Source organism: Sitophilus oryzae, unplaced genomic scaffold, assembly GCF_002938485.1.
Source record: "Sitophilus oryzae breed Bouriz unplaced genomic scaffold, Soryzae_2.0 scaffold_1499_pilon_pilon, whole genome shotgun sequence".
Lineage (NCBI taxonomy): Eukaryota > Metazoa > Arthropoda > Insecta > Coleoptera > Curculionidae > Sitophilus > Sitophilus oryzae.
Genome location: NW_022146168.1, coordinates 26190 through 314547, shown reverse-complemented (window position 1 = coordinate 314547; position 288358 = coordinate 26190). Strand labels below are relative to the sequence as shown.

The following is a 288358-nucleotide window of genomic DNA, read 5'->3' as shown; positions in this document are numbered from 1 at the left end:
GAATATTACAATTTTATCCAGCCATCGCCACAAAAATACACATATTTTTTTTTATTCTAAACTGTGAATTAAAAAAAAAGATAAAACCATTTTTACTTAATAAAGGGTATGGCCTCCTCTACTGTTCATTACAGCCCTACATCGTCTCTCCATGCTCCTGATCAGGTTGTCGATCTCTTCTTGAGGTAGAGCCTGCCACGCTGCATTCACGGCCCGAACCAGATCCCTACGAGTTTCACGAGGCATACCCATTCTCAAAATTCTTCTTTGGACCGCGTCCCATACGTGCTCGATGGGGTTAAGGTCAGGAGATTGTGCCGGCCAGGGAAAGATGTTTAATTGATGAGCATTGATAAACTCACTTACTACTCTGGCTGTATGAGGCCTGCATTGTCATGCATGAGAATGAAGTTTCTCCCAAAACCATTGGCATATGGTAACACGACAGGTTCAAGAATTAAATCACGATGTGTGATTCCTGTTAGAAACCTTTCAAGAAAAACGAGATCGGTTTTTCGGCCTAACTGGACTCCTCCCCAGACCATAACTGTTCCACCTTGATAAGGGTGCACTTCCTGAACATGATCCAACCGAATAACATTTCCCGGTTCTCTCCATACCCTAAGCCTTCTCGAATCCGGATGAATTCCAAAGCGTGACTCATCCGTGACGAGAACATTGGCCCATTGTTCATTCGACCACTGAACATGATCTTGAGCCCACAAATATCGTACCTCTCGATTTCCTCTCGTTAAGGGTTGAGCTCTCCAGGGTCGTCTGCTTCTTAAGTTGACCTATCTCAATCTATTGCGAACAGTGTCAGGACTAACGGTTACATTATGTGTTTCCTGGAGAATTAAGCTAAGCTCTGGTGCTGTAAGAGTCGGTCGGCGTCGAGCATTTAATTGTAAAAAATGATCTTGCTGAGGGGTAGTAATGCGATGTCGCCCTGTGTGCCTTTCAGCAACATTACCACTTTCACGGTAGCGTGCACTTAATCGCGATATTACACTTTGCGTTGTATTTAATGCTCTAGCTACGTCGATTTGGCGCATTCCAGCTTCGAGCATACCCATGGCCCTTAGCATTTCGTCTCTGTTAAGATGTCTACGCTCCATAATGTCGTTTAATACTAAACAGAGTTATTTGAATGAATTCTGGCCAGTTATCATAAAAACATAGCCAATACAGGTTAAATTCGAACAATTGATGCTAGGTGCTTTTTATACATTTGACAAAAAATGCCCAAACACTTCTGCAAATATCCCAAATTTAGAAATAACTAGTTTCAATCGAAGTAGAAAAAATCGGCCTACAAATATGTGGTTGTTTATTCAAAACATTTATTTTTAACTTTAATAAAATGATATCCCTAGATTTTTCCGGTGTGTGTATTTTGACAACGTAATCGGTGATGACTACGAGGAATAGAAGAATATAAAAAGAGTATGCTGAAGAAAGCGTAGTTGGTCGCATTATGAGTTCAGAGTCAGTCAAAGAGTTGCATTACGAGTTGATAGTTCATAGTGAGTTGATAGTCAAATGGTTAGTCAGAAGACAGTGAAGACCTTGAAGATGTTCCTGTAAGTACTCCTTTCAGCATGCCCTTAGCAAGCCTTGGCATTTCCTGGAATCGTTCTCCTTATATGTTTATCCACACTGTGCATTTTTATTTAATAAATGTATATTTTCTAATGGTTGTTTTAATTGGAAGAGAGAACCTGGTCTAGCGATCCTAGTGAACAACCCCCAAGCTAGTTCGCGACAGTATATTTTGTCTTTTCGCGTATTGAACATAATTTTCTAAAAAACATTTAATTTTAAAATCAAGATATCCAAATCAATTAAAACTTTGCTGGTAATTTTTCTACGGTCTAATATCACGATCCCATCCCAAGTTCGCTCTTCTTCTAGGTCTCTTAATTCCCCGTGGGTACCATCCCGTAATTCTTGTGGTCCATCTGTTGTCCGTTCTTCTTGCTAGGTGTCCTGCTTATTGCCATTTGAGGGATTTGACCCTGTTAATGATATTTATTACCTGGTTTTTTTGTCGTATCCACTCTATTCTTTTACGGTCTCTCTTGGTTATTCCCAGCATATTTCGTACCGTTGAGCGTTGTGCGACCTGCAAGCTTCTGATTCGTCTGTATGATCGAAAAAAAACTACGTCAAGTTAGCTTCGAAATAAGGATCGTTTACATTCCTAATATACTTTTACGTATAAAATGACGGCGTTCTTCATTTCCAACTAGCGTATTGTGTTTCTTCACCGGCATTGAGCCTTATTAATAATCAATTTACTGGATACGGCCTGTAATAATCGGCAATAAATTAAATGCCGTTTACCTTTCCATATACTTTGGGCGCTTCTTTATGAATATTAAAAGCGACGTAATTATTTTTAATCGCCTGCCAGTGGTAATTATCGATTTAAAAAGAAATCCTGAATTTTTTTCCTGGTCTTGTTATCGATCGATTTATCAGGAGCGATCGCCGCGTATAAGGATGATGATCCATTCAACCTTACAAACCCATAAATACGTGTTTTAGGTTGTTCAAAATTCGCAAAACGGTAAAATCTATTTATTTCAGCCTAGTGTTTCGTATTTTTATTAATATAATACTTAAATACAATTAAGCTTCTTTCAGAACCTCGCAATTAGTGGAATAAATTACTTGTGCCAATTAGCGGTAGATAATTTCAATTAGTAGAAAAATTTATCAAACTTTTAAGTTTTCCACTAATTATAGTTCAAAATTTGCGAGAAATGTCATTTTGACCATTGATTATCTTCCGTCAAGAGAAATTGTGGTTAGAAATCAAAAGACTGTTTTATAAGCTAAATATTAAGGTACATTCAGGCTGAGAGCGTCGAGCATCGCGTCGCGTCCGCGTGTCGAAATGGAATCAATTCACTTACTGTTTGACCAGCGGATCTGAAGCTACGGAAGGAATGCGAGAAAAAGAAATCGATATTGCCACGTTTATCTATAAAATTGCAAAATTGCCAGACATGAACTATAAATTTAATATATTTTTATTATATATAATGTGTTTAGCATATATTCTGACCTATCAACTAAGGAATTTTAACGTAGTTCATATTGTTCGATATGTTTTATTTAATAACTTATTTCTTTCATTCTGTATAACCTGCTTATTATGAAAGTTGAAGATTTTTCATGGATATCATTGGCAAACCGGCATAGCCGCGCATGGCCGCCTATTCATCGAACTATGATTGGCGAGAGTACGTCACAGGATTTGTTACCACGCGGTTGCCATGGCTTTTACGCCTTTCCTATTCGCTTGCTTTATCCCCAACTTCACGGTCTCTTCTGAAAAGAGTAGGAATATTGAATACTATTGAAATATCCAGTGGCGGTGTCATTCTTTTGATCATTATTACTTTATTTCATTATTTATACCGGTTATCCTAAACTTTATTCCTATATTTGATAGTTAAGTTGTGTTTTATTGTTTTGTTATCTTGTTATAATGTTTTTCGTTCGTAGTTTATAATTATTAATATCAAGTTTGATCGTATATTTGTGTTTTAAAATGAATAAATTTGTTAAGGGTAAGACGCTACATAGCCAGACAAGAGAAATAATAGCTAATTTATATAGGTAAGTAGAATAATAATAATATAATTATTAGAATATTAAAATTAAATATTGGCTAAAATGTAAAGCACACATTTTACCTAAATATTTTAGCTAAACCAAAATAAATATAAATAAACGTGGATGAAATCTCATTTGGTTTATTTCCTTGTGTTCATAATAGGGTTTGCGACGAAGAAGCTACAGAGAGTTCGCTTAAGTTGCCACTTAAACGTAAACTTGAGCGGATATCTCTTTATACCGGAGTTAGCGTATCGGCTATAAAAAAATTCACACAGAAGATAAAAAAAAGGCTGGAAACTAACCCCGATAAAATGATATCCAGCCCTGGAAAGAAACGACCACGTGAGACTGCTGATGAAAAGCTCGACGACTTTTTCCAAGTGGTCAGGAATTTGATAAATAGATTTTATCTCGAATTCAAACTCGTCCCACAATTAGAAAGTTTTTGCAAAAATTGCAGGAAGAATCCAATTTTCCTTTGACAAGGAAACGCTTAGGGGGTTATTAAAATCAAATGATTTTTTTTGGCGTAAATGTCAAAATAATAGATAAATATTAGTGGACCATTTATATTGCAGAGAGAGATATAAATATATACGCGAAATTCGAAGATATAGCCAAGTATTATCTATTTGGATGAAACATATGGGTAGACAATGACCTAATGCAGGAGAGAATGTCGAGCCTATTATTCGCAAATCGTGGTACATTGTCTTCCGTGATTCGGCATACATTTTTCTAAGGCTGCGTCGTACCATAGAAGACAATGCCAATACGCAGCCCGTTCAGGCAGACAGCGTCGCGTTTGGCGTTGCGCTAGCGTCCGCTGAGCGTAGGGGTTCGAGTTCAATGGGGCGGACGCGACGCAAACGCGACGTGACGCTCGACGCTCTCAGCCTGAATGTACTTTTAGGCTTTCGCTATGGATACAACTGGCTAACGCAAGCTGTTGCTAGGACATTATATTAATTTTAATTGTGTTTTTTAAACATTGTGAATGATCTGTATATGAGATAAAAAGTATAAAGTGTAATTGAAGCCAATAATGTATTCCTCTATAATTGCGAGGTTCTGAATGAAGCTTTATGATCGATAATTTTATATTAATTAAGTATCAATTTTTTTGGCTTTTATAGGAGGGATAATATACAATTTAAATAAATTCATCAAACTTCAAATATTGGATTTAACCAGTTTTATACAGCTTAATTGAGGTATTTATACCTCTATAAATATGTTTGAAATCAGGAAAGTAAAAAGTATCGTATGATCGACTTATATCTAATTTGACCGGCTTTGGAATTTATAAACAAATAATTTATTTTGATAACAATAACGTATATTTACAACTTATTGTAAATATTCGATTCAACAGCTAACAGAATTTTATTGTTAAAAATGTATTTTGAAGTGAAACTTCTTTACGTGCGATGGGAGTAAAAATTGAAGGCCGTGACACGTGACACACGAGATGCGAGAGGAAAAGTGGTAACGATCTAAAATTATACGATCTTCTAATTATAGGTCGATTGAAACCAAACTCGGCATACGACAGACAGACGGAAGTAGAAAGAAGTTTCTTTTTGATAAAATATTTTTATTTTGTACCGGGTGTCCCACTAAGAATAGCTCTCGGCTGTATCTCGGAAAGTATTTAGCCGTAGGGCCTAAATAATTAAAGCGGCTATGAGAAATTGCTGGAAATTATTTTCAAGTTTGTAGAACGGCCGCTAGAGGGCGCAACTGCAACAAAAAATATGAAAATGGAGTTTTTACACAATTTTGCCTAGATAAGGTGTACTATAAGTAATAGCTTCATAATCTTCAGTAAATTTTGAATATTTTTTGTTAGAGCCATTTTCCCCTATCTACCAAAATGAAGTGGTGGGGGAAGGTTAGATCTGTTTTTATTTAAATATGAATAACTCTGGACTGGATGATCGGAATCCAACAAGCGAGGGCTCGTTTAAAAGAGCGTTTCTTGCTCTATATTGCACCATATAAACAATAATAATAAGCTTATGAACTTAGACGCTAGGGATCGTTGTTAAATTGTTATTAGATCAACATTTTGATAGTTTCAAAATGCCTTTATTATTTGAAATAGTTGAAGTTGTTGGCATTTTGAAAAAGCAATCAAAAGATAAAAAACGCTGATAAGACTATCAAAATGTTGATGTAATAAAAATTTGACGTTTATACTATTACGCGAAAAGCAACTTTTTTCCAAAGCCTACCATGACTTCACTGAATCATCATTTACTTGTTCACTGTTACTAATGTCTTAATTATTAGATCTGGTATTATGGTATTCTGGTATTTCGTCGATTTTAAAATAAACTAACTGTTTCTATCTTATTTTTTTGTTAGAATGGGCATAATCAAGAGGGCTACTGATACCGTGTTGTAAAAATAAGGTAATTAAGGGCTTATTTTTTGTGGTATTTATTATAATTTTGCTAATATCTTCGGTTTGAAAGAAGATATCAGGATGCGGTTTTCGCTGACTTTTTAAATTTTTACTACTCTTTACTATGAGCTAAAATTACATATACTATTATATTTAATATTTTTGAAAAAAGGTGCAATGTTTGTTAAATTGTAAGACAACGCCCCCTCGCGTCTACGTTCAAAAGCTTATTATTATTGTTTATATGGTACAATATAAAGTAAGAAACGCTCTATTAAACGAGCCCTCGCTTGTTTGATTCCGATCATCCAGTCCAGAGTTATTCATATTTAAATAAAAATAGATCTAACCTTCCCCCACCACTTTATTTCAGCAGATAGGGGAAAATGGCTCTAACAAAAAATATTCAAAATTTACTGAAGATTATGAAGCTATTACTTATAGTACACCTTATCTAGGCAAAATTGTGTAAAAACTCCAAAAAAAAACATTTTCTTATTTTTTGTTGCAGTTGCGCCCCCTAGCGGTTGTTCTACAAACTTGAAAATAATTTCCAGCTATTTATCATAGACTCTTTAGTTATAAATATTTTTTTTCGCAGCCCCTACGGCTAATACTTTCCGAGATACAGCCGAGAGCTATTCTTAGTGGGACACCTGGTACAAAAATTACACGCATATTGCAACTATTTTTTCTATTTTTTTTTTTCAAATATATAATTCAAATAATTAGTAATATAAATTAGTACATTTATATCCAAAAGTCTTACCATTCATCTCGTGGAAGATTTCTCTGGCACATATTCTATAACAAATGAAAAAATGATGAAATAAAATTCACAACCAAAATACCTAAAATAAATTAATTTTTTAATATTCAAATCAATAATAATTATAATGTACCTTATTAATTAAATTAAAACAAATTCATAACAAAAACATCATAAGAAATAACACGTGTAAAAAAATGTCGTAAACTTAATCACAATCAAATTTTCCAATGCAAAACATTGTAAAAAAATCACTGTTTTGTTGGAAAGAGACATCCGAACATGGTTTAGCATAAAGAACCCATTAGGTTACTAAATAATTCTTTGGCGCCATCTCCAAGGATTACTCATCTCCTTCGTCCCACAGAAAAACAGCCAAAATTTATTTATGACAGTGTCACAAACTACTACAACTGAAATTAATATATCCATTATATTCAATGTATAAAAAAGAAATCTGAATACTTTCATTTTCGAATTTGTGTTTTCGATTAATAGTTATTTTTTATACAAGACGATTGCGATGAAAAAAAATTCACGAGCGTTCACGAGCGACGAAATCGCGAGTGAATTAATTTCGGGAGACGATAATGCAATTTTATCGTGGTGTATAAAACAATATTTTTTCCATAGCCAGTTACGTTTTAAAAAATATTCAGAAATTATTATTTCGAGGAATTTATTACGAGTAGAGAAAATATTGTGCTGAGTTGGCGTTGGTTTCTATGTAATTTGACAAATAAATAAAGCTGTCTCTTTAGTTGTCAGTTTTGAGTCAATATTTTTAATTCTTCTTCGTGTCGATTGCTGATTGAATTGGAGCCAGAAATGGCTCAAAACAAAATAAATAAATTACCAACAGATTCAGGCTGAGGCGACAAACGCCATATCCAAACTACTTCCATTTAAATCCTGAATAACTTATGAAAAGGAATACAAACATTTTCAAAAATGGAAACAATTAAAAAACGTGCGAGAAGAAATAAAGTTTTTAACCTATCCTCGCTGTTAAAGTATCATTTAGGTAATCTACCCTTGCGGTCAAAGTACTATTTTATCTACTATTTTTGATAGATATAAGGCAATTTTAACAGTTGCTATGAAAAAAATATATGATATATGAAAAATATATAAAAAATATGAGTTGCATATTTGAAATGAAACTTCTTACTAACAGCTATTAAATTGAAAGATTTGAAGCAAATGTTAATAAACATAAATAAATTTAAAAAAATATTTTTTTACAGGTAAAAAATTAATTATTAAGCCCTATAACATAGGATACAACATTTTAACGAACAGTGCTTTCCATAAAATCAATAAAATGAAAAATATACGAAATAATATGCATGTTCTGATTTCTTTCGAAAATCGACATCTATGAAACTATGAACCCTTCCTGGACACAAACGGTACATTGTGAGACAGGAAATTGTAGAGAGTAACAAGCCCTATAACATAGGATACAACATTTTACTGAACAGTGCTTTCCATAAAATCAATAAAATGAAAAATATACGAAATAATATACATGTTCTGATTTCTTTCGAAAATCGACATCTATGAAACTATGAACACTTCCTGGACACAAACGGTACATTGTGAGACAGGAAATTGTAGAGAGAAACAAGCCCTGTAACACAGGATACAACATTTTAATGAACAGTGCTTTCCATAAAATCAATAAAATGAAAAATATACGAAATAAAATAAATGTACCGATTTCTTTCGAAAATCGACATCTATGAAAATATGAACCCTTCCTGGACACAAACGGTACATTGTGAGACAGTAAATTGTAGAGAGAAACAAGCCTTATAACATAGGATACAACATTTTAATGAACAGTGCTTTCCACAAAATCAATAAAATGAAAAATATACGAAATAATATACATGTTCTGATTTCTTTCGAAAATCGACATCTATGAAACTATGAACACTTCCTGGACACAAACGGTACATTGTGAGACAGGAAATTGTAGAGAGAAACAAGCCCTATAACATAGGATACAACATTTTAATGAACAGTGCTTTCCATAAAATCAATAAAATAAAAAATATACGAAATAATATACATGTTCTGATTTCTTTCGAAAATCGACATCTATGAAACTATGAACCCTTCCTGGACACAAACGGTACATTGTGAGACAGGAAATTGTAGAGAGAAACAAGCCCTGTAACATAGGATACAACATTTTAATGAACAGTGCTTTCCATAAAATCAATAAAATGAAAAATATACGAAATAATATACATGTTCTGATTTCTTTCGAAAAAATTAATAATAAAAATTAGTCTTTTTGCTTCTCAGGGGCTGCTTTAGTGTCTGGTTGGTTTCACTCTGCCTGCACTATCCAAGTAGGCCATTTCTCCAAATAAAAGACTATTAAAACTCGTTAAAGGAAAGTAATGACAAACACAGGTGTTAAATGCGGTTTACCTGCTCTCATTATGTAAATTTGTTGTCTAACACTAACCAAATTAGCCGTTTCATTTAGTGGGACCTTCCGTTAGATGGTACTGAACGTATGAGAGATAAAATACTTTTGGACAAAAGTAAACAGCTATGTAAACCTTGCAGGAATTATGTGTTTGAGCCTAAACGTCTGTCTTTTTTTTATTCTTATCATGAATCTTGTAGCTTATTAGTTGATTAGGTATATAAATATGTTTAGAACTATCAAACAAAAATAAAGAAATTAATTTGACAAAATTTCCGATCTTCTGTGATAAAAAATAATATAAAATATACAGGGTGAGTCATTGAAAATAAATGCAAATATTTAGGCTCGATAAAAGAAGCATATTTTCCAAGTCCAAGTCCAAAATAACCGAAATATCTTTCTTTGAAAATCTAAAAAAATGGATTTTTCGCTTAAATTTTGAAAACTACTCTATCTTTTCTGAGTTTTCTCTTCCTTGTAAATTTAATGAACTATGTTGCATTATTATGAAGAAAAATTTCTAAAAAAAAATTCAAAAAATTTCTAAATTTCAATTTTTTTCGTGAAAAAAAAAACTCATAGACGTGTTTCTTGGGCACTTATTTAAGAGCAGAATATTAAAATTAATCTTAAATTTTATTCAAAAATACACAATCATGAAAAATTATTTTTGATTTGCTTCCTGTTGGTGGGATCCATAGATTTAGGAAGAACAGATATCACATTATGCATTTTAACCCGATCAAACATTCGGAGGTTGACTACGTACTGTAAAAATCAACTGAGATAGAGAAGGCGACGTTGCCACATATCAAATTTGCGCCTATCTACTTTGTTTGATTTGCAGAAAAGGTGACTTTAAAACCTTCACCGGATATCAATAAATCTCAATTTCTTAATTAAATTAATAGTTTATTTTTAAAGAAGCATGCGTAATAATATGTTATTAACCAGATATGCGTTACTATTAAAAGACATGTTTACTGTTTAATGTGCTGAAACGTCTAGAACTGCTGGCAACGTCGCTGCTAGTCTTCCAGAATGAAATGAGCCGTCCGTCCCACCACCCCTCGCGACGGCCTATGGTCCGTTATAGCGTACTACGTTTAGCTTACGGTGTGTTTGAAGTCGGAATCAAGTCCGAAGTGAACTTTTCAGTGTTTTTCAGTAGTTTTTGTTTTTGTTTAATGTACTTTTGAATCTGCGAATTTTCAATATGGTACGACAGTGCCAAATGTGTGGACAAATAAGCTCAAATTACCCGAATTTGTCTTTTCACAGGTAGGTATTGTTTCCGCCACGCCGTAATCGTACATAGGCGTCCCACAAGGGAGCCTCTCACAATTAAATTAATTTCTAATTATATTTGTTGAATTTTGATCTATTAAAACAAGAACGTAGTAGCCGGTAATTCGAATTATAATTAATTCGTCTCAATTACTACCTAACTGTTGTAGATCATAAAAAAATTGAATATAAACGTTACATTTGAAACTTTATTATAAGCCAGAAAGTGACATTTTTTTCTTAAAATTGCGTCCTATTTTGGTCATTATATACGATATTCTAAAGGAATTTTGCTCAATAAATAAACAAAGGTGTTTACCCGACCTTTTTTACATTTTATTGCTTTATTATATCTGCCCCTTCGGCATTGTTTAGACAATTTTTTACCACCGTACAAATACATCTTCCTAGAGTTACTAATTAGGTACTAATTTTGAACAGTTCTTTTTAAGATAAAAAAAGGTAAAACTAAAACCTAAACTATCATTTGAGATTAAACGGGAAGTTCTAAATAATGTTGCCTATTCTAAACAAGAAAAAATTATTTATAAGTTAAGTTTTATAACATTCCTAATTAAATTTGGGCGAAAAGAATATTTCTGTTTGCTGTAGGTAATTTTCTCAGGGAAAATACGTAAATAAAAATGACTTTTTAAGTCAAAAAAGTCAAAAGGATAAGTTATTCCAAAAAAGGACTGTCCTTTTCAAAAAAGGACAAGTGGCAACCCTAGGTATTTCTGGCATGGAAATTTAATGGCAAATCTACAACTTTGGTTCGAAAATATGTTCCGGCCACCTATGTTTACAAAAATGTCTAAAATGTGCCTAAATGCCTCCATATTCTGAAAAAAAAATTGAAAGAAAAGTTACCAACCACAAACCTAATATAGAACTGTTTCGGAAGCCTGAGTCACCCTGTAAATATTCAAAAGTAACTGAAAGTTTATATAGAAGTAACTGAAAGTTTAAATTGAAAATCGACGTTGGAGTGATTTTCGAAAACTACTAACGTTTCAACATAAGTATATGTGGGATATTAATTGTATTATTATATTAGACCTTATAACAAAACTCATCTGACGAAAAAGCGTTAATGTAGTATATTAATATGGAGTAAAAATTTTACTAATTACTTTACTTTTACTTTACTAATTAAATTCGTTCCAAAAAACGATACGCCACTGGCCATTAGAACAATCCCAAATGCGCCTAGTTGCCGGGGTCGGAAATTTTAGACTTCTCTGTCTCTTCTGTCCTTGTTTGACACATTGGAATGTTTGATACACTACCAACGAGTATTTATGAATGAGATGTTCGGTCTATCTTTATAATGTCTTTGGTGGGATCAATAGATCCTATTAAAGATCATTTCAGATTTTCATTCCAATTTTTATTAGGCTATATGTATAATCCCAACAGGAAGAATTTAACAATATTTTCCTTTAAAAATTGACACCAAATTAATTATATTCCTTATTATATTGCCTAAATTAGCAACATAACTCGTAATAGAACCTAAAAATAAACCATACATATCTAAATAAATATTTAAATGAGCCTATTTAAAAATCAGGTAAATCATCTAACATGGCCCATTTATTTTTTTCAACCATTATCTAACCTTCGATCTTAAACGATTGCAAAAAAAAACAAATTGGTCATGTGATATAGCGGAAAAAATTAGCTACAAAACACTTCACTAATTAAGCAAGTACTACCGAGAACAAAAAAAATCTCTTGAAGAAAATTAGCATAAGAGAATTATTCATAGACCATGCATGCTTTGGAGTAATAAAAAAATACATTAACTTAATATAAAATAAATTGTGTGTGCACTATGTGTGCATATAGGAAGTAAAACGTCTATTAAATTAAAGGATTTGAAGGACATGATTGAAAAAATATAGTTTGAAATGTTGAAAAAGTGATAAATTAAAATTTGTGTTAAAATGACCGTCTATCCGTTTGAGAACTACAAACGGGTACCTCTAACCACGTGCCGAGTTTGGTTCCAATCGACCCATAATTCAGAAAAATTCTGATGATTTCGTCTATTCAGAGGGATCGGTTCGAAACGTCGCGGGCGTCATCTTGTAGCCGGTTCCCAATTATGCTGAAATCGACTCACATTTTTCTTCAATATCAAATCCTTAGTCCCACCCTGACGAAGATTTAAACGAAACGTCGTGTCCAACTCTGCAGGGTGGAACCGTGTCACAGTCGCTCACATAACCTACCCACCAAACTTGATCGCGATCAGACGACATCAACTTTTGACGTTTCTTATGTCAAAACTAACTGTCACAGTGACACTTGTCGTACACCAGTCAAGTCCAAATAAATTAGACATAAATGCGTCATAAAAATATTAGTTGTAAGTTGTAAATAGTGTTAAATAATTTTTAATGTTGTTGATTTCTGTTAATAAAATTCGTTACTTGCTCTATAATATTTCCATCAACCGTCAATTGCGGTGTGGATTATAGGCTGGCGTCCTATTGCTATAAGTTTGGTCTTGGTAGCGTTGATTTTAAGACCGAAACGATTTCCCATGTCCTCTATCTTATTTATTATCTGCTGGAGATCCTCTAAAGTTAGTGCTAGGATTGCTGTATCATCAGCATATCTTATATTGTTTTAATTGGAACTGAGTTAATTTTAATTCCTCGACTTTCGCCTTCCAGGGCCATTTGAAACATCTTTTCGATATCCATATAGTATCCATAGGGACTTTAACCCAGCATAAACGTCACAATATTAAAAAAAATGTCCTTCTTATTTGTCACTCCAAAGTAGAAAGACAAAAATGGTTGTAACACGACAACCAGAAACGCAGGCCAGCCGAGTCGAGTGGGTGCAAAAAAAAGGTGCGACCACAGATTTTGACTCGGGACGTTGTTACTTTATAAATAAACAAACGGTGCGTTAATAGGCTTTATCGTTATTATTATTATTATTACGGTGACAACACGAACACCACGAGATGAAATGAGAAATGGTGTACTGCCATCCGAGCCTTAAACGATATCCTTTTGTTTACGGGCGTGTAATACACGCTACAAGGCTAATTTACTGTTTTGATTAAGGTTTGGCTAGAGAAGAGAGCTAGCTTAATATTATACGTACTAAATATTACCATTAAAACATCAATATTATTGAAAGGTACTCCAGGAACTCAATCAGTTTCAAATCTAGAATGCCACTTTACCTAAAGAAGAAAACATTCGATCAATGTGTACTACCAGTCATGACCTATGCGTGCGAAACCTGGTCATTTAAAACTGACATCATAAGGAAACTGCAGGTCGCACAACGCTCCATGGAACGAAATATGCGAAAAATAAAAAAGTGGATAAGACAAAAGACCCAGGTAATAGATGTCATCCATAGAATCAAATCCCTCAAATGGCAATGGGCAGGACATCTGAAAAGAAGGACGGACAACAGACCTAGAAGAAGAACCGAACCTGAGATGGGACCATGATATTAGGAAATTAGCAGAGATGGTTAAGATAGTTTGGACTGGCATAGCCAATAATAAATGGCAATGGGCCCAATTACAGGAAGATTATCTAAATAAGGGAGACTAAACCATACATTGTTGGGTTAGGTTAGCTGGAAATGATAATTATAGCAATATCACGTAATTTTTTTATTTCTAACCCAAATTAAACTTAGAGCACTGTGTTGCTTCTTAAAGCCGGCTTTAAACTATACGTCAATCACCCTCCCAACGTTGGTTTCAGCGTTTATTGCAATATTTGTCCCAACGTTGGAGGTTCACCAATAAAATCTATCAAGAAAACCTCAAATATATATCGAACTTCTTTTTGTGGTCCAGCTGATAAAAGTTTGTTGCTTTCCCTTAACACGTTCCGATACATATTTGAGTTTCTCCTGAGTGCATTGTTTATTGTTTGTCTATGAGATTTTGCAAATTTTGATATTGTCATTATTGCCATTTTTTACATTATTTTATGTTTTTTTTTGCAGGTCAGTGCTTTGCAGTCGCAGAACAACAATACTTTGACATACAAAACAGCTCATTATTGTACCTACAAGCGAAGAGGAGCTCTATAAGAAATTAGATAAGATCAACCAAAAGAAAACTACTAATAACTAAGAAGAAGCTCTAAAAATAGATTTTTAATTGTTGTACCATCAATTTTGATTATTTTAAATAAAAAATCTAAGAAAAAAAGTTTTTCTTTGATCTAAATGTAATTGTACTTTTCCCTTTACCGGGTGCGTCTCAAAAATGGCTCACTATAACTTTTTTATTTTTCAGATAAAACAACGAGATTTAGTATGTTAGTATATGACATAAATTAGGATTGATTGACACATTCAATTGTTTTCGGTCACTTCCGGTTTCACCGGAAATGATTAAATCTTTTGGTATTCATTTCGTATATTCGGTATTTTTTTAGTTTATTTCGCATATTTTTTAGACATTTTCGCATATGGTTTATTTGAAATTGTAACATGCAGTTCATAACGACAATTTGACTCGAAATACCAAGTATGTAGTATCAAATTATTCGTAAAAAATGCTTTTTCCAAATGTGCTAATGAGCCACTCCAGTTCCATTTGAAAAAATTGAGATTTGATTAAAAACACGATTTGGGCATCTTTTAATTGGCAAGACAAGACACTAAAAACATTAGACGATCAAATCTATTTTTCCAAGGCTCCTTGATTAAAAATTAGTATTTTTTAACTCAACCATGGCACTTTAGATTGAAATTTAAAATATAATTTGTTTATGAGCGAACATGTAAAAAGTTGACATATGATATGTCATTCGATTCGGAGTGTCATTTTCTATCGAATAAAGTAAAAAATACCGAGGGTGCCATTTAAAAATCAAAAGTTCTAGTCATTTCCGGTGAAACAGGAAGTGACCGAAAACAATTGAATACGTCAATTAATCCTAATTTATGTCATGTACTAACATATCAAATAATCGTTTTTTTATCTGAAAAAAATAAAAAAGTTATAGGGGTGGGCCACTTTTGAGACGCACCCGGTATATAGAAAATAACGCAATTAGGGGCTCTGATTTTGTCTCTCCCAAACAGCTATCTTCGACTAGTGCCTTATAAACATTAAAAAAAACTTGCAGACTTGCAACAAGAGAGTTCAAGGCTAGCTTTTGATCATTCCACAGAGTGCTTCAAGCTTTCGCCTAAATAGCAAAACTATGTTTTGCCTCGTATAATAATCACATTGAAACTTAAAAAAGTCACATAATTTAGCTAAAAATTACTTTAAAAAATCAGCAAAACCGTCCAATAGAACAAAAAATATTAAATTTTTGAAAATTTAAGAGCATTTTTCACAAAGATATCCTTCATATTTATCGAACAATAATGTGGAAAATATCGTTTCAAATAAACGTCTTTAATAAAGTTGAGCGCTGCGTGCAATATTTCAAGTCTTTTTCGTGTAACGCTCTGGTAATGGCGAGGACAAAGCCCAAATGAAAAACGATATGACGATGAGTTAAATTGTCCGGACAATATACCTTTGTTCGCCGACTTGTACCGCACGGTATAATAAATACGCGACATACTTAATCTTATGTCTCAGTTTTGTCTCGAATGCACAAGAAAATGTAAGATAACGTGTGCGCATAAATAGTGGCAACGTCAAAAGAATCGAGTTTGCCGAATAAACGTATATACATACAAATCAAAGGTTATAATAGCCAACGATATACAAGAACTGCAAAGCATTATAGATTCCGTAGTCCATTATAGTGAGATGTTTGGACTGCATCTCAATGTCTCCAAGACCAAACTATTGGTCTTTTCTAAGACTCCAATAAATGCACATCTGCGTGTCAAGGGACAAACAATCGAACAAGTGACCTCAATAAAGTATTTAGGAGCTAACATCAATAGTCTGTGCGACCCGAAAAGAGAAATATTTTCAAGAATTGAGCAAGCGAGAAAAATCTTCGTGAGTATGAAACCGTTTTTTACAAGATGAGACCTCAGTGCGGAATTCAGAACTCGAATGGCCAGATGCTACGTCTTCTCTGTGTTACTCTATGGATGTGAGAGCTGGACACTGGATGCACAGACCGAAAAGAGAATAAACGCCTTCGAAATGTATGTGTACAGACAGATGCTGCGAATCTCATGGGTACAAAGGATCACCAACTATGAAGTACTCCAGCGCATGCAGAAACAAAAAGAGATACTGAACACTATCAAGGAAAGAAAAATGCAATACTTGAGTCATGTGATGAGAGGTGGTAGATACGAAATACTGTGCCTCATAATAGAGGGCAAAGTGCAGGGGAAAAGATCAGTAGGAAGACACCAGAACTCATGGCTAAAAGATTTAAGGAGATGGTTTGAACGCTCGTCTACGGAAATGTTCCGGGCTGCAGTTTCCAGAGCCACAATTGTTTTTTGGATCGCCAACCTTCGGCAGGTGAGGGCGTGATAAGAAGAAGAATATACAAATCAGTTCATAACGTTCTTCGCCGTCTTCTGATTTCCAGTCTCCATTGGTCTCTGTCTGTCCAGAGGTTTTCATCTATTCTTCTTGTTCTGATGTCCCCGTCTATTCCTTCTCTCCAACTCCGTCTAGGTCACCCTCTCTTTCTTTTACATCGTGGTAATTACTTGTTAAAGCCCATGATGTTCTGAATTCTAAATTTTGTGTTTGTTTTGTTTTGATATTGCCTTATCCCATAAAATACTGTTGAGTTGTCTTGAAATTACTTGTCTTCCCCGGTTGTTTCTGTACTTAGTTTCTTCATCATGGCTATCATCGTTGGTAATGTGCATGCCAAGATATTTATAGCAAACACTCCTCTAACTGAATCAGAACCGTTCTGCATCCCAAGTGGAAACCAACTCAACCTGGAAGAATCCAACGTACTCTTACTAAGTAACATGGAATGTGAATCCCCCAACGGTCTAAGACTCTCGAAAAAATTTCTCAGAACTTACGACCAAAAAAAAACTGTCACGGGGTTTATAACAGAACAATGTCTGTACAACAAACAATTCAGTAGATTCTAGCTAAGAAACGAAGGCGAATGCAGATTCTGTGGAAAAAATCGGGAAACACCATCTTCAGGAATCTACACCATCTACGCACGATGAAAAATTCATCATTATTTTTAATTAATACAAAACAGACATAATAAAAATAAACAAACTCTAAAAAAGAGTCATTCACAAAATATTCTTGCGACACAAAAACAGATACTTATACGTGCGCAAGTGTGAAATATCTCTCTTTGAATGACCGGGAATTCCAAGCTTTCGAGAATAGCACAAAAAGAGGTAGACATATATTATAGCTCCTTGTTAAACGATAATTAGATAAATAACTTAAGTAAATAATAGAGACAGTTCAATTTCACAAATTATTAAATGTCTGATGTATAAAATTAAAGACAGAATTAATATCAAATGACATCACGTCTAAGCAAAGGCAGGTATCCAAAAATAAGTTTTTACCTAATCAAACTTTGGAGCTAGACTTAGTAATGATTGAAACTATTAAATTGTTAATAATAACACAATAATATTAATGAAAATTGATTGATAGTTTGTTTTATTTTTGTGATGTCACTGTCATTGAAAAGTCATATTATTATTATTTATTGACGTTTACTCTAGTAGAGATGGTTTTAAGTTCTGATATATCAACTATTGCTGCTTTAATTATTGATCATGGTAGAGATCAACTTTTGGACTTAAAACCATATCTGCTAGAGTAACTGCCCAGCAGATAATAATAATATGATTTTTTTAAAGACAATGACATTAAATGAATCATAAACACTATTTCACTATCGGTTGACTAAGACCAAAAGCAAAGTCTGCAAAAAAATCGAAAAAATGTTAGTGTCTCCTTCAAAAGCAAATATCTCCAAGAAAAATAAAGCTATTGAGATGAATAAAAAAACAAACTATGGAGAAAAGGTACATTTGGAGTGATTTTTAAATTACTTGCTTTGTTAACGTACTCTACAGGGTGCTTCAAACATTCACCAAAATATCAACAATAGGTCGCGGTGGTTATTCCCCTTCCAATACAATCTACATCTAGGTACATAATCATTTGTTCCCTATTTATTTGTATTTCAGATACATCTTAAGACATGGTTTGAGAGAAAAAAATCCGGTTTATTTTGATATTGCGTGCGTCCAGAAAAAAAGTCGAATTTATTATCAGCGTGTAAGAGATGTCGCAACTAGACATCGCGTCACCATCATAAAGAATAAATCTTAATTATACGCGCTACACTATTTTCAACACCGAACCGTTACACTTTTTGATAATTTATTTATAATAAATACATATTTATTACTAGACCCAGTACATCATAACAAGAGAAATGCCTCAGAGTAATATAAGAACAGATATTGTTTACAATCCTATGCAGGCTAGATGACGTGACATTTCTGATGGATTTACTGTTCCGAAATTCGGAAATTTCAATATTTCACATGTAGAAAACAGATAGAGATTTTTGTAGTGAATTCATGCCAAGGATAAGGTGCAAACTATGCGTACAAAATCAAATTGACTCTGGCTTGACTATAAGGAGTAGGCTAGAGACAAATTGAAGATAATATACTTATCAAGAAAGCATTTATTTTAGATAGGAACTATCAGAACCAAAGAAATATGCATTTTATCCTAGAAGCCTTAAGAGCGTTGAACTCAATAACCATCAATTCGAAGTTGGTTAAAGAATATCTAGAGCAGCTAAAAAAATTAGACAATAAAAATAAAGTCCTCCTACTCTGGGTGCTAAGGGATAGAAGGTAATGAAAAAGCAAATATTCTAGCTAGAAAAAGAGCAAACACTACGCTCAGTAAAAAGCCTCTTTTATTTTTCTTTTAGAGACTATCGCTTCTTTCATTATAATTGTGGCGTTGTTAAAATCCATTCTGTGCCCTGTGTTCCATGAATGCTGACAAATCTTAGATTTGTGAAAATCGCCCTATCTTAAATAATCTTTATGTTCATTAATTCGAACATTTTTGTTTTTTGTAGACGTATCTGTTTAAAAAAAAACTAGTGTTCTCGAATAGTTGCATTAAATATCTTAAATCTATCTTTATCTTAGCATTAAATATCTTAAATAGTTTTTTTCTTTATTCTTTTGCTTCCGACGATGGAAAGAGATAAACTTTTCGAAACGTTAAGCATTGTTTTTTCGTTAGCAAATTTGTTTATCAGTAAACCACGGGGGTGTCACTTGTATGGGAAAACAGGCAACAGTCAAATTTAAACGTGCCAGGACCAACGACAAAGAAAGCAACATCTGCCAGGCATTGGCTTTCTTTGTCACTCACATTGCTTAAATCATGATACCGCGGCCATTTTGTCAACAAAGAAGCTGGCCGGGCTGTCCTGGCAAGTGATTTAAAACAATTTTGCTTTTACAATATTAAATTACCATTTGGATGTATTTAATGCGATTATTCAATTAACTGGTAAGTCAGAAATTACACACAAATACTTTATTCGTAAATACAACTAAGATGTAAACGTAGTTTTGTATTTTTAGATTTCAACTTTTGCAAAGACCCGCCGATAGAACTTGCCTGGCAGCGTACCTGTTTAACTAAACGTATTATTTCCTGATAATAATATCAAAACACGTAAGTACCTCTATAATTTATGATGACAAATGATTTTGATTATGTTTTATGTTATTTAAATACTTTCTAACCTCAAATAATAGTAAGATCCTTGTTTATATCGCACAGCCCGTTCAAAACTGTATTGTCTTCAAAAAATGTTTACAAAACAAACAATTATTACAAAAACAATGTCCTTTTAATCTGATTTATACCTCAGAAGGATGCCAGTAAAATTTTATTAAATCAACATTATATTATTTGGCCATTAATATCCAAAAAGGAGCATATTGCCTTAACTTAAATTTTCTTTTACTTCTCTTGACAATGTTCTCTATATTCTCTATTTTGAGTTAGTAAACTTTTGAACGGGATGTGCGATATATAAAATACATAATATATCCAAGGGTATGATCTGATAAAAGTATTTTTTGATGCATTTTTTGGTTATTTATGCACGTTGGCTTGGTTTATGTTTTATTCAGCTTATATTTATTTGGTATAAGTTTTTTTTGCCTTTGGAATGGCATGCATTGAGGCTAGATAGTGTTTCATTAGATCATTAAAGGAATTTAAATTAGCCCATATTTTTTGTCATATTAGTGTGTTATCATGATACAGGTAGTTGTATCATAGTGCCTTATGCATGTTATTTACCTATTATATACTTATGTAATGTATTATCAGTAAATAGATGATAACATACTACTAAAATGTCTTTTTAATAGTATGTTTATCTTTCCAATTCACTAGTTATTTGCAAAATGTATTTTGAACTAATTTAAGTCATTAATTGATCATCTTTCTTTTTCAGGTTCCGGGATATTCTTTTTCATTGTTAAAAAAATATATATATTTCAATATTATTTAATATAAATCGCAGCTCTAAAAAATAAATGATATTGTTTACTAATGTGTAATTTATTTACTTTTCTCTGTAATTTTCTCTGAAAATAATAAGTCTTTAATAATATCATTGATTTGCTGTGTAAAGTTAATAGACATATTTTTTAATACATTGAATTATATTAAAGTAATAAAAAATATGTTTATTAACTTTAAACAGTAAGTCAGTGATACTTATAAAAATATTTTTTTTAAAATTTCCCCTCTTTTAAAGCCCGCCCCTCCAATTCCCCTCAATTTAGCTAGTACTGCCAGGCGACACCAGGTGGCGTCTGTTTCCATTTTTTAACATGAAGTTAGCATTTCTTTAATGTATCTATTCTCTGCAGTAAACCTAACTGCTAAAAAGTAGTTTCCGTTGGATTAACGCCAGCAGTGTTTACAAAAAATAACTATTTTATTTTGTAGATTTTCTTGCAGTGGCGAAATACCCATATAGGAGTTTTTGGAGAGATGAATTTTTTGAAGACATTTTTTATACATATACTCCAGGGTTGTCGCAACTAACGTCGCATCCCCACGCCTAACCGCCACCTGTTACGATCAAGAACATCTTCCTCTTCCAAGTTACAGTCCTCCATTGCCCTTCTGATGGCCTCATTCCAGGATCTTCTAGGCCGTCCTCGTTTCCTTTTTCCAGGAGGTGACCAGCTGTAGATACGGTAGGGCCATCTTTGGTGCTCCATGCGTAGCAAGTGTCCAAACCACTTAGGCCCCTCTGTTCGACTCTATCCACTATTGTCTGTGTGGCATCCATTTTGGCTCTGATTTCCACGTTCCTAACTCTGTCCAGTTTAGATACTCCCGCACTGCGTCTCAAATAGTCCATTTCGAGTGCATTCAAAGCTCGCTTTTGTTCAGCTTTTAAGGTCCAAATTTCACACCCATAAGTTACTACCGACTCCACTAGGGCTCTTCCAATATGTACTTTTGTGTTTGGTCTTATGTTTTTGTCCCACCAGATGCCATTCAGTGCTCCTATAATTTTCCGCCCTTGTTCTATTCAGCAGATACTTCTGTTTTGTCCAGTCCCTTTCTGGCTATACGTGCCCCCAAATATTTAAACCATTCAACCTGTCTGAGCTTTGCATTTTCAGTAATAAAAATGTCAAATTTATCATCTGAATTGGTCACTAGATATTCCGTTTTATCAATGTTCACAGTAAGGCCCCATTCCGTGTATGCCGAATTTAACCTGCTCATCATGAATTCAAGGTCGTAAGCATCTTGAGCTATGACCACCTGATCATCGGCAAAATTCAATGTAACCAAACAGTCATCTCCTACAGGGACGCCCATTCCCCCACACCTCTTCTTCCAGTCCCTAAGAACCACTTCCAAATACAGATTAAATAAAAGAGGCGACAGAGGACATCCCTGTCGAAGGCCTTTAGTTGTAAAAATTACCCCAGACAGTTTGTTACCGCTCTTAACACGAGCTGTGTTGTTGTACAGCACCTTAATTAAATTTATGAGACATTCATCCATATCAAGTTGTTTCAGTATGTACCATAGTTTAACTCTGAGAATGGAGTCGTAAGTTTTTTGAAGGTCTACAAAAGCTAGATGTGTTGAATAGTAAATAGATTATCTATACATGAACGCCCTGCAGTAAAGCCACTCTGCCACTCTGCAGTAGATTAGAGATAGTATAGACATTTTTTAAACATTTAATATTCGTTAGTAAAATTAAACTTCATAACTACAAAATCACAAACCCAGTAATATTTTTGGTTTTAATGCTCTGAGGCAGTCGCGGCTACACCAGAACAACGTTTCTGTACAGGCAGGCGCCAAACGCTGCTCACGATGGTCGTTCTCATGGTAATTAACGTGAAAAAATGGTCGCGATGGTTGGGCAATGACGACGCCACCGAAGGACCTGCACCGGTGTACTAATTATTTTCAATGGGGCATCTGCCTAAAAATGGCGCGAGCCAATGCGTCCACTTTTGGGTGGGCCAATTTCCCAAAGCCGTCTTATCTTTATTTGCGGTTGCGGTTTTTCATCACGGAAGCTATACGCATTTTTACGATAATTAACAAGTATATTTAAATTTAATTTTTGAAGTATATATAAATAGTGTTTCTTTGACACACTGAAAAAAAGGATCTCTCAGTCGAAATGAATATGACTTTGACCCAAAAGATTGGCGCTTTTCAATAGGGCCAAGAACGACGTTTCTTTGCCCAAAGCATTAACTATCTTTTCATAAGCTTTAAAATATTACTTTAGAGAATAGAAGAATCTATTTGTCCAAAGTATTTCACTCTTGACCCAAAATGAATATGCAAAGAAGTTCTTGCTACAAGAACAATAGTCTCTTTGATTCATGCAAAAATTCTTGATTGAAAAGGGACCATTTCTTGATTAAAGAGACACTTTGCTTAAACCAATAGCGAATACTATTGACTCAACTAAAATTTATTTTGATCTAAGAGAAGTCTATACATCATATACAGGCATATTACGAGGTATATTATTTTCTGATAAATTTAGGTTTTCCTGGTCTGTAGTAAGTAAAGTGATATTATTTTCCTCGATAGTAGTTATTTCTGCTTCTTCACTCCTTGGTATTTCTTTGGGGTGGTTCATCACTCTACAAATTACAAAGAATGTTACATCACGATTTCAAAGTAAAGCAAATACATTATTAAAATTATAAGCTTTTGTCTCTTTTGGAATTTTTAATACGACTTGAAATTCTAAAATTTTGTAATTATTTGCATAAAAAAATCGATACCTATATTCTTATTCTATCTATAGTCACACATGCATTATCTAAACAGGTGCATTAGGTAAATGTATCTTACCTTCAAATATAGCAAATAAATGCTCTAATTTCCATTTTTTTAGAAACTCCTTTAAAGAATCCATATATCCTAAAATTTCTCCATAAAAAATGACAAATGCATGTTAATAATGATCACTAATTTGTCATACGATATGCGTTTAAAAAGCAAATTATGTAAAATTCCAAGTGAAAAATTCGAAGCAACAAAACCCGTGCGTACTATGATGTACGACTGATCGGACTGCCGACTGATTGTATATACCGTCCTTCGTCATCGTCCTTGCGTGTTGTTATTATTTTTCATCAAAAAGTATTTAGCTATTGGAAAAATTACCATGTTTCTTAAATGAAGTACTTCCTAGCGTATTTTTCTTATTATTTTAAAACAAAGTAACTTGCACTTGGTTGAATGAAAATAGTTTTTCTTCAGGCAAAATATTTTCTTTTACGCTAAAATAAATTCTCTTGCCACTAAATATTTTTTTTCAAGAACGATGACGACTTTAGTTCAAGTCTATCTTTTTTATCAGTGCACCCTCTATATATCTATGAGATTTTTTGTTTCATAGATAGTCTGGATTAAATATAATGATGCATCAATTTTTCAACATATTCTATTTTAATATGATAGTATAATTTTTTATACCTATATAAAATTAATAAAATGAGAATATCGATGCTCGTCATTTCTAAGCTAACTAGATGCCGTTTTTTTTTCGAACGTACGCTATTTTCCATCTATTTGGTAAAATTCATTTCCGTTAATCCACGTTTTATAGATGCTTTTTAAATAGTGACCTTAAAGCTCGCCTACGACAGAATTCTCCTATGCCGCTAAAAGCCACTTTGCCATGACGAAAATCGAATTATACGGAAAATTTCTGATAAACGCCATTTTCTACGATACGGTCCAATTTTCCTCCACGTAATTGAGTTAGATAGAATAGATAGATGTCCGATAGTTTTTGACGCCTCTATGAAATTGACAATTTTGCTTTAACACGAAACTTGCTGAACGAAGCCTAATTTCAATAAAATTGCAAATAAAGTTCTGATAATGTTAAGACAAAGTACAGACATTATTTAAAATAAAACGTATTAAGGGTTTTATGCAAAGGAGTAGTTTTCCTTAAATTAAAGCCAATTAATGACATTAAACAAAATGTGACAACATAAATCGTTTTTTTTTACATTTAAATACCCTCGTTATCAACATTAGCGATAGTTATAAGTCTAACAAATTCCAGTTTAAATAAATGAACAATGCGTGTTTCTGTTTAACCAATTCGAATAAAATTATTTTTCGATTTTAACTGTACCGTAATGTAAAATATTATGTAAAACAGCTCGATGCTCGATAGAATTACTTCAGTAACATGATCAGATTTATTTTAAGGTTATTCTGTAATTATTAAATAAATAATTAATTATTTATTTGCGCTTTTTGTTAGTGTTTCAAATGATTTGCGTATCGTTTATGGAAATTTATCTCCAGGATGTTTTTGAAGTTGTTTTTAGTTTCTGAAACGCGTAAGTACACTAAAATGACAATGATACTATTTCGCAGATAAATAAGGTATTTCATTTATTTCTATATAGTTCTAACGCATTAGGCGTACGGGATTTCCAAATGTTATAATATCATACGAATGAAAAAAAAAACGCGTCAAAGTGACCTTTGAATCGACAATCGTTGATATGGAAAATAAATGATAAGAGAAAGAGAAAGAAATGTTAAGTTTGATGTTTTATTTATTTAGATATATTATCATATTCACTAAAAGTCCGTAAAAGTAGCAAATTAAGCGTTCGGCATTTAACGTTTTATGTAAAACCAGCTAGGTATTTTTACACAAATGAAGAAGGAAATTAAAGATATAGGACTATATCCGTATTGTTGCACATTTTTAGACAACTTTTTTATTTTTAAGATTTTGATGGTCAAAGAACAACAAAATATTCCTAATGTCTGGACTAAATTTTCTCGAAAATAAAGACATAATTTAAAATTCCGTTACAATACGGTAATAGATTGAAGTTTTGTGATTACAGTGATATACAGGGTGTTTCAAAACAAATGCAAAAAACTTCAGGGGGTGATTCCTTGTTCACAATAAAGGGTAGTTTGCTTCATAAACGTTGGGTCAAAAGTCAACCATTAGGGAGATATTGCGGTACAAAGATGGCGGAAAAATAATGTTTTTATTTTTTATCTTGAAAACGAAAAGAGACAGACTAATAAAATTTTATGGAAGCATTACTGTTATGAAAACACACTTTCTGGTAATTTTTTCACTTTTTTAAAATGAGTGGAAGGGGTTGAAATAAACTACCCCTATCATTCTTGTTAACGAAATTTAAAGAAAAATCTTATCAAACACATGCAAAAAAATTAATTTGGATAGTTTAGTTTGTTAAGAAACTTTTTTATCTCTTGTATTTTTTTGATAAAACACACAAACTCAGATCGGGTTAAGTCTTATCAGATTTCCTGCCGAACAGTACAGCGTAATAGACTTTTAAGGAATATAAATATTTTCCTATATTGTTTAAATAATGTAGTTTACAAAATCATTTGCGACCTATTTGAATAAATTTCATATCCATAACACACATTTAACGTAAAACCCCAGAATTAATATATTCGTTAAAAATCTTGTGACGCACGATTAGTGAAATTGTGTAACGAGTATATTTCAGTGTTGGAAATTATTTTATATTTATATTTATGACCTTAGTGAGGCGAACCCAAATCGGTGCTAAAAATCTGAAATACCTATCGTGGTTCAACGGATTTGCGTCAAAGAAATCATTGACATTAAAAGGCGAAATTGTGGAAATGTCGTATACATAAATAAATACAAAACTATATTTGCGTTCTTCTATGTGAAAGTATGTCAAATAAAAAAATATATAAACTTCTTTAATTGTTCGTACAGTCTCAACTTCGTCGTAAAGTCTCAGGGCTTTGACAAAAGCCAGTATCTGAGACGGTTTTACAGAGGATAGTTCTTCATCTCCGATATCAAGTCGTACCAAAGTTTATGGCACGAATGATTGTCAACTCGGCGCACTCAGTGAGGAGGTGTTCTGGTGTTTTTCCATTTTCCTCACAGAATCTGCATTCGCCTTTGTCTCTTAGCTTCAATATACTGAGGTATTCATTCAGGAGCCAGTGTCCTGTTAGAAAACCCAGGACAATCTGAAGATTGTTCTTACTTAAATCAATCAAGGATTGGAAGAGCGAAACGCTTGCCATAAAGAAAAGACCATAAAAAAAAAGATCATACCATAACTTGGTATACTGATGCTTCCAAAACCAATACGGGAACAGGGATCGGAGTGTTTGGGCCGAGAGCTAATTACTCCGAACCAATGGGCACTTACCCTAGTATCCTACAGGCAGAAATCTACGCTATCGAGAGATGCGTACAACTTATCTTAGATAGGAACTATCGGAAACAAGAAATAGCCATCTTATCTGATAGTCAAGCAGCGTTAAAGGCGATCAACTCAGTCTCAATCAATTCGAAATTGGTCAAAGAATACATAGAGAAGCTGAATAAATTAGGCAAAGAAAACAAAGTCCTCCTACACTGGGTGCCTGCTCACCAAGGGATAAAAGGCAATGAAAAAGCAAATAATCTAGGTAGAAAAGGAGCGAACACTCCACTAACTGGACCAGAACCGTTCTGCTTTCCAAGTGGTAACCAACTCAAGGAGGAACTCAAGAACTTGGAAGATTCCATCCGCAACCTGGAATGGAAATCTTGCAATGGTCTAGGACACTCGAAGAAGTTTCTGAGGGCTTATGATCAATAAAAATCACAGATCTTCCTAGGTCTGAGTAAGAACAATCTTCGGATTGTCACGGGGTTTTAACAGGACACTGTCTCCTCAATGAACACCTCAGTAGATTGAAACTAAGAAGAAACGGCGAATGCAGATTCTGTGGGGAAGATGGTGAAACACCAGTACACCTCATCACTGAGTGCGCCGAGACGACAACCATTCGTGCCATGAATTTTGGTACGACTGATATTGGAGATGGAGAACTACCCTCTATAAAACCGTCCCAGATACTGGCTTTTGTCAAAGCCCTGGGACTGTATGATGAGTTATGATTCAAGAAAGGGGGACACAATGGATCTGTAAGGTCGAAGTGATTAACCCCCCTCCCACTCATTCTAAAATTCTAAATTCTACTTAAATCAAGAAAAATCTCTGATTTTTCTCGGTCATAAATCCTGAGAAATATTTTCGAGTGTCTTAGACCGGGTTGGAGAATTCCCATTTCAGGTTACGGATGCAGTCTTCAAGGTTCTTGAGTTCCGCTTTAAATTAGGATAGATAGAGTAGCAGTACTGCGCGTGAAACAAAGAAATAAGAGAGTAGTAAGTCGTTGATATGTCTTTACGACATTTTTTCTAGTTATTTACTTATCCACGTAAGTAACGTATGGTAAAGTTTTGGGAAAAAATTCAGAACCTGACAACTCTTATAAAAATAGGTTAATGGCATGAAGCGAGATCCTGCCAAAATATTATTTCGTCGTCCACATGATGCGTGTTCAAAAACTGAAGAATAAGTTTAGGGAGACAATTCTCGATATAAAGCTCTGCATTTAAGGCTTCACTGAACGATGAAGCCAGCCTCAGAAATGGCACACCATACCAAAATTTTGTCCTTAAACATTTTCTTACTTTTTAATCTCACATCATCAGGGACATTCTCATAATTGTCCGTGTAGAACCCATCATTACCCTTCATCTCAGAGTTGGACAATGTGAAATATTTCTCATCGTCCATCACGATCAACTTGTTGACGAAATGCACTCTCCTCAGCGCGCGGCAACATCTCGGAATTCTCTCTAGCTGGGCCTCTGTATATTTTGGAACTTTCCTCTTTTTTCCGAAAAACAATATTGTTACTTGATAGGGTTCTAAATACCGTAGTCTTTCCAATATTAAATCTCCTGGCGAGTTTTCGCTGTGAGGTCCCAATTTTGTGTTTTGTTGCTTCAATTAGTCTTCCTTCTCTTATTTGGTTCAAAACTCGCGGCCGACCGGATTTAGGCACTTACTTACTTTACTTTTTCGTATCCGGATTATATTATAGTTTATTAACCCAGTAATGGGCTACGTCCAATGCTTCCCGTTTAGCCAGCCATAGGTCTTCGAGTGTACATCTGTGGGGGCACGCAGGACATTGAAGAAGATGTTCCATGTCCTGAAGGGCGCCGCAGTCGCATTTGTCGTCATTTCTGTCCAGCAAACCCCATTTGATCAAATTGGATTTTACCCAGTTCTGATTCGGTTGAGCATTCTCCAGGTTTTCCAGTCGCTAGAAACACCATTTGGTGGGTCCTCTCTAAGTGGGTAGTGGAAGGGAGGTTCATCCAGGGGGTGGCTTAGGAAACAGCGTCTGGATTTAAGTCTACCTGTGCCGCACTCTTGGCCAAAAATTGAGTGACGAGCATCAAAGGTTTGTTTTAACTTCTCAGTATGTTCATGAGCTTTTCTGCGTAAATCGGGGCTTGTAAAACCTGCGGCCTTGTAAAGATTTTCTAAGGGGGTGGGTTTCATACAACCTGTCACTATTCTGCATGTTTCATTCAGACTGATGTTCACCTTTTTTGCATGGACAGGGCAGGCATATTCTGCAGTTGAAAAACACAGAGCTTGAGCAGAAGTTCTGACCACAATAGGTTTGGCTCCCCATTTACTATTGGTCAGCTTCCTTATAAGGGAATTTCGTGTTTCTACTTTTTTGCGTGTTTTTTCGCAGTGATATTTATAAGTCAATGTTCTGTCCAGCACGACGCCAAGATAGGTAGGCTTATCTGTGTGTTCTAGTAGTGTCCCGTCCCATGTAACATTAAGTCTGCGGGCCGCCTGTCGCGAATTAAGGTGGAATGCACTCACTTTAGTTTTGGTGGGGTTGGGTTTTAAAGAATTATTTTTGTAATAGGTTGACATTGTTTTTAGGGCGCTTTCTAGTTTCTCCTCGATATCTTCGAACCCTTTGCCTTCAACTGTTATTGCTAGGTCATCTGCATATGCAAAGGTTCTAGTGTTATCTGGAATAGGTTGGTCATTTGTATATATGTTGAAAAGAATTGGTGCCAGCATGCTCTCTTGTGCTAACCCATTCTTCTGGTTTCGCCATCGACTCTTTTTGCCCTCAAGCGTCACGAAAAACTGCCTGTTTTGGATTTAGGCAAATTTACACATGGTATCCCTTCTTCACATACATTGATTGTGCGATAAATTGTCGATTTGCTAATGTTTTGATTCCGATAAATGACGACAATATCTCGTTTCGCCATTCAGCCAACAAGATTATAAACTCCTCGACGAAGATCAATTTTATAAGACATTTTAAGAAGCAAAACCCAAAATCTTTTGCTTTGTTTATTGAAGTGACATGACTGATGACATTTCATTACCATGACTACTTCATTAAATGCATTTTATTAGTTAACCAAACCAGATGAAAATTTTCCCAAAACTTTAGGACCATACGTTATATATGATCTAGGGACAAAACAGTTTTCTTTAAAATCAAAGTTTACTTACCTCGAAACCAAGAAATACAAAATGAAATAACTCTTTATGTTATGTATTAGACGTACTTCATTAATAAAACTCACGTTACTTCATTAAGGAAATTTATTTAAATATGGCTGGACATGTTTAAACTTAACGTCGTCCTAAAATTGCGTTTGGGATTTATTACCATGTTTTCGGAAATATTTTGTAAACATGCCACATCCGTATTAGTTCTTACCCTATATGGAGACAGTTTTCTGTCTACATCGTATGTAGTAAACTAAGTTTTACCGAAATTTAGTTTTCTGTATACTCAAGTCTATAAATATTAAATAGGTTTGATAAATAGCAAAAAGCTGACTGTCAGATTTATATTTTACATCCTAAATTAGTCTACTCTCGATGTTTAGTTCTACACTTTTATGCTACATTCAGAACCTCGCAATTAGTAGACTAAATTGGTGTTTTCAATTATACTTTATACTTTTTGCTTTACGATCATTCACCAATATCTAAAAAAATACAAATAAAATTAATAGAATATCCTAGCGACAGCTTCCACCACTCCACTACTTTCTCCATCGTTTTTCATATCGTTCATATTAAAAACGATGGAGAAAGTAATGGACAACCATATTAGAGTAAATCATCTAAAGGTTAAACCACTGCACGATAGTCAGCATGCATATAGAGCGGGCAGATCCACAGAAACTGCTCTGTACCAGTTAACTGAGCTAATACAGGCAAGCCTGGATAGCAAAGAAACAGCACTTTGTGCCGTCTTGGACATTGCTGGAGCGTTTGACAATATACCTCACAAGGCGGTCAAGCGATCTCTTGAAACAAGAGGGATGAACAGTAGGATAATTCGCTTTGGGAAATTCTCTCAACACGAACAGCAGAAGCTGAGATAGGTACCAAAACTGTAGTTGTTAAAACAACGCAAGGAACTCCACAAGGTGGAGTGACCTCCCCCCTACTGTGGAGCTTGCTAGTGGATGAACTACTGGAAGAATTAACTCTAGCGGGAATAGACTGCATAGGGTATGCAGATAACATAGTCATGATTGCACGGGGGAAACATGAAGGCACCTTGTGTGATATTATCCAAAGAGGACTCCGCATCACTGAGAGATGGTGCAGGACTGTCGGGCTGAGTATCAACTCAGATAAAACCGCGGTAGTGCCATTCACCAGAAATCGAAGTTTGAAAAACTTGAAAAGAATCCATCTAGATGGAAAGGAAATCTAGGATATTTATTTTTATTATATCTAGGAAATAACCCTGGATAGTAAACTTCTCTGGAACAGGCAAATTAAGAACATTACTAGCAAAGCCACAAAGGCTCTCATGATATGCAGAAGACTGGCGGGAAATAGGTGCGCTAAAATTTTGCGCTGGATGTATACCATGATAGTAAGACCCATGATTACATATGGAGCAGTTGCTTGGTATAACAAACTAAAGAAACGTAAAGCAAGGCAAAACCTGTGCAAAGTTCAGAGACTGGCATGTATCTGTATCATAGGTGCCATGAGAACATGTCCAACAGCAGCAATGGAGGTCAATTTAGACCTAACACCACTGCACATTGTCGTCGGTAGTTATGCCAATGCGACAATGATTAGAATGGTCATTGACGGAAACAGTACTGGGAGAATTTTTAGGTCAGGGGCTTGGAACACCCTCAAAAAGAAAATTCCACTTCTCCAACTCCCAGTGGATGACATACCAAGAATTTACAACTTTGAGAAACACCTCACTGTAGTATTGAGTAATAAAAAGGATTGGAAGGAAGAAACGCTTACTCAGCATATATAAAAGACCATACCATAACATGGTATACTGATGCTTCCAAAACCAAACCAAGGACAGGGATAGGAGTATTTATGCCGAAAACCAAATACTCCGAACCAATGGGCACCTACCCCAGTATCCTTCAGGCAGAAATTTACGCTATCGAAAGATGTGTACAATTTATCTTAGATAGGAACTATCGAAAACAGGAAATTGCCATCCTATCCGATAGTCAAGCAGCACTAAACGCGATCAACTCAGTAACCATCAATTCGAAGTTGGTCAAAGCCTAGAGAAGCTCAACAAATTAGGCAAAGAAAATAAAGTCCTCCTACTCTGGGTGCCTGCTCACCAAGGGATAGAAGGCAATGAAAAAGCAAATGATCTAGCTAGAAAAGGAGCGAACACTCCACTAACTGGACCAGAACCGTTCTGTTTTCCAAGTGAAAACCAACTGAAAGCGGAACTGAAGAATCTATAAGACTCCAACCGTAACTTGGAATAGGTGTCCTCCAACGGTCTAAGACACTCGAAAAAGTTCCCCAGAACTTACGACCGAGAGAAATCAAAGGTTTTCCTTGATTTAAGTAAAAACAATCTTCGGATTGTCACGGGGTTTCTAACAGGACACTGTCTCCTCAACGAACACCTCAGTAGGCTGAAGCTGAGAAACAACGGCGAATGCAGATTCTGTGGGGACAATGGGGAAACACCAGAACACCTTATCACTGAGTGCGCCGAGACGACGACCATTCGTGCCATGAACTTTGGTACGGCTGATGTCAAGGATGGAGAGCTGGCCTCTGTGGAGCCGTCTCAGATACTGGCTTTTGTTAAAGCCTTGAGACTGTATGATGAGTTATAACTCGTTATGACTCAGGAACGGGGACCACACAACAGATCTGTAAGGTCGCGGTGACTAACTCCCCTCCTAAACATTCTACATTCTACATTCTAGCAATAGCTTGCTTTAGTCAGTTGTATCCATAGAGAAAGCCTAATATTTAGCTTATAAAACAATCAACTTTTGATTTATAACCACAATTTCTCTTGACGGAAGATAATCAAAGGCCAAAATGACATTTCTCGCAAATTTTGAAGTATAATTAGTGGAAAAGTTAAAAGTTTGATAACTTTTGACGTTCTGAATGCTTACAGTAAAATTAGAGGAACAAACTTCTATATACGCTAATGTAAACCACTAATCTATTCCACTAATTTCGAAGTTCTGAAAGAAGATTTAGTCCAATTTTACAATAATACGAATCCAACTTACTGACTGCGTATTAAAAACATACTTCGGTTTTCCTAGCGTTCAGGTTTACTTAGCGTCATTTCGTATTTCCCAGAACGTCATTTTTAGCTATCGATGTCACAGCAAACCGGAGTAAATGTAAGCGGTAACATCTATTTTAAGGTGCGTTACATCAAATCCGATGTAAATGAGACTGGCCCGGTGCCATGTGGGTGGTACTGAAAAATGATACACTGACTCTTTCGAAAGCTCGTTTTGCATTATATTTTGCGTAGTACCTTTTCGGTTTTTCCCAGTCTTTATTTTGTACTGCAACTGGTACCATACGACCAAAAAAAGGAGATTCAGAGTGGTTTTTGATATACAGGAGTCCCTTGTTTTACGCGGCATACACAGTTTCGCTTATTTTTTAATTCCATATTACATAGGAAAGGTTTATATCAAAGCGGTACCAATTAAACTTTTAGTAACGTAATCGAGGGTGCGATTTTTAAATTCATTGTTGCCAACCATGGACATATTTAGCGCCGTGTTGACTAACTGAAATTTAAATTGGAGATTCAGGTGGTAGCTCTGCTGTAAAAAATGTCAAGTTGCCACTATTATTCTTTTATTTATTTCCTGAAATTCTCGTTCGTTTTGACAGTTTAGTTTTGTATTACGGGTTTTTGTGGTTCAAATGAATCGTGTTCTTTAAAATTTTTACTAGCAGATCCTGCAGTCGAATATCGTTCTTTTTAGAACCTTTTTTAGTGCGAAGTGTACAGGATAGCTTAATAGGCGCTGCAAAAAACTCATCGCAACCTTATTAGAGTGTTTTAAACGGGAAAGGGGTAGTATACTCTGTTTTTTTTTTCTCAGGTAAGATTTCGACAGACGATGACAGAAAAAAAGCAGATGACGTGCCATACCCTTTGAATAAGAAGACTAAGGAAGGAGCATAATGCTATCCATGTATTCATGCATGGTGGGCGGAAAAAGGACTCTAGGGTGGGGATCCTTGACAGATCTGTTTGACGATTCATTTGACACATTTGAAATTGATTTGTCGTCTTTTTTTTCGTCTTTACGGAGCTTATTTTATGTTATTTATTATTAATTCTACTACTGATAGTTGTATAAAGGTAGTAAATCTAGATGGAAATTGTGGCAGAACTTAAATTAACAGTGACACTATCGCGATTTATCGAAAAAGACTTTAAAATAGTTGATTGTGTACCGTGCGGAAGATCTAGATGCGGTAGTATTTTTGTAACAATTTTAAAAACTACCAACATTTCTTCACAACGTCAAATAAAACAACATAATTATTGAGTCTACCCCACGTCTACCCTACATCATAGTTTTACATTTTTTAAATAAAATTAGAACGTCACTGATAAACCGGAATTTAAGTCGGCCATATTTGAGGCCCATCGCGGTGGACCTAAGATTTTTGATATGCTCCTTCCTTAGTCTTCTTATTCAAAGATATGCTCCTTCCTTAGTCTTCTTATTCAAAGGCCATACCAATCTATTTATTTTACTAACAAAAAAGTTTCTAATAATTTTTAAGTTAACTATGGATGGGTTTAAATATAAATCCGTCATACGTCGTCTCTTGTTGTTTATAACCAGTTTTATTGGTTTATTTCAAAAATGACAGATCGTATTTCAATTTTATTGGTTTGACGGAACGATGAACGACAAACGGACGCCGATGCGTATGAACTCGCCTTTAGATTTTTGACGCTTTTGATTGATTTTTTTTTGATTTTTGACGCGAAGTCTTGCCAAATTATAGGTTATAATTTTGTGTTAACTTTTGTCAAATACCCTGCGTTTTGGAAGATGATGCATTTTGATTCGTGTTATTACGTCTGTTTTGTGTCCTTTGAAGTCAAGTAGAGGAAAAATCGAGTGAAAATTAACTGTAGACCCAGAGCACAGTTTATGGTTAATACTCGCTGCCCAGGCAGAAAGTCTTATACACCAATAAAGTTACCATCAATAAAGTTCGTATAACATCTCGTCGTAGATAAGTGCATCTCGTATATGGTAGAAAGACCATACTAAACACATACTAAAAACTGGAGTAGCTGTAAAATATCGACATCACACGATAGGTAAATAATGGATTTTAGTACTGCAGAAAAATAATGTCAACAGGTACTACTTTAAACAAATTAAGATTAAAGTTAATTAATCAACCTTTAAGGTATAAAATTTGGTAAGTGTTATTATTAATAAAATAGTTTGTTTTATTTATGTTGTTTTATTTGTTCCTGTGGAATATTAGAAATTTGTATTTATACATATTATAAGTTATATTGATAAATATAATCATAAATGCAGGGAGTTTTATGAAGCTTGAAAGTAAGAAATAGTTCGTTTTATATTTTTTTGGTATGTGGTGTCTTGTTCTTGTTTGTTTTGTATTAACACATACCTACCGTTTTTTGTTAAATAAAATAACTCGATTAGATTTTTTCAGTTTTATACAGTTTTTTTCACAATATGTTGAAGTAATCACTTGTCAGTCACATTTTAAATATATTAATTTCCTACTATGCGTTCCAGTTGTACCAACTTATTTCATTGTAAAATAAAATAAACTAATTTGAAATTAAAATGACAGACACATCTATCACTGTCAATGATCTTGTCGTTGGATAGACTATAATGACCCTTTATGTCCCTTAAGTGCTGTTAAGGAGGTGAGTTTTGTTGATTTAAATAATAACTGTTAATACATTTATAATTATTAATTTATGTTTCCTAAAATATTTTCATTAAAAGAAAATATATAAAAGTTGGCAACGCTGTGTCGGTCAAGCTTAATCAGGTGATTAAAAGTTTAATTGGTATGAACTACACAGGGTGTCCCAGAAATAAGTGCAAATATTTTAAGGGGTGGTAGATCTCGATAAAAGAAACATATTTTCTCTTTATCGTTTTTCAAATAAGTCCAAAATAACGGAGTTATTTTACTTTGAAAATTTCCAAAAGAATGATTTTTTGCTAAAATTTTGAGAACCACTGCATCTATTCTGGATTTTCTTTCTTGTAAATTTAATCTCATACCTATGTTTTCATATTATCAAGAAATTATGTTTTTAACTAAACACTAAAAAAAATTTCAAAAAATTTTTCAAAAAATTTAGAATTTTCAGAATTTCGCGAAAAAGCCTCATAGGCTGGGTTGACATGGGGTTGAACTATACTACCAGTTAAAATATTTGCACTTACTTCTGGGACACCCTGTGTATGTAACTCAATACCAGAACAAATCACCGAGTTGTAGAGTCGTAACATAGAATAGGAAACGGCAACATAGATTTTGCTAAAATTCTCTATATCCAAACAGGTGACATTTTTCTTTCAGCAAGGCCAAACTTAATTACTGGAAGAACGACTCGATTGCAATTATTTCTCTTTTTCTGGTCGTTTAACGATTATACGATGGTACCACCCGTACAAAATAACCGGCGAGCTTTAATCTTGTACTTCTCTTTGTAATTTTTTAATTATGTTGTTGGTAAATGCTGAACATAAGTGTCACTGCTGAAGATAATAAATGTTTAAATCTATACTGTTATTTTTTTCTTTCTTCTTTTTACATCGTTGCTTTAGTTGCGGTACATTGGCATGAAACAAGTTTTTCATTTAGTTTTGAATAGGTAAGGTAACTTAATTCCGTATTATACAGTGTGTTAATTAATTTAAAGCTTTGTATGAAAATATTAAGGAATTAGTACAACGATATCCATGTATTCATGCATTCGAGACGGAATCTTTGACAGTTTTGTTTGGCGTTTCATTTGACACACTTGAATATGATTTGATATTTTGCGGATTTGTTGTGTATTTGTGAGCTTATTTTATGTTATTTATTATTTACTCTATAAATGGGTGTGTTTAGAGTTAGGAAAACTAGAAGCAGCGTGCGATAGATCTCGGTCAAGTTAGTATGAAGTACATATTTTTATACCCTCCAATACAAGAATCATACTTCTTCAGCTTATGGTAAACTGCTGATGGACAAATGCCATCCAGTTCAAAAGGACCCAGTACAGGACAGTTTTCTCGTTATAATTCGGTTTTAATATATTCTTTCGATGATAATAATGTTATTTAATAATCTATTTATACCCTCCAATACAAGAATCATACTTCTTCAGCTTATGGTAAACTGCTGATGGAGAAATGCCATCCAGTTCAAAAGGGCCCAGTCCAGGACAGTTTTCTCGTTATAATTCGGTTTTAATATATTCTTTCGATGATAATAATGTTATTTAATAATCTATTTATACCCTCCAATACAAGAATCATACTTTTTCAGCTTATGGTAAACTGCTGATGGACAAATGCCATCCAGTTCAAAAGGACCCAGTCCAGGACAGTTTTCTCGTTATAATTCGGTTTTAATATATTCTTTTGATGATAATAATGATATTTAATAATGTATTTATACCCTCCAATACAACAATCATACTTCTTCAGCGTATGGTAAACTGCTGATGGGCAAATGCCATCAAGTTCAAAAGGACCCAGTCCAGGACAGTTTTCTCGTTATAATTCGGTTTTAATATATTCTTTCGATGATAATAATGTTATTTAATAATCTATTTATACCCTCCAATACAAGAATCATACTTCTTCAGCTTATGGTAAACTGCTAATGGGCAAATGCCATCCAGTTCAAAAGGACCCAGTCCAGGACAGTTTTCTCGTTATAATTCGGTTCTAATATACTCTTTTGATGATAATAATGTTATTTAATAACGTATTTATACCCTCCAATACAAGAATCATACTTCTTCAGCTTATGGTACACTTCTGATGGACAAATGCCATCCAGTTCAAAAAGACCCAGTCCAGGACAGTTTACTCGTTATAATTGGGTTATAATATATTCTTTTGATGATAATAATGATATTTAATAATGTATTTATACCCTCCAATACAAGAATCATACTTCTTCAGCTTATGGTAAACTTCTGATGGACAAATGCCATCCAGTTCAAAAAGACCCAGTCCAGGACAGTTTACTCGTTATAATTGGGTTATAATATATTCTTTTGATGATAATAATGATATTTAATAATGTATTTATACCCTCCAATACAAGAATCATACTTCTTCAGCTTATGGTAAACTGCTGATGGACAAATGCCATCCAGTTCAAAAAGACCCAGTCCAGGACAGTTTACTCGTTATAATTGGGTTATAATATATTCTTTTGATGATAATAATGATATTTAATAATGTATTTATACCCTCCAATACAAGAATCATACTTCTTCAGCTTATGGTAAACTGCTGATGGGCAAATGCCATCCAGTTCAAAAGGACCCAGTCCAGGACAGTTTTCTCGTTATAATTCGGTTTTAATATATTCTTTCGATGATAATAATGCTATTTAATAACGTATTTATACCCTCCAATACAAGAATCATACTTCTTCAGCTTATGGTAAACTGCTGATGGGCAAATGCCATCAAGTTCAAAAGGACCCAGTCCAGGACAGCTTTCTCGTTATAATTCGGATCTAATATACTCTTTTGATGATAATAATGTTATTTAATAACGTATTTATACCCTCCAATACAAGAATCATACTTCTTCAGCTTATGGTAAACTCCTGATGGACAAATGCCATCAAGTTCAAAAGGACCCAGTCCAGGACAGTTTTCTCGTTATAATTCGGTTCTAATATACTCTTTTGATGATAATAATGTTATTTAATAACGTATTTATACCCTCCAATACAAGAATCATACTTCTTCAGCTTATGGTAAACTGCTGATGGACAAATGCCATCAAGTTCAAAAGGACCCAGTCCAGGACAGTTTTCTCGTTATAATTCGGTTCTAATATACTCTTTTGATGATAATAATGTTATTTAATAACGTAGTTATACCCTCCAATACAAGAATCGTACTTCTTCAGCTTATGGTAATATCATGATGGACAAATGCCATCCAGTTCAAAAGGACCCAGTCCAAGACAGCTTTCTCGTTATAATTCGGTTCTAATATATTCTTTTGATCTTAATAAAGTTATCTAATAATGTATTTATACCCTCCAATACAAGAGTCATACTTCTTCAGCTTATGGTAAACTGCTAAAGGAAAAATGCCATCCAGTTCAAAAGGACCCACTCCAGGACAGTTTTCTCGTTATAATTTGGTTTTAATATATTCTTTTGATGATAATAATGTTATTTAATACTGTATTTATACGCTCCAATACAAGGATCATACTTCTTCAGCTTATGGTAAACTGCTGATGGACAAATGCCATCCAGTTCAAAAGGGCCCAGTCCAGGACAGTTTTCTCGTTATAATTCGGTTTTAATATATTCATTTGATGATAATAATGTTATTTAATAATGTATTTATACCCCCCAATACAAGAATCATACTTCTTCAGCTTATGGTAAACTGCTGATGGACAAATGCCATCCAGTTCAAAAGGACCTAGTCCAGGACAGTTTTCTCGTTATAATTCGGTTTTAATATATTCTTTTGATGATAATAATGTGATTTAATAATGTATTTATACCCTCCAATACAAGAATCATACTTCTTCAGCTTATGGTAAACTGCTGAAGGAAAAATGCCATCCAGTTCAAAAGGACCCAGTCCAGGACAGTTTTCTCTTTATAATTTGGTTTTAATACATTCTTTTGATGATAATAGTATTATTTAATACTGTATTTATACCCTCCAATACAAGAATCATACTTCTTCAGCTTATGGTAAACTGCTGATGGACAAATGCCATCCAGTTCAAAAGGACCCAGTCCAGGACAGTTTTCTCGTTATAATTTGGTTTTAATATATTCTTTTGATGATAATAATATTATTTAATACTGTATTTATACCCTCCAATACAAGAATCATACTTCTTCAGCTTATGGTAAACTGCTGATGGACAAATGCCATCCAGTTCAAAAGGACCCAGTCCAGGACAGTTTTCTCGTTATAATTTGGTTTTAATATATTCTTTTGATGATAATAATGTTATTTAATACTGTATTTATACCCTCCAATACAAGAATCATACTTCTTCAGCTTATGGTAAACTGCTGATGGACAAATGCCATCCAGTTCAAAAGGACCCAGTCCAGGACAGTTTTCTCGTTATAATTTGGTTTTAATATATTCTTTTGATGATAATAAAGTTATTTAATAATGTATTTATACCCTCAAATACAAAAATCATACTTCTTCAGCTTATGGTAAACTGCTGATGGACAAATGCCATCCAGTTCAAAAGGACCCAGTCCAGGACAGTTTTCTCGTTATAATTCGGTTTTAATATATTTTTTTGATGATAATAATGTTATTTAATAATGTATTTATACCCTCCAATACAAGAATTATACTTCTTCAGCTAATGGTAAACTGCTGATGGACATATGCCATCCAGTTCAAAAGGACCCAGTCCAGGACAGTTTTCTCGTTATAATTAGGTTTTAATATATTCTTTGGATGATAATAATGTTATTTAATAATGTATTTATACCCTCCAATACAAGAATCATACTTCTTCAGCTTATGGGAAACTACTGATGGACAAATGCCATCCAGTTCAAAAGGACCCAGTCCAGGACAGTTTTCTCGTTATAATTCGGTTTTAATATATTCATTTGATGATAATAATGTTATTTAATACTGTATTTATACCCTCCAATACAAGAATCATACTTCTTCAGCTTATGGTAAACTGCTGATGGACAAATGCCATCCAGTTCAAAAGGACCCAGTCCAGGACAGTTTTCTCGTTATAATTCGGTTTTAATATATTCTTTTGGTGATAATAATATTATTTAATACTGTATTTATACCCCCAATACAAGAATAATACTTCTTCAGCTTATGGTAAACTGCTGATGGACAAATGCCATCCAGTTCAAAAGGACCCAGTCCAGGACAGTTTTCTCGTTATAATTCGGTTTTAATATATTCTTTTGATGATAATAATGTTATTTAATAATGTATTTATACCCTCCAATACAAGAATCATACTTCTTCAGCTTATGGTAAACTGCTGATGGACAAATGCCATCCAGTTCAAAACGTTCAGGACCGTTTCCTCGTTATAATTTGGTTTTAATATATTCTTTTGATGATAATAATGTTATTTAGTAGAGTATTCATACCCTGCAATACAAGAATCATACTTCTTTAGCTTATGGTAAACTGCTGATGGACAAATGCCATCCAGTTCAAAAGGACCCAGTCCAGGACAGTTTTCTCGTTATAATTCGGTTAAAAATAAACTCTCCGACATCCAAAAGATCTCCTACGTCACCAGATAATTAATTAACCTCCATTATCTCACATTTTGATCGATAGTCTTTTATATATCGATCTGTACCGGTCCTTCTACAATGTTGTACATAGATCACTCCCGGATCTTTATGGCAGGGTTTTTTGAGAAAAAGCGCCGCACCGCCTTATCAGAGGAATTCGTTTTCGGGTTTCGAATTTACATTTTAGCCACAACGGGGCGCCATCTTCGTTTCCTTTTATTTTTAATTTAACACGTATGTCTCGCATTACTGATTGGATTAATTCTCAAGATTTTTTCAGCATTTTTTGAAGGCTATAACATTTGTTTATTTGACCAACTTTGAATTGATTACTGGGTTGATTACTTTTAAAGCTCCTTTACTTTTTTTCGGATAAGACGGCTATTTCTTGTTTCCGATAGTTCCTAGTAATGATGTGTCGGTATTTGACTTACGTGATTTTGGAGCGGTATTTTTTTGTAACGTCGTGTCGCGCTCCACAACGAATAGAACCTGTGACTGAAGAACGGCGATCATAATATTTACGAAAACTATAAATTATTATTTATAATTTAGAAATAAATTATTTATAATCGCTCCTGGAGTTAGTTAGAACCGCAGTAGCAGCGTTCCTAGCTAAGACAAGTAGTACGCATCTTTCGATAGCGTAGTTTTCTGCCTCAAGGATACTGGGGTAGGTAGTCCACTGGTTCCTGCTTTGGTTTTGGTAACATCAGTTTACCAGCGTTACAGTATGGCCTTTTAACTGCTCAGCAAAGGTTTCTATATTCCAATTCTTTTTAAGTCAGTAAATGTATCTGTTTGATGACATAAAGAAAAAAAACAGCCTCTAAAGAACACCCTGTATAAGATCTAGTCTGCGATAGACCTCAAGAAAGAAATTGACGAAATGAAGCGTCATTTCGACACCGTTTTCGGTCTAATTAAAAATTCCGTCGACACTTAATCAGTCTCCCTCTGGCGGAATGCGACGCAACTGCGGCGACGGGTCGGCATCGATAAACGTATTCAAATTGGAAATTAATTCCCGGGTCGCGCTGACAATTTTGTAATTGATCGGGCGCAGTTAGGGCCGAAGGAATCTTGTAAAAATGCCACTCTCGTGTCTATTCGCTCTGTGGCTCTGTGTGCGTGTGTACATGTGTGCATGTTGATCGTGTATCTGTCTCTCTTTCTTGATTTCTATTGCTCTCACTCTACCTAGCGGAATAATTAATTGTACCAAAATACAGTCGGCAAGGCCGACCGAATAGCATACACTAGCATTAAAAAAAAGTTTAACTGAAACATAATATAAGCTTGGTGTATTCTCCACCGGTGCTGCCACCATCGGAGAATATCGTAAACAACTAGTACAAGTATATACAAATACACGGGTTTAAGTAGCAGCGAGTATAAGAAAAATTTATTATATAATTATTCTAAAAGCGTTAGGAAGTATAATTCGTAAAAATTCTAAAAATATAAATAAAAAACTAAATATTTTAATATCCTCAGAAAGTCTGACTTGTATTATAATTATAATAATTCCAGCTAAAATAACTTTTTAAATGAGTTCAACTACGGTAGCGGGCATAGTTTTAATCACTGGTTTTGATAGTGGGGTCATAATTGGGGCTATTTCGGCCATAACGAAATTTTTTAAAGGTACATAATTATAATTTTAGAAAATGTTCATAAAACATTTAATCAGTAGTTGATAAAAAAAAAGAATACCATTAATATGGCAAATTATATTTTATCCTCTCACAGTATATGTCTTTTTAATTTTTTGATTATGTAACGAGCACTTTGTTTACTCACTTGTTTCGTCGAACTGCTTGAATCCATTTTTACTTTTGATCAAATCGATGTGAGAAACTATGAAGCTATAAAATGTTTCGGGAGAGTTGAATATCCGGGAAGCGTATTTCCAAAATATACCATGTAGAGAGAATAACGTCTCTAAGCCCCGCCCTCAAGCTTAGTTCAGCAGTGAAGATGTCTCTAACGCGGTATAGAATGGAATTGTGGGAAATGCGCCAAAATCGGGTATAGTTCGTAGTCGCATTACTGGTAACGTAACTTTTAATAGAATAAACAGTAATATTCATTTATGTAAACCTAGTATGTATCTATTCTTTATCATTACTTTAAAAACATGGCTACAAAAAATGAAAAAAAAAACATTTATTTATTAAACAATGTATATTATATTAATTTCTTTAAAATATCAGATACTTAAAAAAATAAACATTGCTATTTCCTGTTAGACTGCAATATTTAGCATGTCCTTTGGTATTTTGGAGTATTTTCGGTAATATATTTCCTCAAGCACCATTTTTTCTTTTTTAGTCTGGTCTCTTCTGATGGCCTTCCTGATTGCCTTCTTCTTTGCGAACCATAAGTTCTTCTGGATAAAGCTCTTGGTTGTACTTTAATATACTTATTTTTTTTACAGTTTATTGTAGTATTTGTGAGAAATGTTTTTAACTGCTGCTCTGTGTCAATATGATGTGACATTATTATACCGTTTTAATATTTCTAAACATCTGATTACTTTTCTGTTTTTGTATTAAACCTAGCCTTTTTCCATATTTGTTTTTAATAAAGCATGAGATTCAAAACTGTCTTCCTTAAACTCTAGAGGCCCGACAAATATAAATATAGCGTTACTTACAGCACTGTTTTTTGATGAATATCCAGCTGTAGACTCTTGTGAAGCTGAGTCACTATTCTCATCGCGAATTTTATTTAAGGTTTTATATTTTTTAACATAATCTCTAACGTACATTGCTCTGTCGTCCTGATGCTTGTTTAGAATTCGCAACAGTCACAAACTGGCTAATTCAATGCAAAAACGCAAGAAGTTAGTGATGGGCAAAACTGTTATTTTTAGATAACAGTTGAAACTGTTATAGTTATTTATAAAAAACAGCTTAAAATAACAGCTTAAAAATAACAGGTTTCTTTATTTTATTGCTAAATATCTGAAAGAATATGAGGCGGTCACCGCCAGGCGTATTAACGCAGTTGCAACAATGACGTGCTCGGTGGTAGTATTTCCAGGGTGTCATAACATTTCTAAATATCGATTGTTATCTAAAATACCTCTCTAAAAACGGGGGTTGTTTACAAATAAGCGCTGTTTACAAATTGCGATATAAAAAAGCCAAAATGCCGCCACTCGTCTATATCTATAAATTCCGATCTACCTACGCCCTACCCCTCGATCCGCGTAGATTCTGAATTGCGTAGCAGTGTACAGGGTGCATCTCACTCGACGGGCGAGAAGCTCTTCGTTATGATTTTACCATTTGCGGTCAAAAAATAGCAATATAAGAAAATGTGTAGTATATTCTTCATAAGTAAACCAACTACACACTAGAGTTCGAATTAATTTTACACTTAAACTAGCATGTACAGTTTGACAAATATAGGAAGAGACTTGGGGATAGCACCGGTCGCGCACACGATAGAGAGAGAACGCATTCGGCGGAAGAGAGATGCAGTTACGCTACGAAAAATCTGATTGAAGCAAATTTGTGGGATGTCCACTGCGCATCGGGGGGCGTCTCTTATTTTATATTTCTCACGTCTCTAGCTATACTTGTTAAGTTGTACCCGCGACTTCGTTCGCATCGAATTATTAATTTGTAATGGTGATGATAAAGCAAAGCAAGAATTTCCATTAACATACAAACTGGATAAAATTTTCTCACATTTGCCAAAAATATGCTTTAAACGTCGAGCAGTTTAAGCAGAATCGTGGTTAATCAATTACTCAACTTTTTGGAACACCCTGTATTATTTTTTAAAAAATTTCAAAATATGTAAAAAAACAAAATAAATTATGCGTGTCCAATCGTTTTCCCGAAAGACTAACCGTTTTTTAAATAATAAATATTGTAATATTTGAGGGGCGTTTTCACCCTCTTGGAATTTGAGATTCGAGAAACCCCTCCTTATCGCACCTCTACACCCCACAGTCAATCCGTTTACCAAAAATCAGCTTTAAACGTCAAGCAGTTTAAGCAGAATAGTGATTACTCAGTGGTCATATTTTATGAAACACCCTGTATATATTTTGTAAAAATCTCAAAATATGTAAAACAACAAAATAAAATATACGTGTTTAAGAGTTTTTTCGAAAAACTCACCAGTTTTTAAATAAAAAATATTCTAATATTTGAGGGTGGTTTCACCCCCTTAGAATTTGAGTTTCGAAAAATCCCTTCTTATCGCACCTCTACACCCTAAAGTCAATCCGTTTTCCAAAAATCAGCTTTTTACGTCAAGGGCTTTAAGCAGGATCGTGATTAATCAATGACCAGATTTTTCAAAACACCCTGTATACATTTTTAAAAAATCTTAAAATATTATTCTGAAAATTTTTCAGAATAAATAAATACTTAAATATTGAAACTTAATAACAAAGTATTGAAACATACAGCGCCATAATATCTCGACCTCCGCCCGTTATGCTCGTAACAGGTTGAAAAACAATATGTATCTAAAACAACTGATGCGTTATTCTCCAACCTGTTTCAAACCTCCGATTATCTCGAACGCCGTTCTGTTATGCTCGTAACAGGTAAAAAAACAACATAGCTAAAACAACTGATGCGTTATTCTCCAACCCGTTGCGAGCCTCCATCGACAATCGACCGATGCAGCAGCGCTCCTTTCCCACTCCTGTTATCTCGACAGCCAGGCGTTATGCCCGCAACTGTTTCAAAAAAGCTGCTTCTTTTATATCCTATTATTTTTAAGCTGTTGTCAGCCCAACACGACGCGCCGCGCCGTAGCGCATACCCCACTCCGTTGTCCGTTGTATCTCGCCGCCTGTATCGATGGTTGTCGAAATAATAGGTTTTCCATCCATACTAGTTGTTTTTTGGAATTGCTTCGAGCAGCATCGAATTTCGTGGCGGTGCAGAGCGCCGACTTCGTTTCACGAACACTCGATCTCTGCGTGTTGTTATTTTATATCTGTTATTTTTTAAAAGCAGTAACGGTTGCGTTATGTTATTTCTAAATAATTGTTATAAAATAACAGATAGTTAAATAACAACCCATCACTACAAGAAGTGATAATGAATGCTCACGTGGCTTATATCACATTGTAACGCTGAGAAGCCGACTCCATAGTATACTGCATTTGGCGCAATATCCTATTCCATTCTATACCGCGTTAGAGACATCTTCAATGCATGGAGGCGGGACTTAGAGACCCTATGTTCTCTACATGGTATATTATGGAAATACGCATCCGGGAAAGTTGCGTTATTGAATGTTATTGCACCCAACAACAACCTAATTACGCTGTGCTTTACGCGTTAGCATCTTTATGGCAATTTTATTAACATTTGAAATTGTCACAACACAACATGACGCCTAGTTCGAATTTTTTTCACTTATTTTTTACTACCAGAAACAGCGTTACATCACACAAACCTCGTACGCGAGTGTTTTATAGTCTCAATGACTGCACTAGCAAAAAACTAAAATACTTAAATATTATGACAAAACCACGATTTCAATATTATTCTAATGCGATTAACATGAACTGTGAGAATACATACTGATTATTTCTGATTTCTGCCGTTGAAGCGCTGCGGTTGCGGCAATTTGTTGATATCAACTAAAATGCACCAAGCCAATAAACATTTCCATTTCTCAATAATAATAATGACTTCAGAGGCTAAACTGAAAGACTATAGTGTGTGAATGATGTTATGTCCTATTATTTATACACGATATTTAGTTTTAACTTAATTTTTTTTAAGAAAATCACATATATCTACAAATCTCAGCTGAATCTTCTGATATTATTGCTACTGCAACAAATATTGGAAAATGGGTATTGTACTAAAAAAATGTTGTTGTCTATGACCAAATGATCTGTCTGTGAAGTAAGATGTAGATGTAGACCGGAAAATCAAAAGAAAGTTATTTGATGTTAGAATAGGTAAATGTATTTTCGGAACAAATATTGCTTCATTTCTGCTCATTTCACTAAACCTTTCGGTTGTTTGAATAAAACGCATTATGAAGCAATAGGTTTTTGGCTATTAGTTTATAAAAAGATATTTTTTTTAAAAATACATTAAAATGAAAATCGAAGAACTTGAAAAACTTGAAATTATTATTAAATTTTAGTTTTATTCTGTAAAATCATTATTTTTATAAAAATTAAACTTTTAGTCAGGCGATTAAGCTTGACCGGCACAGCGTTGCCCACTTTTACATATTTTCTTTTAATTAAAATATCTTAGGAAACAAAAATAATTTAATTAAAAATATATCAACAGTTATTATTTACATCAACAAAACTCATCTCCGTAACAGCACTTTAGGGACATTCAGGGTCGGTACTACCGCTTTCCCGTTCAAAATATTCTAATAAGATTGCAATGAGTTTTTTGCATTGGCTATTAAGCTATCTTGTTCACTTCGCACAAAACGAATGACAATGTCAATATTGTTGCGGGCCGGTGTGGACTCGACCTAACCTCACAATATGGCCCGCCCTCGGATGACCTTAACATCGCATAGACACCGCAATGATTCATTCGTTCGAGAAGAATCGAGTCCCACTGGAATGGACGAGTACATACGAGAACATTCGAAAACCTTCTCTACGCACCTAACGATCTATGGACAATTCTAGAGTTCTTTACCTGCCGGTATAAAAGCCGGCGGCCGTGGCCTACAGGGGCAGTTATAAATATACAGTTGACGCGCTAAAATTCAAAAATAAATTCTTAGTTATAAATCGTTTGTAAATAGTTCTATAAGTCTTTTATCGTTATTATTTTTGTTCATTAGTGTTAAATAAATAGTGTTTAAATAAATTGTGACTTTCTATCCACACGGAACCGACGAAAAACGTAACAATTGGTGTCAGGTGTGGCGTGTGTGATAAGAAAAATAAAAAGACTAACAATGGCTCCGAAGAAATTGTTGAAAGACTTGAAAGTGTCCGAACTGAAATCCATATTGGAAGAGAGAGAGTGCGAGACAGATGGAAAGAAAAGTATTTTGCAAACCAGACTGAGAGACGTTTTGAGGGAGGAAGGCGAGGATCCGGACACATTTTGCTTTGAGTTCGAAGGTGACCTTGACTCGTGCCTACAAAAATTAGAAGATAAAATGACGGAAAACTCTCAAAAATTAGAAGACAGTTTGAATGACAAAATTACAGAAAATTCCCGAGAATTGCAAGACAATTTAAACGGCAATTTGAATAATTTAGAAGATAAAATCAGTGATAAAATGATGAAAAATTCCCAGGATTTAATTAATATTTTAGAAGATAAGATCGCAGAAAATTCTAAAGATATACAGGCCAGCTTTAATAATAAAATACAGGAATTAGAAGAAAAGATAATAGATACACAAGATAAAATAACAGAGATTGAGGAAGATGTAAATAGAAAAATCGAAATTTTAAAACAAGAAATAGAAAAGGCCAATTCACCAAAATGTCAAGAAACATCGGAGGCACCGAAACTAGTCGAAAATAAGTATATCTCAAAGTCAGTTATTAAGCCTCCACAGTTTGACGGAAAAACCGCTTGGGCCAATTATTTTGCCAGTTTGAGGCCGCTGCGAGAGCGAACGGATGGACAATCGCTGAAAAGGCTACCGCTTTGACTGTTGCACTGCGAGGAGATGCGACTGATATCCTGCAGACACTGTTACCATCGGAACAGGGAGATTATCAGCAATTGGTACGACATTTAGAAATGAGGTACGGCCAAGCTCATTTGGAACATGTCTATCATTCACAGCTAAAAAATCGCATTCAAAAGTCAAATGAGTCTCTGCAGGAGTTTGAAGCCGACGTAGCCCGCCTGGTTCGCCTTGCGTATCCTGCTACGCCCGAGAATGTTATGGAGCGGTTGGCAGTACAGACATTCTCCGATGGCTTACGTGACAGGGAGACAAGGCAAGCGCTTCTTCTAGCCCACCCAACGCGCTTGGTGGATGCTTTAGCACGTGCCCTAGAATTTGAGGCCGCGAAACAGTTCTCGGTCTCTAGTGAGAGTACGGGCGGTCAACCAATGTTCCGACAAATCCGTGGAAAGCATTGTACGGAAAGTCATGGAGGAGTACATGGGCAAGAAAGGACCGACTTGTTGCTGGAATTGCGGCCAGGCAGGACACGTAAGAAGTCACTGTCAAGAAAAAGACGTGGACTCGGTTTCGCCAAGTGTCGAATCAAAGGGACACATATGGAGCAGTACCCAACAGGTTCCAACGAAAACTGTTCAAGTCGCATCGCTACAACACAAGTTCAACAGCATTTTTGTGGCTAGTTTCGTGGATGGAGAGTTACGGACCATGCTGTTGGATACGGGTGCGACCAAAACGATCATCAGGCCGGATATCCTTAAAACATCAAAAAGGATTAAAACAACACAATGGCGACTACGTACAGCTACAGGAAGCTGCGCTCTCATCCATGGAGAGGTAGATCTTAATTTTGTTATCGGAAGCACCTGTTTTAATCATCGAGTGTTAGTAGCAGACATCGAAGATGAACTTATTCTCGGAATGGACATCGTGACCACTAGAGGTTTTGAACTAAACCTCAAACAAGAAATTTTGAAAATAAATGAAGAAGAAGTGGTTCTACATCGAAAATGTGAGGAGACGCTTCGCGTGGTAGTAGCAGAAGATGTTTCGATCCCTGAGCGCTGTGAGATATTTTTGGATGGTCGCCTGGAAGGTAAAACGAATAATGGGAGTATTATTCTGTTGGAGCCAAGGAACCATGACAGCGAAATAGGACGAGGGGTCGCTGTTGGAAAACCCCTGCTACGAGCGAAGAAGTCTGTACCGGTAAGAGTAATGAACACGAATTATCATTCTGTATCCTTGAAGAAGGGAACCCTGTTAGGGTACTGTTGTTCGGCCTCCTCAGTCATTCGAAGCGTGGAAGCCTCCAAAGTTTCGATTTCAAAAATTCCGGACAAAATGGTTAAGGAGTTAGTAAACGTTAAGGGATTATTTCCCGAAGATAGTAGAAAATTGAGAAACCTGATAATCAAGTATCAAGATGTGTTTGATAAAGGAGAAGCAGGACATAGAGGTCGTACCAATTTAGTACAACATAAAATTGACACCGGAGATGCACGACCAATCAAACAAAATCCGAGTAGACTGCCGCTCGCCAAACGTGAAGAAGCTGACAAAATCCTTCGAGAAATGAAAGAAGAGGGTGTCATCGAACCATCTAACAGCCCGTGGACATCGCCGGTAGTACTAGTAAAGAAGAAAGACGGTACCACCAGGTTCTGTGTTGATTATCGGCAACTTAATAATGTTACCAAGAAGGATAGCTATCCCCTGCCGAGGATAGACGATACTCTAGACAGGCTGGCGGGGTCAACGATATTCTCTACGTTAGATCTGAAGAGTGGATATTGGCAAGTCGACATGGCGCCGAAAGACAGAGAGAAGACAGCGTTCTCGGTGGGCTCCGGACTGTGGCAATTTACCGTCATGCCTTTTGGATTGTGCAACGCGCCAGCTACCTTTGAGAGACTAATGGAGTCTGTGTTAAAGGGACTATCCTGGATACCTGTTTAGTGTACCTGGATGACATCATAGTGGTTGGGAAATCCTTTGACGATCATCTGAAGAATTTGGAAGAAGTTTTCAAGCGACTAGGGAGCTCTGGTTTGAAACTTAGCCCCAAGAAATGTCATCTGTGTCAAGAAAAGGTACACTACTTGGGCCATGTAGTCTCCTCCCAAGGAGTTGCGGTAGATCCACAGAAGACCAAGACAGTGGAAGAGTGGCCGATACCTAAAGATAAACATGAACTACGAAGCTTTTTTGGGACTATGCACATACTATCGCCGCTATGTACAGGGTTTTGCCACCATCGCAAAACCATTGACCAGACTTACCGAAGGCGAGAGGCGTTTCTCTTGGGACTCAGATTCTGACGAGGCATTCCGAAAATTGAAGAAGGCCCTGACTAGTGCGCCCATACTTAGCTACCCTCTTGGCAACGGAAACTTTATATTGGATACCGACGCTAGCAATGTTGCGTTAGGCGCTGTTCTGTCTCAGATCCAGGATGGTCAAGAAAAAGTCATTGGTTATTTTAGTAAGACCTTGTCAAAACCGGAAAGGAACTACTGTGTAACCAGACGAGAATTACTAGCAGTAGTTAAAGCAGTGGAACACTTCTACAAGTATCTCTATGGAAGAAAGTTCTTGTTAAGAACAGACCATGCTGCTTTGAAATGGCTGTTGCAATTTAAGAATCCTGAAGGGCAGGTAGCTAGATGGATTGAACGATTACAAGAATTTGACTTCGACACAGAACATCGAGCTGGGGCAATCCATCGGAATGCCGACGCACTTTCCAGAAGACCTTGCGCTAAGGACTGTAAGCATTGTTCCCGAGCTGAAGAGAAAGAAGTGAAAACTCCTAAGAACAACTGTGGTTAATGATAGTTGGCAACCCGAAGATCTTGCAAATGACCAAACCAGTGACCCAGAATTAGGTATAGTAATTAACTGGAAAACACAGGCCAAAGACCAACGTGGGAAGAAGTTTGCAGATATTCGCCGAACGTAAAGTCGTACTGGGCCCAGTGGAATTCCTTGGTAATAGATAACGGACTACTTCGCCGTGTGATCGAGAGACCGGAGGGACAAGAAGAGAGAAGGCAGATCGTCATTCCAAAGAAGAGGGTCCCAGAAGTCTTGGAGGAAGTTCACAATGGAACCAGCGGAGGACATCTTGGTGTTACCAAGACACTTGGCAAGCTGCGTGAACGGTTCTACTGGGTGAACTGCAAAGAAGATGTGAGGGCCTGGTGTAAGAAATGTGACATTTGCGCAGCCATTAATGGGCCACAAAAGCGTGGTAAAGCCCCTATGCGCCAGTACAATGTTGGTAGTCCCTTCGAACGAATAGCGATCGACGTGGCTGGTCCTTTCCCGGAGACGAACGATGGCAACAAATACATTGTGGTAGTAATGGATTACTTCAGCAAATGGGTCGAGGCCTACGCGTTGCCAAATCAAGAAGCGTCCACGATTGCTGATGCCCTTGTTAAAGAATGGATCTGCAGGTTTGGTGTTCCCATGGAGCTTCATTCAGATCAGGGAAGAAACTTTGAGTCCAATCTGTTCCAAGGCGTCTGTGAAGTCCTGAACATCCGCAAGACCAGGACGACTGCTCTACATCCACAATCCGATGGGATGGTTGAACGCATGAACAGAACTATCAACCGTTATCTGGCCAAAGTAGTCTCTGACCACCAAAGAGACTGGGACAAATTTCTTCACCTGTTCCTGTTGGCCTACCGTTCATCCGTCCAAGAATCTACAGGGCAAACTCCAGCCAGCATCGTTATGGGACGGGAAGTGCGCCTACCCTGTGATCTGAAATTTGGTTGCCGACCGGGAGAAGAAGTCGCCGGAGAAGATTATGTCCACACACTACGTCAAAGGATGGACGACATTCATCAGAGAGTCCGCCTAAATATTCAAAGTGCTAGTGACCGAATGAAGGAACACTACGACATTCAAGCTGAGCATGGAGGATACCAACCAGGGAAGTTGGTGTGGCTATATAACCCGCAGAGACGTCGTGGGTTATCTCCGAAGCTACAATCCTCGTGGGAAGGGCCATACGAAGTCATGGATAGAATTAATGACGTCGTATACCGTATCAGAAAATTGCCAAAAGGAAAACCGAGGGTAGTCCATTTCAACCGTTTGAGCCCCTACCAAGGCGAAATAGAAGATCGTGCTGGGACCGTGAGAACCTGCAGCTTTGATCCCCCTGATTCGGAGATGTCCTTTGACGATTTCATGGCCCGATACAACAGCAGTGAGAAGGCTCGCTATGGTGTAACCAAAGAAGATCAACGAGACCTCTTTTCCGTGCCTCCTGATTATTCGCTCGCTCATTGTGTGGCTCGAGATTTGCGGATGTCCAGAGGAATCGCTGCGACGTTCAATGAGAAGTTTGGGCGTGTCGGAGAACTACGCCGACAGGATCCAGAGGTTGGAAGCGTCTTGAGGCTAACCGACAATGCACATGGTCAAGCAAGGCACATCTTCTACCTGGTCACCAAGGAATGGTCCCCGAGTAAGCCGACTTATCTCAATCTATGGAAGACCCTGATTGAACTGAGAGAAGCCCTGCTAAACAACAACATTGCACGATTAGCCATTCCGAAGCTGGCGTGTGGACTCGATGGTTTGAGTTGGCGTACAATCCGGAACATGATTGAAGTCTTGTTCAGATTTACGGGAATCGAGATCCTCGTTTGCTGCTACAACCCAAAGCTGAGATCGGGAGAGAAAACTGTAGACTGCTATTTCTACCAGACTTCGCAATGTACCAGGGGCCAGCTTTGCAAATACCTTCATTCACCGTATAATCTCGGGACGAGCATGTACCTAAGAAGGGGGCAGTGTTGCGGGCCGGTGTGGACTCGACCTAACCTCACAATATGGCCCGCCCTCGGATGACCTTAACATCGCATAGACACCGCAATGATTCATTCGTTCGAGAAGAATCGAGTCCCACTGGAATGGACGAGTACATACGAGAACATTCGAAAACTTCTCTACGCACCTAACGATCTATGGACAATTCTAGAGTTCTTTACCTGCCGGTATAAAAGCCGGCGGCCGTGGCTTCACAGGGGGCAGTTATAAATATACAGTTGACGCGCTAAAATTCAAAATAAATTCTTAGTTATAAATCGTTTGTAAATAGTTCTATAAGTCTTTTATCGTTATTATTTTTGTTCATTAGTGTTAAATAAATAGTGTTTAAATAAATTGTGACTTTCTATCCACACGGAACCGACGAAAAACGTAACAATATAATAATCAAATAAATAAATAAATATGACAGCTTAACATTTTTTTACAGCAGATCCTCCACCTGAATCCCCAGAGGGAAATTTAAATTCCAGTTAGTCAGCCCGGCTCCGAATTTGTCCATAGTTGGCAACAATGAATTTAAAAATCGCGCCCTCGATTACGTAACTAGAAGTTTAATTGGCTCGAATTTATATATAGTTGGCAACAATAATTTAAAAATATATATTATATATATATATATATATATATATATATATATATATATATATATATATATATATATATATATATATATATATATATATGTGACGTTCATATGTCAATTAATTTTTAAGCCAAATATTTAAAAATAAGCAGATAAAGTAATAAACTCAAATTTAACTAGGTATTAAGCTTGATTTTCATGCATCCGTTGTCCGACGATACGATGATACGATATTAGTTTTATTGGTTGAATTTAAAGGCTTCGATTGGTTAACCGTTTCTAACCAATCGAAGTCTTTAAATTCAACCAATAAAATTAATATCGTACCGTCGTATCGTCGGATAACGGATGCATGAAAATCAAACTTTAGTCGTTTAAAAAAAGCAAACCCCGCAAAAAAAAAGGTGCCCGGTGGCGTAAAGGTACAGGCTCTCGTCTACCAATCTCAAGGTAGTGGGTTCGATTCCCACACCCGGCATTGCATCAGCCGACTATTTTTATTAAAATAAAAATAGTTTGGGTAGCTAGGTCGACTCAGCCTTAAATGAGTGCTTGAGATTCACAATCTTGATGTAATAATGGGCGGTTGAAGCGTAGAATGCTAGCCACATTACCTTCCTTGTATACCGAACGGCTCTAGTATGGCAAGCTGTACCTTGCCACTCCCAAAGCGTTAAACGCTATATACGGGAGCTATTATTATTATAAAAAAGCAAATGAAAAACTTCTCTTAAAAAATTACCTACTACTCTTCGAGATTTTAGATTTCTACACAAACTAAAATGAAAATAAAAATGTAAATAAAGGTGGCTACGAACCACCCATGGGGTGTTTAAGTCCTGACACCAATATAGTTCCTCCCCTTTCTGGTAAAAGCCCACAGCTCACAAAATATATCGCATTAGATTATACAGATGCTTTTTTTGTAAGGTATATAAATAAACACGAATGGCGTTTAAAACATGAATATTGTAGCGTTTTTTAAACAACCACCACTGCGAACGGCAGCTTTTCATCGGAGAGCAGTCGTGGATAAGGTATTTCACTGGAAAGAAAACTAATTAATAACAATAAACAAAAAAATAGATATTGGGCGCCAGGCATGTACAGAGAAAGAAAACACAGTTGTATATTACTTAAAACTAATGACTATATTCATTCATGATGTTCGTTGCTGATACATGACATTGTAGAGTTCTAGTGAATATGTAGTGGTTATATGTCAAAGAAAGTGGTGGTAAGAGTTGTACTAAATATCTATGAAAACAACTATGATAAAATACAAGACATGTAAAGTTTAAGAGAATATATGAAATGTAGCATTACTTTAATTAATTTGATATATTTTATATGATGTTAGTGCAATAATAATATCTATAAAAAAGTAATACTATTACAAGACATAATGCAATGAAACCTAAGATCTAAATTATATTTTAACTACTAAATCGACATGAATGTTCTTAACAATCTAACCACTCAACATAGTCTATACGATATTATTTAAGATGTACGTTATTGTTTAAGACTGTAAATGTTTTGAATGTTAAATGCAAAACTATAACTTAAATCTACACTTAGCTGTTCTTTATGCAATCCTGCTTAAAACAGTAACATCGTGAGGTGGTCTCGCATTTCTCTGTACTCAGCCATCCAACACAACCAAAGGGGCCAGAATGAGGACACCATGACTTGATACACCCGTAACTAACTAGCTTATAGCTGGGAACGAAGCAGCATGGGACTCAAGCTACATCCACGCTGTGGCACTTATATGTAGGAAAAAATCATTCTTACTGGGGACACTCGTCCACAGGACATCCGTACATAAGATAATGTCCGTACATAAGACACTACCCGTACCTTGGACACAGTCCGTACCTACAGTCCGTACCTTGGACACAGTCCGTACCTTAGAAATAGTCCGTATCTTGGAAATAGTCCGTATCTTGGAAATAGTCCGTACCTTGGACACAGTCCGTACTTGGACGCAGTCCGTACCTTGGACCCTAAAAATATGAAACTCTGGTTTAAAACCAAACAAGGTCTAATAAACAAAATAAACATACCTCGAAATACTTCCGAGGGCTCAATAAATAATAAACAACATGTCCTTTCTTCCATGTGACATTCTGGAGGACAAAAGAAAAGGGACGCCAACGTGCCAGCAAAACACAAATACAAGTTGGGACATCCGTAACTCTACCCTAAAAATATTCAATAATAATATCGAATCTAAAAGGATAATATCTCATCTTTACCTGTTGCTTTGAAATAGCAGCTGATTCAGATTATACAGCAAGATTCGAATCACCATTTCTAAAAGCTGGGATACAACAGAGCGTCAAAACAAAGTGAGGTTAAGCACGGAGAGTTGACAGAAGCGATGTTGACAGCGCGCGCCTCCACAGAATAGTAACAGGGTTGTGTCGAACGATAACAGGGTTGGCGACTAAGGAACGTAAAAATTGCGCGTCAAATAAACTATCCGGCCTGAACGAGAGGGAATCCGGTGATGATAGGCCAGACATCATATATCATATGTAAAAAAGACATGTAACGAACTAAAAACGTTACAATATGTTGGCCAGTAGTGGCGTCAAAATGTGTTTCAAAATTGAAGATAAGTATTTCATACATGTCCTTATATAAAATAAAGTTTCTTATATGCAATACACTGTGTTTTATTTATAAAATTAAAAGAAAATAATAATATATTTAGCGACATAATTCCGGAAAAAGCCGAACTACTCCGAAATTATCAAAAGCTTTGGGTCGCGACCGTTGCAAGAATAGCGCCAAATAGTATTTACATTGTCCTTATTGGCACTTTCCCATCTAAACATATTTTATTTATCTATGGCTTATGGCACGAATGGTTGTCTCGGCGCACTCAGTGATGAGGTTTTCTGGTGTGTCCCCATTTACCCACAGAATCTGCATTCGCCTTTGTTACATACATACCTTCAATCTACTGAGATGTTCATTGAGAAAACAGTATCCTGATAAAAAATCCACTGACAAACGAAGATTGTTCATACTACTTTACAAAATCATTGATTTTTCTCGGTCGTAAGTCCTGAGAAATGTCTTCGAGTGTCTTAGATCGTTGGAGGACTCCCATTCCAAATATCGTAAACATATAATGTGATCCAAGAGCATTGAAGACTTCCCGTAAAGTACACAATGCTTAGAAGAATACAGAAACACTAACTGCGATCCCAAAGAAGCTGTCTCCACTGACAGGTCCGGTAGTTTGGTCTTCCTTAAAGTATATGCCACCCCAGATAATGATGCCTATCAGCCAGATATCTTATTCGCTGTCAGGCGTATACTACCTTTTTTTCCTCGTCTTGCTCGTTGCTCTTTTCTTGCGATCGTCATCTCACCGCAGCCGCCCGGACCTTATCTTGATTCCGTATTGTTTTTTACACGCAGCGCCAGTAGCGTATCGCCCGGAATCATCTCTGGGAATTTGAGACGAATTTTCGATGGTTTACGACCGGGGATGGGGCAATTATTTCCTACCGTTCGTGTACGTTTGGTGGTGGCTTTTGCGTGTGAATGGAATTTGTTATTTTGGAGGTATATAAATTATATTTTGTATTAAGGAGTACAAGATTTTATTAAATTGAACAGGCTGTTTCGTAACTTTTAATGTCAACGTTTGTCATTAAGTCCATTTCACTAGTCCGAAAAAGTAGCAAAATCCACGGCTCTACTCTTTAATTTTACAGCTCTGTTTACTCGCTAACGCTCGTCCGTCGAACGTACAGTAGTGGAGTGCTTTAAGCCCAAACATCCAAACCTTTTACAAAATATATATTTAATGGTAGTTCACATTTCAAAAATATTTTTATAGATATACAGGGTGAGTCAAATATACAGTGGTGGCCAAAAGTATGGAAACTTTTTACTTTTTAAAATATCACAGAAAATATTGCTATGCTTAAACTTTCGGGAATATAAATGAACAGCTTGTCAGCAAATAAAAGTATTCCAAAAATTACACAGCGAAAAATATCTGTTTGGCAGTTTTTGTAGGAGAACAATAGATTTTTTGTGACCAAAAGTATGGAAACCATAAATAAATACATTAAAATTATTTAGTTTAAGCTGATAAACGGTACGATTTGCTTCAGATAAATATAAACATCATGCCCAAGTCTAAATATTTCTCTACGGATTTAAAAAATAAAATAGTTGAATTATACAAGAGCGGTTATAAACAAATTCAAATAAGTAAAAATTTAAACATTTTAAAAGGCACCACATACATAATTCGTAAATTTAATAAAACAGGGAACGTTTCAACAGCTTTTAAGTCAGGAAGACCAAGAAAGTTGTGCAACAGGACAATGAAAGTAATGAAGAGAATATCAATGGGAGATCCAAGAAAAACATCCACAGACATTTCTCGAGAAATGGGTGAAAGGGGAATATCGGTGTCTGCACGCATGGTGAGAAGAAGGTTGGATGACATGGGACTTTTTGGAAGAGTCGCGGTGAAGAAACCACTAATATCAAAGAAAAATAGGATGGCCCGCTTTAAATTTGCTCAAGATCATCTCACCTGGTCTTATCAGAAATGGAATGTACTGTTTAGCGACGAAAGCAAGTTTCAACTGTTTGGTGGTGACGGGAGACGTTATATCCGAAGACCAAAAGGTACACGGTACAGCCATAAGTACCAGATGCTCACAGTAAAACATGGGGGTGGGAGTATAATGGTGTGGGGGTGTTTTTCTCGCTCAGGTGTTGGTCCTCTCGCTCAGGTTGGATAATGGACCGTTTTTTGTACAAAGACATATTGGATAATAATATGCTGCCTCATGCTGATGAAGAAATGCCACTCAGATGGTTGTTCCAGCAAGACAATGATCCCAAGCACAAATCTCAGTTTGTTCAAAATTGGTTAAATGAACATAATGTTCCACTAATGGATTGGCCCTCACAGTCTCCGGATCTTAACGCCATAGAAAATTTATGGGACCATTTGGATAGGAAAATTCGAAGCCATTCTATTTCAAATAAAAATGAATTATGGGAAGTGCTAAAAACTGAATGGGCGGCCATTTCCAGTAAAGATTGTACGAGATTGATCGATTCGATGCCACGAAGATGTAGAGAAATAATTAATTCAAAGGGATATTCCACTAAATATTAGTAATTTTTATATTATCTTGAATTTTAATAAACATTCTTCTTAAGTTTCAATACTTTTGACCAAGAAAATATTCATAATTTTTTATATATTTTTTGATAGCTGTAATTTTTTATTTAAATGTATTAGGTTTTGTAGGAAATTATTTGTAGGTCACGATTATATAAGTCGTTTTATTTCATATTTTAATTTCTCAGCATAAATGACAAATTAAAAAGGTTTCCATACTTTTGGCCACCACTGTATATCATTTATTTATTCGAGTTTAGTGAATTTTGTTATAAAATTCTGGTTCCAAAAATACCTTAATACCATATAGAGTATACTAAGTGGTTTTTGAATTATGACCATGTCCATGAGGACGTCAATCTGGACGTCCGGAAACCTTCGTATGAGAACCTCTAATCGAGACGATCGACTTATTGTAAGTTTATCGCTAAGAAACTGCCGTTTGTCAGCTTTTCAAATTGATAACGAATTGCACTTAAGAACCGTACATATTAACTAACGGACTACAAGAAGAAGATTAAATGAAGCAAATCTTATGTCAAGAAGGCCTGTTTCGGGACCAGAACTTACTAGATATGTTGACTAGGCCCAAAAGCAAAGGCATGGTCTTAATGTAAAAATTACGAAAAATATTAGTGCCTTCTTTAAAACCGAATATTTCCAACAAAAATAAAGCTAATGAGATGAACCAAAAAACAAACCATAGAGAAAGGATGTATCTAGATGATAAAATAATTTTTAAATTTCTTGCTATTTTAACGTATTTCACAGGGTGTTTCAAACCTTCATCAAAAATATCAACATTTTGTTTTCCCTCGTATAATTAACAGATATGGAGTTTCATTTTTAATTTAGAAAAAGATACTAAGAAGTCAAATAATTTGGCAACACACTGCTTAAAAAATCAGCAAAATCGGCCCATTAAAATAAAATATATTAACCTTTAAAGTACATTTTTACATTACAAGTTTTAAGATTTTAGGACTATACATTTTAGTCATATAATTTTCTAATGAAACAAACCTTTATTTTTTACTAGAATCCAAAAATCAATTAATATATAGGGTGTTCCATTACAAAAAAAACATAACTTTGATGTGTAACTTTTTTTGGGGACACCCTGTAGAACTCTACATAATTTTAGAAAATATTTTAAATTGACTTACATAAGCTCAGAAAATTTCACTTCAATATAAACTTTTGTCCTCCTTGCAAAAACCGCGTCGCATATGACGCGCCACCCTGTATAATTCGATTTCAATCAAAATTTCAATGATTAGAATATAAGCAGAATAGGTGCATAATATGCATTAGATTTATTTATTTCAATAAATTTACTTAGAAAAAGAATTAAAAAAATCAAAATATTAAGAAGGAAATAATTAAGAATTTACTAAAATTACTAAAATAAAAAATTAAAAGCAACGAAAAAAAATGGGTAAACATTTTAGTATTTTATCTATAAAACACAATACAGAAGGTTTCACAGTAATTGAATTCCGAGGTAAAAGTCTCTGGGCACTCCACTACAGCCTCCCCACAAAAAATGTCATTTTTACTCCTAATAATAATAATGCCTTTATTTCCAAAAAAAAAAGTAAAATAAAATACAGTTAATTATTAATACATTAAAATAGTAAGAAATCATAGAAATGAAATAATTACACCATCAGAATATATATATATATATATATATATATATATATATATATATATATATATATATATATATATATATATATATATATATATATATATATATATATATATATATATATATATATATAAGCAAAACAAATGAATAAAAAAAAACAGTGAAAAAAAAACTCAATTTCAAAAAAATAAAATTTCAGTTAGATAAAGAAAAAAAGACCTACTGATTTTCATAAAGCCATCGACGGGTATGCATCTTAAATGTATGAATATTTAGAGTTTTTAGGTTTGAAGGTAATTCATTATATAATTTCGCAATACAATAACTGAACGAACCTTCAAAAAGAAAGGTCTTATGGTAGGGAATCGTAAGAGTGTCCTTTGCTCTAATATTAACACTATGCGCATTCTCTCTAAGTTGAATCTTTTCAAACAGGTAGGTTGGTTCTTGGGTAGTAATAATAAAATGATACAGACTCAGTGTGCCCAAACGATAATAACATAACACAATATCTATAGTATTATTTCTACAAGTCTCTTATTAAAAATACTATGATGTACCAATATTTTTTTGTCGTGACACACGGACTTGAATGACGGCTGCGAGACAGCCGTGACGCGCGAGCTAGCGAGAAGAAAAGTGATAGCGGCAGTGTTGCCTTGGTAAGGGGGTATGGGAGGGGCTTAAACATTTTAAACAATCAAACAATCAACCAAAATTACAGTAGCTAGCGAAACGCGGTTTTCAATTTAAGATTAGTAAGAGTATTTGCAACAAAATTTGTAATAACATCAAAATCAGTCAAAGTCGCAGTTTTTGAGATAAAAAAAATTGAAAAAATTCCTTTACTTTGAAACTAAAAGAACTGCCTACCAACTTTTTATTACATGTATGGGCGGCTATACGTGCCTCCCGGCGCCATTTTTTTTAGTGTAGTTCTAATTGCGACCCTTTGGTGAAAGACTACCCTGATTTTTCTCCAACCTATTGCTATAAGAAGTATTTTCTACATAAAATTACTATTTCTCTAACAAAAACAATAAAGGCTAGACAATTACATGAACCGAAAGCAGCACCCTTTTTGTCACTCAGAGTAGAATGACACACAAAATACAAATAACCTTAATTAAAACTAGCTCGACATGTTCAACGAGCTTGTTTTGAATGTTTTATAAATAATCCCTTTCTGTTTGGCGACCAGCAGTCCACAAACAAACACCACTCGAGAATATATTTGAATGTCAGATGGACAAAAGCCCAACGTGGTCTATCTCTCTCTCTCATTCACTTCTCGGTCACTTCTTTTTAAGCATCTCTCTGATTTGTATAAGGACGTTTAAAAATTTATTTCCGTATGATAAAGGCCATATAAACCCTTTGAACAATAAGAATATGACAGAGATGGAATAGGAAGGCAGTGGCGTAACTTCTCAATTATTATTAAATATATATTGAAATGATGACATATTTTGGACAACTAATACACAGCTCGGGATCTCTACGACCAGAATTCACGATGGGGAAACCGCTGGGGAAGTTGGTGTACAAAAAGGGGGAAGTATGCGAGGAAGTACGGGAAGTATGGAAGAAGTAGGGGAAGTATAGAGGAAGTTTAGGAAGTATTGAGGAAGTGCGAGGAAGTACGGGCAAGTACGAGGAAATATCGCAGAAGTATTGACGAAGTATGAAGGAAGTCCGGTAAAGTTCAAGAGAATTATTAGAAATTAAAAAGAAAAACAGAAGGATTTCCTTATATAGAATATAGTTGATCATAGAATCTGATCCCTACTTGAGCTACTTGAGCTTAGAAGTGCTTTAAGTTGGTATTTAAATAATATATTTTTTTGTCTACGGTTTTCGAATATTTTTTACAATTGGCAACATTGTGGTTTCGACTATACTAGGCAGCAATTCTCTCGCGTTTGTCTTCGAATTTTGTTTTAAAAGTGAGTATTTTAGGAATCTCACAAAGCGCCAGCTTATTGTTTGTCAGTATATTGTATGGATAATACTTTTACATACAGAGATGTTTTACAAAGATGGAAATATTTAGAGCAGAAAGCTAATTGATATGGAATAAAAATATTAGGTTTTTCTTCAGATGGCGATACGCGACTTTTGAAACTTTATTTTCGACGAGTCAGTTGACGAAAATGATGTCGAAACGACTTCTGTAAAAAAATTTCGAGCTGATGTGGGTGGATCAAATTAAGATTAATCGGGATTGGGATGTTTTTTTTAATGCAACACCCTGTACTTTATTGTATTTTGGCTTCATTTTTGATCACTTTACTAGACTGCATATAAAGTTATTAAAAAGGAACCCAAAAATACAATAATATACAGGGTGTTCCATTTAAAAAAATCATCTTGATCTAATCACTTTTTTGAGCCACCCTGTAGAAGTTAAAATATTTTCCTGTAATACATATAGAATTTAGGATTGCCCTTGAACAAAATTCCTAACTTTTTTATTATAGGAGCTACAGATGCTCGACGCACTATTGGCGGACGACTTTTAAAAACGATTCATTTAAAATTAGTAGACACGGCAAAGTCAAAATACAAAATATTTAGAAAACGCTAAAAAATGATTTGATTACATATTTTTATTCGAGTTTATTTTTGTATTTATGTAAGTAATATTTTGTAATTAAAGAATATATTTTTGAACAGAATTTGATTCAATGTATACTTTTTATTATTATTAAAACTAACTAAGCATATTAGGGCATGCATTTATACGAACTTTTTTACTTATTTTTATCTGCAGAATATGCTGTCAAAGTTTCCGGAATACAATTCGGACCATCCTGTATATTATTCGTTATATTATTTGAACGCCTGCAAACAATTAAATTTCTGCTATCATTTATGGCTTTTTTATAACACTGGCTGATTTTGGTAGCCGATTCTAAAGTGGGTTAATAGATATATATTTTGAATTACATACTTTGGTTTAACGGGGAAGTATTAAGGAAGTACGGGGAAGTATTAAGGACGCACGGGGATATATTGAGGATGAGGAAATATGACGAAGGATCCTATGAGGAAATATGAGGAAGTATTGAGGATGTAAAGGAAATATTGAAAGGGGCAGAAGGAAGTAAAAAGGATGTAAAGGAAGTATCAGGATGTATGAGGAAGTTTTTGCATAAAAGGGAAGTTGGTGTACAAAATTTAGGTCAGCTGTTTCCCCTTCGAGAAATCAACAGAAGAATTAAGTTAGCATGGAGTACTGATGGAAGAAACTCAATCATATTCAAATCTAGAATGCCACTCTATCCAAAGAAGGAAACATTCGACCAAGGTGTACTACCAGTCATGAGCCACTTGAAACGGACATCATAAGGAAACTGCAGGTTGCACAACGTTTAATGGAACGAAATATGCTGGGAGTAACCAAGGGAGACCGTTAAAGAATAGAGTGGATACGACAAAAGAACCAGGTGGTAGATGTCATCCACAGAGTCAAATCCCTCAAATGACAATGGGCAGGACACCTGGCAAGAAGCACGGACAACAGATGGACCACAAAAATTACAGCATGGTACCCACGAGGAATTAAGAGACCTAGAGGAAGACCGAACCTGAGATTGGACCATGATACTAGGAAATTCGCAGTGGAACTTGGGCCCGCATAGCCAACAATAGACAACAATGGGCCCCACTTCAAAGAGAGTATGTGAGGGAAGCTACACCATAATTGGAAATGGTTGAATAAGCTGAAAATGATGATTTTGATATATTAAAATATGTCTTGGCGTCAAATTTTCAGTTACCTATTGTATATTTTTCTTACTGTAATTATGACACTAGTTTTTTAAATTCTACCAAAGGCATTTTTTAGTTACTTGTTCCATCTCTATCGAAATTAAGTTCGTACTATTTAGTACAATGTACACAAGAATCAAAGCGACGAACGCAACTATCAGCGTACGTCTTAATTACAAAAGAAAATCTTAAGCACGTCGCACAATATTTACACAGAGAAAAGGTAACTGTACATTTTTATGACTTTTATGGCATGTACAAACATGTCAGTAAACTCTCTCCGCGTTAATACAGTCATATAAAATACAGGGACCAGAAAAAGTAATAGAGATATGTGCCAGTGTCAAAAGCACATTAGCTTTGTTTATTAACATACCAGATGACAAAAAACGATAATTTCGTATACTAGTATTTCGTACATTATACTTTTTAAAATGTTTTACCATTCATTTAGCGAAAGTTTGAAATACCCTGTGCAATTGTTTAACAAAGTAAGGAATTTGAAAACCGCTTTATCGTCAAGATGCATCTTTCCTTGATAGTTTGTTTTTTGATTCGTTTCAATAGCTTTTTTCTTGTTGGAGATATTGGCTTTTGAAGAAGAGAGTAACAATATAGAAAAAATAAAATTAGCATTAAAAAAATTACTTTGCTTTTCATCCTAATCAACACACGTTTTTGTAATGTCACTGTCATTGGCAGTTAAGCAGAAGAGATAGCTTAAATACAGAAGTTGATCTCTACCATGTTCAATTTAAAGCAAAAAAAATTGATACAACTTCTGGATTTAAAACCATCTCTGCTTAAGTAACTGCCAAATTAAAAAATTTAAAGGTGTCAGGTATTATCATTGAAAAAATAATTTAAAATATGCTTCCATCCATACAGCCTATTAACTCTAAACGAAATGAATCCAATTCAATTCAGCATCGCCCAGCACAAACAAATTTCATTAATAGTTTCGATTTCATATAAATATCGTTCGGAGTTTAACCCTTTTAACTCCTATCGCCTAATCCATCTGAAATTCCTACCCCCACGTGTCTCTTGTATCACCTATATAGCGGCTTTTGCTATTGTTGTAGCCTTATGACCGGGATTAGAAGCGTATGGCCTACGAAAATAACTGTCAATCAGAGACAAACACAGTCTGCGAGATCGTAGATTTAGAGTACCTAAAAGTAAACTAAAAATCTAAAATATTAATATTTATCCTGTTTTATAGATTTCAGTTTAATAGACGGAAAAGACATTCTAATAAATACCAACGAAAAACTGGGAAATGCTGGGAACAACTAATAGACAGCTCAGGATCCCTACTACCTGAAATTCATAGAAGAATTAAGTTAGAGTATGGAGTACATATGGAAGAAACCCAATCATATTCAAACCTAAAATGCCACTTTATCAAATGAAGAAAGTTCCCAGGAACGTTCCCCAAATCGGGATAGTGATGGGAATGGAAACATTTTTTAATGTTATGAAAAATTGGAAAAGGTTCCCGGAAATATTCCCCAAAGGGCAGAAAAGTGATAAAGTTAAGAAAATATAACTTTCAAAATATATTATTATATTATTTTCTATACAGAGTACTACAGAACAACATAACAAAACAACAAGAACAAGACAAATAAACTAAATAACAAAACAAAATAAATACTTATTAATCTTTCTTATTATCAGTCAGGGAGTCAGAGGCAGCTGCAGGCGCAGGGGTCACGTTTGTGAATTCAACAATCTCAGAGTCAGAGATATCAGACTTATCAGAGTCAGCAGAGTTACTTTCAGTCTCAGTCTCCGTATCAACTACTAAAGTCTCAGTCTCTTGTTCATTGCACTGTGTCTGTGACACTGATCTCTCTTTATCACTCTCAGACTTTCCACCCATCTCTTTTTCTCCAAAATTCTCGTAAAAACAACAGAAGCAACACAAGTCGATAAAAGAAACAAATGTAGGTTATGTTTATAACCTAGTTTCTCTTCTTCTTTTTATTTGTGGCATGGCCTGCCCCCCCCCCCTCATAACTTTTCCAATATTTTGATTACTATCCCTAAATTTAAGAAAAGTTCGAGGAAAGTGGGGAATGTTCCGAGGAATATTCCAACTCGCATCAAAATACAACTTTCCCGAATTTCAGTCACTTTCCCGACCTTAGAGGAACGTTCCCGGAACATTCCCGGAACATGGGCACGTTCCCTGAGGCACGTTCCGACCTGCACATCACTAGTCATGACCTATGCATGCAAAACCTGGACACTTAAAACGGACATCATAAGGAAACTGCAGGTCGCACAACGCTCCATGGAACGAAATATGCTGGGAATAACCAAGAGAAGCCGTAAAAGAATAGAGTGGATATGACAAAAGACCCAGAATCAAATCCTTCAAATGGCGATGGACAGGACATCTGGCATGAAGGCCGGACAACAGATGGACCGCAAAAGTTACAACATGGAACCCACGAGGAATTAGGAGAGCTAAAAGAAAACCAAACCTAAGATTGGACAATGATATTAGAAAATTAGCAGGAATATCTTGGACCCACATACGATAGACAAACAATGGGACCAACTACAAAGAGAGAATATCTAAATATGTAAGGGGAACGGAAAAAGCTGAATAAGTAGACATCTCCGATGCCTGTCCAATGACGAATATTTCTCAGCCAGAATAGCTTCCTTCGGCCTATTACCCTTTTGCCCCCTCGATTTTACCCTGGATAATTAGACGCTGAAAGTGATAGCGTTCTCCACGTAGTATGTGTCCCAAATAGGCTATTTTCCTCTTCTTGATGATTTCGAAGAGTTCACGTTCTTCTAGACCAGCTCTTCTGAGAATGTCTTCATTCCTCACACGGTCGACCCAGGACACTCTTAACATTCGTCGTAGGGTCCGCATTTCGAAGGCTTCAATTCTGTTTATTGTTGCTACTTTCAGTGTCCATGCTCCCGCACCATATAACAAAATGAACCAGATATAGTACTTCACCATTCTGTATCTAAGGCCGAAGTTCAAAGTTATTCTTGCTTGTTCGATCCTGCATTTGATCTCCTGATCTGGACCCACGTTTGGTTAACCATGCATCCCAAGTATTTAAGTTGTGTGACCTGCTTAATGACCTCTCCATTTAAGTAAATTCTGGTGTTCGGATTGTTGTTTCTGCTAACAGCCATAAATTTATTTTTTCTAGTATTAATGTGTAAATGTTAAGAGTATATTATTAGCAGGTATAATTTTGACGAGAAGATGGTGATAAAATCTTTCTTCATCGTTTCACTCTCTCCATGACTCCGAACTCGCCAGATCCGAATCCACTTAATTCCCGTGTTGGCTTTTACGCAACCGACGGACCGTTGACATTGTTGACATGTTCCACGTTAGAAGCGCATCGATCAAATGACAGGCTGACCGAACGGCTGGGCTGGACCACCGTCCGTCTCGATGACGGTGACGTAGATAGATGTCCACACGTCAGATCTGACGAATGGGGATTAATTTGGGATGTCAGGCATCACATGCGGCGCCCAATGAATGGCTATTCTTTAATTACAGGAGAGAAAAACAAATACATAATATACCATTACGGTTACTCTCCTGGAATTATTATTGCTGAAACAAATGTTTTGAAAATGTAAGAAGCTTACTCAAAAAACTGTCGAACTATGTACAGGGTGGGTCAAATTGGAAGCTTTTAAAGGGAAACACCCTTTTCTATAGAAGATTGACGAAAACTAATATCGGTGTCTGGAGCTCAATTTTTATCAAAAACGTAATGGTCAAAACCGCCCATCGATATCTGTTACCGTTTCGGAATTTACTCAAAAATGTGCATTTTTAACAAATCGCTGTAACTTTTTTGCTATGGAAATATTTGTATTTTCGTGAAAACATTTCCAAAGCACCTTTAAACTATTTCTAATACAATAAAAATTATTAACAGCAAACCAAGACATAAGATCTTACTATAGGTGTTCGACATGTCGATTGTCTTCTGTTATGGACAGACGGAACCGTTTTTGAACAATTCTCGCGGAATTCATTAACTCAGTAGGGGTGAAAGATACCCTCCCATAACCGCTAAGTACTTCTAATTATTGTCTAGATTATACGGGCAATTTAAAAATAACAACCTTTATTCTTCCGCAAAGATATCCATAGGATTAGACCCATAGGCACTAAGTCCGGCGGCCTCGGCGGCCAACAGCTGGGATCTTGGTTAGCTATTCAATTATCCTCGAAATTGGCTGCAAAAATTTGCTGATAACTTCTGCGTTATGAGGCGGTGCCTCGTCTTGCTGGAAAAATATGATTTTGAGTTCCATTAGGGACAGGTTATTAATAAGGGGTCCAAAGCATACTAGTTAAAAGTGGCGAAATTTTAAAAATTCTGTATTTCGAAGGGGATTATAACAAAATATCAAGTGTGCTATATTTTAGGAAAGGTAATTTTAAGCTCTTTTCACTTAATTAAAAATATACACAGTGCAGTGTCCCAAATAAAAAATCAATTTTTCTGTAGGTATTTCCTAAATTATTAATCTTTAAAAAACTAGCCATTAAATTCTACGGAAAAAGGTGTTATGGAAATGTTTTGACAAAAATACAAAATTTTCGATAGCAAAAAAGTTACAGCAATTTGTTTTGATTTATCTACCAGCTTAGGGTGTAACTAAATCGACTTATACTCACGAGATATCTGATCTCATGCGACATCTAATTGACCTGAATGAGCGCCTCAACAAATTTTTATTCTTGAATTGGAACAACAGTACGATTTTCACACATCCATCCATCAAAATGTTCTTCGAGATCATATAACATCTAAGCCCTAGTTGTCGAAGAGCTTGTAAAAGAGTAAAGATTGACCCTTATAGACCTTTTAACACAAAATTCAAGTTAAAATAAACAAAGACAATGGAAGTCCGATATTCTTTTAGTATTAACACTGAACCATTGCCTACCACATTTAAAGATTCATTGGCTAGTTTTATATTTCCTTAACATCCATCACTCTTTCCGAGATTATTTTTCTTGTACCTAAATAACAACTCTTAAATTCCGACAAGCTACAAAATCGAATTCCTTTCGAACTAGCATCTGATTTACACCTCTGATCGTATTTTCCTCTGCCTATTTCCTTTCATATCGCCTCTTATTCCACTATTTACGAGGTTTTCTTACCAGCAAGAAGTTAGACGCATCGATAACGACATTTTACGAGTTAAGCAGCCGTAACAGTTTCAATACCTCGGCCATTTTTCCATTGTTGTTATTAATGAGATGATGATAAAATTTCTAATCAATTTCCTGATACACGAATTAGAAACGGTTATAACGATAAACTGCTTAATCGGGCTGTAATGTGTAATGCACGTAACGCAATACCTGTTTGTAAAGTTCTAAACATTTATACAAACAAAACAGAGAAATTAAGTGTTTCAGATTACAAGTCACAATAAAACCGGCCTTTTGCTTCAACTGGCAGATTATTAAAATTAAGGTCCTGTTCTAAAACAATCGTTAAACATGATATAAATACTCGCCTCAGAACGCTGAAGTTATTAACACATTTTTGCAGTCAATTTCGAGAATAATTGAATAACTAACCAAGATCCCAACCGTTGGCCGTCGAGGCCGCCGGACTTAGTGCCTGTTATCCTTAGTGGATTTTTATCGTTGCGGAAGAATAAAGGTTCTTATTTTTAAATTGGCCGTATAACCTAGACAAGAATTAGAAGTACTTGGTGGTTATGGGAGGGTGTCTTTCAACTCCACTGAGTTAATGAATTCCGCGAGAAATGTTCAAAAACGGTCCCGTCTGTCCATAACAGAACGACCGTCTTCTGTTATGTCGAACATGTCAAACACCTGTAACAAAATCTCATGTCTTGGTTTCCTATTAAATTTTATTGTTATTAAATGTAGTTTAAATGTGTTGATGTTGTTAAATATAGTTTAAATTGTTATAAAATTCTGCATCTCTAATTGCAATTATTATTTTCGTATTAATTGCTGCTCACAGCTAGAATTTTTTTGCATTACAGCCGGCGCCATTCAAAGCCTATTTATTTATTCAAAGTGGGTGAATTTTTAAAAACTGTATATCGCGAAGAGGAATCAAATAAAATATCAAATATGTTATATTTTTGGAAAGGTAATTTTAAATCATTTTCAATTAATTAAAAATATACAGGATGTCCCATGTAAAAAATCAAATTTTCTATTGATAATTCTTAAATGATCAATTTAAAAAAAATATACTTAAACCATTAAATTCTACGTAAAAAGGTGCTTTGGAAATGTCTTTACAAAAATACAAAATTTTCCATAGCAAAAAAATTACAGAGATTTGTTACAACTGCACATTTTTGACAAACACCCCGTAATTCCGAAACAGATATCGATGTGCGGTTTTCACCATCATGTTCTTAATAAAAATTGAGCTCCAGACACTGATATTAGTTTTCGTATATCTGCTGTAGAAAAGGGTGTTTTAAAAGCGTCTAAAATTGGCCCATCCTGTACATAGAGTCGATTCGCTGTGTTCGGTACGTTGCGAATCGATGTCGTCTATCGCTTTTATACCGCAATTACGGTCGCTTGCGATAAATCGACTCGTATATGTTACGCGTTCGGAATCAATAACGTTCAATTTTAAGCCTGTAAAACCGGGCGCGATATCTCGAATGGGTATTCGCGCCAACCGCGGTGGTCTAGCTTTGCAGTGGACAGGCTACCAGGTATGACAGATTTAACAAAAATGTTTTTTTTTCAAACGTCACAAAAGTATTAATTTTTGCGAGGTGATCTTAGTATAGAAAAATCACTTATTATTACGCAAAAAATTTTTTATATTATTTGCAACGTTTTAAAGAAACATAGCATGTTTTATTCGGAGTAAAAATTACTTTTTGTAGCTCGCCTGTAATGCAACAGATTATACAGATTATAATCCTTGTTTTTTCTTTATTGTTTTTCGTGGTTCCAATTTTCGGAATCGGACACTAGTTAGGTGACTAGTTTGCGCACATAGCACGCCCACTTATGGCCTCTAAAATTGTGCACAGCGCCTGACCGGCACAGTTATTAGAGAGATATCGGAAAACCGAATAGCGTCATCCAGTATTTACGCGTACCTTATCATGGTTAGGATATCAATTTTTAACGCAGCACCCGCTAATAACGTTACCGCCTGACGTAATTTGCGGATGAATTACACCCAAGCGCTCTTTCTAAATAACCTCTGATAACGTCTGATAACGTTTAAAAATTGCTTAAATGGGCATGTGCGGGTATTTGACAACCGGAGCCGGCCGGCGAGATCTTTTATTTTAGGTTATGTTTGAATTGTTTTGAATTATTGCTTTAGTTTTATTAGGTAATTTGATATTTAAGTAGCTGGGATTAGATTTAATTAAATAAATATGGCCCAAAATATGGATTCCACCTTTTCCAATACTAAAGAACCTATAAAGAGTCTTAGGTTTACAGCAGATGACGACTTAGCCCTTCTAAGAGAATTTGTTGCTTGTTGCCCTAAACCCACTGGCAGGCATTGAACAATAAAGCACTGGAAATAAGCACTTTAGCCCTTTAGTTTTAAAATACCTAGTAAACAAAACAATTTCAAAGTTTTAAATTCAAAGTTAGGTTAAGTTTAAATAGCGGACGCGACGCGATCAGAATTCTTTCCGATCCGATGACTATAAATGAAGAGAGTTAATACCACCTCACGTAAAGGAAATAACACCTGACCTTATTAACGTCCATGCACGCTATTCGGTTTAGCGATATCTCTCTATTACGCTGTTTATTGTTATTTTACGCGAGTTTATTTTTGCGCACAGGAAATTTTACTCGTTTGCACATCGTCATAAAAACAACTTTCGTACCACAAATTAGGGACAAGATTTTTATCTGTATACTTATAGGATACCTAATCTGTGGTAATGCCAAACATATAGGTAGGCTCGCCACATAAAGTACCATCTTTACTCCTAATAAAACAATATAATATTCTTAATAATTCTATTAACTGACGACCTGGCCTGGATGTTTTTGCAATAAAACCTCCAAAACAGTAGGCGGTAAATTTTTTCATATATATTTAAGACAATGGCAGTTCCGAGAAACGTACTTCACTTCGAAAAGTGAGTACTAAGGATGGTGTGCCGACGCGAGACGCCGACCAAAAAAGAAGAAAAATGGAACATGACAGCGCACGCATAATATTAAAATTCGTTTCTCACGACGATGGTACCGAAAGAGGTCGCCAATGAGCACGTGGGCGCTGCGACGTGATGCAACCCAAGACGGCGACGCCGATAATAAAAAAAACTGTCTCGTCAATCTTGACGACGAGATGGTGGAATTGTAGCTACACTAACGATATGTGAAAAGTCGCATACCATCAAAAGTAAAAAAGAAATTTGAGATTTTCATGCTATTATTATTATTTATTTTTAAACACTTTTTAAAATGTTCTGGTAATCGGTCTCTAAGGCATTGTTTATGCATTGTTTAATGACAAAGTTCTGGGTTCAAATGTCGCCGTATTTCCTACAACGTTATGTGAAAAAATTAGTGATAATGACGAGTCTTTGGATATTCTACAAGCTGCTGAAACTGCGCTATCCACGTTAGTGCCCGAGAAGTCGAAAAACTTATACGAGACCACCTACAACAACTTTGAAACCTGGGTCAAAGAAAAACATGTTGAGAATTTCACAGAAAAGGTATTGCTAGCCTGTTTCCTGAAATTATCCACTACCTTAAAGCCGTCAACTCTGTGGAGTAAATATTCGATGCTCCGCACCATGACTTACCTGAACAGAAACGTAGATATTAGCAAATTCACAAAGCTTATTGCATTTTTAAAAAGAAAGGCTTCCGGATATCAGGCAAAGAAATCAAAAGTATTTACAAATCTGGAAATAGAAAGCTTTATGAAAGAAGCCGATGACAAAGAATTCCTGTTAGCTAAAGTTGTCTTAATCGTTGGAGTATTTGGAGCATGTAGGAGGGAAGAAATGACGTTTTGACAGTAGATGCCATTAAAGATTGTCAGTCATTTATTAGTGTGAAGATTCCGAATACAAAAACTCATTTTCCAAGAGTGTTGACGATTACTGAGGGACCAATATATGGTATCAATTTCTTACATGTATTACCAGCATTGCCAGTACAAGAAATTTACTTATTCCGACTCCTACAATTTGCATTTCTCTTAGAGACGAAAAGTTGGATGCCTCTTGTATTCACTTTAATAATCTAAATAATTGTACCATTAAGATTTATAATAAATAAATATTTTAATTGTTTCTAACATTTTTTACTTTTATGCACTAGTGCCTAAAAGAATATCATTTCGAATCTCAAATAAATATCAAAAACTGTCAATTTCGAAACGCATTCACAAAAAGTCCTTTTTACTCCGAATAGAACACGCTATTTTTTCAAACGCCACAAATAATTTTTTAAGCAATTTCAAACGTTCCAAATAATACCTTGTATGTAATTAACAGATATGCCCTTAATGGAACTCGAAAACATATTTTTCCAGCAAGACAACAGCACCGCCTCTGAAAGCTGAAGTTAGCAGCAAATTTTTGCAGCCAATTTCAAGAATAATTGGATAGCTAACCAAGATCCCAGCCGTTGGCCGTCGAGGCCGCCTGACTTAGTGCCCATAGATCTAATCCTATGGATATATTTGCGGAAGAATAAAGGTTCCTTATTCTTCCGTATAATCTAGACAAGAATTAAAAATACTTAGCAGTTATGAGAGGGTATCTTTCACCCCACTGAGTTAATGAATTCCGCGAGAAATTTTCAAAAACTGTCCCGTCTGTCGATAACAGAAGAGGGTCGATATGTCGAACACCTGTAGCAAAATCTGATGTCTTGGTTTGCTATTTATTTTTATTGTTAATAAATATAGTTTAAATGTGTTGATGTTGGTTAAATATATTTTAAATTCTTATAAAATTCTGCATCTCTCATAGGAAATATTATTTTCGTTTTAATTGATGCTCACAGCTAGAATTTTTTTGCATTATTGCCGGTGCCGTTCAAAGCCTACTTATTTAAAGTGGGGAATTTTTATATACTCTATATCTCGAAGAGGAATCGAGCAAAATATCAAGTGTGTTATATTTTTGGAAAGGTAATTTTAAATTATTTTCAATAAATTAAAAATATACTTGTCCCATATAAAAAATCAAAGGGTGTCCCATATAAAAAATCAAATTTTCTGTTGATAATTCTTAAATTATTAATTTTAAAAAAATTATACTTAAACCATTAAATTCCACGTAAAAAGGTGCTTTGGAAATGTTTTCATAAAAATACAAAATTTTCCATAGCAAAAAAGTTACAGCGATTTTTTAAAAATGCATATTTTTGAAAAACACCTCGTAACTCCGAAACGGTAACAGATATCGATATGTGGTTTTCACCTTCATGTTTTTGACAAAAATTGAGCTCCAGACACCGATATTAGTTTTTGTCTATCTCCTATAGAAAAGGGTGTTTCCATTTAAAAGCGTCGAATTTGACCCATCCTGTACAGCAGCTCGGTGTACTGTCACTGGAGCCCACGGATGTCAGCAGAATTACAGGTGAAAGGTAGGTGTTGAGATTTCAAATGGTGAACATAAAAACCCTAAATAATATTGGTTGTCTTAGAAAAGAGCCTCAATTATAGAACGAGGACTAGCACAACGTGTAGGAGTTAATGAAGGTAATAAAGAAGGACTAATTAAATCTGAACTTTACCTCAACGAGGGTTTATGATGTCCAACGGGTAACTCTACACACGGACAACAGGAACGGATGTAATTCTGGACTGTTCTGTGCTACGGTCTGGATCGGTCTTCTTGCTCTACAATTACGAACAACCAAATAAGATTTAAGAAAGATAACACTCAACTAATCTTTCAACACCACGTGGGCGTGGAAAAGTCGAAAACCAGTCAACAATACGAATAAAAATCAGTTGAGCATTGACTTAGACTAGGCAGAAGAATTATAGCATACCTTGGAACTGTTCGGGGACTTCTTGGGCACGTGGAATCGGAATATCGGTCGGAAAAATTTGGCTATTTGATCTCTGACGGAAATTGGTCGGTGGTCCATGTAAACTCAACAAAATCCAACCACGTCTCTGACCAAAGGTGTTTCGGAAGCCTTAATCCTTCTTTACGAAGACCTGCTATTCAGCAACAGGGAATGCTTCACGAAACGGCAGCCAGTTCTTCACGACGATATTCTGACGGTGGATACACAAGAAGTGATGCAAGGATTCGATTTCCTTCACAAAATCAGATTTCTACCGGAAATCTCCCTCCAGGATATAGATAGAGAACTATACGTATATCTTGACTAGTCCAACTCACAAAAAAGGCATAAATAAAAAATGATGTTTTTCGTCAGCCATATTCCATATCCGGTCAATGAACGAACTAAACTCAGAAATTCCACAATTAAGAGAACGAATTGCACACTGCGATCCACATCAAAAATAACCAATTTAACTACGAAATTTTATCTGATAATTAAAAAAATTTCAATAACCAAAACAAAGGATAAATAAATCAAAAAACATCTGATTTGATCTGACAGTGACAAGTGACGGAGGTGATGATCAAAGATATAGAGAGATGGACAAAAAGCCTACTGCTAGTCGGCATCAGTGACAATTAGTGCAGCTGCAGCGCGGTGTATATCGGGTTGCATAATTGTAAAATTTATATAAAATAATATTTAACAATAAAATTATAGTAAACATGATGCAAAAATCATAGCTATTTGCGGTATTTTATGAGCTAGCACACAGAGGTCGTTGCGAGGAAATTTGACTGTTACAACTTTATGTCAGTTTAATAATATATTTTCGTACCTTTGTGCTTAGGCGTAAAAGTGCTTTACGTTTATGCCTAGGCATTAAAATGACTTTTTTATATTGTCAATCACGTCGCAAAAATTAATACTTTTGTGACGTTTGAAAAAAAAATAGTTTTGTACACTTTAGCGATATCTGAATATACAACAGAAACTTCAACCCTGGCTGTCATATCTGAGCTGCTCAATTTCTGATAGGAATGTCGTTACGACAGAAATTTATTTCGTCTCCTTTTTTTTCCTTTACGTAACCTACGCACAAAAGGATTTGTCTACTGATTAGAAGGTAAGTGTTAAAATGTCGTCCCTAACTTCAAATAACCGATTTATTTGGGAAGTCAGCGTCACCAAGCACCAGAGGCGTAACATACTAACATACAATTTTTAAATTAATTTCTGGAAAAATGTCTGAAAAGTTCTCGAAAATGATAAATACTTATTTGCGATATTGATTTTCCATTTTGGTTAATGTTATATTAAAAATATATATTTTTAAAAATCTCTACGAGCAACCATATATTCAACCATCCGGATATTTAGAATGGAAATAGTCAGTACAAGGCATTATTGACAAAAAATAAATATGTTGAGTAGATAGTTATTTGACTGAAATGATAAATTTGGGAACTTTTTATTTTTTTTTTAAATTAATCATAATTTTTTTCGAAAAAATGATGATAAAACTGTTTCTGTTGAACTTTTGATTTTGAAAAGCACGTCTATGACTATTCTTCATTGTAAGAAACTACTCAATATACTAGGAGATAGGAACAAAGTGTCGCTAATATGGATACCGGGACATGTCGACCTAGAGTGAAATGAACGTGCTGATTCCCTCGCCAAAAATGGTGCAGGGTCGCCATTCGTGGGCCCGGAACCGACACTTAGCGTACCAAAAAAATGTCGCAAGAGACAGGCGCTGTGAATGGGTTAGGGGTGCGACGTTTCGGGACTGGTATGACAGTCCCGGAATGGAACATGCCAAAACAATCCTAGCAGGGCCATCCAAACGTAAAACAGATGAACTCCTAAAGGCTGGTAGAAACGGAGCGCGTAAGCTTACTGCAGTATACACGGGCCACTGCCGGCTGAGATCACAGCTACAGAGGATGGGACTGGTGGAAGACGCCGAATGCCGACTCTGTATGGAAGATGAAGAAACAATGAAGCCCGTTATGCGTACCTGCCCCGCTGGGGGCAGGACCAGGTTTGAGGTGTTTGGGAAACCCACGCTAGAACCTATCAGACCTAGAAGACATATCACCCTCGGACATAACGGCATATGTTAAAAGGCTGGGTCTTGAGGGTGAACTTTAATGCTCTTTTTCTATTAAAGAGCTGGTTGAAAATGAGCCACAATAGACCCTCGCGGCCGCAATGGAGGGTCCCACTTGGGACCCACTTTTAGTCAAATACAAAAATACAATACAATGATGACAGGTATTGAAAATTTCGATTCCAAATATCTCGAGAACCATTACTCGTAGAGATTTTTACCAAGAGACCGATTTTACGTAAAAAAACGTCGTAAATATATATTTTTTTAGTAGTTACTCTCAGTAGTTTTATACAGGTACGGACGAAAAGTTATTATTCTTCAAACCAGTTAAAAAAAATATGTAGGTGGCGCCCTCTACAAACAGGGGTTACATTACAGAAGTCACATTACAGCCAATCGTCGCTGAGAAGAAGCACCTGAAGAAGATCACCCATTTAGTTAATAATTTTTTTTTGGTAAAATTTGAAAAAAGAAACTCCTTCTCGACGCCACTGGTGGCTGTCACGCTCTTCCTTGCCTACCTGAGATCACGCGGGTGGCAACCCGTACCTATGGACCCTGTGGCGGTTATATAGTTTTGAGAAATACCCGACTAAACGGTAATGTTTTAATTTTTTATTGTCACCCCCGGAGAATGGAGTGGCGAGTGATGGGGCGATTTTTTACGCCTTGTCAGGGACAAGCGCCGGCCGAGAGGAAGAGTCAGACACGATTCTGAAAAAAAACGAGAAAAAAAATGTGTCGTCGTATATCTCGGACATTTTAAAACCATTCAAGGTTTGTTTAATGTAGGGTTTTCATAGAAAATTTTTGAAATTCAGAACAAGAAGTGAGCAAAATAAAAAACGCTAACTCACCAAAGTACACCAATATACTGTACTTTTAACAATTGGCGCGCGTTTCGCTAACGATGTTAGCAACATCATCATTTAGTTTTAATCATCTGCTTGCTGATGGTCAGCGAAACGCGCTTCTAGTGTTAAAAATAAAGTGTTTTGGTGTATTGTGATGAATAGTGTTTTTATTTGCTGTTGTAACACCAAAGGTTCTATCACAGTTTAAAGAATATTATATGTATATATTCTTTAAACTGTGGTTCTATATATTATGTACCTTAAAGAGGAAACGCATTTAAAGATAGTTGAAAGAGTAGTCCTTTGCTTTTGTGAGTAATACAAATAACGTCAAAATTGGTTTTCGTCAAAATATCGTTTTGGCCTCAAATTCAAAAAATTTCCATACCGTTTTAGAGTAATTAAAAAAATAATTAATTAATTTTTTAAATTAAAAATTAATTAACTATTTTTTTAAATTAATTAAAATTAGTAAATAATTTTTTAATTAATTAAAAATTGGTTAATTATTTTTAATTAATTAAAAATTAATTAATCGTTTTTAATTAATTAATTATTTTAATTAAATTAAAACTTAATTAATTATTTTTAATTAATTAAAAATTAATTAATTACTTTTTATTTAATTAAAAAATATCTAATTGGATTTTTCCTAAAAATCAAAACCGTTTCTATGGCAATATAATTTCGTTCATTCTCTGATAGATTGTTATTGATAGAATTCTAATTAACGTCTTATTTCTGCTGTTTTAAGCCGACATAAAATGTCTTCTGTCGTTTCTTCTCCAGATACAAAATCTGCACATGGCTTCGTCCGTTAAATAATTCCATTTTGACCCTTAGAATACGGTTGCCAACTTTCAAAACAAAAAATAGAGGACGATAGGGTTTAAAAAAGAGGCACAGGCGAAACATTTTTTGAAACTTAGCCTAAATGTCTAGAATTTACCAAAAAGTTATGCCAACAGTACGCGATTGAAGATCTTTCTTGCAAATATTTATACTCAAAACTTATTAAAATAAGACAAACAACTTTAACAAAACTTTTTTTTTCAAAACATAAGTTAACAGTAAGTAAACAGAAAATAGTTAAACATGTTCATCGCTTCCACAAATATTTCTTGTACATAAATATTTCTTCAATTTATTTTCAGTACAAACGAGTGGGCAAAAGACATAGATTAACAGTTTTTTAAAGCATTGTGGCGATACACGAATATTTTTTAAATTTTGAGTTTGGTATGTAAAAATTGGCGCCGAGAGGCACGTATAGCCGCCCATACTAAAATATGTTAATAATCAATTATCTGAAAAACTGCGACTTTGACTGATTTTGATGTTATTACAAAATCTGTTGCAAATATTATTCCTAATCTTAAATTGAAAACCGCGTTTCGCTAGCTACTGTAATTTTGGAGTTACGATTTTTTAAAATTTTTAACCCCCTTCCATACCCCCTTACCAACACCCCACCCCCACCAAAAACTAATGGCCAGATTCTCGGGTGCCACAGTATTTTTGTGCCAAATTTGGTTAAAATCGGTTTAGCGGTTTTTGAGTTATCGTGTTACAGACGGACAGACAGACAGACAAACGGACAGATAGACAGACAGACAGACACCATGAAAATATTTTGTGTTTAGGTCATTTATGACCCAAATAACTCACTTTGAGTGAAATTAAAAAAACTTTTTTTTGCCGACCTTAATAGCCTACCATACCTGTTGGTATGGTCGGCTAAAAAAGAGGACTTTTTCAATACGTGAGAAAAAAGGACAGTGAGATCAAAAAGAGAACTGTCCTCTGGAATAGAGGTCACAACCCTAACTTAGAATAATCCTAAAATTGTAATGTATAAACTGAAGTTTGTTCCTTATCGTCTACCGATGTTTGCCTTTTGAACTGAGATTCATATTACCCCTTTTCCATGCTCCGATTTTACACAAAATTCTTAAAAAAAATTTAAAATGTAATATACCAAATACCCTGCGAATGCGATAAATTTTACATTGGTGAAACATCTAGACCCTTAAATGTTAGAATTAAAGAACATAAAGATTATTTAAGAAAGGGAGATTTTCACAAATCTAAGATTTGTCAGCATTCATGGGACACAGGGCACAGAATAAATTTTAATAACGCCAAAATTATAATGAAAGAAGCGATAGCCTCTAAAAGAAAAATAAAAGACGCCTTTTTAATTCAATCTAATAAAAATAAATGTATTGCTCATGCATCTGTAGATGTTAGTAATGTATGGCAATCGCTTCTTTGATTTTAAAGAACATTACATAAATAAACATAACATACGTGAAATTTAAAAATAATCATACAGAAAGTTTGGGCTTTTTGATTTTACCATATTAAGTAATTATCAGGTAGTAATTGTTAATTTTGAAGTTTAACTTAATATAATGTCATTTTAACAGAACGTCAACGATTTCTTGTAGACGTATCTGTTTTAAAAAGTAAAGTGTTCTCGAATAGTTCAATTTAAATATTTTAAATAGTTTTTTTCTTGATTCTTTATATTTTTTTGCTTCCGACGACGGAAAGAGAAAACTTTCCGAAACGTTAAGCATTTTTTTCTTTGTCAGGCAAATTTTTATTACTGCAAACACAACTTCTGACAAGCAGCGTCCGTTTAGGTTTAACGCAGAAGTGTTTACAAAAAATAACTATTTTATTTTGTAGATTTTTCTTGCAGTGCAGTGGCGAAAAACCCATAAGGATTTTTTTGGATAGATGAATCCGCCACATAGGTATAGACATTTTTTACAAAATTCTTCACATCACCTTTTTTTATTTCTCGACATTGAGAGCAACCACTCGATGTGGGTGTACATTCAGGTAGGGAAAAATCAGTGGGGAGCCGCTGGCCGTTGCCCAATGGCGTACGGTCGCACTTTTCCCATTTTTAACGCATTATTAATAATAATGACGTGACAAAGCGTGGCGTCAAGATCCTTGCCAGATTGGATCGGACAAATTGATATCTCGTGCAAAAGCGACAGCTAAATTAGTACTACTTTCTCTGCCTGGCTGACTGCTCCAAGCGCATACAGGGTGGTCCAAATTCATATCTCGATATTAAAAAAACGTGATATTATTTGCCCATTTCTTTTTATCTATTTCATTTTGACAATTATTACTATTAACTACACTCACAGCAACGAAAAACGGGCACATTAAGATTTTGATGTATTTTTTAAGTTTAATATATTTTGTTCTAGTGGGCCGATTTTGATGATTTTTTAAGAAATAGGTAGCTAAATTATTTGACTTTTTAGTATCTCTTTCTAAATTAAAAATGAAAGTTGCCATCTGTCAATTATACGGGGAAAACAAAATGTTGATATTTTGGTGGAAGTTTGAAACACCCTTTGGAATATGTTAAGACAGCAAAAAATGTAAAAAGTATTTTATCATCTAGGTACATCCTTTCTCGGTAGTTTGCTTTTTAATTCATCTCAATAGCTTTATTTTTGTTGGAGATATTCGCTTTCGAAGAAGACACCAATATTTTTTCGTAATTTTTATATTAAAACCTATGATTAAAACCATACCTTTGTTTTTTTAACCAAAAATGAAATATCGAGAAAAGATGCACCTTTTTTAACATATTCCACAGGGTGTTACCAATGTGTTACCAACTTTTACCAAAATATCAACATTTTGTGTTGCCTCGTATAATTTTTTACGATAAAAACGTTTTTTCTACGACTAGCCTAAAAAACTCGTTCGAAAACTTTTGTACACTCGTTCGACTTGTGGGTCTTGCCTGCGGCTCGAGCCAACAAACTGTCGAACTCGTGTGCAGAACGTCGTTTTCGAAACTCGTTGTTTAATATACTATTTTTTTTTTGTAAAATGCCACCAGTCAACAATGCAGTCCAGACTTTTTTACTCCCAAAGAAATAGTATCTTACCCTAAAATTTACCAATTGATTAACAAAAATATCAACACATGATCAGCGACACTGATCTTGGTCTTGGTTTCTGTATAACAATCAACGACACCAAGACTAGCGTTATTAGATTTGCAAGACTCACGCATTTTATCATATTCTTTATTTACATCTCATTTTTCATAGATAATTAAAACAAAAATAACATATAATATACCCAATATTGCTAACAAAATCTATCAAAAAAAAATTAAAAACATAGTTGTTTACGTAACATACAAAAGAACAACATTAAGTCTTGATAAAACAAGGAAACTTTTTGCTCAAGATCAGGCCATTCAAATTACGACAAGAAAATCATAACAATATAAATGATTCTTATTCTTAATCAGCTTAATGATCTAAAGGCTTATTAGGAAAAATAACCGAAGAATAATCAAAAATATTATAATATTTAGAATAATGTTATTACCTAAAAATAATATTCAGACTGTCAATAAAAATCAAATCTCTACTAACCGATAGTAATTTTATCGTTTGAAATAAATTGTATTTCAAAATGTTTATGAATATTGTTACACTTTAAGACATATTTTTTTCAAACTAAAATTGAAGGATCGAGAAGAAAAACATGATAAGCGCCATTTTACTAATTTTACAGGAAAGCTGGTGATTATCGGGTTCTTTCTGTGTATTCTAGATTTTTACTAGGCATAATATCATAGGATTTAACAACTTATTGCCCTGCAGAGTTTATACATTTTGTAGGGACCAGTTAGACGCTACTATAATATTGTAAAATCCTAAAATTAAGAAATTGGTACTTATCAAGCTTTCCCCTGGATCCTTCAATTATTAAAATCAACATAAAATAATCAACATTTAGTAAAAATATAGTATTTTTATAAACTCACCTCACGTAAAGGGACTTTGAGGGGTATTATCCTTGTTCCCGAAATGCACTTTCCCACAGGCGTGTAATCACGCCACCTACGAAAATACTAACTTTACCACGACAAAAACACTAATTTTATTGGAACAAAAACATACAGTCAATTTTTTTTATTTAAAATGTGAATAAAAATTTAACAAAAAATCGAAACATATTTTCAGCGCTTGTGGCGCCACCTCTGAGAAAATTGGTCAAGCTACAACACCCAAAAAGTAGAATTCTGTAAAAAGATATCTATCCCACCTTATATGGCATAATATTGAAATAAATCCCTAAAATTATTTATTAATATTATTGTTAAGTTCTTTTGTGTGTTTTTTAAATAAATTACTGTTTTAAACATATTTTAAATCAATTTAACATCAATATCTACCTCTTTCGCAATATTCTACATAGTTTTCATCAGCTGATTGTCAAAACATATTTATAGAAATTTGGTCAGAACATTGAAACTAATTTTAAAAACATATCTAATGCTTACCCATCAGGAATCTTATTTCTTTTTGACATAATTTTAACGTTTTGCGCTAATTTTAACCACCAAAACATAAACAAACAAAATTAACAAAAATTGTACACTAGACACTAAAGTAGAAAATTTAAGGTTATGAAAAAATGAAAAGTAATTGCATAGTTGTTCTGAAACTCTGCACTAGGTGGGGCTTAATGATTTATTTTATTTTGCCGGATAATTTTAAAATTTTAGGATGTAATTTGGATAATTAGAAAGCCTTGAATTTCAGTTTATGCAAAAATAAAATAAAATTACTAGGTACTACTAAAAAAGCCTTTATTAACAGTTCTAACTAAATAATAAATATAAATGCGTATAATCTCAAAGACTACAAGAGAAAAAACATGAAAGACAGTCACTTAATACAATATTTTGACTGAATATGCTGATTCTCTGAAATAATCGTTTGTTCACCTCTCAAAAAATTGAGCTGAGACGATATAGGAACATAAATTTTCCCTAGTAAGATTAGAATCTACAAAAGAAAACAAAATTTTGATTATACCTATTAAAATTATAATTTATGTTATTTTATTTAATATATTACAGGCATTACAACATGAACATAATTGTTTTATTACATGTAAAAAATACTGTACAATGAAAACATAACGTGTTTGAGTATTTTATTTAATGAAACTACATCAATAATTAAAAAGGCACCATATGAAGAAAGATATCAGCTAAAATTTTAGTTCAGAATAAAATTTACCCTGTATATAATTTTAACATCACAGTCTAAAATTATTAGAAATATCAACAACTAGTTTGTTTATATAGTCGGTCTCGCAAGAGAATATCTAATTTCGACAGTTAAGAGAAAAAATATTAATATTAGGAAAAAAATATCCTTTCTCTGGGCAGCCTATATACTTTTTATAATTTAGTATTCGCGTTACTTACAATAATATAAATGCAATACAATGTATTCTTAATATAATAAAAACCTATAAACAATAATTTGATGTGATCTTTGTAAAGGTCCTCAGAGACGTACAGTTTTACATTGCACAAGCTGGCCTGCACAGTCAGCCTGCGCTAAAGAACTGAGAGTCTGTGGGCTTTAAGAGACATTGCAAAATATATGATTTAATTTTTTATATAGGTCTGTAATAATTTATAGTTTGATAGTATAAAAAAAATATAATCACAGATATAGTTATGTGCCTAGAAGAAACAAACATACACTTTTGTCACATATATTGTATGTATTACATAAATTGCAATATAATAAATTTAAGTTATTTTTAACTATTCTATGGATTTTTCATCCTATAGTAGATTTTACCAATATGTAACAAATAAAAAACTGTCTAGAATATAAATGTATTACTTATACCGTATGATCGAATAAAAACGGCGTCAGCGATGGCTATGAAATGAAGATCGCTGTCATTTTATATATGTAAAATCTGGAAGTGACGGCAGCCATTTGCTAATACCACTTTACGAGATGTTTTCATACCGTTTTGATGTTTTCTTTGTATTTTCGTTGCGATTTTCGTGAGTTAATTTGTTTATTTGATGTGAATAGTTGAAAAACTTTTATAAACATTGATATTAAGTGTTGAGAATTGATTACTGTTGGCGACTAGCGTATTTGATCGTGGAAAAAGACATATTTTGTAGCAGTGCCAGAAAAATGGTTAGTTGTCTGGCGTGTGTAGGAGATTTCTTTTCACCAGTAAGTATTATTTACTAAATTGCATGGACAAAATAATTTTATTGTCTGTAAAATCTATTGGAAGCGTTTAAATTAGTTAGCAAAATGTTAGGTTAGGTTTACGTTGTTATTATTCTACACAGTGGCGTGTGGTTTCGCATTTTCATTGTATTTTATTTTAAATCAAACCTTTTAAAATATCACCTTTTCTTATAATAGTATATTATTCAACGAGCATATAATGGTGGCTGTTATTCACGCGGATAAGTTTATGACACGAGCCGCCAATAAAGAGGACAATAAAAAAAAATTGAAAATTGTAATAATTTGAGTTTTTTTTTAATTGTTTTCTTCTAAATAAAAGTGGCCATTATTTAGGTGAGTATCACGACGGCGACGTTATGCTTTTAATTTTCACTATTTTTTTTCACTAATATTGGACTGAAATACGATACGACACTGTCAGACCGGAAACGTGGTCGGCCATCTTGAAATACCATTCCGGACTTTTAAGCGATGTGCTTATCCTCCTTCCTTAGTATGTCATCGATCTTCATTTCATAGCCATCGCTGACGCCGTTTTTATTCGATCATACGGTATTTGGTATCAATTAAACTTTCAGTTACGTAATCGAGGGCGCGATTTTTAAATTCATTGTTGCCAACCATGGAAATATGCGACGCCGGGCTGACTAACGGGAATTTAAATTTCGCGCTGAAGATTCAGGTGGTAGCTCTGCTGTAAAAAATGTCAAGTTGCCATATTTATTTATTTATTTCCTGACATTATTGTCATTCGTTTTGACACTTTAGTTTTGTATTACGCGTTTTTGGTTTAAATTAATAGTGTTGTGATACCGTATGATCGAAAAAAAATGGCGTCCAGTTGGCTTGGAAATTACGATCGATGATATTTCCCATATAATTCTACATATAAAATGACAGCGATCTTCATTTCATAGCCATCGCTGACGCCGTTTTTATTCGATCATACGGTACTTTAAGCTTAAACATGTTTACAGTACGTCTGCTGGATCTGTGTCTACGAAAGGAATGCGGACAAAAAACATTTAAATAAACAACAATATATTTTATACGTCGACTTGACGAGTACGTCACCGCAAATCACTCCGCCCGCTCATTTTATTGGCTACTTGCACATTTGTCGAATTTTTATTGATGAGACGCGTCGTCTAATTTTTTACGAAAAACATCGAGAGAATATCGTTTCCCCTCTCACGAATACCCCGTAGCTATAGAACGGACAGACGTACTGTACTAGCAGACCTTGCAGTCGAACATTGTTCTTTTTAGAAGATCTTTTAGTGCAAAGTGTACAAGATCTTAATAGTCGTGAAAATAATCGCAACTTTATTAGAATATTTTGAACGGGAAAGCGATAGTACAGTACGTCTGCCCGTTCTGTAGCTACGGGGTATCCGTGAGAGGGGAAACGATATTCCCTCGATGTTTTTCGTAAAAAATTAGACGACGCGTCCCATCAATAAAAATTCGACAAATTTGCAAGTAGCCAATAAAATGAGTGGGCGGAGCGATTTGCGGTGACGTACTCGTCAAGTCGACGTATAAAATATATTGCTGTTTATTTAAATGTTTTTTGTCCGCATTCCTTTCATAGACACAGATCCAGCAGTCGTACTGTAATGGCCCTAGATTATAATAATTAATTTATTTTTGTTTTCTAAATATTTTGATTAAAAGAAAATATGTAAAAGTGGGCAACGCTGTGCCAGTCAAGTTTAATCACGTGAGTAAAAGTTTATTTGATATATAGTGCAGAGAGAACACTAATAACTAAAGTGAGAGAGACCGATCAACGTTAATTTTTGAAGACTGTGTTAGTGGCGCCGCCTTTGGCGTCTAACCCGAACTATGAGCGTATTATCGATATAGTAGGTTGCATTCATACCTATATACTGGCGCCAAAAATTTAAAATTTGTATATTTGAACCGAATCTTAATCTTTCAAATTTATAATAAGAAATCTTCGTAGTTTTTTTAGATTATTTTGTTGACAACGAACATTTATTATTAGACTTTAAAGCATTAAAACCTATAAATAAAAGACTGTGTAGGAACATAATAATTTATTTAACTCCATACTCCTTGCCATACTCCAACTCAAGGCTGCAATCTTCAGTATCTTTTTTATCTAACTTGGTTGGGAGTGAACAGGGAAGCACGGTTGGGAGCTCGTACAGAGTATCAGTAGGTATCCCGTAGGTATTCAATGTTTTTGATAGTCTTTATTCTATAACAACAACCTAGCAGTTAAAGAAAATAATTTGTATTACTGGAAATAATACCGGGTATAATACCTAGTCGTTCCATAAGTATCAGAAAAGAATGTGATGTTTTAAATTAAAAAAATTAAATTAGCAATGTACGATTATTATGTGCACTCACTATTACTATTAGGTATGTTAAAATAATTACCGAGATAAAACATACCTTTAAAGGAAACGTTTTGTCTGGGTCTCAACCACAAAACAAAAATTACAAAAATGCCGAATAATCGTGGAATCTGAAATAATCAATAATGACAATAATCAATAATGACAATAATCTTCTCTTCTGACAAGCTAAAAGAACAGGCACATTCAGTCAAAAACAATTTATTACTCCGATTTGCTCCGATTATCAACAGATTTTAGTTATCTCCTTCTAGAGCTAAGAAATAGAAAAAGCTACTGACAATCTAATTAATCCTGTCAAATTTTAACTTGCAAAGTTAAAAACTTCCCTTTTGACCGCCAAACGCTATGCGCGCCCTTGGATGCGCGGTGATTTAAAATAAACTTATGTACGAAATGGGCATTCCACAAGCCAGTCAAGTTTAATCACGTGAGTAAAAGTTTATTTTATATAGTGTATTAATACATATGTAAATCCGCCTAGAGTCGTTACGTCACGTTAAAAAAGGAGATTTAACACAAATAACATGTCCAAATCCTCTTCAAAATAAATTAAATGTCAACAACGTTCAGTACTGCTTCAAGAAAAAGATACTCTATGCACTCAGTACTAAATGCTACCTAAACAACTTTCTATATTTCTCAAATATTTTCTGCAAGGTCTCCATCGACCCTAGCGTACTACCTTTCGTACCCAGACACATGTTTCTCTGTTCTAGGTCCAAATCGTCCGAATTACATTTAACTTCGTGAAACACGTGTATCAAACCTGGGTCCACACTTCTAAAGATTCTTCTGGTGTGACTCTGAACCACTCCATCGAAAAATGTGACATCTTCGGTACCCCATCCGGTGATGCTCAGATCAAAACCACCCAAAGCTTGGTAGTCTGCTTTGTACATTGATGCAATACCAAATCCAAACTGTCTCCAAAATCCTCGGTTTGAATCAGTCTGGTTCTCGGTGAAGTATGAAAAATCTACTTTACTATATGATTCGATTCCTATGTCCAAGAGTTTTGGACTATACAAACTATAGACTATCGGAAAATAGACACTCCTGTCTTTAACCGTATTCTTCCGAACCCTCCCCAAGAATTTTTGATCAAACACAATATCAACATCAATAAAAAGCATTAAATCAGAATCACTCAAAGTATTGACTGCTTTCTGTAAGGCACTTGCTCTGGAGAAGGTTTCGTTATACTTCCCCCCATCAATAATCACAATAGACCCGTGAGTCCTGTAATCACTTCTGTACGTCCGTTTAATTCTAGAATTCACTTGATTAATCAGTTTTTTACTTAAAGTATAATCGTGAGGAGAGTCTATACTTCGATATAAAATCACATAGAGTGTGGTAGACTCCCAGTTTTTGATGCACACTTCTTCGTACATTTTGAGGAACCGAACGAAGGTTGTGTGACGACCGCTGAGGGGTAGGAGAAAGTTGATTTGAGATGGTTTCTTGTTGGTGTCGCTTTGGGTGAAGCTGAGTAGAGGTGGCAAGTTGTTGCTGAGTCGGTTGATGAATTGGTTGAGTATGTTCTTGTCTTCTCCGTTGGAGGAAGAGACAAAGTCAGGTGATGAAGGATCTGGAACTTCCCGGATAAAGATACCTGTAAAAATTAAGTCCCTTTTACTAATTTTGGATGCATTAAAAAAAAACATACGGTAATCGCAAAATATTTTCCGATGCACGTCATCAATCGTATTGAAATTGACACTAAAGCCTATAAACCTGACTAAATGAAATTTTGGCAAAAATGTTTAAATTTGTTGTATAATTTAAGATACCGTGCAGCTTTTCATTTTACTTTATAGAGCAAATAATTGTAACAGATATTTTGTTTGTATTGTCGAAAATTAATTTAAAGCGATTTTTATTATAGGCATGTTGGTCACATTGCGCCGCGATCAGCAAGGTTGTCGTTTATTATTTAACAATTATCATAATGTCAGACATTATTTTGTATAATATCGTGTGGTTGTTGAATCTTCGGGAGTAATTCTCGTTTTTTGCCAATTTTCATAGTCTTTTTTTTTAAATTGTACTTTTAAGCACAAACAGTTCTTTTAAGAAAAAAAAATCGAGTTTTTTGTATTGCATTTCTTGAAATTGTGTGTTGAAAATATGCCGAGGCATTTGAGCATTGACAGTTTCACTGTCCAAACAGTGAAGCAAGAAGCTTGTATCTTTCCTGATAACTTTAATAAATAAATTAATCACTAAAATACTAATTATTAAATTAAAAATAAAACGTAAAAATGTTTAAAAAATGATATAATAAATAAATCGTTTCCGAAGATTCTACAATCTGGCAGCCCCAATTTTACATTAAGATTCGTTTCATAAATCCATCACAATCTGGCAGCGCTGTCACCATCGCTTGTCACTCAAAATTGATCACGTACATCGGAAATTGTTTTGCGATTACTATAGAACCCTAAATTTTCACCCTTCTACCATCCACCCCTATTTTTTAATACCGATTTTAGTAATTCAATAATTTTAATTTAACAACAAATAGTTTTTAAACATTGTTAGAATACCTCAAATTAAAAACATGAGTATGATAGGGTATATACCGGGTGTAATGGTTATTTACCCAAATTCAATATACCATTTGCCTGCTAGTAAAGTAATAAAATATGATATACCTGTAAAGGTTTGTTGCACATACGCGTGTCTGCGTACTTGAACCGTCATTTTGTGTCCTCGGTACTTCTTGTAGACCAAAAGTAAGTCCAAAATTAAATCTACGCCATGTAGGGGATCCAGTCTCCAGTATCCGTACAAAATTTCCTTAAAATCTATTATACGGCCTCGTTGTTTTGAAAAAGAATTGATCAGTTCCATAATCTGGAAATTCAAAACAGTTTTATATTGCAAAATAAAATACTAAATCACCACAATACACCAAAACACTTTTACTTTTACACTGGACGCGCGTTTCGCTAACCATGTTAGCATCATCAGCAGATGATTATAAACTAAAGTACAATCTACAAGTTGAGCGTTTATATACTCGCTCAGTGGGCACCGAGTGGGCGTGGCAAAATCTAGCCAACCGAGTCAGAGCCCATTGAGCGTAACAGTTAGATTTTCGCCACTAGAGTAGTAGGAACAAAGAACTTGAAGGAATTGGACCGTTGCCTCTGTTCATACTATCTTTACATTTATTAATTCTGATGCTTTCATATGCATCTAATTGCCTGTAATTTGAGACTTGAGAAACAGTTAAGACTGACTGGTAAAACGATATATGTAGAGGGGGCTTTAGAGATACCAAAATTTCAACTTCAAATATAAACCAAGAAATCATTCATAGATAAAGGAAATAAATTTAGATTGGAAAGCCCGTCAAAATATAAAATTGTTTTGGGTCGCGACCGTTATATGCGATCTGGCGCTGCTATAGCGGTTGCTAAGAACAACAGCCATACAATAACATAAATAATTTTCTCTTGTCAAAGTCAGAATCTTCAAAAATTATAAAATCTTTCAAAATTTCAACTGTCCTCATTGAAAAAATACCGAAAAGTGTTTAAAACATCCATTCTCAAAGTAATTATTGTTATCTTGTGAGTCTAATTTAAATTTTATTTACTCAAACCCGTGATAATTGTGAAAAAGTGGCATTAAAAACTAAAAAATTCAATGTTCCATAGCTATTTCACATAAATATTCTTATATAAAATAAAGTTTCGTGTATGCAACAGACTGTATTTTATTTATAAAATTAAAAGAAAATAATAATAAATTTGAATAAACTTATATTTGGTGAAATTATCAAAAACTTTGGGTCGCGACCGTTGCAAGAATAGCGCCAATAGTGTTTACATTGTCCTTATGGGCACTTTCCAATCTAAACTTAAATCAGCTTAGATCATTGTCTTATTAGTGGTAGACTAAGATGGTAGACGACCTCCGCTGCTAAGATCAAACTAATTTAAATAAACAGAGATGTGTTTACACAGGATTTACACGGATTCTAGCGAACTATTAGCACCATTGATAAAATAAACAAAAGTATCAAATGTACTTACGAATGACGAATGTCGGTATTACGTTGCCATTTCAAGCGCTTAAGTACTTTAAAAAATCGTCTACACAGATTGTTTTACCTGTGTCTTGAAGTTAAGGTAAAAACAACCATTCGATTAACCCTGTATAATAAGCCAAATACTAAAGTCGATAAAAAATTGAGTTTACGAATAATTAAAGTTGATATATTTACATACAGTTTGTTAAAAAAACATCATAAAAAAAGGGCTATAAACAAAAAATGTAACACTGAATTTGACGAAACAAAAATCCATTTAAATTTTATTATAAATTTGGGTATAATCTGTACAACAAATCAGGGAAGATTTAAACAGATGACATCCAAAAAATATAATGTATTTGTTAATTAAAACGGCGTGTTTCTGGGGTCAAAATATACCACCCCTAAAACTCTTTGCGCTTATTTAAGACTCATCCTGTATAATATGAATGAAAACAATATATTTAAAAACTTTTAAAAATATTCACATATCCTGGTAATAAGAAAATGTAGTTTTATTTGGAATATAAATATTTAGAAAAACAAACATTGATTTTTTACCTCTCTAGTGACATCTGCCAGTCCCTCTTTGATAGAGGAACCTATTCTTCTTCTAGGATTCAAATCCCTATGGGAATAAAGCGTTTTCGAAATCAACTCCCATTCAAGAACGTCTTCGAGTTTCTTAGGTTGGTACCTCGTAATACCAACTGGTGTCCCTGTAACAAAACCATTAATATAATAGTACAATATGATCGAAAAAAACGGAGTCAGCGATAGCTATAAAATGAAGTTCACTGTCATTTTATATGAGGAATGTCATTGATTTAAAAAAAAACAAGACAACGATGTCACAACAAGACTTACCCAAAAGACCGGTGTCTCCTAAATACGCCTCTTGACCCTTCTTTACAGGAAAAAGGGATACGTTTGATGTCAAATTGGCTGTCCCTAAACTAGATATCCTATAGCCTAATTGTTTCATTGAAGTTGCTATGTCTCTGTGAAGAAGAATGCTTTGTTGGAGAGCCTCCTGTATTTTTAAGCCCTGAAAATGCAAATTAAAATTATTAAATTTTTATTTTTAACGAAGACATCGAGAAAAGTAAGGATATTTTTCATGTTCATAGTTATCTTTCTCAATTGGAGAATTGTGTCTATAAATATCTATAATGACTTCAATTGATAGAGTTTAACAACAGCATATTTATTCAAATTAACTATAAGTGGAAGGTATGATGTTCAAAAGTTTTCCCTGTAGATACATGAACAGAAGGGATAAAATATTCAGGTAGCAACCAGCTTAAAGAATTTAATATAAACCAATATTTTGATAAAAATCCGAAAAATATCCTAAAAACTCTCATATTTTTTAAAAGATTAATATTCACTATAGTCCAAGAAAGTAGGCCTCTAAATACGAAGTTTTGTTAAAACTTGATTTTTAATATAAAGTTACTTTGAAAAATATAAAAACAAATTCTGAACGATATTTTTAAATTCATCCCCGAGAAGGGGTGAAATAAATAAATAAAATTACTTTTTCGAAATTTTGCAGAAACCGTAAGAACTAGAAAAAAAAGTTCAAAATTAAAAGTTGTGGAGCGTCAAATTTTACATAGAAATGATCTCTATACTTTTTTTGCTCAGGTTAAAATTAATATAATAAGTCTGGACCGGAAGTGGCTGTCTGGCTCAAGTGAAGTAGAATACTAAAAAAAAATTAGAAGTTGCTAAAAAATTGATATATTTAACATTTTTATTCAATTTGTTTGGAAAATTATAAATTCCAATTAAGATTTTTTTAGATTCACCCTGAGAAGGTGTGAAAAATATAAATAAAGTGTTTTTTCCAAGTTTCAGAGAAACGGTAAAAACTTTGAAGAAAATGTTTCTAAAAGCCGTCTCCTAGATTCTATAGGCACCCTATCTCGGTTAAATTTGCTTTGAACAAAAAAAGTATCGAGACCATTTTTATGTAAAATTGGACGCTCTACAACTTTTATTTGACCTTTTTTTTTCTAGTCCGTACCGTTTCTCCGAAATTTCGAAAAAATAATTTTATTTATTTCACCCCTTCTCGGGGGTGAATTTAAAAAAAATCTTTCACAATTCGTTTTTGGATCTTTCAAATAAATTATATCAAAAATTCAAGTTTTTACCAAAACATCGTATTTGAAGGCCTACTTTCTTGGACTACTATAAAAAAAAGAAAATACAGTTTTGAGGAATAGGGAAAAATAACACAAGTTTACAAATTCGGGTCAACTTTTGGACCCGAGCAGATGAGAACGATCCTTAACGTTATTTGATGCCCTGAACTCAGTTGTGCAATCCGTTTGTCAAGATTGGCTCTAGTTTTCGGTGTGGCCGAGTCGTACCCACTATGAGCCAGGACAACAAAATGTGTCCTCTGTACCACTTGTAAACCCACAGGACGTTTTACTGCCACCTCTTTACATTAAACTTGGCCTTATTAAGAACTTTGTCAAAGCGCTCAATCGCGAAGGACCGGCTTTCCAGTACTTAACCAAGTTGTTTCCAAAACTGTCATATGCAAAAATCAAAGAAGGAATATTTGTCGGACCTGATGTTCGAAAACTAATGGCTGACGCAACGTTTACAAAATATTTAACGCTTGATGAGGCAGCAGCATGGGCATCGTTTCAAAGTGTTGTTCACAACTTTCTAGGTAATCATACATCACCGGATTACAAGCAAGTAATCGACAATTTGTTGCAAAATTACCACAAGATTGGAGCTCGAATGCCTCTCAAGATACATTTTCTGCATTCACATCTTGATTTTTTTCCACAAAACTTTGGCGACACGAGCGACGAACAAGGAGAGCGGCTACACCAAGATATAGCGAAAATCGAAAGACGATACCAAGGATTTTGGGTCGAAGGCATGATGAGCGATTACTGTTGGACCCTAATCCGTGAAACAGATTCCAAGCAGTATAAAAGACTCAGTTTAATCTCTGTTCATTTCTGATTTATATTGTTAAATTCAATAAATGACTGTTAACGGTCAAAAATAGTAAAATAATGAATTTATTGAATATTTCGAAAACTAGAACCAATCTTAAAAAATGGACTGCTGATTTGGATTCAGCCCCAAAAATTATCTTAGCAATTGCTTTTAGTTGCTCAGGTCCAAAACCGTGTATACTTGTGTAATTAGTACTAACATTAATTCTATAAAAATAAAATTGTCAATGTTCTTGACAAGATTTTTAACCATATGGCTGTATTCTGTCACTGCATACTAAAAGCGTTCCCATATTAATTTAGCTCAGCAATGACAGTCAATTACCAAGTTTAATAGGCGAGAGATCCTATTTTCAGGTTGACATAATGGACTTATTAAATTAAACGTATTTTAATTGAACGCTTATAGGACACGAAGATTGATTATAGTATAAAACCGTATAACAATGCCTGTACGTAGTTGACAAAGCTGTTTACAAGTATACAGGGTGTAGCATTTTATCTCGCATTTAATTAGGCTTAAAAAGCTATTTTTCAAACTATAATATTTTATAAAAAACGAATTACATAAGGTAATCGCAAAACAATTTCCGATGCACGTGATCAATTTTGAGTGACAAGCGATGGCGACAGCGCTGCCAGATTGTGATGGATTTACGAGATGAATCTTAATTTAAAAGTGACAAACTTTATTATATCATTTTCTAAAGATTTTTACGTTTTATTTTTAATTTAATAACTAATATTTTAGTAATTAATTGATTTATTTGTTTTATAGCTTATTTTACTTATTATATATTGGCAAAAACTCGTCCATTATTATCTTACAACGCCATAACTGGTAATAACAAGTAAGAGTATATTAGTAACAACTAATATAATCACAGGATTTAATAAAAACTAAAGTAGAAATAACTTTGAAAGTGGTGTAATGTGCTTATCCAGGGGCGGATACAGGAATTTATTTTAGGGGGGGGGGGGCAAATAAAAAGTAATGTAGAATATGCTATTTAGGGCGCCATTTTTGACACAAAATCCTAATATTTAACCCAATTTATAGATTTTAGGGGGGTCCCGGGCCCTATCACCCCCTCTGTATCCGCCACTGTGCTTATCAATCAAATTTACTTCTCTGACTGCAGTCAAGGGTAATAAAGGACCTTTATTATCACGTTCTTGTTCAAAATAGTTTATCAGGGAAGCTACAAGCTCTTTGCTTTCGACTTCGGCATATTTTCAACACACAATTTCAAGAAATGCAATACGAAAACTCGAAAATTTAGTTCTTAAAAGAACTGTATGTGCTTAAAAGTACAATTTTTAAAAAAAGACTATAAAATTAGGCAAGAAAAAATGAGAATTACTCACAAAGATACAATAACAACACGGTATTATACAAAATAATGACTGACATTAGGATAATTGTCAAATAATAAACGACAACCTTGCTGAAAACGGCGCAATGTGACCAACATAGTGATAATAAAATTCGGTTTAAACTAATTTTTGCAGCTTTAATCTAAATAATATATCTGTTACAATCCTTTGCTCTATAATTATATTTTTGCCAAAATTTCGTTTAGTCAGGTTTATAGACTTTAGTGTCAATGTCGATCTGATTGATGACGTGCATCGGAAAATGTTTTGCGATTACTATAGATTAGGATTTCTTGCCTCATGATTGATATTCCCTAGCCGTCTTTGAAGCCGTTTTTTTTTCGATCATACGGTATAGTGAAATATAAGCGTATATGAAATATTACGCTGAAACTGCATACAAATTTTAATATAATAATGGATTTCCCACTTACAAACAACTTTACTATGTTTAGTCTATAATTCATATGGTGTTTTCTTCTTAATTACTACATGCATGCAATTAAAAATTAAGAACCTAAGTCTGGTACTTAATATTTCGGTACTATTTATTTGTCTGGCTTGTTTTATACCGCCCGGGTTGTCAACCGAAAAGAGAAGCTGTGGTTTTTCTTAGAATCACATCTGGTACTTCTTAGAAAAGAAAATAAACCTCTGGAAAGCCACAAAATAACGTCATTTCATTTTTACAGACATGTTATGATAGTATTACAAATAAATAATTAAATTTGACAATAAGCTTCATAAAAAGCTTAAAAAATTAATTAATTTTAAATTAATTAACGTTCAGGTTTATTTTTGATTGATGGCCAGCCACCGCTTTTCGGCCATTCTCGTGGTTACCTTTAAAAACATATTAGTACAAAATAATTTATCTGTTCATGATCTTTTTATAAGCCACATTACACCCTTTTTTATTTAAATGTCGTAACTTCGTGTTAAAGTTAAAATTTGCGGTAGCATTCCATTTATTCATAATTGTAACGTATACAGGGTGAGTTTTCTACGATGTTCTCTATGGGTATCTCGGAAACTACTGGAGATAGAGAGTCGGTTAAATGGGAAAAGAATTTAAGTTTTGTGGGGTCATAAATATGCTCCTTTCAGAATTTTGAAGCAGTTCATGGCTTACTAGATATTTCGAAAAAAAAAAACAAATTTCGGCTATTAAAAATTGTCCCTAATTCCATTGGAATCTATTTTAGACAAAGTTGTAGATAATCACATCCATAATAAGACTGTGTTCTCCGTTTTTTTCTAAATTCTGTCATTTTTGACATATGACACAAACATATGTTTTTTTAATGACTTCATAAAAAGCGCCATTTTTTAAGCTTTTCAGCGATATAAGCTGTAATATGTTTTTTTTCGAAAAATGACTGACTTATAGCCAATTCTTATCATTTTTAAACAATCTCACTTAGTTAGCCATGGAAACAAGTTCAATCGTCGTTGCTCTCAGAAATGTCAAACTGTCACATCCAAACTTTGTAAATTAAAATAAACAAAAATTGTAAATACATATGCATTTTTCAAACGAAGAAAAGCGTGTAGGATTATTCATTCAACTTTTCTTGGCCATACATTTTCGAGGATACGTTGACCGGTGAACGTTACTTACGCTTTTTAGGGAACGGTTTTTAAGACATATTAGGAAAGTTTATTTTAGAGACTCGCGAATCAATAGAGTGGTTCCAACATGACTTTCATTATGACACTCCCCTCCATAATGAAAGAAATGTTAAAATTTATTTATATCATAATTATGCAAACTCAGGGATAGGAAGAGGTGGACCAATTGCATGAGCCATATCTATATCCATTTTAGATTTTTTTACGCGGTATTTTTTACGCGGTATGGTTAACAACAAGGTTCACAAAAGAAGTTATGAATTACGGGAGAAGTTTAATAAGGTCGACCCGTCGCGTCGTTCTGTGAGAAAAGCTAGTAATTCAGTTTTAAAAAGATTCATTTATGTACTCAAAACAATGGCGGATTTTTTTAAACATTTTTTAAAATATCTTAAAGTGTATGTAGTAATATTATTTTTTTTTAATTTTAGTTTGTGTAATGTAAATAATTGTAAAGAATCGTTGAATAAAATATTCTGTCTTTTTATACATTATAAATCATAACAAAACAATTGTGAGATTAGTCAAGAAAGATATGAATTGATCTATGATGCTATATGCTATTGATATAGCATTGAATGCTATAACTCAGTAATTTTTCGAAAAAAAAAACATATTATAGCCTATATCGCTAAAAAGCTTAAAAAATGGCAATTTTTATGAAGTCATGGCCAACTATATGGTTTCCATTTTAAAAAACATATGTTTGTGTCATATGCCAATAATGACAGGCTTTAGAAAAAAAAACGAAGGACGCAATCTCATTAAAGATGGGATTATCTAAAACTTTTATCTGAAAACTTTTTGTCTAAAATAGATTCTAATGGAATTAGGGACAATTTTTAAAATAGCCGAAATTTGTTTTTTTCGAAGTATCTAGTAAGAACATGCATGAACTTTTTGAAAAATCTGAAAGGCGCATATTTATGACCCCACAAATTTGCAGTTCATTCCCTTTCCAGAGATACCCATAGAGAACATCGTAGAAAACTCACCCAGTATAAAATTTTGTTACTATAAACACAAAACATTTTTTTTTGAAGTAACGTTTACGCATAGTTTTTCTCATAATTTTCGCCTAATTTCCATAATTTTTATTGACGCTATTCAAATTTTACTGCATTCAAAGAATACGTTTACGCATTTCTATTATTGCTACTACACAACAAGCCTATATGTATATTACTTATCGTATGTTCGATTCCATGAATAATTTAACTGGAATATAAATTGGGAATATCGAAGTTTAAAGCTTTCAAGGTTTTTCGCTTATTTTTAGAATTTTAGGTGAAATGTGATTTCACTTAAAAAAATCTAGCGTGTAGCTCAATTATTTTTTATTGGGTCATATATACAAACGAAAATTGATTTGCCATTATCGATGCAGCATGTGAAATATAAAGTTTTCTTCTGAACATAATTGAATTTTTACTATAGTACAGTCATCGTTCACCTTTAGGTTAACGTTATTTGTCAAATATGAGTTTTATGGTGTGTCTGAGATCAGTTCATATTGTTTAAAAAATTTTAAGTACGTTCCTATATTATTGATTGAGCGAGTTCCGTTTTTTTCGGCATTTATTCATTTTTTCTTGAACTCTTCATCAGTATCAGTTACAATCCCTTTAATTCCAATCCTTTGGACTGTTGAAATTCCTATTTCTAGAGCATCAGCAACTCGCTATATTATTTAAAAAAAAACACTGAAAAAAAGGATCTCTCAGTCGAAATGAATATGATTTTGACCCAAAAGATTGGCGCTTTTCAATAGGGCCAAGAACGACGTTTATGCATCTATTTTACGTTAGAAATGAATAAGAAAGGTTCTGGGTACAGTGGTACTCCCACTAGTACTATATGGCCATCAACATCTGAAGATATGGAGGACTTCTTGTAGTACATGTATAAAAATATAGTCTGGTGTCTCCTATTATGTTAGTTTTTTGTATCAATATGTGCATCTATACACTGAAAAAAAGGATCTCTCAGTCGAAATGAATATGATTTTGACCCAAAAGATTGGCGCTTTTCAATAGGGCCAAGAACGACGTTTCTTTGCCCAAAGCATTAACTATCTTTTCATAAGCCTTAAAAAATTACTTTAGAGAATAGAAGAATCTATCTGTCCAAAGTATTTCACTCTTGACCCAAAATGAATATGCAAAGAAGTTCTTGCTACAAGAACAATAGTCTCTTTGATTCATGCAAAAATTCTTGATTGAAAAGGGACATTTCTTGATTAAAGAGACACTTTTCTTAAACCAATAGCGAATACTATTGGCTCAACTAAAATTTATTTTGATCTAAGAGAAGTCTATACATCATATACAGGCATATTACGAGGTATATTATTTTCTGATAAGTTTAGGTTTTCCTGGTCTGCAGTAAGTAAAGTGATATTATTTTTCTCGATAATAGATATTTCTGCTTATTCTTTTAATTTTGACATTGACCGATGTCCGTCAATAAAATTATAACTCCAAATAAAATGACAATGACAATTACTGAAAAGAATATGTAGTAATTTACGAAATGCCGTAATGACGTCATCAATCTCTTTCATCTGGTTGGCAAGTGATTGAGAGAGTTCGACAAAATATATTTATGACGTGACGTTGAACGATGGCTAAACATTCTATAGATTAGTTTGTTTTCAAGCTTGAATAATTTATTTATATTTGTTCATTTTTAGTTTTTCTTCAGGCAAAATATTTTCTTTTACGCTAAAATAAATTCTCTTGCCACTAAATTTGTTTTTTCAAGAACGATGACGACTTTAGTTTAAGTCCATCTTTTTTATCAGTGAATGAGTTCTTGTTCATTTTGGTTAAATATTTGAGGCATTTTTGCTTAATAATAAAAAAATTGAATTTTGTTTTACAGCAACAAACAAATTTTAATTTTGACATTGACCGATGTCTGTCAATAAAATTATAACTCCAAATAAAATGACAATGACAATTACTGAAAAGAATATGTAGTAATTTACGAAATGCCGTAATGACGTCATCAATCTCTTTCATCTGGTTGGCAAGTGATTGAGAGAGCTCGACAAAATATATTTATGACGTGACGTTGAACGATGGCTAAACATTCTATAGATTAGTTTGTTTTTAAGCTTGAATAATTTATTTCTATTTGTTCATTTTTAGGGTTCCGTACCCAAAGGGTAAAAACCGGAACCCTATTACTAAGACTTCGATCTTATGAACCGTTATAGCTAGACAGTTGAAATTTTTACAGATAATGTATCTATGTTGCCGCTATAAGAGCAAATACTAAAAACAGAATTAAATAAATGTTTATAAATAAAAAAGTACTTTCACTAAGCATTATCTTTTAAGTAAGAATTTTACATAGAATCTTTCCAGTTCTCGGTGGCCGCGTGGTTGAAGCGTTATGACTTTACGCTGCTATGACGTTGGAGCCGTAGTAAGGCAGGTTCGAATCCTAGTCAAGGCGACTTTTTTTATTCGTTTTTTTTTAATTTTTACATATTTTTACATATTTATTTTTACTTTTTACATATTTATTATTGATTAATACAATTTTTAGTAATGTGTTTCTTCATTTTTTTTAATTACTTATACGCGCATTCAAAATTTCAGCTAAATCGGAAAAAAAGTTCATAATAATATAGTGTCTAATGTTGTATAGATAATGAATGGTACGGAACCCTTCGTGCGCGAGTCTGACTGGTACTTAACCAATTTTTATTATTTTTTATATTCAAGGTAGTACTAAAGGAAAATAAAATATACTACCAACCTGCATGTAAGTATGTAACTTATACATATGTTCTGGATTCTTCAGCGGATGTAGAGTTATGGCTTTATGCACCTCCTTGTGTTTTAAATTCCCACCAAATGCGGTCTCCCCACTGTTGTTATGGTAAAATATAACTTGCATCTGAAACCAATAAAAATATTTTTTGAAAATTAAAAAAGAAGTTTTTTTAGATATTTCATTTTCTCTCCCAACACAAGAGGAAACATTTTTTGCTTATTCTAAAATGGTTAATCCCGAATCCCCTTTATATTTTTCCAAATTTCCATACTGTTTTAGAGAAAATGAAAAAAAAAACATGAAAATGTTGAATTTTTAAGGAAGTCCTAAAAATCAAAAGGTGTTTCTATGATAATATAATTTCAATATCATTGTCTGACAATATTATGCGATGAAATTGAGTAAATGCCCTCTATATATCTGTCCCATTGTCTGTAACATATATAATGTCAGATACAAGAAAAAAAAAGTGTATGTATCAAGGGGCGTCCAGACCAGATGAGCGAGCAGTAACAAGCGCGAGCAAACATTTATTCAAATTCGCTCGTGATTTCTGCTGCTCTCGAGCACATGATCAGCTTCCGTCCAGATCTAGCGATTATTTGTATGTTCGGCGTTGATCGGTGTGTGGCACTTCATGTTCATAATGTCGGAAAAAATTATTGCTTGTGCGTCTTTCATTGTATTTTATAAATTGTTGAAATGTCAAAAGAGAAAACGACTGCAGAGGAGATGGTGGAACATAACTTTTTAAAAATCGAGTTTCTCATGGTGGTAACAATTTACTAAACGATGTTGAAACAGAAGATTCTGGAAAATTTAAAAACTTTTGTCGGATGTCACTTCCAGATTTTAATACCTTATTAGATTTAATTGACATAAAAATAATGAAAAGTGATACCAATTGCCGAAAAGCAATTTCACCTAGAGAAAGGCTAGCTATAACCTTACGGGTCTTGGCGATTTTTGTACTTCTCTATTAGTTCTAAAACAACTTCATACGGTCATTCCATTTTTGATATTCGATCGCAAACCGAACGTGCAATACCGACACGGCGTGGAACAGCGTCGAGCGCGAGCAAGCAATCATTCGCTCGCTCGCAGCTCTCGCTCCTGCTCTCTCATCCGGTCTGGACGCCCATTCACGCTGAAATAGTCGAATTCGGGCAATGCCCGAAAAAAAAGGCAAATCTAGTTTTGAGCAAGGAATATAACTAACCAATGAATTAACACCCTCCAAATAACCACTCTAACCAACTCGCTAAATAACTAAACCAATCCAACCAAAAAGAGTGAAACCAATGCAATCAAATCACACTATAAGCAAAAAAAAATAATCGAATACAATTAATTTTTCGGGTTTGGGAAATATTCCTTGCTCAAAACTAGATTTGCGTATTTTTCTCGGGCATTGCCCGATTCGACTATTGCGTGTAATATTATATGCACTATGTGCGCATGGTTGAAGTACACGGAAGGAGATGAAGAGAGAGCTAACCTCCTACTTCATACACACTTCCCAGGTAGCATATCTATTGATACGCAAGTAGCTCCGACCGAACCCCACAATCCTCGCAGGGAAGACTGGGAGACGGCCAAGCTAGTAATAACAGAACAAAAACTGAAATGGGCTATTGACACCTTTCAGCCTTATAAAACAGCAGGAATAGATGGGATTTTTCCTGCCCTTCTAAAGAAGGGTCAGGAAATAGCTACACACCATCTATTAAACATTACAAGAAGCAGCTTAGCGATGGGATATATACCAACCATCTGGAGAAGAGCTAAAGTCATCTTCATACCCAAAATAGGCAAAACTGACTGGGCTAACCCCAAATCATTTAGGCCTATTAGTCTCACATCGTTCATATTAAAAACGATGGAGAAAGTAGTGGACAACCATATTAGAGTAAATCATCTACAGGTTAAGCCACTGCACGATAGTCAGCATGCATATAGAGCGGGCAGATCCACAGAAACTGCTCTGTACCAGTTAACTGATCTAATACAGGCAAGCCTGGATAGCAAAGAAACAGCACTTTGTGCCTTCTTGGACATTGCAGGGGCGTTTGACAATATACCTCACAAGGTGGTCAAGCAATCTCTTGAAACAAGAGGGGCGAACAGTACGATAATTCGCTGGTTTTGGGAAATGCTCTCAACACGAACAGCAGAGGCTGAGATAGGTACCAAAACTGTAGTTGTTAAAACAACGCAAGGAACTCCACAAGGTGGAGTGACCTCCCCCCTACTGTGGAGCTTGGTAGTGGATGAACTACTGGAAGAATTAACTCTAGCGGGAATACACTGCATAGGGTACGCAGATGACATAGTCATCATTGCACAGGGGAAACATGAAGGCACCCTGTGTGATATTATCCAAAGAGGATTCCGCATCGCTGAGAGATGGTGCAGGACTGTCGGGCTGAGTATTAACTCAGATAAAACCGCAGTAGTGCCATTCACCAGAAAGCGAAGTTTGAAAAACTTGAAAAGAATCCATCTAGATGGAAAGGAAATACTGCCATCACAGGAAGTGAAATATCTGGGAATAACCCTGGATAGTAAACTTCTCTGGAACAGGCATATTAAGAACATTACCAGCAAAGCCACAAAGGCTCTCATGATATGCAGAAGACTGGCGGGAAATAGGTGGGGCTGCGCCCCTAACATTTTGCGCTGGATGTATACCATGATAGTAAGACCCATGATTACTTATGGAGCAGTTGCTTGGTATACAAAACTAGAGCAACGTACAGCAAGGCAAACCCTGTGCAAAGTACAGAGACTGGCATGTATCTGCATCACAGGTGCCATGAGAACATGTCCAACAGCAGCAATGGAGGTCATTCTAGACCTAACACCACTGCATATTGTCGTCGGTAGTTATGCCAATGCGACAATGATTAGAATGGTCATTGACGGAAACAGTACTGGGAGAATTTTCAGGTCAGGGGCTTGGAACACCCTCAAAAAGAAAATTCCACTTCTCCAACTCCCAGTGGATGACATACCAAGAATTTACAACTTTGAGAAACACCTCACTGTAGTATTGAGTAATAAAAAGGATTGGAAGAAAGAAACGCTTACTCAGCATATAAAAGACCATACCATCACGTGGTATACTGATGCTTCCAAAACCAAAGCAGGGACAGGGATAGGAGTATTTGGGCCGAAAACTGAATACTCCGAACCAATGGGCACCTACCCCAGTATCCTTCAGGCAGAAATTTGCGCTATCGAAAGATGCGTACAATTTATCTTGGATAGGAACTATCGAAAACAGGAAATTGCCATCCTATCCGATAGTCAAGCAGCACTTAACGCGATCAACTCAGTAACCATCAATTCGAAGTTGGTCAAAGAATGCCTAGAGAAGCTCAACAAATTAGGCAAAGAAAATAAAGTCCTCCTACTCTGGGTGCCTGCTCACCAAGGGATAGAAGGCAATGAAAAAGCAAATGATCTAGTAGGAAAGGAGCGAACACTCCACTAACTGGACCAGAACCGTTCTGTTTTCCAAACGGGAACCAACTGAAAGCGGAACTGAAGAATCTGGAAGACTCCATCCTTAACTTGGAATGGGTGTCCCAACGGTCTAAGACACTCGAAAAAGTTCCTTAGAACTTATGACCGAGAAAAATCAAAGGTTTTCCTTGATTTAAGTAAAAACAATCTTCGGATTGTCACGGGGTTTCTAACAGGACACTGTCTCCTCAACGAACACCTCAGTAGGCTGAAACTGAGAAACAACGGCGAATGCAGATTTTGTGGGGAAAATGGGGAAACACCAGAACACCTTATCACTGAGTGTGCCGAGACGACGACCATTCGTGCCATGAACCTTGGCACGTCTGATGTCGAGGATGGAGAGCTGGCATCTGTGGAGCCGTCTCAGATACTGGCTTTTCTTAAAGCCCTGAGACTGTATGATGAGTTATAACTCGTTATAACTCAAGAAAGGGGAACACACAATAGATCTATAAGGTCGCGGTGATTAACTCCCCTTCTAAACATTCTACATTCTACATGGTTGAAGTATTTGATGTAAAACTTCTTACTCACAGCTATTAAATCGGAGTGCAGTGCATATAGCAAAAATGAATCTAGGCTATTCAGTCTATACAAATCCAAAGAAAAAATAAACAGTATCTGTTTTGGAGAAACAAAATGATCTCCACTATGTAGTGTAGATCTTAAAAAAATAAACCATTTGTCGTTTTATGTTGAATTTACGGCTATAGGATTTTTAAAACCTGTAGGGTACTAAAATCATATGTTTTAAACATTTCCTACATTTATTGATTGAATTTGCTTATGTAATTAATCTCCTATCGATCGAATTGTGCATATTTCGCACATTTCACTGGATACTATCCTCATGTTTATTATTGTAGTATTTGTACGAACTATAATACCACTGTACTACATGTACCTGATATAATAAAATTGTGATTTGTTTATTTATACAGGATTGGTTAAACTAAAGCTGCTTCCTCGTATAAATAAATATTGCTGAAATAACAGGAATCGCATCAGTAATGTTAGGAATATTTATATCTAAATATTTTTCCGATAGATGTATACAGAGTATTTCAAAAAACATGTGCCATCTCTTGTATCTTGATATTTTGTCGATTCCAGTCTCCTTGACGACGTTTTTTTTTGAAAAGTTTACAGGTTACTATTCAACTTGGATTAAAACAAAAATTAATAATTTTTTTTTAATATACAGGGTGCTAAAACCTCAACCCCACCAAAACCAGGGGTAAACCGCAGAGAGAAAAGTGTACACCGTAATTCCTTTTACTCAAATAATTCCTGAGAATTCCTCGTAATTCCTTCGGAATTCCTTGGAATTCCTTGGTCTTCAAGGTCAAGGCCAATCATTCAAGGTCTTCCTTGGTACGAATTCGGTAACTCTTTCAGTCCGAACCAGCGTTGCCACCTCGGTTTCGCAGTTCCGCAATGAATTTTCTCGTGATTTTTATAAATGTCTAACGTCTCTATAAGTACTAGATCTAACAATAAAAAGTACTATTATGAAATTTACGTTTTTTTAGTTAAATTTTAGGATTAATAGGGGATCATGAGGTGAAAATACTGGAAATGTGTCGGCACTTACTTATTAAAATTAATTTTTCTCGAGATTTTTTGAAAATCATAGGTACCTAGTTATATCTATAGGAAAGGAAATTAATAAAACTTCAGTTGTACGTCATAATACGATCACTAGTTAATTCCATAAGATTACGTATGGTGTCATTGATGAAGTGCACCCAAAGTTGTATTAATTTCCCTATAGTATATACCAAGGTATTATTCCAAGGAAATAAAAAAAAATAACTTTACACTTTCTGAGTACCGAATAAAAAAATCTTATGAGGGTTTCTTTAAAATGGCGAAATCAGGGAACGTTATAAGTAGATCTCTCGGGGGTGGTTCGGCTGTACTATTGGAATATATTTTAGATATATAATCGAGGGGTACAATATTAAATTAAAAGAATATCTAACCTGTAGATATTTGATATTGAGAAATTTTGGAAGCGATTCGAAAACGAAAAACGGATTGTAAAAAATCGCCTGCAAAACGTTTTTCTTTAAATTCAGTACTACCTATTACAGTATTCATGGTCTACTAATGTTCGTTAATTTTTTATAAAGTTGCTTATAATTCCTCTTAATTCCTGTGGAATTCCTCTAAATTTCTAAGGAATTCCTTGTAATTCATCGTAAATCATTGGAATTCCTAGTAATTCCTTGGAATTCCTCGTAACTCCTTGGAATTCCTATAGAATTCCTTCATAGTGTACACCATAATTCCTCTGCGGTTTACCCCTCGACCAAAACCTTTTTGATGGCAAATTAAAAAATTGAATATACAGGGTGATACAAATTCAAGTATTTTATCATCAATCATTTTAGTCAGGAGACTGAGTTCTTTTAAAATCTGAAATAAAAAATGCAGGTCCATATTTAGAAAAATTAAGTTGGCCTCTGTATCTCACAAATTATCAGCTAATTTGAAAATCTAAAAATACTATCAGATAGCCCTAATAAAGTGGCTATGAGAATGTGCAATTAGTTTTTCGATTTTCTAAATAGTAACGACAGGAAAAAATAAAATTGATTTTCAAATAAAATCCGTTTTTTCCAAAAAAACTCAGCAGTCCTTGAATTGTTGTTAAAACTGTTTTGATGGCATCTTGGTGAACATCCCAAAGCGCAACTTTGCACCAATTTTACCACGTTCGTATCTATTACGGTTATCGGGATACCAAGGCTGGTACCTCGAATTTGTAGCTACCCTGTATATTTATATATTATACACTTATAGTAACTTTTACCCTCAAAATTTCATTCCAATCACTAAAAGCACTTGGAAGAAAATTATAATAAATTGAAAAAACAAACAATGAAAACTTTAACACCCTGTAGCTACGAAACAAAGCAGAATCAGACCTATGTTGACATAAGAAATAAATCTTATTTTTACGTGAGGAATCTCCCCACGAGAAATGGCACAAGTTTTATTAAAACACCCTGTAGATTATACTTGATGAAACTTATTGGTAGTTAAAATCATAAAACGGTGTTACAGTACCCTTTGAAATGACAACAACAATAATTTCACAATCTCATACATTAATCAATGATCATTGATCACTTATATTAAATTACGTCAACTGATTCTGTCTTATCTAAAATAGTGATCTAACCGTGACTTATTTTTGAGATCTTATCCTTGATCAATGGACGATCTCAAATAATTTATGACATAATTATATAACAATCAAATAAATATCGATATTTTGTTACAACTGAGCAACGTAATAACAAAACGAGACTCACATAGTTAAGAGATAACTTTTAATCATTGGTTTAGTTAAAATTTATATGCTATAAATCACGATAACATCTCTTTTTGTTTCAAGCTTATTTAACGCATCATTTGGGAAATATAAAGAAGCAGCTAAAATTTTTGCTGAAATTTTACGACTTTCAAATAATGACGATAAAGTTAAGTGATAACTGTAAATAGACAGTCTCATTAAATAAATTATAACCCTTCAAATAAGTACAACATTGTTTTGAAGCTATTTACGTTAATTACATACAGTGTGTTGAATTTTAATAGCGGTCAATTCTGTTAGTTTCAAAGAAATTACTAATTTGAAAAAAAAAATGTTTCGTGTTTGATTAAGTTTTTTTAATTATAATTTTTTGTTTACTGATTTTTTAATTGCCTCATATCTTACCTCTATACTCTAGAACTGACAGAAAATTCTTATACAAGACAATGTTAAAAACATATCAAATGAAATAAACTGTTCATTCTCTTTAGATCATTCTAATTCAACAAATAAAGATTGCAAAATAAAATTACACTAAATCACCACAATACACCAAAACACTTTTACTTTTACATTGGACGCGCGTTTCGCTAACCATGTTAGCATCATCAGCAGATGATTATAAACTAAAGTACAATCTACAAGTTGAGCGTTTATATACTCGCCCAGTAGGTACCGAGTGGGCGTGGCAAAATCTAGCCAACCGAGTCAGAGCCAACTGAGCGTAACAGTTAATTTCCGCCACTAGAGTAGTAGGAACAAAGAACTTGAAGGAATTGGACCGTTGACTCTGTTCATACTATCTTTACATTTATTAATTCTGATGCTTTCATATGCATCTAATTGCCTGTAATTTGAAACTTGTTTAATTAATTTTAAATTATTAAGATCTATACAATGTTCTTTATCAACAATATGTTCGGCAACGCAAGATTTATCCAGGCTAAGAATCAGTTTGAGTATTTTCCAAGAGTATGGTTTAGGTATGTGGATGATATTTTTGCTGTTTTTGACACACATTCAGACACCATAGATAATTTTATTTCTAAGTTAAATAATCGTTTTCCTTCCATTAAATTTACGCATGAAATTGAGAACAACGACAGATTACCATTTCTAGATGTATGAGTTATTAGAAATATTAATAATTGCCTGGAATTTAATATCTATAGGAAAAATACGACCACACGCAGATATATTCCTAATGAATCACATCATAGTGTTGAACATAAAATGGCTAGTTTAAATTTCCTAGTTCATAGATAACTTAGTTTCCCACTTTCCAAAGAAAGATATGAAATAGAAAGAGATTACATTAGGAATGTAGCTGAGTGTAATGGATATTCTCCTTCACTAGTTGATAAATTAATTAGAAAACGTAGGTATAGGTTAATGATTTCTGAAAATTCGACTTTTCAAGTGGAGAAAGACACGTCTAAATATTTTTCGATGCCGTTTGATAGAGAGTTATCCCGTGGTCTAAAAGGAATTTTGAAGAATGTAAATTATAAACTTGTGTATAGTGCTAATAATAAATTACAACAATTATTAGGTAATCCAAAGGATAAAACACCTCCACTGGAAAGGTCGGGTATTTATGAAATTTCTTGTAAAGATTGTAATCAGAAATATGTTGGGCAAACTAGAAAATCAATATTAACTAGATTTAAAGAACATTTAGCTCAGATAAGATATGGTAGACCGGATAAATCTTGCGTTGCCGAACATATTGTTGATAAAGAACATTGTATAGATCTTAATAATTTAAAATTAATTAAACAAGTCTCAAATTACAAGCAATTAGATGCATATGAAAGCATCAGAATTAATAAATGTAAAGATAGTATGAACAGAGTCAACGGTCCAATTCCTTCAAGTTCTTTGTTCCTACTACTCTAGTGGCGGAAATTTAACTGTTACGCTCAGTTGGCTCTGACTCGGTTTGGCTAGATTTTGCCACGCCCACTCGGTGCCCACTGAGCGAGTATATAAACGCTCAACTTGTAGATTGTACTTTAGTTTATAATCATCTGCTGATGATGCTAACATGGTTAGCGAAACGCGCGTCCAGTGTAAAAGTAAAAGTGTTTTGGTGTATTGTGGTGATTTAGTGCAATTTTATTTTGCTGTGTAACACCAAAGGTTCCAACCCTCAACTGTAATAAATAAAGATTAATTGTAATATTTTATAGAGTTTTACAGTTTACTATTTACAAAGTTTTGAAAAAAATAAAAGAAACTTGTAAAAATTGGCATATTTGTTTTCAGCAATGGCCATCCAAGTAGTATTAAGTCTTTAGTTACAATTTAAAGCTTACAACCGAGAAAAATCAAAGATTTTCCTCGATTTAAGTAAAGGTGCGTTTTCTCGCTCATGCAATTGGCGCAAATTGGCTTATGCATGTCCGATTTGCACAAAGTAACATATTCCACCCCCCTTTTTACCCCCTTAGGGGATGAATTTAAAAAAATCCTTTCTTATCTTACGTAAACATCATAAAAGGAACCCCTGTGCAAAATTTCAGCTTTCTAGGGTCAAGGGTTTGGTCTGGGCGTTGATGAGTCAGTATCAGTCAGGACAGTCAGATTTATATATATAGATTTGTCGATTAATTTGTGCAGTTCAAACTGAACGTTAGAACGAAGACACCAATTCAGTTCGATTTGTGCAAATTTGCATGCACAAATCAATTTGCGCAAGCAGCTTGAACGTGAAAACGGACCTTAAGGACAATCTTTGGTTTTTAATGGAGTTTTTAACAGAACACACCCTCAATAGATTGAAGCTAAGAAACAACAACAGGGTTTAAAGCTGTCTTCACACTGTAACTGAAATTCTGACCAGACATTCCAATTAAATAGATATCTTCACAAAATGTAGCTACAAAAGTGACACAATGAGATCCAAGAATGGACTCCTTGGTTGATCACCAATTTGATTTGATGGTCCAATTGTGCCTAAATGCCTTTCCTCTACAAAATATCCAGATTTCATGAGAACAAATTCTCTACATATTAATACTATTAAAATAGTATTTCATGGTATAGAACTGATACCAATTTCTCTAAATTGTAATCGGTTAAATTAAGTTTCCTGGATTATGAACTTTAACCGTACCTTCTAAGATATCCGGGAAATACTTAAATTTATCATTATTATATGAATCAGTTTTACTTAATATAGATTTTATTTATACATCTCAAGTATATAAAATAAAACTGGTTACAAATTATGTTTATTACATAAATAAAAGAGATTTAAGAGTATTTTGTAGTAAACTATAATCATTATGTGTAAAGATTAAGTACCTGGAAAACGAATATTTTATATAGGTATATAGTTCATACCAATTAAACTCTTAGTCACGTGATTAAGCCTGACCGGTACAGCGTTGCCCACCTTTACATATTTTCTTTTAAGTAATGAAAATAATTTATTAAACAAAAATAAATTAATTCTAAATATATAAACAGTTATTATTTACATCAACAAAACTCACCTCCTTAACAGCACTTAAGGGACATAAAGGGCCATTACTACGCTTTCCCGTTCAAAATATTGTAATAACGTTGCGATGAGTTTTTTACGGCTATTAAGATATTCTAAAAGCTCTAAAAAGAACAATGCTCGACTGCAAGGTCTGTCAATTTGACATTTTTTACAGCAGAGCTACCACCTGAATCCCCAGCGGGAAATTTAAATTCCAGTTAGTCAGCACGGCGCCGAATATTTTAATGGTTGGCAACAATGGATTTAAAAATCGCGCCCTCGATTACGTAACTAAAAGTTTAATTGGTATCGCTTATAGCATTTTACATTCCTAACACAACGGCAAAGAAAAGTGACCTAATTCATTGTCATAACTAAACTAATCAATCTATAACATTGATAGTTTATTAAATAGCAATAAAATTTATTCTATATACAGACGAATGTCCTGAAAACTTCAGAGACAATAAATGAACAATGGAGTGGCATACAAAGCTGCATATTTCATTTCAATTAGTTTTTGCTCATATTTTAACTCGTCTTCACGACAAACAATATGCTATTAGCACTTTGCTTATTATTTCCTTTATTCAAAAAACAATGGAAACTATTTGACCATGAAATATTTCCTAATATACACCTGGATATTTAAATTATGCGTTAAAAGATTTACACCTTTTTTTTTAAATTAATGAATAAAAAATAAATCAAATTGTGTAAGTGATATTTTCAAAAGTCGATAACTTGGAAACGGTTGGTTTGAGGTACATTGTGTGTATTTCGATTTTTGCTTAGAATTGAAGGAATAATTGAAATATGCAATAATATACAGGGGGTTTATGATTCATTCATTTTCACGACTTTATGACCGACCCTGTATACTTAAATTTATTACTCTCTAATAGATATTTAAAATCCTATATTACTTTTTGTGGTACCTCCTATAGTTTACCTAATAATCGACCGTTTCCATACATAACAGCGACCCTGTATACATATATACAGGGTGTCCCAGAAATAACCAGAAATAAGTGCAAGTATTTTAACTGGTAGAAATTCGACCTTTTTTGGAAATTTTTTTAGTTTTTTCTTTAAAAAACATAATTTCTTGATAATATGGCAACATCGGTGTTAGATTAAATTTGCAAGAAAGAAAATCCAAAAAAGATCCAGTGTAAGTGGTTTTCAAAATTTTAGCAAAAAATATTTTTTTTTTGAAATTTTCAAAGTAAAATAACTCCGTTATTTTAGAAATACTTGAAAAACGACAAAGAGAAAATATGTGTCTTTTATCGAGATCTAGCTTCCCTTAAAACACTTGCACTTATTTCTGGGACACCCTGTGTATATCATGGTCCCATCCCAGGTTCGGTCTTCTCTTCTAGGTCTCTTAAAATACCAACTCCTTAGGCAAAAATACCAACATTAATAATAAAACAACATTAAAAGCTGTTATTTTTAATTAGGCAATTTTAGAAAAAAATACCATTTGGCTATGACGCAATTCATTTATTTTGTTTTGCTACTCTATGAGTATTCTAAGACATAAAAACTGACGTGCGTATAAGCCGTCTAAAGCGGAATTTTTCCTATTATTCAAATTGAGCAACGGTATTATATTTGACGGAAGACTTCACCGCGTATCTCCTGTGTATGTACATTTACATTTGCTTCAATATATAACAATAACATAATTATATTCCTTACGCTATCGTTGAACTGTTGTACCATTTAATGAATGCATTTCAGTAATTTTTAAGTATACCTTACAGTACACGGCATCTTATTTTCGTTTGTTTCATGGGGTTTGTTTTAGGTTAGGTTAGGTATACAAAGAAGTGATTTTCATATCACTCTACTACTTTTTTTATGAAACTAAAGATCCTAAACACAAATTTGTAGCCCTCTTATTTCCTGAAATACAGGGCGAACTTAAAATTCTGCATTTTTCGACTCCTCCAATGAAATTTTTCACTGAGAGCTGTCATTTTCGAAATATGACACAAACTTATGTTTGTTTTTTAAATGGGACATTCTGCATCAAAAATTAACTTGCAGCTTTTAGCTAACACCCTATCAATCATTAGTGATATTTTTGATGCAATTGCGCAGTAATTCTAGCGTGGAATAATGAATAACCAAAATTTGTAATAACAGTTGATAAATATTCCAATTTCTTAAATTTATTTTGCTCGAACTAAGCGAGCAAAATCAGAATAGCTAGCCCTGCTTACCAGCTATTTCAATGATTTTGAATCGTTTGGTAGATATTGCCCCTCTTGATGTTTCACCCTGTAAATCGACGGATGTCTTTGTTTTAAGTGACACAAAAAAGCGGCGTGTTCTTACAACTTCGGTGAAAGCCAGATGTGCTGCAGTATGAGCTCTAAAAATAGTGCGAGAAAACCATAACAGAATATTATTACACCGCTTCACAAACGCTTGCTTTTAAGAAGTACACTATGAAATGTGGTTTTGTACATAACTTCCGGATATAGTAGGTACATTTTTCATTAAACTTCAGTAATAAATAGGTAGGTATGAATCGAAAGCTTTAAGTATTCATTCATTTTAACATAAAATTATAAATATTGCAAAAAACATTACAAAGTATACGGCAAGGATAATAATCAAATGGTACCACCATATCTCAAACGTATCGGACCTTGAAAAAACTAGTTGCGAGAGCGCTAAAGTTCTAATTACTAAATCCCGATTAAAATGGGCTGGTCATATATGCAGGATGCAAGAAAACTGCCTACCGAAATCTCGGGAAAATCTATTTTACTGACTAGCATAATTTACTGACCAGCTTATATACATTACTATTATCTAAATACTAGTGGTAGTAGCAAAACTATAGTGGTAGTAGTTTATTTTTGGGTGGTAATAGCAAAATTAAAGTGTTAGTAGTCTATTTTTGGGTGGTAGTAGCAAAATTAAAGTGGTAGTAGTTTATTTTTGGGTGGTAGTAGCAAAGTTAAGGTAGTACTAGTTTATTTTTGGTGATAGTAGCAAAATTAAAGTGGTAGTAGTCTATTTTTGGGTGGTAGTAGCAAAATTAAGGTGGTAGTAGTTTATTTTTGGGTGGTAGTAGCAAAGGTAAGGTGGTAGTCTATTTTTGGGGGGTAGTAGCAAAGTTAAGGTGCTTGTAGTTTATTTTTGGGTGGTAGTAGCAAAATCAAGGTGGTAGTAGTTTATTTTTGGGTGGTAGTAGCAAAATTAAGGTGGTAGTAGTTTATTTTTGGGTGGTAATAGCAAAATTAAGGTGGTAGTAGTTTATTTTTAGGTGGTAGTAGCAAAATTAAGGTGGTAGTAGTTTATTTTTGGGTGGTAATAGCAAAATTAAGGTGGTAGTAGTCTAGTTTTGGGTGGTAGTAGCAAAATTAAGGTGGTAGTAATTTATTTTTGGGTGGTAGTAGCAAAGCTAAGGTGGTAGTAGTCTATTTTTGGGTGGTAGTAGCAAAATTAAGGTGGTAGTAGTTTATTTTTGGGTGGTAGTAGCAAAGTTAAGGTGGTAGTAGTTTATTTTTGGGTGGCAGTAGCAAAATAAAGGTGATATAACTTTCAACTAATCTCAAAAAGGAAATTTTAAAATTTGGTCAGTAAAATAGGCACCCCCGAAATCTCTCCTTTACGGTGAGCTTGCTTGGTAAGAGGAAACCGGGTGGACAACTCAAGAGGTACAAGGATATTTTCCAGGAAAACTTAAAAAGGTTAAGCATGCAGAATCAGTGGGAGGAAGCAGCGCACAATAGAATCCAATGGAGAAAAATTGTAAACTCAGTTAACAACGACAATTAAAAAGTAAAGAGACAGCTAAGTAATGAGATTTTTGAATGTCCAGAGTGCGGAAGAGAGATAACATTACGTATGAAAGAAAACGTCTTGCGTAACCATCTTCTGATGCGTGTCAAATACTCGTCAGCGAGTAATGGCAGTAAGTAAGTAAGTCTTTTACGCATGCCAGCAGTCGAAGCACGAGTCTCTAGCATGTTTTAGCAAAACTTCATTGGAGCTTAGAACTAGGGTTAATCAGAATTAGATATGGAAGAAGATTTAACCGACATGAAAATTCAAAAAATCAGATTTATCACAAAACCAAAGCATTTAAGCATATAAATATCTATATATTGTGAATACACTTGAATTTTTCAGATACCATTATTATTTTTTATATTATTATGATTAAGATAAGGGAATCGTAAGTAGATATCCATGTAAATGAATAGGCTGTGCTATTTCTATTGATTTTTATCACTAGCCTTTCATGTGTAAATGAAATATAAACATTTATTGCATAACGCTCTGCGATAATGAGTATTTGTTAACAAGAAACAAACGAGTGCAAAAAATCAACAAGATATGCATTTAATGATACATAAACATTTTTAAGGTTTGTCATTGTAGGTATACTTTACGTAACCTTATCCGTGCTTAAAATTATGCGTTTGTGGCTTTTATTTAGATATACTTAAAATATTGATAACATTGTTAGGCGCCTCAATAACCATAAGCAACTCTCATAGTAATTTTTACGAGGATTAGTTGAATAAAGTTGAGGTAGTATAGCAGTACATAATCGAAGTTAATAATATTATAAACTAAAAAAAATTGCCCATACTAAAATATGTTAATAAAAAGTTGGTAGGCAGTTCTTTTCGTTTCAAAGTAAAGTAATTTTTCCAATTTTTTTTATCTCAAAAACTGCGAATTTGACTGATTTTGATGATATTACAAATTTTGTTGCAAATATTATTCCTAATCTTAAATTGAAAACCGCGTTTCGCTAGCTACTGTAATTTTGGAGTTACGATTTTTTAAAATTTTTAACCCCCTCCCATACCCCCTTACCAACCCCCCAACCTCGGGTGCCACAGTCTTTTTGTGCCAAATTTGGTTAAAATCGATTTAGCGGTTTTTGAGTTATCGTGTTACCGACAGACGGACAGACAAACAGACAAACACCATGAAAACATTTTGTATTTAGGTCATTTATAACCAACCAAACCAAACCAAATAACTCATTTTGAGTGAAATTAAAAAAACTTTTTTTGTAGATCTTAATAGCCTACCATACCTGTTAGATACCCTCCAGGCAGAAAAGTGTTTTTTAACATTTTTACCTCTACTTTCAGTCTATGGTAAACAGCAGATGGAAAACTTTAAGTGCCTACAAAACAGCTAGAAAAAAAATGTTTAAATATTTAAGAAAGATAAATTAAAGATATTATTAACTTTTGAATGTTAGAAGATAAACATAAACAACATCTTTAATTCGCATTTCTGGCCATTATCCCCGACTGACCTTGGAACAGTTTCGAGATCAAAGTTTGGATGATCAAAAGAAGGCAATAAACTTGGGGATACCAAATAAAAATAATCATTTCAAAAGATTCTCGAGGTGTCATCATCATCATGTTTATTCGGTTTGCGAAATATAGGAATCTTTCACAAAACCGAACAATATTTTATTTTTAAATAGTTTAGTTTATAAAAATAATACCTGAGTCAAATATCAGATCAAAAATGGGACAATCAACCATTTGATTTAGAATTTAGAGGAAACAATATATGATAATCTAGATTTTTTAAATGTTTCTATTGACTTTCAAACTTCTAAACTACTAACCTGCTACTAACCAACAATTTTTGGTGGTTTTTGAAGTACCTACTGACACCCTTACACTTTATTTTTATTTAATATATTTCATTGCCTGTAAATCTTTTTATCTCGATAGACTAATTTGTCGAGACTAGACTAAGTACCCAATAAAAATAACTTTTATTGTTTAATGATGTAGGGATATACGGTCTAGGAACGTCTGGACGGACGTTCCTAGAATTATTGTCCAATTTGTCCGTTGCCAAGTCCAAAAAACATCGATTCAAATTATCTAATAATCAGTTAATACTTGCTAATAATATTTCAAGGCTTCTTTAAAGTAGTTTCGACGAATCATTTTGTGAAGTGAGTACGAAATTGAATTTTATTATAAAACATACATTTAACAAATGCATACATTTGCTAAACAAACAAATAATAACATAGTCTAAAGTTAGAACATACTAATATATTATATAAGTTTACGTTTTTTTCTATATTATAAATAATACTGATTTGAGCTAAGGCTACAAATAAAGAGTCCATTTTAGTAGTCCGAAAAAGTAGCAAAATAAACGTTCGGCATTTAACGTTTTATGTCAAACTAGCTAGGTATTTTTACACAAATGAAGAAGGAAATTAAAGATAAATGATTATACCGTATGATCGAAAAAAAAACGGCGTCCAGTTGGCTTGGAAATGACGATCGATGACATTTCCCATATAAAATGACAGCGATCTTCATTTTATAGCCATCGTTGACGCCGTTTTTATTCGATCATACGGTACTATATCCGTATTGTAGCACATTCTTAGGCGACTTCTTTATTTTTAAGATTTTGATGGCCAAACATCAACAAAATATTCCTTATGTTTGGACTAAATTTTCTCGAAAATAAAGACATCATTTAAAATTCCGTTACAATACGGAAATGGACTGAAGTTTTGTAAACACTCCTGTTTAAAAGTTGCTGCGAGATTGGTTAATGTGATCTTTATGCGTAAAATCGAGGGTCAGGCATCTCATTTTCAAAAAATTCAAAAACTTTGGGCTGATTATACTACAGTAGCCAAAATAATCAGATTTACATAATTTTGTTAATTATTATTATTATTATTATCTAACATTAAAATTAGTGATTGTGATGGTTCGTTGAGGGGCAAATCTGAGCCATTCGTAATTGCATCTGGTTCAGAATACCTACCACCTCAGACACCTGGACGTAGAAATTTAATTAGTGACTTTGACAGTAGTGACGGTGATAATACTACTACAGATAAAAACAGTCAAAACAACATTGATAAAACCTACTCTACTTCAGTAGTGTACATTAAAATGTATTATTTTTTTTTATTTTAAGTTTTACGTTAATTCAAAAAGTCTGTATGCGACTGAAGTAACTACTAAATTATATATTATTATTTGGCGCCTCCATGTATAAATTAAATAAAAATACCGTAATAATTGACGCTATACAGAACTACTCCGACCCAATAAAATCTCAGAAGTCTTTAATTAAGTACTTCACTCTTTAATTATGTAATTTTTATTAAGTTATTTAAATAAATTACATTTTTAATTGAAAAATAACTTAACACCATATGAGTATATAATTTACTGGAATATTATTCATATAAACTTGGTCTGGTGCTGCAAAAATATGATTACCTCCTCAAATGAAAATAATTTATTAAAAGTAAAGTATGTTTTTCCTTCCTTCACACTGGCGGGCTAAGCCTATCGGGGGCCCGGCGCGGCGAAGCTAAATGTGGCCCCCGGTCTGTTCAGATAATGATATACTTCTAATGCACATTTTGTAAAAATTGAATGACTTATGTATAATGGTTGACAAAATTGAAGTATTTATACAGGGTGTCCTAGGCTGAGCCTGCATTAGAAGTTTCTAGAGAACTACAATATCTAGATCCGAGATTTTGTGCATATCATTGTTTCACGAGATCTATCGATTAAAAATATTTTCAATATGGCGGCACTTTCGGAAGTACCGGAAGTTGTCAGCAACTTTCTTATTTCAAACGGGTGACATTTTTTATTACTTACTTAAATTCTCTGTAAACTTTTATGGATTTTGATATTAAACACTCTAACCTAACGTTAACCGTTTTTGAGCAAAAAAAAATACTTATAATTTTTGGAGGAAAAAACCGCCTGTCAAAAATATGTATATAGCCTAAACGTCAAATTTAGTGATTGCCACAGCCACTGTACCATAAAGAGAAGACATGTGGCTATCTATGCCAAAAATTAAATAGTCCGAATGTCATATAATAATGGCCGCAGCAGATGTCATGGAATTGAGCGATTAAAAAATTATCATAAATCATTTTTATTTCAAATGGAAATCCACTTTTTATATTTACACCATTTAAAATAAGAAATTTTCTGTCAAATTCCGGTATTTCCGGAAGGTCGCCATGTTGAAAATATTTTTAATCGATAGATCTTGTTGTAAAACATTAATGTACCTACAGAAAAACTTCGATCTAGGTATTGTGGTTCTCTAAAAACTTCTAATGCACGCTCAGCCTGGGACACTCTGTATACTGTAATAATTATAATAAAAATCGATATAGATATAAATATGTTACTCATCAGCAGTGCCGTCTTTACGTAGGGATCTGATGGGCCCTGGCACCAGGAGTGTTAGGGGCCCCAGCTCTAAAAAGGCTGCAGAAAAACGATAACATCAATATTTTAAAGCTTATAATATTTTCAAATTGAAAAACGAATGCAATTTGATGTAATAAAATAATGTTTGCATGTATTTAATGGCAAATTATGATGACAAAGTGATGAAAATACCGGTTCCACATATGAGCCGCGTTACTTTCGCTACCGTTCCAGGGAAATACCGCGACAAAACATCGCGATTTTGTAAGTCCTCCAAGATCCGAGGGGCCCCTTCTCTGTCTTAGGCCCGTGGCCCCCGTTACACTAAAGACTTCACTGCTCATCATCGGTTAAAGACGCTAGAATACAAGTTATGCTGTGCGTTGGATGTAATTTAAAATGTTTATTCAGTAAAAATAAATAACGAAACCATTGAAAAATAACTTAAAAGCTAAAATAAATAAATTCAGTCTCAAAATATATAAAAAATAATAATTATTCGATATTTTAAACAAAGAAAATTATCCCTTTATTTAATTTCCTAAATAGAAAAGGCCATTGACAATTACTGGGGCCTGATAATTGATAATTAAGTAAATATCTGCTTCCATTTATACTGTTTATAGTTGGCGTATACGTATGGTTTGCATTTTGTATTTTTTTGTATTTTACTAAGAGTGAGTCCCAGGTGGGACCCTCCACTGAGGCCGCGAGGGCCTATTGTGGCTCAGTTTCTACAAGCTCTTTAATAGAAAATGAGCATTAAAGTTCGCCCTCAAGACCCAGCCTTTTAACATAGGCCGTTATGTCCGAGGGTGATATGTCTTCTAGGTCTGATAAGTCTAGCGTGGGTTTGCCAAACACCTCAAACCTGGTCCTGCCCCCAGCGGGGCAGGTACACATAACGTGCTTCATTGTTTCGTCAGCTTCCATACAGAGTCGGCATTCGGCGTCTTCCACCAGTCCCATCCTCTGTAGGTGTGATCTCAGCCAGCAGTGGCCCGTGTATACTGCAGTAAGCGTACGCGCTCCGTTCCTACCAGCCTTTAGGAGTTCATCTGTTCTACGTTTGGATGGCCCTGCTAGGATTGTTTTGGCATGTTCCATTCCGGGACTACATACCAGTCCCGAAGCGTTACACCCCTAACCCATTCACAGAGCCTGTCTCTTGTGAGATTTTTTGGTACGCTAAGTGTCGGTTCTGGGCCCGGTTCGGAATGGCGAGCCTGCACCAATTTTGGCGAGGGAATCAGCACGTTTATTTCCCTCTAGGCCGACATGTCCCGGTATCCATATTAGCGACACTTTGTTTCCATCTCCTAATATATTGAGTAGTTCCTTACAATGAAGAATCGTCGTGGACGTACTTTTCGTTGCCTCAAGTGCTTTCAACGCGGCTTGACTATCCGAAAATATGCTTATTGTTTTCCCGGTGTATTGCTGTTCTACCAGCAGTTGCACACAGGTTTCAATCGCATATAGCTCAGCTTGGAAAATAGTGGTGTGTTTTCCAAGACTGTGGTGGATCTCAGTCATTGGACTGCTGCAGTAAATTCCTGCGCCAGATCCTTTATCGTTTTTGGATCCGTCCGTGTACCAACACATTTCCGCAAATAATAAGCCGTTTCTCGGCTTATCCCATTCGTCCCTATTCGGAAACAGGACGTTGTAGGTGCGCGTCAAGAGTTGGATTGGTGGTCTGAGATCCGAGACCATTCCCAGAATCTCATCCGATTGTAGTTCGTCTACTAGTCGGTTTTGTATGAACATGATTGTTCCTATGGTTTGCATAGTCCACCTACAAACTGCTTCCTAACTACTGAACACATATTGGCCTTGTTTGCCAAAAAAAATTACTAAGATTTGGAGGTCCCCTAAAAGACGGGGCCCGGGGCGGACCGCCCCTTTCCCCCCCCCCCCCCCTAGTCCGCCACTGTTCCTTCAAGTTTACTAGTTTGGACTTAGCTTTACCGTTAATTAAAATTCTATCAACAACCATCTATCCAAGAATGAAATCGAAATTATGTTACCATAGAAACGTCTTTTCATTTTTGGGACTTCAACCATATTTTCATGTTTTTTTATAATTTTCTCTAAACCATGGTATGGAAAAAATAAATGTTTCCTCTTGTAAAGACAATCCGGGGACATACTGTATATACCAAGAATACCTATAGTATAAGCAGATTATTTATAGACTAATAGTCGTAAATAAAAATACCTACTTAAATGTATAATGAGATACTTTCCTTTACAATTTGTTTATTTTACTGAGACATATCTTCAATCCCGTTTAATTATTATGCATCAGTCAAAGACAATCTACGTCACGCCTGGGTATTAAATCCTTTCCTGTTTAACGACAACCATTTTTATTGTCAGTACGATTGAATTACTGACACTTAAAGAAGCCATAAAGGTGCTTGACTCTTTATGCCTAGTTAAAATTTCCTGAATTTTAAGCTCGTATACAAACCAAAACATCTAAGAATTTCTTTAGTTTCCTATGTTTTTAGAAAAATTATATTTTCATAATACGAGCCCTAACAACTATATGTTGGGACAAGGTCTTTTTTTGCAATAAAAATAGTAATTTATTAAAACGACTCAATTTATTTTGTTTATTATTCTAAATTCAAACATTACAATATGATCTAAACAATTTTACTATATTTTTATAACTTTGCAAACAAATCACTTTTGATAATAGCTTATTTTGACAAAATCAAGCCAAATTTGCTGACAACTATATATTGGGACAGCACAATAAGAAATTTGTTTAATACGGAGTTACATCACCTTTCGCCTTAACAACTGCCTAAACTCTTAATGGCATTGTATTTACCAAAGATTGGCACATTTGAGGAGAAAAATTATCCCAAATTTCCTGCAGTTTTGCCTGCAAATCAAAAATTGTTCGTTGAAGTGGTTTCTTAAATATTGCTTCATTTTATACCACACAGTTTCTATAACATTGAGGTCCGGACTACTTGAAGGATGGAATAGAACTTTTATATTATTATTACCGAACCAATTTTTTGTTGATTTTGCTGAATGGCACGATGCTCCATCTTGTTGGAAAATATAGTCTTCGTTTGGAAACAATTCTTGAGCACTAGGCAAAAGTGAGGTCTCAAGTATATGTTGATATTTTTGGGCGGTAACAGTGCCATCTATAAAATTTAATTTGCCCAAACCTCTCGCTGACATGCAACCCCAAACCATAATCCCCTTAGGAAATTTAACAACCCTCTTTAAGCAATCTTTATGAAAGGCTTCTGCTTTATTTCGTATTACTCGTTTTCGATGATCTCCAACGCAAACATCAAATTTAGACTCATCGCTAAATATGACCTTATTCCAATCATTTTGTGTCCACGATAATTTAGATTTTGTCCAATTGTAGCGATTTTTCTTTTGAATTTCTGTCAGTAGCGGTTTTTCTTTGGCCTAAATAAGAATTTGTATCAATAATCTTCAGGTAATTGATTATCCACACAAAATAAGGTTTACCTTGTAAAACCCCAGACAACATTTATGGATATATTTTCGGCAACATTCTCTTGATATATTTAAACCAGCTACAGTATTCCATTTAACTGTCACTTCGCGAAAAGTACTTCTTCCCGCAGACTTGCAAATTTTTACTAAATTTCGTAAATCTCTCTAGGATACAACTTTTGGCCTTCCCGAACTTTTATCTCTAACGTCTACATTGGCAGATTCACCGTATTTTTTTTATTATATTAAAGACCGTGGTTTTTGGAATACTTAAATCATCAGAAATTTTTCGAATTGTTTTTCCCGTACTGTATTGACGAATGATAATTTCGCGTAGTTTTTGATTTGTAGCTTTTTCACGGACCATTACTTTAAATCAAATAATTAACAAAATTGAAAATTAAAAAAATTAAAATTACTTACAGTAAATCTCACTACTCAAAGTATCGAGTCACTTACAAGCTGTCAATGCTGAAGTAAACAGTTTGCGACATTTGTGACGTTTATAGCAAAGCCGCCTATGATGATATTAATTATTTAAAAATACTTGTCCCAACATATAGTTGTCAGCAAATTTGTCCTTTTATGAACAAAATCCGCTACTGTAAATATGGATTGATTTACAAATTCATAAAAATATTGTCAAGTTGTTTAGGATATATGACTATGTTTATATTTAAAAAATTAAACATATATTTTTCAGTCATTTTGAAAAACCAGGGCAATAATTCCAAAATATGACCTTGTCCCAACATATAGTTGTTAGGGCTCGTATATAGACCGAGAGCTGGCTACATAAAAAACCTTAAGCTCCGCGCGCACTGCATCGGATCGGGCCGGCGAGAAAGGGCGAAGGCGATGACTCGACTATCGTAGATAGGTAGAGGTAGGAATCTGGCCTCTACAGGCTGAAATGTTTTAGTGGACGCCGGCGCTGTCTATATGTACGATGGTCGCAGTCGCTTTTGCTGGTCGGTCCGATCCGATGCAGTGCGCACGGAGCCTTATCATCGTTACTAATAATTAATTTAAAAAGCCGTATGCAAAAGGACAGACAAAAAAATCGCTATTGAAATAATAAAAAAATATATTTATAATATAATCGTATATTATATGATTTATCTATACTTAAATAGATGACCCAGCCAGCGTTCCCTGAATAAAGCGCTAGAGTAATATCGCGCTTTTGATAACTGTCTGCAGCTGATTGAGCCACGATCTTTTTGTCTGCCATTTTGCATACGGCTTTTAAAATAAATAAATATGACATTTCACCAATCGGCATGCAAATATGCCATAATTTTTTTCATTCCTCAAATTTCATTTTTTAATAATTTTTAAAATTTCATGCTTCTTTCGCGTTGTCTGTCGGCATTTTAGCGACTAGAAAAATGTCTACCAACAATTTTCCACGTTTCTTAATAATAAATAAAAGCTATTTTCGCAATTATAACTCATGTATCTTATAATATTTTTAGTGTCAAAATTTCACCCTTTCGATTGGCCGCCCCCGTTTTAAGCACCGGGATCGCGCTGGCAGACATGATTATTTCATAATGGCTACACAAAAGGATACTTCACACAAAAAATTAGCCATGTAACGATGATAAGGTTTTTTTATGTAGCCAGCTCTTACTTAGACTAATACCTACATACAATCAAAAATAAGACTTATAACTCTATTTATGGTTAGCGTATTCAAGACGATATAAGCTTATATTAATTCAATAAGAAATAAAATAGCATTGTGTCCACACTCCACACAAATCTCTATGTAAACCCTATGATATTGGAGACATTTTAATGAGAGTCTAGGTAGCTAGGTAATAAACAATTTAAAATAATTATTGTTTAGTCATACTCAGGGTTACCTCGTTTACACAGGAACGTATTTTCAATAATTTGGTGTAATTATTTTTACTTCGACGAAACGTTAACTTAAATACAGCAATTTTCGTTTATATGCCTATTAGAAAATAATTAGATAAATATTCGTTTAAGATTGAAGCGATATTTTATGTTAAAATTTAGCCAATACGATAAGCATAGACTGTAGACCAAAAAGAGCACTGTCAACTGTTTAAAAATCCATTTTTAATATAACTAAACAAAATTCAATTTACAATACAATATTATTTTTAAAATAAATACATGAAACCTAAATTTGCTACTAAAAATAAGACAAAAGTAGTCCTGCTACTAAGATCAGGACCATTCTGTAAATTTTTAAAATCATAGAATTAATTTGCACACCAATGACCTCTAATTCATCCCAGAAACAAGTCTACGAGGTTTTTTCGCGAAATTTTTTTTAGTTATTATTAAAAAAAAATAATTTCTTGATAATATGGTAGTAGATTAAATTTGCAAGAAAGAAAATCCAGAAAAAATCCAGTGGTTCTCAAAATTTTAGCAAAAAATCGTGTTTTTTTGGAAATTTTCATAGTAAAATAACTCCGTTATTTTGGACTTATTTAAACGATAAAGAGAAAATATGTTTCTTTTATCGGGATCTACCACCCTTTAAAATACTTGCACTTATTTCTGGGACACCCTGTATAAAATAATTATTTAACTAAACAATACGTTGCGTTAGAAAGAGTTTAATGAACCTTTTTTAAAGTTCTTTTTATAAAAACAAATTTTCCTTTGTACCAACTAAATGATTTCTTTGTAACATTTCTAATAGTAATAAAATAGTTAAAGAGCATGGTCCACTTGTATAAATAATAGTAATATTGTTCTTTTTCATTTTTTCATATCTGTGAGGAAGTTAAAAGTACATAAATATACATTAAACAATCCAATTTTTCTATTTTTCATAATTATATATTTCATTATTTCAAGGAAATCTGCTGTTTTAGAGTAATTACTTAGTTAGACGAAATGTATACGAAAAATATACAGTGTGTCTTAATATTCCGTGGAGATACATACACCTACTACTTATTTTTAAAATCAAAATAAATTAATTGAACACAATTATTCACCTCTGCTTAAAAGTGCTTTGTTTGTCAGTTAGGGGGCAGCAATCAAAAATAAATGAAGAAAAAATATGAATATTATTGTCAAACATCATATGACCACGGAATTGGGATACCCTGTATATATTTCCGTTCAAAAACGTTTACATCCATTTAAGTGGTATGTTCACACGCCTTTTAGTCTGTTAGTACAATTGCTAAAATTATTCTATTAACAAAATTGTCTGTTTCACACGAAATAGTTGATAAGTCTGTTACTCAACTTTATCTTCAAAATTATTCACAGTTACTTTCCATTTAGTTACAAATTATTTATAATTTGTTTATAATTCGGTGAATCCTGATTGAATGGTGCACGTGTGATACTGTGTGATACTGTCATATCAAGAAACAGATAAGAGTTCTAAATATGTGTGCATAAAATTTAATTTAAGAAAATGATAAAACGATCATAGCAGAGTGGCTTTACTGCAGGGCGTTCATGTATAGATAATCTATTTACTATCCAACAACTGATAGAAAAACGGAATTCACGTGAAGAAGATACACATCTAGCTTTTGTAGACCTTCAAAAAGCTTACGACTCCATCCCCAGAGTTAAACTGTGGTACATACTGGAACAACTTGACGTGGATGAATGTCTCATAAATTTAATTAAGGTGCTGTACAACAACAACACAGCTCGTGTTAAGAGCGGTAAAAAACTGTCTGAGGTAATTTTTCCAACTAAAGGCCTTCGACAGGGATGTCCTCTGTCGCCTCTTTTATTTAATCTGTATTTGGAAGTGGTTCTTAGGGACTGGAAGAAGAGGTGTGGGGGAATGGGCGGCCGAAATGTAGGAGATGACTGTTTGGTTACATTGAATTTTGCCGATGATCAGGTGGTCATAGCTCAAGATGCTTACGACCTTGAATTCATGATGAGCAGGTTAAATTCGGCATACACGGAATGGGGCCTTACTGTGAACATTGATAAAATGGAATACCTAGTGACCAATTCAGATGATAAATTTGACATTTTTATTACTGACAATGCAAAGCTCAGACAGGTTGAATGGTTTAAATATTTGGGGGCACGTATAACCAGAAAGGGACTGGACAAAACAGAAGTATCTGCTAGAACAGAACAAGGGCGAAAGATTATAGGAGCACTGAACCTGACCTGGTGGAACAAAAACATAAGACCAAACACAACAGTACATATTGGAAGAGCCCTAGTGGAGTCCGTAGTAACTTATGGGTGTGAAGTTTGGACCTTAAAAGCTGTACAAAAGCGAGCTTTGAATGCACTCGAAATGGACTATTTGAGACGCAGTGCGAGAGTATCTAAACTGGACAGAGTTAGGAACGTGGAAATCAGAGCCAAAATGGATGCCACACAGACAATAGTGGATAGAGTCGAACAGAGGGGCCTTAAGTGGTTTGGATACTCGCTACGCACGGAACACCAAAGATGGCCCTACCGTATCTACAGCTGGTCACCTCCTGGAAAAAAGAAAAGAGGACGACCTAGAAGATCCTGGAATGAGGCCATCAGAAGGGCAATGGAGGACCGTAACTTGGAAGAGGAAGATGTTCTTGATCGTAACAGGTGGCGGTTAGGCGTGGGTATATATATATATATATATATATATATATATATATATATATATATATATATATATATATATATATATATATATATATATATATATATATATATATATAAAACGATCATCGTAGTTTATCTGTTTCTTCCAAAAGCAATTCGTCATAGAAGACACGCCACGTTATCCCACGACGTGGGAAAGAGTGTGTACACATGAGGTCTGCGACAGACGACACACGTGTGATAGCGTGTTATGGCGTCAGATGGCGCGACGTGGGGTGGCGTGTTGCCTAGTGTGTACGCAATACATGTAATTAAATGGAAAATCATACGCACAGATCTTCATGACGTGGGGTAGCTTGGCGTCGCGTGGCGTGGCGTGTTGGCTAATGGGCTCCCAGCATTACGCTCAAATGAAATATGTTCAATGTGAAAAAATATTAAAATTAAAGTGTGAAATTTAAATTTTGAAAGTGAAATGTGAATACAGTAGCTTAAACAATTATGCAGTAACTATACCATGTTTAATACGACTATTTTTGACCCTATATTTTATGAATTTTTTTGCTTATAATAAATAGATCTTGTTAATAAAATATGTACCGCCCTATATAGGGTGAGTCTTAAATAAGTGCAAATAGTTTTAGAGGTAGTATATTTCGACCTCAGAAACACGATTATGACTTTTTCTCGAAAAAAAATTAAAAATCATTAAAACCATACATTTTTGATACTATTGCAACATAGGTAATAGATTCAATTTGCAAGAAAGAAAACCCAGAAAAGATGCAGTGCTTCTCAAAATTTAAACAATTTTTTTGAAAATTTTCAAAGTAAAATAACTCGGTTATTTTGGACTTATTTGAAAAACGGTAAAGAGAAAATATGTTTCTTTTATCGAGATCTACCAGCCCTGAAAATATTTGCGCTTATTTAAGACTCACCCTGTATAATCTATTATTGAATGGAAAGAGCAACGTTCAAGAACTAAGTTTCGATGTGTGCAGAGATCAAAAATTAATTATCGTTTTATTGTCTCCAACTTTGAACGCAAAACTATAGATATCAGTTAACCTTTAACATGGAAGCTATAAAAACTGTTATTTTTAGAATACGCCAAAATCTATAATAAATAATAGCTATCTTTTTACGGAAGATAACGCAATGTTATCTTAATCCAAATACAAATGACGAACAACCGTCCTTGAAATGTAAAAAAAGTTTAATAAGTAACATACACCTACTATGTAAATTTTTACTTACTACCTATATAATATACTTGATACAATTAAACTTTTTGTTACGTAATCGAGGGCGCGATTTTTAAATTCATTGTTGCCAACCATGGACATATTCGGCGGTTGGTTGACTAACTGGAATTTAAATTGCGCGCTGGGGATTCAGGTGGTAGCTCTGCTATAAAAAATGTCAGGTTGCCACATTTGTTTATTTCTTGACATTGTCATTAATTTTGACACTTTAGTTTTGTATGATAATTTAAGCTTAGGGTGTATTCCGTTACTTACCGTTGCGGTCCTTCAGTTATAACTGTCATCAAACTAACCAGCGCGAGAAGGCTGGTTATTCTGGGTTTGTTTGTCAATCAATGTCATTTATGTGAGAGAAATCAGGCAAATATTGGAAGTTCGAAGATACTAATAATAAGAATAAAATTGCTGGCTATTCCTTCAATGAACATCATACTTAAAAAATACTAAGTTTTCCTTGGTAGCGGGGAATTTTTATTAAAACTGCAACAGTAAAACAAAAAAGCGGTTTTATAACCTTGGCCGAAATTCGGCTAATGAAAAAACGAATGAGATTACAAATTTATTGCATGAATACCGTGACGTCAATCAAAATTTCGGGTTCGACTGTAAAACCGTATAAGTCGCTTGTAATTGCAAATGCAAAACCAAAAATATTATTTGTATGTATTCGGCTACAGTACAGTATATTAATTAACGCTTAACAAGTTAAACTAAATATTTATTTTAGTGGTGAAAATATAAGTTAGAAACTTGCCTGTTAAAAGAATAATGTGTTTGTTATTTTCCACATGCATTTTCAACATAAACGGGGTGATTCAAATGAAATTCTGGATATGTGGTGATCTTTATAATTCAGATACCTTAAGAGATAAAGTTTCTATCACCCTGTCGGTCTGGATCAACATATTTATATCATTTACAACTAATTACCTCACTTTACTTTGTCATTTTAGTGTCAGCGTGGAGGAAATTATCATTTACCATTTATTAGCATTTGAAATTCGAAATTACCATTTATATATCAATCATTCTTGTACTGTCTGTATTTTGTGTCACATTCAATTTAATAAGTTTCTTCATTGACTTAAATATAGTAGGTATACGGTAATCGCAAAACATTTTCCGATACACGTCATCAATAATATCGAAATTGACACTAAAGCCTGCAAACCTGAATAAATTAAATTTTAGCTAAAACTGTTTAAATTTGTTGTATAATTTAAGATACCAAGCAGCTCTTCATAGAGCAAATGATTGTAACAGATATTTTATTTAGATTAAAGCTGCAAGAATTAGTTTAAAGCGATTTGTATTATCGCAATGTTGGTCATATTGCGCCGCGATCAGCAACGTTGCCGTTTATTATTTAACAATTATCGTAATGTCAGTCATTATTTTGTATATTATCGTGTTGTTGTTGAATCTTTGCGACTAGTTCTCGTTTTTTGCCGATTTTCATAGTATTTTTTTCATATTGTACTTTTAAGCACAAACAGTTCTTTTCAGAACTAAATTTTCGAAATTGTTTTGCGATTACTTTTGTACAGAGCATTTGTATATGATCTAAAAAAAATAAAGTACCTACCTCGTAGTTCCAAGTACATGACACACCGGCGAATCGTCTCACGCACCTTCCCACTTCAACGTCCTCGTGAGTGGTGTAGAGGTTTCGAAGGCACTCCTCGATGTACGGCGCTATCCTCTTCAGGGTTTCTCGGCTCATTATTATACCCGGACCACCCATACAGAAGTTCTCGTCCGAATCTGCAAAGAAGTCAAATGAAATCATCCGTTCTTTTTTACCAAGCGTCAAAGTTAAAAGCAGTGCTTTGTATAAAGTTTGTTTTCCTACTACTAAAGTGCAATTTCGTATAAACGTATTAATAATTAAGAAGTCATAACTAGTTGATTGGAAATTTATATTTAAATCCAATTTATATCATGATATGCATCTATTTTACGTTAGAAATGAATAAGAAAGGTTCTGGGTACAGTGGTACTCCCACTAGTACTATATGGCCATCAACATCTGAAGACATGGAGGACTTCTTGTAGTACATGTATAAAAATATAGTCTGGTGTCTCCTATTATGTTAGTTTTTTGTATCAATATGTGCATCTATACACTGAAAAAAAGGATCTCTCAGTCGAAATGAATATGACTTTGACCTAAAAGATTTGCCCAAAGCATTAACTATGTTTTCATAAGCTTTAAAGATTACTTTAGAGAATAGAAGAATCTATCCGTCTAAAGTATTTCACTCTTGACCCAAAATGAATATGCAAAGAAGTTCTTGCTACAAGAACAATAGTCTCTTTGATTCATGCAAAAATTCTTGAAAAGGGACATTTCTTGATTAAAGAGACACTTTTCTTAAACCAATAGCGAATACTATTGACACAACTAAAATTTATTTTGATCTAAGAGAAGTCTATACATCATATTATACAGGCATATACAGGCATATTACGAGGTATATTATTTTCTGATAAATTTAGGTTTTCCTGGGTATATAAAATGCGTATTTTCCAGTAAAGTGATATTATTTTCCTCGATAGGAGTTATTTCTGCTTCTTCACTCCTTTGTATTTTTTGGGGTGTTTCATCACTCTACAAATTACAAAAAAATGTTACATCACGATTAATCAAAGTAAAGCAAATAAATTATTAAAATTATAAGCTTTGGTCACATTTTGAATTTTTTAATACGACGACTTGAAATTCTAAAATTTTTGTAATTATTTGCATAAAAAAATCGATACCTATATTCTTATTCTATCTATAGTCACGCATGCATTATCTAAACAGGTGCATCAGGTAAATGTTTCTTACCTTCGAATATAGCAAATAAATGCTCTAATTTCCATTTTCAGAAACTCCTTTAAAGAATCCATATATCCTAAAATTTGTCAATAAAAAATGACAAATGCATGTCAACAACTATCACTAATTTGTTATACGATATGCGTTGAAAAAGCAAATTATGCAAAATTCCAAGTGGAAAATGCCAAGCAACAAAACCCGTGCGTACTATGATGTGCGACCTATGAAATGCGACGTACGACTGATGACTGATCGGACTGCAGACTGATTGTATATACCGTCCTTCGTCGTCGTCTTTGCGTGTCGTTATTATTTTTCATCAAAAGAGTATTTAGCTGTTGGAAAAATGGCCATGTTTCTTGAATTAAGTACTTCCTAGCGTATTTTTCTTATTATCTTAAAACAAAGTAACTTGCACTTGGTTGAATGAAAATTGATTCAAGAGAAATTTTCGAATTTTTCAAGAGAACCAGTTTTCTTGAGTTAAGAGAGTTTTTCTTCAGCAAAATATTTTCTTTTACGCTAAAATAAAATTCTCTTGCCACTAATTTTTTTTCAAGAACGATGACGACTTTAGTTCAAGTCTATCTTTTTTTTTCAGTGTATTTGATATCAATTAAACTTTTAGTTACGTAATTCATTGTTGCCAACCGTGGGCATATTCAGCGCCAGACTGACTAACTGGAATTTAAATTTCGCGCTGGTGATTCAGGTAATAGCTCTGCTGTAAAAAATGTCAAGTTGCCACATTTATTCATTTATTTCCAGACATTGTCATTCGTTTTGACACTTTAGTTTTGTATTACGAGTTTTTGGTTTAAATAAATAATGTTGTGACACTTTTAGCTTAAACATTTTTACTAGCAGACCTTGCAGTCGAACATTGTTTTTTTAGAACCTCTTTTAGTGCGAAGTGTACAAGATAGCTTAATAGCCGTAAAAAACTGATCGCAACTTTATTAGAATATTTTGAACGGGAAAGCGGTAGCAATGGTCCTTTATGTTCCTTAAGTGCTGTTAAGAAGGTGAGTTTTGTTGATGTAAATAATAACTGTTTATATATTTATAATTAATTTGTTTTTGTTTCTTCAAATATTTTGATTAAAAGAAAATATATGTAAACGTGACTAAAAGTTTATTTGGCATGAACTATATATTGTCAACTACATGATAATTCAGAATTATTATTAACATAACCAATAGCATACAGAGAAAAGATAAATTCTATATCTTTAACAAGAAGACATTATTTTATCATTTAACATTATGTATATTCGAAGATAAGATTTAGATTAAAATAATTCATATCCCTTGTTCCCCATTCTAACGCGTTAAGACATAGAAACTTGTTCCATGTCAGTAAAATCTTCCTTTTTTAGTCTAATATAAACGTTAATTACCATGGAATAATATAAAAAATAAGGCGGTAGTTTTCACAGATCAAAGTAGGCCACCAATCGATCAGCATTTAATGTTTTGTAGTAATTAGTACAAAATACTTTCATTAATTAATACAATATTAATTGCACACAATATATTTTGGAGTTTGAATGTGAGTAATTATTTAATGACAAGCTAATAAAATTCCATATCTGTAAGTAATGGAAGTAATGATCCGCCGGTGCTGCCACCATCGGAGAATGTCGTAAATAACTGGTATATACAAATACACGGGTCTAAATAGCAAGTTTAGGAAAAATGTATTATACAGGGTGGTCCGAACTGTATTCCGGAAACTTCGGCAGCATCAAGAACGGTAAACTAATAGGATTGCTCATCCTCATAAGACGTATGTTCGCCTCTTCCCGCGCTTCACTGACAGTTGTGACGTCATTGTAGTCCTTGTCATGATAGTGTGTATTATTGGTTGCCTATGTTAAACTAATAAATATAACAGCTGAGAAATTTTGAGGTAATTATTTTGTCGATTTTAAATGTGGAAAAGGTGTTTTTAAAGTTTTTAGAGCTATAAAGTTTATAAATACGTTCATTTTGTGTTGCGGATTGTGACTAAGTGCTTACTAAATGCCTACGATATTGTTTATTAATTATTTTAAGGCAAAATATGGAAGTACTCTAAAAAGAATGCCTGCAAAAGGTGATGATGGGAAGTGCCGTTCTTAAAAATGCATTACGTATATTTAATACGATTTAAACAGTTAATTTTCTATACTACGAGGCATGTTTTTTAAGTAAGTACCGTTTTGCGATTCCGCCGCCGCAGCGCTACGGTCGGCGTTCCGCGCATGCGCGCTGGTTACCTACATCTCTCGTCTATGCACAGACGCCAGTACAGTCTGATTCTTCATTGTATACGTTCTTTATTGTTTAAGATACCTCCGACAATCGTGAGCCCCGCCGATTGTGAAGTACGGGCTGTCATACGATTTCTTAGTGCTAAAGGCGTAAAACCGATCGATATTCATCGTGAGATCTGTGAAGTTTACGGACAAAACATTATGAGTGATGGAATGGTAAGGAAATGGGTGAGAGCATTTAAAGATGGTCGCACAAATGTGCATGATGAAGAACGGAGTGGGCGTCCTTCGGTCGTTAATGAAGATTTGGCAGAAAGTGGACGAAAAGGTGAAAGAAAACAGACGCTTTACAATTTCATCATTGTGCTACTACTTTCTCCTCAATGTTCTCGTATTGTTTTGTATCGCATTGTGACCGAGAACTTGAATTACCGGAAATTGTGTTCACGTTGGGTTCCGAAAATGTTGACGGATTTGCACAAAACCCAACGTTTAGGCAGTGCATTGACTTTCCTTGAGCAGTACCACAATGAAGGTGAAGATTTTTTTTAGACAAAATTGTTACTGGTGACGAAACATGGGTGGCCTACGTCACACCAGAATCGAAACAATAGTCCATGGAATGGCGACATTCATCATCACCCAAAACAGTGAAGTTTAAGCAAACAATTTCTGCCCGGAAAATCATGTGCACAGTTTTTGGGACAGAAAAGGAGTATTGCTAGTGGAGTTTCTGCCTCGTAATGAGACAATCAATGCAGCATCTTATTGTGAGACATTGAACAATCTGCGCCGTGCAATCCAAAACAAAGGACGTGGCAAGTTGAGTAAGGGTATTGTTTTGCTGCATGACAATGCCCGTCCACATGTGGCTAATCGGACCAAAGATCTCATCAAATCTTTTAAATGGGAAACTCTAGATCATCCTCCATACAGCCCTGATCTGGCGCCCAGTGACTACCATTTATTCCTGCACTTGAAGAAACACTTGGGCGGTCAGCGTCTTCAAGACGATAACGAAGTCAAAACAGTTGTGATACAGTGGTTAACCAGTCAGGCGGCAGAATTTTATGAGGAGGGTATTGAAAAACTCGTGCCACGTTATGACAACTGCCTCAATATTCACGGAAATTATGTAGAAAAGTAGATTAAGGTACAGGCTTTCATGTAAAAATAAAATTATTGCGATATCTTTGCACGTTTTTTTTAAATTCCAAAACGGTACTTACTTAAAAAACATGCCTCGTACATACATATAAAGGTGTTTAAATAAATAAACTAAACAATGAATGTTTTGCATACGGCAACCAATAATACACACACTATCATGACAAGGACTACAATGACGTCACAAAGCGAAGAGTTTTCGCATGCACCTGGCAGACACTTTCGGCTGAATGAGCAGTCCTATTAGGTGAACTGTTCTTGCGGCAGCATATTCTGCAGATAAAAATAAGTAAAAAAGTTCGTATAAATGTATGTCCTAAAATTAGGGTTGCCAACCGTCCTCTATTCCAGAGGACAGTCCTCTTTGATCTCACTGTCCTCTTTTTTCTCATACCCACAGGGGTATGTTTTCAATACATGAGAGAAACATCCTTCTCAGTTGCTTTTTAAGAACTTTTTGGTAACACACCGTAGCGCATAGTCACTGAATATTTCTAATTTAACATTATCTATGACTGTCTCAAAATGTCAACGGTTTAAATGGTTAAACTGATCCATTTTATTTGTGTACTTTTGGGACACACAACATTTCACAAAAAATAACGCTTTAAGTCTCCTCATAATCCCACCCGGTATACTTTACTGTTACTAGACTACGATATATTAGACCAGCCCCTGTATACTGTAAGTACAGTTAAGACGACTATCTAACTTTAAAATTTACAAACATACTAGCAATAAAAAGTTAAAACCTTCCTTGTATGTGCTACAGATATTTATTAAACTTTCATGGTACTTGAACAAAATGGAGTGTAGTTACTAAATCAAAAAGTATAATTAGTTTTTATGAAATTTTGACATAATCCATTTAGTACTATTGTAGACATAAATAAAAGGCATTTAAGATGGGTTTAATTATTATGTAAAACTGAGACGAGACCTATACATAGCAAATTAATATAAACGTTGATTTATATAACGCTTAATTGAAAGTGGAACAGCATCAATAAATCAATATAAAAACCTGTTTTAAAAAATGGCACTTCAATGTCTTAATGTGCCACGACGAGTGTAACCATAGATTCTCGATCACAAAACATCCCCCTTTAGAACTTTTTCTTTAATAGCTATAAGTCGGAGTAAAAGACTAACCGTGGGAACAGACCAAGAACAGACACTAGAGGCACCACCGGTCATGAAATTTTAATTAATTTTCATTGTTTTTAAACTATATTATTCATAAATGTCATGTTATTAGCTATAGTGAATCTACTTTTATCTACTAATTGATAATATCTTCCAATTAAGTATTTGAACTTATTGAGAGTCATTGCGAATTTTACGTTTTAAAAATATTACTGGAATTTTAACAAGTATGTTAAGCAGGTGTTTATATCACGTGACATTTGTGAAAGCTACACACTTTTGGGGATTTCCGCTAATGAGTAATAAAGCAAATATTCCCCCAATAAAAAGATAGATAAAGTAAAAAATATGTCAATACTTTGATAAAGATAGTAATAACGTATATTCTCGTTTTTTTTAATGATTTTATACTCGTATATTTTAAAAATGATTTTTTAAGACTCGAGGGTATACTATAGCAAATTTTTAAATGAATGTTTTACCTGATAGGTTACTTGACGGTTTAAAAACTAACTTATACACTTAAGTTTTACCTATCAAATAGTTATATAAGCGATACCGAATTAAACTTTTAGTTGCATAATCGAGGGCGAGATTTTTAAATTCATTGTTGGCCAACCATGAACATAGAATAAGAATTTTAGAATTCGAATAAGTGGGAGGGGGGTTAATCTCTGCGACCTTAGAGATCTATTGTGTCCCCCTTTCTTGAGTGATAGCTCATCATACAGTCCCAGGACTTCCTACGGAGACCCGTGTCCCTCACAGTCGAGAAGCTACGACCCAGGCCGGGTAGACGAAACGGTAGCTTGTGTCGCCTGTTGGGTTTAGAGGTAGGAGGTAGGCTCCCGACCCTTGGAGGAGGTGGTAGCTTGTATGCCCCTTGCGGAGGATGGTATCACGCAAGTGTCAGCCACCTCTCCTGTAGTTCTCTTTGGGTTTGGCCCCTTGGAACTTTCATTGTTACTGTTCCCAGTGTCGCTAGGGGGTTTCCCCACAGCTTCACCGGTGATGTTTTTATTACTATTATTACCAGATCTCATAGTGTTCCTATGAGTCGCTAGGGACAGTCGGTCCACTTCTACAGAGACCCGCATGTAGAAGTAAGGGGTAAAATACAATGGGGTGCCCCAAGGTTGAGGCTGTCCGTAGCCCCGCCCGGTATCGTTATATGTCTTGGTGCAATTCCCTGGCCACGACACTACAGTCAGGGACAAGACGATGAGTGAGATGCTTCTTAGACCAAGCCAAGTGCTAGAGGGGATTCCCCCCAGCACCTGACCAGGAGTTTCCCCACCAACGACAAGGTCTTGCTTCTCCTAGGGGAAGAACCATGGACATATTCGTCGCCGGGCTGACCAACTGGAATTTAAATTTTCCGCTGGGGATTCAGGTGGTAGTAAAAAATGTCAAGTTGCCACATTTATTTATTTATTTCCTGACATTATCATTCGTTTTGACAATTTCGTTTTGTATTACGAGTTTTTGGTTTAAATAAATTGTGTTATGATACTTTAAGCTTAACATTTTTTACTAGCAGACCTTGAAGTCGAACATTGTTCTTTTTAGAACTTCTTTTAGTGCGAAGTGTACAAGATAGCTTAATAGATGTTGCAAAAAACTCATCGCAACCTTATTAGAATATGATGAACGGAAAAGCAGTAGTAATAGCCCTTTATGTACCTTAAGTGCTGTTAAGGTGAGTTTTGTTGATGTAAATAATAACTGTTTATATATTTATAATTAAAAAAGTAGACAACGCTGTGCCGGTCAAGCTTAATCACGTGACTAAAATGTTATTTGAACTTGTGAAAGAATAAACAAAGAAGTTGTCAAAATTTTTGACAGAAAAAACATTTTTGACAATAAAAAAAAAACGATCAAAAAATATTTTTTTCTATGTAGGTACCTACAGCAATCTCTCTTAAATGCCTATACTATAAATTTTGATTGTAATTTTGTTCCAGTGCCAATATTTGGTGACTCAACTCGCTTAAACTTTCGATTTCAAATCTTTTACGGTTAGTTAGTTTGTTTATTCTCTCGATTTAGGCATAGCAACATAATCTAGGTTATTTAAAATTTATATTAGGTATAATATGATAGAGTAATTAAAATATAATAATAAAATATTAGTGGAACAAAATTCAGCGTGCCACCTGAAATACGTCCTAGTACAAAGTTAGTCCTAGTACACAAATGTCACCATGTTTATTCAGTTTTACACATGTTTTATTTTTATCACGAAAATTATTAGAGATAAGTATTGGTTAATATAAAAGAAAAATTATGAGAAATGAAAGTAGTTTCGAAAAATGTAATAATATACCGGGTGTTCCATTTAAAGTAACAAAGGCGCTACCCTTTTTAATATGAAGCGGCAAAACTGTAATGCTGAAAATAATTTAGACAGAGGGAGCCATCGCCTTTATACAAAAATGTAGTGGAATATAAGTATGTATAGTAGTAATACGCTGATGACAGCGCTCTTGTTGCAAAAACGTTACAGCAATTACAAGAAATGTTGAACACATATTATACCTGGGCATACGAGGCTTTGGACCTTAAGCTGAACATCGATAAAAGTTCAATCATGTGCACTCCCCCGGAAGATCACAACAATGCTATAAAAATCGGAAATGAACTATTGGAATATGTAGCAGAATTCAATTACCTCGGCAGTTTGAATACGCAAAAGCCCAATATCGACTCTGAAATTCAGCACAGAACCCAGCGCCTCAAGAGCATTCTGGAAATTAAAAGAGAGGATTTTCTACAATCATGACTTGAGCACAAAAACGACACTTGCAGAGTACCAATCAATAATAATATCCACCATGTTATATGAAAGCGAAACCTGGGTGCCGTACCACCGACGCACGAACGCATTAAACAAGTTACAACAGAGACACCTTAGACAACTCTTAAAGAATAAAATGGTTTCACCATGTCTGAAACGCATCTGTCCTTGAAAAGGCTAGCTGCGAGAGCGTTGAACTCATGATTACAAAATCCCGCTTAAGATGGGCTGGTCACGTATGCAGAAAAACAACGCTTTATTGCCTAAAAAGCCAAAAACAGCTTCATCGACAAAGCAAAACAAAAAAAGCACAAAATGGATATACAAATAATACAAAAATTTCATACAATACAAATCAATTCAAAAAAAAAAAAATTACGTCATAAAATTACAAATAAAACATATATGGACATTGCAGAACATAGGCGTATCTAGAAAATTTTACAAAAGGAAAACTGTAAATGGATAAAATCATGTTATAATAACATTAAATCAAGAGTTATAAAATATTAAATACTAGACCTTTAACCAGTGTGTGAGATGATCAAAATATTAAAATTAAAATTCTAAATTGTTCATGATTAAACATCAACAAAAAAGTCGTTTACCGCATATAGGGCTCTCTCCAGTAAGTATGATTTCAGAGCTTTGCGAAATGCGGGAAAGAATGAAAGTGACTTGATATTCGAAGGCAAATGATTGTACATTTTCTTGGCATTGTACAGTATTGAGCCCTTAACTAGTTCTGAGCTTGGGGTTGGCAGATAAATATCGTGCTCCGCATTCCTAAGTGGATAGTTGTGAGAAGGCCTTTCCGGAATAGAGAATATGTGCTTGCGGATTAAGCAAACGGATACAAAAATGAATAAGGAAGGAAGAGTCAGTATTTTGAAATTTTTAAAGAAATTCTGGCAGTGAGTTCTACTGTTTAGTCCCAATAAGTATCGAACTGCTCTCTTTTGAAGTTTGAAAATACGATCAAACGGTATGCCCATGCAAATGCAAATTTTAAAAATACTTGCAAAGAATGCAAGAAAACCGCCTACCAAAACCTCTTCTTGTAGACGGTAAGAGGAAACCAGATGGATAACTCAAAACGTACAAGGATATTTTCCACGATAACTCAAAGGGGATAAACTAAGGGGAATGTCCGAAGTGCGAAAGAGAGATAACATCACGTATCGGGCTTTTCAGTCACAGAAAAGCTCATGAAAGAAAGCGCCTCGCAATTGCCAAATTTTCACCCTTCTACCATCAACCCCTATTTTTTAATAGGGATTGTTTTTTTATAATTTTTTGTTACCATACTCCTCCAAAACGGCTTTACCGATCTGATGTGTGTCAAATACTCGTCAGCGAGTAAGGGCAACTGATTGATTTATACAAAACTCCAAATTTTATAAAAAAATCATTCATCGCCGATTCTCTAATAAAACTACCTTGTTACAACACTGGTGGGGACTATAAGCTCTTTATTATTCAAGCTCTAAGCTCTAACTAAATACATAGTAAACTAAAGCTGTTATTATGTATTTACTCACCTAAAGATAAATGTCCTTTTTCCTCCTTCGTTCCTCTACCAGTCTGCCCGATAAAAAACGGCTTCCTCGAATCCACACCCCTCAACATCTCCTCCAACTTATTGTTCCTGATATAAACGTCATCGTCCGCCCTCAGGAACCACTCGTACCGATCAATAAAATGATCGTGCATGTACTTGAGCATGGCAAAGGACTTCTTCTGGGGCGGGTACGAATCATCGATGCCCCTGAGCGCCACCAGGGGAAGGTACTCGGAGGTGGAGTTCTCCGACGAGAAAATGACCGTTCTGCCGGGTACGTCTTTGCCCCAGGTGTCGTAGATGGCCTTGGCCCGCGTGTCGAGGTACTGCTTCGCGGTCATCACGCCTGGAAAGAGCAAGAGAAAATGTAAGTAATTAATTTGATGTTTTGTAGTGAATTAGTGTTTTATTTTGCTGTATGTTTGTGTAATACCAAAGTAGTAAGTTTCATGGGTAGTAAACAGATTGTAATTGTATTCCTGCAGATTGAGTGCAAAGTTTTGTTCTTAAATATCTACTTTATACAGGGTGGTCCGAACTGTATTCCGAAAACTTTGGCATCATGTTCTGCAGATAAAAATAAGTAAAAATGTTTGTATAAATGTATGTCCTAAAATGCTTAGTTTCGGAGATACAGGGTGTAGAAGTTTCATTTTTATTTCCATTTTTTCCAAATAATTTCTGAAATAACGTCAATATTTGGATGAAATTGGTATCTGGGAGTTTTTTGACATGAGAAATTTGATATTGATGTCAATATGACTCTTGGAATGGCCAAGGTCATGTCGTGTCACATTACGGCCTTCAATTTTTACTCCCATCGCGCCTAAAGAAGTTTGACTTCAAAAATTAGATAATCAAAAGTTCACATAGATAGATGAACAAATGCAAAACCAAGACCAAGTTTTCCTTGGTCTTGGCCTTGCTGCAGTTAACAAGGCCATGGTCTTGGTTTTAGTCTTGCAACTTCGTCGGAATATATTAAATCACCCTGTATATAAACATGTCTTTATTGTCAATTGTAATTACACAACTCAGTACCTTAAGTAGGTACTTATTATTTTAAATTAAATTTTGAAGCGGAAATTAACAACCACTCGTGCAATGTAACGTAACGCCCAACTCGGAAATCACTCCATATTGTTTTAATTTAAAATCGCTTATAACAGCAAAGCTAATAATCAACAATGCGTAAAACCGGATTTCAATAAAATACAATATTCATTGTGTGCTTTAAAATTAATATCGGTACTACGGTAGTAAGAATACTATCCTACTACAGTGCCTACTACTATAACTGTAGTAGGTACTTAAAAAAATATTATCAACGTGTTTTAAGATATTAAAAATTGAAATTAAACCCATTCTGTATTTAGAGTATGTATAGTCAGTCCAACAAGAGGAGACATGACAGTTACAGTTACGTCTATCATGTAATCAATTCTTTTCAACTGCCTTTAATTTGCCCTTTAAAGTATCCTCGTCTGTCCAATGAGTATAATATTATATTAATAATACGTTACACAATCTATTTTTCGACGAAGCCCAGAATTTTGGATTTTTTTTTAGTTTTTAGTTAAAAAAATAATTTTTTGATAATATGGCAACATTGGTAGTATATTAAATTTACAAATATATGAATTCATTAACAAAATTAAAGATATAACATTGCATGAAGGTGAAATTTTGGTCTCCTTTGATGTATCTTCGTTGTTCCCAAGTGTTCCAATTCCACATACTTTAGGCTACTTAAAGGAATTACTGAACGCAAATGGTCTCGACAACAAAACTGTGAGTGAATATATTGAGCTTACATCGTTATGTATGAAACAAAATTGTTTTCAATTTAATAACAACTTTTTTGAACAGCGGGAAGGTACAGAAATGGGTAATCCATTGTCTCCATTTTTGGCTAATTTATTCATGAGCAGGTTTGAAGTGGAGGCTAAGAATCAGTTTGGGTATTTTCCAAGAGTATGGTTTAGGTATGTGGATGATATTTTTGCTGTTTTTGACACACATTCAGACACTATAGATAATTTTATTTCTAAGTTAAATAATCGTTTTCCTTCCATTAAATTTACGCATGAAATTGAGAACAACGACAGATTACCATTTCTAGATGTATTAGTTATTAGAAATACTAATAATTGCCTGGCATTTGATATCTATAGGAAAAATACGACCACACGCAGATATATTCCTAATGAATCACATCATAGTGTTGAACATAAAATGGCTAGTTTAAATTTCTTAGTTCATAGGTTACTTAGTTTCCCACTTTCCAACGAAAGATATGAAATAGAAAGAGATTACATTAGGAATGTAGCTGAGTGTAATGGATATTCTCCTTTACTAGTTGATAAATTAATTAGAAAACGTAGGTATAGGTTAATGATTTCTGAAAATTCGACTTTTCAAGTGGAGAAAGATACGTCTAAATATTTTTCGATACCGTTTGATAGAGAGTTATCCCGTGGTCTAAAAGGAATTTTTAAGAATGTAAATTATAAACTTGTGTATAGTGCTAATAATAAATTACAACAATTATTAGGTAATCCAAAGGATAAAACACCTCCACTGGAAAGGTCGGGTATTTATGAAATTTCTTGTAAAGATTGTAATCAGAAATATGTTGGGCAAACTAGAAAATCAATATTAACTAGATTTAAAGAACATTTAGCTCAGATAAGATATGGTAAACCGGATAAATCTTGCGTTGCCGAACATATTGTTCATAAAGAACATTGTATAGATCTTAATAATTTAAAATTAATTAAACAAGTCTCAAATTACAGGCAATTAGATGCATATGAAAGCATCAGAATTAATAAATGTAAAGATAGTATGAACAGAGTCAACGGTCCAATTCCTTCAAGTTCTTTGTTCCTACTACTCTAGTGGCGGAAATTAACTGTTACGCTCAGCGGGCTCTGACTCGGTTGGCTTGATTTGGTACCTACTGGGCGAGTATATAAACGCTCAACTTGTAGATTGTACTTTAGTTTATAATCATCTGCTGATGATGCTAACATGGTTAGCCAAACGCGCGTCCAGTGTAAAAGTAAAAGTGTTTTGGAATATTGTGGTTTTTAGTGTAATTTTATTTTGTTAAATTTACAAGAAAGAAAATCCAGAAAAGATCCAGTGATTCTCAAAATTTGAGCAAAAAATCATTTTTTTTTGGAAATTTTCTAGAAATAACTCCGTTATTTTGGACTTATTTGAAAAACGATAAAGAGAAAATATGTTTCTTTTATCGAGATCTACCACACCTTAAAATACTTGCACATGTTTCTGGGATAACCTGTATAGCTCTGTTAAATTATGTGGCACCCTGTATATCAATATTTTTTTCATATAAGGATCATATTTCCGTGTTATATCATTTGGTTATTTATCCTATTCATCTCTCATTAGTGCCATTACGTTTGCTTTAATAGAGCCATAATACCGTAATTAACGCAGTAGAACATTGAAAAACTGTAATTGGTAATAGTTTTTAATAGTGCAAGAAACTCATAAATACATTCATTAGGTAGGATTAACAGGTTTTTGCACTGGAACCTATTTTTTACGCTTATGCAAATTTTATTAAGTAATTTTATCAGATAACATTGATACAACATTACGTAGCAAGGCGCCAAAATATTAATAAATCATCCTAACTTGTAATCCCCTAATAGTACGAGAGCCAAAGATACTAAATATAGGGATTTACACGAGCGTCATGGGGATCAATAATTGTATTGTGAAAATCAGATACCAAAAAGAAAAAAAATACCTCCTATTGAAAAGGCCCCTCACTAATTTTTTTTTATTTAGCTTTGTCACTGATAGGAAAATAAAATTAGAGTATAAAAATGACGCATTCATGTAGAAATACTGATTTTAGGAATAATAAGAATGAAGTTATAAATAAATACCGTAACAATTGAAGAAAAAAAACGGCGTCACAATAGTCTTTGACGTGATAATGAATGATAATTTTTTGTTATGAATACCGCGACGTTATTTAGCAATTATAAATATATAACTCGTAATATAAAATTCTATGCAAACCTCTCATGCATCATTGATAAGTGTCATAGTTTTTTATACAGGATACTTTCTGTCAGATGACATATTGAATTCGAAAAATATCTAATATCTGTGAGTTATGTTCATATTGTTCATGGACATGTATCAGATAATAACTCTTTATTAACACTGTTTAATATATTTACACAATTTTTAATATATTTACTGTTCAGGTATGTCACAGTTTGCTTATTCAAATTACGGTTGACACATACGTATATGCGTAAACTGCAAAAAGGTTTGTCCATAAAAAAGCTTAAAATAAACATTTTTAATGTGTATATTTAACAAAAAACAGCACTTTTGTATAAGTGTCTGTATGTGTTAATATTGTTGTTAATTAATATATTTTCTAATATACCTACAAGACAATTAAAACATATTTAGCGCTAAAAGTCACATACCTAATGAATTATTACTGTAGAGTTGAAATTCATATAAATACCTACATATAGGTAATACATTTCCTTGTGTAAATTTCCTAAGAACATTTCTCAACAACAGAAACTTGCATATATTTAGGTTTTAATATATGTTGATTGCCTAATTTTTGGATTATTATTAGATGTTTGATGTTTGTTCACGGAGGTGTATTATTACAACAGCAAATAAAAAAAAATATTAAAAGATTTTGAACATTGAAATATTAACATTTTTTCTTTAAATAATTTAAAGATGTTTCAAATTTTATGTCAAAAATTTTGCTAAGAGAAAGAAAGAAGAGAAGAGAAGAGAAGAGAAGAGAAGAGAAGAGAAGAGAAGAGAAGAGAAGAGAAGAGAAGAGAAGAGAAGAGAAGAGAAGAGAAGAGAAGAGAAGAGAAGAGAAGAGAAGAGAAGAGAAGAGAAGAGAAGAGAAGAGAAGAGAAGAGAGAGAAGAGAAGAGAAGAGAAGAGAAGAGAAGAGAAGAGAAGAGAAGAGAAGAGAAGAGAAGAGAAGAGAAGAGAAGAGAAGAGAAGAGAAGAGAAGAGAAGAGAAGAGAAGAGAAGAGAAGAGAAGAGAAGAGAAGAGAAGAGAAGAGAAGAGAAGAGAAGAGAAGAGAAGATGGTTATCGAAATATCGGTGTTTTGGTGTATTTGGGTGAATTAGTATTTTATTTTACTGTTGTAACACCAAAGCTTGCAACCGTCAACTGTAACAAATTCTTAGTCAATGCAAAATTTACACAAGACTACTACTGTCTCCTGTAGGAAACATTTACAGGAGACATTATCCAAAATACCACCAGTTTAAGTAGAATTTCATAAATACCGTCACATACTTCAAACTACAAGATATTTAAAATTATAGCCACATTAAAGATGTAATGACAGATACTATAGCGACAAAATAATGTAGAACAGACTAGATACGTTCTTTTACTAGGTTGTATATTTATAAATGCATTTCTTCGCCCATAAAAGAAAAAAAAACGAATAAAATTTTATGTAAAAACGCGTAATCTACTTTTTTCTTAAAAGTAGTACGCATCATTCCATATGTAGCCACAAGTGACTTACTGACTTGCTATACAGTAGTTCAGTAACGTAACATAGAACTTCTAACCCGTATAAAAGAAATATATTTATAAACAAAAACTTACCAGCAAATAGAAGATTTTTCCTTCCTTCATCAGTATAAAACTTCTCCAAACTCTCCAACTTATCCGCTTTGGCCGATCTGCGCACTATCCTAGGCCGACAAAAATTACCCGCGCTAAAGAAAAACTGCGAACAAATTATCCCTATAACAACACCCAAGATCACCTTCCTGAGCTTCTTGGGTTTGGCCATGTTGTACCCCAACTTGGGACATCATTTAGCTGCCTCTTCGATGGATGCCAGTTCAAGATCATAAAGTACCAGGCATATTATCCTCCCTACCTACTTTTATTCAAATTCATTCGGGACCTTCAATTACTTTTTTTTCGTTGATGGGTCTTGAGTTATACCTGTTTCGGGAGAAAACAGATAATCTTTTCTCTGTTGAGCTGCATATCTTTCGGGTTTAAGTGGTTCTTGTTTACTTAAAATTGATAATTATTTTGTCTTGATAGTTTTTCTAACTGAGGCGATATTTTTTCAAACTGTTAACCTTTAAATTTATTCAGTAAACCAGCTTTTCGAAGAAAGGAATGATCTCTTAAGCCGGATATCCACAAACTTTGACCCATTATTTCTTTCTCATTCAAATTAGTCCCAGTGTAGGTGAGATTAATGACCCAAGGAATCTTGTTTTTTTTATTATTATTGGTCCTGTCATACCAAAAAAAAGTTAGAACGTCAAATATTATTTTTTTTTCTCAAGGGTTCTTTATAAGAACCGACTTTCTTGTGGTACAATTAACCCAGTTTGAGTTAAGTATAGTGTCTCCTTGAATTTTGACCCTCTGAACCTTGTTTGTCAACTGAGATATTAACCTCGCCTGGTGGGTTCACTTTCGTACAGCGCATTGAGGTTCAAATTATTTTAACTATATCTTGTTTATTTTGTCAGGTATAAACTGGTGACAACCCTTATTTTATTTAAAAAAATAATAACGTCTCTTGATAAAATAATGAATTATATCACGACAATCACAGATCGAAAAACAAAAAAGCCCTTTTTCACTGAGTAAGTACTACTTTTCGCGCTTTCCACTCGATTTTGCCGGTACTGTTCCCCGATCGCACGATTTCTCTACGGCTTGGCAGTTTATCGATACACTAGCGCGCGGCTGTAACTTAAGTCGGTCTGAGGAACCAACTTAGCGCACTGTCGGCGCATACGACGATTTTGGTGTGCGATAGGTCGATCAGTAGACCTTCTATGCGGTACTACCGACCGGAGTATCGAATACAAGTCCTTCCCAACACCAACTTGATGCAACTTTGGACCAGGATGTGTTATTTTACAGGTTTCGTTTGGAACTTGTTCCGAACAGGTATAGTTCATATTCTATTCTGTTCCAGTTCTAGCTAAGGTTTCCATATGTCCGGATTTACCCGGACATGTCCGGATTTTTAAAGTTTGTTGGATATTTTAGTTAAGTAAAATACCCATTTCTATACTTTTGCGCTCATATTCTTCGCTTTTTGTGCACTCCTGGAAAGTGAATGCTTTTTGGTTTATATTTTGTTGATTCCGAGGCAAATTATTGCGTCCTATAAGAGGTCCGGAATTTCCAAAAGCCTTTATGGAAACCCTAGTTTCAGCTGATCCAAAATTATTACGCTCATCGTATTTATTATATTAGCATATTAGTATATAGGTACATTACATAAAGGATATTATATATGTATATAATATTAGTATATTAATCAAAACCTAATTTTTACGTATATTTATGAAAAGGAGAATACACTTTTAACAGGGTACCGGTCAAAAATTTGCCGCAACTATGTTTAATTAATAATAATAACACAGATTAGGTATCCTATAAGTATACAGATAAAAATCTTGTCCCTAATTCGTGGTACGAAAATTGTTTTTTATGACGATGTGCAAACTGGCGTAAAATAACAATAAACAGCCTAATAGAGAGATATCGCTAAACCGAATAGCGTGCATGGACGTTAATAAGGCCAGGTGTTATTTCCTTTACGTGAGGTGCTATTAACTCTCTTCATTTATAGTTATCGGATCGGAAAGAATTCTGTTCGCGTCGCGTCCTCTATTTAAACTTAACACTAACTTTGAATTTAAAACTTTGAAATTGTTTTGTTTACTAGGTATTTTAAAACTAAAGGGCTAAAGTGCTTATTTCCAGTATTTATTGTTCAACGTCTGCCAGTGGGTTTAGGGCAACAAGCAACAAATTCTCTTAGAAGGGCTAAGTCGTCATCTGCTGTAAACCTAAGCCTCTTTATAGGTTCTTTAGTATTGGAAGAGGTGGAATCCATATTTTGGGCCATATTTATTTAATTAAAACTAATCCCAGCTACCTAAATATCAAATTACCTAATAAAACTAAAGTAATAATTCAAAACAATTCAAACATAACCTAAAATAAAAGATCTCGCCGGCCGGCCCCGGTTGTCAAATACCCGCACATGCCCATTTAAGCAATTTTTAAACGTTATTTAGAAATAGCGCTTGGTGTAATTGATCCGCAAATTACGTCAGGCGGTAACGTTATTAGCGGGTGTTGCGTTAAAAATTGACTCGCGCATATCGTAACCATGATAAAGTACGCATAAATACTGCATGACGCTATTCGGTTTTCCGATGTCTCTCTAATAACCGTGCTGGTCAGGCGCTGTGCATAATTTTACAGGCCAAAAGTGGGCGTGCTATGTGCGCAAACTAGTAACCTAACTAGTGCCCGATTCCGAAAATTGGAACCACGAAAAACAATAAAGAAAAAACAAAGTTTATAATCTGTATAATCTGTGATAATAATAACTGATTTTGGAAACGACATTACGTTCATAAAAATTATTGATGGTTTATAAACTCACCGGCAAAAAAAAACCGGCCACTAAAAACTAGACCCAATTTCAAAGTTGGATTTCTCGCGAACCACTCTCTAGATTTTGATGATTTTTTTTAAAATTGTAAATTAATTCCTTTTTAACGGATGCTGTCAGAAATTTTTATTCCGAATTTATTTTGAGCATATACAGGGCACAACAAAATACGAAGTTTTTTGACCGAACTTTGTAACAGCCTGTAGAGTGCAGCAGCGGTAGTAGCTATAGTCTGTCCAACGAGAAGATCCTTGACAGTGATAGATGTGTCTGTCATTTTAATTTCAAAGTAGTTTATTTTAATTTACAAAAAAATAAGTTGGTACAACTGGAACGCATAGCATAGGAAATTAATATATGTATTTAAAATTGTAACTGAAGTTACTTCAAAATATTGTGAAAAAAACTGTATAAAACTGAAAAAATGTAATCGAGTTATTTTATTTAATAAAAAACGGTATGTGTTAATACAAAATAAACAAAAACAAGACACCACATACCAAAAAATATAAAAAAGCACTATTTCTTACTTTCAATCTTTATGAAACTTCACGCATTTATGATTATATTTATCAATATAACTTATGTACAAATACAAATTTGTAATATTCCGCAGGAATAAATAAAACAAACTATTTTATTAATAATAACACTTACCAAATTTTATACCTCACAGGTTGATTAATTAACTTTAATCTTAATTTGTTTAAACCAGTACCTTTTGACATTATTTTTCTGCAGTACTAAAATCCATTATTTACCTATCGTGTGATGTCGATATTTTACAGCTACTCCAGTTTTTAGTATGTGTTTAGTATGGTCCTTCTACCATATTCGAGATGCACTTATCTACGACGAAATGGTATACGAACTTTATTGATAGTAACTTTAGTGGTGTATCTGTATAAGACTTTCTGCCTGGGCAGCGAGCGATTAACCATAAACGGCAGCGATTAACCATAAACCGTGCTCTGGGTTCTACAGTTAATTTTCACTCGATTTTTCCTCCACTTTACTTCAAAAGACACAAAACACTCGTAATAACACGAATCAAAATGCATCATCTTCCAAAACACAGGGTATTTGACAAAAGTTGTCACAAAACTATAACCTATAATTTGGCAAGACTTTGACAAACGTCAAAAATCTAAAGGCGAGTTCATATTATTCGGCGTCCGTTTGTCGTTCATCGTTCCGTCAAACCAATAAAATTGAAATACGATCTGTCATTTTTGAAATAAACCAATAAAACTGGTTAAAAACAACAAGTGACGACGCATGACGAATTTATATTTAAACCCATCCATAGTTAACTTAAAAATTATTAGAAACTTTTTTAGTAAAATAAATAGATTGGTATGGGACGTCATCTGCTTTTCTTCTGTCATCGTCTGTCGAAATCTTACCTGAGAAAAAAAAAACAGAGTATATTGCTAAATTAAATCACATTGTAGCCTCATCTTTTGTGAGCATTTTGTTTTTTTAATCATGGCATTATCTCTTTTTGTATTGGAGATATGCTGTTTTAATACGACGTCTCGGAAAAATGCTTCGCAGGCAGAAAGTTTTATGTGTAAATAATCAAGGCGACATAGGCGAAAACGGATTTATGAGTATTTGGAATATGACAACAACGGTTGTCAAATTAAAAAATTCCATTATCTGTAACGGATGTTGCTCGTATTGTGGCTTTAATTGAGGATGGCCGAAGTCAACGTTATGTCTCCGATATCCTGGGTATATTACGAACAACAGTCCAAGATGCTTGGAATCGGTATATGGAAATTTCACCAAGCGAGTGGACACTAGATATTAGTCCCTTAAAATTTCTTTACCTTTTTTTTTTCATTTTCATGTTTTAGTTAGTTTTCAGATTAAATTTACCTACGTTCTGATGTTTGATTTGTTTTTAAAGCTTTTTTCGAGACGTTTGTTTTAAAGCAGCGTAATTTCCAATACAAACAGATAAAATGACATGATTAAAAAAACAAAATGCTCACAAAAGATGACGCTACAATGTGATTTGATTCAGCAATAGCTCCTACAGCTGCTGCACCCTACATTGGGTGTTACAAAGTTCGGGCAAAAAACTTCGTCTTATTGTTGTGCCCTGTATATGCTCAAAATAAATTCGGAATAAAAATTGCTGACGTAGCATCCGTTAAGAGTAGTACATGCGAGAAGCAGCCGACGCTCTATATAGAGTATCGCACTGTAAGAAGAAGAAGACAACGGTCTGTGGTAATCCGTCGTAGGCCTTGGAGCTTTTTCGTCTCTACCTAAGATTTTTTGGCCAATCCCTACTTAACTATTCACCAGTGGACCGGCCGTTCGGGCCAGTTATACTGTGGTTATACCTAAAGTATTGTTTCTTGGCATGCGAGTCAAAATTAAGTGGATTCGCTTTGGGGCAAGTGGTTTTTTCGAAATTCTTGCCCGTCTGCCCGGCCGGCGACGACATGACAACATGGCAGTCGTAAAAAACGGACTTCAATTATACTGTAATTAAATTTCGAGTACTTAGTTCCGTAATGCATTAATAAAAAATATTGTTGGACGATGAAAGTGACAATTAGTGTAAAATTTGTTTTTAATTTACATCATTTATGTTATATGAGGTAATAAATTGATGAATCGATCGGGCTGTCAACCACTTTTTTTAATAGTCGGTAGTAATGATAGCGAAAAAAATTATCATCAAGGACGGATTAAGATAAGGTGATCTACTATTTCCAGTATCAGCAGCGAAGCTTTCATTGATGCGGATGATGCATCGCATCCTATCAAAATATTATAATACGTTTTATACAGGGTTGTTCACCACATACGACACGGAGTACTGTAGCTAAACGATTTGATTTTTACAAATTGTAAGTTTTGGGTTCGTTGAAGGACTATTAGAGCTGTAATTTAAAAATATTTTTACAAGATACAGAGTGTCCCAAATAAGTAAAAAATATTACAGTTTTATTTTTTAAATGGGACACCCTGTATATTATTCTATTTTTAGATTCTACGATTGAAATAAAGGTAAATTTGATTAAGGTTTGTCACACTTAAACCTTACCGTTTTTGAAATATTTTCAATTTTATGAAATTGCAGTAAAAATTTTAAGGCTTCATATCTCCAATTGTTTCAAAGATTTTAATACTAAATATTTACTGAAGATTATTTATTGATCAGAGATTGTGTTGCAATAATAAAAATTATACTACCTTATACAGAGTGTCCAAAAATTTATATTAAATAATTACTAGCTTTAAACGGCAATAACTTGTTTAATTTAAATGGAACATCCTGTATATTTTACAAGGATCAGATGCACGATTTAATTGTCTATCAAATTGTATTATAACATTTTTTTACCTATCTCTTGAAGTTTTCGTAGAAAATGCATTTTCTTATAATTTGGACCTCATTTATCACCATGGAATAATAATTATTTATACCCATGGAATATTGACATTTTAGATTGTTTTTGAAGATGTAACAAATTTTCAGGTATATAGTTCGCTTATTTCATTAAAAAATAAAAAAAAAAACTGTTTAAATATTTTTTATTATAGAGGACCAATTAATACGATCCCAGTATTCAAACTACATTAATTGACTGTTTATGTTGATTAATACTAATTGCTCCAAATACTAAAATGCTGAATTTTGTATGTGTATTAGATAGTGTGGTAAAAGTAACACCTTATAAATTTTATTTCATTTTTATAACAACAGAGACGTTCATTTTCATAATTTATTATTATATTGATTTCTGAGTCAAATCCACATTTATTTAAATAATTTATTAATTAAAACAATTAAGTATGTAATTAACTAATTTTTGGAGGGAAATAATGGTGGTATATTTAATTGGTATACTCTTTTATAAATATTTAAATAATTTTCTTTTTGTAAACAAATCGGTTTGAAATATTATTATTTTTACCACCTGTACATTTTCTACATATGTTACTTTAAAAAAATCTAAAATCTCAATATTCCATGGATATAGTTATAAATGAGATCTCTATTATAAGAGAATGCATTTTCTACGAACACTTGAAGAGATAGGTAAAAAATGGTATAATACAATTTGATAGACAATTAAATTGCGCATCTGATTCTCGTAAAATATACAGGGTGTTCCATTTAAATTAAATAAGTTATTGCCGTTTAAAGCTAGTAATTATTTAATATAAATTTTTGGATACTCTGTATAAGGTAGTATAATTTTTATTATTGCAACATAATATCTGATCAATAAATAATCTTCAGTAAATATTTAGTATTAAAAACTTTCATACTCTTGGAGAAATGAAGCCTTAAATATTTTACTGCAATTTCACAAAATTGAAAATATTTAAAAAACGGTAAAATCTAAGTGTGATAAACCTTAATCAAATTAACCTTTATTTCAATCGTAGAATCTAAAAATAGAATAATATACAGGGTGTTCTATTTAAAAAAATACAACTATAATATTTTTTACTTATTTGTATCTTGTAAAAGTATATTTAAATTGTATCATTTATTATTATTACTCATTCTAAATTCTACATTCATAGGAACTTTGTGTTTTATTTTTTTTCTGCTGAATCACCCACTCAAGTTGGATACACTATTTCTTTGATACCCTGTAGGTATAATACATACTTTACAACTTATTACCATAGTAGCGCACATGTCAAAGTGACGCCTCTGTTTAAACTCGCTTTATCTAAGTGAAAAAAGTGATGGTATCTTCTGAAAAACCTCTTGTCCTTTCCAAGACTTTTTGGCTGGTTGTCCTTCAGGTCCTTGTAATTTGTTGCAGTGGGGTGCAAGAGGCGCAAATATTCCTAAACTGTGGAGCGCCGTTTCGAAGAAATCTGATTTATGATTACGTGGCTGAACAAACTTTTGTTTTTACGTGTTTGTATTGCACGTGTTTAATGGCATGGATAGGTAAGAAAATAATCATATTTCGAAGTATAGATTTACACATGATCTTTTATTGCTTGCGAGATTTGCCTAAATCTACATTAGTCCCCCATACACATTTGTTTCTCTCTACAATTTCCTGTTTCACAATGTACCGTTTGTGTCCAGGAAGGGTTCATATTTTCATAGTTGTCGATTTTCGAAAAAAATCAGTACATGTATATTATTTCGCATATTTTTCATTTTATTGATTTTATGGAAAGCACTGTTCATTAAAATGTTGTATCCTACGTTATAGGGCTTGTTTGTCTCTACAATTTCCTGTTTCACAATGTACCGTTTGTGTCCGGGAAGGGTTCATAGTTTCATAGTTGTCGATTTTCGAAAGAAATCAGTACATGTATATTATTTGGTATATTTTTCATTTTATTGATTTTATGGGAAGCACTGTTCATTAAAATGTTGTATCCTATGTTATAGGGCTTGTTTCTCTCTACAATTTCCTGTTTCACAATGTACCGTTTGTGTCCGGGAAGGGTTCATAGTTTCATAGTTGTCGATTTTCGAAAGAAATCAGTGCATGTATATTATTTCGTATATTTTTCATTTTATTGATTTTATGGAAAGCACTGTTCATTAAAATGTTGCATCCTATGTTATAGGGCTTGTTTCTCTCTACAATTTCCTGTTTCACAATGTACCGTTTGTGTCCGGGAAGGGTTCATAGTTTCATAGTTGTCGATTTTCGAAAAAAAATCAGTACATGTATATTATTTCGTATATTTTGCATTTTATTGATTTTATGGAAAGCACTGTTCATTAAAATGTTGTATCCTATGTTATAGGGCTTGTTTCTCTCTACAATTTCCTGTCTCACAATGTACCGTTTGTGTCCAGGAAGGGTTCATATTTTCATAGATGTCGATTTTCGAAAGAAATCAGAACATGTATATTATTTCGTATATTTTTCATTTTATTGATTTTATGGAAAGCACTGTTCATTAAAATGTTGTATCCTATGTTATAGGGCTTGTTTCTCTCTACAATTTCCTGTCTCACAATGTACCGTTTCTGTCCAGGAAGGGTTCATATTTTCATAGATGTCGATTTTCGAAAGAAATCTGTACATGTATTTTATTTCGTATATTTTTTATTTTATTGGTTTTATGGAAAGCACTGTTCATTAAAATGTTGTATCCTATGTTATAGGGCTTGTTTCTCTCTACAATTTCCTGTCTCACAATGTACCGTTTGTGTCCGGGAAGGGTTCATAGTTTCATAGTTGTCGATTTTCGAAAGAAATCACTACATCTATATTATTTCGTATATTTTTCATTTTATTGATTTTATGGAAAGCACTGTTCATTAAAATGTTGTATCCTATGTTATAGGGGTCAGAGATATAGATGTAGTAGTATTTTGGTTTAATGGCCACAGCTATCCGGTCGGGTAATAGAATTATCGTTTTTTAATGAAAATTAAAAAAAAACATTATAAAATTATATATAAGGTAGAATAGTATCCGCTTTTATATTAACTTAATTTTTTTTAAGTTTATATAAAGCATTCATAAAAAATATGTACATATACAGGGTGGTCCGAACTGTATTCCGGAAACTTCGGCAGCATATTCTGCGGATAAAAATAAGTTAAAGCCTGTGAGCAATGTATGTCCTAATCTACTTAGTTTCGAGATACAGGGGAGTAGTTTTCATTTATTTCGATTTTTTCCAAATAATTTCTGAAGTAATGTCAATATTTCGATGAAAATTGGTGTCTGGCAGTTTTGTGACACGAGAAATTTGATTTTGATGTCAAAATGACTCCTATTTGTAGGGGGCGCCATCTACATGTGTTTTAACTGTTTTGAAGAGTAATAACTATTCGTCCGTACCGGTATAAAACTACTGACTGAACAAATATACATTTCCATGACTTTTTACGTAAAAAATATCTCAAGATATTTAGAATATAATAGTCAATACATGTCATTATTGACAAAAAATAAGCACACGATGAGTATAGCTATTTGACTGAAATAATGAATTTTTATTTTTTTAAATTAATCATATATTTTTCTGCGAAAAAATTATGATTAAACAATTTCTGTTGAACTTTTGGCACAAAAAGATTTCAAATTTATGATTTCAGTTTAATAACTATTTATTCAACATATGTTTAATTATTTCTGTCAACGATGACAGGTATTGATAATTTCGATTCCAAATATCTCCAGAACCATTACTCTTAGCGATGTTTGCCCAGAGACCTTTTTCATGCAAAAAAAGTCTTAAATGTATATTTTTTTACTCAGTAGCTTTATACAGGCATGGACGAAAAGTTATTACTCTTCAAACCAGTTAAAAAATATGTAGGTGGCGCCCTCTACAAGTAGGAGTCATATTGACATCAAAATCAAATTTCTCATATCAAAAAACTCCCAGGCACCAATTTTCATCCAAATATTGACGTTACTTCATAAATTATTTGACAAAAATCGAAATAAAAATGAAACTTCTACACCCTGTATTTCCGAAACTAAACATTTTAGGACATACATTTATACGAACTTTTTTAGATATTTTTATCTGTAGAATATGCTGCCGAAGTTTCCGGAATACAATTTGGACCACCCTGTATACACTAATATAAATACGCGAACTTTTCATCTAATGAATATTACAACCGCATATTTTTTTCCAGGTTTGTGCAAAAAGAAGGGTGCCACTTACTTTGTGTTTATCGCGCTGATCTTGACCACCCTTTGCGTCATGCACTGGGTGGATATCTTGATGGCGACCGTCTTTTTCTCTTCAATGACCGAGAAGAACATCGAGGCCCATCTAATGGGAATGTATAAAGTTTATGGTGACATATTCTCTTACAAGAGCCTCAGAGTGAATCGGCTGCAGTCCTGTCTAAAATGTTGCGGCGTGAAAGGACCACATGGGGAGGAAGTTTTGTATTTACGTGGTGCTGGTAAGCGGGCAGGGGGCGCTTATTGTATAGTTTACCGGGTGGCCAACTAAGAATGGACGCCGGCTGTATCTCAGAAACCAGAAACTACTTATCGTATAACTTTGGGAAAAAAATTCTAATAAGTAAGTCGACCAAGAGAAATCGCTGGAAATTATTTTCAAATTCGAAAAATGTCCGCTAGAGGGCGCATCTCTGATAGCCAATCAGAAAACAGGGGTTTTCTCAAAAAAATGCAGGTGAACAGGTATTTTAAATATTATTATTGTAATCATTAATTAGAAAACGTAGGTATAGGTTAATGATTTCTGAAAATTCGACTTTTCAAGTGGAGAAAGATACGTCTAAATATTTTTCAATACCGTTTGATAGAGAGTTATCCCGTGGTCTAAAAGGAATTTTTAAGAATGTCAATTATAAACTTGTGTATAGTGCTAATAATAAATTACAACAATTATTAGGTAATCCAAAGGATAAAACACCTCCACTGAAAGGTCAGGTATTTATGAAATTTCTTGTAAAGATTGTAATCAGAAATATGTTGGGCAAACTAGAAGATCAATATTAACTAGATTTAAAGAACATTTAGGTCAGATAAGATATGGTAGACCGGATAAATCTTGCGTTGCCGAACATATTGTTGATAAAGAACATTGTATAGATCTTAATAATTTAAAATTAATTAAACAAGTCTCAAATTACAGGCAATTAGATGCATATGAAAGCATCAGAATTAATCAATGTAAAGATAGTATGAACAGAGTTAACGGTCCAATTCCTTCAAGTTCTTTGTTGCTACATATTTCCATGGCCAGCTAGGTCGTCGGATTCAATATGCCTGGGTTTTTATTTATGGGGTCGAATCAAGAGCGAATATTTTAAATTACCCCTTCACCTGCATATTTTTGAGAAAAATCCTGTTTTCTGATTGGCCATCACAGATATACTCTCCCTAGCGGACATTTCTCGAATTTGAAAATAATTTCCAGCGATTTCTTTTGGTCGATTTATTTATTAGAATTTTTTTCCCAAAGTTATAGGATCAGTAGTTTCTGAGATACAGGCGGCGTCCATTCTTAGTTGGCCACCCGGTACATTAGGGTGGGTCAATAAGATCGACTATTTTTTTTCACTTTATACTTACCCTAAAAAAAAAAAGATTGGTAGACTTCTCAAAAAAGTTCTCTCCAAGTATGAGCTCTTAATTTGAATAGGAAGGTCCTCTGCCTTTCAATTTTCTATTTTTCCTTATAGAAATGAAAATTCATAGCTCGGTATCTACTATTTGGAAAAAACATCTCGTCTCACATATTTGTAGGAAACTGAATTCTCTACAAAAAAGGTCTCTTAGAATTTTTTTGTAAACCTCACCGTTCGAAAATTATTAAAGGATGAAATTTGATTATTTTAATTTCTTTTTTCTTATGAATTTTATAAACTCGTTAACAAAAATCATTATGATACACATACAACAGTTTTTGGCTAATAATTCGAACAATTCCAATTTATTCTATGAGTTTCGAGAAAATTTGTACAAATCTGAGTTTCTATGAACAACAAAATGTTTTAATTTTTTTTTCTAGTTTTTTAGTCCTAACCGTGTTTGGGTACATTGAAATAAAAAAAATATTGCATTTTTTCTAACTTAGAGTAATAATTCATTAAATTTCGAATAAATAACGTTTTTGTGACAAATTTAATATAAAAAGTATTGATCTAGAAAAAAAAATCAATCTTTATATATTAAATCAAGAAAAATCTTTGATTTTTCTCGGTAGTAAAAGTTCTGAAAAATTTATTTCAGTGTCTTAGACCGTTGAAGGATTCCCATTTCCCGTGGACATTCTGCTTTTTCCTCATCCAAGGGCCTCTAGGATTCTAGATCCTACTGGCTCTGAACCAAGATATTATGATTCCTATTATCCTTATTGAATATATCCTTACTGTTGTGTGTGTGTAGAAAAAAAATAAAAATATATAATGGAAAATAAATTTCATGCAGTTTTTAGGTATATAATAAAATTATATAAGAGTTTCTTGCCTTGAACTGCTAATATAGAAATTAATTCCACGCTGTGCTCGTCATAATGTGGATCAACCTGCTCTCACTACCGGTTTCGGGGCCCTACCCCATCATCAGATGAGCTTGGGTATTTCCACAAAAATATCGATAGTAGTGCCTCGGTGGTACGAAAGTACTACCATTGCACGCAGGCCGCTATCTCGCGATGCGGGACTTAATATCTTACCGCTACTTTACGACAAGTCGGATTGATATATTCTGCGCTGTGCTCGTCGTTTTGTGGAAATACCCAAGCTCATCTGATGATGGGGTAGGGCCCCGAAACCGGTAGTGAGAGCAGGTTGATCCACATTATGACGAGCACAGCGTGGAATTAATTTCTATATTAGCAGTTCAAGGCAAGAAACTCTTATATAATTTTATCATAAAATAAAAATATTTATATAAAAGTATATACTGGGTGGCCCATCGAAAACGTTCCGCAAGGCATAACGGCCAGGGTAATTTTTTTTCAGAAAATTCAAAAACACGTCAATTTTGTTTGTGAGGGGGACAACTTTTGCCCCAAAAATGATTGCAAAATCTTCAACCCTCTAAGCGGGGGTTCATCCCCCAACTTTTTTCAAATGGAAAGGGGGGTCAAGTGGCGCCGCAATGAAAAGAGCTTTCTATTCTCTATATCTTCATGGTTTGTTTTTGAAGATCGGTCGAGTCGTTGGGAAAATATGAAGGATTGAAATTTGAAAAGTTTTTTAAACATTTATCAGAGTAAATGATAAGGATAAATTCCTTCGACCAATTTGCTGTTTTTTCTTATTATTTCTAGATGTTTACAATCGAGTTGCGCAGATATTCAATGAACGCCATCCTGACAAACACCTTTATGGCAAAATTGTTCGCCAGTTAGTAGCAAAATTTCGCGAAACTAGTTCCGTTATGAATAAAAAGAGGCAGAGGGAAAATCCTGTAGTAAATGAAGCTATGGAGATATTCGTATTGGGCCAAGTTGCCATGGACAATATTCTCAAGAAAATTAGCCAATGAGACCGGCAGGAATCGTACAAGTTTCCAAAAGATATTAAAAAAACACAAGTACAAAAGTAGTTCAGTTGGTACAAGAACTCAACGAAGACGATTTTGATCGTTGCTTGCAATTTGGTGAAACTATGAGTGAACGAGTGGCGAATGATAATAATTTCCTATTTAATGTGTGTTTTTCAGATGAGTGTACTTTCTTTTTGAACGGTGTAGTTAATCGGCACATCTGTCGGTACTGGGCTGAGGACAATCCCAGGGTTTTTCACGAGGTGCACACACAAAACCCTCAGAAATAGAACGTGTGGGCTGGTATTTTTGGAAATTCTATTGTAGGTCAGTTTAACGATATTGAGAAGAACTTCAACGTACAAGTCACAGAAGAGCAATCTAGCAACTACCGCACCTGATCGTTCAACGTTGTGGCAAGTGAAAAAATGCGTAAACATATAGAAATAATAAGAAAAAAACAGCAAATTGGTCGAATTTATCCTTAATTATCATTTACTCTGATAAATGCTTAAATAAACTTTTCAAATTTCAATCCTTCATATTTTCTCAATGACTCGACCGATTTTCAAAAACGAAGCGGGGAAATATAGAGAATAGAAAGCTCTTTTCATTGCGGCGCCACTTGACCCCCCTTTCCATTTGAAAAAAGTTGGGGAATGACATCCGCGCTTAGAGGGTTGAATATTTTACAATCATTTTTGGGGCAAAAGTTGTCCCCCTCACAAACAAAATTGACGTGTTTTTGGATTTTTTGAAAAAATAAATACCCTGGCCGTTATGCCTTGCGGAACGTTTTCGATGGGCCACCCTGTATATCAAATAAACTTTTAGTCACGTGATTAAGTTTGACAGGCACAGCGTTTTCCACTTTTACATATTTTCTTTTAATCAAAATATTTTAGAAAACAAAAATAAATTAATTATACATATATAATCAGTTATTATTGACATCAACAAAACTCACCTTCTTAACAGGGCTTAAGGGACATAAAGGGCCATTACTAGGTACCGCTTTTCCGTTTAAAATATTCTAATAAAGTCGCGATGAGTTTTTTACGGCTATTAAGCTATCTTGTACCCTTCTTCTTCTTCTAGTGCAAATCCATTAATGGATGTTTGCGATAACATTTTCCATCGCTTCTCTATTCTTGGCGGTGTTTATTAACGACTGTACATCGTGTAGGCCTGTCCACTGTCTAACATTCCTCAGTCAAGACATTTTCTTCCTGATATTAGAGAACAACGGCATACGGTCGAGTCGGCCGCTCCTGGCACGTATACGTAGACGTAAAGAATCTTTTACGTGTATAAAAAATAGAAAATATAAGAAATGCGCATGCGTACGTAAACGTTTACGTGTTTGTAGGCCGATTCGACCGTATGCCGTTGTTCTCTATTATCTTTTGTACCCACTTCGCACTAAAATATGTTCTAAAAAGAACAATGTTCGACTGCAAGGTCTGCTAGTAAACATTTTTAATCATAAAATATCACAACACTATTTATTTAAACCAAAAACTCATTATTCCAAACTAAAGTTTCAAAACAAATGACAATGTCCGGAAATAAAAATAAATCCGGCAACTTGACATTTTTTACAGCAGAGCTACCACCTGAATCCCCAGCGCGAAATTTAAATTCCTGTTAGTCAAATATTATAACACAACTGGATTCAAATCCACTGCTCACAACGCTTATAGGTTTTTGCTCGTCAAACAAATTTTCGACCAACAAAAACCCTTCCACATCTTTTAGGTGACGTATATTTTGATTTTGATGATGGGGTACCGTATGAAAACCTTTAAAACACCTATAAATAAATGACTTCACTATTAAATCAATATTTGAACAGTTCAAAATGTGGTTGGGTTTTTCACGGTGAAATTTCTTTGCTCCTAGATTTTATTGGTATTTTTATTTTAGATAATTTCGCCGTATGGGACATGACCATAATACCCAGTTGTTGTCCTAGGAACAGCAAGGATTGCACTTCATCCATTGCCTACCAAAAGGGATGTGTATCGGCCATTCTCTCAGAGACAGTCAACGATCATCTGCTCTACGTAAGATTTGGCATTTTAAATGGGATCCTGCAAATTATCACAAGCCGGGTAGTTTTGTATGGATTTGTAGTGTAAGCTTTTTTTGTTAAATTTTGAATTAATAAATGTTTTGAGTATAAGACAAGAGTAAATATTATCATAGTAAATTGGAAGTTGGTCAAAGAATGCTTAGAGAAGCTAAACAAATTAGGAAAAAAAAATTAAGACCTCCTACACCAAGGCACCAAGGGGTTTTAACAGGACCCTGTCTCCTCAATAAACACCTCAGTAGAGTTGAACCAGAAGAACTAACTACCCCCTGTAAAAAAGTCTCAGATACAAGCTTTTGTCAAACCCCTGAGACTGTATGATGGGTACTCAAGAAAGAGGATAGTTCCTCCCATATAATCTACAATCTATCATAGTAAATATTTAGTTAGAGAGAATTTTAAAAATAGCTGATAAGTAGCTGACAAAATTGTCATAATATTAAAAATAATTAAAAAAGTAATTATTTCCTTTACAATGGAAAATGCGCTGGGAAATAGTTTGAATTCTTTAAAAATAAAGCGTATTAAGTGTTGCATAAAATTAATAAAATTGACAAAGAAAATTGACCAATCAGTCAATTGTAGGTTATGTTCCATTAGTTTTCAGTGACGTTTGTTCTTTATTTACAATCATTTTCTTTAACAATATTTTTTTTCCAACTTTCTTATCGATATTAAGTCACAAAGTAAATTAAACGCCACCATGTCGATTGACTAGCTCAAGATCGGGTTAATTCATCGAAATCTCTTTATACAGTGTCTTTTTTCCAGTAAGTTCTACGTAAACAATTAAAAAATCCCCCTTTATCTGAATGAAATGGAGGAAATATCAGCTCCGCAACATGCCATTCAAATTGCCTTTTATACCTTACGAGACAGATGCAGAAATTTACAGCAACGCGTCGTCCTGTTAGGAGAGGAGAATGTAAATTTAAGGATACAATGTAGCAGACACGAAGAATCAAAGAATTCCTTTAACGAATTGGATTACTTACGAGCACAAGTGGCTGAATTATCTGAACAAAAAGGACAGTTACAAAACAAGGTGAATCTAGTAACCAAGGAAAACCAGGACCTGTGGGGCAAACTTGGACAATTAACTAGGGTAAACAGATCGTTAGGAACTCAACTGACAAAAATAAATGATACAATTTCACAGGTATTTCAACAGTTCTATACTTTGTTAGATATAATACAAACTTTATTTCCAGCACTCAGTTAACCCGAATAGCCCCGTTAATCAGTCCAATTTGATTCGGTCAAAAACATTCACCAAAAACGAACTTCAAACGAAAGTTTTACAGAAAAAGTTAGAGGAAAATGATAAGATTAGTTTGGAGCTAGAGGACATATCTCTAAAACTATCGGACAGTTTTACAAGACAGAAACACGAGATTGATCTTTTATGTTCAGAAATAACTGAGATGACATTCACTTGTGATGGTATGAATACAGAAAGTTGTGCGTTTTTATTGGATGAAGAACTAGAGGACAATGTTCTTGGAGAAATTCAAACATTTGCTAGCGATTTCAAGATTTTAAGAGACGTAGTAGTACAGCAACAAACAATATTAATAGAGAGTTTAAAAAATTTGGATAGGCTAAAAGGTTTTTGAAATCTTTAAAAAAAATCGTTTTTTTTTAATAATGTTTATCAATTTCAGAAAAACTAAAACAGAATAATTCACAAAACAGCCAACCCAAACTAGAAAAAAGTACTTCCACTGTTGATTTGCAACCGAAAAGTTTTGAAGACAAATGTACAGAGACAGATATTGAAAAAAATCGGTTGCAAGGTAGCCCATCCAAGAGAAACAAAGATCTCAAGCAGTGTAGTGAAACAATATGTCCAATTTGTTCAAAAATATTTGAGGACACTGTTGATTTCTCGGTTTTTCAAAAACATGTAGAAGATCATTTTTCACTGGATTCTTATGAAATGTTATAGCAATAGGCTAAATTATATTATATTTTGTATATATCTTTAGTTAAATTTAGGTATTGTAATGGTGACACAACTATGATTTATTTATATATTGAACTAGTAATTGACGATAGACTGTTTGACATGTATAAAAATTAACATAATTTATTTTAGAATTATTTTTTGTTGGTGCAATGTATGAGATTCAAGTTGATCTTTCTATATTCTTATTTAAAAAATGTTTATTTATGATAAATAGCTTTTATTATCGTTTTCCTACTATTTCACATTGTAAAAGAGTATATATTATATATTTTACTTCGTAAAGGCATTGTTTATATTCACGAAAGAATATACATAAGCAAAAGATATTTTTTTTAATTTTTGGTGGTAAATATCAGATGTATATGTAGTTGCCTAATCAAACGGAAGACAATTGTTTATAATTTATTTATTACAGAATTATAACATAAAAAACATACTGTTCATCTAAATTAAATTAACCCAGCTCCGATGGTTTAACATCACTGGTTGTGGCACCTTTTTGAGTAGTTTTTTGAAGCAAATTCTCACTAAACCACTCTGGTCTTGATTTTTTCATTTCCACAATCCTTTTACCGTTCCAGAACTCGTCTGGCTGTTTATCTTTCTCCCCATCGTACAGAACTACAATCTCTTTTTCCACAGGTTCCAGTTTCAACTCATTTTGAATAGCATCTTGCATAGCTTTGGTTTCATCGATAACTTTCTTGTAGCATGTTGCTAAAATCATGTTTTTGTTGAGAATATTAAACTGTTTAATGGATTTCTACTTACGACATAAAACTCCAATCTCGTGATCGTCCCCACAAACGTTGCAGGTCTTTAAATTCTTCCTTGGAAGCAAAATTTTCAAGTCGTACTCTGGATTGCCAAATTTCCTCTTAAGTCGTTTTTCTATAGTTCTCCGGTGCTTCGGAACGGCAAATAAAAATCCGTCCCCTAGAATCGATTCCAAAACGCCTTTCCTCTCGCTATTTCCCTTTAAAGTTTTGTTTTCCAGCGGAATATCCAGACATAACCTATAATCGTCTGTCAGAAAGTTGGGTTAAGTTACTGTCGTGTGTGCTTGTTTCAAGTTATATAATGGAGTTAAGTTACCTGGATGATAAGTTCCTGTAAGGGCCCTAAATAAGGCCCTTTCCAAGCCCTTTGCAGCACTATTTAATCTATAAAGTAAGTTGGATACGGACATTTTCTAAGAGCGATTCTGTCAGCTGACTGGAAGCTTTTTAACACCACCGAGGTAGGAAACGATAGATATAGATAGCGTTTTTCTTAGTTAAATAAGAGGGGAGGAAATTCAATATATTTTTATAATAACAAAATTTTGTGCTTTAATGACGGTTAATTTAATAAATAAAACATTCAGCACAGTTTTTTCGTAAGTTCAAAGTGCGGTTCTCTGATATTATTATTGATTGTTGACAGTTTCTAAATTCATCAATTCATGAAAAATTATATAAATTTTTGTATCTACCTTGCCTGAAATGCCAAAAATATAATATACACATGATTATATAGATTATAGTAAATAATTTAATTGAATTTATGGATTGTTTCTCAAGGGACATATTACTCAAAACCTACCTACAAATTTTATTTGACTATACCTTGGGATATACCTATAGAATGTATCAACAGCAATTCAAAAGTTCATTGATTCAGTTTTAATAGCCTACAAGAGCAGTACATTAAGATTGTAATCAAATAAAAATGTAATTATTCAAAATTCAATCACTCAATAATGTATATAAATTTAAATACCTGTATTGCCCCTTAAGTTATGTAACCAACAATTCAATGCGAAATTTAAAAAAAATCAGCATGAAAGTCCACCAAAGGTTCTGTACTTCTTTGAAAAAAAACGTTAAATTATCAATTAACTACTTATATATTTTTTAACTATTTAATCAAGGGTATTTCTATATAATTGTTTCAGGAATAATAATTTCATTCTTCAGGAATACAGGGAGGTAAAATAAAAAAGGTATAAGTACATTTTTTGTTGATTGTAGTAATTTCTATTTTTTTCCGAATTGGAATGAAACATTTTTTTTCTATAATTTTTAGTTAATTTGCCCATTGTTAAATTTTTAAACAATTTTATTAGAGTTCAACGTTGATTTCCTTTAGGTACAATAACTTAAATTGCACATCAAACATCTCATTTTTTTTCAGATAGAACGGGGATTTTTGGCTCTTTAGCATATTTGGAAAAAGTTTTTTTACGAATAATTTGGTACCACACACTTGGCATTTTCAATGGCAAGAGTCAAATTGACGTTATTAACCGTATGTTATAATTTCAAATAAAACTATATGCGAAAATGTCAAGAGTTGACATATGATATGTCATTTCAGAGTAAAGGAAAAAAATACCGAGTGTGTCATTTAAAAATCAGAAGTTATAGTCATTTCCGGTGAAACAGGAAGTGACCGAAAACAATTGAATACGTCAATCAATCCTGATTTATGTATCATATACTAATGTACCAAATCTCGTTTTTTTATCTGAAAAAATAAAAAAGTTATAGGGGGTGAGCCACATTTAAGAAACACCCGGTATATGATATACACTTTGATCTAGATAGTAGGTACCTAAAGTTCCATGCAAATAATAGTGAGTTGACTGGCTGTGTAATGTATAGGCTGTGATTGGAAAGAACAATTAAAGCAACAATTCCTCTGCTCTATTTTTTATACATATATATGTGATGCACCCTGTATACCACCTGCTATTCGACTTTCCTAATCCCAATTTCATCGAAACTGAATACTGAATTAATTAGATATAAAAATTGTATAACTGTGGAGTTAATAATGTAATTTCTGTTTCAGATTATATCAGAAAAATCACTACGTAACAAGGCTGTGCCCATGTGATCGCAGTGTGACGCTCAAGTGAAAGAAAAAAACGCGAATTTTTCAGTATTACTAGATCCAAAGAGAAAAACCAACTTAAGTTTAGAAGTGAAAAATTAGAAAATTACAGTAGTAAAGTGGAAAGATTTTTTTTGTCTACCTCATCAAGTCACAGGTAATAATCTTAGACCATGTTATACCTCTAGACACGCTCTTTCATTCGCATTTTGTAGCCAACATAATGTCTAATTTACTTAAAAGAAAAATTGAAAAATATTCTTTTATCGTTTTTAATGGAGTTTTTTAAGATTATTTAATTCCATGCCAAAATAAAATATAAATAATCTTAGACCATGTTATACCTCTAGACACGCTCTTTCATTCGCATTTTGTAGCCAACATAATGTCTAATTTACTTAAAAGAAAAATTGAAAAATATTCTTTTATCGTTTTTCATTGAGTTTTTTAAGATTATTTAATTCCATGCCAAAATAAAATATAAATAATCTTAGACCATGTTATACCTCTAGACACGCTCTTTCATTCGCATTTTCTAGCCAACATAATGTCTAATTTACTTAAAAGAAAAATTGAAAAATATTCTTTTATCGTTTTTAATGGAGTTTTTTAAGATTATTTAATTCCATGCCAAAATAAAATATAAATAATCTTAGACCATGTTATACCTCTAGACACGCTTTCTCATTCGCATTTTGTAGCCAACATAATGTCTAATTTACTTAAAAGAAAAATTGAAAAATATTCTTTTATCGTTTTTAATGGAGTTTTTTAAGATTATTTAATTCCATGCCAAAATAAAATATAAATAATCTTAGACCATGTTATACCTCTAGACACGCTCTTTCATTCGCATTTTGTAGCCAACATAATGTCTAATTTACTTAAAAGAAAAATTGAAAAATATTCTTTTATTGTTTATTGTTTTTAATGGAGTTTTTTAAGATTATTTAATTCCATGCCAAACTTTGTAAAATATACAGGGTCCGGCAATAGTGTGTAGCTCCTAGAATAAAAAACTTGGGAATTTTGTTTAAGTGCAAACCTCAAGTATGTACTAGGATGTATTTCAAGAAAATATTTAACTTCTATAGGGTGGCTCAAAAAGAGTGAGTGGATCGGGATATTTTTTTAAAATGGAACACCCTGTATATTATTGCATTTTTGGCTTTCTTTCAGATCACTTTATATAATCCTAAGATATGAGTAAATAGATTTCGATAATTTCAGAGATATTAATAAATAAATTTAAAAAAATATATTTTTTAGCGTTTCTTAAAAAAATTATTAAAAAATGAAATCAAAACTATATTAGGTATTTACATTAGATGGTCTGTACTCACTATAATATAAATATGGTAATCGTAAATCATACAGGATGTCCAAAATTCTACGCCAAACTTTCTAAAATATAAAATAATTTATCCTCGTTTTTTTTAATGGAATACCCTATATATTAATTTTGCACTAGATGAAGAAGTAGAAAATGAATATTTTTTGTATTTAGAGTATTTCGAATTTTTTAACAGTTTTGTAGATATTCGCTGTTTTACATTTCATAATATATGGCATTTTCCACAGTAAATTTTTGTCAAAGCCACCCCATGACTTTTCTTTCGTATTTTACCGTTGAAAGAGCCGTATGGAATAATACTGCGCATTTTCATTTTTTAACTCTCCCATCTAATAAAAAAATATATAGGGTGTTCCATTTAAAAAAACAAAGAAATATTATTTTACAATTTAGAAAGTTTGGCATAGAATTTTGAACACCTTGTATGATTTAAGATTACGATATTTATAGCAAAGTAAGTATAGACCATCTAAAGTCAATACCTATTATAATTTTGATTTCAGGACAGTTCTTGTATTTTTAATAATTTTTTTATGAAAGGCTGATAAATATATATTTTTTATTTATTTATTAATATCTCTAAAATTATCGAAATATATTTACTCATATTCCGGATTATGTAAAGTGATCTGAAAGGAAGCCAAAAATGCAATAATATACAGTGTGTTCCATTTAGAAAAATAATCATCCCGATCCACTCTGTGGACTTAAACAAAATTCCTAAGTTTTTTATTATAGATAGGAGCTACAGATGCCCGATTGACTCACTGTTGTCACAACCTTGTCTCAACTGTATAAATATCCTTTAAGGTAAAACGACATCATCGACATACTAGTCAGTAGACAACGCGCTACCAAGAAGGACAGAAGTACTATAGACACAAGTACCCGTCGTCGACGAAATAAAGGAAAAATCGCAATCAATAGTGAGAGATAGAGAGAAGGGGGTCCCCCCTGAGACACACAGCACCACCGCGACCAGCGAACGGGTGCTTTCTAAAGAAGTTTGGGCGGGCTGCGTGCCAAGAGTCAGTCGGTGCCAAGATGGGTTCTAGATCGATTTTGAACGTGCGGCTTCAGGAAAAGCTCGGCGCCTGGCTGTTTTTCGGCGCGCCCGGTATACGTGGAAAGTCGGTGTCGTGCGTCGCGGGGCCGGCGCAGCAACCCCCCACCCTGCCCGCGGGCGCTAGGGGCGGATTTGGACAGATTATACCGAACCTAGGGGTAAGTCTTTAATTTTTATCGTTAGATTTAATTTATTTTTTAAAGTTTCAAAAAAAGTCATACTATACTAGAAATTCATTTGCCTAGTGGTAGTTATAAAAGCATTTTGTAAACCGCGGGCGCTAGGGGCGGATTTGGACAGATTATACCGAACCTAGGGGTAAGTCTTTAATTTTTATCGTTAGATTGAATTTATTTTTTAAAGTTTCAAAAAAAGTCATACTATACTAGAAATTCATTTACCCAGTAGTAGTTATAAACAGCATTTTTGGTAAATTCTGTCTCAAATAGTTTTTGAACAAGGAACAAAAAATAAAATTGAAAATTTTTCAATATCTGTTCCAAAAAAAACAGCATAAATGTACAGGGTGGATCAAATCGGACGCTTTTAAATGGAAACACCCTTTTCTATAGCAGATAGACGAAAACTAATATTGGTGTCTGGAGCTCAATTTTTATCAAAAACATATGGTGGTGAAAATCGCACATCGATATCTGTTACGGGGTGTTTTTCAAAAATGTGCATTTTTACAAAATCGATGTAACTTTTTTGCTATGGAAAATTTGTATTTTTATAAAAACATTTCCAAAGCACCTTTTTACGTAGAATTTAATGGTTTAAGTATATTTTTTTAAAAATTAATAATTTAAGAATTGTCGACAGAAAATTTGATTTTTTATATGGGACACCCTGTATATTCTTAATTCATTGAAAATAATTTAAAATTACCTTTCCAAAAATATAGCATACTTGATATTTTGCGGGATTCCTCTTCGAGATACAGAGTTTTTAAAAATTCGCCCACTTTGAATGATCTAGCTGATGTTCTTTGATGAATTCTAGCTGTGAGCAGCAATTAAAACGAAAATAATATTTGCAATGAGAGATGAAGAATTTTATAACAATTTAAACTATATTTAACAACATCAACATATTTAAACTATATATCTAATAACAATAAAAATTAATTGCAAACCCAGACATGAGATTTTGCTACAGGTGTTCGACATATCGACCGTCTTCTGTTATGGACAGACGGGGCCGTTTTTGAACATTTCTCGCGGAATTCATTAACTCAGTGGGGGTGAAAGATACCCTCTCATAACTGAAGTATTTCTAATTCTTGTCTAGATTATTCGGGCAATTTAAAAATAAGAACCTTTATTCTTCCGCAAATATATCCATAGAATTAGATCCATAGGCACTAAGCCCGGTGGTATCGATGGCCAACGGCTTGGATTTTGGTTAGATAGATTCTCGAAATTGGCTGCAAAAATTTGCTGATAACTTCAGCGTTCTGAGACGGTGCCTCGTTTTGCTGGAAGAATATGTTTTCAAGTTCCATTAGGGGCAGATCATCAATAAGGGGTCCAAAGCCTAACAGTTAAAAGTGGCGAACTTCAAAATTCTGTATTTCAAAGGAGACTATAACAAAATATCAAGTGTGCTATATTTTTGGAAAGGTAATTTTAAGATCTTTTCACTTAATTAAAAATTTACAGGGTGTCCCATATAAAAAATCATTTTTTCTGTTGATAAAGCTTAAGTTATTAATTTTAAAAAATATATACTTAAACCATTAAATTCTACGTAAAAAGGATGACCCATTTTTGCGTGTTTTATAGGGCCTACATGGGTAGACATAAAAGTCAGCTTTCGAAAAACGACTTAAAATGACTTAAGTCATTAAAATGATTTAAATCAAAAAAAGACATAAGTTTTCTATGAGCTTGGAGCCCTGGTACTACTTTGTAATTTTGGTACTCCATCTTTCGTTATTATCTTAAAAATAAATTCAATTTTACCAATTGAACGAAACCACCATTATTTGTAGTCTATTCGGGATAACCGAAATACATTTTTTTATATTCGCTCTGTATATAAATATTATACGACCTAATTATAGAATAACTGGTCAACTATAGCTTCGCTATTAAATAATAATATTTCGACATTTGTGTTTCTTATTCGCATATATATTTGATAATTATGTATAATTAACAACTACAAATGGTTGTGTAACTGGCTTTAGACACTAAAGGCTTGGACTTTAGTGTTAAATACGAATTAAGTGAGGTTCATAATATATGTAATTACAGGTGATTTAAAAAAGTATTATATATTTAAGAATGTTTGCTTTTATGTCTCAATATGTAGGGGATATATTTTGAGGTAACATGATTTTTTTGTTTTAATGCTTAGATTGTCTAAGTGGTCCTCTTCTGGTCTAAGGTTTTCATAACTAGGAGACTCAAGACTCAATACTCATTATACTGAGCGTCTTAGTTCTTTGTCAAAGCACTAAGATACTGCAGTATAATGATACTATCATGATTTTTCTTATTTTATGTTGTTCAGAATTACAAATATTTGTGTTTTGTTCTTGGATTAATAATATTAAATATACCTTTAATTAAATTATAACTCTATGTTTATATTGCCTACATATCTTAATCTGATCATTGAGAACTTTATTTATATTTTGGCATACGCCTGGTATTATTTTTGAAATGCTTTGCTTGGAAACTTTGAATCAATAACCCAAACTGGTATGAGAGTCTCTAGTTGCAATGAATCTTAATGTTATGGCCAATTTTTATTTAACTTTTTCTTTAACCGGAATACTCTTCCTAAAAGTTATTAAGTCTTATATTACAGTTGGGAGTTGGAACCTTTGGTGTTACACAACAAAATAAAACACTAAATCACCACAACACACCAAAACACTTTTACTTTTACACTGGACGCGCGTTTCGCTAACCATGTTAGCATCATCAGCAGATGATTAAATCTGAATAGATGATTAAAACAGTTTTAATCATCTGTTGATGATGCTAACATGGTTAGCGAAACACGCGTCCAGTGTGAAAGTAAAAGTGTTTTGGTGTATTGTGGTGATTTACGCAAGCACAATCAGAAGAAAGAGCGCGCGCAGGATCACGCGCAATGTGGACGCACCTTTAGTGGAGTGTTCGGTCCTTTTCTAGCTAGATCGTTTGCTTTTTCATTGCCTACCAGCCACACCCTTGGTAAGAGGACCAAACCAAACCAAATCATAACAAGCAACATTTTTTTTTGGAAAAGTGCGATACATAATTGTATTTGAGAGGTGATAAGCTTCCAAAAAATCAAATTATAGAAAAATTTGACAATGAATGTTTGATGACAATGATTTTACAAATTTCAATATTTTATTGGACATAAAATTGCGAAACTTTGCCATAATCTGACCCTCATTGTATCGAATTTGTTACACTCTGTACCTTAAATCAAACACTAGATAATTAGAGATCTATTTAATGAAATATCCAATTTAATTAATTCGCATTATTAATGTTACTTCTCGAAGATTTAATAATTTTTAATTAATCAAAACGGTTTTAAGCGATAAATTGGTGAAATGCCGTTATGTTCCTCTTATTTACTAGTAAATTGCACGCTTGACCTTGAAACGAGATGAAAACTCGCACTTTCGAAGCAACAAAAAATATGAAAGCGAATTTCTTTTCTTATGTGGCCACTGCACACACGTACGAGGGTTAATCGGAAAATGATAGTGGTTGTTTACAATAATTTACAGGCTTTTAAGAGTCTATTACGCTGTACTGTTCAGGTCGCTCTGAGGGGTCGGGTAAAGCGGGTGTGTGGCCGAAGGAAATATATATATTGTATTTCAGAAAAATCTGCCTAAGACTTAGCCCGATCCTGTCGTGTTAAGCCACACCCAAAATTCCAAACACACGTGCTTTGATTAAGGTTTGCAGAGCTTCAGCATTTGCCATAAAAGAGCGAGCATTTTGTTACAAAACCATATAAATTATATATCACTATAATCACAAAACTTCAATCTATTTCCGTATTGTAACGGAATTTTAAATTACGTCTTTATTTTCGAGAAAATTTAGTCCAAACCACGTTTGACCTTCAACATTTTAAAAATAAAGAAGCTATCGAAAAATGTGCTACAATACGGATATAGTATAATCCTTTATCTTTAATTTCCTTTTTCATTTGTATAAAAATACCTAGCCAGTTTTTAGGGTTGTGCCACTTGAAAATTTCAAATGAAATTTTCATGTCGGCAACTTTTCCAATGTGAAATTTTCACTATTTTAAAAAAGTGAAATTTCATTGAAATTTCAAGTGAAAGTTTCAATTCGGATTTTTCAGCATAGAGGTGAAATTTTCAGAAATGTATCGTGAAATTTCAACTTACAGGTGAAATTTCAAGTGAAATTTTCATAAACCTCGCGAACTCCTTTATCGTGTTCGTATGTTGACCGTATCGACGTAGGTATCGATCGTTGATTTGCTCGATTTGGTTGCGCGTCTGTAGAGGACCGGCGCTTGATCTTGACAAATGAAAACCGCAGTAGATAGATAGAGGTTATGATTTTCGTTGAAAATGTTGATGTATTATTAGATTTGTTATTTTTGTGTTTCAGATTACATAAAGTTTATTCTGAGACCGGTTTACCTACCTGTGACCTGTGTTCTGTGTTGATTGCAATTTTTAAAGAAATAATGGTTAAGCTCAAAAATAGTACATATTTGGAAATATTTTTTCTCTAATGATCAAAATAATACCAAAAAAGTAAAGTGTATATTTTGTAATGAAATTCATTACCAATTCAACTCATCAAATTTCATAATTTTTATGAAATTTCAGTGAAATTTCCAAGGTGAGATATTTAATTGTCAATATCTCAGGAAATTTATCAAATTTTCACTAAAAATTTGAAATTTTGAAATTTTCACTGAAATTTCGAAAATTTCAATCTTTCAGTGAAGATTTCATTATGAAATTTCAATATAAGGTGAAAAATGAAATTTACCCATCCCTACCAGTTTTACATAAAACGGTAAATGCCGAACGCATATTTTGCTACTTTTTCGTACTAGTGAAATGGACTTGGTGAAATTTCAAGTGAAATTTTCATAAACCTCGCGAACTCCTTTATCGTGTTCGTATGTTGACCGTATCGACGTAGGTATCGATCGTTGATTTGCTCGATTTGGTTGCGCGTCTGTAGAGGACCGGCGCTTGATCTTGACAAATGAAAACCGCAGTAGATAGATAGAGGTTATGATTTTCGTTGAAAATGTTGATGTATTATTAGATTTGTTATTTTTGTGTTTCAGATTACATAAAGTTTATTCTGAGACCGGTTTACCTACCTGTAACCTGTGTCCTGTGTTGATTGCAATTTTTAAAGATATAATGGTTAAGCTCAAAAATAGTACATATTTGGAAATATTTTTTCTCTAATGATCAAAATAATACCAAAAAAGTAAAGTGTATATTTTGTAATGAAATTCATTACCAATGCAACTCATAAAATTTCATAATTTTTATGAAATTTTAGTGAAATTTCCAAGGTGAGATATTTAATTGTCAATATCTCAGGAAATTTATCAAATTTTCACTAAAAATTTGAAATTTTGAAATTTTCACTGAAATTTCGAAAATTTCAATCTTTCAGTGAAGATTTCATTATGAAATTTCAATATAAGGTGAAAAATGAAATTTACCCATCCCTACCAGTTTTACATAAAACGGTAAATGCCGAACGCATATTTTGCTACTTTTTCGTACTAGTGAAATGGACTTGGTGAAATTTCAAGTGAAATTTTCATAAACCTCGCGAACTCCTTTATCGTGTTCGTATGTTGACCGCGTCGACGTAGGTATCGATCGTTGATTTGCTCGATTTGGTTGCGCGTCTGTAGAGGACCGGCGCTTGATCTTGACAAATGAAAACCGCAGTAGATAGATAGAGGTTATGATTTTCGTTGAAAATGTTGATGTATTATTAGATTTGTTATTTTTGTGTTTCAGATTACATAAAGTTTATTCTGAGACCGGTTTACCTACCTGTGACCTGTGTTCTGTGTTGATTGCAATTTTTAAAGAAATAATGGTTAAGCTCAAAAATATTACATATTTGGAAATATTTTTTCTCTAATGATCAAAATAATACCAAAAAAGTAAAGTGTATATGTAATGAAATTCATTACCAATGCAACTCATAAAATTTCATAATTTTTATGAAATTTCAGTGAAATTTCCAAGGTGAGATATTTAATTGTCAATATCTCAGGAAATTTATCAAATTTTCACTAAAAATTTGAAATTTTGAAATTTTCACTGAAATTTCCAAAATTTCAATCTTTCAGTGAAAATTTCATTATGAAATTTCAACATAAGGTGAAAAATGAAATTTACCCATCCCTACCAGTTTTACATAAAACGATAAATGCCGAACGCTGATTTTGCTACTTTTTTGGACTAGTGAAATGGACTTATAACTAAAATCGCCATCGACTAAATAAAATCGACATCGTACCACGTATTTTGTTCGTCTTCTGAAAAAAGAACTCCACCATCACTTAGGAGTAATCTATTATACAATATATTTACATTTTTGGTTATAGCCAGTTGAATATTCTTAGGACATTCAAAAAATTAATATTTACATTGTTCTTTCCTCATGACTATTTTAGAGAACTGTAGACATTTTGACAAAAAATATTTTTACCGTTCTTCATAAATATGCAAATGAAACACCTGTCTTTAGTAATTAATACTCAAAATTATATTTTTTATTTGACTTTGGTGTTTTGTAACTATTAGGGGAGACGTGGGCAAATATTTTATGTTTATAGGTACCTCTATGGCGGATTCATCTCTCCAAAAAAGTCCTATACCTTTGTAAGAAAATCTACAAAATAAAATACCCCTTATTAGCCGATCGATTAAGATCGGCAAAAAAGTTTTTTTTTAATTTCACTCAAAATGAGTTATTTGGTGTCTGTTTGTCCGTCTGTCTGTAACACGATAACTCAAAAATCGCTAAACCGATTTTAACCAAATTTGGCACAAAAATACTGTGGCACCCGAGAATCTGGCCATTAGTTTTTGGTGGGGGTGAGGGATTGGAAGGGGATATGGGGGGGGGGGGGTTAAAAAATCGTAACTCCAAAATTACAGTAGCTAGCGAAACATGGTTTTCAATTTAAGATTAGGAATAATATTTGCAACAGAACTTGTAATATAATATGTATTTTTTAAATTGGATTAGGATCGAAAGAAATCAACAGAAGTGCTTTGTTTTAAATTTGTCGACGTTTTGCAAAATTTATTTGCATCTTCAGGACATTACAACTAACTACTTCAGAACAAAGTATATTAGACATATTTAATTGTTATCACCCTAAACTACAATTTACATTGGAGAAAGAAATAAACAACAGCATAGCATTCCTTGACGTGAGACTAATTAGACACAATCAATCAATAGAGACAGATTGGTATCATAAACCAACATTCTCTGAAAGATTTCTCAATTATTCCTCCGAACATTCTCTGAAACAAAAAATTAATGTTATTAATAACCTGAAAATCAGAGCTACATCCCTATCATCAATTAATTTTTATAATAAAAATTTAAAATATATCGAAAGCCTGTTGATTAAAAATAATTATCCGATATCTATGATTAAAAAAATTCTTAACAAGAAAACCTCTGTAAAATCTACTAACCAAAATGATAGAGAAGTTTATTGTAAAATACCTTATATCGACAGTCTTGTCAGAACAAATTAAAAACACATTTAAGGGTCATATTACAAAAAAAAAACAGGAAAAAATAAAAATTGCAACAAGGAGTCATAACACCATAAAGAGACGGTTTTTTTCAAAAACAAAATCAAAGAATAAAAAAGAACTGAAATCCGGCATAATATATAACATTCCTTGTACTCAATGTCCTAAAAGCTATGTTGGGCAGACCGGTAGATATTTAAAACAAAGATTAAACGAACATAAGAATGACCAAAAAAATTTTCTTTTGAAATCTAATCCCACCGCATTAGTAGAACACAAAATAGAGACAGGCCATAACTTCGATTTTGACAATACCACTATTTTACAAACACAATCTAATTATAAGAAAAGATTATTTGCAGAGATGATAGAAATCCAAAAAAACAAAAATTGCGTTAATAAAAGAACAGACGTAGAAAACCTGAGTACAGCATTTAATAAGTTCATTTAACAAAATCGGAAAATTTCCCCTTGCGGTTTTTGAGCAATAGGGGTGTTTAATGTAGTAGTTTAGGCTTTCGCGGCCATCGTTTGAAGAATTTTGGTTTTTCGGGTTATTAGGCCGTCGTCGGTTAGAATTGCTTCCTAACGTTTCGCTAGCACGAGTGGCTAGCATCTTCAGAGGTGTGTTTGCTCCGATTGCTCACACTAGACTGATGCCTCCGCGTCGGCGTAGCGCGTATTTATGCGTCGGCGGAGGGGGCGTGGCTTGTTCGGGTGGTAGTTCTTCCGTAACTGGTCTACTTCTCTGTGCTGCTACTTTGGTCCTAGATATAGCTGGATGCCAGATTCTGTTAAGGTAGAAAGTTTCTTCCTTCCTGTTGAAATTATTTGGATGTTTGTGAATTTCAACAGCTTCCCTGACCAGACGAGGATGATATCCAGATGTTGTGGCAATGACTTGGGTGTCTTCGAATTGGATTTTGTGGTCACCATCTCTTAGAGCATGTTCTGCTACGGCTGACTTCTCTGTTTGCCCTAATCTGCAGTTTCTCTTGTGTTCCGTAAGTCTCGTTCCTACTGAGCGTTTGGTAGTTCCAATATATACGCTACCGCAGGAACAAGGTATACGGTAGATCCCTGCAGAGGATAATGGTTCTCTTTTGTCTTTTGCTGGTCTTAAGCAGTCCCTTATTTTTCGGGTAGGTTTGTATATGGTTTTGATGTTATGCTTCTTGAGAACTTTACCAATCCTATCGGTGACCTGGGAAACATATGGAAGGAAGGCCTTATTAATGATGTTTTCCTGTTCATTGGCGTCAGGTCTCCTCTGCCTAGGTGCCAGCGCCGCCTTTATTTCTCTGTCATTATAGCCATTGGCAAGAAAGGCTTTATTTAAATGACTTAGTTCATCTTGGATGTGTTCATTAGCACAGATACGTCTTGCCCTATTTGCTAATGTTCCGATAATCCCCTGTTTTTGGCTTGGATGGTGATTTGATAGTTTGTGTAAGTACCGGTCTGTATGAGTGGGTTTTCGATACACGGTGTGATCCAAAAGGTCGCCATTTCTCTTGACAAGCACATCGAGGAAGGCCAGTTGGTTGTTTACTTCGGTTTCCATGGTAAATTTTATGCTCGGGCTCTGCGAATTAAGGTGATGAAGGAAGTCATCTAGGCTGTCACGTCCATGTTTCCAAACCACAAATGTATCGTCCACATAACGAAACCATACAGCGGGCTTCAGAACGGATGACTCTAGCGCTTTTTCTTCAAATCTCTCCATAAAGAAATTAGCAATTATTGGGCTGATTGGGCTACCCATTGCGACACCTTCTGTTTGTTCGTAGTAATTGCCGTTCCATAAGAAATAGCTACCAGTCAGACACACTCGGAAGAGCTCCGCGATGTCAGGTGGGAATGATTCCTTGATTAGATCCATTGACTCGCCTAGGGGTACTCTCGTGAATAGAGATACCACATCGAAGCTTACCATGATGTCAGATGGTTCCAGTTTTATATCTTTTAGCTTTTGGACGAAATGCGTTGAGTCCTTCACATAAGAGTTTGTGTTGCCGACTTTCGGTTGTAGGATCGTAGTCAAGTATTTAGCTAAGTTGTAAGTAGGCGATCCTGGAGCACTCACTATCGGTCTAAGTGGGACACTAGCTTTATGAATTTTGGTAGTCCATAAAGGCGTGGTGGTTGAGCTTCCGAGTTAATTAATTTTGATTTCAGATGTTCCGGGAGTGAGGAGGCCTTGATGAGTCTGTTGGTGTTTCTGACAATTAAGGCAGTAGGATCCTTCTTCAGTAACTTATAAGTCTGGGGCTCCAGTAGATCCTCGATTTTGACCTATAATCCTCAGACTTCATTACTACCGTAGCATTCCCCTTGTCTGCCGGTAAGACCAGAATGTCCTTGTCAGCATTCAGCGATTTTAGAGCCTGATGTTCTTCCCTAGACAGATTACTTTTTGGAGCCTTAGCAGTTCTCAATATGTTGACCGTTTCAAATCGGATTTCGTCTGCGATACTGTTAGGAAGGTTACGTATGGCAGCTTCTGTTCCGGCAATAATGTCTTCCACTGGAACCACTTTCGGTGTTATGGCAAAGTTTCCTCCCTCCCCAAATAGGGGTGTTTTTTTAAACTGTACTACAACAAAATAATTAGACGCAAATTGTACATAAGAACATTCTCTATAAGTTCACCTAATGATTTTTTTTATAAGTTTATTATTTCTGGACTTGGGCGGCTGTTTCAGGAGCTCTTTGGGGTGGTTCTCAAAAAGTTTGTTTAACAGCAAATTGACCCGTATGAAAGTTGTTCATAATAAGCAACTTTTCCTCATGATTTTTTTTGTAGCCTCATTATTTTTGGAGACAGCGTCCTGTTCATGAAGAAATTGGGGTAGTTTCATAATTTTTGTTTAGTTCTACAAATTTACCAACTGAAAGGTGTTCATATTAAAATTACGTGCAACTTCCCTATGATATGTATTTATTTCCCCAAAACGGAACATGGAATTCATCAAGTAAATGAATATTATGATTTTTTTTATTTGTATCGTTTCCTTTTGTGTGATGGACCTGGCGTTGGCTCCTCAGATTGCATTCACACTTGCATTTAGAAGAGTTGCCAGTCCTTTTCTCTGAACGTCCACAATTTCAGCAACATTCAATAATTTCTTGCAAATAAAACACGAATCCATTTTCCAATAGCACTTGTGAATTTCCTGAAAAAAAAAGACATTTAAAGCTACCACCACTTGTTCTCCAAAAATAGTCAAGTTACAAAAAAAGTTCATAAGGCAAACGTATATACAGGGTTGTTCACCACATACGACACGGAGTATTGTAGCTAAACGATTGATTTTTACAAATTGTAAGTTTTGGGTTCGTTGAAGGACTATTAGAGCTACAATTTAAAAATATTTTTACAAGATACAGAGTGTCCCAAATAAGTAAAAAATATTATAGTTGTATTTTTTTAAATAGAACACCCTGTATATTATTCTATTTTTGGATTCTACGATTGAAATAAAGGTAAATTTGATTAAGATTTATCACACTTAAACCTTACCGTTTTTGAAATATTTTCAATTTTATGAAATTGCAATAAAAATTTTAAGGCTTTATTTCTCCGAGGGTATCAAATTTTTTAATACTAAATATTTACTGAAGATTATTTATTGATCTGATATTATGTTGCAATAATAAAAATTTTACTACCTTATACAGAGTGTCCAAAAATTTATATTAAATAATTACTACCTTTAAACGGCAATAACTTTTTTAATTTAAATGGAACACCCTATATATTTTACGTGAATCAGATGCACTATGTAAATGTCTATCAAATTATATTGTTCCATTTTTTACCCATCTCTTCAAGTTTTCATAGAAAATGTATTTTCTTATAATTTAGACCTCATTTATTACTATACCCATGAAATATTGACATTTTAGCTTATTTTTAAAGATATGTAACAAATTTTCAAAGGGTACAGATACTAATATTGTCGATATAGTTCACTTATTTAATTAAAAAATAAAAAAAAAACTGTTTAAATATTTTTTGTTAAAGCGGACCAATTAATATGATCCCAGTATTCAAACTACATTAATTGACTATTTACGTTGTAGTAATAATTGTTCCAAATACTAAAAAACTGAATTTTGTGTGTGTATTACACAGTGTGGTAAAAAGTAACACCTTATAAATTTTATTTCGTTTATTGACGAATGCTTATTTATAAAAACAGAGACATTCGTTTTCATAACTTATTATTATAATGATTTCTGAGCCAAATCCACATTTATTTAGAATAATTTATTAATTAAAACAATTTATAAGTATGTAATTAACTAATTTTTGGTGTTTTTGGTAGAAGATAATGGTGGCATATTTAACTGGTATACTCTTTTACAACGATTTAAATAGTTTTTTTGTATGCCAATGGGCTTGCAATATTTACCACCTGTACATTTTGTACATATTATGGTGTTATAAAAAAATCTGTAATGTCAATATTCCATGGGTATAGTGATAAATATCAAAATGTCTCAATTATAAGAAAATGCATTTTCTACGAAAACTTGAAAAGATGGGTAAAAAATGGTATAATACAATTTGATAGACAATTACATTGTGCATCTGATTCGTGTAAAATATATAGGGTGTTCTATTTAAATTAAAAAAGTTATTGCCGTTTAAAACTAGTAATTATTTAATATAAATTTTTGGACACTCTGTATAAGGTAGTAAAATTTTTATTATTGCAACACAATATCTGATCAATAAATAATCTTCAGTAAATATTTAGTATTAAAAACTCTGATACCCTGGAAGAAATAGAGCCTTAAAATTTTTACTGCAATTTCATAAAATTGAAAATATTTCAAAAACGGTAAGGTTTAAGTGTGATAAACCTTAATCAAATTTACCTTTATTTCAATCGTAGAATCCAAAAATAGAATAATATACAGGGTGTTCCATTTAAAAAAATACAACTATAATATTTTTTACTTATTTGGGACACTCTGTATCTTGTAAAAATATTTTTAAATTGTAGCTCTAATAGACCTTCAACGAACCCAAAACTTACAATTTGTAAAAATCTAATCGTTTAGCTACAATTCTCCGTGTCGTATGTGGTGAACAACCCTGTATACTCTTATTTTGAACGAGTTTCCTAGGGTGAATTTGCTGAAAAAAGAGTAACATTGAAAACTACCCTAATTTGTTCATGAACTGGACGCTATCTCCAAAAATAATAAAGCTTCTTATGTACAATTTGCGTCTAATTATTTTGTTGTAGTACAGTTTTAAAAAACATTCCCCTATTGCTCAAGAACCACAAGGGGAACATTTCCGATTTTGTTAATTTTACACTCAGAAGACAGTCGCTGACAAACTCGCCTGTAATTTTTTTTTTCACTCTCTATACGGCGATACAATTTTACTCGATTCTTCTTCTTCCTGTGCCTTGTGCTTAGCCGCACGTTGGCGATTGTCTGTACTCTTCATACAATGTGTAGACTGCCGTTTTCGGCTCTTCGAAATATGGTGGCTGCGTCGCTGATGTTACACCAATCCCGTATGTTTCTTAGCCAAGAATGTTGTTTTCTTCCTGGGCCTCACCATCCCTCTATTTTTCCTTGTAGAATCAGCTTAGGAATATAATATTTGTCTCCTCTAAGTATATGGCCGAGGTATGAGACTTTCCTTTCTTTAACTATATTAAGCATTTCTCGTTCATAGCCTGCAGTTCTTAAAACTTCTTCGTTGGTGGCATGTGCGGTCCATGGCACACGTAAGAGTCTCCGGAGAGTCCACATTTGAAAGCCTCGATGCGGTTCAGGGTTCTAGCCTTGAGAGACCAGGTTTCTGCGCCGTATAGTAAGATAGGCCATATGTAGCATTTTACTACCCGTAGTCTAAGTGTTAGCGGGAGACTGCGTGCTAATACGAAGTTTTTAAGTTTAAAAAATGTTGACTTTGCATATTTCGTTCTAAGTTTAACTTCCTCATCGCAGTCCCATCGTTCATTGATCATGGCACCCAGATATTTAAATCGTGGAACTCGCTCTATAATATTTCCATCCACGGCCAATGCGGTGTTGATTGTAGGCTGGCGTCCTATTACCATAAGTTTGGTCTTGGCAGCGTTGATTTTAAGACCGAAACGATTTCCCATGTCCCCTATCTTATTTATTATTTGCTGGAGATCCACTAAAGTTGGTGCTAGTATTGCCGTATCATCTGCATATCTTATATTGTTAATTGGAACTCCGTTAATCTTAATTCCTCCACTTTCTTCTTTCAGGGCCATTTGAAATATATTTTCGACGTATATATTAAAAAGTATTGGTGACAGTATACAGCCCCGGGAGGACGCCTTGACACACATTGAAGGTGTCTGTGGATAAATTTTTGTTAACTCTTATCTCCGCGGTTTGGTTCCAATATAGTTCCTGTATGATTCTAATGTCTTTGGCGTCTATTCCTATCTCGAGCAGTCTGTTTAGGAGAATACTTTACTGGATTATAAATGGTAAAGAGAAACTATGTTTCTTTTGGTCAGATCTCTACAATCCCTTAAAATATTTGCACTTATTTCCGGGACACCCCGTATATACGTCGGAATTTACATTTTTTTCATAATCGTTTACAGTTGACGAATCCGTACATTCCTTAACAAAATCTTTTTCCCGTTGAATATTCAAATGAGGCACGGGTATTTTGACATAAACACACAAAATTTCATAAGAGATGGTCACCGGACGGTTGACTTTTACTAGCCGCGAGCCTCACGGCCATTCTATCGAAAGTCATCCGCAAATTAATTAATATTCGTCGATGTCGGTCTGTCGTTATCGATAGCCGACTAGTCAAAGCTTTCGTGATTCTATTCCATTGTGTCTGACGAGATTTAACCAGATTTTTCATTAAGCCTTAAGTACTAACATATTGAAATAGTCGCGCCTATACTAACAGACCGTCTGAGAGACGCACTAAAAAAATACATTTTTTGTTCGTGTCAACAGATTTTTTGTAAGAGGAGTGAATCATTAGCATTAAAACTACAGGAAAAAAATATCTCATGCTTATATTATGCGAACATGTTTTATATTTTTGAAATAAAAGTACTAGTTTTGGATTTTTGGCATATCTTCGTTACTCATCGATATAGAAAAAAAAAATGAAAGGAAAATGAAAAAATATATTTATTATTATATTTAGCATATAAAAACCTATCTACACACACCGGAAAAATCTATAGGGATATAATTTTATTAAAGTTAAAAATAAATGTTTAGAATAAACAACCACATATTTGTATGCCGATTCTTTCTACTTCGATTGAAACGAAGTAGTCACACTAGTTATTTCTAAATTTGGGATATTTGCAGAAGCGTTTGTGCATTTTTTGTCAAATGTATAAAAAGCACCTAGCATCAATTGTTCGAATTTAACCTGTACTGGCTATGTTTTTATGATAACTGGCCAGAATTCATTCAAATAACTCTGTTTAGTATTAAACGACATTATGGAGCGTAGTCATGGGTATGCTCGAAGCTGGAATGCGCCAAATCGACGTAGCTAGAGCATTAAATACAACGCAAAGTGTAATATCGCGATTAAGTGCACGCTACCGTGAAAGTGGTGATGTTGCTGAAAGGCACACAGGGCGACATCGCATTACTACCTCTCAGCAAGATCATTTTTTACAATTAAATGCTCGACGCCGACCGACTCTTACAGCACCAGAGCTTAGTTTAATTCTCCAGGAAACACATAATGTAACCGTTAGTCCTGACACTGTTCGCAATAGATTAAGAGAGGTCAACTTAAGAAGCAGAGGCCCCTGGAGAGCTCAACCCTTAACGAGAGGAAATCGAAAGGTACGATATTTGTGGGCTCAAGATCATGTTCAGTGGTCGAATGAACAATGGGCCAATTCTCTTCACGGATGAGTCACGCTTTGGAATTCATCCGGATTCGAGAAGGCTTAGGGTATGGAGAGAACCGGGAAATCTTATTCGGTTGGATCATGTTCAGGAAGTGCACCCTTATCAGAGTGGAACAGTTATGGTCTGGGGAGGAGTCCGGTTAGGAGGCCGAAAAACCGATCTCGTTTTTCTTGAAAGGTTTCTAACAGGAATCACATATCGTGATTTAATTCTTGAGCCTGTCGTGTTACCATATGCCAATGATTTTGGGAGAAACTTCATTCTCATGCATGACAATGCACGGCCTCATAGAGCCAGAGTGGTAAGTGAGTTTATCAATGCTCATCAATTAAACATCTTACCCTGGCCGGCACAATCTCCTGACCTCAACCCCATCGAGCACGTATGGGACGCGGTCCAAAGAAGAATTTTGAGAATGGGTATGCCTCGTGAAACTCGTAGAGATCTGGTTCGGGCCGTGAATGCAGCGTGGCAGGCTGTACCTCAAGAAGAGATCGACAGCTGATCAGGAGCATGGAGAGACAATGTAGGGCTGTAATGAACAGTAGAGGAGGCCATACCCTTTATTAAGTAAAAATGGTTTTATTTTTTTTTTAATTTACAGTTTAGAATAAAAAAAAATGTGTGTATTTTTTTGAGTTCAATAAAAATCAAGGTAAATTTGAAAAATTCGTTAAATTTCGCATTTTTATTTTCAATACGTCATGTAAACTATTTGTTTATTTTAATTTTATTATATCAGAAATGCAAATAATCAAATTACTGACGATGGCTGGATAAAATTGTAATATCCCTAGACTTTTCCGGTGTGTGTATTAAGCACAAAAAATCAAAAGGAAATATAAAGAATAAGAAAAATGACAATGCCTAAAGATGGGCTTGTTCCCTACACACTTTTTTGCGCATTCCAAACAAATTGATCTCTTCACTTTCTTCGATATTAGTTTACTGATCGTTCACATCCATAATTTCATCATCTATAACAAAACATACACAGCTACATACCATTAGATATTAGTTAAAAACCGTTTTTTACCTTCTAATTCGAATTCAGAATTATGATCGCTCTCTATGGCAAAATTTTCGCCACATTCGGATTCTATGTCACTATTTTGCTATTATCGCTATACCAGTCTCTTCAAACTACTTTAGAAGAGTATCCTTATAATTTTTCTTGCCATACTTCACATGTTTTGAGTTACTAGGTGCTTGATTCATTCCACAAAGTTCTACTTCGAAAAGCGGTCACTATCATTTCTCTCATGTTGTCGACAATAGTTGGCCGAGTTTTGTAAACACTGTCTTACCCCAATAAAAAAAAGTCAAAACTAGACAAATTCGGTACATTTAAGTATTCTCTTAAATGGCGAATGCACACTGCAGTCACCAACTAATAGAATCATATCAATTCTCTCTGATGTAGGATCAATTTCCATTTTTGGCAAATTTCTGAGATTTTTTTTTAATTTAACTGACTAAAAATGATAACTAGCTGTTAAAGTTGAACTAATTTCACAGCTATGTTGAAATAACGTCAGACATATCACAGCTACCTAGATTTTTATTATTTGATATAAAGATCTACTGACACTAAATCATAAAAATGAAAATATCTAGAGAAATGTTTGTTTGGGGTAGGCAACCTTAATAGTATTATGAAGACACATGAACTCCTCATTGAATATCCGAATAATATACTATGTGGGTCAAGTTTTAATTTGATTTAAAGTACAATCGTTATTTTAACTACATATTGGGCTACACCGTGTAAATTCGAATTTAGGTAGCTTTTATTGAAATTTAAAAGTTGTTCTTCATTTTTAGAAAATGTTCAATATGTCAAAAACTAAACTTCTCTATCTATAAGTTCTTCTGAAATTACTGTATCTATAAGTACCACCAAACAATTTTTTTGACACCCTGTATATAAAACAGTCCTTCCGATACGGCCACTTTCTACTTGACCAGCGTGTGTCGCTCGTCTTGGTCCGGAACCACTTTCTTCAACGCTACATATATCCTTACACAGGCACTATAAGGTATGCGGTACGCATCTTCGCATTGCGCCATACAGGGTGATCCTTTCATATTAAGTAGATGATAATTTGGAGTTATTGCGACGAATTTGTACTATGTTTGTGTGTGTATAAATAGGAAGACGATGCGTGATGTTATTTGAAAGTTTTTCCGGTTATGGGTGTTCTTTGGATTATTTTTTGACCGATTAAGTCACCAAGGCTGTATGGTAAAATAGGATAGATAGATTTTTCCAGGTGGCTATTAGCCTGTTCCACTGTGGCCGTTGTAGTCCTCTTCTAGGCCTGTTGAATTTGAGGACGTTGGTTTTTCTAGGGTTCATATTTTTTTAGATGTCGATTTTCGAAAGAAATCGGTACATTTATTTTATTTCGTATATTTTTCATTCTATTGATTTTATGGAAAGCACTGTTCATTAAAATGTTGTATCCTGAGTTATAGGGCTTGTTTCTCTCTACAATTTTCTGTCTCACAATGTACCGTTTGTGTCCAGGAAGGGTTCATAATTTCATAGATGTCGATTCTCGAAAGAAATCGGTACATTTATTTTATTTCGTATATTTTTCATTTTATTGATTTTATGGAAAGTACTGTTCATTAAAATGTTGTATCCTATGTTATAGGGCTTGTTTCTCTCTACAATTTCCTGTCTCACAATGTACCGTTTGTGTCCAGGAAGGGTTCATATTTTCATAGATGTCGATTTTCGAAAGAAATCAGAACATGTATAATATTTCGTATATTTTTCATTTTATTGATTTTATGGAAAGCACTGTTCATTAAAATGTTGTATCCTATGCTATAGAGCTTGTTTCTCTCTACAATTTCCTGTCTCACAATGTACCGTTTGTGTCCAGGAAGGGTTCATAATTTCATAGATGTCGATTCTCCAAAGAAATCGGTACATTTATTTTATTTCGTATATTTTTCATTTTATTGATTTTATGGAAAGCACTGTTCATTAAAATGTTGTATCCTGAGTTATAGGGCTTGTTTCTCTCTACAATTTTCTGTCTCACAATGTACCGTTTGTGTCCAGGAAGGGTTCATAATTTCATAGATGTCGATTCTCGAAAGAAATCGGTACATTTATTTTATTTCGTATATTTTTCATTTTATTGATTTTATGGAAAGTACTGTTCATTAAAATGTTGTATCCTATGTTATAGGGCTTGTTTCTCTCTACAATTTCCTGTCTCACAATGTACCGTTTGTGTCCAGGAAGGGTTCATATTTTCATAGATGTCGATTTTCGAAAGAAATCAGAACTTGTATAATATTTCGTATATTTTTCATTTTATTGATTTTATGGAAAGCACTGTTCATTAAAATGTTGTATCCTATGTTATAGAGCTTGTTTCTCTCTACAATTTCCTGTCTCACAATGTACCGTTTGTGTCCAGGAAGGGTTCATAATTTCATAGATGTCGATTCTCGAAAGAAATCGGTACATTTATTTTATTTCGTATATTTTTCATTTTATTGATTTTATGGAAAGTACTGTTCATTAAAATGTTGTATCCTATGTTATAGGGCTTGTTTCTCTCTACAATTTCCTGTCTCACAATGTACCGTTTGTGTCCAGGAAGGGTTCATATTTTCATAGATGTCGATTTTTAAAAGAAATCAGAACATATATATTATTTCGTATATTTTTCATTTTATTGATTTTATGGAAAGCACTGTTCATTAAAATGTTGTATCCTATGTTATAGGGCTTGTTTCTCTCTACAATTTCCTGTCTCACAATGTACCGTTTGTGTCCAGGAAGGGTTCATAGTTTCATAGTTGTCGATTTTCGAAAGAAATCAGTACATTTATTTTATTTCGTATATGCCTGTTAAAAAAAACCTGTCCAATAAGAACAGACTTGAATAGACTATCCAAGATTTTCTCTAACATGAATACTATGATGATGGGTGGCGAAACGCCTAGTGATAAAAGTATAGTGTTTTGGTGTATTGTGGTGAACTAGTGTTTCATTTTTGTATAACCGAGAAGTAGCATTATTTTGTGATATTGATGAATCAGCATCAGCAATTTTGTGTGAATAAAAATACCACAGTATTCCTTTCTCAAGGATATATTCTAGTAATTTTGTCATTAAAGCTTCATTCAGAACCTCCGAATTAGTGGATTCAATTACTTTTTATACTTTTTAGTTTACGATCATTCTCAATGTCTAAAAAAATACAATTAAAATTAATAATATATCCTAGCAATAGCTTGCGGTAGTCTGTTGTATCCATAGAGAAACCATAATATTTATCTTATAAAACAATAAACTTTTGATTTCTAACCAAAATTTTGCTTGACGGGTGATAATCAAAGGCCAAAATGACATTCCTCGCAAATTTTGAAGTATAATTAGTGGTAAAAATTAAAAATTTGTTAACTTTTTCCAATAATTGAAAATTACTACCACTAATTATAACCTTCTCAATGATTAAATTAAAATTAGGTGAACAAACTTCTACGGCAAATTGAAACTACTAATTTATTCCACTGATATCGAGGTTCTGAATGACGCTTAACTTCATCTACCGCAAAGTCTACCGTACGATCGATGACATTTCCTATATAATTTTACATATAAAACGACAGCGATCTTCATTTCATAGCCATCGCTGACGCCGTTTTTATTCGATCATACGGTAGATTTCTACAAAGAGATAATTGAATTGATAAATTTAAATTAAAATATGATAAAAATCTATTGAAGTGTCTATTGAGGAAATTAGCTTTATTATAGCCACTTTCCATTCAACATTTTTATTTAGCTTTGAATTTGATGATTAATTACTTAAAAATCCATATAATAGTTCTATTGTATAAGTGTATAAACTGTGTACTGCTAAAATTATGAAAATTTCTGAGTTAGTAAGTTGGTAGGAAATGTTACGTACTTTTAGAATATATAAACCTTTATGCGTCCGAATGCTGTAATTTTGTGAAAAAAATATTTTTCAACTTTTTGAACGACTTGAATGATGGTTAAATTTTCTCCCACTTCTGATATTGTGCTCATAAGGCTACACTGGCCTATATTTTCTTATTCTACATATTTTAATTAGCAAATAACAGTAGTTGTGTCAAAATCGGTGATTTGACCAAAATCGGTGATTTGACCAAAATCGCGAATTTTCATGACTGTATGTATGGAAAAAAGTGGAAAAATTGACCATTTTTGGCTAATTTTTACCCGTTTTCGAGGCTCTTAGAAAACTAGAAAACCCGGTCATAAAATTTTGAAAATCACAGTGTTTGTAGGAAATTTTATGTGCTTTTAGAAAATATAAAAATGCTAGAGCTTAAATGGTCTGGTTTTACTTGAAAATTGAAATTTGTTTTTGAGCGAATTTTAATGATGGTTAAAATTGTGCCTACTTCAAGGACCGTAAAATCTAGGTCACAATGGCCTATATTTTTGTTTTCTATGCCTTATGATTAGTAAATTACAGTAGTTTTATCAAAATCGGTGAGTTGATCAAAATCGCCTATTTTCAAGACTATGGAAAAAAGTGAAAAAATTCGCAATTTTTGGATATTTTTTGATACGTTCCCAAAGGGCCCACAAAATTAGTAAACTTAGCCGTAAGATTTTGAAAATTTTAGTGATTTTAGAGAACCTTATGTAGATTCAAAACATCTAAAGCAAATCTAAAAACATCTAATAAATGCTTTGTGATGCAGTTTTATTCAGTGATATTATACTTTCTCTCCCATAGTGAACTTAATCATGTTTTTATAACCAAGTGTAAATAATAACCCACACATCTGTTTGCTTGTTTAATTGTTTTCTTTATGCTAAGACCGTGATTCACACCCATTAAAACACAAATAACATCGATTTTTATTGCCGTACCCATCTCAAATTGAAGTCGACATCAATGCCTTCCACACCATAAACCACAAGCTTAACACGTATTGAATCAAATAATGTACAGTAATGATGGGCATTACGATTCTTTTTAGTGAATCGATTTACGCGATTCAATCTCTCATAATGAATCGACTCTACGATTCGTTCATTTGAACAAAGTACAAACACATTTTGCAATGCTGCAATGTGAGAATTGATTCATTAAGTAATGTAACGAACGAGTCGCATTGTTCAATTCTTCCGACTCGTTGGTTCAAATTTATGGATCCGTGCTGGCCACGATTCAACTCAACAAGCGATGAATCGTATCTCACGATTCATTTTTAATATTCCTTCAGATGAACAATTCGATCAATATTTGCCCACCTCTACTCAGAAGTAACTAATAAAAATTTTGAATTCAGTCTTGGTTAAAAAACCACGAGATTATGACAAATTTATATACAGGGTGTTTCAAAACAAATGCGAAAAACTTCAGGGGGCGATTCCTTGTTTAAAATAAAGGATATTTTGCTTCATAAACGTTGGGTCAAAAGTCAACCATTAGGGAGATATCGCGGTACAAAGATGGCGGAAAAATAATGTTTTTATTTTTTATCTTGAAAACGAAAAGAGATAGTCTAATGAAATTTTATGGGAGCATTACTGTTACGAAAACACACTTTCTGGTAATTTTCTCACTTTTTTAAAATGAGTGGAAGGGGTTGAAATAAACTACCCCTATCATTCTTGTTAACGAAATTTAAAGAAAAATCTTATCAAACACATGCAAAAAAAATTAATTTGGATAGCTTGGTTTGTTTAGAAACTTTTTTATCTCTTGTGTTTCTTTGATAAAACTCGCCGATTTGAAATTAAAAAATAAAATGTAAAGCATTAGATGTCAGGATAAAAAACATTTTTAGATAAAGAATCTAGTGATAATAACGATAATAATAAGAATCTAGATAATAACGTATTGCAGTAGAGTAATGTCAATAAAATAATATTAGAAATATCCCCTAAAAAGTGACAGCGACCGACTAGATTTTATCCTAAAAAAATTAGAGCAGCCCACTAGATTCTCTATCTAAAAATGTTTTTTTTTCTTGACATGTAATGCTTTACATTTTATTTTTTAATTTCAAATCGGTGAGTTTTATCAAAAAAACATAAGAGATAAAAAAGTTTCTAAACAAACTAAACTATCCAAATTAATTTTTATTAATTTTTTTGCATGTGTTTGATAAGTTTTTTTTAAATTTCGTTAACAAGAATGATAGGGGTAGTTTATTTCAACCCCTTGCACTCATTTTAAAAAAGTGAAAAAATCACCAGAAAGTGTGTTTTCATAACAGTAATGCTTCCATAAAATTTCATTAGTCTATCGTTTTTCGTTTTCAAGGTAAAAAATAAAAACATTATTTTTCCGCCATCTTTGTACCGCGATATCTCCCTAATGGTTGACTTTTGACCCAACGTTTATAAAGCAAACTACCCTTTATTTTGAACAAGGAATCACCCCCTGAAGTTTTTCGCATTTGTTTTGAAACACCCTGTATACAAATATATTTGTTTTTTCCGTATTATTTTTTATTCCGGTCTTGACATTTGCCGATTTGAAGAATCATTGGGTTGAATTGATATTTGATTATTCTACTTGACGATAACCCTTGTTTTTGGCATTCTTCTCAATGTTTAATGAAGAACAAGGAAACATCTCGAAAGGATCCTTGATTTTTTGCATATGCTTCAAAAAGTAAACGATCATTTTTTGGCGTGATTAAGTTAAAGTGGAAGTGGACGGTGATTGGCGAAGGTCATCACCAAAATTATATTCGCAATTCTTCGTCTGTTTTTATAAATTATTTATATGCAGATCTCTCTCTCTCTCTCTCTCTAATAATACTTACACGTGGCTATTTAGTATTTTGTCTTGCATGTTTGTGATTGAACACACGATATGTAAAATATTAGTAAGCCTTGTAAGATCTCATTGTTTCGACATTTTTTCCTGCAAGAATTCCAATTAATTTCATTGTTTTTTGATAAATTAACATTTGAAATTATTTAACCATTCAAAGCAATCTGATATACATCAGAGCTGGAATAGTAGGACCGAAACAAGGAATAGCTTTCCCCATAAGCCTACGGAGCTAGAAAAGGAGCCAACACTCTACTAGGTTAGGTTAGGTTAGGTTGCTGAGGTTTGAGATCATGTTTGATCCCTCACACGGATTCTTTGGACCCATTGCGATACCCCTGTATTATTGTACCAAACCTTCCTCTCATTCTTTCTTTGCGTTAAAGCACTTCCTGATCTTTGCAAAGTTCCCGATGTCGCTGATGTTGGCTTCTGCTGCTCCTCTACTCCCTCCAAAAAACCTTGCCCTAAAGTTTTAAAGCTTCGGTATTCCAGTGCCCACTGCCCGGCATAGCAGGTGCTCTATGGTTTCTTATTCCTCTCCGCATTCTCTGCAGTAGTCGTCGTTGGAAATCTTCCATCTCACGAAGTTTACCTACCTCGTGGGGCAGTTTCCAGTGATGACACCTACGATTATGCGTACTAGTTTCTTTTTGTGCTCTAGTAGTTGTTGTGCTCGAGCTGTAGCGCAGTCCTCACGGTGTTGCAATGTCTCTTGCTGCTTGGACTTAATGGTAGTTCCTGTAGCTTTCTTCAGTCTGTTGATCGTCACAAGTTGTGGGTCATCTGCCACGGCGCCTCCTCTTTGGCGAGTATGTCTGTGCTTGATTGCCCACCACATTGCTGTGGCCTGGCACCCAGCATAGATTAGCCCCGCCTTAACGCAGCCAGGACAGTGCGTCTCGGCATTGCCATCGCAGTTTTCGATCTCACTGATTGCATGGTGATGCTTGTTAAAGAGCCCAAGCTCCCAGAGTATATCACGATATCCCCTATTGGTCTATCAGCAATTTTCTGTCTTATAAAACTAGCCGCTACCTTTCTGGCCTAAACCTCTGCTTGTAGAACATTATATCCATCCGATGCCCTAAAAGATCGTCAGATGTCTAGTTTCTCTGAGAAGATGCCTATACCTGTGCCCCCTGAATTTGCGGAAGCATCTGTGTAGACTGCTATTTCTTGAGTGTTCATTACTCAGTTGCTTTCCCATTTTTCTCTTGTCGGGATGCGAATCCTTATCTTTTCTCCAAAATCATGTTTGGTGAGCACATAGTCCGTTTTCTGGTCTAGCAGATGAGGACATGATTTTCCCTATCACTGGCAATATCCTCGAGTGACCGTAGTTGGTCTGGTTCCACAGATTGTATTCCCTCAATCTTAGGGCACCCTTAGCGGCCAGATCCTTCAGGAGCCGCAGCTTGCGCTTTGTTGTTCCTTGCTCTAGTTGTACCTAGAGCTGCTAATCACTGTACTTTTGTGAGATTTTTCCTATTGGTCTCTTTAAGTACCGCTTCCCTCCATACTAGTGCTCCATAACTGATGATTAGTTTAACTATAGCAGTGTAAATCTCAAGGCTTACGACCGATAAAAATCAAAAATTTTCCTTGATTCAAATAAGACCAATTTTCTGATTGTCAGGGAGTTTTTAACATGACACTGTCTCCTCAATGAACACATCAGTAGATTGAAGTTAAGAAACAACGGCGAATGCAGATTCTTTGGGGAAAACGTGCGCCGAGACGACAACCATTCATGTCATAATCTTTGGTACGACTGATATAGGAGATGGAGAACTATAACCTCCGTAAAACTGTTTCAGATACTGGCTTTTGTCAAGAAAGGGGGACACAATAAATCTACATTTACATCTTTCCCGGTAAAAAAGATTTCTGCCTATTAACAGTTGTAGTAGTACCATTACCATTGATATCTGAGGAAGTACGCGATCCATTGAAGCGTGTTCCCCGTCGGTCCGTCCGCTCTGAGACGACGAGGCTTGGCCTTTGGAGAGAGTGGCCTTGGTACCAACTGGGTCACATGTTACTTTCTTCGGCCGCTGACCGCGAAATTGTTGTTTCGCACGCCAGCCAGCCAACTCGCCGCTCCGACGCACGGTACGATGGTTACTCGCGGTACTGCCAGGTGCAAAATGGATTAGAGACAATAGGAACAGTTTTCGTTGAAGTAACAAAGGCGGATTTGAATGAAATTCGGAGTGCTAATGCTGTGAAAATTTTTGGGTGGATTTGTAGGTGACTTAATTGGAACTAATAACAAATTGTTGTGGATATGTATGAATTTCTCTCAAATTATAATAACAATAGTAATTTAAGAGCTAGGTCTTACCTGCACTGATGTATTTGTTAGGATTAATGTGAAAAAAAAAACAACGCTTTATTGTACAAAAAGCCAAAGCAGCTTCATCGACAAAGCAAAACAAAAAAAGCACAAAAACAAATATACAAATAATAAAAAAAATGTCATACAATACAAATCAATTAAAAAAAAAATACGTCATAAAATCACAAATAAAACATATATGGACATTGCAGAACACAGGCGTATCTAGAAAATTTTACGAAAGGAAAACTGTAAATGGATAAAATCATGTTATAATAACATAAAATCAAGAGTTATAAAATATTAAATACTAGACCTTTAACCAGTGTGTGAGATGATCAAAATATTAAAATTAAAATTCTAAATTGTTCATGATTAAACATCAACAAAAAAGTTGTTTTACCGCATATAGGGCTCTCTCCAGTAAGTATGATTTCAGAGCTTTGCGAAATGCGGGAAAGAATGAAAGTGACTTGATATTCGAAGGCATATGATTGTACATTTTTTTGGCATTGTACAGTATTGAGCCCTTAACTAGTTCTGAGCTCGGGGTTGGCAGATAAATATCGTGCTCCGCATTCCTAAGTGGATAGTTGTGAGAAGGCCTTTCCGGAATAGAGACTATGTGCTTGCGGATTAAGCAAACGGATTCAAAAATGAATAAGGAAGGAAGAGTCAGTATTTTGAAATTTTTAAAGAAATTCTGGCAGTGAGTTCTACTGTTTAGTCCCAATAAGTATCGAACTGCTCTCTTTTGAAGTTTGAAAATACGATCAAATTTTGTCGCGCAGCAAGTACCCCACAGAATGGAAGGGCATAACGAAGATGCGACTCAAAAAGGGCATAATAGACCATTCTAGAGGTTGATGAGTTAAGTTCCTTAGACACTGATCTTAGCGCAAAACAGGCAGAGCTTAGTTTCTTTGATAAGGCTTCGATGTGCAAGTCCCATTTTAATGAGTTGTCCACAACAAGTCCTAAGAATCTCACAGAGTCCACGACGTCAATAGTGGTGTTATTAAGTACAAAAGGTTGTATAGTACTTTTATATGACAAAACTTTAGTTTTTGAAAGGTTGAGGCATAGAAGATTAGAATCGCACCAAGATTTAATGGTGCGTAAGTCACTGGATATAGTATCATATAGTGCCGTAACATCTGGGCCGCTCCAAGTGAAACTAGTATCGTCCGCAAAGAGGCAGATTTTACCGCTAATGTCTAGATTTGCAATGTCGTTGATGAACACCAGAAATAAAATAGGGCCAAGTACTGAACCCTGAGGGACACCAATTCTATAGGCTTACAAAGAAGACATAGACGTATCAATCCTCACAAGCTGCCTTCTGTTGCCAAGATACGACTTAAGCCATTCGAGCGGCACTCCCCTGAATCCATAGTATTGCAATTTGTTAATTAAGATATTATGATTTACACAGTCGAAAGCCTTAGAGAAATCACAGAAAATTGTAGCTGTAGAGTGATGGTTATTCAGGCTAACTCCTTTTTGGAATGACTCATTAATTAAAGTAGTAAGATAGATTAATGTGCATTCCGGAAGTTCAGAGAACATTTTGAGAGTAAGCCCATCAGTCCCAGATGAGAATTTATTTTTAATACTTTTAATTGTACTACGGAGCTCATCTAATGCTACGGGCGTGAAGAAGAAACTGTGTAAATTATCATTTGCTTTAGGGAGATATGAAAGTGAATCATGAGAAGGAGTTATGGTGTTCACTAAATTTTTAGCCACATTAACAAAGTAAGTGTTTAAATCTTCAGGTGAATTAAAGACTATGCCAGACGAAGAAGTCTTATTCCTTAAGTCATTTACAATAGCCCAAGTCTCTTTAGCAACATTACCGGATTTGGCTAGCCTCCCATTATAATAAATGTCCTTGGCAGCTTTTATAGTCTTACGATAAATCCTTCTATAAAGTTTTACGTAATTATGAAAGAAAACGCTGTCTGTGAATTTTTTAAGGTGAGATAATGAGCGCATGTTCTTTGCAGATATACGCAAGCCGGTCGTAGACCAGGGTATACCTTGCTTACTTTTGATAGGCCTAAGAGGAAACGCCTTGCACGCCAGATTAGACAAGGTAGTTCTAGACGAGATAAATTACGTATAGTTCATATTAAATAAACTTTTACTCACGTGATTAAGCTTGACAGTAGGCAAAGCGTTGTCTACTTTTACATATTTTCTGTTAATCAAAATATTTTAGGAAACAAAAATAAATTAATTATAGATATATAAACAGTTATTATTTATATTAACAAAACTCACCTTCTTAACAGCACCTAGAGTACATGAAGGACCATTACCGTTCAAAATATTCTAATAAAGTTGAGTTTTTTACTATCTTGTACTTAGCTATTTTGTACACTTCGCACTAAAAGAGGTTCTAAAATGAACAATGTTCGACTGCAAGGTCTGCTAGTATAAATTCAGTCTGAGATTTTCTGCTGACGACAATTTTATTTAATACCAGATTGACGCTTTGTAAAACAAATCACATATTATAGTACCAGAACTGCTAATTTTGAAAAGGCATTGCCACTTGAGGGATTTGATTCTGCGGATGACATCTATTACCTGGGTCTTTTGTCGTATCCACTCTATTCTTTTACGGTCTCTCTTGGTTATTCCCAGCATATTTCGTCCCATTGTCCCGTTGTGCAACCAGAAGTTTCCTTATAATGTCCGTTTTAAGCGTCCAGGTTTCGTATGCGTAGGTCATAACTGGTAGAACACAGTACTCGAATGTTTTCTTCTTTAGATAAAGTGGCATTCTAGATTTCAATATTTTTTTCTTCCATACCCAAGTAGCATCTATCTGACTTCGAACTAAATCTGACCTGAAGCGACGTCAGACTTTGTGCAAATTTAGGTCGGGTGCTAGTGATGCGACCTGTGACGTCGCTTTCCTATTAAAAGCGACGTCGTTGGATCCGAGTCGGTAAATCCAACGATCTGTCGACGTACAAAATAACAACGTACCATTTTTATTAATTTCCCAACGTCGTTCCCACGTTGGCTTGCACGACGTACATACCTATACTTGAAATAGCCCGACGTCTATCCGTTGTCCGAATAGGATACGTCTCACTGATAATCCCTAAAGTAACGTCCAATTATATTTTGTTGTATTTTATGTTCATATTTATAACCTAATTTACGTATCTCTAAATACAACCCATTAAGTAGCATTTGCGACCTCATGAACATCATGAACATAACCTAATAAAACGTTTTTGTAAACAAACTTAATTTTTTTATTATGCCTAAAAAACACTAAAAATGCTTTTAGACATTCATCTACATTTTACAGAAAGAGGTCGAGGTTTTTGCAAAATAATAATAGTAGTAGTGATGTCTTGCCTCCACCCGTAAATGCTTTTTATCCGGAAGAGATGCTGTATTACACTGGTGCATCTTAATTTCATTTTTTAGCTTAGGAAACCAGCAGACCCCATCCTCCTCCGACATGTGAGGTTAGGCTTAAAAAAGTGGCTGCCCATTTTTTTTAAGGAGAAAACAAAAACTAAAATATAGTCGCACAAATCCACAAATCACTGATACGCAAAGTGAGGTTACGTGGCGTACGTTGGAATTATATACGTCATAATACGATTGCCGGTCGTCCGGTTTGATGACTTCGGTCGTGTGAGACGACTAATGTTGGAGACCCGGTCGGAATTGGTATATTGGTAGTTCATATTAAGTCGGACACAGAAATCCGCTATTCTTAACACGTATCCCATTGTCAGCCATTTTAAAATCGTTTTTTGTTTTTAAAATTTATATTCACATTTCGATTTCTAGTAGAATAATATTGATAAGGTTGAGTTTGGGGGGAACCACAGTACAGTTTTATGATTAAACCAGCTAGAAAATAAAAAAAAAATATTTTTGCAGTTACTTTTTATAGATATTTTATTTCATAAATCTACCTAATTTTGAAGGCGCTCGTTGTTTTCCGGATATTTTAACCAGATATATCAAGAAAGTGACTTCAGTTGACAAAACTGATGTCTGGATTAATGATTCAGAATTATTATAATATGAAATTAGATAGGCACTTATAGTTATATTCGAGGAGTGATTATGAATCCATTTGTAATTAGGTAGTTTGGTTAGGTTTTATGTATTTTGGTAGCGAATATGAAACCAAACGTAACGTAAGTGCTTAGCTACGAATTTTAAGTAACTAAAATCCAACGTAATATGACGTTGGTAATTGGTAGAATTACATTCCCTATTAGGTCAGATACCGACGTCGAGGCGACCCGAATCTGTATTCCCCATTTAGGTGCAAATAAGGGTCGTCAGGCGGTCGAACTGACGTTGGTACCTGACGTCGGGTTTATTGAACGCGACGTATACCTGACGTTAGATAACGTCCAAATGCTACTTGGGTAAGTACTTCATGCTAACTAATTCTTCATTGAAATGTCGTTTCTGTCTACTAGTTCGTTGTACATTACTTGTAGCTCTTTTGGACTTTGGGCAATTAGGACTACGTCATCAGCGAATCTTAGATAGTCAAGATATTCCCCATCTATTTTTAATCGTTTGTTGGTCCAGTCCATTTGACGGAAGATTATCCAGATATCCAAGGACCTAATTCTCAAACCACCCTAATGCTCATCAGCCTGTATATGACATTTAATATTGGAAAGGAATGGAAAAGGTCGCGGCGTATTAATATTTTTATTGATCGGTAAAGAGAACACAGAATCCGAAAGGATATTTATTTACCAACGTTAAAAATAGTTTCCGAAACGCCGAATGAATCGAAAGCAAGACCGATGCGCTGGTAGCTGGTAAAATTAGCACACGGCAATGCCGAAGATCTCTGTCTCACATTCTAGCACGGCCAGTTTGTTACCCAACCGGCGGCATCTTGTGAAACAGCTCGCACCGCCTTTGGTAATGGCTGCGTTTTACTCGATTATTGGAATTGATAATTATTGTCAGGGGATCGGTCGAGAAAAAATTACGAAGTAAAGTTGGATTCTGTTCTCACCAGCCAACAGATTGACATTTCGAGATATTTTGAACTGACATTTTTGTAAAATGTAAATAAATACTTATTACGTTATATACGTATACTCATTAGTCTCCAGTATCTGAAATAACAATCGAAAATTCTCAGGGTCATCATAAAGAGTTGACTAGAAACTTCATAACTGTGTGTGGAACTCAGTAACCATCAATTTGAATATGGTCAAAAAATGCCTAGAGAAGCTGAACAAATTAGGCAAAGAAAATAAGGTCCTTTTACTCTGTGTTCCAGCCTTAAATGCCAGCACACCAAGGGACAGAAAAAGCAAACGATCTAGCTAGAAAAGAAACCTTTATTAACTGGATCAGAACCGTTCGGATTTCCAAGTGGAAACCAACTTCAAGCAGAACTCAACAACCTGGAAGACTCCATCCGTAACCTGAAATAGGAATCCTCCGACGGTCTCTAAGACACTCGAAGAAATTTCTCAGTACTTACGACCGAAAAAAATAATTTTTTTTCCTAGATTTAAGTAAGAATAATCTTGTCACGAGGTTTTCAACAGGACATTGTCTCCTCAATGAACGCCTCAATAGATCTCAAACTTTGATACGACTGATATCCGAAATGGAGAACTAATCTCTGTTAAACCGTCTCAGATACTAGCTTTTGTTAAAAAAGCCCTCAGACTGTATGACGAGTTATATACAATCTGCAATCTCTAGTAAAAAGTATTTCTACTCTATAAATAATAGCTCTAAAATAGAGGTGGGAATTCTAGTTCCTTGGGAGGAACTAGTTCCTTAGTTCTAGTTCCTCCAGAGGAATAGTTCCTTGAACTAGGTCTTTAGTTCACAATAGTTCCCGACTAACATTGACATCCCCCTTGCTTGCTAATGCGTTTCGTTGTCAGTCAGAACTATTCACTATGATCTGTATAATTTTCATAATGTACGGAGATATAACGAGACGTGTAATTGTGTATGTTAAAAACATATAGGTAAGTTTTATAGCAGATAAAAAAAAATTTAAAAAAAAACTCAAATCAGAATTTAAAAAACTATATCACAAATCAGTTGGAGCAAATATTACAAAAATTTTACGAAAAATTGCATTTTTCCTCACTTCAAGCTTTTTTTTGTCTAAAAATTCAGAATATCTACTTCGTTTTATAAGATATTTCTTAATTTTAGGGACCTAAAGTGAAACATTCCCATAAAATATTTAAAAAACAAACTAAAAATCAAAAACAGTATTTACGACAATTTTCTGTGGTAAGACAAGGCCGAATCCATCGTCGTCGCCTTGTATTATATCTCGGATCTGCCGACTGAATAGATTCTCGTGAACTAGTCTTTTAATAGTTCCTCTATGTCCGGATCCGATAACATACGGCTCGCACTCCCCACGCCTGCCTAGCATCAATCGCGCTGGCTGATATACGTAAACTAGTCTTTTATTTAGTTCCTCTAGTTCCTTTAGGTCCGGATCCGATAACATACGGCATAAGGCTGGCACTCCCCACTCCTGCCTAGCATCGATCGCGCTTGCCCGATCGGTTCGTACGTAAACTAATCTTTTATTTAGTTCAGCGTTGCCAGAGTTGGTACATTTGTACAGATCTGGTACATTTTGGAACCGTTTGTACCAAAGTACATTTTTTACATTTCTGGTACATTTTTTAACAGTAAACATTGATTACAACAATAATTTTTTGAATAAAAATCGGCAAATTACACTCCAAATATCGAAAGTTCAAAAAAATCGATAATTTTTCCTAATACCGCTCATCACTAATTTCGTTTTCTACATCGCCGGTATCGCCCTCTATCAAATATAAGTCAAACTATACTCTGCCAACCCTGCCAAGAATTCTTTTTCTATCTGTGGCTGACAGTGCCGAGACGACTTTGACTGATGCGCGATTTGTCTGGTACATTTTCGATCAAATCGATCAAAATCGGGTACATTTTTACCACACGTCTATCTGTGGCTGACAGTGCCGAGACGACTTTGACCTTTGAATAAGAAGACTAAGGAAGGAGCATATCAAAAATCTTAGGTACACCGCGATGGGCCTCAAATATGGCCGACTTAAATTCCGGTTTATCAGTGTCGTTCTAATTTTATTTAAAAAATGTAAAACTATGATGTAGGGTAGACGTGGGGTAGACTCAATAATTTGTTGTTTTATTTTACGTTGTGAATAAATCTTAGTAGTTATTAAAATTGTTATAAAAATATATAATTCTAATAAAAATAGATAAGTTATAATAAGTATTTATTAACACAAACATCCGATACGCTACTGTAGCAGGTAAGTCAAATTAACGTATCTAAATTCTTTGACATCTAATCTTTGACAAGTAATAAATAAAAGCTAAAAATGCAAGAAAAAATATATAATATAGTTAATTTAAGTGAATTTCATAAATGATCGGTTTACTACACGTATGTATATTATATAGTCACTTACTAGCGAAAAGTTGTTCCATTATTTCACCCAATTTTTTGCCGAGATCTACTGCACGCTACACAACCAACTATTTTAGAGTCTTTTTTCGATAAATCGCGATAGTGTCACTGTTAATTTAAGTTCTGCCACAATTTCCATCTAGATTTACTACCTTTATACAACTATCAGTAGTAGAATAAATAATAAATAACATAAAATAAGTCTGTAAAGACTGACAAATCCACAAAATTTCAAATCAAATTCAAATGTGTCAAATGAATCGTCAAACAGAACTGTCAAGGATCCCCACCCTAGAGAGCTTTTATGGTGGCTTTTCCGCCCACCATGCATGAATACATGGATAGCATTATGCTCCTTCCTTAGTCTTCTTATTCAAAGACTTTGACTGATACGCGATTTGTCTGGTACATTTTCGATCAAATCGATCAAAATCTGGTACATTTTTACCACAGAATAGTACAATTTTGGAAAAGTCTCTGGCAACGCTGATTTAGTTTAGTTCCTCTAGGTCCGGATCCCATAACGTACGTGTGGCACTCCCCACTCCTGCCTACCATCGGGCTACGCGCGCTAGCCGATCCGTCGCCGTCGCATATTATTCTATATCGGACACAGTCTCGATCCCGGAATAGGTCCTGAGGAACTAGTCCTTTGAGAAGCCAGGAACTAGTTCCGTTCATTCCGGGGTCGGAATAGTTCATTGGAACTAGTTCGTTCACGAACTACACACCTCTACTCTAAAAGCCTAAAAGGCTCGTAGCTTGATTGGTTATCTTTCCCGATTTGTTTCTGTCTTTCGCCTTTATTCTCCACCCATCCACTTTTATCCTTCTCAAGTCCTCTTCAACATCCTTTTTCCATCTGGTTCTCGGTCTACCCCTCCTTCTCTTTCCACCTATTTCACGTTTCATATTATGTTCTTCATTTGTTCTTATGGTCCATATGTTGTCTAAGTTATCAGTCATATGTTATCTTCTTTCCTCTAAAAATCTTCCTCAGTATTTTTCTTTTCCAAATCTCTAGCCTCGAACTTTCCGTTGCATTGAACGTCCCCTGTCACTGTCCCTACCCCTCCTTCCCTTTCCACCTATTTCACGTTTCATTATCATACTAGGAATTCTTGCTTCAGCCATTCTTTCAATGTGTCCCAGCCATCTCAGTCTTTGTGCTCTTGCTACTGCCGTTATACTCGCTGCCCGATATAGTTGCTTTAATTCTTCATTTGTTCTTCTGGTCCATATGTTGTCTATCTTCTTTCCTCCAAAAAATTTCCTCAGTATTTTCCTTTCCCAAATCTCTAGCCTCGAACTTTCCGTTGCATTGAACGTCCACGTTTCACATGCATACAGCACTATTGGTCGTATCATTGTTTGGTAACTTCTAGAAATGTTCTTACTCTTAATAATTTTCTTTAGTGCGCTGACACATCTATTTCCTGCTATTATTCTTGACATAATTTCTTGAGTTACATTCGGTTTCCTTAGAAATAATTTCTACTTTATGTCCCTTAAAAATAATGTTAGATAGTCAAGTAGTCAGTAAGTTAAAATCAGCCCTACAGACTGGAATGAAGTACAGAATCAATATGCAGAGGATAAATACAAAAGGAAAAATAAAATAGCTGTCCATTTTAAATGATTTTATTAACATTCCATGCAATGTTCAAAATTCACTGAAATCGTTGCACGTCGACAATAAATTGCATGTATTAACGTAAAAGTTGAAAATGATACGGTATAAACGGTAATAAATCATAAACCAATATTAACAATCGAGTAAGTCGACTAATGATATATCTAGCACACGCACCAATCCTATGTCTAATTATTGGTGGAATTTTATCAACCGCCTAATACTCTATCAACTTTCCATTTAGTATAGCATACATTAATTAGAACTGGCTAGAATTAAATGGATAAATTGAAGTTAAGGAGACTATAGTACAAGTAATAAATTTGCACGAATCTTTTTGTTTTTTATTGTAAATGAGACAGTATTTTTTTGGGACAAAATGTTTTGGCTAGTCTTCTTCTTCTTCTTCTTCCTTCTTCATACTAGGCGAATCGCCTGTTTGATTTCGTCCTCTCTACCGGTTAGACTGACAAGTTGTCGCTCCATCGTTTTCGTGGACGTCCTAAGCTTCTGCGACCTAGCGGTGATTTGTCGCGGGCAACTCTCACTATCCTTCTGTTGTTCATTCTGCTGATATGCTCGTTCCATTCTTCCTTTCTGCTGAGTACCCACTCATTTACATTTTCCACCTTCTTCTAGATTCTCTTAATAAAAATTAAGTGTTCTTCTAGATCTCTTAATTCCTCGTGGATACCATGCTGTAATTTTTGTGGACCATCTGTTGTCCGTCCTTCTTGCCAGATGTCTTGTGCATTGCTACTTCAGGTATTTGATTCTGTCAATGACATCTATTACTTGTGTCTTTTGTCGTATCCACTCTATTCTTTTACGGTGTCTCTTGGTTATTTCCAGCATATTTCGTTTCATTGAGCGTTGTGCGACCTGCAGTTTCCTTATAATGTCCGCTTTAAGTGTCCAGGTTTCGCATGCATAGGTCATGACTGGTAGTACACACTAGTCGAATGTTTTCTTCTTTAGGTAGAGTGGCATTTTAGATTTGAGTATGATTGAGTTTCCTCCATAGGTACTGCATGCTAACTTAATTTTTCTGTTGATTTCTGGTAGTAGAGATCCCGAGCTGTGTATTAGTTCTTCCAAATATTCTTCTACCGTTTCCAGTTGTGTTATTTATTTGAATGTCCTTTCTGTCTACTAGTTCGTTGTACATTACTTTAGTTTTTGCTAAATTCATTCTGAGACCCACTTTATTGCTGGCTGTATTTTCTTTGTTAATTTTTGCTTGTAGTTCTTTATGACTATTGGGAATGACTATGTTATCAGCGAATCTTAGATGGTTAAGATATTCTCCATCTATTTTTTATCCTTTGTTGGTCCAGTCCAGTTGACGGAAGAGTTCTTCTAGAGTTACTGTAAACAGCTTTGAGGATATCGTTTCTTCTTGTTGTACTCCCTTGCCAGTTGGGAACTTGGGGTTGTTCTGTGTATCATTTCTCTTGCTTTGGCTTCTTTGTATACACACAACCAAACTTATATGGAATCATCTATTATTTTTCATAATTTTTGAGATGTATGAAAATTTTGTGTTTATGAATAAAACTCAGTCCTTACCAGTGACTTTTAATAAAAAATAATCTATATAGCAATAAAAAAAAATAAATCAGTTCCCAAAATAAACAAAATGATATATTTTTGGTTTCTGAAACGAAATTAAGATTTAAATTTTTAATGGCCAAAAAGCAAAAACAAATAGAAAATTGATAATTTTAATATTCCTTGTTGCCACCTCTAGCCCTTCTGCAAGCTTCTATCTGCGCTGGCATGCTTCTTATTAAATTATCAACGTTGTCTTGGAGTATGTTTTCCCATTCTGCTAATGCTGCATCAATAAGCTGTGCAAGATTTCCTGGATCGCTTCGACGAGCTCTAACCCTTCTTTTGAGCTAGTCCCACAAGTGTTCGATAGGGTTTATATCTCGTGAACATGCAAGCCAGTCCAAAACTATGACACCTTCCGTTTCAAGACATTCTCTATTAACTCTGCTGGTATGGGGAGGTGTACTATCGTACAAGGAGTTAAAATTATCTCCAACTGCAGCTCTCCAAAGACTAACGATTGGTTCTAGCACCAAATCAACATATCTCCGACCCGTTAAAGTTTGTTGAAGTGGTAACAATGGAGTTTTTGCTCCCAGTATAATACCTCCCCAGAACATTACAGACAACATTCTTCCTTTATATCTTGATACAGATTTGGCAGCCTGAAGTCTCGCTCGTCTTCCTGGAGTTCTGAGAACACGAATTCGATGGTTATCTGTATCTGATCTTAGGCCGATTCTGGTCTCATCCGAAAAAAGAACAGTTTGCCAATTCACATTTGTCCACTTTTGATGTTGAAGACATGAATTTAGCCGGTCAATTTTATTTTGCCGAGATATCTGTGGGATCCGTAACTCTCTCCTACTGTAAAACCCTCGAGCACGAAACCTTTTTCTTATGGTTTCAACTGAAACGTTCACACTTGCAAAGTTGTCTTTGTTGCTCTGGATGAGAAACATTGGGATTTATTCTAGCAATTTGGCACACAAGGCGATCTTGTTCAGTTGTGACTCTTTGACGACTTTGTCTGGGCCTATCCTTGTGCGTTCCTAATTCCAGGTACCTTGCATATGTTTTCGATACAACACCCTGGGTAACGCCTACTATCTCTGCTACGTTTCTTTGGAGCATTCCTTGTTCGCTGAGAGCAATAATTCTTCCCCTCTTTACATCTGTTAATCCAACATAAGGCATTTTTTTAATTTTTTTTTGGATCGAATTAAAATTACCGGACAATCGTGATTTTACTACTGAACACAAAATTCAAAAGAAAATAAATCGCAGCAGTCGTTTATCCTTTATTATCATTTATTTACAACAAAAAGCCTTATCTTAAAGTTGTATACCAATTTTTATCCTTGCAATAAATTTAGTCAGAAATAAAGAGTGATTCCATATAAGTTTGGTTGTATGTATATTGGCGAGAGTTCCTATATAAGGTAGAGGTGTGTAGTTCGTGAACGAACTAGTTCCAATGAACTATTCCGACCCCGGAATGGAAGGAACTAGTTCCTCAGGACCTATTCCGGGATCGAGACTGTGTCCGATATAGAATAATATGCGACGGCGACGGATCGGCTAGCGCGCGTAGCCCGATGGTAGGCAGGAGTGGGGAGTGCCAGACGTACGTTATCGGATACGTTATCCTAGAGGAACTAAACTAAATAAAAGACTAGTTTACGTACGAACGGATCAGGCCAGCGCGATCGATGCTAGGCAGGAGTGGGGAGTGCCAGCCTTACTAGAGGAACTAAATAAGACTAGTTTACGTATGGATCAGCCAGCGCGATTGATGCTAGGCAGCAGGGTTCGGAAAACTACATGTTACTTTTAAAAACTACATAAACTACATTAGATGTAGTTAATGTAGTTTATGTAGAGGGTGTAGTTTATGTAACATATTTATGTAACTTTCAAATATCAAAGGTTTGAGGTGAGGTTATAATAAGTTGAAGCTTTAGAAAACACAATGTATTTAAGAAAACAGAAGAAATATGGCTTTAAATATAATATTCACACATCATATTATTTAGACCCCTCATACAAAGCAAAATTATTCATAATATCAATACATAGTTTATTAACGTAGTTTTCATGTAGTTAATGAACGGGAAAAGACGTAGTTTTTGAAGAAAAACTACACGTAGTTAATCAGGTAAATTACGTCTTAATTAACTACTTCCGAACCTTGCTAGGCAGGCGTGGGGAGTGCGAGCCGTATGTTGTCGGATCCAGACGTAGAGGAACTACGAAAAGACTAGTTCACGGGAATCTATTCAGTCGGCAGATCCGAGAATTAATACAAGGCGACGACGATGGATTCGGCCTTGTCTATTGCCGCAGCCGGCGCGGCGTAATTATCACAGAAAATTGTCGTGGATACTTTTTTTGATTTTTAGTTTGTTTTTTAAATATTTTATAGGAATGTTTCACTTTAGGTCCCTAAAATTAAGAGATATCTTATAAAACGAAGTAGATATTCTGAATTTTTAGACAAAAACAAAAAGCATGAAGTGAGGAAAAATGCAATTTTCCTAAAATTTTTGTAATATTTGCTCCAATTGATTTGTGATATAGTTTTTTTAAATTCTGATTTGAGTTTTTTTTTTAATTTTTTTTATCTGCTATAAAACTTACCTATATGTTTTTAACATACACAATTACACGTCTCGTTATATCTCCGTACATTATAAACATTATACAGATCATACTGTGAATAGTTCTGACTGACAACGAAACGCATTAGCAAGCAAGGGGGATGTCAATGTTAGTCGGGAACTATTGTGAACTAAAGACCTAGTTCAAGGAACTATTCCTCTGGAGGAACTAGAACTAAGGAACTAGTTCCTCTCAAGGAACTAGAATTCCCACCTCTAATATAAGGCCCGTCAATACCTTGGTTCTCTAGGGCTTCTATTCTTGCTTATGTATATATTGTAGTTGATGAAACTCAAAACAACTGGAAAAAATACTAAAACTTATTTATTCAGTCGGTTTTTATTTTAAATTACAAAAAAACCAACAGCCTATGAATTACGCTACTAAGCCTGATATCAGCTTTCACCTGGTTCCATTATGCAAAAATTTCAAGTCGTATATTTGTTTCCCCGACACGAATTCGAAATTAACTAAAATGCTTTTTCGGCAGGCCGACACCAGCTTGCGATTTCGTGAAAATAAATATTTGATCATGAATAGAGAAATACTCTGGTCGTAGAGAAGATGAATTTCTTTTTTCCGATGATGAAAGATTACAGATAATATTAATGTTAAGCAAACTAAAATCACGATATGTAATAGTAGGATAGCTCGAGCGCGACAAAATAACACAAGGGGAGAAACCTCTTAAGAAACCTTCATGTTCTTTCAACTTCACAAAAAATTACAGATCTTCTGAAATGGATGTAGGGAAACCAATAAATACCGAGAATCCCTTAGAAACTAAGATTTTAAGCACTATTTGAAAGTTCCAATGAAGGTAAAATTTTAAAATTTAATCATAAAAATGAAAAACTACCTGAAAAATCAATCGATTTTAATTTTGATTACAATTTTCTCCTAAAAATTCACTTAAAAATAAACTTTTTTAAGTGAATTTTTATTGTGCAAAACTGCCCGAAACCTTCATATTGTCTTCTTTTCGAAAAAAAATACGCTACTTAGAAGTTAAGTTATTTATTGTAAAATAGTTTTATTCCGTTGACACCTAACTGATCTAGATCAATCTTAATTGAGTTCGTCTTTCTCAAATGGGGCGAATATATTAATTAAATTTTTATGTAATTTGATCATTTGCAATTCAAATTCGAATCAATAAGTCAATGGAAAGTATAAATCCGTCCAATGACATTACAATAAAATTGGGAAATACCTACTAGGCTTCACGTAATAGAACTCGCCTAGAGTAGTAGTAGTATTCTTTTATTAAAGGGCCACACTAATTTCAATACTATCAGAAAAATTGAAATTTTAAAATTGATTTCGCAAGGCTATAATAGATTTTCGTCATGTCATCGATTTTGTTAAAACTGCTGTTATTTGCTAATTAAAAGGCGTAGAATAAGAAAATATAGGCCATTATGGTCTTACGAGAACGGTATTGGATATAGGGGATGTTTTAATCACCATATAGAATAGCACAAAAATATGGGTGCAGAAAAATTAATTTGCTCACAAAAATAAAAAATTTAAGCTTACAAAGGTAAAACAATTTTCATAATTTTATTTACTATTATTTTATTTTTATCTGAAAATTGACCGTATAAAAAAAATAGTGAAAAATGGACATGATAATATACCTAAATTCGTAAACGGTTTTGAAAAAATAAATAAATTATTAAAAGACTAATAAACAATTTAAAAAAAAACAACACTAAAGTAGGTAAACAAATTTTATAAAAAAAAAATAATTAAAAGTGGAAAAATCTTAATACCAAAAACAATTACACAAACCAAAATCCTAGCCTAAACCACAACGTGACTTTTTATATAGATCAAAATATTTCCAAGTGAGTCAGCATGAATAGAATTAATATACCATTTTCAAGAAAATTTACAATTTAATCCACAAACTATAATGTGGATTTTATTAAAATTTTAATATTATGGTCTATTCACACATGTCAGTGATGTCTTATTCTGTTAACATCATCTGTGACGGCTATTCATACATATCAGCGTCGATATCAGTCAAGAATTGGACTTTGATTGAGGTAGTTGTAGTGGTTTTCTCTGAAATTTTGCTTGTAATTATATTGTGTAGGCTTATATTGAAAAGAAATTTCATCATTTTTGCAAAAATACCAAAAAATACATTAATGGCGATATTATTGTCGTAATTTTTGCTTTATTGTACAGTGTTATCAAGAATGTAGTAGCCTTAATATCGGCATGCGTTTACCTTATCGTAAATTTACTTCAACCAATTCAGTTTCCAAAAATGTGGGTTAAATATTAGTGTCGGACAACTGGAACGCGCTGTATTATATAACGTTCAAGATACACACGTACCACATACATGGACCACTTGTAAAATTTTGCGCAATATCGAATTTACATTGGTAATTTTATTCAATTTTTCCGACGCAATTTAAAATACGATTATTATATAAAAGGCAGAAATTTGACAAATATAATATAAAATGCCTGTTTTAATAGTATTTCAGAAATTAAAAATATATTAAGTGACCTTTTCCAAAAAAGTTTTTTATCACACTTTCTATACCCAAAATCAATGCTAGTTTAGTAATTTTCATTTTAAAATATAATTTTTCAACTGCACCGTAACAATATATCATAATAATTAATAACTCTAACAATCAAGAGAGTTTCATTACGATTCATATAGTCGTCAACATAGAATAACTAACTGAAAGAAATGAAAACTACTATGTTAAAGCCTGGAAACACGCGCTCGACGCGATCCAAGCGGGCTACTGGCAGAACTAAAAGTTCGCGCCATATTTTTAAATGGACCTTTACTGCCAGTTCATAAGTTTTTTACTTATATTTGGTAATTTCAATCTAGATTATGAACTTATTTGTAACAAAACATTTTACAAAATAAAAATAATGGATTTTGATACAAATAAATTAATAATCTAGGTTGAAATTGTCCCTGAAATTAGAATAAAACACGAAAAATTTGTAACTTGATTATTTTATTATAACATTGTTAATAAAATTACATATAACACATTCAACACTATACAAGTATATATAAAAGTTATCAGAATTTATACAATCAGTTATAAGTAATTATAAAAAAGGTTATAAATTAAATAAATAATTCATTATATAAAAGGCATATAGTTACCGTGAATATAATTTGGTATAACTTTAATCTCAACATCTTACAATTCACATTATATAATACACAAAGCCAAGGGACAAAATTGTTATTAAATCTATTCTCGATGACTCGAAGCATTTTTTTTCAAATAAAACAGGACATATAGGGCTTATAAATAATACAAGGGTATAGAAAATATATAAATAAGTAAATACAAATATATTTTCAACCTAATGATTAATGATTATACTCGTTTAAAGAAATAAATGATCTTTTTAAAATTACTTGTTTGTCTTTGCAAATTTGTATATTTAATATTTATCTAAAAGCGTACTTACATAAATTACTGCACAACCTTTAAAATTAAGCTTTTAATATGTTATACAAATTCTTGATTCGATATAAATACACTTAAATAAAACTTTAAAATTAATGATCTTCCAAATTTCTGAGACAGCCATTTTGTTGAAAGAATTTGTTTTGATTATGAGAAATTTCATAAAAATTATCACAGGGATTAATTAATTTTATATATTAAACTACTTGGCTTTTAAATTTCACAATCCTATCGTCCAAAATACTCTAAATTCGCAAAAATCCGTAAAATATTCCCATAAAAACAAATCACAGTTTACTTCCACTTCACAGAAACTGACAGACATTGCCAAATATGGAATGACGTTTATTTTTCAATTTATTTTACTGATCTAACTGATCCGGGTCACGTAAAAATTAAATTTTTATTAAATTATTTAATTATAATTGTTTCTGGCGAAAGCAACTTCATATCAATGTTTATTCATAGGGTAACAAAGCACATCACTGTTAAATTATTAACATTTTATATAAATATTTATATTTTTCAACTACTCCAACTACTCCAATTACTCCACAGAGAATCAAACGAATTGTTAATTAAACTATACTCTGTGGATGACTTGATAAAATCATGATGAAATTAAAGTCCCTAGATGAATATCTAGGGACTTTAGATGAAATTTCTACGCAGTGCCATCTATCCCTCTACTGGCAGAAACTCCGCCGTGTTTCCAAAATTCAAATGGCAGTTTCATCCGCCTGAACTGTCGTCAAGGTGTTTGTATTGTCAAGAAGCGGGGTGACATCTTTTGGGTAAACTAATAACCGCTAAAGCGAGTTACCGATAGAGATTCGAACGGTGCGCCATCTCTTAACTGGATAGTGAAAATCCCTTCTAGAGAGAAAAAAATACTTCAGTTAATTCTGGAAATTACGCGAACATCCGCTACACTATACAGGTTGAGTCTTAAATAAGTGGAAATATTTTCAGGGCTGGTAGATCTCGATAAAAGAAACATATTTTCTCTTTACCGTTTTTCAAATAAGTCCAAAATAACCGAGCTATTTTGAAAATTTAAAATAAACATTATTTTTTGCTTAAATTTGAGAACCACTGGATCTTTTCTGGGTTTTCTTTCTTGTAAATTTAATCTACTACCCATGTTGCCATATTATTAAAAAATTATGTTTTTTTAACTTAAAACAAAAAACAATTTTTTTTCGCTAGTAAAACCTTATAGACGTATTTCTGCCATTGACACTGTAGTTAATTTTCGATAACCCAAATTAAAAATTAATTTACCATATATAATAACGTAAGACCAAAACTATTAGAAAAACCTAGACATTGAAAACGAAATAGAGTGAAATTATAGTGTATTTAATGATATTTCTAATTAATTCGCCTATCTGGTACGCGACGCTATTAAAAAAATGCTATACTTAAAACGTTCACGAACCAATTAAGGCAGATGATTATTAATTTTTCGACTTAATCATTAGAGAGATTGAGCATAACGTAGAACAAAAACATACTCCATAGTAAAAAAAGACAAATAATAGATAAACCCAGAACTTCTGTTTCTAATAGGCCTTTGTATCGGAGCATGAGGCTTACAAGTGTAAAGAAAAAGCAGATGAAATGTTCACAAGGCTTATCAATCCCATTCATCGTACCTGGATTTCCAGTGTTACAAAAGCAGTTATAAAGATGGGAACAAATCAGTTGGTAGCCAACAAATCTCTAGAATAGGAGAAAGATGCCCCAGTGTAGGAACACTCGCTAAAATCTACAGCTCAGAGAGGAAAACTGTCGAAACTGCAGTAGGTCTACTAACAGGACATTGCATAGATCAGTGCAATAGCCTGGCAAATGTGCTATTGCTTGTAGCAGGCGCTGAGAAGTCAGAATTTAGTCTGTCCAACGAGAAGATCCTTGACAGTGATAGATGTGTCTGTCATTTTAATTTCAAAGTAGTTTATTTTATTTTACAAAGAAATAAGTTGGTACAACTGGAACGCATAGCGATATATTTAAAATTTGATTTGACAAGTTGACAAGTGATTACTTCAAAATATTGTGAAAAAAGTGTATAAAACTGAAAAAATGTAATCGAGTTATTTTATTTAATAAAAACGGTATGTGTTAATACAAAACAAACAAGAACAAGACACTACATACCAAAAAAATTATAAAAAAGAACTATTATTTACTTTCAAGCTTTATGAAACTACCCGCATTTATGATTATATTTATCAATATAACTTATGTACAAATACAAATTTGTAATATTCCACAGGAATAAATAAAACAACATAGGTAAATAAAACAAACTATTTTATTAATAATAACACCTACCAAATTTTATACCTTAAAGGTTGATTAATTAATTTTAATCTTAATTTTTTAAACCAGTACCTTTTGACATTATTTTTCTGCAGTACTAAAGCCATTATTTACCTATCATTGTGATGTCGATATTTTACAGCTACTCAGTTTTTAGTATGTGTTTAGTTTGATCCTTCTACCATATACGAGATGCACTTATCTACGACGAAATGGTATACAAACTTTATCGATGGCAACTTCATTGGTGTATAAGACTTTCTGCCTGGGCAGCGAGTATTAACCATAAACTGTGCTCTGGGTCTACAGTTAATTTTCACTCGATTTTTCCTCCACTTGACTTCAAAAGACACAAAACACACGTAATAATACGAATCAAAATGCATTATCTTCCAAAACGCAGGGTATTTAACAAAAGTTGACACAAAATTATAACCTATAATTTACTTGTGTCTAGCCCTAGCAGGCAACTGTTAAGCCCGACCAATCACGTTAGAGTTTTTGACAAACACAAATGAATTAACACACTCCAAATAACCACGCTAACCAACCTGATTGGTCAAGCTTAATAGTTGATTGCTAGAACTAGACACTTCTTATAATTTGGCAAGACTTTGACAAGCGTCAAAAATGACAAAAATCTAAAGGCGAGTTCATACGCATCGACGTCCGTTTGTCGTTCATCGTTCCGTCAAACCAATAAAATTGAAATACGATCTGTCATTTTTTAAATAAACCAATAAAACTGGTTAAAAACAACAAGACACGACGTATGACGGATTTATATTTAAACCCATCCATAGATAACTTAAAAATTATTAGAAACTTTGTTTAGTAAAATAAATAGATTGGTATGGGACGTCATCTGCTTTTCTTCTGTCATCGTCTGTCGAAATCTTACCTGAGAAAAAAAACAGAGTATACATTGGCATAGAACTGTATGGAAGACTAATCTCCAAGTTAATCAATCTAGAGATCAGAGGAATAACAGTGGAATTTTTGTGGGCCCGTATTCTGTAACTTTGAAAACGCTAAGCGCCTTTAGACGCTCAGCGTATATGACGTTAATTTTCGCTGAGCGCGCACTTAATTAAGGATTTCGGTATTCTCGTCTGACGCGCTTGGCGTCTTTACTGATTACGCTGAGCGCTTTGAAAACGGTTGCCTTACAGGATCGTTTTGCTTGTCGAACTGCCAGTGAAAATCGAAAAAATTGTGATTTTGTGCGTTATCTTGCTCTTTAGTGAAAATTACTACTTCATTCCTCAATAAGTAATTGATAATTTACGACTTGGCAGCTATAAATATTGTTCAAAACATCGAAAATGCTGAGAAGCGTCTTCAAGACTTCCCTCGTATAATAAGAATAATGACATATCCATAGAAAAGTAGCTTGACATAACTCAACAATAGGTTATGAAATTCACGTAACATTGACATTTTTCATTGTTACATCCGTCAGTTATCAACTTTTGACTATTACCTACATTAGAAAATGTGATGTTGCCAATATGTGCTTAACGCGTATCCAGAACACGATTCGCATGGCAACGAGAATACCAAAATCGACTGCCTTGCGTTTCGCTGATCGAATACTTGCGCTCACCGCTTTGACAACGTAACGTTTTGATGTCAAAGTTACAGAATACGGGCCCAGTCCCTCTTTAATATTATTTTTGTATATTATATTTTTACCGGAATTTATATTAGAAGTTTGGAAAATTAAATAAATGATTACACCAAACAAAACAAATTACTAAGATAGTTTACAAAGAAAACATAGATATCCGTACTTATTGTGATATCTAGCAAAAAAAGCATAACCACTGGAATTGAACTACAAGCAAGTCATTACCATGCCAATGACCTAGAAAATCTATAGTATTTAGTTACCAAAAAAATATATATTTGTGTAATAATATTTAAAAGCGTTAAATTTCCAATTTAGGTGTTCTCTGACTGGTGTCATATAAAAATCCAAGGTTAGTACATTTACTTTTTATACCTAAATTAGAAATGTTGCATAGAAAAGGGTTGTTGATGAGTAAAATAATAATAACGTTATATTATCACAAGAACCCAAAAGCGTATGATAAGTTTTTAAAAATGGTTTTCAAATTTTGACACAAAGAATTTTTATATGAAATTTGCAAAATAAAAAATGGCTGGTAAGTAGGAGTTAAAAAAATAATTTGTTAATGTCATGTTTTACAGTATGACATCTACTTAAAAAAATACTCACATTTACTATAATATTTGTCGATATTATACATTTAACAATTTTTACAGCGTGCAATGCCGTTAGTAGACGCACTAAGGATTTGAGAGTCTTCTTATCTTTATTTTTTTTTTCTTTTTCGTAAATTTTGGGGAATGTTCTACTATGCTTTTCGCTTGTCTATGCCCTGATAAATTTTTCACGATTCTAGAGATTTGTTTACCAGCTACTATTTTGTGGCCATTTCTGTAACAGCTTTTGCTGCGCAGCAGAATGGCTACGCTCACTCATTGTATTTCACTATAGAAGAACGAAAAGGAAGAAAAAAGGAAGAAAGAAAAAGGTCATGTCCATTTTTCACTATTTTTTTTTATACGGTCAATTTTCAGATAAAAATAAAATAATAGTAAACAAAATTATGAATTTTTATATGAAATTTGCAAAATAGAAAATGGCTGGTAAGTAGGAGTTAAAAAAATTATTTGTTAATGTCATGTTTTACAGTATGACATCTACTTAAAAAAATACTCACATTTACTATAATATTTATCGATATTATACATTTAACAATTTTTACAGCCTGCAATGCCGTAGGTAGACGCACTAAGGATTTGAGAGTCTTCTTATCTTTATTTATTTTTTCTTTTTCGTAAATTTTGGGGAATGTTCTACTATGCTTTTCGCTTGTCTATGCCCTGATAAATTTTTCACGATTCTAGAGATTTGTTTACCAGCTACTATTTTGGGGCCATTTCTGTAACAGCTTTTGCTGCGCAGCAGAATGGCTACGCTCACTCATTGTATTTCACTATAGAAGAACGAAAAGGAAGAAAGAAAAAGGTGGGAGCCAGTACGAGAAGAATAATCTACTATGAACTATTTCTTCTAGTGAATTGTTCTGTCATTCTGGAGATTTTTTTAACCATCCACTGTTTTATCCCCAATTACAATTTAAAATGAAATACCGTATATATTAAAACACTGAAAAAGACCTGCTGAGGCCCACCTGACTGCTAAACGTGTCTATTAATTAAAAGGCTTGAACACTCTCGAACAGTCTGGTCGTATAGTAGAGAGTGAAATGCTGAATGCAAGCGTAGTAGCGTGGCCGATCTTCACTTTCACATTCTTTAAAGAAATCTGGGTTAAACGAATCCTGGTCGGATCGCGCGGAACGCCCTGTATATCGACCACCTGTTTGTTCGGTCATCGGCAGATGACGATAGCAAAGATGAGGATGAGGACCGGCGAGAAGTTTTCTTTCATCATTTTTCGCTTTTATTATATTGGTGTATTTATTATTCGCCAAGGCATATTTTTACAACTCAAATCAATTCACCAAGTCACTTAAATTCATTTAGCATGAATATAAGAGAGCATTAAGAGAGTGCTTTTTCTTCTGCAGTCGGCTAAGTCCGATAAATCATACCTACCAATTGTTCAGATGAATTGATTCATGTCGCAGTTGACTACGGTTTAACTTTTGTCGTTCAAGTGGTGTTTAAAAATGGCTCTACTTGATGCCATTTTTAAACACGGAGGAAAGTCAAGGTTTAGTCAGAGGAAAATTATGCGATGTTTATTAATATTTATCTATATCTATACTAATATATAAAATCCTTAAGTGACTAACTCACTGATTAATCACGATCCTACTCAAACCACTCAACGTAAGAAGCTCAATTGGCATACAGGTTGATTCTAGGGTGTAGAGGTTCGATAAGAAGGGATTTTTCGAAATTCCAGTTCCAAGGGGGTGAAACCACCCTTCAAATATTACAATATTTTTTATTTAAAAAACGGTCAAGTTTCCGAAAAAACGCTTAAACGCGTATATTTTATTTTATTTTTTTATATATTTTAAGATTTTTTAAAAATGTATACAGGGTGTTTCGAAAAAGCTGGTCATTGATTAATCACGATCCTGCTTAAAGCGCTGGATGTAGAAAGCTGATTTTTGGAAAACGGATTGACTTTAGGGTGTAGAGGTTCGATAAGAAGGGATTTTTCGAAACTGGAATTTTAAGGGGGTCAAATATTAAAATATTTTAATATTTTTTTTTAAAAACCGGTCAGTTTTTCGGAAAAACTCTTTATAAACACTTATATTTTATTTTGTTGTTTTACATATTTTAAAATTTTTTAAAAAATTATACAGGGTGTTTTATAAAATATGACCATTGAGTAATCACGATTCTGGTTGACATTTAAAGCTGATTTTTGGCAAACGGATTAACTGTGGGGTGTAGAGGTTCGATAAGGAGGGGTTTCTCGAATCTCAAATTCCAATAGGGTGAAAACGCCCCTCAAATATTACAATATTTGTTATTTAAAAAACAGTTAGTCTTTCGGGAAAACGCTTGGACACGCATAATTATTTATTTTGTTTTTTTACATATTTTGAAATTTTTTAAAAAATCATACAGGGTGTTCCAAAAAGTTGGGTAATTGATTAACCACGATTCTGCTTAAACTGCTTGACGTAAAAAGCTTATTTTTGGCAAACGGATTTTTCGAAAGTCAAATTCCAACGAGATGAAACTACCCCTGAAATATTACCAAGTTATATAATAATATCGCCATATTTTTTTTTCTCATGCTGACATAAATGTGAGAAAATTTTATCCAGTTTGTATGTTAATGGAAATTCTTGCTTTGCTTTGTCATCACTATTACAAATGATTAATTCGACGCGAACGAAGTCGCGGGTACACGCTAGTGAAAAATATGTGTGTATATGGAACCCACAGAATCCGAAATACAAAATTAGACAAAGAAGAGTAATTTCTAGCTTAAGCCCAAGTACACATAGCCAGGATCTCCTAAATATAGCTTAGGTATATACAGATGATCTTTAATGCACAATAGAAATAAAAATAAAACGAATTATTAGTAAATATTTAAATAAACGCTAACATAATCACCAAAATTATCGGAGTTATACCAATTCACGAGCTATTACGAAAATTATCGTTTAAATCGATTTAAAGCTCTGTAAATAAATAGCCAAGAAATTTGTGCTAATAGGAATGACTTTGTCAAAGAGATTTATATAAAACATTTATGTAATCGATTTTTTTGGGTCGTTTGGCATTGAAGGAAGGTCTCTGGAAGGTACTGGAGGGCCTCTCCAACCAACATGATTTTTGTAACAGTCTGTGGAAGCATTACTGCTAGTTTTTTTATTAGAAAAAGTAATATTATAATAATAGTACATACTAGAATGTTAGTCTTCTTCAGAGTTATCGACGATAGAAACGACACTCAACTATACAGTGGGTTTTTCTATATTATGTGTTTCGTGTATGCATCTAATCGATTGCACGAATTAACAAAGGATGATCTAAGTTATCTATTTATTTATGTCATCATTTACCGAGTAGGTCATGGTTTTGCTTTCGTCGTTTTAAAAATAAAAGACGCGGTTTCAGTCTGTTTGGTGGAATTGGAGCTTAGAAACTGAAAACATGATTGTGGTTCTATTTTTGTAAAGAAAACTCTTTGTAATCAGTGGAAATCCGCCTGAAGGCTTAACAGAAACGCGGAATTGGAAAATTAACCCGCCATTTTGTAGAGAACAAAAAGTTACAATAGCCAAGTGGAAATTATTTTCTCTTATTTCAATTAATCTTAAAATTTGAAAAATTTTTTGGTTAAAACTTGATGAAGGATGAGAACAGTGACAGATGGATGAAAAAAACCTAACAAAGTAACCCATCTGTATAGCATAGATAAAGGAAATAGATTTAGATTGGAAAGCCCGTCAAAATATATAATTGTTTTGGGTCGCGACCGTTGTACCCGATCTGGCGCTGCTATAGCGGTTGCTAAAAACAACTGCAAACAAGAACAGAAATAATTTTCTCTTGTCAAAGTCAGAATCTTCAAAAAATATAAAATCTTTCAAAATTTAAACCGCTCTCATTGATAACATACCGAAAAGTGTTTAAAGCGTCTATTTTCAAAGTAACTATTGCTAACTTGTGAGTTTAATTTAAATTTTATTGAATCAAACCCGTAATAATTGTGAAAAAGTGGCATTAAAAACTTAAAAAGCTGTGCTGTAAACTGTGAACTGCAAAAACCATCATGGATCGTGGCATAACGTCGGTTTCCAATGTTTCATAGGTATTTCAGACATGTCCTTATATTAAACAAAGTTTCTTGTATGCAACACACTGTGTTTTATTTATAAAGTTAAAGGAAAATAATAATAAATTTGAATAAATAATATTTGGCGACATAATTCCGGAAAAAACCGAACCGCTCCGAAATTATCAAAAGCTTTGGGTCGCGACCGTTGCAAGAACAGCACCAAACAGTATTTACATTGTCCTTATGGGCACTTTCCAATCTAAACTGGTTTCATTTATCTATGCTGTATAGTATCCACTGGTTAAACAGACAGGGTCACAGGCATAGCAAGACCTTTATCCAAAGACCTAATTCTAAAACAACAAAGGAACTGCTGAACAAGTCTCTTGACACGACAAATATTTGTCAAATGCTACTTGAACAAGCTCAATCTGTATCAAGGACGTATTTGCTGCAGTTTCTGTGATAAAGATCCCGAAACAGCGGAGCACATAGTATGTTACTGCGAGGGTCTGGATCTCATGTGAAAATTTTTGTCTGGGAAAACTCTCATCCTATCAAGGATCTGTACAAGTAGATGCAGGGTACAGGGATATTAGAATAGGTGCAGATTAAAAACCATCTGTATATTCATGTAGTCTATATTTTAGGAATATTCCTATATTTCTTAAGATTTCGATACTCGCCTCGCAGCTTTTACAAAATATCTAATTAATTATATTAATAATCCCCTTACTGATTGGGGCTCTTTAGTAATAAGGCGCAACAGGCTACAATTTCAAAATGAAATAACAGTAATTATTTCAGGTCTGATTGTCGACGCGTAGTGGTTCTTGTTGTTTTCTACAGCCTTTACTCGTCGGTAAAAGTGGTTCTCTATCATAGTACCGGCTTAAATCGTACGAATATACACATTGCGAATCGCAATAGACGCGATTTCTATCTAGGCAATTTCGTTATTTTCAGAAATGCAGCTGACACTAACTAGATACGAAGTGTTTTGAAATGTTTCGAATAATATAAAAGGAAATAGACAAAGTATAGGTCGAGAATAAGTTTCATCAGGTCTTTTTGTATTTTGTGGTTAATACGACCTTCTAATGTAAAGACTGTTCAACCATCGTTCACCGTTACGTCATCATTGTTTGTCAAATATGAGTTTTAGGGTGTGTCTGAGATCAGTTCAAATTGTTTAGAAAATTTTAAGTACGTTCCTATATTTATTGATTGAGTGAGTTCCGTTTTTTTCGGCATTTATTCATTTTTTCTTGAACTCTTCATCAGTTACAATCCCTTTTATTTCCAATCCTTTAAACTATTATAATTTCTATTTCTAAAGCGTAACAGCAACTCGCTATATTATGTAAAAACGCTATCAATTTGTATTTTACATAGGAATATTACACCTTTGCATTGTATTTACTTGATATACGGCGTCCATGGCCAAGCGTGTTCTACCAGCGTTTTTTTCTGGAGAAAAATAATTTATAAGCTTAGCAATGAGCTCTTATTCATTTTGGTTAAATCTTTGAGGCATTTTTGCAATAAAAAAAAATTGTTTTACAGCAACAATCAAATTTTAATTTTGACATCGGCCGATGTCCGTCAATAAAATTGTAATCCCAAATCAAATGACAATGACCATTACTAAAAGGAAATTTTGAAAAAACAGCCGAATAAGCATAAGAACTCAGCACCAAGAATGACTGCAATCAAATTAAAATTAAAACAAAACAATTATTATAGTCGTTCAAGACAAATTCGTGTTTTCTATAACTTCTACTTAAAGAAAAAAGTTCTTTATAAAAATGCTATTATTAAAATTAAATACCTACTTATTACGAAAATAACTTTCAAGAAACTATTTTGTATTTATCGAAAAAGTATGGCTTTAATGCAAGACTCACGTTATATACGAAGTATAATTATGAAAATTAATAAGGAGCGTGTATACCTAGGTATGTACTATTAGAAAATGTGTGTCAGGATTTGTATGTCAAGAGTTAAAGATCAGTGGCTTCACTTTAAGGCAGTACTGGCCAGGTATATTAAAGGCTAGATGTTGCTCAATAGCGAAATTGGTATGTATCCCCAGTGATTTGATTTATATAAACTACTACAGTCTACTACGTATAACAATGAAGTGAAATGGGAATTTTGTTTGTCAATCAACATCCAGAAAATTAATTTTTGGAACCTCTGTTTTTGAGCTAATTTTGATGATGGTTAAAACGGCCCCTACATCTATTACAGTTCTCCTAAGGGCACAGTGGCCTATAATTTCTTATTCTACGCCTTTTCATTAATAAATGGCAGTTTATCTTTTCTAATTCACTTTGAACTTGATATAATATCTATTATTTATTGGCCTCTCATATACAGAAGTTATTTTTGACTATATTTTGGATAATACACATGTAAAAAGTATCGTACTTTTTACTTACAAGTAAATCTTATCGTAATTGTGTTACTTACATGTTCTAAAAAATTAGCAACATATGTATTCTAAAACAATCTAGTGTAATAACCTTAATTTTCTCCTATATCTAAATGCCAATCTTTAATCTGATTCGATTATTCACTTGGAGAGTTATGAATTAGCATAACCTGCTTTAACTATCATTATTTACAATATAATAGAGTCAATTACCGGAGAACTATGCGGTCTAAGTGAAATAACACCTCATGACTAATAAAAAATCGCACAGCGTGTTTCCCATATGCTTCTGTTTAATTATAGATTAGATATATAAAGTGCAGTTGCTACATATATGTTTGAATGGCAATTGCGCTAACTAAAGTGTACTAAAATCATGAAATTTATTTGATTTAATCTCTTATTTATATTCCGTAGTACATAGATTTTTGTAAATGACAATTTGTAAATAGATACCCAACGATCTAGCTAGAAAAGGAGCGAACGCTCCAGTAACTGGACCAGACTGTTCTGCTTTCTGCTTCCTACGTGGAAACCAACTTAAAGCATAACTCCGGTCTAAGACACTCGAAGAAATTTCTCAGGACTTCCTCCTCCTCCTTCTAGATGCCTTCTCTGTTGACGTTGGCGATTAATATGGCATATGACTCAATCCAGAGCTTGGTGAATAAGGGTGTTTCCATCGGTGTGAGTTCAATCTCTTATGTTACGTAGCCATGATTTCTTTTTCCTCCCTATGCTACGTTTTCCATCGATTTTTCCTTCTATTATGAGCTGTATTTCTTCATATTCTGAGTGCCGCATTATTAGGAAGTCTTTTTGATTTTAATTGTGCCTGCTAGGTGTGCACGAGTTTTCATTCTGTTTAAAACTTCACAGTTTGTTGTTCTGGAGGTCCAACTTATCCTCAGCATCCGACGATACATCCACATTTCAAATGCATTAAGGCGTTTGATGTCTTCTTGTTTTAGCGTCCACGTTTCACATTCATATTGAAGCAGAGGCCATATACACACACCGGAAAAATCTAGGGATATAATTTTATTAAAGTTAAAAATAAATGTTTTGAATAAACAACCACATATTTGTAGGCCGATTCTTTCTACTTCGATTGAAACGATGTAGTCACACTAGTTATTTCTAAATTTGGGATATTTGCAGAAGTGTTTCTGCATTTTTTGTCAAATGTGTAAAAAGCACCTAGTATCAATTGAAGAAGCAGACGCCCCTGGAGAGCTCAACCCTTAACGAGAGGAAATCGAGAGGTACGATATTTGTGGGCTCAAGATCATGTTCAGTGGTCGAATGAACAATGGGCCAATGTTCTCTTCACGGATGAGTCACGCTTTGGAATTCATTCGGATTCAAGAAGGCTTAGAGTATGGAGAGAACCGGGAAATCTTATTCGGTTGGATCATGTTCAGGAAGTGCACCCTTATCAAGGTGGAACAGTTATGGTCTGTGTGTGGAACAGTAGGAGGAGTCCAGTTAGGCCGAAAAACCGATCTCGTTTTTCTTGAAAGGTTTCTAACAGGAATCACATATCGTGATTTAATTCTTGAGCCTGTCGTGTTACCATATGCCAATGATTTTGGGAGAAACTTCATTCTCATGCATGACAATGCACGGCCTCATACAGCCAGAGTGGTAAGTGAGTTTATCAATGCTCATCAGTTAAACATATTACCCTGACCGGCACAATCTCCTGACCCCAACCCCATCGAGCACGTATGGGACGCGGTCCAAAGAAGAATTTTGAGAATGGGTATGCCTCGTGAAACTCGTAAGAGATCTGGTTCGGGCCGTGAATGCAGCGTGGCTGTACCTCAAGAAGAGATCGACAACCTGATCAGGAGCATGGAGAGACGATGTAGGGCTGTAATGAACAGTAGAGGAGGCCATAGCCTTTATTAAGTAAAAATGGTTTTATTTTTTTTTAATTCACAGTTTAGAATAAAAAAATGTGTGTATTTTTTTGAGTTCAATAAAAGTCAAGGTAAATTTGAAAAATTCGGTAAATTTCGCATTTTTATTTCCAATACGTCCTGTAAACTATTTGTTTATTTTAATTTTGGTATATCAGAAATGCAAATAATAAAATTACTGACGATGGCTGGATAAAATTGTAATATCCCTAGACTTTTCCGGTGTGTGTATAACATTTTAATATTCTTAGCCTCGTTGGTATAGCTATTCTCGGATGGCATAAGAACTTCCGCATGTTGAGAAAACTTACTTAGTTCTTCTTAGGTCTCAGGACTTAGAGACGGCCGACCGAGAAAAATCAAAATTTTCCGTGATTTAAGTAAGAACAATCTTCGGATTGTCACGGGATTTTCACCAGGTAACCTCAATGAACTGGGGAAAATGGGGAAACACCAGAATATCTTATCACTGAGTGCTTCGAGATGACAACCATTCGTGCCATATACTTTGGTACGACTGATATCGAAGATGGAGAACTAACCTTTGTAATACCGCCTCAGATATTGGCTTTTGTCAAAGTCTTGAGATTGTATGATTTATAACTCAAGAAGGGAGACACAATAGATCTATATAAGGTCGCGTTCATTAACTTCCTGAAGACATGGATGATTCCTTGTATACTGGCAACGTAACCAGAGAGTTTTTATCATTTTTGTGTTTTCTTTATCATTGTGTTTTATCAGTATTTTGAATTATCATACTTAAATACTATCTTTGATTTAATATCCTAATGTTCTGAAACAATGAGAAATGGGTGCCGGGCCTCAGCGGCATCCAAGGCAACGAAAAAGCCGATGATCTAGCTAGGCAGGGATCATCGGCATCCTATCTTGGTCCAGAGCCAGTACTGGGAATACCCAAATGTATGGCCAGTAGTGCACTAAAACTCTCGATCAGGGAAAAACACAATGTCCATTGGAGAAACAGACAGGGGCACAGGCACAGCAAGGCTTTTATCCAAGGACCTAGCTCTAAAACCGCAAAAGAAATGCTTAGCAGGAATAAAGTGCGGATTACAACAGGCCTCTTGACAGGACACATGGCTATCAAGTGTTACCTAAATAAGCTCAGCCTGTATAAAGGAAGTCTTTGCTGCACAGTCTGAAACAGCGAAGCACATAATATGGCATTGCGAGGCTCTGGATCGCAAGCGTTACTTTTTATTTGGGAAAGCTAGGCTTGAACCGGAAGAACTATGTTCCCATCCTATGAAGGACCTGCCTAAGCTAGTGCAGGGCACAGGGATAGGAGAATGGGTGCAGATATAGAAGGGGGATAAACACAATAGGCCTCACAGGTCGCAGTGTTTCCGGCAGAGGACGGCCCCTTGTTATGGAAAAAAAACAAGGAGAAATAAAAAAAAATGATACTCAGTATCTCTGAAAAAATAAAATTGCTACTCTGAGGATTATACTAAAGAAATATGCAAACTACTCTAAATATATTGTTTAACATGGGTGATGATACTACAGAATGACGATTTAACCAAGCCTAAAATGAAAGTTTATGCGTAATTTTTTTGATTGACCTTTTTTTATGCCTCTTTTAGGATCCGCGATAGAAAAGAAATGGTTTTAGGCTATTGATCTTGACGACTGAGGATCACATTTCATTTGTCCTATTACTTGAGGCTAAATTTAACGTCATATATAGTTTTGAGAGAATATTATAGGATAGGTAGTAGTATAAAAACAGGAGTAAACTATATTTTATTCGTGGCAATTTTTGTTATTAGGTACTTAATTTTGATTCCGGTAAAAAGTTAAACCATTTTTGAAAGAAAAAGACATGATATTGAGTAAAGAAAAACTCGTTGTCTTCTCTAACTGGCCACTCTATTCTTGTGACTGCTTCTGTAGCGCCGCAGAAGCGTTCTGGACATAATATGAATGGCATTGCGTAAGATTGCTTTGTTTGATTAATGTTTAAGACGGTTTTCTTTTTGATTTAATTAAAAATAATTTGCAGCTTATTAAAAACAATTTTTTGTTTGAAATTACCTGAGAAAAATTAAGTATATAGTTGAAAAAAAAACTCGGTAGGAAATCAAACATTTATAGAAAATTATTTAACCATCAATTTGTATACTTTACTTTTTTTTAATACAATTATTTTTATATTTGTTTATGTAAAAACTAGAGGTATTAATTGCATATTATTATGTATAATTATTATTATACAAAAAATCATTGAGAGTATGTTTAAATTTTAAATTTTCAAATCCAGAAACATCAATTTATAAAATTACCAGAAATAATTAGAATTATTAATCCGGCTTTGATAATAACATTATTAATTAAATATAAAATATTTATAAATGTATTCTATATACTAGATCATTATATAATTTATTAGATAATTATTATAAAAAAACTATCTCGAGAAAATAACGATTATAGTAAATAAATTGATATAAACATCTATTTAAATAAAATTATCGTTAAAATTTAAAAATGGTTAATTATTAAGAAAAAAAAACTTTTTGAACAATTTTTTTTTAATACTTTTTTCATAATATTTACAAGGTGTTTCAAAAGTATTTTGACAAACTCCGGGAGGTGCTTGGTGGCATTATTTAGATGACAAATTTTCCTTATATGAACAGACTCTCAGTACTCAGTCTGCTAAAAACCTAATGTGTTCTTTGAATAGCTATATTTAGACATTTTTTTTTCCTTTTCATTTTAATTTTTTGATTCTGACGACGGGGTTAATATATCCTCTGACCCTGAAACGTTAAATATTGTTTTGTTGATTAGACTTTTTTTTTCCGAGTAAAAGAACTGACAAGCTAGTTTTCGTTTGGGAAAAATAACTTTTTTCAGATTTTTCTTTCAGTGGCGAAATCCCTAAACTTTTTTCCATATATTTAAAAAACACTAAAATATTATCTCTCTGCATTTTTAAGTGCTTCTTCTAATGATATATTGCGAACAAACAGATATTACATGTAATTAATTTGAAAGATTTAATTGAACTAAAGTAACTATGAAGCGGTAACTAACATGATAATAATTGTTGTTTGCAATAACTTTCGTTTTATTTTTGCTAAGATGAGGAGAGTATAATATGCTTTATAATAATTACAAAGGATAATTTACAGAAAATTATATTCTTGTAATATATTGACTTTATAAAGATGAAATAATTATCTATTGGGAAGTAAGATTATTTTACAAGTTATAACGGAATAATCATCATAAATTTATGGTAATTAGTGAGTGAAGATGTTAATTATTATGTTTTGTAATAATATTTTACGACGCTTATAAGAAAAACTTAGTGTGAGATATAATTAACAATTTATTTATACAAACAATTTACAGTTTTTAACTGATTTTTTCTTATTTCTTTTATTCGCTTCGAGAGAATGTAATGTTGCCACCTCGGAGTTCCTACGTTATCCATCATTCTGTATACTATGTTTATTAGTTATAAATTTACAAATTCACATTTTTAAATTTCTACAAAAAACATACTTAAATTAATTTTATTTACTGTAGATTTGTATTGATTGCCATCGTAGATTACTATTAAGTATAGAGTAACGTCTACTATACAGGGTGTCCCAGAAATAAGTGCAAATATTTTAACTGGTAATATAGTTCAACCCCAGAAATACGCCTATGAGTTTTTTTTTCGCGAAAAAAAAAATTTTGAAAATTCGAAATTTTAGAATTTTTTTTTGGATTTTTTTTAGTTTTTATTAAAAAAAAAATTCTTGATAATATGGCAACATAGGTAGTAGATTAAATTTACAAGAAAGAAAATCCAGAAAAGATCCAGTGGTTCTCAAAATTTTAGCAAAAAATCATTTTTTTGGAAATTTTCAAAGTAAAATAACTCTGTTATTTTGGACTTATTTGAAAAACGATAAAGAAAAAATATGTTTCTTTTATCGAGATCTACCACCCCTTAAAATATTTGCACTTATTTCTGGGACACCCTGTATTTTAAATATCTTATTTACAGTTTAGTAAAATGAAATAATGAAACTAAATAATGAACAATTTATACCAGCTTTTCAACAGTTCAGAATCAGCGCCCTCTATTATACAGGGTGGTCCGAACTGTATACCGGAAACATCGGCAGCATATTCTGCATATAAAATTAAGTAAAAAAGTTCGTATAAATGTATGTCCTAAAGTGCTTAGTTTCGGAGATACAGGGTGTAGAAGTTTCATTTTTATTTCGATTTTATCTAAATAATCTCTGAAGTAACGTCAATATTTGGATGAAAATTAGTGTCTGGGAGTTTTTTGACATGAGAAATGTTGTCAATACAACTCCTACTTGTAGAGGGCGCCACCTACATATTTTTTAACTGGTTTGAAGAGTAATAACTTTTCGTTCGTACCTGTATAAAGCTACTGAGTAAAAATATATACACATACGACGTTTTTTACCTAAAAAAGGTCTCTTGGTAGAAATTGCTACGAGTAATGGTTCTCGAGATATTTGGAATCGAAATTATCAATATCTGTCGTCACTGACATAAATTAAACAAGTAGAGGGGGATGGCCGATTCTGCACCAGCCGCCCGGCGCAGGAAGTGACGTCATGTGACATCATCAGCTAAGAACATGTAAAATAGGCTAATAAACAAGAACAAACAGGTTTAAACAGGAAACAACAGCTTTAAAACAGAAATAAACGGGTTTGAACAAAAAATGAACAGGCCTGTTGTTTTAAGATAAAAAGCGGTTGAAAGCAGTTCAAAAGCGGTTGTTTCCTGTTTAAACCTGTTTGTTCTTGTTTATTAGCCTATTTTACATGTTCTTAGCTGATGATGTCACTTCCTGCGCCGGGCGGCTGGTGCAAAATCGGCCATCTCCCTCCACTCATTTTATTGGCTACTTGCAAATTTGTTGAATTTTTATTGATGGGACGCGTCGTCTAATTTTTCACGAAAAACATCGAGAGAATATCGTTTCCCCTCTCACGGATACCCCGTAGCTAAAGAACGGACAGACGTACTGTAAGGGAAGCCTGTAAATTCAAATGATCTTCCACCCCTAAAATCGCACTTATTTCTGGGACACCTTGTATTTTAAGAACCACTGAATTCTTTCTGCGTTTCCGTTCCTCTAAATTTCATCTAATTTAGTACCTATAAAAATATAGGCACATATTTATGACCCAATAATATTGGTGTGATTTTTTTCCTTTCATCTACAAAGATGATTGTGAAACTATCGAGTTATATTTACGAGATAATCACAGCTTTGTTCGGGCCGTGCAGTCAGAATTTTCCACGGCAATAAATAAACAAAGAAATAATTCGATCAATAAATATTCGTGTATAAATGGAGTAGCAGCAGGTGAATTACTCAACTGCCAATAGAAAAAGAGCAAAACGAAATGTGGAACAAGCGCGAATGCAGGTTTGGCTGTGTGCTTATGATTTTATGTGTTAATGGCCGCACGTCGATTACTATTATTCAAAGAAATGTTTAAATTATTGGCCGGTTGCTAGTTTGAATCAGGCCAAATTTGAATGTTTTAGCATTGAGAAGAATCTCGCATTTGCCAAGAGAATTGTGAAAAATAATTTTTCAGATTTTTTTCATATTTTTCTTCTACTAGTTTGAATTCTTATTGACCTTTTCACACTAGATATTCCTACTAAAGATGCCCATTCACATACAGTTAGCCGGCAGTTCTAGGACTGTAAGATCTAAACTTTGTCATGCCACACACAAATGCAGTTATGTCGAACGATGCGATCTTCAGTTTTGGGACTTTTAGTTTTTGAACTGAAGGAAAACTGTGCTTTCACCACACACACAAACATATCATCAGTTTTAATCGAATGATCTTGAAGGGAAAAATGTTTTTAAATACAAAAAATACACTTCTCGTGCTTTTGTTATTGCAAGAGACAATTACAAAGACAAAAAAACGTTTCTGGGAAAAGGCAGTTTTTTCGTCCAAAAATTTTAAATATATTTTTTTTTCTCAATAACGGTTAATGTTAGGTATAGAATGTCGCACCCGTTTAAAATAAGAAAGTTGCTGTCAACTTCCTCTATTTCCGGAAGTGCCGCCATATTGAAAATATTTCTAATCGATAGATCTCATTGTGAAACAATGATGTGCAAAGCATCTCCGATCTACATATTGTAGTTCTCTAGAAACTTCTAACGCACGCTTAGCCTGGGACACCCTGTATACCTCCTAAAGTCCTATTTGGACCAAACTTTTCTGGCTGTTCTGCAGGTGCTTAAAGGTTTCCATGTACTGTTAGGTAAATGTCTCTTTTTATGGTATTGAGGGGAATAAAAGCTTCTTCTGATGTATGTACTCGAAGACACGATCCTTGCTCTACAAGTTCATCAGCGCATTCGTTTCTCTTGATGTCCCTTCTTCTTTTTCTTATCACGCCCTGCCGAAGGTTGGCGATCCAAATGGTAATTGTGGCTCTGGAAACTGCAGCCCGGAAGATTCCCGCAGACGAGCGTTCAAACCATCTCCTTAAATCGTTTAGCCATGAGTTCTGGCGTCTTCCTACTGATCCTTTCCCTTGCACTTTGCCCTCTATTATGAGGCGCAGTATTTCATAACTATCACCTCTCATCACGTGACCCAGGTATTGCATTTTTCTTTCCTTGATGGTGTTCAGTATCTCTTTTTGTTTCTGCATGCGCTGGAGTTCATCGTTGGTGATCCTTTGTACCCATGAGATTCGCAGCATCCGTCTGTACACTTACATTTCGAAGACTTCTATTCTCTTTTCGGTCTGTGCATCCAGTGTCCAGCTCTCACATCCATAGAGTAACACAGAGAAGACGTAGCATCTGGCCATTCGAGTTCTGAGAGCCGTACTGAGGTCTCTATAGCCTGGAATCCAAATCAAAGTTATGTCGTATCTTTTGGAGGATAATGTAGATGAGTTCAGTGCAGAGATGGTTTCTTGGATGTCAGTGTCAGTGAAAAGTGTCTCATCGAATATTTCAAGACACTACCGTTTAGTAGAAGATGGTTCTAGTAAAACTATAATCAAACTCTATTATACAGTGTTGCGGTTTATTTTAAGAAGTAACACATGAAAAACTCTAAAATTAATACGTAGCAGACAAAGTGTCTACGATATCTACGTCGATTTTATTTAAATTAGAGTTTTCCTTGATTTAAAAATCAAGGAAAATCCATATTTAGATAAAATCAAGGATGGATTATATTTACAAAATCAATTTGAATGAGCTATACTAATCTTAGTGACAAACGTTTGCTGATAAATTAACCAATTTAGATGAGTAGTAGAGTATAAATAGAATTACAATAAAAGAATCGTAAAATAGAGACACGTGATTGAACCTACACGTGTTTTTTGGAAATCCGGTAAACAGCTATTTTTTAAATTTTTTAGCATACAAAGTATCGTTTTTGCATATTTTAAGACCTATTTTTGAGACGTCTGGAATATTAATAATGTTTTGTGTTATTTCCAAAAATCGGAACCACACAATACACGCACGAAAAAGGGGCACCTTAAAATTTTGATGTTTTTTAAAGTTTAATATATTTTGTTCTAATGGGTCGATTTGGATGATTTTTTTAGCAGTTTGTGGCTAAATTATTCGACTTTTTATTATCGTTTTCCAAATTAAAAATGAAAGTTTCTGTCTGTCAATTATACCAGGGAAAACAAAATGTTGATATTTTGGTGAAAGTTTGAAACACCCTATGGAATATGTTAACAAAGCAAGGAGTTTAAAAATAATTTTATCATCTAGTACGTCTTTTTTCGATAGTTTATTTTTTTGGTTCATCTCAAAAGCCTTATTTTTATTGGAGATATTCGCTTTTGAACAAGACAGTAACGATTTTAAGGCAGTTTTAGTATTGATTTTGGGTTCTCATCAACACACATATAAAATAGTGTTTATTGTTTTTGTAATATTACTGTGATTGAAATGTCATATTATTAATTGTTTATTGACGTTTACTCTGGTAGAGATGGTTTTAAGTTGTGATGTATTGGCTATTGTTGCTTTAATTGATTATGGTAAAGATCAACTTTTGGACTTAAAACCAGATCTGCTGGTTTAACTGCCCAACAGACAATAATAATATGATTTTTCAAAGAAACTGACATTACATAAATCATAACCACTATTTTATAGGTGTCTGTTGACTAGGACCAAAAGCAAAGGCATTGTTTTAATGTAAAAAATACGAGTAAATGTTAGTGTCTTCTTCAAAAGCGAATATCTTCAAAAAAAAGCTATTGAGATTAATACCAACTATTGAGATTAACACCAAAAAATAGACTATTGAGAAAAAGTACATTTAGATGACAAATGATTTTAAAATCCTTGTTTATTTTAACGTATTCCACAGGGTGTTTCAAACTTTCACCAAAATATCAATATTTCGTTTTCCCTCGTTTAATTGGCAGATAGTAACTGTTATTTCTAATTTAGAAAGAGACACTAGAAAGTTAAACAATTTAGCTACAAATTGCTTAAAAATCATCAAAATTGGTTAACTAAAACACAATATATAAAACTTTAAGTTCCATGAAAATTTTAAGGAGTAGTATCAACAACTGCATAGTTTTCAGATATTTTCCTCTTCTTTAGAAGGTAAAATATATTATCCAATCGATCATGCACTTGAAAAGGAAGCTATGTGTGTCAGAAAATGTCGATAACGTGACAAAATACACACGCATTACTAAAGACGACATAAATATTTGAGAAGTTAATTTATTTAGAAGCTAATGATAACGTAACAGTTAACGGCGGCAACCTTGCAAGAGGTGTTTCGGCATTCGACAACCTTCTGTTTTGTTTTGGATAGTTAGCGAGTTAGAAATTTTAACTTGAATATTATATAGAGTAGGCGAGGAATTTATTTAGGATAAACGAAAATATACCGGGCGTTTTTCAATAGTGGCTTACCCCTATAACTTTTTTTATTTTTTTCAGATATTAAAAACGAGATATGGTACATTAGAATATGACATCAATCAGGATCGATTGGCGTATTCGATTGTTTTCGATCACTTCCTGTTTTACCGGAAATGATTGCAACTTTTGATTTTTAAATGACACCCTCGGTGTTTTTTTTACTTTATTTGATAGAAAATGACACTCTGAATAGAATGACATACCATAAGTCAACTTTTGACATTTTCGCATATGGTTTATTTGAAATTGTAGAATGTGTGGTACCAAATTATTAGTAAAAAATGCTTTTCCAAATATGCTAATGAGCCACCCTCGTTTCATTTGAAAAAATTGGTTTTTTGGAGGCACGTATAGCCGCCCATACTAAAATATGTTAATAAAAAGTTGGTAGGCAGTTCTTTTCGTTTCAATTATCTCAGAAACTGCGACTTTGACTGATTTTGATGTTATTACAAATTTTGTTGCAAATATTATTCCTAATCTTAAATTGAAAACCGCGTTTCGCTAGCTACTGTAATTTTGGAGTTACGATTTTTTTAAATTTTTAACCCCCTCCCATACCCCCTTACCAACCCCTCACCAGGGTTCGGAAGTAGTTAATTAAGACGTAGTTTACCTGATTAACTACGTGTAGTTTTTCTTCAAAAACTACGTCTTTTCCCGTTCATTAACTACATGAAAACTACGTTAATAAACTACCTATTGATAATATGAATAATTTTGCTTTGTATGAGGAGTCTAAATAATATGATGTGAATGGTTATATTTAAAGCCATATTTCTTCTGTTTTCTTAAATACATTATATGTTTTCTAAAGCTTCAACTTATTATAACCACACCTCAAACCTTTGACATTTGAAAGTTACATACATATGTTACATAAACTACACCCTCTACATAAACTACATTAACTACATGTAATGTAGTTTATGTAGTTTTTAAAAGTAACATGTAGTTTTCCGAACCCTGCCCCTCACCCCCACCAAAAACTAATGGCAAGATTCTCATTCAAAATTGAGATATGATTAAAAATACGATTTTGGGCATCTTTTAACCGGTCAGGGCAAGACACGAAAAACATTAGACGATCAAATATATTTTTCCAAGGCTCCTTGATTAAACATTCATGGAACTCTAGATGAACAAACAGTCATGGAACTCTAGATTAAAATTTAAATTACGATAATGCAGTGGAGTAGTCGGACTTTTTTCCAAAGAAAAATATTTTTTTTAGATATTAACTATACTTATGTTTTTTTAAATAGAACCCCCTGTATATTCTTAAATTTCCTGATTCAGCTTGGCATGGGCTTTTCAAAAATATATAACACTATACAGGGTGGTCCGAACTGTGTTCCGGAAACTCCGGCAGCATATTCTGCAGATAAAAATAAGTAAAAAAAGTTTGTATAAATGTATGTTCTGAAATGCTTAGTTTCGGAGATACAGGGTGTAAAAGTTTCATTTTTATTTCGATTGTTTCCAAATAATTTCTAAAGTAGTCAATATTTGGATGAAAATTGGTGTCTGGGAGTTTTTTGACATGAGAAACTTGATTTTGATGTCAATATGACTCCTACTTGCAGAGGGCGCCACACACCTGTACCAAGCTAAATCAGGAAATTTAAAAATATATAGGGGGTTCTATTTAAAAAAAAAACATAAGTATAGTTAATATTAAAAAAAATATTTTTTTCGAAAAAAGTTAGACTACGCCACTGCATTCTACACAGAAAAGTGCCTTTAGAATGTATAATTTATTTTTCCTTGGTTTGCTGAAATAAACAAACTATCGGACATCTTCAAAAAGTACAAAATTTGAGAATCCCCCTGTAGCTTCGAAACCGATAAAGATAGTCACGATCCGTTTGTGCCATTGTGATTTTTTCAAAAAAAAGAACCCGAGACTGCAATATCAAAATTTGAATATTTCTTACGGTTTCCTAGATACCCTGTAGAAACAACTAAAATGGTCCACCCTGTACATATTATTCAACTCCTATTCCTTTAATATTATGTATTGATATTGATTGAGTCATGACACAAGATCAACGCTCAAACTTAAGTGAAACTTGATTATTGTTTCACTTGCTTAAGCAAATGAATATACCAAGCAAGATTCATTAATTATGGCTGTTGCAAACACCGTTTACGGAATAAATGTATAAACTAATATTTCTTAAAATAAATTAACCTCATTTTGTTAACGCTATACCAAGCCGATTTCATATAGGAATATGCTCTTTTCCAAGATGAATAGTTCTGTTGAAATAATAGAAAAATCTTGAATTGAACACTGTTGGCTAGCGGACGAAAAATTCTTGCAAAAATTATGTCAAATCGCCTGCACCCACATATAGAAAAAATCCTCCCAGAATCGCAAACGGGTTTTCGCACCAACCGTGGCACCGTCGATTCCATATGTTCCATTCGCCAACTACAGGAAAAAGTAAAAGAGCAGCAGTCTAAACTTTATGTTGCATTCATCGATCTAACAAAAGCCTTCGACTCTGTGAACAGTAATGACTCTAATTTCTTACAGTGTGTAAAAGCCTCCACAACAACAACCATTCAAGAGGGCCACATCATGGATCACTGAGCGATCCCTTCCTAACAAATACAGGAGTTAGGCAGGGATGTGTCTTAGCGCCTCTCCTATTCAACATATTCATGGCAGCGCTCTCCATTATAGTGGACAGCAGGCGGATGAAACTGTCATTTGAATTTTGGAAACACGGCGGAGTTTCTGCCAGTAGAGGGATAGATGGCGCTGCGTAGAAATTTTATCTAAAGTCCCTAGATATTCATCTAGGGACTTTAATTTCGTCATGATTTTATCAAGTCATCCACAGAGTATAGTTTAATTAACAATTCGTTTCATTCTCTGTGGAGTAATTGGAGTAGTTGGAGTAGTTGAAAAATATAAATATTTATATAAAATGTTGATAATTTAACAGTGATGTGCTTTGTTACCCTATGAATAAGCATTGATATGAAGTTGCTTTCGCCAGAAACAACTATAATTAAATAATTTAATAAAAATTTAATTTCTAAGTGACCCGGATCAGTTAGATCAGTAAAATAAATTGAAAAATAAACGTCATTCCATATTTGGCAATGTCTGTCAGTTTCTGTGAAGTGGAAGTGAATTGTGATTTGTTTTTATGGGAATATTTTACGGATTTTTGCGAATTTAGAGTATTTTGGACGATAGGATTGTGAAATTTAAAAGCCAAGTAGTTTAATATATAAGATTAATTAATCCCTGTGATAATTTTTATGAAATTTCTCATAATCAAAACAAATTCTTTCAACAAAATGGCTGTCTCAGAAATTTGGAAGATCATTAATTTTAAAGTTTTATTTAAGTGTATTTATATCGAATCAAGAATTTGTATAACGTATTAAAAGCTTAATTTTAAAGGTTGTGCAGTAATTTATGTAAGTGTACGCTTTTAGATAAATATTAAATATACAAATTTGCAAAGACAAACAAGTAATTTTAAAAAGATCATTTATTTATTTAAACGATTATATATTTTCTATACCCTTGTATTATTTATAAGCCCTATATGTCCTGTTTTATTTGAAAAAAAAAATGCTTCGAGTCATCGAGAATAGATTTAATAACAATTTTGTCCCTTGGCTTTGTGTATTATATAATGTGAATTGTAAGATGTTTCTATTTGAATAGGTCATTAAAGTTGAGATTAAAGTTATACCAAATTATATTCACGGTAACTATATGTCTTTTATATAATGAATTATTTATTTATAATTTATAACCTTTTATATAATTACTTATAACTGATTGTATAAATTCTGATAACTTTTATATATACCTACTTGTATAGTGTTGAATGTGTTTTATGTAATTTTATTAACAATGTTATAATAAAATAATCAAGTTACAAATTTTTTGGGTTTTATTCTAATTTCAGGGATAATTTCAACCTAGTTTATTAATTTATTTGTATCAAAATACATTATTTTTATTTTGTAAAATGTTTTGTTACAAATAAATTCATAATCTAGATTGAAATTACCAAATATAAGTAAAAAACTTATGAACTGGCAGTAAAGGTCCATTTAAAAATATGGCGCGAACTTTTAGTTCTGCCAGTAGCCCACTTGGATCGCGTCGAGCGCGTGTTTCCAGGCTTTAACATAGGAGTTTTCATTTCTTTCAGTTAGTTATTCTATGGTGGACAGCAAACTACAGAAGAGAGGACTGGGCATTAGATACAGATATGACGGCGGTCTGTTCAATATAAAAAGACTCAGGGCAAAAACAAGTACAAAACTCATCACAGAATTTCAATACGCTGATGACTGTGCTCTAGTTGCAAACACGTTACAACAATTACAAGAAATGTTGAACACATATACCTGGGCATACGAGGCTTTGGGCCTTAAGCTAAACATTGACAAAACCAAAATCATGTGCACTCCCCCGGAAGATCATAATAATGCTATAAAAATCGGAGAAGAACTATTGGAATATGTAGCGGAATTCAATTACCTCCGCAGTTTAATTTAGGAAAAGGCCAATATCGACTCTGAAATTCAGCACAGGATTAGCAGCGCCTCAAGAGCATTCTGGAAATTAAAAGACAGGGTTTTCTACAATCATGACTTGAGTACATAAACGAAACTAAACGAAACTAGAATCGCTACGAGCAACCGTTCTTAAGATATTTAGAATGGAAATAGTCAATACATGTCATTATTGACAAAAAAAACATGTTGAGTAGATATGTAGTTATTTGACTGAAATGATAAATTTGAGAACTTTTAATTTTTTAAATTAATCATAAATTTTTCTTCGAAAAAATGATGATAAAACAGTTTCTGTTGAACTTTTGGCACAAAAACATTTCAAATTTATGATTTCAGTCTATTCAGTCAACATGTTTAATTTGTGTCAATAATGACAGGTATTGATAATTTTGATTCCAAATATCTGGAGAACCATTACTCGTAGCGATTTTTACCAAGAGACCTTTTTTACGTAAAAAACGTCGCAAATGTCTATTTTTTTACTATGTAGTTTTATACAGGTATTGACAAAAAGTTATTACACTTCAAACCAGTTAAAAAATATGTAGATGGCGCCCTCTAAAAGTAGGAGTCATACTGACATCAAAATCAAATTTCTCATGCCAAAAAACTCCCAGACACCAATTTTCATCCATATGGTGATGTTCCTTCAGACATTATCTGGAAAAAATCGAAATAAAAATGAAACATCTACACCCTGTATCTCCGAAACTAAACATTTTCGGACGTACGTTTATACGGACTTTTTTACTTATTTTTGTCAGCAGAATATGCTGTCGAAGTTTCCGCAATACATTTTTCCGGTATACAGGAATTTACCTTATTTTAGTATGATTAGTCATGAAGAAAATACTCATAAAATTCTTCCAGTTAAAAACCAACACTAATTAGTGATTTTTTTACTGTGAATGTCTCTAATTGTGTAGAATATTAATCCCAAAATGGACAAGCTTAATTAAATCAAATTATTCAGTTTTTATTAAAAAAAAGCTGTCAAGATGTGCGAGATTTTCAGGAATTTAACAATAACAATATCTTCCGGTGACCTCGCTGTGACAGGTGTGTTTTATGTTTGTTTTTATTTACAAGAATGATTTCTGTAATTTATAATGACCATATTATTGTTTATATCGAAACAAAGCATTTGCTAGTTATTGTTAATAATGCTTGTAATTAAATCTGCTAGTGTCATATCCAGTTAATTATACACTTTACATATAATTATTACTTATTTGATTTTAAATGAAGTTTTTGCTGAATTAAATTAACTAGTGATCGTGAAAAAGCAATTAACGAATATGGTGATGATGGGTAGATTATTTCTATAGATATATCAATTTTTCTTATTTATTCACTGTTCATTAAAATGTTGTATCCTATGTTATAGGGCTTGTTTCTCTCTACAATTTCCTGTTTCACAATTTGTGTCCGGGAAGGGTTCATAGTTTCATAGTTATCGATTTTCGAAAGAAATCAGTACATGTATATTATTTCGCATATTTTTCATTTTATTCATTTTATTGAAAGCACTGTTCATTAAAATGTTGTACCCTATGTTATAGGGCTTGTTTCTCTCTACAATTTCCTGTCTCACAATGTACTATTTGTGTCCGGGAAGGGTTCATAGTTTCATAGTTGTCGATTTCCGAAAGAAATCAGTACATGTATATTATTTCGTATATTTTTCATTTTATTGATTTTATGGAAAGCACTGTTCATTAAAATGTTGTATCCTATATTATAGGGCTTGTTTCTCCCTGTATGTTTTATAAATAAACACATTTTTAATTATATACATTTTATTTACGATACATTTTTCTTGTTTCAGAACGGCCAACGACAGTCTTCTAACGAACCCACCCAAAGTACAGACCTACACAGACCGAATTCCATTAGTTTGCACCCGTGTATTCGTCCGGAACACAATTTGACAGCGCTGTCATGTCACCGCGGCACTCAAATGAGGAACTATGCAACCATGAACACGCAACAACCGGGACCAATGCCAGAGTACCAAGTCGATCCGTACCGATTGCTGGAGGATGATCTTAAAGATGTTTATACGTATGTTCGAAATGTAAGTAAACCTACTACCTACTTAATAGCTGTAAAAACTCATCGCAACTTTATTAGAATATTTTGAACGGGAAAACGGTAGTAATGGCCCTTTATGTCCCTTAAGTGCTATTAAGAAGGTGAGTTTTGTTGATGTATGTATTAACTGTTTATATATTTATAATTAACTAGCGTGTACCCGCGACTTCGTGCTCGTCGAATTAATCATTTGTAATGTTGATGATAAAGCAAAGCAAGAATTTCATACATTAATATACAAACGGATGGATAACATTTTCTCACATTTATGTCAGCATGAGAAAAAACAATATGGCAATATTATTATATAACTTGGTAATATTTGAGGGGTAGTTTCATCTCGTTGGAATTTGACTTTCGAAAAATCCGTTTGCCAAAAATAAGCTTTTTACATCAAGCAGTTTAAGCAGAATCGTGGTTAAGAAATTACCCAACTTTTTGGAACACCCTGTATGATTTTTTTAAAAATTTTAAAGTATGTAGAAAAACCAAATAAATTATGCTTGTCCAAGCGTTTTCCCGAATGACTAACCGTTTTTTAAAGAACAAATATTGTAATATTTGAGGGGCGTTTTCACCCTCTTGGAATTTGAGATTCGAGAAACCCCTCCTTATCGAACCTCTACACTCCACAGTTAATTCGTTTGCCAAAAATCAGCTTTAAACGTCAAGCAATTTAAGCAGAATAGTGATTACTCAATGGTCATATTTTATGAAACACTTTGTATAAATTTTTTAAAATCTTAAAATATGTAAAACAACAAAATAAAATATACGTGTTTAAGAGTTTTTCCGAAAAACTCACCGGTTTTTAAATAACAAATATTCTAATATTTGAGGGGTGGTTTCATCTCCTTAGAATTCGAGTTTCGAAAAATCCCTTCTTATCGAACCTCTACACCCTAAAGTCAATCCGTTTCCCAAAAATCAGCTTTTTACGTCAAGCGCTTTAAGCAGGATCGTGATTAGAAGAATTTAGAATAAGTGGGAGGGGGGTTAATTTCTGCGACCTTAGAAATCTATTGTGTCCCCCTTTCTTGAGTTATAACTCATCATACAGTCCCAGGACTTCCTACGGAGACCCGTGTCCTTCACAGTCGATGAGCTACGACCCAGGCCGGGTAGACGAAACGGTAGCTTGTGTCGCCTGTTGGGTTTAGAGGTAGGAGGTAGGCTCCCGACCCTTGGAGGAGGTGGTAGCTTGTATGCCACTTGCGGAGGCATATCAACCGGATCAAACCTCTCCTGTAGTTCTCTTTGGGTTCGGCCCCTTGGAACTTTCATTGTTACTGTTCCCAGTGTTGCTAGGGGGTTTCCCCACAGCTTCACCGGTGATGTTTTTATTACTATTATTATCAGATCTCATAGTGTTCCCATGAGTCGCTAGGGACAGTCGGTCCACTTCTACAGAGCCCCGCATGTAGAAGTAAGGGGTAAAATACAATGGGGTGTCCCCCGGTGCCCCAAGGTTGGGGCTGTCCGTAGCCCCGCCCGGTATCGTTATATGTCTTGGTGCAATTCCCTGGCCACGACACTACAGTCAGGGACAAGACGATGAGTGAGATGCTTCTTAGACCAAGCCAAGTGCTAGGGGGGATTCCCCCCAGCACCTGACCAGGAGCTTCCCCACCAACGACAAGGGGAAGAGGATCGTGATTAATCATTGACCAGATTTTTCGAAAGACCCTGTATACAGTTTTAAAAAATCTTAAAATATGTAAAAAACAAAATAAAATATACGTGTTTAAGCGTTTTTTAGGAAACTTGTTTTTATAATAAAAAAAATTGTAATATTTGGGGGGTAGTTTCACCCCCTTGGAACTGGAATTTCGAAAAATCCCTTCTTATCAAACCCCTACACCCTAGAATCAACCTGTATGCCAAAATTTAGCTTCTTACGTTGAGTGGTTTGAGCAGGATCGTGATTAATCAGTGGGTCAGTCACTTAAGGATTTTATATATTAGTATAGATTTATTTTTGTTTCTTATAATATTTTGATTAAAAGAAAATATATTAAAGTAGGCAACGCTGTGTCGGTCAAGCTTAATCACGTGGCTAAAAGTTTATTTGGTGTGAACTGTATAAAGAAATCAGTAAAAGTTTGCACGTCATCCAAAGACCTCGGAACTATTACCAAATTAAAAAAACATAGGAATACCTTGCAGTTAGAACCATAAAGCTGCTTTTATTAGAATGCAATAAATATTGCAAATTAAACAGATATATGAATTATTTCAGTATTTCATCTTTAATTTAACTAAATAATTAATTACCACAATACCGAGGTAATTTTGTAATGGAAGATATTTCTTCGAAGCACTACATACTAATCAATTATTTCGTTATTGCACCACAGAAGAATTTTATTTGATAAAAATCACATTAAGGTGTGTTAACTCGAAAACCTTGTTAAATTGCAAAAATCCAACATCAATTTTCTGCAAAGTTTGTCTAGTAATTGCAACACCATTGTTCTGAGAGCCATTACTGAAAGAAATAAGGAAAAAAAAAACACTTAGAGATTACTCAAATCATACGTCTTCACAATGAACGTTACCTTTGAATCTTTATTAAGTCTCATTTCTGACATTCGAGGTCGATCTTTAACCATTTTTTCATTAAAGGAAAATAAACATTACTCAACGCTAGATGGAGTGGTTCGTTTCGAACGTAGAACAATTGTAGTGGTTTTTAAAAATTACCGTAATTAAACGTATGTGATTAATTATAAGTAGCAGTGATTAGTTTAGTTAATGAAAATCTACTGTATAAAATTAATGTCGATGAAGCTACTTGAACTAAAGAAATATTTGAATTTGGTGAAAGATGAATGATTACTTTCTCCACATTATAATAGTTTATTTTTCAACTTTTAGTTGCTTTGGGAAACATTTTTTAAACAATATTTTATATGATTTTTTGGTACTAACTATTGGCTGTTTTTTGGAATAGCCAGGGAGTCATCTTTGTCATCTTAATCAATTATCTTTAGAAAAGGAAAACCATTAGAGGAGAATACTACAGTATTCGCAAAACATTTTCCGATGCACGTCATCAAGTGTATCGAAATTGACATTAAATCCTATAAACCCGACTAAATGAAATTTTGGCAAAAATATTTAAATTTGTTGTATAATTTAAGATAGCGAACTGCTCTTCATTTTACTTTATAGAGCAAATGATTGTAACTGATATTTTATTTATATTAAAGCTGCAAAAATTAGTTTAAACCGAATTTTATTACCGCCATGTTGGTCACATTGTGCCGTGTTCAGCGACGTTGTCGTTTATTATTTGACAATTATCATCATGGCAGTCATTATTTTGTTTAATATCGTGTTGTTGTTGAATTTTTGTGAGTAATTCTCGTTTTTTGCCGATTTTCATAGTAATTTTTTAAAAATTGTACTTTTAAGCACAAACAGTTCTTTTAAGAACTAAACACACCGGAAAAGTCTAGGGATATTACAATTTTATCCAGCCATCGTCAGTAATTTTATTTTGCGCATTTCTGATATAATAAAATTAAAATAAACAAATAGTTTACAGGACGTATTGGAAATAAAAATGCGAAATTTATCGAATTTTTTAAATTTGCCTTGATTTTTATTGAACTCAAAAAAATACACACATTTACAATTTTTACTTAATAAAGGGTATGGCCTCCTCTACTGTTCATTACAGCCCTACATCGTCTCTCCATGCTCCTAATCAGGTTGTCGATCTCTTCTTGAGGTACAGCCTGCCACGCTGTATTCACGGCCCGAACCAGATCCCTACGAGTTTCACGAGGCATACCCATTCTCAAAATTCTTCTTTGGACCGCGTCCCATACGTGCTCGATGGGGTTGAGGTCAGGAAATTGTGTCGGCCAGAGTAAGATGTTTAATTGATGAGCATTGATAAACTCACTTACCACTCTGGCTGTATGAGGCCGTGCATTCTCATGCATGAGAATGAAGTTGTTCCCAAAATCATTGGCATATGGTAACACGACAGGCTCAAGAATTAAATCACGATATGTAATTCTTGTTAGAAACCTTTCAAGAAAAACGAGATCGGTTTTTTGGCCTAACTGGACTCCTCCCCAGACCATAACTGTTCCACCTTGATAAGGGTGCACTTCCTGAACACGATCCGACCGAATAAGATTTCCTGGTTCTCTCCATACCCTAAGCCTTCTCGAATACGGATGAATTCCAAAGCGTGACTCATCCGTGAAGAGAACATTGGCCCATTGTTCATTCGACCACTGAACATGATCTTGAGCCCACAAATATCATACCTCTCGATTTCCTCTCGTTAAAGGTTGAGCTCTCCAGGGGCGTCTGCTTCTTAAGTTGACCTCTCTTAATCTATTGCGAACAGTGACTAACGATTACATTATGTGTTTCCTGGAGAATTAAAGTAACCTCTGGTGCTGTAAGAGTCGGTCGGCGTCGAGCATTTATTTGTAAAAAAATGATCTTGCTGAGGGGTAGTAATGCGATGTCGCCCTGTGTGCCTTTCAGCAACATCACCATTTTCACGGTAGGTTTCACTTAATCGCGATATTACACTTTGCGTTGTATTTAATGCTCTAGCTACGTCGATTTGGCGCATTCCAGCTTCGAGCAAACCCATGGCCCCTAGCATTTCGTCTCTGTTAAGGTGTCTACGCTCCATAATGTTGTTTAATACTAAACAAAGTTATTTGAATGAATTCTGGCCAGTTATCATAAAAACATAGCCAGTACAGGTTAAATTCGAACAATTGATGCTAGGTGCTTTTTATACATTTGACAAAAAATGCACAAACACTTCTGCAAATATCCCAAATTTAGAAATAACTAGTGTGACTACTTCGTTTCAATCGAAGTAGAAAGAATCGGCCTACGAATATGTGGTTGTTTATTCAAAACATTTATTTTTAACTTTATTAGTTAGTTTTTAAGTTAGTTAATTTTATCTACTATTTTTGATAGATACAAGGCAATTTTAACAATTGTTATGGAAAAAAGGTCCTTTATTACAGTTGGACTATCCCAATCTATAAGATATAAAGATATTTATAACAAATGTTACTCTAATAAAATTACAATAAGATAAAGCAAAGAATAAAAGTGGTCTGGACATTTCGTTTGCTTGTTAGTACCCACTTGACACGATTCGAAGCAGAACTTAACCACTCGTTCCAGTAGAGGGCACAAGTAGGCCTCTAGAACGATCGCACTTCAACTTTTTCAGCTCGTTAACCAAATTGAAGAAACCGAATCGGATGGTGCTGGCAATTTTCGGCTGGCCTTGAATTAGAATAATAGGCGAAAATTAGACGCCAGAAACAATGGTGCAGATTGCAAGACCGTTTTTTTTTCGATTATCGTAGATGTGTGTGCAGATAGGAGTAAGTGAATAATTTGCGCAAATTGCAAATGTTTTTTTTTCTATTTGTTATGGTGTAAGAGTCGGTAAAAAAGCGTGTTTTTGTTTGAAATATTGCGGCATCTATTAGTAAAATACAGATATATCTAAAAAATGTCTATCCTAGGGTATTTAATCCCGGACAGTTTTATGTTGTCGGGATCCCGGGATTCAATCCCGGGATTTCAGTAATAATGTTACCAATGTTACTTTCAAAGAATATTTTATTAAAATTAACGTTAATTAGTTAAAACAAAAACAAAGTCTTTGGAACACAAAAATAAGTAAATATTTTTCTTAAATAACATTAAACAAAAATTAAAAATCTCAAACAAAACAAAAAAGAAACTGGACTGATAATATTATTCCATATTTTAAAAAAAAAAAATTAAACCTTTCCGGTTCTACACTTGTAAAAATCAAAAACTAGTTGTAAGTTTGTTCCACGTTGTCCACTCTTCTGGAACGTATCCATTTCATTTTTTATTTGGGCTTCCAAGTTTTCAGTTTTTGTTACTGGTGGCACTGTCATTCGATTTGACATTTTTTTGGTTAACGCTTCATCTAGCCTCTCACGAAAATGACAGGTCATCATTTAAAGCCTGGTACCTGTTCTGAATAGTAGCAATTGGCAAATCTTCATCCGATTCCGAACTATCTGAAGAATCTAATATGATTTTACTTGTTATATCTAGTCGTTTTAAGAGGTTTGATACTTCTTGTTTCAAAAGTTTTTTATTATTCCGGGAATCACCGACGTATCGCTCGTCGGCGGCGCGCGGCGGCGGCGCTATAAGGAATTCAACTAAAAGAAAGTTTTTGCATATATAACCTTAAAAATAGCGTTTTACTATGTTATATAAAATCCCGGGATCTGTTATTATTTTCCCGGGATCCCGGGATTGAAAAAATCCGATAAAAAACGTCGGGATCCCGGAATCCCCTAGTCTATACCTATGTGGCGGATTCATCTCTCCAAAAAAAATCCTTTATGGGTATTTCGCCACTGCACTGCTAGAAAATCTACAAAATAAAATAGTTATTTTTTGTAAACACTTCTGGGGGCGTTAAACCTAAACGGACACTGCTTGTCAGAAGTTATGTTTACAGTTATACAAATTTGCCTAACGAAGAAAAAAATGCGTAACGTTTCGGAACGTTTATCTCTGTCCGTCGTCGGAAGCAAAAAAATACAAAGAATAAAGAGAAAAACTATTTAAAATATTTAAATTCAACTATTCAAGAACACTTTACTTTTTTAAAACAGAAAACAGAAAACAGTCTACAAGAAAAACAACGTCAACGGTTTCTTGTTTCTGGGAGATAGGGATTTTGAGAAGAGAAGATGTCAACAAATGGATTCTGAAAGAGGTAAACGATATAAGTTTGAGGAAGTAGATATATTCCCGTATCTCAGAGCCGTATTTCTAAGGAATCCAAATGTAACTCAAGAAATTATGGCAAAAATAAATAATGGCAGGAAATAGATGTGTCAGCGCACTACAGAAAATTATTAAGAGTAAGAACATTTCTAGAAGTTTAAAAATTAGAATGTACCAAACAATGATACGACGAATAGTGCTGTATGCATGTGAAACGTGGACGTTCAATGTAACGGAAAGTTCGAGGCTAGAGATTTGCAAAAGGAAAATACTGACGAAAATTTTTGGAGGAAAGAAGATAGACAACATATGGACCAGAAGAACAAATGAAGAATTAAAGCAACTATATCGGGCGCCGAGTATAACGGGAGTTGCAAGAGCACAAAGACTGAGATGGCTGGGACACATTGAAAGAATGGCTGATGCAAGAATTCCTAGTATGATAATGAAACGTGAAATAGGTGGAAAGGGAAGGAGGGGTAGACCGAGAATCAGATGGAAAAAGGATGTAGAAGAGGACTTGAGAGGGATAAGAGTGGATGGGTGGAGAATAAAGGCGAAAGACAGAAACAAATGGAGAAAGATAACCAATCAAGCCATGAACCTTTTAGGCTTTTAGAGCTATTATATATATTGAGTGTATTATTTTATCTATTTATATCCTTAAATATATTTTATTATATCTGTTTTTTTTTCTTTTTAGGCATTAAGGAGAAACACATACCAAGAAGACCTCTACGAAATAGCGACATACTATTTCGATGGAAACGGCAAAGCTATTAGGCCTATGGTAGCTATTCTGATGGCTAGGGCAGTTAACTATCACATGTACAAAGAAAAGAGGTAAGTTTCAATAGTTATCAGTAGTTAATTTCAGTTTATCAGTAGTTATTATATTAACATGGTTAATGAAAAATCTTTCAAAGGTATTTTAAATTACCAAATGTTACAGCCTCAAATATATTTTATATGAATATTGTTGTTATATTAGAATATTTCTAATTTTAGGCGGTTCATTTAATGATTTTTGTTCATTACAAAAATTCATTCACGTCTATATTATGAAATCAGTACAATGCTGAAATTTTGTTACCTACATCAAGGCCGTTGTTTTTATTGGCAAGTTTATTTAAGCAGCCATAATACATATTAATTAAATAAAAATTGACAGAAAATATAGATTTGAAGAAATCTTTTAGTTACTCTATGTACAGAAATTTGAAGTTTTACCCATCCTACTACTTACATACCACTGTACTGTGCAGTGATATTGTTACTGTTTATTAGTCATTTGTCGTAGTACCAAAAGAAAGTGATCGTGAATTCCTTTTAATCATGCTGCAGAAGTAAACAAATAAGATTTATTGTTCGTGTAAAGCCAGCGACCTCAAGAAGAAAATGCTATAAAGTTAGGCCTACACATCACCTTTTACCTGTCATGTAAGATGGATTAAGCTTTATTAAGATTAATTAAGAATTTAAGGTAAAACGTTATGTATAGACTGAGCTTTAGTGTAGTATTTTTTAGGAAAAGAACAAAAAATATTTGAAATCGTTGATCGTAAATTTGTTTCCCTCTATGGTTTTTATTCACATCGGAGAAAATGTATAGGTATATACAGGGTGCCCCAGAAATAAGTGCAAATATTTTAACTGGCAGTATAGTTCAACCCCAGAAACAGGCCTATGAGTTTTTTTTGCGAAAAAAAATGTTGAAAATTTATAATTTTTCTTGACATTTTCCGGGAAATTTGAAAAAACTTTTTAGTGCCACTTGTTTATTCACCTGAGATTTCTCTACGGTGTATCTAAACCTTGCAGTGTTGCAACCTCCTATGTTATCCACATTCTACATTTCTTGACATTGACAAATTTCTACTCAAAAATTAGGAATGTTAAATTTAATATTTTATCAGTGCTCATTATTAATAATTATTATAGAAAAAAAACACATTAATTATTTTTAGTACTTACCCTTTCAATGAAAACTTAACAAAAACCACTGAAAATTAACTAAAACATTACGTTTATGACGTTTACGAAAATGATTCATCATATTATTCACAACCCGGTCACAAAAAAAATTCCTAAAATGTTTATCGTAATTTAGAATTCAATATATCGAAAACAGCCCAACGAATAATCGATTAATTTCTGTTTTGTTTGTTTTCTTTCATGTTTCTCTGTTTTATTTGCACCACTGATTTACAAAACACCTTGAAAAGCGCACATTACTTTGAATACCGTCTCTTATCGCGAATTTACGAACTACTTTCAATCTAAGAAAATACATGTTTCACTCAACAATTTTAAATACGTATTTTGTTTTTTCGCTATTTTTTCGATGTATTTCGACAGCCCAACCGTCGCGCGTTGGCCAAGAGTGCCACGTGTGAACTGGTCGTTTGAGCCGCGCCGTCGTGGCGGGCTTGCGTCAGACGACGATGTTAAGCAACGTTGCCGTAGTTACAACAATTTCAAATTCAAGACATTCGAAGCAATCAAATTGGTATTAAATTTTAAAAATAAAACAGAGAAACATGAAAGGAAACAAACAAAACTAAAATGAATTGATTATTCGTCGGGCTGTTTTCGATATATTGAATTCTGAATTACGATAAACATTTTAGAAATTTCTTTTTTGGGACCTTATATAATCAATTCATTTGTGTTGTTTGTTTCCTTTCATGTTTTTTCTGTTTTATTTTTAAAATTGAATAAGAATTTGATTGCTTCGAGTGGCTTGAATTTGAAATTGTTGAAACTACGGCAACCTCGCATGACGCAGGCTCGACACGCCGGCGCGACAAAGGAGCAGTGAGCAGTTACCAACCAGTGATGCGCGGCTGTCTTGGCCGACGGTTGGATGGTCGACGGAATTGTCGAAATACATCGAAAAAATAGCGAAAAAACAAAATAGGTATTTAAAATTGTTGAGTGAAACATGTATTTTCTTAGATTGAAAGTAGTTCGTAAAGTGGCGGTAAGAGACAATAATTCTCAACATTTATTCATTCACAAAGGTATTCAAAGTAATGTGTAATATGTGCTTTTCAAGGTGTTTTGTAAATCAGTGGTTCAAATAATTTTGATGAAGCCTATATGAAAATAATATGTTAAGTTAAAAATGGGGACTGTCATTTTAGCAGTTTTTATAATAGCATGTACAAGTAAAGCAGCACAATGAAGTGTATTTTAGTTAAGTGTGTATCGAAAAAGAGAACTGCCGCAGTTTCATCGATCTGTCATAAGTATCTTTTTTAATGTTGGGTAAGTTTTTTAATTTAACTTTTTTAACTTTTAAACATTTAACTTTTAATTTATTTTATGTAATAATATCACAATCTTAAAAGTGTAATGCATCTCTGCAAACTCCTCAGGTGTTGTGATTTTATGACTTTCTTTTAAACATATACTTCCTTGTCCATATGGCAACATAGTGCGTCGAATTAACTGAAATCCGGGCTTGATCCGGGTAATTGGATGTAGTTGGCAATATCTTCCGGCGGTTCTCAAAATGTTGCGATTATTTTTTTAAATTAAAGTTAAATAACTCGGTTATTTTCAATTTATTTGAAAAATGGTAAAGAGAAAATATGTTTATTTTGACCAGATCTACCACCCCTTAAAATATTTGCACTCATTTCTGAGACACCCTGTATAATATTCTTAATACATTGACTTTTTAAAATTTCATTTACTGGTTCTTATTACGTAGGGTTAACACCTGTGTGATGAAATCGGTACGATGCTGAAATTTTGTCACGTAGCTCAAGGCTGCGGTGGATATTTGCAAGTTTATTTAGGCAGAATAATAAATATTAATTAAACTAAAATTGACAGAGACATATTTATACACAATTAATCGTACCGGTCCACTAAAAATTGACTGTTTAATGTAAGTAAATAACGTTTTCTGTTAGATTGGACCTTTCTAAATTCTAAAATAACCAAAAAAAATGAACTAAAAGTGATGTCAAAGATTATGCAATATTGTCGTCGAGTTGCTAATGTTTATCCAAGAATATCGAATGTTTTTAGAATTATATTGCAGAAATAAACTTACGTTAGCTATTAACAAAGGACCTATCAATTTTATAAAGAAGAATAATATTTGTAATAGGTACCTATATTTATGTCGTATGAAGTATCTATTTCAATTTTGCCGGCCAAAAGTAAAAGTATCCGAACCACAAATATTGCCCGTGTTAAAATCTGACAAATATACATGGTATGCGGATAATAAATTACCTACAATTATTAGGTAATCCTAAAGATAAAACACCTCCTCTGGAAAGGTCGGGTATTTATGAAATTTCGTGTAAAAATTGTAATTAGGTATATTGGGCAAACTAGATCAATATTAACTGGATTTAGTAAGATACGGTAGACCGGATAAATATTGGCGTTGCTCAACGTATTTTTGATAAAGAACATTGTACAGATATTAATAATTTAAAATTAATTAAATAAGTCTCAAATTAGAGGCATATGAGAACGTCAAAACTAATAAATGTAAAGATTCCAATTCCTTCCAGTTTTCTGTTCCTATTGCTCTAGTTTCGGTAATTAATTGTTACGCTCGGTTGGTTTTGACTCGCTTGGCCTACTCGATGCCAACTGAGCGCCTATATAAACGCTCAATTTGTAGATATTAGTTTAGCTTTAATCATCTGCTGATGATGCCAACTTGGTTAGGGAAACACGCGTCCAGTGCAAAAGTAAAATGTTTTGGTGTATTGTGGTGAATTATTGTTTTCTTTCGTTGTTGTAACACCAAAAGTCCAAGATGACATGGAATATATGGTGCGAAAAATAATTGAAGAATACGCTAAATGGGATCTCAGAGTAAATACAGAAAAAAACGAAATACCTTCCAATTGGAGTCAATACAGAAAATCTTATTTTGGACAATAAAGGTTGATTCTCATTATACCTTCCGTTTCCATTCCATATCCGTTCCGTATTTTTGTTGTATTGACGCTATACGTAAGCTTCCGTTCTGTATGAGTTCCATACATCTTATGTACAATTTATATTATTATGACAATTTTATTTTCAAAATTTGTATCCTTTGAAAAAGGTAATAGATTTAATTAAGAGGCGAAAGAATAAATAAATATCAGTAAAATGTTAACAGAGCTGGTAGGTTAGGAACGAAGTTAGTAAGAATTTGACAACGCTGTTTCCGATACGCTTCAGTCCCTCTGCCCAAGAACAGTTAACCTAATAGGACGGCTCATTCAGTCAAAAGTGTCCGCCAGGAGCATGCGAAAACTACTCGCTTTGTGACGTCATTGTAGTCCTTGTCATGGTTATTAGTCCTTATCCGGCAACCAATAATATACACACGTGCATTATTGGTTGCCGAATGCAAAACGTTTATTATTTAGTTTATTTATTTAAACACCTTATATGTATGCAGTATAGAAAATTAACTGTATAAATCGTATCAAATACTCGGATAATGCATTTTTAAGAACAGCAGTTCCCAGCATCACCTTTTGCTGCAAGCATTGTTTTTAGAGTACTTCCATATTTTGCTTTAAAATAATTAATAAACAAAATCGTTGGCACTTAGTAAGCACTTTGTTACAATCCACAACACAAAATGAACGTATTTATACACGCTATAGCTCTAAAAACTTTAAAGACACCCTTTTCACATCTAAAATTGACAAAATAATTAACTCAAAATTTCTCAGCTGTTATTTTTATAAGTTTACCGTAGGCAACTAATAATACACACTATCATGACAAGGCTACGAAGGCTTTGACAAGGACTACAATGACGTCACAACTGTCAGCTGAAGCGCGGGAAGAGGCGAACGTACGTCTTATGAGGATGAGCAATCCTATTAGATTGCCGTTCTTGCCCTCTGCCAAAAACAATATGGCAGGAAAGGATATGGAACGGAAGGGAAACGGAATGGATCGTGAGCATTGTCCTATTCATTTACATGTTATAATAGTTTATGTTTATGTAAACGGAAGAGAAACGGAAGGGAGCTGATATGGAAGGTATATGAGAATCAACCTTTATATTGAAATTAATGCATGTGAAGATTACAGGTACCTGGGTTTGATATTTACAGGAGATGGAACGGAACAAAGTAATATAGGCACGAAGATTTGCAGATGTCCAGAGGAATCGCTGCGACGTTCAATGAGAAGTTTGGGCGTGTCGGAGAACTACGCCGACAGGATCCAGAGGTTGGAAACGTCTTGAGGCTAACCGACAATGCACATGGTCAAGCAAGACACATCTTCTACCTGGTCACCAAGGAATGGTCCCCGAGGTAAGCCGACTTATCTCAATCTATGGAAGACCCTGATTGAACTGAGAGAAGCCCTGCTAAACAACAACATTGCACGATTAGCCATTCCAAAGCTGGCGTGTGGACTCGATGGTTTGAGTTGGCGTACAATCCGGAACATGATTGAAGTCTTGTTCAGATTTACGGGAATCGAGATCCTTGTTTGCTGCTACAACCCAAAGCTGAGATCTGGAGAGAAAACTGTAGACTGCTATTTCTACCAGACTTCGCAATGTACCAGGGGCCAGCTTTGCAAATACCTTCATTCACCGTGTACATCTCGGGACGAGCATGTACCTAAGAAGGGGGCAGTGTTGCGGACCGGTGTGGACTCGACCTAACCTAACTATATGGCCCGCCCTCGGATGACCTTAACATCGCATTAAAGAATAGACACCGTAATAATTCATTCGAAGATTCGAGAAGAATCGAGTTCCACAAGAATGGAGTAATACATACGAGAACAATCGAAACCTTCTCTATGCACCTAACGATCTATGGACTATTCTAGAGATCTTTAGCTGTCGGTATAAAAGCCGGCGGCTGTGGCCTACAGAGGGCAGTTATAAATAGACGAGTGCAGTTGACGCGCTAAAATTCAAAATAAATTCTTAGTTATAAATCGTTTGTAAATAGTAGCATATGGAGCACTGAAATTACAAAGGAAATATAATGGCGACTCACTGAAAGGAATAAAAGGAAATTGGACGACAGATGGGAATAGAGGGAACAATAGTGAATGATATAGAACAAAAACAATTAATATGGTACGGCCACGTTCAGAGAATGCACAATGAAAGAAATCCAAAACAAGTATTTGGTAAACGATAGAGAGGTCATTCTAAGAAAACATGGATGGAAGGAATAAGAAGATCAATGAGCGAGAAAAATCTGACCGAAGATCAATAGGAAAATCGCGCAGAGTGGAAGTTAGGCATTGGACAACGTCATAGGACGTTGTGACCCGAACTTATATATGTAACACCAAATTTTTCAACCCTCAATTTTAAACAGGACATACGACCGAGAAAAATCAAAGAATTTCCTTGATTTATGTAAGGAAAATCTTCGGATTTGCACGGGGTTATTCACTGTCTCCTCAATGAACACCTCAGTAGATTGAAGCTGAGAAATAATGGCGAATGCAAATCAGTGCATCAATGGGTGTGCCGAAACGGCAACCATTCATGCCATAAACTTAGGTACGACTGATGTCGGAGATGGAGAACTAACCTCTGTAAAACTCTCTCAGATACTGGCTTTTGTCAAAGGCCTGAGACTGAATGATGAGTTATAATTCAAGAAAGGAAGACGCAGTAGATCTATAAGGTCGCGGTGATTAACTTCCTTCTCCCATACAATCTACAATAGATCTTTTCGGTTAAGAGTCTATTACGTTGTACAGGGTGGGTCAAATTCGACGGTTTTAAATGGAAACACCCTTTTCTATAGGAGATAGACAAAATCTAATATCGGTGTCTGGAGCTCAATTTTTGTCAAAAACATGATGGTGAAAACCGCATATCTATATCTGTTACCGCTTCGGAGTTACGGGGTGTTTTTCAAAAATATGCATTTTTAACAAATCGCTGTAACTTTTTTGCTATGGAAAATTTTGTATTTTTATCAAAACATTTCCAAAGCACCTTTTTACGTAGAATTTAATGGTTTAAGTATAATTTTTTTAAAATTAATAATTTAAGAATTATCAACAGAAAATTAGATTTTCTATATGGGACACCCTGTATATTTTTTATTTATTGAAAAGAATTTAAAATTACCTTTCCAAAAATATAACACACTTGATATTTTGCTCGATTCCTCTTCGAGACATAGAGTATATAAAAATTCGCCCGCTTTAAATAAGTAGGCTTTGAACGGCACCGGCTGTAATGCAAAAAAATTCTAGCTGCGAGCATCAATTAAAACGAAAATAATCTTTGCTATGAGAGATGCAGAATTTTATAACAATTTAAAATATATTTAACCAACATCAACACATTTAAACTATATCTAATAACAATAAAAATAAATAGCAAACCAAGACATGAGATTTTGCTACAGTGTTCGACATATCGACCGTCTTCTGTTATGGACAGACGGGGCAGTTTTTGAAAATTTCTCACGGAATTCGTTAACTCGGTGGGGGTGAAAGATACCCTCTCATAACTGCTAAGTAAGTTTTTAATTCTTGTCTAGATTATACGGAAGAATATAAGGACCTTATTCTTCCGCAAATATATCCATAGGATCCATGGGCACTAAGTCAGGCGGCCTCGACGGCCAGCGGCTGGGATCTTGGTTACCTATCTAATTATTTTTGAAATTGGCTGCAAAAATTTGCTGATAACTTCAGCGTTCAGAGGCGGTGCGTCGTCTTGCTGGAAAAATATGTTTTCGAGTTCCATTAAGGGCATATCATCAATAAGGGGTCCAAAGCCTAATAGTTGAAAGTGGCGAACTTTTAAAAATTCTGTATTTCGAAGGGGATTGTAACAAAATATCAAGTGTGCTATATTTTTGGAAAGGTAATTTTAAATTCTTTTCATTTAATTAAATATATAGAGGGTGTCCCAAATAAAAAATCATTTTTTTTGTTGATAACACTTAAATTATTAATTTTAGAAAAATTATACTTAAACCATTAAATTCTACGTAAAAAGGTGCTTTGGAAATGTTTTCAAAGAAATACAAAATTTTCCGTAGCAAAAAAGTTACAGCGATTTGTTAAAAATGCATTTTTTTGAAAAACACCCCGTAACTCCGAAACGGTAACAGATATTGATGTGCGGTTTTCACCATCATGTTTTTGATGAAAATTGAGCTCCAGACACCGATGTTAGTTTTCGTCTATCTCCTTTAGAAAAAGGTGTTTCCATTTAAAAGCGTCGAATTTGACCCACCCTGTACTGTTCGGATCGCTCTCAGGGGTCGGGTACAGCGGGTGTGTGGCCGAAGGAAATATATATTACATTTCAGAAATCTACCTAAGGCTTACCCGATCCTGTCGTGTTAAGCCACACCCAAAATTTCAAACACACGTGCTTTGATTAAGGTTTGCAGAGCTTCAGCATTTGCCATAAAACAGCGAGCAATTTGTTACAAAACCATATAAATTATATATCACTGTAATCACAAAACTTCAATCTATCTCGGTATTGTAACGGAATTTTAAATTACGTCTTTATTTTCGAGAGAATTTAGTCCAAACATAAGAAATATTTTGTTGATGTTTGACCATCAAAATCTTAAAAATAATGAAGTTGTCTAAGAATGTGCTACAATAGGGATATAGTATAATCCTTTATCTTTAATTTCCTTCTCCATTTGTGTAAAAATACCTAGTCAGTTTTACATAAAACGTTAAATGCCGTACCCTGTATAATCAATCAGCCTGTACCAGAATTCGATAATTTTTCTCGTTTTTTTTGGGCGCGCGACAATCTAGAAGCAGTTGGGCAGGCGATCGGCCGGCGCGCGTAGCTGCCAATTTAGGCCATTTGAAAGTAAAAACCGGCCGTCCGACGACTGACTGTACTTGTGAAACTTTGTCATTGACCACAAATTAACATCCACAGGCAGTGTGCGAGCCGCTAGGCCGCTCAAGACTTCTTAAGACGACGGCTTGCCTAATATTATTTAATAACGTTTATGTAACGCGCGTTTCTCGTTTTGTGAATTAAGAAGGGTCGCTCCATCGTTGATGAAGGTGGAGTAGTAAGAGGAGGAAAGGAATCAAGGACGCGGTACGGATTACCTTCATTAAAGATTCTGAATTTCCGACAAGCAATCATAGAAATTAATTTAAAATGTTAATAGATACTTACAGGGTGTCCCAACTGGCAAAGCAGTACGACAGGGAGACGCGATATCCCTAAAGTTGTTTACAGCAACACTAGAAGAAATCTTCCGTCATCTGGACTGGGCCAACAAAGGATTAAAAATAGATGAAGAATATTTTAACCATCTAAGATTCGCTGATGACATAGTCCTGAAGAAATGAATTTAACCAAAAATAATGTACAGGGTGTCCTACTAAGAATAGCTCTCGGCTGTATCTCGGAAAGTATTAGCCGTACGGGTTGCGGAAAAAAATATTTATAACTAAAGAGGCTATGGGAAATTGTTGGAAATTATTTTCAAGTTTGTAGAACGACCACTAGGGGGCGCAACTGCAACAAAAAATAAGAAAATGGAGTTTTTACACAATTTTGCCTAGATAAGGTGTACTATAAGTAACAGCTTCATAATTTTCAGTAAATTTTGAATATTTTTTGTTAGAGCCATTTACCCCTATCTACCAAAATAAAGTGGTGGGGGAAGGTTAGATCTGTTTTTATTTCAATATTAATAACTCTGGACTGGATGATCGGAATCCAACTAGCGAGGGCTCGTTTAAAAGAGCGTTTCTTACTCTATATTGTATGATATAAACAATAATAATAAGATTTTGAACGTAAACGCCAGGGGGTGTCGTCTTACAATTTAACAAACATTGCGTGTTTTTTCAAAAAAAAAATGCAATAGTATATGTAATTTTAGCTGATAGTAAAGAGTAGTAAAAGCTTAAAAAGTCAGTGAAAACCGCATTCTGATATCTTCTTTCAAACCGAAGATATTATTATTATTTTTACAACACGGTATCAGTAGCCCTCTTGATTATGCCCATTCTAACCTAAAAATAAGATAGAAACAGTTAGTTTATTTTAAAATGGACGATATACGAGAATATCATAATATCAGATGTATTAATATCTAATAATTAAGATATTAATGTGAACAAGAAACGATGATTCAGTGGTCATGGAAGGCTTTGGAAAAAAGTTGCTTTTGACGTAATAGTATAAACGTCAAATTGTTATTAGATCAACATTTTGATAGTCTTAGCAGCTTTTTTTTATCTTTTGATTGCTTTTTCAAAATGCCCCAACAACTTCAAATAATAAAGGCATTTTGAAAAAGCATTTAGAAGATAAAAAAAAACGCTACTAAGACTATCAAAATGTTGATCCAATAACAATTTGACGTTTATACTATTACACGAAATGTAACTTTTTTCCAAAGCCTACCATGATTCCCCTGAATCATCGTTTCTTGTTCACTATTATTAATATCTTAATTATTAGACATTAATACATCTGGTATTATGGTATTCTGGTATTTCGTCGATTTTAAAATAAACTAACTGTTTCTATTTTTTTTCTTTGTTAGAATGGGCCTAATCAAGAAGGCTACTGATACTGTATTGTAAAAATAAGGTAATTAAGGGCTTATTTTTTGGTATTTATTATAATTTTGCTAATATCTTCGGTTTGAAAGAAGATATCAAGATGCGGTTTTCACTGACTTTTTAAGCTATTACTACTCTTTACTATCTAAGGTACTGTAAAAAGTAAAAAGGTGAAATTTGCCGTCTTTAGGTTTGTCCTAACAATAGAACTTTCTGATGTTTCATTATCCAGAATTCTTATTTTATTTTTGTCAATTGAGCTATTTGTTACAGCTGCAATGTGATAAAAGCCCTAATACCTAAAATAATTGCTAAAATTCTTAAAAGTACAGAATAATTATTTATGAATCGGACGTAGAATGAATGCGTAAAAACATTTTTTTTGTCATTTTTAAGATGTTTTTGCATATTGATTTTATTATCAAAGATGTTGCTGGGGACACCACCTCGATTATTCTCCATTTCTTGAAAATTATTTGACATTATATTGCGAAGATATTGAACTTACTTCCGTGAATCTTTTTAACAGAATATCTTCGACTAATGAATAAATTAATATTGAATCAACGATTATTGCAGCCTTGTTTTCTTTATTCTAAAAATAGGAAAAAAATACAGAGCGTCTTAGAAAATGTATTATTCAAAGCCTTGTACTGACATATTATGTGCTCTGCTGTTTCAGGATCTTTATCACCGAGTCTACAGCAAAGACTTCCTTTGTACGGGTTGAGTTTGTTCAAGTAACACTTGACAGCCATATGTTCTGTCCTGTTGTAATCCAGACCTGTTGTAATCCAAAAAATATAAACATAAAGATCTGTTGTAATCCACATGAGTTTTACAGAACTACGGGCTATACATTTAGGTATTCCCAGTACTGGCTCTGGATCAATATAGGATTCTGTCTTAAAGATGTTACAGCGATCTCTTTGGCTATCATTTCTAAAAAATATATCTTTGAAAGAAATATCAAACAAAAGAGTTGATTTCAGTACTTTTCAAATTAAACATAAGACACTAATATATTTTACCTAAACTATTTCCAATTCGAATGTCAAGTCAGTTTTGCAGCATGGTGCAGAGACCTGGAAAATTACATCGCCATTAATTATTAACAAACTCCAAGTTTTCATAAACAGCTGTCTGCGAGGGCGAAGCGGCAACAATATCGCTGGCAGAGCTATTGAGTGGAATCCACAAGGCAGTAGAAGAACTGGTCGTCCAAGACATACATAGGACAATTAAAAAGGAGACTGAATCAGTAAACCGATCATGGCAAAATGTCAAATCAATTGCCAACAACCGAACCCGCTGGAGAGCGTTTATTGAAGCCCTATGATCCACGTAGAAGTAAAGGACAAATTGAATGAAACAAATATACAAAAAATAAAAATACAAAAATTAAAGACACTAATAAAATAATAGCAATAATTAATGAAACAAAATTTGCAAAAAAAATAAATTAAAACGGAGAGCCTTTATTGAAGCCTTATGATCCACGTAGACAAAATTAATAAAATAAATACACAAAAAATAAACAATACAAAAATTAAAGACACACAAAAAAAGGAAAAAAAAATAACAATAATTAATGAAACTAAAAATAAATTACAGTTTATTTGCAATATTTGCAAAAAAAAATAAATTAAAACTATTTGTATTCCCAAAACATAGAACAGAATGATAAAACACAAAGGAAATACCAAGACCATCATTGTTAATTTATAAAAATAAAATATTTTATCATCACACCTATATTTATTCTTGACGTGCAGTATATTATCCAATAAAATATCTGAAAATGTTTTATTTATGACACAGCCTATATCCTGCAGAATTCCCTGACTATGTCTGATCTGTACTTGTACCGTAATTAAATTTAAAAATTGCAAAAGTACCAACCACCGTCCTGGAATATAAATGATGTTTTTCTTGGCGACATTTTTAGATGGTTTTTGTTAGATAACTATACCCAGAGTCCTATATATTTTTATAATAGTTAGTTCAGTGATTCTTGGACGTGTTTTGAATAGAATATTGGCAGAGAAAGTTGTTGATATTGTAATTTCGATTTTTCTTTTACTTATCTCCATACTTCCGTATTCCTTCTTCCGCCTATATACGTATTAATTTCTTTGCATTTGTCATCCCACACTTTATTCTTTTCTTCTTTTACCATTCTCCTCACCTCATTTTTCTTGTCATTATAAGTGCGCTTGTCTAGTTCAGATTTCGAATTTAGCCATTTCAAATACAGTATCTTTTTAATATATCTAAAGAAGAAAGCATTTGATCGATGTGTACTACCAGTTATGACCTATGCATGTGAAACCTGGTCACTTAAAGCGGATATCATAAGGAAACTGCAGGTGGTACAACGCTCAATGGAACGAAATATGCTGGGAATAACCAAGACAGACCGTAAAAGAATAGAGTGGATACGACAAAAGAGAGACCCAGGTAATAGATGTCATTGACAGAATCAAAAATCTCAAGTGATAAAAGGCCGGACACCTGGCAAGAAGGACGGACATCAGAACACAAAAATTACAGCATGACATTCAAGAGGAATTAAGAGACCTAGAAGAAGACCAATTACCAAGAAAATTAGCGAGGATAGCTAGCAATAGTTAACAATAGTCAGCAATGGGAGAAATTTCAGGGAGATTATCTAGCTATGTGAGGGATGATGATGATATGAATGATGATTTAATTTATATTGAGTGTGAAATTATAAAATAATAATTAATTGTTTAATTAATTAATAATAACAATAAGCAAAATATTTTAACGCCACATTTACGTACACAATTAATAATCTACTACTACAATATTAAAGTAAGTTTTTTATAGACAAATTTATTCACGCTGGTATTGTTATTACATGCTGACTACAAAGCTATTATATCTGAAAAGTATGAATTAAACATGATTTAATAATTGTTGTATTCTACCGCTTCATTTTAGCTAGATATGCATTTATTGACACCTGTCGTGTTTTATTATGAATGAAATGCCAGGTCCTTGAGACTGAAATTACATTTTTATTGTCATACCATTCTTTGAGCATAAATAAAATGTACTCATGGTGTAATTTGTTAAAAATAACGGCTTTTAAAATAAAAATGATAGTTATTTTTTATACAAGACGATATAATGTATTTTATCGTCGTGTATAAAACACAATAAATTAATAAAATTGAAAGAATAATGTTACAAGTAGATCAAGAGACAAAATTAATTATAACAAAACTGAAAAAAATGGCGTCATAGATGGCTTAGAAATGAAGATATATATGATAATTTTGAAAATAAAATTATATGGGAAATGTCATCGATCATCATTTTTAAGCCAACTGGACGATTATTTCAAACATACAAGCTGAGTTCGTCCATAGTGCTCTGAGAAATCTAGATAAACAAAGAATAATAAATTAAAAGTATTCCAGGGGAAAAGAGAGGAAAAACCTGTATCGCCTCTGATATCTGTCAGGGTATTGTTGAAAGTGTCATATTTTTGCTCGAAGTTTCCAGGTCGATCAAAAAGATGACATTTACAACAATACTTTGCCGTAACTTTCACAAATATCAGAGAGAGTACAGGTATTGCCTCTGTTTTCCTCTGGGATGCTTTATATCTGTTATTCTGTGTTTATCTATATTTCTCAGAGCATAATGCCGAACACGACTACAGTATATAATAATTTCAATATCCTAAGTGGAAAGAAAAAAATCATCTTTCTATTTTGTACTATGGTCCCTTTCTTCCGATGGCTCATCTCGTTGATATTTAGGAAGGTATCCATAAAATATATATTTTACTATCGATCCTGGGATGAAAAAATATAAAATTCAATTTGATGATCCTTTTCTGTCACCTAAATCAGGAGAATGACAATGAGCATGTTAAGATGAAAAAAAATTATTTATCAACACTTTTACCTACACGTTAGTCCGAGGAGTTTTATCAAAAACCTATATTTGCCTAAATAATTTATGTATTAAATTTGCAAAGCAAACTGCAGCAAGTAAACAAAAGAAATAAAATGGCGACAAGTCAACGTCAACGACCCGACAAGGAGAAAAGTGGTGTTCGCATAACAAATTATGGGTCACAAAAAATTGTTTTTGTCTCCTTTCAACGCACACTTTAGAAAGAAAAAGAGATGACCTGTAATACTGAAAGAACGTCAAGGTTTTATCTGTCACTCTTGTCAATAATTTATCGGTAAGGAAGATTCCTAGAAAATCGCTTGTAGTCAAGTTTTGAACTATTGCCAGTTCTCCCATAAGAAGTGTCATCCATCTGGATGGGATACTGAAAAAAAAAACAAATAAATCCGCCATTTAGCGCCACCTGGTGTTTCGGAAGAAACTAATGGAGAGTTTTGGCATGACATAATTTTAGCGTTCCGTTACTTATTAACACTAACTAAAGCGGTAACGTTATTCAAGTGCAAAATTATCTCTTGTAAAAATAAAATAATAAATATACACTTTTTTACTACATTTTATGTTTTATTAGATAATTAGAAGTGTAACATAGTCAAAACAAAAATAAAATTATGAATACTATCTATATATACATATCGCCTATTTTTTGATTTAACAATACCCAACTCTTTGCTTAGAGTGAGTATATTTATCTTTAAAAAGTAAAAGTATTTTTTCTCGTTAAAGTAAAACCCAAAACAACAGAACGTCTGTGGAAACAATCATTTGCATAAAACATCGAATATATTTGGTTAAAACATATCCGGTTTAAAGGTCAGAGTAAAAGTATTTTTTCCTTTACAGAAAAACCTTCTCAGATGTCAAGATATTTTATTACCGGAACGCTAATAACATAAAAATAACATTGGATTTTTCGTGAATATTTTGGCAGCAAGGTCGATTGAATTAGTAGGCATATATCTAACAAAACTATGAAATTTGAGAAACATATTTTAAATAAATAAAAGAAATAAGTAACCTACATCAGAGCTGCCATGCGTTCTTGTGTTCAATTATTTAGATTCCAAAAATCAACGTTCAAAAAGAATTTTAATGACTGCTTAAGAAGGAAGAGTTGATATTTTTAATTTTTTAAAAATGTCCTGGAAATGAGTTCTGCTGTTTAGTCCCAGTGAATATTGAACAGCTCTCTTCTCGAGCTTAAAGATGCAGTCAAATTGAGTGGCACAACATGTACCCCAGAATGGAAGGGCAGATCTGAGGTGCGACTCAAAAAGTGCATAATCAACAGTTCTAGGCACTGACAAGTTAAGCTCCTTAGAAACAGATCTTGATGCAAAACAGGCAGAGCTTATTTTTTTCGACGAAGTGTCCCATTTCAGAGAATTTTTAGATGGTTTTTGTTAGATAACTATACCCAGAGTCCTATATATTTTTATAATAGTTAGTTCAGTTATTCTTGGACGTGTTTTGAATAGAATATTGGCAGAGAAAGTTGTTGATATTGTAATTTCGATTTTTCTTTTACTCAATGACTTTAAAAAAGAAGTAAAAAAATAAAATATGTTGTATAGACGTCACTGTTCAAATTGTGCACACATATTTACTGATCTCTACTCTCTATCTGTAATTAATTAAATTTAAGAATTGTCTACAACAAGCCCGAAGAATTTTACAGATTTTACGACGTCAATGGTGGTGTTGTTAAGTACAAAATTTATTACTCTTCAAAACAGTTAAAATACATGTAGTTGGCGCCCTCTACAAATAAGAGTTATATTGACATCAAAATCAAATTTCTCATGTCAAAAAACTCCCAGACACCAATTTTCATCCAAATATTGACATTACTTCAGAAATTATTTGGAAAAAATCGAAATAAAATGAAAGTTCTACACCCTGTATCTCCGAAACTAAGCATTTTAGGACATGCATTTATACGAACGTTTTTACTTATTTTTATCTGTAGAGTATGCTGCCGTGTTTCCGGAATACAGTTCGGACCACCCGGTATATTATGAAAAAAAAAACAACTTGATGTGGACGTTATAGCAGATTATTAGAACTTTGAGGCAAATATTTTTTTAATGATATTTTTTTGTTTCAGTGGTCTCCTTTCCTCACAACGCGAAGTAGCTATGATTTCGGAAATGATTCACACAGCCTCATTGGTACACGATGACGTCATCGACCAATCGGATTTCAGAAGGGGGAAACCTAGCGTCAACGTAATGTGGAACCATAAAAAGGTAAATGAATTTAAAATATCATAGCATACAAGAACTTATAGATTTAAGAAAAGGATAGGACTGGACAATGTAACCTAATAGTCTAAGAGCTAGCAACGTTTTCGAGAAAGTATTTTAAGACGTCTGGCTCTTTGATATATCTTTTTCTATGCTCTCTGGAACAGCATGCGGCCCAGCTGGCTTCCGATACCCGTTGCGTTCATTACTGCGCATCGGAAGAAGATCCTATATATTTTTTTTTTAATTTAGTCCTATATAGAGTTCGATTCCGGGTCAGGGCAAAGACTTTTTTTATTTTATTTTCGTTTATATTCTGATAGTAAAGTATTAAATAATTCTGGTGATTAAAAAAAACAAATATTTAATACTTTACTATCAGAATATAAACAATAAATAAAATAGGCGGAACCTCTACGCGCTGAGCTATGGAAACTCGGTCGGTTTATATTCAATTCTAGAATTTAAAGGACTAATAAAAATATAGGATCTTCTTTCAATGCGCAGTAGGGAACGCAACGTTTACCCGGCAACCAGACGGGCCGCATGCTGTTCTAGAGAGCATAGTAAAAGATTTATCAAATAGCCAGACGTCTTAAAATACTTTTTTTTCCGTCGTTGCTAGCTCTCGTACCACAAATTAACTTTAACTGATGCGAAAGAACACCGAATTCCGCGTTCAGGTTTCTGTGACCTTCAGAAAGAGTTCATAGACAATCCGCATCAATGTGTAGTTTGGGTTATTATTTGTTTGGGTGAAAATAATCTGCACCAATATGTTATCGAGGCATATAATCTCACAGTAATTTAATAGATTACTCGTCATATTATATCAGTTCGTAGGAGATTAGGGGAAAAAAAGATATTTATAGTATAAAAAAATTAATTTATTTAACAAAATTTAATTAAAGATGTGACAAAATAGTTACTTTTCTATTGGTTCTATCGGACTTTTTCGATTATATAAATCTTTATTTGTAAACTTTAATGCATAAAATATTTTTCAATCTAATAAATAATTTAATGATGTAAATAAGAGGAAATTTCTCACATGGTTGGTCAAATTCTATAGTTTTTCATTATATCAAACAGCCTCTGAATGTTTTCTTCAGTGCAAAACTCATCAAAATTTAATATAAATAATTTTTCCAGCCTGTAAATAAAATGAACAAATTTTTCCACTTTCAGGATCAAAGGCTTTTAAATGGGTAAATAATTTCGAGTTATCCAGAGATTCGGATTCTTTTGCAAATTTTAGACAAATATCACATTGATGTATTTGAAGACCCTTTTTAATGATGTAGTCAAACAAAATTAAAGGCATTTTGAGTTGAAAACATTTCTCAGAGGCTGTTTGATATAATGAAAACTACAGAATTTGACCACCCATGTGAGAAATTTCCTCTTATTTACATCATTAAATGATTTATTAGATTGAAAATATTTGATGTATTAATGTTTACAAATAAAGATTTATACAGTCGAAAAAAGTCCGATAGAACCAATAGAAAGGTAACTATTTTGTCACATTGTTAATTAAATTTTGTTAAATAAATTAATTTTTTATACTATAAATATCTTATTTTTCCTTATAAATAAATTTATTTGTATCCCATTTTAAATAAGATATACAAATTACCAAAACTTAGAAATAACAGTTCAAAAGTTCAACAAAAATCCTACACGCGTTTTTAAAAAGAAACATATAACCACGCACTATGTCACTCCAGCAAGCGAATACGACACAGCATGGGTTTCCGGACTAAACGACTGGTGTATTTACACCACTCAATAGGCGTGTCGGGTTTGCCGAACGGTTTCCGATGCAGTCGCTTTCTTTCGCATCTGTTATAGGTAATTTGTGCTCGTACTATAAGGATCAGAATAGGACCACAATACATCTGAAAAGATTGCGGTGGAACAAGCCGATGGCCACCTTAATATCTATACAATGCTTGCTTGCTCCTTTTTTGCATATCATCTAACAGTATTTTTTTATTAGTTTTGGTGTGAAATTTTACACTACCGTCGTTTTTATGAATACCTGGTTGGACATAACTTATATTTTCTATAATCATCTTTCTACCTACATAAATCAAATATTAATGTTTGACCAAGTAATAAAATATAATACTATGCCAATATTAAAGGAGGTAGATAATTTATAACACATTAAAAAATACTTAAAGTGGTGACCTTGACCTAAAATCGTTTAAATGTCAATTAGCTTGAAGTAATGCACCTACAATATCATATTATGAGTTATTTACTTTAAGAAGATGGATTGGTAAAGTAACTTTATAACTCATAGAGGTGGATTGCTTCTTTTTCATTTAATACTTCATTACTTTTACAATATTGCTGTTTGTTCTTTAGAGAGAAGTACTCGAAATTGCTTGCAGTTTAGAATTTAATCGAATATATTTTTTACTTGCAAGAAATATGTGTATTGTTTTATATCTAAGCATGTTCGGCATTGTCTCTGTAAGCAGTACATTTCAAAACTTTTATTTCACCTAGTTTTTAAAAAACATCGCCAAAGACGACTGGGCTTGACCCCGCCAAAACTGTCACCGATTGTCATTTCGCAGCCGATGATTTTTTTCGATCAAATGGTATTTTTATGTTTCATTCAGTATTTTTATCGGTCATTGTACGAATGTGTATGTAAATGAATTAATAATAGTATAAACAGTATTTATCCACTATATGATTAGTTCGAAGATTTCCTAACATAACCTTTAGAACTTCGTGCAGAAAAGGAAGAATTTATGCTAAACGTTGCCTCGAGAAAAAATGCTTTTCGTGACCGAGGAAGATTTTTAAAGAAAACTTTTAAATACATGCTTAATATGTTTTAATTTATCATTAGTTCTGCATTATTATTAAGATAGAAATACGTAAACAAACCTTATAACGCTTCTTGGTGTAATAATCCATATTACAAGACATTATTATACAGGTTGATTCACGATATCATTGATTGAAAGAATTGGGAAGATGCGCAACCTAATGGGCGAATTCGTGACAAGGCTGATTTGATGTCCCCTTACATCTCAAATGCTGTACGGTGGAGACACCAATCGTTCTGCGGCCAACGCATAAAACACTGATTTCCTCTAATTCGGCGAAGACATATTGAAGACGGTGTGGATATGAAAGCCACAATGTTGCCATATTAAAATGTGTAATATCTGTAATATGTTTGACGAAAATATCTTTGGATGAAAAATGCACGTTTATGTATTTAAAATTGATTCGTTTTAAACATAGAATAAACAACAAAAATAAAAACTTTTAAATATGTCGTATGATCGAAAAAAGTCGTTTAGTTGGCTTGGGAATGATAATTATTATTGACATTTACCATAATATTTTATACTTATTAAATAACAGCGATCTTTATTTCCAAGCCAACTCTGACGCCGTTTTTCGTTTAATCATATATTAAATATTAAATCGTTTTATGATAGAAAATCCGTATTATTAACGTACTGTACCCAAAATCCGTTAATCTACGGATTAATCAGTAGTTCTGACAATACTGTCTCCGGCAACATCTGACTCTGTTGACTGAAAGCAGAACTACGGTTACAGTATTCTTTATCTGCTGCGCTGTAAACGACAGCGCGCAGCGGCGCAAAGCTAAACTAAATCTCGGAATTCTCGAACAGGCTGACGGTAACGCCAGCTACATCTCGGATAGGATTTTTTTTGAAAATTATTTTATTTATTTTGTGTTTTATTAAGTATTCCCTAAATGTCCTTAAATGCAAAACAAGCGGTATTTCTTTCGTCAATTGTCCATACCGCCGGCGGGAATTTAGCCAGTTTGTTTTTTAAAACCAAAAGTTGAAGTATTACTACTTGTGCGTGCGTGGTCGTCTCAAAGTTGCGATAAAAAAGCCGGCCAAACATCTTCTTACGTAACGTATCTGCACATGCAACGAGATATTACTGCCCTAGACACACTTATATGCCGATGATTTCCTAACAACTCAAACAGCCAGTTATAAGTCGTATTATTAAAAGAATTACAGCGTGTGCTTTTAATGGCATTAGGATCTCAAGCGTCGCAGGTTTAAAGAGTATCCGCTAACCTTTTGCGAATCGGTTAATGACAGCTTAATCTTTTAGCTAGTTATTAGTGTTGTTAGGTTTTATTAAAGTTAATTTATAATCTGGGAATTTAATTGATGCATAATAATGACAAATAGTTTATAGTTATTTTTTTATACAAGACGATAAAATGGTATTTTATTAGTGAATTAATTTCGGGAGACGATAATGCAATTTTATCGTGGTGTATAAAATAATATTTTCTCCACAGCAAGTTACGTTTTAAAAAATATTCAGATATTATTATTTCAAAGAATTTATTACGAGTAGAAAAATGATTGTACTGGGCTGGCGTTGGTTTCTATGTAATTTGACAAATAAATAAAGCTGTCTCTTTAGTTGTCAGTTTTGAGTCAATATTTTTTAATTCTCTTTCGTGTCGATTGCTGATTGAATTGGAGCCAGAAATGGCTCAAAACGAAATAAGTAAATTACCAACAGATATTCAGGCTGAGGCGACAAACGCCATATCCAAACTACTTCCATTTAAATCCCGAATAACTTATGAAAAGGAATACCAACATTTTCAAAAATGGAAGCAATTAAAAAAAGTGCGAGAAGAAATAAAGTTTTTAACCTATCGTAGCTGTTAAAGTATCATTTAATCTGCACTTGCGGTTAAAGTACTACCACAGATTAGGTATCGTATAAGTATACAGATAAAAATCTTGCCCCTAATTCGTGGTACGAAAATTGTTTTTTATGACGATGTGCAAACGAGTCAAATTTCTTGTGCGCAAAAATAAACTCGCGTAAAATAACAATAAACAGCGTAATAGAGAGATATCGCTAAACCGAATAGCGTGCATGGACGTTAATAAGGCCAGGTGTTATTTCCTTTAAGTGAGGTGGTATTAACTCTCTTCATTTATAGTTATCGGATCGGAAAGAACTTTGATCGCGTCGCGTCCGCTATTTAAACTTAACCTAACTTTGAATTTAAAACTTTGAAATTGTTTTGTTTACTAGGTATTTTAAAACTAAAGGGCTAAAGTGCTTATTTCCAGTGCTTTATTGTTCAACGTCTGCCAGTGGGTTTAAGCTGGATTTATAAACTCGGGAGTTGAGGTTCAGTTGCCATTCAAAATGTTCAACACTATGAAATGAACGCGCGCATTTATAAAGTCAGTTGGTCGAGAAGTTGGCAGTTCGTTTTACGTTCAGCGGAGTTCAAAGATGGTCAATGTTTATGTCGGCAGTTGCGGGCAGTTGGCGACCGCTGGCGACGTTCGGCGACAGCCAATGAATAACGCCTGTCGATCACGTGAAGCACAGTACGCCGATGCATTGGAAAATGACCCTTATTGTTGTTTCATTATTTCTGTTAATGTAATGTTTATATTTTGCGTAATCGTGGATTACTGTGTTTGAACTTTGACAAATACCAAAAGTATTTTTAAATCGAAAGAAAAACGTTCAAAATTTTCACAATTCCAAACCTAACCTACAACCGAAACTGACAGTTTATAAATGCAAAAATATTGAACCTCAACTGCCGCGAACATCCAACTGCAACTGAACCTCAACTGAACGCCAACTTCCGAGTTTATAAATCCAGCTTTAGGGCAACAAGCAACAAATTCTCTTAGAAGGGCTAAGTCGTCATCTGCTGTAAACCTAAGACTCTTTATAGGTTCTTTAGTATTGGAAGAGGTGGAATCCATATATTTTGGGCCATATTTATTTAATTAAAACTAATCCCAGCTACTTAAATATCAAATTACCTAATAAAACTAAAGCAATAATTCAAAACAATTCAAACATAACCTAAAAAATAAAGATCTCGCCGGCCGGCTCCGGTTGTCAAATACCCGCACATGCCCATTTAAGCAATTTTTAAACGTTATCAGAGGTTATTTAGAAAGAGCGCTTGGTGTAATTGATTCGCAAATTACGTCAGGCGGTAACGTTATTAGCGGGTGTTGCGTTAAAAATTGACTCGCGCATATCGTAACCATGATAAGGTACGCGTAAATACTGGATGATGCTATTCGGTTTTCCGATATCTCTCTAATAACTGTGCCGGTCAGGCGCTGTGCACAATTTTAGAGGCCATAAGTGGGCGTGCTATATGCGCAAACTAGTCACCTAACTAGTGCCCGATACCGAAAATTGGAACCACGAAAAACGATAAAGAAAAAACAAAGATTATAATCTGTATAATCTGTGGTACTACTTTATGTATTATTTTTGATAGATATAAGGCAATTTTAACAGTTGCTATCTTTGAATAAGAAGACTAAGGAAGGAGCATAATGCTATCCATGTATTCATGCTTAGTGGGCGGAAAAAGCACTCTAGGGTGGGGATCCTTGACAGTTCTGTTTGACAATTCATTTGACACATTTGAATTTGATTTGAAATTTTGTGGATTTGTCAGTCTTTACGGAGCTTATTTTATGTTATTTATTATTTATTCTACTACTGATAGTTATATAAAGGTAGTAAATCTAGATGGAAATTGTGGCAGAACTTAAATTAACAGTGACAGTATCGCGATTTATCGAAAAAGACTCTAAAATAGTTGGTTGTGTAGCGTGCGGTATATCTCGGCAAAAATAGGGTGAAATAATGGAACAACTTTTCGCTAGTAAGTGACTATATAATATACATACGTGTAGTAAACCGATTATTTATGAAATTCACTTAAATTAACTAAATTATATATTTTTCTTGCATTTTAGCTTTTATTTATTACTTGTCAAAGATTAGATGTCAAAGAATTTAGATACATTAATTTGACTTACCTGCTTCAGTAGCGTTTCGGATGTTTGTGCTAATAAATACTTATTATAACTTATCTATTTTTATTAGAATTATATATTTTTATAACAATTTTAATAACTACCAACATTTATTCACAACGTAAAATAAAACAACAAATTATTGAGTCTACCCCACGTCTACCCTACATCATAGTTTTATATTTTTTAAATAAATTAGAACGACACTGATAAACCGGATTTTAAGTCGGCCATATTTGAGGCCCATCGCGGTGTACCTAAGATTTTGATATGCTCCTTCCTTAGTCTTCTTATTCAAAGGTTGCTATAAAAAAAATATTTATAATAACCATAGACTAATGTCATGTTCTAGATAATAACTTTAAAATAAATTAAAATTTAAAAGTATTATGACAGATTCTCCCGGGAATTGTGAAAGGAACTAAAAAATAAAAAAACATTAATGTGACATATTGGCCAGCATCAAATTGGGCATTTTGCCTTGTATTTTTGAAGTGAAACTTCTTAACGCGCGCTGGGAATAAAAATTCAAGGCCGCGACTCGACACGCGAGATAAAAAGTGCTAAGAACAGCCTACGGTTTAGAAAAAATCGTCCGATTTAAATGAAATTTGGTATCTCGATAGATTCGACCAAGGTCAACTTGACCGCGTACGACACGCGTCACTGTGACAGTTAGTTTTGACGTAAGAAACGTCAAAAGTTTATATAGTCCGATCGCGACCAAATTTGGTGAGTAGGCTATGTAAGCGACGGTGCACACAGTCCCACCCTGCAAAGTTGGATGCGGCGTTTCGTTTACATCTTCATCAGGGTGGGACTAAGGATTTGATACTGAAGAAAAATGTGGGTCGATTTTGGTATAATTGGGGACGGGCTGCAGGATGACGCCCTGGACGTTTCGAACCGATGCCTCTAAATAGACGAAATCATCAGGATTTTTTTTAATTATGGGTTGATTGTAACAAAACTCGGCACGTGGATAGAGGTACCCGAATGGAGTCCTCAGACGGACAGACTGATTTTTCTTCTAGTTTCCTAGATCTCAATTAGTGTTCTTCTTCGTCCTGTATTTCACATATTTCCTTTGTTGTGCTGCTTGGACCACAGATAGCCTGCAACACATAATAACTTCATTGTGTCACCTCTTTGTGTTCATTAAGACTTAATATTATTTTTATTACAATTATGTTGTTTTTTACAACATGTTTTCCAACAGCAATTTCCTGTCATTGGCTGCCTTCAACAAATACCTACGAACAGTAATTGCTCCTGAAAACAGTGGGAAATGGTTTCTATTCAAACAGAATTCATTGTAACTGCGACAAATCACTGTTTGCTTGACATACTCGCACCAGAGGTGTCGCGCCTCGTCAATGTGGACTTTCTTGTTTTGCAATATTTGCCATTCGGTGTAATAAGGAGGTGTTAAAGTCGTTCGAGCCAAGTTAATTGTGTCAAATGCATTGGCGGCGCCTGGTTCAATTCTTTAGGGGTTCAATATTACTAATTTTTTAAAATTCAGTTTCCAAAACCTATAATTAAAATCGTTAAAAATAGTTTTTTTCTATAGCAACTGTTAAAATTGTCTTATATCTATCAAAAATAGTAGATAAAATAGTACTTTAACCGCAAGGGTAGATTAAATGATCTTTAACAGCAAGGATAGGTTAAAAACTTTAATTCTTCTCGCACGTTTTTTAATTGCTTCCATTTTTGATTTTTTTTATTCCTTTTCATAAGTTATTCGGGATTTAAATGGAAGTAGTTTGGATATGGCGTTTGTCGCCTCAGCCTGAATGTCTGTTGGTAATTTACTTATTTCATTTTGAGCCATTTTTGGCTCCAATTCAATTTAGCAATCGACACGAAAGAGAATTAAAAAATATTGACTCAAAACTGATAACTAGAGAGACAGCTTTATTTATTTGTCAAATTATATAGAAACCAACGCCAACCCAGCACAATATTTTTTCTACTCGTAAAAAATTCCTTGAAATAATAATTTCTGAATATTTTTTAAAACGTAACTCGCTATTGAAAAAAATATTGAACGACGATAAAATTGCATTATACACGACGATAAAATTGCATTATCGTCTCCCGAAATTAATTCGTCTTGTATAAAAAATAACTATAAGCTTGAAGCCTTTTCATAGGACACCCCCACGTGACACTGTTTACTCAATTCAAAATTTGGAATACCATTCCTTGCATAAGGACCCTGTTGTTTTAATTTAAAATAAACGGTTTTCATGTAAATGAAAAGCTACCTACCAATTTTAATTTACCCAAAATGAAAGTTGTAAGTAGGAATAAAAATATATATATTTTTTTTTATTTTTACAGGTAACCATGGCGGGAGACTTCATCTTGGCCGTCGCTTCCATGATGATAGCTAGGTTAAAAAACAACGATGTTACTTTAGTTCTTAGTCAGGTAATGACTTTTTTTATAATTCTTTAATGAATAATTCATATGCACTATAGTTTTTTAATATTGTTGTATTTTCCAAAATTTTACCAAAATCATTCAAAAAAGACTTTTTTTTATCTTACCATATAAGAGTGCGTTTCAATTCTTAATGCCTTGGCAGGGAAAGATTTTTTAATATAGTTTATACCAAATAAACTTTTAGTCACGTGATAAGCTTGATCGACACAGCGTTGCCAAATGCCCAGTTTTACATATTTTCTTTTAATCAAAATATTTTAGGAAACAAAAATAAATTAATTATAAATATATAAACAGTTATTACGAGCCCTAACAACTATATGTTGGGACATGGTCTTTTTTGCAATAAAAATAGTAATTTGTTAAAACGACTCAATTTATTTTGTTTATTATTCTAAATTCAAACATTACAATATGATCTAGACAATTTTACTATATTTTTATAACTTTGCAAACAAATCACTTTTGACAATAGCTTATTTTGCCAAAATCAAGCCAAATTTGCTGACAACTATATATTGGGACAGCACAACAAGAAATTTGTTTAATACGGAGTTACATTACCTTTCGCCTTAACAACTGCCTGAACTCTTAATGGCATTGTATTTACCAAAGATTGGCACATTTGAGGAGAAAAATTATCCCAAATTTCCTGCAGTTTTGTCCGCAAATCAAAAATTGTTCGTTGAGGGTGGTTTCTTAAATATTGCTTGCCACACAGTTTCTATAACATTGAGGTCCGGACTACTTGGAGGATGGGATAAAACTTTTATATTATTATTACCGAACCAATTTTTAGTTGATTTTGCTGAATGGCACGATGCTCCATCTTGTTGGAAAATATAGTCTTCGTTTGGAAACAATTCTTGAGCACTAGGCAAAAGTAAGGTCTCAAGTATACGTTGATATTTTTGGGCGTTAACAGTGCCATCTATAAAATTTAATTTGCCCAAATCTCTTGCTGACATACAACCCCAAACCATAATCCCCTTAGGAAATTTAACAACCCTCTTTAAGCAATCTTTATGAAGGCTTCTGCTTTATTTCGTATTATTCGTTTTCGATGATCTCCAACGCAAACATCAAATTTAGACTCATCGCTAAATATGACCTTATTCGAATCATTTTGTGTCCATGATAATTTAGATTTTGCCCAATTGTAGCGATTTTTCTTTTGAATTTCTGTCAGTAGCGGTTTATGATTTGTATCAATAATCTTCAGGTAATTGATTATCCACACAAAATAAAGTTTACCTTGTAAAACCCCAGACCGCATTTGTGGATATATTTTCGGCAACATTCTCTTGATATAATTAAACCAGGTATAGTATTCCATTTAACTGTTACTTCGCGAAGAGTACTTCTTCTCGCAGACTTGCAAATTTTTACTAAATTTCGTAAATCTCTCTGAGATACAACTTTTGGCCTTCCCAAACTTTTACCTCTAACGTCTACGTTGGCAGATTCGCCATATTTTTTTATTATATTAAAGACCGTGGTTTTTGGAATACTTAAATCATCAGAAATTTTTCGAATTGTTTTTCCCGTATTGTATTGACGATTGATAATTTCGCGTAGTTTTTGATTTGTAGCTTTTCCACGGACCATTACTTTGGATTAAATTAACAAAATTGAAAATTAAAAAAATTAAAATTTCTTACAGTAAATCTTACTACTCAAAGTATCGAGTCACTTACAAGCTGTCAATGCTGAAGTAAACAGTTTGCGACATTTTTTATAGCGTTTAGAGCAAAGCTGCCTATTATGATGTTAATTATTTAAAAATACTTGTCCCAACATTTAGTTGTCAACAAATTTGTCCTTTTATGAACAAAATCCGCTACTGTAAATATAGATTGATTTACAAATTCATAAAAATATTGTCAAGTTGTTTAGGATATATGGCTATGTTTATATTTAAAAAATTAAACATATAGGTTTCAGTCATTTTGAAAAACCAGGGCGATAATTCCAAAATATGACCTTGTCCCAACATATAGTTGTTAGGGCTCGTATTTACATCATCAAAACTAACCTCCTTATCAGAGCACTTAACGGACATAAAGGACCATTACTACAGCTTTCCCGTTCAAAATATTCTAATAAAGTTGCGATGAGTTTTTTACGGCTATTAAGCTATCTTGTACACTTCGCACTAAAAGAGATTCTAAAAAGAACAATGTTCGACTGCAAGGTCTGCTAGTAAAAATTTCTAAGCTTAAAATATCACAACTCAATTCATTTAAACCAAAAACTCGTGATACAAAACTAAAGTGTCAAAACGAATGACAGTGTCAGGAAATAAATAAATAAATGTGGCAACGTAACATTTTTTATGAATTTAAAAATCTTTATATACAGGGTGTCATTGAAATGGTGTAAAAAAATCGTGGGGTGATTGACCCTAAACCAAATGGTAATACTGAAAAACTATTTGGAAAAGAGGAAAGGGTAGTTTTTGCAAGGGTGGGGGGTTATTTCGTGAATAACTTTTTTGAGGTTATTTTTTGCAGTTTTTGCAACGTGGGTGCATTTTTTGAAAACTACATACTTTTTCGTACAAAAAAGGTACTCTTGTTGCACATCGCCCAGAGCGATGGTTTTCGAGAAAATTGAAAGCAAAGAGATTGCTCTGATGGGTTGCTAACTGGTTAATCAACAATTATATAACAACAAGAAATATATACCTGGGTTTAATAGGGCTATTAACTAAACTAGATTTAAAATCTAATAAATACAGCATTAATTGCCTATTAATTGCGCTTAAATTACTCTATTAATGCATTTATTGCAAAGCTTATTTCATTATATTTGTTTATACTAAACACTGTTACATTCTTTTTTAGATTACATATTTAGGACATACATTCATATAAAGTTTTTTTCTTAAAATAGGTCCAACACCCTGACATTAAAGAACACCCTGTACATTTCAGAAAAAAATCAATCTTTCCACGACAGAGATACAAATCTCAGTCAAGAACCAAAGAAACATTAAATAATTGTCATAAAATGTTCTATTAAATTCCAATGAATTGCAAACTCGCATACTTGGAATATTTCAGAATTTTATCGGCAAATCGCACCTGAAATGCCAGCGTGTTTACTTATATGTCGAGTTGGGAAATAGCTAGCATAATCGACTGTGTTTTGATGGTGTTTTTTCTTCTTTATAGGTAGTCAGTGACCTCGTGCAAGGCGAATTCATGCAGCTCGGTTCGAAGGAAACGGAAAACGAAAGATTTGCTCATTATTTAACGAAGACTTACAGGAAAACTGCCAGTTTAATAGCCAATTCAGTCAAATCGGTAAGTTGGATACCACCACCACCAACAACAACAAACAACGCTTTATTGTGCAAAAAGCCAAAACAGCTTCATCGACAAAGCACTCACAAAACAAACAAAAACACAAAAAAATATATAAACAACAAAAAATTCATTAAAATTAGAGTTATAAAATATTAAATACTTGACCTTTGACCAGTGTGTGAGATGATCAAAATTTTAAAATTCAAAATTGTTCATAATTAAACATCAAAAAAAGTCGTTTACCGCATATAGGGCTCTCTCCAGTAAGTATGATTTCAGAGCTTTGCGAAATGCGGGAAAGAACGAAAGCGACTTGATATTCAAAGGCAGATGATTGTACATTTTTTTGGCATTGTACATTACTGAACCTTTAACTAGTTCTGAGCTCGGGGTTGGCAGATAAAGATCGTGCCCCGCATTCCTAAGTGGATAGTTATGAGATGGCCTTTCGGGAATAGCAGCACATGTGCCTACCAAACCAAACCAACTGTCCCAATCAAAGATTTTCCTTGATTTAGTTCTTCGGGAGGGATTAAAGATTTTCTTTGATAGTTCCATATTTAGTTTTCCTTAATTTAATATATAGTTTACTTTACTCTTAACTACAATTACGAATGTTTTATTTTCTGTTTGCAGGTGTCGATATTAGCGGGAGCCGATGAACAATTATCGGACTTGGCCTACCAATATGGCCGCAACATGGGCCTAGCTTTCCAATTGGTTGACGATTTGTTGGACTTTGTTTCCTCATCAGCAGCGATGGGCAAACCCACTGCTGCAGATCTTAAATTGGGTCTAGCCACAGCACCAGTACTGTTTGCATGTGAAAAGGTAATTTGTCTTGATTATTTCAATATAATGATCTGAATTAATTGTTCTATTCAAACCCTTTCATTAAAGTTACTCACACACGTTCAGTTTTTTGACTGCGCAGTCCAAATCTTGAAATATTTTCAACGTGTATGGTGAAGATTTTGGATTGTGGTTAAAAAAGTGCCTTAAGAACATTTTTACAGAATTCTATTATTCCGCAAAATACAAAAGTTATGGACAATTTTTCAAATGGTAAAAAAATTCAAAAAGACCCCTGTATCTCGATTGGCCGTGAAAATATCCACAGGCGGTTTACGCCATTAAACGTGTCTCAGAAATCGAACACATGACTTCTATGTCGGTTTTGCTCTATCTCGTCAGGAAATAGGTTTTCTCTATTAAAACAGACCAATTTCGACGATCCTGTACAGTCCACAAAATGGATTGATTTCTCTATACATATCTGAATGTTATAGGTTAAGGATATATAACTTTAAGGACTTATTTATTAAAGGACATTCTATATAAACTTGAACTTTTTTGCAGTACCCCGAACTCAATCCAATGATCATGCGTCGGTTCCAAGAACCCGGTGACGTGGAGAAAGCCTTCGAACTGGTGCACAAAAGCCAAGGCCTGGAACAAACCCAATTTCTGGCCAAGCAACACTGTTCCGAGGCCATCAGGATAGCCAACCTGTTCAAGGAAAGTCCCTACCAAAAAGGGTTGGTAGTAGCCGCAGATTATGTCCTAAATCGAATGAAATAGCGAATTGTGTTGTTTATTCTTCCTTGTTTTGTATAGTTTGTTATTTCTGTCTGTCCAGTGCTTTGGTACTATAGTAGTTAGGTTCTACTGCTAGCCAAAGACAATGAGGTTTGCAAAATGGATACATAAGATAAGATAGGCGACTATTCCGAAGAGAATTTAGATGAGTTACCTGAAAAAGGGAATAGTGATATAATTTAGTTACCATTTGCCTTAAATTGTTGTGCTGGAACCTTTCCTTTGTACCTTAAATGACTTATTATGAAAATTACCTTAATATACAGCTAAATTTGGTTCAATAAATGGTTTAAATAAAGTTTTTTATATGCTGTTTGTCCAAATAGTACTAACTCTCTTTGATATCCAGGTTCAACAAATGATATTTATTTATTATTGAGTTTGAAAAACAAATATTCTTTCAGTAACCCAAATAAGGAAAAAACTTATTGGCATATGACATGCCACAACTGCCATGATGCTAAATTACCAAAATCGTCTAAAATATAAAAAAAAAACAATGAGAAAAGTTGTTCAGAATTTGATTCTACGTCTATGTACCAAGTTTCATGATTATATTCAATTTTTTTCGGGAGATTTTCAAAAAATTATATTTTTTCAATAAAAGTACATAAAACAATTTCTAAAACAGTGATTTTTCTTTACTGTCATGTAAATAAAGATAGTAAACTTGTTCCAATAGCTTAAAGAATTGTCATACTTTAATCATGCGAAAAAAAATGTTTTTTGGTGAAAAATAATTACATAATTGATATTTTTTGGAAGTCCCTGTATATTTATCAAGGGCACTAGACGAAAAATCATGTTCTGAACACATTTCTCTTTGATTTTTCGATTATTCTGTCTCTTAACTCCACTTTTTCATATTGTTCATGTTGAACAAATTCACAAACTTTTTTTCATGAACTACAAATCCTATTGCGAGTTTTTTGGACATCCTGTATATTATTTTTTTGTACACTTCTTTTGTTACTAATATACTTATCTTAAATTAGACATATTCAACTGTCTTGTATCAATCAAAAATATCCAAAATATTAATAATTTTTAACGATAGTTATTTTAGCTTTTTTTATTCAATTTTAATTTAAATTTCTTTTCTTAGGGAGTATAATTTGGACAAACAATAAAAATATAAATCTTTGAAAAATTAAATTATAAAACTCTGTTTTGTTAATTTTGGAGGGTTCATTTTGCCAAACATTAAAACTAAAATATACTCACAAATTTTGTCTTTATTTTTATAAAATAATAAATATCCATGTTAAAATTAAAAATATAGTACCTTCCAGGAACAATTATATTGTTCTTTTCTTATATTCTTTTAAAATATTTAATCTATTATTGATCACTGCTGCACTGAACAACATGGAAAATTTCTAGCAAATTACTCGCATTAGAAAAATAATACCATCAGCTTGGAGAAAGTCAATTTAGCTTTGATACAAATAAATATATTTCAGCAGATTTCACGATTTTGCCTAGTTATTTTTATTAGTCTAGCAGTGGTTCAATCTAAATCTAGTCATTAAGTTCTTAGCGTATAATAAATATACTGAGCAACATTTTTCTTTATTTTTTGTTAAAACTAATCTTATCACTGCACTATCTTGGTCAAAAAAATCTTCACAGAGTTTGATTCAAAATCAAACGCGGATACCAGTGAATTTGAGTGAATGGATGAATGAAAATTAATATATATTATAAAATTGTATAGTATATTTAGTTAGATAATTAATTGTACAAGTACTTTTTGAAAAAAAGTATATATAAGACATTAGTTTATCTTTTTAACTATATCAACAAAGCTTAAAGAATGTAAAAGTTTTTTATATATTATTAAACAACAATTAAATTTAAAATTGAAGATTTTTTGGTATAACTTATAGAATCTTAATCTCTCTTCAAAGATATATAACATGAATAAACAATATACAAGGTTTTAAAAACCGTATAATATTTTATTTTAGTTACTTACTAACATAAAGTATCTTTTTATGGAAATATTTAAAAGATATACCGTACATTCTATTATTACAATGCAAATTTATATTTTTCTTGTACATATGTAGGGATCTTTATTAGTAATACTTTACTATAAAAAATTGACACTTTCTTTAAAAATAATTCATAACATTTGAATAAAATTTATTATATTTTCAAGTAAAGATATTTTGTTTTCAATATTTCTAAATATCATTGATTGAAAATGCTCTATTTTTTACATAATTATGTTTCTAAATGATTTTAGGAATACGTACATATGTATATGTATATAGGTAACCTTCCAACATTCTCTGTACTGGAATACAATATGAACGAAAAAAAAAAACGGCGTCAGCGATTGCTTTGAAATGAAGCTCGCTGTCATTTTATGAGTAAAATTATATGGGAAATGTCATCGATGTTCATTTCCAAGCCAACAGGACGCCGTTTTTTTTTCGATCATACGGTACTATATAACAGAGAACGATATTCATGTAGCTTGATATAATTTCTGTAAATAAACTTTATTTTCCAGATTAACAAATGTTATTGAATATATTTTAAAAATAGAAGAAAAAATATACAAATTATTGTCATTCTTTACAATCTTCAGTAAAATCTTGTAGAAAATATTTAGATTTCTTTGCAACTATCAGTCTGTACATACACATTACAGAGTAGTTATTTAAAGTAGTATAATGTTATATATTATTATTATTATTAATACCCCTATAAAAGATATTGTATAACTTGTATATTATTTTGTTTTAAACAAAGTTAATAAATTATTAGGTGGGTCCAGTGTTTTATTATTTATAACTCTTAAATCATGTCTATAGCTTTTTGGTAAAAAAAGTTCTGTGTTTTTCGCCATTATAATTTAGAAAAATTTATGCAGTACAGTGGTGGTTACAAAAAAATATTTTTTTTATGTATTTTAAAGTTTAATATATTTTGTTCTAATGGGTCCATTTTGATGATTTTTTAAGCAATTTGTAGCTAAATTATTAGACTTTTTAGTATCTCTTTCTAAATTAAAAATGAAAGTTTCCATCTGTCAATTAACTATACGAGGGAAAACAAAAGGTTGATATTTTGGTGAAAGTTTGAAACCCCCTGAGGACTATGTTAACAAAGCAAGCATTTTAAAAATCATTTTATCATATACATTACCGGCCAAAAGTGGAGAAACTTTTAATATTTTTACTATGTCAAAATACAGTTTACTCTCTGCAGAATAGGATATCAAGAAAATATTTCGCATTTAATCTGCTTTGTATAGCCATATAAAAACTGCTTATTTTGTGAATACATTTGCAGGCAAAAAATTATTTACAAATTCCAGCGGACATAAGTGGAGAAACCTTATCTTCTTCTTAACATTCTGTGAGATATTCTCTTGTTAAAGCGTCTAGATCGTGGTATTGGGTTCGCAGAGCGTTAAAAATATGCCGCGCGAGATAAATTTATCAGATCAAATAAAAAAAATCATAATTGAGAAGTATCATTCGGAAACTAAACAAATTGATATTGCTAGACACTTAAATTTACATAAAAATGTTGTGTGCAAACAGATTAATTTGTATAGAAGTCGTGGGACAACTGCCAGTATACCCAAGCCCGGAAGCCCCCAAAAAACAACTTTGGCGGCAGATAAAATAATAAGAAGATATTCAGTTAGAAATCCATTTTGTACTGCGGAGGATATAAGGAACGAATATCCCTTTATTTCAATATCTGTTAGGTCCATTAGACGGCGTCTGAAACAGGCACAACTAAATGCCAGAAGACCTGCCCGAAAGCCGTTTATTTCTAAGAAAAATAGGCAGGCCCGACTACAGTTTGCATTGGAACATGCAAATTAAACCTACAAGCAGTGGAAAAATGTACTCTGGTCGGACGAAAACAAGTACAATCTATTTGGTTCGGATGGTATTAGGTGGGTGAGACGTCCTGCCAATGAGAGGTTCAATCCCAAGTACACCATACCCACCATGAAACACGGAGGTGGGAACGTTCTAGTTTGGGGTTGTTTTTCAGGGCATGGGGTCGGGCCCCTTGTTCAAATAGATGGAATTATGGATCGTTATATGTATTTAAATATTTTGCAAATGGTACAGCTGGTTCCAGTAAAATTGAATACGATTTAAAACATATTTTTATTATTTCGGGCAGTATATTCTATGAAGCCAGTCCTCCATTTCTCTACCCATGTCATGCTGATATTCTGAAAAGTTTATTTGCCACTTTGTCAAAAGTAAAGTTGTTTTATTCAATATCACAATAACCTTAACATGTCAAAATACTTCACACATAAATATACACTGCTCAAATATTCGAAAAAAATGTGTAAAGAGTCGTATTCATTTTTTTTGAAACCAGCTGTACCTTATGCTGAATCCTCCCTCCCTTTGCCCTGGAAATTTATGCACGATAATGATCCGAAACACATTGCCAAACTTATTAAGGAATTTTTAACCGAGGAACAAGTTGAAGTGATCAAATGGCCAGCTCAAAGCCCCGACCTGAACCCTATAGAGAACCCTATAGAAGTCGATGTTAGCCGTAAAAACAGGGACAAATTTAAAAATAAAGATGTTTTGTTCGCTGCCCTATTACAAGCCTGGAATGTAATATCCGGGGACGTAATAAAGAACTTGATTGAGTCTACGCCCAGAAGGTGCCAAGCAGACATCAAAAGTAAAGGCTATGCAACCAAATACTGAGACTAGCGACTACAAATGTATAAAAAATACCAGTTTCTCCATTTTTGTCCTCATATAAATTAGTTTAATTTTTTCAAAATTTAATAAAGGATTTTTCCAAAAAAATCTTGTGTGTATTTTTATGAGACAGTTATCCTATGTATAAATATATATGCTTTATAAACATTTTTCGTTCTTGTAAAACGGTAGCAAAAAAATTTAAAAAGTTTCTCCACACAAGTGATCTTTAAATTGCTTGCTTTGTTAACGTACTCCACAGGATGTTAGAATAAACTTTTATCAAAATATCAACATTTTGTTTTCTTTCATATAAATGACAGATGGCAACTTTCATTTTTAATTTAAAAAAGTTACTAAAAAGTCAAATAATATAGCTTCCAATTGTTAAAAAAATGATCAAAATTCGTGCTGGTGAGTGTATAATAGAGAATATAGACCTCTCTTTCTCTATTGCCTTCTTGGATTTGAGGTCAATTCCTATTGTGAGGACCTTGAGACCAGTAGAGGCTAGTCTTCTATCTAGCCACGCATCCCTTTGCCCTGGTATTGCCATCGAAGGATTTCAGGTTTTTAGTGAAGTAATTGTCTTCCCTTGGTCCAGGCGGTTAGGCCAAGATCACCCCATACCCTCTATCCGTGATTCATGACCACAGACAGTAGAGGGCGCCTGGTATGACGGACAGGGTAGTCCCATGGTCAAATACCCGGCCACGACACTAAAACCAGGGACAAGACAGTGAGATGCTCCTTAGACCTAGCTAAAATGCCAGAGGAGATCCCCCTAGCACCTGAATAGGAGCTTCCCCACTAACGACAAAGTCTCGCAACTCTTAAAGGAAGTCCACCTTTACAAAATTCAATGTAATTTTGTAAACTTTTTTGCCTGGTTTTGATAATATATTTATTAACAGAAAAAGCCAAGTTAAAAATACTTCCAACATTCTCTATATTTAAACAGACATAAAAATCTTTATGAAATATCCAAAACTGTCTTAAAATATATATTTCTAGCTATTCCAGAGTTCTAGCTAGCCTATTTTAAAGACTTTGGTATCTGCGAAAGATATCCCTGAAATTCCTTGACGTCGACTAGTTTTTTTCGGTCATGCAAAATAAGGTAGCGGCACGAAGGTGCAATATTGGCGACATTTTTTATCGTATAGACAGTTTTGGAGCAGGCAGCGCTCTTCCAGAGACAGACAGAGCCTACTATCTGACCCAGTGAAGGCGGGTACAAAAGGCCATATAAATTGCAGGCAATTTCAGTCTTTATTTTCAGTAATTCAAAATTATGAAGTGTCAGTTTTTCTGTCTTATTTTAGATTGATCTATTGTGTCCTCAATTTTTTGAGTTATAATCATCATACAGTCTCAGGGCTTTGACGACGCCAGTATATAAGACGGTTCTACAGAGGTTAGTTTTCCATCTGCGATATAATCGTATCAAAATTTATGGCACGAATGGTTATCGTCTCGGTGCACTCAGTGATAGAGGTGTTCTGGTATTTCCAAATTTTCCCCAAAGAATCTGCATTCGCCGTTATTTCTTAGCTTCAATCTGCTGAGGTGTTAATTGAGGAGACAGTGTTGTGTATAGTGCTAATAATAAATTACAACAATTATTAGGTAATCCAAAGGATAAAACACCTCCACTGGAAAGGTCGGGTATTTATGAAATTTCTTGTAAAAATTGTAATCAGAAATATGTTGGGCAAACTAGAAGATCAATATTAACTAGATTTAAAGAACATTTAGCTCAGATAATATATGGTAGACTGGATAAATCTTGCGTTGCCGAATATATTGTTGACAAAAAACATTGTATAGATCTTAATAATTTAAAATTAATTAAACAAGTCTCAAATTACAGGCAATTAGATGCATATGAAAGCAACAGAATTAATAAATGTAAAGATAGTATGAACAGAGACAACGGTCCAATTCCTTCAAGTTCTTTGTTCCTACTACTCTAGTGACGGAAATCAACTGTTACGCTCAGTGGGCTCTGACTCGGTTGGCTAGATTTTGCCACGCCCACTCGGTGCCCACTGAGCGAGTATATTATAAACGCTCAACTTGTAGATTGTACTTTAGTTTATAATCATCTGCTAATGATGCTAACATGGTTAGCGAAACGCGCGTCCAGTGTAAAAGTAAAAGTGTTTTGGTGTATTGTGGTGATTTAGTGTTTTTATTTTGCTTAGACAGTGTCCTGTTAAAAACCCTGTGACAATTCGAAGATTGTTCTTACCTAAATCAAGAGAAATCTTTGATTTTTTTCAGTTGTAGGTCCTGAGAAATTTCTTCGAGTGTCTTCGACCTT

At 33.9% G+C, this 288358-nt stretch overlaps 6 protein-coding genes across 10 annotated transcripts in view; 3 read left to right on the top strand and 3 right to left on the bottom strand.

The window, feature by feature from the left end:
* LOC115877797 (RNA/RNP complex-1-interacting phosphatase) overlaps window positions 1-84961 on the bottom strand; it is a 145616-nt gene extending 60655 nt beyond the window's left edge. The window contains exons 1-3 of the mRNA XM_030894111.1: window positions 84813-84961; window positions 84294-84369; window positions 6810-6844 (exon numbers count right to left, since the gene is read on the bottom strand). Coding sequence (XP_030749971.1) covers window positions 6810-6844; window positions 84294-84369; window positions 84813-84880 — 179 coding nt within the window. The 5' untranslated portion in view covers window positions 84881-84961. The remainder of the gene's footprint in view (window positions 1-6809; window positions 6845-84293; window positions 84370-84812) is intronic.
* A 4403-nt stretch (window positions 84962-89364) lies between these two features.
* On the bottom strand, window positions 89365-148335 carry LOC115877795 (chondroitin sulfate synthase 1). Its single transcript, XM_030894108.1, has 8 exons — window positions 148122-148335; window positions 142443-142808; window positions 132292-132470; window positions 102762-102902; window positions 93859-94039; window positions 93553-93710; window positions 91604-91805; window positions 89365-90561 (listed from the first exon to the last, which is right to left on the bottom strand). The coding sequence occupies exons 1-8, from the start codon at window positions 148309-148311 to the stop codon at window positions 89561-89563; spliced, it is 2418 nt and encodes an 805-aa protein (XP_030749968.1). The 5' UTR covers window positions 148312-148335; the 3' UTR covers window positions 89365-89560.
* A 983-nt stretch (window positions 148336-149318) lies between these two features.
* Window positions 149319-164082, top strand: LOC115877796. 2 transcript variants are annotated; one of them, XM_030894110.1, is made up of 3 exons: window positions 149319-149441; window positions 158585-158860; window positions 163851-164082. In XM_030894110.1, the coding sequence occupies exons 1-3, from the start codon at window positions 149327-149329 to the stop codon at window positions 164063-164065; spliced, it is 606 nt and encodes a 201-aa protein (XP_030749970.1). In that variant the 5' UTR covers window positions 149319-149326; the 3' UTR covers window positions 164066-164082. The 2 variants fall into 2 exon arrangements, with proteins under 2 accessions (XP_030749970.1, XP_030749969.1); XM_030894109.1 differs by lacking the exon at window positions 149319-149441 and adding an exon at window positions 155651-155905.
* Window positions 164083-164614: 532 nt separating this feature from the next.
* LOC115877793 (protein spindle-F) lies at window positions 164615-166191 on the top strand. Its single transcript, XM_030894105.1, has 3 exons — window positions 164615-165178; window positions 165231-165627; window positions 165684-166191. Exons 1-3 carry the CDS (start codon window positions 164837-164839, stop codon window positions 165965-165967), a joined length of 1023 nt encoding a protein of 340 aa, XP_030749965.1. The 5' UTR covers window positions 164615-164836; the 3' UTR covers window positions 165968-166191.
* A 186-nt stretch (window positions 166192-166377) lies between these two features.
* On the bottom strand, window positions 166378-167688 carry LOC115877794 (39S ribosomal protein L32, mitochondrial). Of its 2 annotated transcripts, XM_030894106.1 has the most exons (4): window positions 167573-167688; window positions 167084-167467; window positions 166760-167014; window positions 166378-166705 (listed from the first exon to the last, which is right to left on the bottom strand). In XM_030894106.1, the coding sequence occupies exons 2-4, from the start codon at window positions 167175-167177 to the stop codon at window positions 166443-166445; spliced, it is 612 nt and encodes a 203-aa protein (XP_030749966.1). In that variant the 5' UTR covers window positions 167178-167467; window positions 167573-167688; the 3' UTR covers window positions 166378-166442. The 2 variants fall into 2 exon arrangements, with proteins under 2 accessions (XP_030749966.1, XP_030749967.1); XM_030894107.1 differs by lacking the exon at window positions 167573-167688 and having other exon boundaries at window positions 167084-167519.
* LOC115877792 (decaprenyl-diphosphate synthase subunit 1) lies at window positions 167020-281528 on the top strand. 3 transcript variants are annotated; one of them, XM_030894103.1, is made up of 10 exons: window positions 167020-167158; window positions 168824-169022; window positions 171030-171443; window positions 242301-242549; window positions 250053-250192; window positions 266958-267099; window positions 276309-276398; window positions 279590-279721; window positions 280361-280555; window positions 281084-281528. In XM_030894103.1, the coding sequence occupies exons 3-10, from the start codon at window positions 171264-171266 to the stop codon at window positions 281303-281305; spliced, it is 1350 nt and encodes a 449-aa protein (XP_030749963.1). In that variant the 5' UTR covers window positions 167020-167158; window positions 168824-169022; window positions 171030-171263; the 3' UTR covers window positions 281306-281528. The 3 variants fall into 3 exon arrangements, with proteins under 3 accessions (XP_030749963.1, XP_030749962.1, XP_030749964.1); XM_030894102.1 differs by having other exon boundaries at window positions 167095-167228; XM_030894104.1 differs by lacking the exons at window positions 167020-167158; window positions 168824-169022; window positions 171030-171443 and adding an exon at window positions 171562-171603.
* Window positions 281529-288358: the final 6830 nt, after the last annotated feature.

Excerpts from the sequence above, each read along its gene's own strand:
- LOC115877795 (XM_030894108.1), bottom strand. The coding sequence starts at position 148,311 with ATGGCCAAACCCAAGAAGCTCAGGAAGGTGATCTTGGGTGTTGTTATA. Across the intron at positions 142,809-148,121 it reads GAAAAATCTTCTATTTGCTG|GCGTGATGACCGCGAAGCAG; the intron begins GTAAGTTTTTGT and ends TGCTCTTTCCAG. Across the intron at positions 93,711-93,858 it reads AGGAGACACCGGTCTTTTGG|GGACACCAGTTGGTATTACG; the intron begins GTAAGTCTTGTT and ends GTTTTGTTACAG.
- LOC115877792 (XM_030894103.1), top strand. The coding sequence starts at position 171,264 with ATGGGTTCTAGATCGATTTTGAACGTGCGGCTTCAGGAAAAGCTCGGC. Across the intron at positions 242,550-250,052 it reads TTTATACGTATGTTCGAAAT|GCATTAAGGAGAAACACATA; the intron begins GTAAGTAAACCT and ends TTTTCTTTTTAG. Across the intron at positions 276,399-279,589 it reads TTACTTTAGTTCTTAGTCAG|GTAGTCAGTGACCTCGTGCA; the intron begins GTAATGACTTTT and ends TCTTCTTTATAG.
- LOC115877793 (XM_030894105.1), top strand. The coding sequence starts at position 164,837 with ATGGAGGAAATATCAGCTCCGCAACATGCCATTCAAATTGCCTTTTAT. Across the intron at positions 165,179-165,230 it reads TAAATGATACAATTTCACAG|CACTCAGTTAACCCGAATAG; the intron begins GTATTTCAACAG and ends CTTTATTTCCAG. Across the intron at positions 165,628-165,683 it reads AAATTTGGATAGGCTAAAAG|AAAAACTAAAACAGAATAAT; the intron begins GTTTTTGAAATC and ends TATCAATTTCAG.
- LOC115877796 (XM_030894109.1), top strand. The coding sequence starts at position 155,695 with ATGGTATCTTCTGAAAAACCTCTTGTCCTTTCCAAGACTTTTTGGCTG. Across the intron at positions 155,906-158,584 it reads GTGTTTAATGGCATGGATAG|GTTTGTGCAAAAAGAAGGGT; the intron begins GTAAGAAAATAA and ends ATTTTTTTCCAG. Across the intron at positions 158,861-163,850 it reads TTTGTATTTACGTGGTGCTG|ATAATTTCGCCGTATGGGAC; the intron begins GTAAGCGGGCAG and ends TTTTTATTTTAG.
- LOC115877794 (XM_030894106.1), bottom strand. The coding sequence starts at position 167,177 with ATGTCCGTATCCAACTTACTTTATAGATTAAATAGTGCTGCAAAGGGC. Across the intron at positions 167,015-167,083 it reads TACAGGAACTTATCATCCAG|ACGATTATAGGTTATGTCTG; the intron begins GTAACTTAACTC and ends ACTTTCTGACAG. Across the intron at positions 166,706-166,759 it reads CGAGATTGGAGTTTTATGTC|CAACATGCTACAAGAAAGTT; the intron begins GTAAGTAGAAAT and ends ACATGATTTTAG.